General features: G+C 41.0%; 4 protein-coding genes across 19 annotated transcripts in view; 2 read left to right on the top strand and 2 right to left on the bottom strand.

Moving 5' to 3' along the window:
- The window catches only part of TET1 (tet methylcytosine dioxygenase 1), a 152,509-nt gene extending 30,898 nt beyond the window's left edge, over positions 1-121,611 (bottom strand). Inside the window, exons 1-10 of one of the 2 annotated variants that reach the window (XM_034777768.1) lie at positions 121,346-121,611; positions 103,779-105,587; positions 96,857-96,907; positions 67,288-69,844; positions 62,369-62,459; positions 59,714-59,807; positions 23,532-23,740; positions 21,575-21,725; positions 11,780-11,869; positions 11,257-11,394 (exon numbers count right to left, since the gene is read on the bottom strand). In XM_034777768.1, coding sequence (XP_034633659.1) covers positions 11,257-11,394; positions 11,780-11,869; positions 21,575-21,725; positions 23,532-23,740; positions 59,714-59,807; positions 62,369-62,459; positions 67,288-69,844; positions 96,857-96,907; positions 103,779-105,461 — 5,064 coding nt within the window. In that variant the 5' untranslated portion in view covers positions 105,462-105,587; positions 121,346-121,611. Of the gene's footprint in view, positions 1-11,256; positions 11,395-11,779; positions 11,870-21,574; positions 21,726-23,531; positions 23,741-59,713; positions 59,808-62,368; positions 62,460-67,287; positions 69,845-96,856; positions 96,908-96,993; positions 97,119-103,778; positions 105,588-121,345 lie in introns of those variants that run through there. The other variant, XM_034777769.1, reaches the window with a different exon arrangement.
- A 12,642-nt stretch (positions 121,612-134,253) lies between these two features.
- LOC117879912 (graves disease carrier protein-like) lies at positions 134,254-201,046 on the top strand. Of its 4 annotated transcripts, XM_034775455.1 has the most exons (29): positions 134,254-134,386; positions 136,928-137,020; positions 139,322-139,455; positions 141,463-141,526; positions 150,899-151,020; positions 151,610-151,676; positions 152,554-152,607; positions 152,821-152,983; positions 153,822-153,890; positions 169,615-169,794; positions 173,089-173,272; positions 174,424-174,569; positions 176,897-177,028; positions 178,092-178,311; positions 179,847-179,964; positions 180,316-180,481; positions 181,927-182,121; positions 184,020-184,247; positions 184,993-185,109; positions 185,207-185,316; positions 186,943-187,052; positions 187,826-188,050; positions 190,086-190,279; positions 190,379-190,468; positions 190,560-190,761; positions 196,285-196,374; positions 196,952-197,134; positions 197,844-197,990; positions 199,766-201,046. In XM_034775455.1, the coding sequence occupies exons 1-29, from the start codon at positions 134,308-134,310 to the stop codon at positions 199,823-199,825; spliced, it is 3,942 nt and encodes a 1,313-aa protein (XP_034631346.1). In that variant the 5' UTR covers positions 134,254-134,307; the 3' UTR covers positions 199,826-201,046. The 4 variants fall into 4 exon arrangements, with proteins under 4 accessions (XP_034631346.1, XP_034631347.1, XP_034631349.1 ...); XM_034775456.1 differs by lacking the exon at positions 152,554-152,607; XM_034775457.1 differs by lacking the exons at positions 134,254-134,386; positions 136,928-137,020; positions 139,322-139,455; ... (4 more) ...; positions 152,821-152,983; positions 153,822-153,890 and adding an exon at positions 168,364-168,542.
- A 4,398-nt stretch (positions 201,047-205,444) lies between these two features.
- Positions 205,445-260,817, top strand: RUFY2 (RUN and FYVE domain containing 2). 7 transcript variants are annotated; one of them, XM_034776127.1, is made up of 18 exons: positions 205,445-205,547; positions 208,570-208,743; positions 210,094-210,211; positions 216,444-216,545; positions 220,269-220,392; positions 229,979-230,040; positions 230,505-230,570; positions 234,429-234,498; positions 235,818-235,919; positions 236,811-236,927; positions 238,408-238,575; positions 240,165-240,262; positions 244,631-244,750; positions 246,665-246,794; positions 250,640-250,734; positions 252,078-252,126; positions 259,352-259,429; positions 260,463-260,817. In XM_034776127.1, exons 1-18 carry the CDS (start codon positions 205,544-205,546, stop codon positions 260,604-260,606), a joined length of 1,821 nt encoding a protein of 606 aa, XP_034632018.1. In that variant the 5' UTR covers positions 205,445-205,543; the 3' UTR covers positions 260,607-260,817. The 7 variants fall into 7 exon arrangements, 5 of the variants coding, with proteins under 5 accessions (XP_034632018.1, XP_034632017.1, XP_034632020.1 ...); XM_034776126.1 differs by lacking the exon at positions 205,445-205,547 and adding an exon at positions 205,918-206,023 and having other exon boundaries at positions 234,432-234,498; XM_034776125.1 differs by lacking the exon at positions 205,445-205,547 and adding an exon at positions 205,921-206,023.
- Positions 260,818-270,899: 10,082 nt separating this feature from the next.
- On the bottom strand, positions 270,900-280,770 carry HNRNPH3 (heterogeneous nuclear ribonucleoprotein H3). Of its 6 annotated transcripts, none has more exons than XM_034775488.1 (10): positions 280,749-280,770; positions 278,335-278,470; positions 277,644-277,782; positions 276,897-277,084; positions 276,413-276,499; positions 276,028-276,143; positions 273,746-273,881; positions 272,957-273,037; positions 272,788-272,877; positions 270,900-272,350 (listed from the first exon to the last, which is right to left on the bottom strand). In XM_034775488.1, the coding sequence occupies exons 2-10, from the start codon at positions 278,447-278,449 to the stop codon at positions 272,274-272,276; spliced, it is 1,029 nt and encodes a 342-aa protein (XP_034631379.1). In that variant the 5' UTR covers positions 278,450-278,470; positions 280,749-280,770; the 3' UTR covers positions 270,900-272,273. The 6 variants fall into 6 exon arrangements, with proteins under 6 accessions (XP_034631379.1, XP_034631380.1, XP_034631377.1 ...); XM_034775489.1 differs by lacking the exon at positions 280,749-280,770 and adding an exon at positions 280,139-280,346 and having other exon boundaries at positions 278,335-278,453; XM_034775486.1 differs by lacking the exon at positions 280,749-280,770 and adding an exon at positions 280,139-280,345.
- Between the last annotated feature and the right edge of the window lie 7,588 nt (positions 280,771-288,358).

Genomic DNA, 288,358 nt, shown 5'->3' with positions numbered 1-288,358 from the left:
TGATGGAAAGTAACATAGGTAAACTTTCATTCTAAGCGCCTCACTTATATACTTGTGCATCTAAAAAGAAGAATCAAATAGTAAGCAGACCAGACTAGTCTATGGATTCAAAAATTAGTCCTAGAGGGCAGCAAATTATGATCTAAGAGTCTTTTAGATGCTCTAACAGTTTGTAGACTCAGTAGAGTAGTTCACTTAATGTGAAACATTCGGTTCAAAAACCCTTTTATTAATGGTGGACTCTACATAAAGTAATCCATTGGAAAACCTTTGGAATGTACTACTGAGAGCATTCAAAGTAGCTTTTTACATAAATTACTATTAATATTCTATTTCAAACCAATCAAAGCAAACTGAAAAAGACAAAATACTATACTATTTTGGATTTTAAGTATGAGTTATGTCCTGCTGCATGTCCTGCTGTACTAAATATTTCTCCCAAAAGACACACTAGTTGGATCATTAAGGACACTTAATAGCCAAATGAAAAAATGCTGGCCAAATGGTTTGTTTGGATATCCAATAAACTTGAAGATAAAAACAGCTGCATGTTCAGATAGAAGCTGTTTCATACCCCTGCTCATTTTTGTTACCTTTCTCTGTACCTTTTCCAATTCTAATATATCTTTTTTGAGATGGGCTGACCAAAACTGATGCAGTATTCAAGGTGTGGAGACACTGTGGATTTCTGTTCTTTTTCTAAGATGCACCCATAAATTGAATGAAATGATTAAACCATTTGAAGAAACATCTGTAGCCAAAGAGTTCTGAATCCTGTAGTTCTTTGGCCACTTGAACTTCTTGAGTTGAATCTGATGTAGTCTTTCCCACTACATCATTAGTAAGACAGATGTTTTGAACTGAAGATGCGGCAAAGTGGGCAAAATGCATTTCTGAATTTGCAAACTAAATTTCCTGTATAGTTCTTTTCTATGTAGATTGGGAACAGAAGAGATGTCCTTTCAGAACAGAATAGATGTCCATTCTCTCAGATATGCTGCATCATCTAGCTCTGCAGTGGCCTGCTAAAATGGTCTCAGCACTTTGACAAGGCTATCCATTAAGGTCCACTCGAGTCATAAGAGTGATTCACTAATTTCACAACTGAATTACTGTGCTTGCTTTACTTTTACTATTTTCTGAGATCTACAGTAAGTAGTTCTATTGGATTATTACAGACAGAATACGTTTACAGTAGGTTATGGAAACAGTTTTGGAAAGCATTTCTGAAGCTCCTCAACTCTTACAAAATGGAAAAAGCAGCAATTAAAATCCTTCCTTTGAAATGATATTGGTATTCTGAACAACCAAAAAAGGCATTTATAGAAAGCATGGGACATTTTCCACAAATAACTATAATTAGTTATGGTGTGTATTATGTCAGGTCATTTATCCCCGACAACCATCCTATGTTGCAGCTTGTAATACTGTATAAATTTATCAAACACATTACTGATATTGTCCAGAAGGGTAACATACAGTCACCTTTACCCATTCTCAAAAGGCATTTTAGCAACTACTGCAAATGTCTGAACTTGCAAGCAAAGATGGTATGATAGATTCATAACCAAAAGAAATTCAATGAGCTATTGGGGACAAATATTCATTCCACACACTAATTCTAGTGCATGTCAGTAGAAAAGTGGTCTTCGGATTCTTTTGTAGGAACTATTGATTGACTAATGGTTGATTGACAACATTTACTGAATCTTGCCTACAATATATTCTATATTATCCTATGAAATTCTCACTCTTTATCTGTAAAAAAGGTTGAAGAAACTGTTTATCAGTTCTCCTAGTGAAATTGGTATTTTATTCAGAAACTGACCCCTTGCCTAAGAAGAAATGTTTAACTTTTAAACTCTTTATGTCACAGAGTGACTGGCCCTCTGTGATGGAAATAGTCCAGAGTCCTTACACCAGATCAGGTACTCCCAGCTGAGTAATTAAGAGGGCGGAACTGCACCTGGGCTATAAAGGGTCAAAGAGAGTTTAGTGAGGACAGATCTAGAAGGGGAACTATGCAGTAAAGCTGTACTGGGTCAGAAGATCCCCAACTGAAAGTTTAGTTTTCCTCTGGGAGAAGGCAAAGAAGGCAGGGCAGGCCAGGCCTTGCACTGTCTAGCTGCTCAGACAGCAGGAAGGGACAGTACCTCAGGGAGCATAAGGCTGGGTGGAAGATTTATTGTTTGTTTGCTTTTTGCAAATTGTTAATAAAGAAACCAGGCCCCAAGGAGGTCTATGATTGGCTTAGCAAGACTTTAAGGAGTTTTGTTTAAGGAGTCCTGAAGAATGGGAAAACAGAGGGAGGGCACTGCAGAGGCACTCTTGGCCGTGAAGGGAGATGCTCAGGTGGAGATCACTCTATTATACTTTACTATTGACATTTGTTTTGTTTTCACAATGAAGTCTGTTCTCCAATAAGCAACTCATTGACGTAACCATATAAAAAGGTATCCTTGAAGTTTCTAGCACTATAAATTCAACATTTATTTATAGGCCATCTCCAGCAAACAAGTTGCTGCAGGTCCATTGAGTAGGTACTTATAATGAATTTTTAACTGCAGGTTTCTCCACGGCAAAAGCTGATGGTAAGCTAAAAACGAAACCAAATTCAGTATGAAAGATTTGTACAGGACACTTAGATTCAGCCAGGCGGACAGCTGTCCTACCAAAGTGTTTTCAAAATCACAGCTTTGCCAAATGAATTAATACTAGTATTAGGTTTAGTAGTACTGGATATTTGTGTGGAACTTTTGTTGGACTTTTCACCAGGTGGGTTAACAGAGATTTAGTGATTTTGATTAATCTAATTACTTGCAGTGATATGATAGCAGATGGAATTTTACTGCTACTAACACAGAGATTGACTGACTGTCTTTAAATGCGGATGGTTCTCTGTATTAATTATTATTATTAATTTGTATTGCAGTAGCATCTAGAGGCCCCCACAAAATCAGTGCTCCATTCTGCGAGGTACAGAGTAAAGGACTGTCCTTGCCTTAGAGAGCAGAGCTGACAGTCTAAATCTAGTTTATGGATTTGCATGTGAAAAGAATAATGGATTTTAAGTTGCATGGTTTAAAGTCTTTATTTTTCACTGTGGACTGTGTGTTTTTATAGAAGAACTTTTCCGCTTTTTGGTTTTCATTTCATGTTTATGTCCTCATTGTCTGGAATGGAAAACATTAGATACTAGGTTCTAACAATTAATCGCAAACAGTAAATCAGATTTAGAGAAACATGTCTTCAGTAAAGCATCATGCTGATACAAATAAAAAATAATAATAATAATTAACATTGCGGAACATTATCTTTGCCATACATTTTGTATACAATACCAAAAACCAAACCTCTGGAGAACCAACATCATGAACTCAAAGTCAAAGGACGTTTCTCACTTCCTTATGACTGTTTTTCTTACATAGTAAAAGTATGTGTGTCCAGTAGGGTATTGTTATTATGTTTGTAGCAAGAATAGGTTTTTTGTTCTCTTCTGCTGACATTTTAACTTGTTTACCATGCAAAGCTGTGCAAGTCAACTCTGCTTTTGCAAGTGTGTTTACAGGAAATTCCAGGAAGCTCTGCCAGTTATACATGATGGTGGAAAGACCTACTTACAGCATTGAACTAATGGAGGTCGTCAAAAAGACCAAATATGGAAGTATTTTTAAATAGCTTTTTATTCTTTTTAAAAGACGGACTGACTGGTCTTTTTAATCCAAATAAGGCTCTCATTTTAAAACAGCTGTCATTGACGCCAGCTTTGCTTTAAACATGAACTACAAATAAACCCTGAAAATACCTTCTATTTGTGTCAGATGAGCACAATCTCACCTTCAAACTACCCCTTTTCCTCTTTCAGGTTCCTTGAGAGACGTAATTGCTGTCTCGAGCTTTACTTCGATGCTTCTGCTCTTGTTCTATGGAAGTGCTGGAGCATGGATTTGGTTCTCAGGGGCTCAGACTAGTCCATTCGCCCCCATCCCTTTCTTTTAAATTATTTAATATACTTCTTCAATGTTTCTTGTTTAAGTAATAACAAACTTTGAGAAAACACACATATTAAAACAGGAATTTACTTAAATCCCTATGCAATAGCTCGATGACAGCTATGATCCTACAGCATGGTGAGGCGACATCATTAGAGCTGACTCCAACCAGACATGACTTTAAGGGCCCTAACAAGCGAAAGTTTGATTTTGTATAATAAAGTGCTGTGCGAAACTAGAGATCCAAGACAAAGCCTGACTAAGGAAGAATTCTGCAAATATCGCTAATTTTGAGATTTTTATTTACAGTTCATCTTTAACAAGGATTGCTGGGACATAGCAACAGTAAGTCTTGCAAAAATTAGTTCACTAAGATAGAACCTTCTGCCCAAGCAGACGACCAGCTGGAAGGGTGCTTTACACACATCTCCACTAACCAAACACCATGAAACAGTCTGTGAAAAGAGAAAATTTTGCAGAGATTTTCTCTTAGAGCAATGTCTTTCAGAGGTGAACAGAGTAATGATCATGCAGTCCTGTGAAAAGTGCTTTCTGTCTCTAAAGAAAACTCAGTTAATTCCCTCGTAGTCAACCAAAGCTAATGGATAACTGTCACAGTCCTATTGATCCACAATACACAAAGTAGAGCAACTTCAATTACTTTGTATGTATTTGCCTACCAATTCTCCTTCAGCCCAAATGCACACATTTTCATGAGGGATTGTGGCATGAATCAGCAGTAAGCATCCCTCCCTTTACATATCCTGTTCTATAGCACTCCTGAAGAGCTAGAACCTGCTGGTAATGCACTTGTACATATTTGAAATATTGTTCATATTTATACAGTTGGTACAAATTTCTACCAAATCCCTGTCCCTGTAACTGCTTGATTTCCAACACCTTGTTCTCTATTGGCTATCATGTTGTATACAATATGGTTTTGGATTACAGAAAATGCACTCACATGAGGAAAAAATAACCTCCACGAGTTAATTTCTGGTCCTTCCAATTTTCATCTTCCTTGTGACCAAGTCACCAAGTTTTAAAGTGTTAAATAAATGTATATTGGCGAACTATAATAAATCAGGGGTTCTCAAGCTTTCTCTTTCTGAGGCCTCCCTAACATGCTATAAAACTTCAGGGACCAGTGGGGGGAGGAGGTAAAGGGGGATTCAGGGCGTCAGCCATGAAGGAGGCACTTTGGGGCTCTGGGCTTCAGCTGCCCGGTAGTGGGGGAGGGGAGCTCTGGGCTTCTGCCTGATGGGAGCTTCTGTGCCGTGGGGCGGTTGGGAGCTTAGGGCTTCTACTCCATGGGGCACTGAGGCTTGGGACTTCTGCTCCGCAGGGTGGTAGAGTGTGTGTGTGCGTTGTGGCTTCAACTCTGCGCACTGGAGAAGCTCCAGGCTTCAGCCATGGGATGGCGGGGCTCAGAGCTTCCTCCCTGCTGGGTGGCAGGGCAGCAGGGCTCCGGGCTACAGCCACAGGGAGTAGGGCTTGGGGCTTCCGCCCCACAGAGTGCCAAGCTTTCTGCTCTAGATAGTCCAGCTAGTCTAATGCTGGCCCTGCTTTGGCTTGCAGACCCTGGGGGGGGGGCCGCAGACCTCTGATTGAGAACCACTATACTAAATCTCAGCCGTTTATCAGATTAACTATCAACCCAAATTTTTCAAAAGTCCACACAACAGCTAATGCATGCATGAAAGTCAGGGTAGTGTGTATGAAAATCTACAATTTACACGTGTGAATTGGATAGTAGCACTATGCAAGTTGAGCACGTGCTCTTTCGTTAGATGCATTTTGAAAATGTGGGTCCTGATCTTTAAAAACTACTGCACGTGTACCATATGAGGTAGTTAGGCTGACCACTGAACACTTCCAGTTTTAACAATAAAGCACTTCCAGTCCTATAATTCAGTTCTTCTTAGGATATCCATTTGTGGCCAACTGATACTTGTGAATTGCCTGTGCCCACTAAGACATTAATGAACATCTGTAACTGCCACAAGTACCACACAACACAAGCAATATTTCCTTAGGAACAAAGGTCAACAAGGGTTTGGATTTTTTGTTTACATTGGATGCAGTATATTTCTGGCTCCACTGTATACATGCCCAGTAAAGCAATGCTAGTTTAAATATTTTGATAGTCATTATCCTCAGGGCTTTAGTTGTTTTTCATTCTGTATAAATCTATTAGTTTTACTTGGTGCTGTAGGGGGTGTGGTAGCCAAACACATTTCTTAGCACCTTTGGTAGCTACAGTATAGGCATGTACGTGCTTTGCAGGGTACCTGGGCATAGCTGCATTATGTTCCAAAACTGCAGGCAGTATCAAATAGTTGTTTCATATCCTAGGTTCCGCTACTTCAATTAGTCTTTGTCTCTGACTTAAGAAACTGGTATTAAAAAAACTTAACCAGTTAAATAAATCCAGTCTCACCCGATCTCCCTCTTGCTTTTTGAAATGACTTGGTTGATATGACTCCTCTGGCACTTGACAGTATGCTAATAGTGATTCCACTAAGATGTGATAAAAAGAGTTCCCCGTAAAGCCATAACTAACACAGGCTTCTCTGACTTCCTCTGCAATCCTAGGTGGTATTTGGCCAGTACTATGCAATGGCTAGCTTTTCAAAAGCCCTCAGTATCAGCCTCCTATAACGGTGGCATTTTTTGTTTTTTTCCAACAACCACATCAGAGGTCAAGATGAGGTTATGAAGGTAGTGTGACTTTAGGTGGAGCTAGATCTTCAGATCTTAAGGTTGCAGCCTGGTGGTAAATTTGCAGTGTTCTAATCAATTTAAACCATCTCTTATTCTGATCTTCTCTCTTCTTATCTCATTCTAGAATCCTAGGGATGGAAAAATCCTATTAGATTATCTAGTTCCTCCTTCTGCTAATGCAGGAGTGTTCCCTACAGAACATCTAAGTACAAGTTGTCTCAGCCAAGTTTCAATAATTCCAGTGATGGGTATTCTAGCACTGTCCTTTATTCAAATTATTCAAAAAATTTCCTAATGTCCTGCTTAAATTTTCCATTGCTGAATGTTAATTATTATTCCCCACTTAAAGCAAACCTGGACAATTCTGCATTCCTTAACAGTGACATATTTCAAATTTGTAGATAGATTATAAAGAAAGAATGATATATTTATCTCTACAACACTTACAATTCTCCTTATCTTTATAGGACAATTCCTCCGTTCCCTTAACCATCTTTGTTTCCCTTCTCTGCATCTTCTCTGGTTTGTCAATCTCATTTGAAATACTGGTAGAACAGTGAAAAACATGCATGGTACTCCAAATTAAGTAACACTGATGCTATATAAAGAGGAATTATTGCCCTTTTAACCTGTGATATCATACATTTGCATGTATGGCATCTCCCTTACATCCAGTAGCTTTCGTTCAGAATAATATTTCCAGAAAAGAAAAGTTTACTGCATTTTTCCAAACCTGAACCTCATTTTATGAATCTCTGTCATTTTTCTAATCTCTCTAGTTTGATATTTGGGGTGTGATTCTCTTCTTGCACCGGATTCACAAAAGTGTAATTTTGTTAACTTTAAATCACTGACTTATGGTTTACACTGTGTGCATGTGTGTAAATGAGAGGAGAATCAGGCCCTAGATTGGTACTTTATATCCTTTCAGTGTTTACAGAGGATTCAAAGCCAGGAGAAGTTACATCTTAGTTTAATTTTTTTTTTTTTGCTTCCTCTTTCAGATCATTGATAAAACTACTAAAATAAAATAAAACTCCTATGTTAACACTTGTGAAATCCAAACTGATTGCAGTGCCATTTATAATTACTCTTTGCCCATCAGCCATTTTTCAGGCTTTTTAAAAAGTAGTGTTGCTTATGTTTATTTTAATTTAATTTTTTGGTAATAAATGTATTAACGCATGGTTTCTAATGCTTCAAGAGGTCCCAATATGTCTCACCCACTATATGAGCTTCATGTATCATATTAGTATTCTACGTAGATCACAAAAAGTGATCAGACTCATATGGCATGATTTATTCTTCATGAACCCCCATGCTGCTTATTGTTCATGAACCAGAGTGATGGGGTATTATTTGTGCTAGTAAAGAAGAAAGCTGTAGGCACCCGTGTGCTGTTGTGAGAATGAGAAAGGGCACTCTTGCTAAGCAGTGAAGACAGTGTGAAGAGAAGCTGAATGGGCAATTTGAAAGGTGCCATCATCTCTTCTCTTCTCACTAACTTCATTCAAAGCTAGGGAATGGATCTGCAGTAAGGTCTGAAGTATGGCAGTTTCCTCAAAGCCATTGACCCTCTCTGTGCAGGTATCTTTTGCTACTCTACCAACCTCTCCTTCCTATTCAGAAAGGCCAAAAGGAAACAGGCAGCAGCCCTTGGACCACAGAGTCACTTTCCTCCCTTTACTTTTTCCACAGCCAGTGCCACAGACTGAATGGTATGAGTAGTCACATATAGTTGTAGTTGGTCTCCCCACTCATCCCACCCTTCACCCATTGTCAGAGGCACTGTCCAATAGGACATGAACCACCAGTATAGCTATTACTGCACTAGCCATGCTTTCATTAGTTACTTTTGAGCCATTCTTTGTAAAATCCACTGGGCCAAATGAATCCCTTGTGTAAATCCACTGATTTCAATGGATTTACACAGGCATGAAGTTGACCCATTTCAGCTAATCCTTTGAAGCAACACAAATACTTGAGACAAATTCAGATTGACACCTTTAATTCTTATACGCCTGTCCTTGTGCCATTCAATTGCAATCATGGCTTCCACCTCACCAGGGAACACTCTACCTTAACACCATTGTTGTCAGGTACCTGAATCATCCTAAGAAGACTGTTAAAAAGATAACAAAAGAGTCTGATGGAGTGAAAATGATGCTATATTTATTGGGTAAAAAAGGTACTTTCATAAAGTACATCCAGTATTTCCAGATACACAGGTTAGTACATACCCTTGTAGAATTTCTAAGTATTTTTACACCACTACAGAGCAAACAGGAAATATTCACACTGGTTAGCTTTTCCACATAAATACAGTTTTAATACCTTCAGTTTTTTGCTCAATGTGATCTCCAAAGAATCAATTCCCATAAAAAAAAAGCTAGATTTAATTTGCTCTAGCTAAAGATGAAGTTAATAAAGAATATGATTACACAACCAATTTGATTTGGAAAAATTCACAAAACATACTGCATATGAAAATATTCAAAGAAATACAGAAGCGTCCCTAATGAACATTTCCTGGTGCTGAAATAACAGCAATGACTCTAGATAAATAAATGTATATTTAGTTGATCCGAATATGTTCTTTAAAAGGAACCCATATTAATTTAAGATCATCTAAGAAACTCCTACTCTGATACACTGTATTTTCCAACATCATCATCATTTCTCTTTTCAGGATCCATTCCTAAATAGGTGGTAGTAGACTTAAGTTCTATGTAATTCTGTCTTTTAATATGAAATAATATTGCATGTACCAAAATAATCCTATTTTAGATATAACCAAGTTATATTAGCATACAATCTCCAAAGGCAAGACGCATTTTCAAATTCTGAATTCTTAAATCTCCAAAGGCAAGACACATTTTCAAATTCTGAATTGTTAAATCTTCCCTCTGAATTTCCACATTGAGGAAGTTCTAGTTCAATACAGTTGCACTGTATGTACTTTAATAACATATTGGTTTTATACTATTCTGTAAGATATATTTTGTGAATAAGCTATTTCATAATCTTATCTGAAGACACTCACTATTAGCAAAACACTACAAGTCAATTCAGGTTTGCTGTTCATGGATAGCCTTTAAAGACTCTTACAGCCTTAAAGCCAGAGACCCCTATCCAACAAAGCACATAAGGACATGATTAACAGTAAGCATGTGAGTAGTTCCAGTTAAGTGACTGGGACTATTCACAAGCTTAATGTTGGGCACATGCTCAAGTAATGTGCAGGATTGGGCTATATTTCTTAAACTACAGGAATATATTACATTAAATTTTAATTTTCCAGTTTTTGAAGAAGACACTAACCCTAATTAAGGGTATGTCTTCACTACCCGCCGCATCAGCGGGTAGTAATCGATCTAGCGGGGATTGATTTATCGCGTCTCGTCTAGACGCGATAAATCGATCCCCGAACCCACTCCCCCTCGACTCCAGAACTCCACCAGAGCGAGAGGTGGAAGTGGAGTCGACGGGGGAGCCACGGCCATCGATCCCGCACCGTGAGGACCCGAGGTAAATCGATCTAAGATACGTCGACTTCAGCTACGTTATTCTCGTAGCTGAAGTTGCGTATCTTAGTTCGATCCCCCGCCTAGTGTAGACCAGCCGAAAGGCAGAGATTTTACATATACTTTTAAATACAGAGATTATGCTTGAATGTGATTTCCAATGACATTCACAAAAGCATCCCAACTATGCAGGAAGTGCTTGTAATTAAAGCTCACACTGCTGAAAACAATATATTTACAAAAGCATTCTTGGATTTATTTTGTTCTGAGCTTATCTGTCTTCAGGCCTCATTTTCTAAAAGGTTATTTAATAGAAATGGTGTCCCTTGTCTCACTCTTCCCCACTAATCATACAATGAACATCTATGGTATCCACCACATACCACAGAATGACAACTAGAGGGATTCCTTCCACACTGGGACTATGGGAGACTATTCCCCTTAATTAATACTACAAAGACTTTTAAAAATAACTCCAGCACATGCTCCATGATATTACCTGGTCTATTTTCCTACCAACAGCTACACCAGCCTAGAGCCTGTCAGCACCATGGTGATAAGGAAGGAGAGGTTGGTGAATGTGAAAACTGGGAGTGATAAAATGTGACAGATAATGAGCTTATTTACATAAGATCTTCTTCTGCAGGAGCGTTATGCAATTCTTGGCTGCAGGGCATGTTTCTTTTATTTTACTTCGGACATCAAACCTTTACTTTGAATACGTTATCTGTCCTGAGGTAGACTGAGCATGCAGGACTTGTATATCTGAGATATCTGTAGGGATTTTATCCTAGATTGCACCCTTGCTTTTCTTATTCTGCAGAATAATAAGGTGAATAATAATAAGCCTTCTGCAGGCTAAGAATAACACACCCAACTCCTGTGGATATTTATATGAAGAAACAATCGTAATATTTTAGCACCTTAAATGCTTCGTGCAAATGTATCACTAAATGAAGCAGCATTTAAAAATCACAACAGAAAACAGCACAAATGAGAAAATGAAATGTACATACCACAGTGCTTCCATTGTGCATATTGTGTGTGTCCTTATGGGCGTGGGCACAGAAATCTATACAAGCTGTAACACCAGAGAAAGGCCTACCATCCTTGGATCCAAGCCGACAGTCTGGGCCCATGTGTTCATTTTCCACCTAAAAACAAAATAACTAGGTTTATTTGGAGATGGCACTGAGAAACTTCAGACTCTGTGGGACACACTAGCATTGATTTTTAACTAAATAAAGGTAATCAGGTAAACTGCTTTATCAGAAAGTAAATACTTCATTGTGCAACCTGTAATTAACATGTGACATTCAGTATAAGACATTACTGAGACAAACAGCTGAGCCAGATTTAATGAATTATTAGACTCCTATAAATAATAAAAACTCTCTAGTTACAAAATAATTTACCAGGGTTATTAATCTTCAAGGCATAATCTGAACAGCAGCTGGGGTCAGGAAGACATTTTCTCCAGGACACAGCATTACAAAATTAAGGTCACTTATCACCGCTGCCTGAATCTCACAGACCTACCTGATTCTGAAAAGCATCAGGAGCAAGTTTCTTATAAAGTGGAGCCACATCAGTAGCTAAAGTTTGCAAATTATTTTCAAGATGTTCTTCCTACAGACAAAAATATTTACAGAGTTATAATTTACTTGGAACATTTAGCCCAGTTTGGAGAGGTACTAACACAAACCATCAAAGTCAGGAAATTCAAAATTAACATGGCTTCAATTTTATATTTTATTTATTTTACTTCTGTTTTCTGTGTTTAAAATAAACCTGCTGTTTGACATCGCAAAGTGTCAAAACTGGTAAAAACACTGTAAATTTAAATAGTCAAACAAATAACAGAGTAGTATACAATTCATGTTTGCTAATGGATTGGGGGCACTACTTCATAACCAGTACACAAGGGGTTAACTTCAGTTTTGTTTTCCCCTTCACTTGCACAGGTAGTCTGGGAAGAGCAATAAACCACACATTCCAGAGACAGAAGTAAGTTAATGCCTGTGGGAATGCTAACACACCCATGTGCTGAGTACTGGGAGAACCAGTACTGGGAGTACTGGGAGAATCTCGGGGAACCTTTTAATTATGTTTTTGCTTGTGAAAACTTGTTTTGATTTAAACTGGTAAAAGATCTGCTCCACCTGAAAAATCCTACTCATTACTGCTGCTTTATATCTGCAGAGTCATCCCACCAGTTCCCATATCATCTTCAACTCCTGTTTGGGAGATAGCTCCTCCCACTGCACCACAGCTCTTGATTGTTTTATCTGATAATGACTGCCTGGGAGGTATGCAGGGGTCTCAATTAGGGCGTGGACTGAGGAGGTTTCTAACAGAGGGACAGGACTCTTTACCTCATAGAAACAGAGCTATGAAAATTGGATAAACTAGATGCCTTTCCATGAGGGAGTAGTATTTAAGCTCTATTACTTGCCTCAAAATGTGTGTTTTCCCTGAAGAATGGCCATCCCAAGAAAATCAGCAAGTGACGTGCTCCCTATTATTTTTTTAAATGTGAAGACCAGACTTTTGCACTTGCAATTCCAATTGCAGCCTTACAAACACGTTACAAAGCAGAAAAGCAATATCAGTTATGTTCTGCATGAGACTTTTCCTTCGGAGAGTGTATGTGTAGCTACATACACACACGCGTGTTTCAGTCTTGGATTAGATTTACATAATGGCATCACACTATGAATTCATACAATAATCAATTTATTATCTAGAGCTAATCCATGTTTCTTCTCGACTGTATTCTAGGTAACAATCTTTAGTTTAAATCTATACTATATGCTATTCTTACCTAAATGTATTATCATACACTTCTTTACATTAAACCTCATCTGACTCCGTCCAGTGCCTCAAATGATCAAACGATCCAAATCTCTCTGTACATTGAATCTATCTTCTTCTTTATTTGCTATACCTCCTAGTTTTATGTCATCTGCAAAATGATCAATATCCAACATTTAGCTAAGATGAAGAAATACCTGCTTGTTATAATTAGTGACAAACCCAAATGAAGGGAATAAAAGTTTTGTGATGATTTCCCCTGAATTTTTTCCTATATGTTTTTTTTAATTGGAATTGGAACTCATTATCTGTGAGTGGAAAGGTGAAAAATGAAGGACTTATAGGAAATATTTAGCTTCCGTGGTATACAGAAGATTTGGGTTTTTCAAGTTTGACTTTTGAGAAGGAATGAATGTCAAAACTGCACAAAAAAGCATGAAAACACCCTTATTGTCTGAACCTGAACAAGTTGGGTGTTTGGGTTCTCTGGCAGCAGTGGGTGGGACAGAGTAGTAGGAGAGGTTCACTGATGAAATAATATACAAGTGTATATTGAATCCAATTAACTAAGAATAATGGCAATTTGCATATGATGTGTTTAAACAATATGTATTTTGAAGCACATCAGGTTATCTGGTCAAGGTGCAAACAATCTTTTCCCTCAGACCTCCAGAGAGAAGTGAGGCTAGAGACAGCTAAGATCAGAACAAAAGGGACCTTGAGATTATTTTCACGTTCTCTCATGCTGGGTGAGCAAGCATGTCACTGGATAAGACAGGAGTCAGCTGTCATTTTTAAGAGCGTACCTTTAATGGTCTTCACCTTTTGTTGTAAAAAGCTTTCCAACAGCATAAACAAATCCACTAGACACTTTTTAGTAGTGTACTTTTTGTATAATCAGTTTTTATATTTCCTGTGCTATTCAAGCTGTCCCTCATCAGTCATGTTCACATGCAATAATTAAACAATTATTTGACTGCATCATGTTTAAGGACATATATTAGGAGGCATGATACCCAAAAGAAAACTAGTCCATTATACATGGTAGACAGGAGAACCAGTCCATCAGCTGGGCTGACAGCAGTGGGAAAGTGGAAGAACCCAGGGATGCCATTCATTTATTCTAAGGGCTGGTCTACATTAGGAGGGGAGATCGATCTAAGATACGCAACTTCAGCTACGCGAAAAGTGTAGCTGAAGTCGAAGTATCTAAGGGTATGTCTACACTACGAAATTAGGTCGAATTTACAGAAGCTGGTTTTATAGATATCGGTTTCATACAGTCGATTGCGTGTGTCCCCACATAAAATGCTCTAAGTGCATTAAGTCGGTGGACTGCGTCCACAGTACCCAGGCAAGCGTCGACTTCCGGAGCATTGCACTGTGGGTAGCTATCTCACAGTTCCCACAGTCTCCGCCGTCCATTGGAAATCTGGGTTGAGATCCCAATGCCTGAATGATGCAAAACAGTGTCGCGGCGGGTTCTGGGTAAATGTCGTCAGGCCCCTCCCCCTCTGTCAGAGCAACGGCAGACTATCGATTCGCGCCTTTTTATCTGGGTTACCTGTGCAGACAACATACCACAGCAAGCATGGAGCCCACTCAGCTCAGCTCAGCATCACCATATGTCATCTGGGTGCCTGCAGACGTGGTACTGCATTGCTACACAGCAGCAGCTAATTGCCTTTTGGCAGTAGACGGTGCAGTATGACTGGTAGCCTTCATCGGCTATCTGGGTGCTGGCAGACGTGGGGCTGCATTGCTACACAGCAGCAGCACATTGCCTTTTGGCAGTAGATGGTATATTACGACTGGTATCCGATCTGGTATCGATCAGAGGCACCTGGGAAGACATGCTTTGTCTCCTGGAGACTCAGTCCCGCCAGCAGTCCTATTGAACCGTCTTGACGATGATGGCTAGCAGTCGAAGTACAGTATCTTCTGCCAAGCACCCAGAAGATGCCGAGGGCTATCAGTCATGCTGCACCGTCTGCTGCCAGCTTAAGATGTAAAAAATAGATGGACCAGATTTGTTCTGTATTCATTTGCTTTCCCCTCCCTCCGTGAAATCAATGGCCTGCTAAACCCAGGGTTTTGAGTTCAATCTTTGGGGGGGCCATTCTGTGTGACAGTTGTTTGTGTTTCTCCCTGATGCACAGCCAGCTTTGTTGATTTTAATTCCCTGTACCTGTACGCCATGTCGTCAGTCGCCCCTCCCTCCCTCCGTCAGTTTCAGGCCTTTTTTCAGACCAGATGCCATAGCACTGGGATCATGGAGCCCGCTCAGATCACCGCGGCAATTATGAGCACTATGAATACCACGCGCATTGTCCTAGAGTATATGCAGAGCCAGGACATGCCAAAGCAAAACCAGGACCAGCCGAGGAGGCGATTGCAGCACGGCAACGACAGTGATGAGGAAATTGACATGGACATAGACCTCTCACAAAGTACAGGCCCCAGCCATGTGCAAATCATGGTGTTACTGGGGCAGGTTCATGGCGTGGAACGCCGATTCTGGGCCCGGGAAACAAGCATAGACTGGTGGGACCGCATCGTGTTGCAGGTCTGGGACGATTCCCAGTGGCTGCGAAACTTTCGCATGCGTAAGGGCACTTTCATGAAACTTTGTGACTTGCTTTCCCCTGCCCTGACGCGCCAGAATATCAGGATGAGAGCAGCCCTCACAGTTGAGAAGCGAGTGGCGATAGGCCTGTGGAAGCTTGCAACGCCAGACAGCTACCGGTCAGTCGGGAATCAATTTGGAGTGGGCAAATCTACTGTGGGGGCTGCTGTGATCCAAGTTGCCAGGGCAATCAAAGACCTGCTGATATCAAGGGTAGTGACTCTGGGAAACATGCAGGTCATAGTGGATGGCTTTGCTGCAATGGGATTCCCAAACTGTGGTGGGGCGATAGACGGAACCCATATCTCTATATTGGCACCGGAGCACCAAGCCACCGAGTACATAAACCGCAAGGGGTACTTTTCAATGCTGCTGCAAGCCCTGGTGGATCACAATGGATGTTTCACCAACATCAATGTGGGATGGCCGGGAAAGGTACATGATGCTCGCGTCTTCAGGCACTCTGGTCTGTTTTGAAAGCTGGAGGAAGGGGCTTTCTTCCCGGACCAGAAAATAACCGTTGGGGATGTTGAAATGCCTATTGTTATCCTTGGGGACCCAGCCTACCCCTTAATGCCATGGCTCATGAAGCCATACACAGGCAGCCTGGACAGTAGTCAGGACCTGTTCAACTATAGGCTGAGCAAGTGCCAAATGGTGGTGGAATGTGCATTTGGACGTTTAAAAGCGCGCTGGCGCAGCTTACTGACTCATAGACCTCAGCAAAACCAATATCCCCATTGTTATTGCTGCTTGCTGTGCACTCCACAATATCTGTGAGAGTAAGGGGGAGACATTTATGGCGGGGTGGGAGGTTGAGGCAAATCGCCTGGCCGCTGATTACGCGCAGCCAGACACCAGGGCGGTTAGAAGAGTACAGCAGGGCGCGGTACGCATCAGAGAAGCTTTAAAAAACAGTTTTGTGACTGGCCAGGCTACGGTGTGAAACTTCTGTTTGTTTCTCCTTGATGAGCCCTCCACCCCCCCCATTCCGGTTCATTCTACTTCCCTGTAAACCAACCACCGCACCCTCCTCTCCCCCCTTTGAGCACCGCTTGCAGAGGCAATAAAGTCACTGTTACTTCTCATTCATGCATTCTTTATTAATTCATCACACAACTAGGGGGATAATTGCCAAGGTAGCCAGGGATGGGTGGGGGAGGAGGGAAGGAAAAGGACGCACTGCAGTTTAAAACTTTAACACTTATTGAAGGCCAGCCTTCCGATGCTCGGGCAATCAAGTGGGGTGGAGTGACTGGGTGGCCGGAGGCCCCCCACCGTGTTCTTGGGCGTCTGGGTGAGGAGGCAATGGGACTTGGGGAGGAGGGCTGTTGGTTACACAGGGACTGTAGCGGCGGTCTCTGCTCCTGCTGCCTTTCCTGAAGCCCAACCATACGCTGGAGCATATCAGTTTGATGCTCCAGCAGCCGGAGCATCGACTCTTGCCTTCTTTCTGCAAGCTGACGCCACCTATCCTCTTCAGCCCGCCACTTGCTCTGTTCAGTCCGCCACCTCTCCTCTCGTTCATATTGTGCTTTTTTGCACTCTGACATTGACTGCCTCCACGCATTCTGCTGTGCTCTTTCAGTGTGGGAGGACATCTGGAGCTCTGAGAACATATCATCCCGAGTCCGCCGTTTTCTCCTTCTAATCTTCGCTATCCTCTGCGAAGGAGAAACATTTGCATCTGGTGGAGGAGAAGGGAGTGGTGGTTAAAAAAGACACATTTTAGAGAACAATGGGTACACTCTTTCACGTTAAATTTTGCTGTTCACATTACACAGCACATGTGCTTTCGTTACAAGGTCGCATTTTTCCTCTTATATTGAGGGCCTGCCGGTTTGGTGAGAGAGATCACTCAGGCAGTGCCAGGTAACAGAATTCGGCTTGCAGGCAGCCATGGTAAGCCACAGTCTTTTGGCTTTTTTAACCTTCATAACATGTGGGAATGGTTTCAAACAGCAGCACCCTCATTTCCCATACCAAGGACCCATTGGGTTGGCCATTTAAAATGGGTTTGCAATGTAAAAGGAGGGGCTGGGGTTTCCGGGTTAACATGCAGCACAAACCCAACTACCTCACCACACACACACCCAATTCTCTGGGATGATCACTTCACCCCTCCCTCCCACTGCGTGGCTAACAGCGGGGAATATTTCTGTTCAGCCGAGCAGGAACGGGCACCTCTGAATGTCCCCTTAATAAAATCACCCCATTTCAACCAGGTGACCGTGAATGATATCACTCTCCTGAGGATAACAAAGAGAGATAAGGAATGGATGTTGTCTGCATGCCAGCAAACACCGGGACCGTACGCTGCCATGCTTTGTTATGCAATGATTCCAGACTACGTGCTACTGGCCTGGCGTGGTAAAGTGTCCTACCATGGCGGACGTGATAAGGCAGCCCTCCCCAGAAACCTTTTGCAAAGGTTTTGGGAGTACATGAAGGAGAGCTTTCTGGAGATGTCCCTGGAGGATTTCCGCTCCATCCCCATACATGGCAACAGACTTTTCCAGTAGCTGTACTGGCCACGATTGCCAGGGCAAATTAATCATTAATCATTAAACACGCTTGCTTTTAAACCATGTGTAATAATTTACAAATGTACACTCACCAGAGGTCCCTTGTGTGTCCTCAGGGTCTGGGAGCATGCCTTGGGTGAGTTCGGGGGTTACTGGTTCCAGGTCCAGGGTGATAAACATATCCTGGCTGTTGGGGAAACCGGTTTCTCCGCTTCCTTGCTGTGAGCTATCTTCATTGTCTTCATCATCATCATCTTCCGGGTACCCCGAACCCGCTTCCCTGTTGCGTGTTTCTCCATTGACGGAGTCAAAGCACACGGGTTTGGTAGTGGTGGCTGCACCCCCTAGAATGGCATGCAGCTCTGCGTAGAAGCGGCATGTTTGCGGCTCTGCCCAGACCTTCCGTTTGCCTCTCTGGCTTTGTGGTAGGCTTGCCGTAGCTCCTTAATGTCTGTTACAGCTGTCCCCCTGTTGGATTCCTTTTTCCCCCTTCCTTTCTGTTTGTGCTGAGTGGCCGCCCTCCCTGGCCATGGAACTGACCAAAGTCACAGCCTGGCCCTGCTCATGGAAATGGCTTGTGCAGACTGACTGGAGCCATTGCTCTGCTCAGGGAGGTGGGGGTTTTTTCGCTCCTTTGTTCGGACCCGGCTCGGTGTAGGGTGCTCTGCCCAGGTATGCAAGACCTAAAGTGGCCACATAGCTGAGCATATGAGTCATACCTGTGACTCAGAACTTGCCCAGACATGTCCTGTGCCTACCTGCAGTTTACCTGCCTTCTCTCCTCCCCTGGATTAAGGGGAACCAATCAAAGTTACTGGGAGGAAACTGCCTGAATTTGCCCTTAAAATCAGACATTTTCTGATCAGACCCCCGGAGAAGGTCCTTGCTTTGCCACCTGGTCTGAACAGCTAGGGGTCTTTGGGGGGCCCTCTCCCGGCTCTTGTTTGTTTTTGAGCGTACCACCCGTTTTTAAACTCCCCTCCCACGAACAACGAATTTGTGCCTGGAAATCTTCTGATTATTGTAAGCCAATCGAGTCCTCTCTGCGTCCTCTGATGCTGAAACTGCTGTTCCTGCTGCTGCTTGGGGGATTGGTAAGGAAAAACCTCTTGCATACTCCCCTTGTTCTAGCTGCTGGCAGGGTCAGCAGGCAGACCCAAGCTAACTCCTTGGTCTGTATCTGTAATCTGCTTCTTGCTCCGCAGCACCTTTGCTGCTAGAAATAAGCCTACTTGCAGCCACCACTAGTTAAACACCCCCCCCTCCTCCCTTGAAGCTGTATCCTGGGCACACACCACTCTGCCATCTGGAACTACCCCTAGTATAAGGTGCACCCATTAGGTTACATTTAGCCTTTAGTCTAGATAAATTGTCATTTCATTTTGCATAGTTGTGGTTAAGTTAGGTTTAGAAAATTGCTTGCATTGTACTCTGTAAGTTAGGCTTAAAGAATTGTTGCATTGTGTTTTGTTACTTGCTAATTTGTGTAGTTTTGGTTAAGTTAAATCAAAGATAATATTTTGCTGTGTTCTGTATAATTGTCTCTCTGCTGTTTAAACTTGCAGCCTGTCTGCTCTCTGTTTCTCTCTCTCTCTCTTTTAATCCCTTCCCCCACGTGCTCACCCCGCTCCTGCTGCTGCCAAACCTCAATTGTATTACTGAAGTCTAGCATAAAACCCCATTGGTTACCCTTTTTCTCTCTAACACACCTCACATTTTACATTTAACCACTGTGACATATTTTTACCTAGAGTTGTTGGTTATTTAACACATTTTACCCATAACTGTTAGTTGGTTATATGCTGCTGTGACACACCCTTTACATAGAAATTGTTAGCTACCTGTTAATTGGTTACCAACTGTATTGTACCCCACTGTACTGTACCCCACTATTGAAACCCCCTATCCTATTTACTAAAAGAAACCCCTCCCCAATTGTCTACCTTAACAAACTCCATACCCCTCACAATTGAATTTTCCCTGTTTTTGCATTTTCTTAATAAAGTTTATTTTGCACCCCACCAGTGCAATAGTTGTCCCCCAAGATCCCCTACCTGCTGGCAGAGTCACTTAATTTTCACGTGGCACTGCTGTGTGTTCCTGTTATGGCCTCTGTCCTTCATGGCCTTTGAGACCTTTTCTAATATTTTGCCATTTTGTTTACTGCTACGGAGTTCAGCTAGCACTGATTCGTCTCCCCATATGGTGAGCAGATCCCGTACCTCCCGTTCTGTCCATGCTGGAGCTCTTTTGCGATCCTGGGACTCCATCATGGTTACCTGTGCTGATGAGTTCTGCGTGGTCAGCTGTGCTCTCCACACTGGGCAAACAGGAAATGAAATTCAAAAGTTCGCGGGGCTTTTCCTGTCTACCTGGTCAGTGCATCTGAGTTGAGAGTGCTGTCCAGAGCGGTCACAATGAAGCACTGTGGGATAGCTCCTGGAGGCCAATAACGTCGAATTCCGTCCACACTACCCCAAATCCGACCCGCAAAGGCCGATTTTAGCGCTAATCCCCTCATCGGAGGTGGAGTAAAGAAACCGGTTTAAAGGGCCCTTTAAGTTGAAAGAAAGGGCTTCGTCGTGTGGACGTGTCCGGGCTTAATTCGATTTAATGCTGCTAAAGTCGACCTAAACTCGTAGTGTAGACCAGGCCTAAGATCGAATTATCTGGGGTCCACACAGTGCGGGATCGACGGCCACGGCTCCCCCGTCGACTGCACTACCGCTGCTCGCTCTGGTGGAGTTCCGGAGTCAATGGTGAGTGCATTCCGGGATCAATATATTGCATCTTAACGAGATGCGATATATCAATCCCGGATAAATCGATTGCTACCTGCCGATACGGCGGGTAGTGAAGACATACCCTAACACAAGATAGGGAGACTGTACTACAGGAATGCAATCTTTGGGTGTCCAACAGAGTTTTACACTTTTTAATTTGGGTGAGCCCTGAATGGCCACAATGTACAGGCATCTAGGAGTGAAGTGTGTAACAGGCTTTCTAAAGGTGTCACTCTGTTATTACTGCTTGTAAAAATATTTTTTTGTTCTATTAGATGTTCACATAGTATGAACATTTCACATGAACACAAATAAACTTACACAGTGTTGCTAAACCTGCACCCAGAAACAAATCAAGAGACACATAATAGCCATATGAGAATAATTTTTAGGGCATGACATTGCATAGCAAGATACACTGAATTTTCATCAAGTGGTGAGAAAGGTAAACGTATAAGTTCTATGGTGGAGGGGGCGCAGGCAAAGGTGCATGTATGTGTATGTGAGTGAGTAAGTGGACATCTGTAGACTCTACCACTAGTCCTCTAAACATTCCTATCAAATTATTTTCAGAGAAAGAACTTACTTGTTTAGGGTCATCTGTGAGAAGTCTAAATTTCCTGGGGTTTTTGCTTCTGGCAAATTTACAGCCATTGAAATACATACTCCATGAACAGCCAAATGAGAATGAGGCTCCACAAGTTTCAGGATCAAGTCCTTGACATGCACAAGTGCGGCTATAAGACAGGTAATTGCATGACAATCAGCTGGCAAAGCAGAAACTTTCTTTAGATACATAATTACTTACATGACTTCTATAATCCATAGTGAAATAACAGAATGATTTATAAATATATCTGAAATCTTTAATCAGTTGTTTCTGTTAATAATTATCTATTTATGAAAGTATGATTGGCTTATTGTTCTTAAAGAGTCACTCACAAGTAACTCAAGCCCCAAAACTTTTATCTAACATGAAACTATATATCTCCTTGTTATACCCACCCTACTGTAATTTTGACTTCTCCAACTTTGACTAATTAAAAAAAAAAATGCAACTAAGTACCACTCTTATTATAGCTGTCCTGCAGGCCAATAAATACTGTCCACAGCTCTGACTGTGTGTGGAACCAGTATATCGAAAGTCATCCACATTTTGAAATTAAAGCATGCTAACATGGAGAAACCATTAAAAGTAAATTAGATTTAAGTCAAAGTCACTGAAGAGTTGTAAAAGGATTCTGATTAGAGACAAGCTCTCCAAGGATCTGCACTGAGGCAGAACTGCTCTTGCGGTCTCATTTGGCTGCTGTAAACTTTCCAGTCAATTTACCAACCAATGGGATGAATTAGTTTCATTTCTGACGTGCAAAGGAACATCCCAGGCTTGAGTGCCCAGGTTCTCTCACCTACAAAGTTCAAGAAGTTTGATCATAACCTACTCTATCCTGAGCAGCACAGCATCAGTAGGAATGTAGCAGGGGTGCAACTAATGCAGAACCTTAGAGCATGCAGGGAAAGGTTTTGTTTTTGTCTTTTTTAAAGTCTGGACATCTGCAGAGATGTGGAGAAAGAGAGAGACAGTCAGGCTTTTGGGGAGATGAGAACTGACTCGAAGAAGCCAAGCTGGTAACATTGCTCTGAGGATGGCTGAGCCATGGATGCCTGTAAAAGCAGACAGTTCTTTTATAGCTGGGTTCCTAGGAGAACTGTGGAGACAGTTGAGCAAGGTGAGTGTGGAACAGGACAAAACTACTAAAGAACGCTCTATCTCTGTCTAGAAAAAACAAACAAACAACCCAGTAAGAGGCCTCCATTATCTCCCCAGTATCTTGGTGTCTACATTTATTTCAGAAGCCCCATGTTGCAACATACAAGATAATGGCAATCTTCAAAAACAAACAAACCCATAAAACCATCCACTCAGGAGAAATCAAAAATCAATACAAAATGTACAACTAGCTAAAAAGCGTAAGACGCTTACAATTTTCCATTTACAAGAGAGCTTGAAAAAGTGTTACATGTAATTTAAAAACCACTCCATTTAGAGACATTATGGGCTAGATTGTACCTGATATGACATGCACTGATAATGGTGTAGAGCCACACTGCCTGAGGGGGAAGTCCTGGCACAACTGTACCACCAGGAGATGCAATTCTTCTGGGACTCCCACCACACAGAATGAGTGTACACACTATGCTCTTCCTCAGGGAGGTGCAGTATGCTTTCCACTCATAGTCCAGCCAAAACTGACATAGGGTGGCAGTCACATTTCACCTCCTTCCCATCTCTTTGGGTGATGAGAGGCCTTGAGTACAAACAGAGGGAGCAGTCCGTATACTCTCTTAGCACATGTATACCTGGTTCACAGTCTGGCCCTTAGTGAATAACAGGAATTGAACATCACACTAAAATGACACCCAATGGTATGTATTTTAAATAAGCTTATATATTTTGATTTTTAAATCAAATATGTTTCCTTTTATGCAGACCAACCTACAAAACAAGGAGAAAATAAACAGGTGCTATGAACGTTACTTACTCTTCGTTTAACGCACATCTACGGCTTGTGGGACAACCATATTTTCTGAGACTCTGTGTCAGTTCTTTATATAATGTATCAGCCAGAAGATGAGGAATCCCTTCCCAGGCCAAAATCAGAATCACTATGACGGCAGTTTGGCAGTGATGTCCTGCACGCTGACGTACCAAACACAGCAACTTTTCCTCATCACTACTTCTTCGTATCACCTGCAAGAATAATTTTATTCATTCTTAGATTAGGAAAGGATATATTTCTAAGATCTTAATGCCACATCCTTACTCACAAAATAAACCCTTACTGACTCACCATATAATCTTTTTATGCATTACTAAATAAATAAATTACATTCAAAACAAAAAACAAAAAAACAAACCAAAATACTTAAATAACAGCTATGTATGTACTTCTCCCATTGAAGTCAAAAAGAGTCATTTTTGGGACCTGTCCAATTAACTTCAATGCAAGTTGAAGCCCTAACACTGTTAAACAAGCTAGCAAAAAAACAAGAAGAGCCAAGGTTAATGTTCTATAAACTTGGAATGTCCTAACTTTAGCTCATTTATATCACAAGCTTAATATTACTGAAACATTCTGTATTAATTGTGAATTTCTATTCTCTATGCTGGAATGGCCTAGATTTGAAACATTCTAGTAGGAACCACTGCTGCCGAAAGAGGTCCCACAATCATGGGCTCTGGAGAGTACCATATCTTATCCTCTTCTGTGGAACATGTTTCTGCATTTCACTCTGGTCTGTGTAAGAAATCAGGAAATTTTTTCTGTGCCCCATTGAGCAGAAACAATCAGGAAGATGGGTTAAAAAGAAAATAATTATAGGGGAAAATGACAATCCTGGTATAATCGATCCACTGAAAACCTAACCTCTCCTGTGAATTGATATTGTAATGACAAGACTTCCTCTAAAAAGTAAAATGCAGGTACATAAAAGAACATATCACAAAATTACATATACTTATGTGTTAGGATAGTTTCTATAGTTATTACCAGAGATCATATAATTAGAAGAAAGCAGTGAAAAGAGGTACATTGTTTGCTCCCTTTCGGCAATAAAACTATAAGTAAGACTTTTCCTTGATGCTGTTTATATCAATATAGGCCTTAAAATAACTTCTCAAGAGAACTTGGAAGTTAGACTGTGTTCTGTTGGTCACATAATTTAATAACTTAGCAAACTTTACCCCTTTCGATATCACATACTGAAGACTAGACAGAATACAGGATCGTATTATTAGTGATGCTGCAGAAAGAGAAAAAAGGGATACTAAATACCTCTAATTCCTCTGTATTTAAATTGTAAATTTTTTAGGGCAAGGACCATCTTTTTGTTGTGTGTTTGTACAGCACCTAGCACAGTATACTCCCAGGGAAATTCTGTGCCACTGTGCACGTGCAAAATTCATGTCCCACCCAAGAATATTTTTTTCTCTGCAGAAAATATGTTCTGCTGGAGAGGGGCTGCAGTTATGCCTTTCGCCCATTAGGGGCTGCTGTGTTGCCAGAACAAAGGACAGCTACTCCTGGGTGGGAGAAGCCCCAGCTGCAGATAAGGAAGAGAAGAGGCTGTGTTCCTCACATAATCCTCCCCGTGCGGCCAGGTGGGGAGGCACAGGATAGGGGGGGACAGGCAGTGTGGGGTACATGGGGCTGCTGGGGGGGAGGTCACAGGCACCCCCAAGTTCAGATGGGCTAATGGGGGGGATAGACTGGGGCAGAAGCTGAACGGAAGTGGGGGTGAAGAGACAGAGGGGAGGGGCTGAGCGGGGGGTGCAGAGACACATGGGAATGGGGCGGGGGCTACAGGGCCACGTGAGGATGGGGGAGGGGGTGGCTGACTGAGGGTGCAGGGCCACATGGGGACGGGGGGCAGAGGGCTGCAGGGACACATGGGGATGGGGGAAGAAGGGGTGGCTGAGTCAGGGTGCAGGGACAAATGGGGACAGCAGGAGGGGGTGCAGGGACACACTGGGACAGGGGCAGATGTGCCTGACTGAATGAGAGAGGCTAGGGTCAGCCAGTGTCTGTATGGGGGAGTGTAGCAGGGTGGATACCCGCTTCTGCCCTGAGGGGTTTGGAACAGCCTTGGGAGAAGGCTGTTGCAGGAAGAAGCAGCTACTGGGCTGATTGGTGAAGTAGCTGCAGCTCGGCCACGCCCCAATCAGAGCCCAACTGGCCCGTATAAAGAGGCTGAGAGCCAGGAGCTCAGAAGTCTCTTTCGGTCTTCAGAGGGAGAAGGGCCTGGCTGCAAGGAGCTAAGACAGAGTACCTGGGTGGAGCAGGGCTGGGGAAAGGCTGGGTAGCTCCAGCCTGGAAAGCCCCAGGCTGCAGCCTAGTATTAGGCTAAGGGATACTGGGGGTTGCAGAGGGCAACCTAGGTGTAGGCCAAGGCAGCAGGTCTGGTCCCAACCCTACCAGTGAAGAGTGGCTGATACTGCAGTCTGCCCTTGGGTGTGGGGCTAGATGATGACTGGCAGTAGCCTTATTCTGAGGTGAGGTGGGGTTAGTGGGTGGGGGTTCCCCTGGGAGGGACATGGGAGCCAGTAGGAGGACAAGGCGGATCACCGACCTGCAGAGGGCACTCCAGGCTGGATTGAGCTGATTCCCCCAAGTGACCAGCAGGAGGCACTGCAGGGGTGAGTCTGACCCCTTACAGGGAGGCTCCCTAACAATCTCCACCCCACCCCCTCAAAAAAACCTGTTCCATACTTCTCCCATCCACACCCAACAACCTTCCAGGTTCACTCCCAGGCTGCTTCCCAGCAATTACTTCCCTCTAACTCAGCTCCTCCTTTATCCCTGACTCTCCCAAGCCTTTGCACTGTTTCTAAGGGGGGCAGGAAATACATTTCTGTATTGTAGTTTAAATGAATTATTACTCAAAGTTCTGTATTAATATGCCTAGTAAGGAATCTATTTGTCAAAAAACATTTCCTGAATCTTTTTTGTTGTCTGTAGTGTTAGACATATTTGCTGACAAGTATTTTTAAATAAATTATCAAAATAATTGAAAATGGCATGATTATATTGTGTTATTTTGACAAATAAAATATGTAGAATTTTAAAGTATCGTCCACAGAATTTTTAAATTTTTGGCACAGCATTCCCCCAAGAGTAACAATGGGGTCCTGGTCTATGCCTAGTAATACAAATAATAATAGATAATCAGGAGTACTTTTAACTTTATAAGACATGCAAAATTAAGGAAAAATTTGCTTGCTATCCTACTCCATCTGTTCATTAGGTATTTGCCATAATTAGTGTCAAAGATACATTATGAAATAAACAACAATATAATAAATAAACAGGTAGATAAAATTAGCTTGGCAACGACTCAATATTCTCCAAATAAAACTGATGGGGTACTGTAGTCTCTCCATAGGGCATTGCCATTCCCACTAAAGGGTCAAGGTTCCATTTATAAGCTTAAATAACCCCATAGTTGGAGCTTGGACCTCTCATGGGTAATACTGGGACAAATCTCCTCTTCATAGTCCATTCACACACAAAACTGAACTATTGAGAGGTATCCCCCACACCTGTTGCAGACATCTGATCCTTAAACTGCTGATATTCTGTTCCAGTATCTGTGAGAGACAGCGAATCAATCAACCAGTTTATTCACCTGGCTACCCCCTTTTACTAACTAGGATTATCTGTTACAAAGGACTAGTAGTACAGAAATCATATATATGAAGCTCATGTTGAGAAAGTCATGAATCACAAATGCAGTAACAAGCATGTACAGGCACAGTATGGCAACTATGACATCCTGACAGAAATGCAAGCAATAATATGCAAGGACACAATCATTTATTACGCTATACTACACAGAAAACCCAAACATTCAGCATGTGGGCAAGATAGTGCTGATGGACTACAAATGCAAGAAGACAAGAGGCCTTCACCTACCCATATGATACTTTTAATGTCTGGGTCAACACGTGGGTTGCCTATCAGATCAATGACCCAGCCTCCTTGTTGTTGCCACACGAGTCTAGCTGTAGTACATGATCCTTGACCTAGTCATCCATAAGCATACGAAACATTCTGACTAGTTAATGTGAGGGGCCAGCCACCTTTGCAGTTTCCCTGAAAACTCACAAACAACCAGAGGGTGTCGAATAGATTTAATATTAATGGATTCAGAGGCAAACTGTGCCACCTTAGCTGGAAAAAATAGGCACTATGCTCATTTGTGTTAAGAGAAAGGCAGTTACAAATCATTTAAATTGAAATCTGAATAATACACGTAACAAACACTGATATACCTTAAATTTAACAAAAAGCCTACTAAGTACTTCTAATTGCAGTACCAATCCTCAAAAACAGTCCTGGTAGTGACTAAGCAACCACAATTTGTTACATAGGGAAAATAACAAGAGTAGGAAAATACTTCATTTTCCATTTGGTCTAAGTTGGAAGTATTTACAGGAAGTCTATTGTGCCTGATATACAATACAAATAATTTAGAATTCATGACCGTTAATATTTTATAAACTTTGTAAAAACATAGTTCTTCCAACTCAACAAGAGAAGAAGGATTTAATTTCATTGTTCAACATAAAATATGGTGTTTCTAGTCTCCCTAGTCTTTCTCTTTCTCCAGCTTCATAACTGACATGAGAAAGGTTAATACCTCAGTTTCTCAGTGCAAAATAAAGTTGTCCTTTGTGAGCTCTAATACATTTCTAAACTGCAAATGTATAGTTCAGAAAATATGATGGTCAGGAAAATAATTTATACAGCCATCATACCTCCCTGGAGTGCAATATGACTGGAATTTGCTTCTTTATTTATGCAGAAAATAATGTGATACCTTTATCGGACCCCCAAACCACTTTATAATACACTGCCTTTCAGGTCATAAAGATGGCAAATAGATTTATCAGTTGTCTGAGTTTTATTTTTGTGGCTCTTCTGAAATTGAGTATACCATATGCTCTTAATTGTATTGTGTTGATTTGATTCCTGCAGCCTTATTGACTTCTGCTCTTTGTATCCAAGGTAAGGTACTTTTCTTGCCTGGTAACCTAGTTGGAATTCACCATGAGGCTAAATAGTTAAGTACAGTTCCTCCCTGCCAGCAGATGGTGACAGTGCAGCTAGAATTCTGGTGTAATGTAATTCCCCATATAAGTAGAGCATGCCAGCTCACATTCCACAGCTGACTAGTTGAAATCAGTAAAAAAACAAACCCTGTCTCTATTAACACCTACTCATTCCACAGCAACACCATAAAAAAAAAAAAGCATGTACAGGCACAGTATGGCAATCGTGACATGGAGATATCCTAGAACTGGAAGGGACCTGAGTCCAGCCCCCTGCCTTCACTAGCAGGACCAAGTACTGATTTTTGCCCCATATCCCTAAGTGGCCCCCCTCAAGGATTGAGCTCACAACCCTGGGTTTAGCAGGCCAATGCTCAAACCGCTGAGCTATCCCTCCTCCCATATCCAACTTTAATTCACATAACAGCAAACTTTAGTGGGATGTCTGCACAGCTTGAGGGCAAGTCCAGCAAACGAAGTTAGCAGGTAATTCTTGCAATTTATCAACCCTTCTAGCAAGGCAAATTGCCTTTAAATACATTATCTTGAAAGAAAAAGAGAGAGAATACTTATAGCTCTCAGAGTGATTTAACAGCGAGCTCTATTACATCCTTTTATTCATGGATTCCCAAAGAGTTATTTGCAGGCCAAGAGCAGCATGTTGAGCTCTGTAATACACCTCTCCAGGGCTTACAATACAGCCTCGACTATTATAATGTAGGTGCAAGTCAGCTGTCCACTGTTTTTCCCCATGTGCAGGGATGGGCTTCTAGAATCCTGGTGTTGGCCAACTGGACTGCTCCTTCCTTCCTTCCATGGGATTTGCTCTTACAAGTGGGGCCCTAAAACATTCCAACAACACATTCTTTTCCAATGCATGCTGAGATCAGAAGTAATGTGGCACTTTACTTCTGACCAGGCATTCTACAAGGCAAGTAAAATCAAGGTTTCCCTTGATTTCTGAGGAACACTTAAAGTACTAGTTTTGACCTATGAAGTCCTAGATGATTTGGGTCCTCACTACTGAAGAGACTACCTCTCTCCCTGTGCAACAGGAAGCAGTTACGATATTCTGTGGAACTTAAGTCTTAGTCTGGATCTGTAAAAAGCAACAGTCCTGTGGCACCTTTAAGACTAACAGATGTATTGGAGCATAAGCTTTCGTAGGTGAATACTCACTTCGTCAGACGCATGGCTCATGCTCCAATACATCTGTTAGTCTTAAAGGTGCCACAAGACTCTCTGTTACTTGTGGTACTTAAGATAATAGCACCTGATTTAATTGTGAAGGGGCCAGTGACAGGGTTTTTCAGTGAGGAATTCTGAGCTCTGGAATCAACTTTCTGCATTGATTCCTCTGGATCTAGATTTCATAACCTTCAGGATACCCCACAAAACTTACCTGTAATCCCAGCTGTTTCCTGGGCAGAACAGAGGATGCTACTGAACAGGGTAAGGTTACAAAAGAAGACATGATATTATGTTGGTTGTTAGGGAGATTAACAAGTATAGTTTTGAGGTTTAAAACCTATTGAATTTATTTTGTTTGGTAAGGTTTGTTTTTAACTGTATTTAATGCATCTAGAGTTTGAGGTCCAAATAAATAAGCTAAAATATGTACTATAATAGGACTAATGAATTTAACAAAGTATCATCACAAATGGAATTTTAGATCTTGTAGCCTGCAAAATATGCCCAAACTGAGCTAGGCAAAAACTTTATGCTTCACCAAAATATACCAATTCAGCAGGGAAGAATGCTATTCCACTCAATGGAACTGATTGAGAACAAGGGTACTCAATGTCACTTAAAAATCCTAACTGCACTGACTTAATCTGTGACTGGAAACAAATACAATCAATCATCAATACTAGTATTAAAAAAAATCAGTGAGTAGTGATATCATATCGGATGAGTAGAGAAATCAAATTTTACAAATGTCAGTCCTAGATATTGGCTAACTTGCTTTTGAGTGAAGGTAGAATGGTAAAGTGGCTGCTAATGTTCAGTTACTTTTACCACACCAAGACAGTGTATCTGTGTTCAGATTTTTAAAATGTTAAGCCTTTTCAACATTTTACTTAGTTGTACTGAACAAGTATGATGTAACTCAATCAAATATACAAAGAAATACTGTGTTTAAAATGGCACTTTCAGATTTGTTTTGATGACTTGTCATTTAGGGCACACGTTTTTACTGCTATTAATGAGGGATTTCTAATTTCTCAGTTACATTCAAATGCCTGCTTGTATCAAATGCTTTACTGAAATCTAAATAACTTAAGATCACTGCATTCAATTTTACTATAAACTGGTAATTATCTGAGTGACTGGCATGATCTGTAAATAAGAATCCATACTGCTTATTGTTCATCAAGTTTTACTCTTAAATGCTTACAGATTGAATCTCTTATTGTTTGCTTTAGTACTGGACCAAGAATTAAAGTTACACCAACTGGCTGATCATTTCTTGGATTACTCTTTTTATGCATCTTAAAGATGAATAGTACATTTTTTCTCCCCCATCTGACTGTTGTAAATGAGTTAAATAAGAGAGTTAAACCGTTTCCTTGGCTAGCCCTTATGAAACCTTAGATGCACGTATTCTTTCAGCTGTTTATCAGTTCTTTTCATCAATTTGTTTGGAAAGCGCCTAGCATACTTTGATGTTACAAACATACAACAGCAGTAATAATCTGATAAAATTCTCATTAGAATATAACACAAATTCCATATTCTCAATGTTTTATTGAGATTGACTGAGATGAAGTTACTGAGTGTTGTAGCAAACTTGAACACTCTAATATTGAATTCCCCATCTCATTTAGCTTTGGTTCTGATCTCTGCTTGACTTATTTACCCCAATATACTTTTAAAACTAAATTTATTTCCTGTAGTTCATTCATTTTTCATGTTTGCCATTCAACTTTTCTCAATGCAAGTTTTTATTGATACCACATACTCATGCCTTCTTCCTTTCCTTTTTTATTATTTTCACTACTATAATTTCTCTGTTTCCCTTGGTTATCAAAGTAGTTACAGCAGCATTTTCTTATTCTTAGGTAAGACAACTGCTTCCTGACATTTATCTGTAACAGTATCTCTTAGGCTCTTCCGTTCCCTCTGCATCACTTTGCTTCCAGATATTTTTACACCTGGGTCCTCCTTGCCTGCCTCCACACTAGTTCATTTGATTTTCTACATTGTCCGACAGTTAGTGTATCTGTTTACTATAATGGTCCTCCCTCAACGGAACAGATTGTTACAATTATTCAGAATAACATGATTGTGTTTGCAATTATATATGAATTGGCAATTAAAGTGCTTAAAATCAATCCCATCTTACTTATTATTTACATTGGACCATATGTATACAGGATCTTAAAGGAGATATGCTACAAATATATCAAAGCTAGTTGCTAAATTTGCTTTCCAGATTGCAGAAAGTGCAGAAATTAGTTGGCAAAACCTCTCCCATGAGCTTTGCTGATATTACTTATGATGTTGGGGACGCAATTGACAAAATAAGAAAGTAAATAATCTGTTGCTACCATCTGATTAATTTTGCCCCTTAATGTATGGAAGAGAGAGAAGGGAAATCAATATTTGCGGGATGTGAAAGGATAAAGCTGTTAGGAAAAGAAACAATTTTCAGACTTTTAAGGTTCTATTATAAAAGATTGAATGTAAACACATACATGCACAATACATACTAGGGAAGGTACTGCCAGTGTTATCTGAAAACAAATGGAAATGGCAATTAATTTTTAAAAGTTAATTAACTTTTCAATTGCCATTTTAATTTTATGTTGGGCTGAAATTTGACATGCAAACTATAAAGCCAGAAAATGACTTAAAACTATTACAATGGATGGGTGATTTAATATAGTGCAATAATATAGTCATTAAAATGGGTTTGCAATGGTTTTAGATGTTTTTCTAACTAAAAAACTTCCTAATTTTACAAGATTAAATTTTGCAGCCATTTAGGGCTAGATTTTCAAAAGGTCATTTTGGCCAAACTGTAACTATAATGAGTATTCATTTACATCCATCAGAAAATTGCCTCATTTACAATGACTGTAAGCTATAAAATGTGTTTTGAACGTTTTCAGTGAAATCTAATACTTGTTAAAAGTAGTGGACTAAGCACTACAGATTGAAACCTCCTAGTCTCAGACTAAGTAGGACCAACTCCCCACAGTGTTCTGCCAACATTCATCAGTCCTTTTCTAAAAAGACAACTTTTGGACGTGAGTTAAACTGAGTCTATCCTTCACCTCTTTGCTATTACAGCCTTTTCTAGGAACAACCAGTGATGACTGCACTGAAACCAACAACTTATTCCATGTAGTTTTGATAGGAGGCCCATACATATTTGTACACAAAGCTAAACTAGGTATCATACATACAATATGCTTGATTTTTTTCCCTTCATTTTTTGTACTTTCTTTCAGTGTTGCATTTTGTCACCTACTAGTCCTGTACTACTTAGGATGCCAAATCTCCACAGTATTTTACATCTGGTTTTCACTGCACGGAGTTATTTTGTAACTTAAACTCTATGCATGACATAACAACTCATATTTACTGTTTATATGTAAAAATGTAGGCATGTGAAATAACATGTTAATTTGCACATTTTTTTTAAATCACAATTTCAGTCTCTGTGTTCCTAACCAACATCTTTTATTTTGGATCACTGATTATAAGAATCATGCTTTATACTAAATGATACTTTCTTTTAATTTTTAAATAATTAAATGTGTTCGGTCTCCTGCTCTGATTTATTATGGTATATCCATGGGTTCAATCTAACCACACTAGAGGAGATCATCAGGTCCTATTTAAATAATTCATTGTTTAGTTAGTTAAAATAAAGATGTTTTAGTGAATAAACTATAATGGGGAAGATTTTATGGGTAACTGATGAGACAACAACCTGTTGGTCAGAGCAGAAATATAATAAACAGTTATGAAATAAATGATAGCTCAACATATGTTGCAAAAGGTAGAAGTGGGCATCATTTTCTTCAGGAAATACATGGCCCAGTAACTAGAGTGGGATTACTAAAGAATTATGTCACAAAAAAATGAACTTCCTCCAGCAATTAAGCTAAAAAAGTATAACAGAAACAATAGGAAAAGCCCATCTCCCAACCATGACATAATTACACTGCGGCTAAAAAAGCTCAAGAATATAAGTGATATGGAGACTCTCATAAGAACTATTTTGCTCTTTCTTAGCTCAGTAATGCTATTGGTGCAATTTGCTTCAACTGTGCAAATGCTTTAGTTCTACTTACTTGAATTATTTCTTTAAGATTGTTGAAGTAATTGTCTCAACCATTGGCAGGAGCTCTGGAATAAGGAATAAGTTCTCTGTGAATAAAAATTACTTGATGTATATTTTCCCTTAAAATAAGTCAGTCTATCTAATTAGCAGGTGTATGAATTAAGGTACACAAGTAGATAAGAATTAGGTTTTTTGGTTGAAGCCTAACATGTTAGGTGCTGAACTGTTGTGTGAATGATAAATTACTTTGCAATTTGTTAAAGATTACCAATATGGATCAGTTAAAACTCAAATACAGTATGAATGGTACACAATAATCAATTAAATATGAAATTTTACTTTAAGTAAAATATGAGAATACAGGAAATTACTGGACCAAAAAAACCGCGTGACCCAGCAAGTCCTCGTTAGGGCTATTTAATTTCCCCATTCTCTTCCACCACTCTGCTCCGACACTGCATGCCTGCCCCCTCACCTCCCCCTTTCTCTGTTTTCCCATAAAAGTGCACAGATGTCTCCTTGTGGGGTTTTTTGTGTCTTGTTTTGTGTAAGGGTTTCTCTTGTCTCCAGGTGGGATTAGATAGGAAGCATATCTATTCCCATATCTATTCTATTTGTGAGTTTGTTCTGTGTGAATTGCTTGTTTATTGACAATTTCCTAATTTGTGGATTTTTTTGACTCTCCTAAGCAGCGGGAATAGTTTGTGTCAACATCTCTCAACTACCTCATTCATACAATTTGAATCTCCACTGCCTTGCACCTTTTGTAATCATTTACACCGGTGCAACAGGAGTGCAAAATGGGTGTTAAACATTACCTGGCTGATCTGGTCGCTTTTTATGCACTGGTGTAAATAACTACAAAAGACACAAGGCAGTGGGGAATCAGCTCCTCTAAATCCAGTGGCTAAAGCAGACTGAAACAGGAAGGGGAACTCTCATTGCTCAGTGCTCCAGCCAAAAAGGACGGGATGCTATTCCTACATTGCAGTGAGAGAAGGGGATGCTCTCACTTTGTTTTTAGCAGAGGAAGTGGGAGCACACTCTCCTCTGATCCCTCATTCATTAATCACTGTATACATCTATTAAATCATGTTAAATTTTTATCTTTTCCATTGAGAATGTGATATATCTTTACATTCACCTTGTCAAAGAGGTGACAGAGGTTTAAAAACTAATTAACCTATCTGACATGATGAAGCTTCTCTAGAGTACTAGCAGACTCTCTGTGAAAAGTGAGCATAGTATGATTATTGTCCTTAATATACTGAACTTATAGAGCAGTATTTCTAAGAAAATCTCAGTGTTTTACAACATTTAATTAAGCATCATAATACCCCTTTGAGATAGTTACAGTGAGCACTAAGAGGAGTTTCCTTACCTGTAACTGGAGGTTTTTCGTGATGTGTGGTCCCTATACGTATCCCACTATGGGGTTATGCATGTGCCCGGAGCCAGAGAATTTGAAAGCAGTGTCCGCTGGTCCGTACATGCACCCTGGCTCACCTTGTGCCTCTAACCAAGGAGATAAAAGGTGGAGTGGACTGACTGCCTCTCCAGTTCCTTTTCTACTGCGATTCAGATAAGATCCAAAGCAGACGGGAAGGAAAGTGGGTAGTGGAAGACAAATAGGGATTACACATCTCGAAGAACTTCCAGTTACAGGTAAGTAACGTCCTCTTCTTCTTCAAGTGATGGTCCTTATTGTATTCCACCATGGGTGATTGACAAGCAGTACCTAAGTAGGATGAGGGTGTAAGGATGTAGACAGTAGGACTGAGCAGAGTACTGCCGTCCCAAAGGAGGCATCAGCAGAGTAGTCCTTCACCAGGGCATAATGTCTTACAAATAGGTGAATGGAGCCCCATATGGCCACTTTACAGATGTCGAGGGGCACCTCCTGAAGAGATGCCATAGTTGTTGCTTGCACTCTAGTGGAATGAGCTCTTATCCCATGCCGGGTGGGGCGTTTGAAAGCTGACAGAATAGAATGCAGCCAGTGGAGATTGTCTGGGTAGAGATGACATGCCCTTGGATTCTTCTGCTATAGCAACGAACAGTCTCAGGGATTTCCTGATTGGTTTTGTTCTCTGTAGGTAGAAAGCCAAGGCCCACTGAACATTGAGGGAGCGGAGTCTTCGTTACTCTGCAGAAACGCGCAGTTTTGGAAAGAACACAGATAAGTGAATGGACTGGTTAAGGTGAAATTTTGCTTTCCTGGAAAGTAGACTGTTGATAGGGTGATTTGATTGCTGATACACCAGTTCCTCAGGGTGACTGTTTCTGTACACAGGGAGAAAATCTCCCCCTTCACCCCCCCACTGATGTAGAAGACAGTTGTAATGTTGTCTGACCATAAGGAAATAGTGAGCACAGATGAACAGAAGAAAGGATTTGCATGCTTTCTGGACTGCTTGCAACTCCAGGATATTGATGTGTGGGGGTGATAACAGATTTTTCAGTGTTTACGCTGATTCCCAGTGAATAGAAGAGACATAGCAATATGGAAGTTAACACATAGGCTTCCCGGTGGGACTTGGCAACAAGGAGCCAGTCGTCGAGGTAGGAGAAGACAATGAGACCACAATGTCTGACCGCTATTGCTGAGAATATCTTGGTAAAGACTTGGGGTCAGTCACTCTTCTGAAGGGGAGTACTCTGTACTGAAAATGGTTGGAGCCTACCATAAATCTGAGAAAGCATCTGTGGGCAGGATGAATGACTATGTGAAGGTAGGCATCCTTCATATCAAGAGCCGTGACCCACATGCCCTTTTCTAAAGATGGAATTATCGCTGCCAACAGGACCATACGAAATATGAGTTTGCGAATGAAGCAGTTGAGATGGCGGATTGGTCTCAAAGTGCCCTTTTTCTTGGGTATCAGGAAGTAGGCTGAATAAAACCCTCTCCCTTGATATTGAAGAGTGATGAGTTCTATCACTCCTCACTGCAGTAAGGAGTTCACCTATTGTTTGAGAATACGGTCATGGCAGTGGTCCCTGAAAAGGGGTATAAGAAAGGGGGTTTTGGAGGAAGTACGGATGCAAACTCTATTGTATAGTCAGAGTGGATGACATTCTGCACCCACCTGTTCATTGTTATCACACTCCCGGTGTTGAAAAAAAGTGCTAGGTAACCCCCCAAATTTTGGAGGGGGGGGGTAGGAAAGAGTTGGGCTTAGTCTTTTGCGACTCTTGAGCTCTCATCAAAAATAATGTCAGTCTCAGCCCCTGGCTTGATATCCCAAACCTGTTGCACAATGTGTAGGGAAGAGGGACTTTTAAACCCTTGGTCTTCTACATTGTGGATCACAGGGCCTCTGATGGAAAAACTGCAAAGCCATTTGTCTAGATTTGACCGATGGGTGGTGAAACTTCCTCTCGGGGCAGGGGTGTATATCCCCACTGAGCAGAGGGTAGCCCATCAATCATAGGTGCTAGAACTAGAGATGTGGGGGGTTCTGCTGCACCCCCTGGCTTGAAGTGGTTTCCATTATATACAGGGTTTACAGTTTGATTCAATGGCTCTCACCACCCCCACTATAAAAATTGTTCCAGCACTCCTTCCTGCAATCCTTCAGGGTATGAAGGGACTTGTTTGTCTTCTAGTTGAAGAGGTGTGATTAATGAGAGATAGCTCAGTGGTTTGAGCATGGGCCTACTAAACCCAGGATTGTGAGCTCAATCCTTGAGGGGACCACTTAGGGATCTGGGGCAAAATCAGTACTTGGTCCTGCTAGTGAAGGCAGGGGGCTGGACTTGATGATCTTTCACAGTCCCTTCCAGTTCTAGGAGATAGGATATCTCCATTAAATTTTTTTTAATTGACGGGTAGGTCCTCAGTGGTATTCTGGACCTCCCTAAGGAACACTGATGGATGGATCCTGGGGTTTGGGAGGAGCCAGAGATGGTGGTACTGACAGAACACAGTCTGGTATCAACGAAGCCCAATGCTTATGGGCTTTCTTGTTGTGCTTCTGGAGGACTTAGGACATCCTAAATCCTCCTGGGCCAAGCCGGTGGGCTTGCTTACTGCCAAGTCCGACTTTTTTTTGAAGTGGACTTAGAGGAAGACTTAGTCTCATGTTTATGAGAATACTTCCTAGCTTCCTGACAAGACCCCGCATGGGGTCTGTGGGGATAGATTCTCCCACGCCAGAGTTGGACTTCGCAGCAGGAGATGCACTGCTTGCTGAATCAGACCGATACACAGAAGGGGGAGGTTTCCCTGGGCTGGGTCCGATTCAAGTCTCACGGCCTACTCCCTGAGGTGTTTGTCGAGACGAAGTTGTAGCCCTTCTCGGGTACGGCTGGGGAACGATCAGCAGATACTGCATCTCTCTGCGATGTGAGCTTCCCCAAGGCAATACAGGCAGCACTGGTGGTTGTTGTTGACTGAGGATTGTGGGCAGGAAGCCAAGAGTTTGAAGCCCAGAGTCTTGGGCATAGTTCAGTACCCTAACAGGGTACAAGCCGGGGGGAGGTCCCCCCGGGAAACTAATCTAATGCTAAACAATAAAAACTATAAAAACTGTTAAGCTATCTACAAATTATTTTGTAGAACGAAGCCAAAGCTGTGAACAGTAAAGATCTGACCTGGACCATGCAGTGATGAGAGAGAACTGGAGAGGTGGTCAATCCTCCCCGTCCTTTATCCCCTTGGTCAGAGGCACGAGGTGAGCCAGAGAGCACGTATGGACCAACAGATGCTGCTTTCAAATTCTCCGGCTCTGGGCGCATGCATAACCCCACAGTGGAATACAGATAGGGACCATCACTCAAAGAAGAATCCAGTTTACAGATTAGTAAACTGAGGCACAGACAGGTTAAGTGACTTGCAGAAATAGGAACAGAATCCAGTCTCAACTCCGGCTGCCCCTACTCCAGCTACCAAACAACATCCCTTCCTGTTGTATTATAATTTCAAACCAGTGCAGTTTGCGCCATCAGAGAAACATATTTTCAGAAATTGTATCCACTCATTTGGTTCGTATATCAGAGTAACTGTTTCCCTTATTTGCTACAGCCAGAATAATGGCTTCACATTTTTTTCCACTGTAAACCTTACATTTGTTCTTTTGTCTGCTAATTGTTCTATTAAAAATACTGGGGCCGTTTTGCCATATTTAAACACTTTACATTTATATACATTAAACTTTAATTTCTTTCTGCAGTCATCACAAAGAGCTTAATTGTCTGCATCTGGCAGCATTCCAGCACATAAGAAAGAACAGTTCCAATTTTGGTCACATCAAATCTTTTTGATCCAAAATAAAACTTCCTAATTTCATATGTACTGAGGTACCCCAAACTGATCAACTATGAGAAAAATATTTGCAGGAAAACAATACCCACTAAACAAACTCCAATAAATTATAATGTTATGGCAAGAGAGAGACAGCCCTACAGGAGAATTTTGCAGAAAGGTGAGCTAACAATTCATAAGACTTTTCATTTTGAGATCATCACTGGATCATATTCAGAGCTTTAAACAAGATTATAGACCTCTAGTGACAATAAGCTATTCAGGGAGAATGGAGTTGCAAATTCCATTTCAATGTGCATCCAGGGGACATTATTTTCTCCAACAGAATTTACTTTACAGCCCTCCCATGTGTATTTCAAAGTCTCCTGGCTGTATAAGTTTCAAAAAGGCATGCTAATTTCACTCTCCCTTAACTACTGTAAGGGAGCAGATACATTATCTGCTCCACCTGCATGAGGAATAATAGGAGAAATCTGCTCCTACATTTGTTCACAGGAGCGTGATTTTCTGAGGAAATGGTCCTCTAACAGTTTGGTTAGCTAGTTATTATCATCTCCTCTAAAACAGTGTATCCTGTTCATTTTTAATGTAACTCCTCTGAGTAAATATATATATTCTGATCTTAATAAATAATAACGAACACTAATACAGCTTAAAAGTTAGAGTATCCTCTCAGTCTCACTGTTAGAAAGAAGCTATATTATAAATGAAAGTTTGCAAAGGATTCTGGATAAATTGCATATGCTGGGCCAGGTTCTTGGTTTGCTGTAATTTTGTAGGTAATGCAAAGTAACCTTAAGCTATTGGAGATATCCAGTGAAGACATCCTCCTGTGCAGGGGCAGGCGAAGTCTCTGCTAACCGCTCCCTACCCTGGGATCAGAGGAAGGAAGGTGTGTGTCTGGGTGTATGTGGGATGAGGAGGGTGCATGGCTGAGCAGAGTTCCACTATGTCTGATTCACCACTGGCCTAAGGCCTGTGAGGGACCTTGTACCAGTGGTGTAAATTTGGGCTGCTGTTGTGAAGTCCTCACTTGTGCCCGGGCCAGGCAGTGCCAAATCAGGGAGCTTCAACTGTATTGAGGCCCTTACCTTTACTGTAATATACCTTTATTACCTGTACTCCTGCTGAAAATGCTGAACTTTACTTTATATAATTTATCTCAACCACAGAGGGAAGAACGGTCTGGGTAATTGTAATTATATTACTGGCAATATTTTCACATTAATCTTCAATTTAGAAAGGGCTCCTAAGTCCTCACATAACAGGTTAGATTGTGATTTTGAAGCCATAATCACAACTGGGGAGGATGCAGGCTCTCTATATCAATGGAAACCTCGCCCATACCTTCTCCCACACAAAGCAATTCTGGTTGATTCAGTAAAAATTCTTTCAAGAGAATATATCAGAGCAGCCACTTGTACACAATTTATCTAGGTTTAGTGTGTGCTCCCTTGCATACTAGCTTAGGGTTACCATATTTAAAAAATAAAAAAAGCAGACACTCCACGGGCCCTGGCCCCGCCCCTTTCCCACCCCCAGCCCCGCCCAACTCTGCCCATTCCCCGCCCCAATTCTGCCCATTCCCTGCCCCTTCCCCAAAGTCCCCGCCCTAACTCCCCTCCTCCCTCCCAGCCACACGAAAAGGGCTGCCCGAGCGCTACCGGTTTCACGGTTTGCCGGGCAGCCTCCAGTCGGGCAGCCCCCATGCTTCTGGACCCTGCGCCCCCGGAGCCCGGGAGAGGAAGTGCCCGGCCGGCGGCTGGGGTCCGGAGGCAAGGGGGCTGCCCGAAGCTGGAGCGCTCGCGCAGCTCGGCTCTTAAACAGAGCCGAAGAGTCAGGGGAGGAGCAGAGCAGCTGGAGCCCGGGAGGGGAAGTGCCCGGCTGGCGGCTGGGGTCTGGAGGCAAGGGGGCTGCCCGAAGCTGGTAGCACTGGCTCGGGCAGCTTGGCTCTTAAACAGAGCCGAAGAGTCAGGGGAGGAGCAGAGCAGCCGCGGGAGAGGAAGTGCCCGGACGGTATTTTTCCCAGACATGTTCGGCTTTTTGGCAATTCCCCCCAGACGGGGGTTTGATTACCAAAAAGTCGGACATGTCCAGGAAAAACCGGACGTATGGTAACCCTATACTAGCTCCACCCCACTCGCCCACGTGGCATTTCCTTCTCCCTTTGAGGTGTTGGGCTGGTGCTTGAACTTTCCCAGCCTTTACACTCAGACAGTACAAAGATTAGGATTGCAACTGGTCTCTGTGAAGGGGCACAAGGGATTAAGGCTTCTTCCATCCCTTGCCCTACTTGCGAATCCATGGAAGGTCAGCCACAGGTAGACCCAAATAAAGCAAAACCACTGGCTGTACCCACTGACCAAAATGCTACTTTCCACTGAGATCGGACAGGATCACACTGCAACACTGAACAACACAAGAGTGAGCGCAAAAACCAATTTGTACATTATTAATTACAGATATATGGGAAAATAAAAAAACAATGTTAACCTTACTGCAAAACAACCTACCAAATTAAATTCATTTAGGCCCAATCTATACCAGTCCACATTAGTACAAAGTTCCAGTGAAGATCCACTACATCAGCATACAACAGGGCTTGCACTGCTCCTATTTACCCCAGTAAGCTATGGAAAAGAGGGAGCAAAGTGAGGAAGGGCCAGGTTTACAGTGTACATACATAATCAAACTGTGGAATTTACTGTTACCAGAAATCGAGGCAAACAGTTTTGAGAATTCAAAAAATGATATTGATATGAATAAGTGTGCACTAATTTATCCTCGCTAGCTATTTAGGTCAAAAATTACAAGGAAGCAACCTTCATGCTCCAGTACTTAAGGTGTATATTTACAGGGTTTAGGAATTATTTATGACATAGGAGTATTTACAGGGTGTTTCTGACTTCCCATAAACCATCGAATACAGGCCACTACAAGAGGAAAAATTCTGGAAAGAATTCTGAGCAATGATTTGCTTCAGTATGGAAGATCTTATATATTTATAACAGAGTAAATAATCGTGAACAATATAAACAGATTAAGAAGGATTTGGTTCTTTTAATTGATCGGGCTAGTCTGAGATAGCAAATCCTTCTGAATTACTAATGGAGTATTCTTAAAGCTATCTTCAAAACAGTGTAAGATATTAGTTCAATAAAAGATATACGGTTGACTTTTTTATAATTCTCCAGAACTCTGGTAAACCTATGATTAGATATTAAAATTCTATTCACTAGTTTTTCTAATTTAATTGGCATAAATTGTTTCTGAAGTCTGTAAAGAAATCTGTTTCCACAACTATTCGGTCATCGCTCCAACAAGCCTGCCAATTTTCCGTATCTTCATAACATGAAATTCAATATATCTGCTGTCTTAGAGATTCAGTTTTTGATCAACTTTTGTCTTTAAACAGTTCCCTTCCTTCTCTTCCTCCATACTTGCAGGTGGAGAGTTGGCCAGTGAATATAAAGAATATGGAATCCTCAGTGGATTAGGGTAAAAGTTTATGATTTATCATTTTAGCTTTCCTTTTTTATCTTATTATTATTAACTTGTATTACAGTATTGTCCTGAATCATAGCCAACCTCAGGGCTCCATTGTGTTAGGTGCTGTACCTACAGATAGTAACAGAGTCCTTGCCTTAAAGAACTTGCAATCTAACAGACAAAACATACAAAAAGTCTTGACATTTTATTATGGAACTCTATGCTCTACGAAGTTTTATCCCAGGCATAACCATAGTTCTTGGGACAGCTCTTTCCTGGAGCTCTAACAGCCATAACCCACTCTAAAAGGGACAAGGGAGAGTGGAGTGGAGGCAGGACTACGGTCTGCACAATCCTTGATAGGAAGACCCCCACCGTGGTGCAGTTCCACTCCACGAATTATTTAGAGCTGTTCCTGAATGACAAAACTGACCTCCAAAACCTCTCTTCTCCTTTCCTTTGTAGTTAGTACAGGATTTCTCCAGCTAGTTCTGTTACTTTTAGACTCCTCTATGTAAAGCAGACTTTTTGTTATATTCTTAGTAATGCTGCTCAGATATTATGACTATAGTTTTGCTTTGCTTTCTTTCAGAGCACTATTCAAATGTCTCAAAGAATCTCTTCAAACAATAGAGGAAATTAACATTATCCAACACAAATAGTCTTGAAAGACATAATACAATGGAATTCTTCAAACTTTCCATATCAAATATTATAATTTTCATCTTCTCCCATTGAATTGTATGATGGGCAGTGTCTTGTCTGCCTAACATGACCTGAATCAGCTATGGTAAGTTTATTTACCATTTAGTGTTATATAAATTATGCTTTAATCTTGTAATTTATGCTGTGAGACAGTTAGCTTGTGAAAGGAGATAGGTCCCTTTACATAGTAATGAAACATTCTCTTCCACAAAGCAATGAAGGCTATCAATAGGGCTGATTAAACTTTTTGTGAATGTCTTCGATACCTCCAGCTAGTTTTACATAGTCAAAGTGGGACAGAAAACCTTTAATTAAATGCACATCAGTGTTTCTGTGACAGCAGATAGGAAAGGAAACAAGAAGCGATATCAAAGATATAATGCTTGTATCATGAGGGGGACAAAGAGTCCTGTGGCACCTTATAGATTAACACATGTATTGGAGCAGGGGTTCTCAAACTGGGGGTCGCAAAGTTATTACATGGGGGGTCGCGAGCTGTCAGCCTCCACCCCAAACCCTGCTTGGCCTCCAGCATTTATAATGGCGTTAAATATATATAAAAAAGTGTTTTTAATGTATAAGGGGGGGTCGCACTCAGAGGCTTGCTGTGTGAAAGAGGTCACCAGTACAAAAGTCTGAGAACCCCTGTAGTGGAGCATAAGCTTTCGTGGGTGAATACCCACTTCGTCAGACGCATGTGGTAGAAATTTCCAGAGGCAGGTATAGATATGCAGGCAAGAATCAGTCTAGAGATAACGAGGTTAGTTCAATCAGGGAGGATGAAGCCCTCTTCTAGCAGTTGAGGTATGAACACCAAGGGAGGAGAAACTGCTTTTGTAGTTTCTAGCCATTCACAGTCTTTGTTTAATCCTGAGCTGATGGTGTCAAATTTGCAAATGAACTGAAGTTCGGCAGTTTCTCTTTGGAGTCTGGTCCTGAAGTTTTTTTGCTGCAAGATGGCTACCTTCAAATCTGCTATTGTGTGTCCAGGGAGGTTGAAGTGTTCTCCTACAGGTTTTTGTATATTGCCATTCCTAATATCTGACTTGTGTCCATTTATCCTTTTACGTAGGGATAGTCCAGTTTGGCTGATGTACATAGCAGAGGGGCATTGCTGGCACATGATGGCGTATATTACATTGGTGGACGTGCAGGTGAATGAACCGGTGATGTGGCTGATCTGGTTAGGTCCTGTGATGGTGTCGCTGGTGTAGATATGTGGGCAGAGTTGGCATCGAGGTTTGTTGCATGGATTGGTTCCTGAGTTAGAGTTACTATGGTGCAGTGTGTGGTTGCTAGTGAGAATATGCTTAAGGTTGGCGGGTTGTCTGTGGGTGACGACTGGCCTGCCTCCCAATACGTCTGTTAGTGTATAAGGTGCCACAGGACTCTTTGTCGCTTTTTACAGATCCAGACTAACACGGCTACCCCTCTGATACTTGTATCAAGAGGGTATTCCTTGACACCGGGGACAGGAGGAGGAAGAACTTAGTACAGTGCACACAAACTTCCTAAAACTAAGCTGACAGGCTAAAATAAGCCCTTTTTTGTTATTTCCCATGAGACTGTAGCCACAGACTGCCCTCATAAAAGATTGCTGCTGTTTCATTAAAAGCTTAGTATGTGGGGGAAGTGAGGCTGTCCCTAGTAAAGATGGCCAACCATTGCCTATTCTTGTTGGGAATGAAGCCAGCTGGCTACTAGGAAAGATGGCTGCCCTGTATGCTACATGTTTAGAAAAGTTTACTGCAAAGACTGACTATGATAATGTCAGAAAAACTCCACATATCAGAGTCTGCAATGTAAAACCTATAAGTGATGCTATTGGAGCTAACTTAGGGTATACACTAGAAACACTACAGTGACACAGTTGCAGTGCTGTAGCACAGATACTTACTACAGGGACAAAACGAGTTCCATCACTGTAGTAAACCCACCTCTCCAAGAGGCGGTAGCTAGATGAATGGAACAATTCTTCCATTGACCTACTGGTGTCTACACTAGGGCTTAGGTCAGCTTCATTACATCGCACAGGGTGTAAAATTTTTCACAGCTCTGAGCAATGTAATTAAGCCAACCTAACTTTGTATATCAGCCCTAAAATGCCTACGCTCATAATTTAAGATTGATATTACTATGAACCCAAAGAGTATTTTATAACGATCTTACAAGCAAAATTCTGTTCTCTCAATTGTTTTATAAAACAAATTACAAGAAAAAAGTTCACTTTCTTGTACCATTTCACAGTTATCTGTAGCTTTATTTTGCTAACCCAATTTCACATTGTCACATAAGCAGTTAATAACATGGATTTAAACTCTATACTTAGCCAATAAATCTTAAGTGATCTAACTGTTTTAGGAATTCTAGGAGTGATACACTGACCAAGTTCTCTGTGACACAGAAAATAACAAGTTTAAAATCCTCTAGAGTTCACTAATTCCGCTTATCTGCTACCTCCATGCAAAACCCCAGCGGCTTCTTCAAGACTTTTTAGTGTATATGGGCCCAAGCCAATGCACACTGAAATCAACAGAAGGGATTCATGGGAGGTGGATTATACCCATCTTGCGAATATAACTCTTTTTTGTATCAGATACTCACAGAGCCTGATGTTGTGTCCACTGAATTTAGTAACTACAGTGGTTCAGGATCAGGCTCAGAGTGAACTGCTCATGATCAACCTATACAGAAAATTAATCAGCAAAATATTTCACATAAATTAGCTATAGTAAATCTTGATTTGCCATCAGACAAGGCTAAATTAATTGAGTAAATTATTTCCGATGAATGATTCAGCTCTTGTCACAAACACTGATAAGATAATGGAACCAATTGTGTTCACTACATACATCAATGGCCTGCAATAAAGAATGTGCAGTAATGTCATGTTGCTTCTACTATACAATTGGGCTAGCAGTTCACACAAACAAGGACAAAACAATTCAGAATGACTAAGATCAGGAATACTGGCATTAAATGCTTTATCAATTCAGTATGAAGAAATGTAAGGTAATGACTTTAAGTACAAAAAAGCAAGTAAAAGGGATGCATTCACCTTGGCAATATGGCACAGAACAAGGAGATAGTAGCTGATGACATATTTATTACACATACAATTTTGAAATCTTAGGCAAAATTCTGACCTGGAGTACGTAATAAGCCAACACAATTTGATGAATAAACAGAAGTCACAAAAATGCAAGTCTCTGGAAGTTATTCTGTCCGTGTATAAGAATATAATGAGCCCAATGTTTACATTGCTACACACAATTTAGCTCATTTGATTAGAAAAACAGCATTACAGGTACTGCTGACAGCAGCCAAAGTGCTAATGGACATTATGGTCCTACTGAAGTCAATAAGAAATGGAAATTCCTTATTCTTGTCCACTCAGAGTTAAATATGATCTATGACTAAATTTTTAAATTTAGTTTTCTCTCATCACATTCACAACATTATTTGCTTCAGGGTGAGTAATGGTACGTTGTGACTGTGATTGGTGGAGAATAGTGCAAACATTTTATATAAATAGACAAATTTTACAACAAAATTTCTTCTGCCATGCTCAAATCCCAAATATAGCCACTTTCCATGAACATTTTGCATTGAGAATATAAATTGTAAAGTCTGACACTTAGGCCTGGTCTACACTACGGGTTTAGGTCGACTTTAGCAGCGTTAAACCGAATTAAGCCTGGACACGTCCACACAACGAGGCCCTTTCTTTCGACTTAAAGGGCCCTTTAAACCGGTTTCTTTACACCACCTCCGACGAGGGGATTAGCGATAAAACCGGCCTTTGCGGGTCGGAATTGGGGTAGTGTGGACGGAATTCGATGTTATTGGCCTCCGGGAGCTATCCCACAGTGCTTCATTGTGACCGCTCTGGACAGCGCTCTCAACTCAGATGCACTGACCAGGTAGACAGGAAAAGACCCGCGAAGGTTTGAATTTCATTTCCTGTTTGCCCAGCGTGGAGAGCACAGGTGACCACGCAGAGCTCATCAGCACAGGTAACCGTCATGGAGTCCTCCCAGGATCGCAAAAGAGCTCCAGCATGGACCGAACGGGAGGTACGAGATCTGCTCGCCATATGGGGAGATGAAGCAGTGATAGCTGAACTCCGTAGCAGTAAAAGAAATGGAAAAGTATTAGAAAAGATCTCCAAGGCCATGAAGGACCGAGGCCATAACAGGGACACACAGCAGTGCCGCGTGAAAATTAAGGAGCTAAGGCAAGCCTACCACAAAGCCAGAGAAGCAAACGGAAGGTCCGGGGCAGAGCCGCAAACTTGCCGCTACTACGCGGAGCTGCATGCGATCCTAGGGGGTGCAGCCACCACTACCCCAACCGTGTGCTATGACTCTCTCACTGGAGAAACACACAGGGAAGACGGTTCGGGGAACGAGGAAGATGACGATGGAGGTACTGTAGGTAGCTCACAGCAGCAAGGAAGCGGAGAAACCGGTTTCCCCAACAGCTAGGATCTGTTTGTTACCCTGGACCTGGAACCAGTAACCTCCGAACTCACCCAAGACCCTCAGGGCACACAGGAGACCTCTGGTGAGTGTACCTTTGTAAATATTTGTAAACATTACACATGGTTTAAAAGCAAGCGTGTTTAATGATTAATTTGCCCTGGCAATCGCGGCCAGTACATCTACTGGAAAAGTCTGTTAACGTGTATGGGGATGGAGCGGAAATCCTCCAGGGACATCTCCAGAAAGCTCTCCTTTATGTACTCCCAAAGCCTTTGCAAAAGGTTTCTGGGGAGGGCTGCCTTATCCCGTCCGCCATGGTAGGACACTTTACCACGCCAGGCCAGTAGCACGTAGTCTGGAATCATTGCATAACAAAGCATGGCAGCGTATGGTCCCGGTGTTTGCTGGCATGCAGACAATATCCATTCCTTGTCTCTCTTTGTTATCCTCAGGAGAGTGATATCATTCACGGTCACCTGGTTGAAATGGGGTGATTTTATTAAGGGGACATTCAGAGGTGCCCGTTCCTGCTCTTCTGAACAGAAATGTTCCCCGCTGTTAACCATGCGGTGGAGGGGAGGGGTGAAGTGATCATCCCAGAGAATCGTGTGTGTGTGTGGGGGGGGGGGGGGTTTACTTGTGTTTGTGCCGCATGTTAACCGGGAAACTGCAGCCCCCTCCTTTTACATTGAAACCCCATTTTAAATGGACAACCCAATTCATCCTTGAGATGGGAAATGCGCTGCTGTTTGCAACCTTTCCCGCATGTTAAGAAGGTTAAATAAGCCAAAACACTGTGGCCTACGATGGCTGCCTGCAAGCCGAAATATGCGACCTTGTAATGAAAGAGTGTACCCATTGTTCCCTAAAATGTGTCTTTTTTAACCACCTCTCCCTTCTCCTCCACCAGCTGCAAATGTTTCTCCTTCGCAGAGGCTCGTGAACATTAGAAAGAGAAAACGTAAGACGAGGGACGAGATGTTCACGGAGCTGCAGATGTCCTCCCACGCTGATAGAGCACAGCAGAATGCGTGGAGGCAGTCAATGTCGGAGATGAGAAAAGTCCAACATGAACGAGAGGAGAGGTGGCGGGCTGAAGACGATAGGTGGCGTCAGCTTGCAGACAGACGGCAAGAGGCAATGCTCCGTCTGCTGGAGCATCAAAGTGATATGCTCGAGCGTATGGTTGAGTTGCAGGAAAGGCAGCAGGAGCAGAGACCGCCGCTACAGCCCCTGTGTAACCAACAGCCCTCCTCCCCAAGTTCCATAGCCTCGTCACCCAGACGCCCAAGAACACGGTGGGGGGGCCTCCGTCCACCCAGTCACTCCACCCCAGATGATCGCCCAAGCATCAGAAGGCTGGGCTTCAATAAGAGTTAAAGTTTTAAAATGCAGTGTGTCCTTTTCCATCCCTCCTCCCCCACCCATCCCTGCTACCTTGGCAATTATCCCCCTACCTCTGTAAGGAACTAATAAAGAATGCATGAATGTGAAAAAACAATGACTTTATTGCCTCTGCAAGCGGGAGGGGAGGGGAGGGTGGGGTGGTTGGTTTACAGGGAAGTAGAGTGAACCGGGTCGGGGGGGGGGGTTGGAGGGTTCATCAAGGAGAAACAAACAGAAGTTTCACACAGTAGCCTGGCCAGTCACAAAACTCGTTTTCAAAGCTTCTCTGATGCGCACCGCGCCCTGCTGTGCTCCTCTAACCGCCCTGGTGTCTGGCTGCGCGTAATCAGCGGCCAGGCGAGTTGCCTCAACCTCCCACCCCGCCATAAATGTCTCCCCCTTACTCTCACAGATATTGTGGAGCGCACAGCAAGCAGCAATAACAATGGGGATATTCTTTTCGCTGAGGTCTGAGCGAGTCAGTAAGCTGCGCCAGCACGCTTTTAAACGTCCAAATGCACATTCCACCACCATTCGGCACTTGCTCAGCCTGTAGTTGAACAGGTCCTGACTCCTGTCCAGGCTGCCTGTGTATGGCTTCATGAGCCATGGCATTAAGGGGTAGGCTGGGTCCCCAAGGATCACGATAGGCATTTCAACATCCCCAATGGTCACTTTCTGGTCCGGGAAGAAAGTCCCTTCCTCCAGCTTTCGAAACAGAGCAGAGTTCCTGAAGACGCGAGCATCATGTACCTTTCCCGGCCATCCCACGTTGATGTTGGTGAAACGTCCCTTGTGATCCACCAGGGCTTGCAGCAGCATTGAAAAGTACCCCTTGCGGTTTATGTAGTCGGTGGCTTGGTGCTCCGGTGACAAGATAGGGATATGGGTTCCGTCTATGGCCCCGCCACAGTTTGGGAATCCCATTTCAGCAAAACCATCCACTATTGACTGCACGTTGCCCAGAGTCACTACCCTTGCTATCACCAGGTCTTTCATTGCCCTGGCAAATTGGATCACAGCAGCCCCCACAGTAGATTTGCCCACTCCAAATTGATTCCCGACTGACCGGTAGCTGTCTGGCGTTGCAAGCTTCCACAGGGCTATTGCCACTCGCTTCTCAACTGTGAGGGCTGCTCTCATCTTGGTATCCTGGCGTTTCAGGGCAGGGGAAAGCAAGTCACAAAGTTCCATGAAAGTGCCCTTACGCATGCGAAAGTTTCGCAGCCACTGGGAATCGTCCCATACCTGCAGCACGATGCGGTCCCACCAGTCTGTGCTTGTTTCCCGGGCCCAGAATCGGCGTTCCACGGTATCAACCTGCCCCAGTAACACCATGATTTCCACATTGCTGGGGCCTGTGCCTTGTGAGAGGTCTATGGCCATGTCAATTTCCTCATCACTCTCGTCGCCGCGCTGCAATCGCCTCCTCGCCTGGTCCGGGTTTCGCCTTGGCATGTTCTGGCTCTGCATGTACTCCAGGACAATGCGCGTGGTGTTCATAGTGCTCATAATTGCCGCGGTGATCTGAGCGGGCTCCATGATCCCAGTGCTAGCTATGGCGCCTGGTCAGAAAAAAGGCGCGAAAGTAGTATCTGATGGACCAGGAGAAGGAGGGCGGGAGGGAGGGAGGGCCGAGTGACGACATGGCGTACAGGTACAGGAACAGGGAGAAACACAAACAACTGTCACACAGAATGGTCCCCCCAAAGATTAAACTGGAAACCCTGGGCTTAGCAGGCCGTTGATTTCACGGAGGAAGGGGAAGCAAATGAACACAGAACAAATCTATTTTTTACATCTTAAGGTGGCAGCCGACGCTGCAGCATGAGTGACAGCCATACCAGTATGACGATGACGGGTACCAATCATAATATGCCATCATCTGCCAAAAGGCAAGGGGCTGCTGCTGTGTAGCAATGCAGCCCCACGTCTGCCAGCCCCACGTCCGCCAGCACCCAGCATCGCCCTCGGCCTCTTCTGGGTGCTTAGCAGACAATATTGGGCAATTGGCAGAAAATAGTATATTATGACTGGTAACCGTCATCATCGAAACAGTAGCATGTCTGCCCAGGTGGCCATGATTGACAGCCATACCAGTACGACGACGACGGGTACCAGTCATAATATACCATCGCCTGCAAGGGGCTGGTGCAATGCAGCACTACGGCTGCCAGCCCCACGGCTATCACTCATGCTACACCGTCTACCGCCAAAAGGCAGTTAGCAGCTGCTGCTGTGTAGCAATGCAGTCCCACGTCTGCCGGCACCCAGAGGACATATGGTGACGGTGAGCTCAGCTGAGCTGAGCGGGCTCCATGCTTGCCGTGGTATGTTGTCTGCACAGGTAACCCAGGTAAAAAGGCGCGAATCTATTGTCTGCCGTTGCTGTGACGAGGGGGGAGGGGCCTGACGACATGTACCCAGAACCGCCCGCGACACTGTTTTGCATCATCCGGGCATTGGGATCTCAACCCAGAATTCAAAGAAAAGGCGCGAACCGCTTCTCGGCTCGAGCTGTGGCGCAAACGTAGTATCTGACGGCCTAGGGGAAGGAGGGAGGGGGGCCGAGTGACGACATGGCGTACAGGCACAGGGAATTAAAATAAAGAACGGTGGCTGTGCATCAGGGAGAGACACAAACAACTGTCACAGACTGGTCCCCCCCAAAGATTAAACTGAAAACCCTGTTGACGGAGGGAGGGGGAAGCAAATGAATACAGAGAAAATCTATTTTTTACATCTTAAGACGACGGTGCAGCGTGACTGATAGCCCTCGGCATCTTTCTGGGTGCTTGGCAGCAAATACTGGGCGGTGTATGACGATGGTCTTCAGGCCTATTGTACGAGCTGCTGCTCAGGGAAGACTCTGCTAACGTGCGATGACCCGACTTGTAATAGGCCGGCTAACAGTCATAATACACCATTTACTGCCAAAAGGCAAGCCCCACGGCTGCCAGCACCCAGATCGCCGATGAAGGCTACCAGTCTACTGCACCGTCTACCGCCAAAAGGCAGTTAGCAGCTGCTGCTGTGTAGCAATGCAGTCCCACGTCTGCCGGCACCCAGAGGACATATGGTGATGGTGAGCTCAGCTGTGCTGAGCGGGCTCCATGTTGTCTGCACAGGTAACCCAGGTAACCCAGATAAAAAGGCGCGAATCTATTGTCTGCCGTTGCTGTGACGGGGGAGGGAGGGGCCTGACGACATGTACCCAGAACCGCCCGCGACACTGTTTTGCATCATCCGGGCATTGGGATCTCAACCCAGAATTCCAAGGGGCGGCAGAGACTGCGGGAACTGTGGGATAGCTGTGGGATAGCTACCCATAGTGCAATGCTCCGGAAGTCGACGCTAGCCTCGTACTGTGGACGCGGTCTGCCGACTAGAGCACCTAGAGCATTTTATTGTGTGGACATACACAATCGGCTGTATACAACCGATTTCAATAAAACCGGCTTCTATAAATTCGAACTAATTTCGTAGTGTAGACATACCCTAAGTATCTGAACTGAAAATAGTATATTTTATATGGGATGGAACTCTACTTAATAACAGAGGGAAGAGGTTCCTAAAACTGCTCTCCAGAACCTTTGCACAGTGGCAGTTAAACTAGCCAGACAAGGATCAGAACGCAAAGGCAGGTTTACGTGATTGGGGACTCCTTACTGAGGAGGTTAGACAGGCCTGTGACCAGGGCGGACCCAGAGAACAGAAGGGTGTGCTGTCTACCGGGCGCTAAGATACAAGATGTGGACCTGCAGCTGAAAAGGATCCTAAAAGGAGCAGGTAAGAACCCCTTGATCATCCTTCATGTAGGAACGAATGACACGGCTAGGTTCTCGCTAAAAGGTGAACTCTCAAGTTGGAGGGAAGTTACCAGTGGAGTTCCTCAAGGTTCGGTTTTGGGTCCGATTTTATTTAATCTATTCATTACTGACCTCGGAACCAAATGTAGGAGTGGGCTGATAAAGTTTGCGGATGACACAAAGTTGGGAGGTATTGCCAATTCGGAGAAGGATCGGGATATCCTGCAGGGAGATTTGGATGACCTTGTAAAATGGAGTAATAGTAATAGGATGAAATTTAATAGTGAGACATGTAAGGTTATGCATTTAGGGATAAATAACAAGAATTTTAGTTATAAGCTGGGGACGCATCAGTTGGAAGTAACAGAGGAGGAGAAGGACCTCGGAGTCCTGGTTGGTTGATCGCAGGATGACTATGAGTCGGCAATGTGACGTGGCCGTGAAAAAAGCTAATGCGGTCTTGGGATGCATTAGGCGAGGTATTTCCAGTAGGGATAAGGAGGTGCTGGTTCCGTTATACAAGGCACTGGTGAGACCTCATTTGGAGTACTGTGTGCAGTTCTGGTCTCCCATGTTTAAAAAGGATGAAATCAAACTGGAACGGGTACAGAGAAGGGCCACTAGGATGATCCGAGGAATGGAAAATCTGTCATATGAAAGGAGACTCCAGGAGCTCGGTTTGTTTACCTGAACCAAAAGAAGGCTGAGGGGGGATATGATTGCTCTCTTTAAATATATCAGAGGGATAAATACCAGGGAGGGAGAGGAATTATTTCAGCTCAGTACTAATGTGGACACGAGAACGAATGGATATAAACTGGCCGTCGGGAAGTTTAGGCTTGAAATTAGACGAAGGGTTCTAACCATCAGAGGGGTGAAGTTTTGGAACAGCCTTCCAAGGGATATGATGGGGGCGAAAGACCTCTCTGGCTTTAAGATTAAGCTTGATAAGTTTATGGAGGGGATGGTTTGATGGGATAAAGTGATTTTAGTCAATAGGTCAATGATGTGCCATCGCTGGTAATTAGTAACAATGGTCAATGATGGGATATTAAAAGTTACTACAGAGAACTTTTCCAGAGGGCCTGGCTAGAGAATCTTGCCCGCATGCTCAGGGTTCAGCTGATCGCCATATTTGGGGTCGGGAAGGAATTTTCCTCCAGGGTAGATTGGCAGAGGCCCTGGAGGTTTTTCGCCTTCCTCCGCAGCATGGGGCAGGGGTCGCTTGCTGGAGGATTCTCAGCGATTTGAAGTCTTTAAATCATGATTTGGGGACTTCAACAGCTGAGTCAAGGGAGAGAATTCTTCCAGGAGTGGGTGGGTCAGCTTTTGTGGCCCGCATCATGCGGGAGGTCAAACTAGATGATCATAATGGTCCCTTCTGACCTTAGAGTCTCTGAGTCTATGAGAACGCTCTCATACTAACTAGAGCCAAAAGCTGAACCTCACACTTAAAGAATTCACTATTGCACCACATAAAACTCACTGGTTTTACAGATTAGGAAATATTGCATTATACAATAAATAGGGCTGTCAATTAATCGAAGTTAACTCAGGTGTACAGTGCTCACTTTATATTATTATTTTTATTACAAATATTTGCACTGTAAAGAAAACAAATAAAAGATATAGTATTTTTCAATTCGCCTCATACAAGTACTATAATGCAATCTCTTTACCGTGAATGCAACTTATAAATGTAAAATTTTTTTTTACATAACTGCACTCAAAAACAAAACAATGTAAAACTTTAAAGCCTACAAGTCCACTCAGTTCTACTTCTTGTTCAGCCAATCGCTAAGATAAACAAGTTTGTTTACATTTAAGGGAGATAATACTGCCCTCTTATTTACAATGTTATCTGAAAGTGAGAACAGGAGTTCGCATGGCACTGTTGAAGCCGGTGTTGCAAGGTATTTACATGCCAGATGTGCAAAACATTCGTATGTCTCTTCATGCTTTGACCACCATTCCACTGTACACTTTGTATTCTGTGTTGTAACTGAAATCAATATATTTGAAAATGTAGAAAACATCCAAAATATTTAAATAAATAGTATTCTATTATTAAAAGTGTAAATAAATTTAAATTAAATTAATCATAACTATTTTTTTATCATTTGATAGCCCTCGTTGATGGGAAATATCAATTCCTGTGGGGTCCATTTCCCCTAAGCTGTGAGATTTGGAAGTGTGCGTCCCAGCCTATCAGAGAGACATCTGTAGTAATGATCCTCATGGGAGTAGGCTGCAAGAATGGAACTCCCCCACATCCCTTTTGTGGATCCATCCTGAAGCAATGAGAGCAGACAAAGGTGTTCAAGGTCCTGAGATCCAGAACTGGTCTCCCATCCATCCCCTCTCCCCAGATTTTCTATGGGATGAGAAAGTATCAGGAATAGAACCCTTTTCTGACTAAATCTGGGGGAACACATTCGTTCGCTTACAGTGTTAGGAGGGATTGTAAGAAGGGTACCTGAAGAGGGACGGGGTAGCAAGGGGCATGAAGTAAGGACAAGAACTGGATGGAATAACCTGTAGAAATCACCTCCAAGATCCACCTGTCTGAGGTGATGAGCCCCCAGGAAGATAGAAAATGAGAGATGATCCCCATAAAGGTGGAGGGGGGAAAGGTACAGCATAGGATCCAAACTAGGAGAGTGTTCATGACCCACAACCAATGGGTCAAAGGGGTTGTTTTGAGGATGTCACTTTCTGAGAGTTCGCTGTAGAGCAGTGGTTCTCAAACTTTTGTAATGGTGACCCCTTTCACAGTGCAAGCCTCTGAGTGTGACCCCCCTATATTTAACACCATTATAAATGCTGGAGGCAAAGAGGGGTTTGGGGTGGAGGCTAACAGCTCGGGAGCCCCCCATGTAATAACCTCACGACCCCCTGAGGGGTCCCGACCTCCAGTTTGAGAACCCCCTACAGAGGTTGGTCCTTTCTTAGTGAACCTGGGCTTCTTCCTAGAGAGTTCAGCTGTTCTCATGTGCTGGTAGTGGAATGTGCAAGACCACTGAGTCATCTGCAATCTACTGTATTTTTCCCTTTGCCGCAGGTGGCCCAGAGAGCATAGTGTGACCTGAGAATCTTTAAGAGAATGAAGTGACATGTGGCATCACTAAGGGCCCCTCAAAGGGAAGATCCTTGAGGGTAAGTAGGCTCCAAGAGGTGAGCTGGTCCTGGTTGAGCGTGTCTCTTGGAACCCCTCAGCAATGATGATTCACGCTCTCCCATAATTCAAAGGACCTAATGGAGTAGGAGCCTGGATGGTGCTGGGGACTCTGGATAGAGACCCTCAGGAGTCAGTATGTCAGGCGGCTCTGGAGGCAGTACTGAAGTGTGATCAGTATGCCTTCAATGTCTGGCTACAGAAGACAATACTGATGACAATTTCGGCTTGGCTCTGGAGCCCTTGTGTTTCAAAGGCACTGAGTCTGGTGCTGATGCCAGGACCACTCTAAGCTGTTTCCCTGATTGCTTCTGGGTAAGCAGCATAGTCTTCTTAGCTGGTGCTGTGGCCTTGGTACTGGAGGGGACGGACCTTCAGCTGTATCCATGTGAGAACACTAGGTCTCCTGAGACCCAGGTCAATAGGGTGACTTTCCCATTCTCTTATCCCATTCTGGAAAAAGGGGTCTTTTCTTGTTTAGGGTTCAGACGGTGTTGAAGGACCCCCAGGGTCTTTGGTTAACCTCCCAGCAGAGATGGTTGCCAGGGCTTTCTGAGCAACTGAATTCAAAGTACAAGGGGTGAATCAGACCCCCCGAGTCTCACAGAGTGCTTTACCAACAGGAGTTTTAGTCTGTCCTCCCTCGGTTTCTTAGATCTGCTTTAAAACCTGAGCAAATCTTACATTTGGAAAGGATGTGAGTCTGACCCTAGGCCAGTGGCTCTCAACCTTTCCAAACTACTGTACTCCTTTCAAGAGTCTGATTTGTTGTCAGTACCCCCAAATTTCACCTCAATTAAAAACTACTTGTTTTCAAAATCAGACATAAAAAAGATGTGTCACAGCACACTATTACTAAAAAACTGCTTACTTTCGCATTTTTACCATATAAATATTGTACTTACATTTCAGTACATAGTATATAGAGCAGTATAAACAAGTCACTGTCTGTATGAAAGTATAGTTTGTACTGAGTTTGCTAGTACTTTTTATGTAACCTGCTATAAAATTAGGCAAATATCTGAGTGTACCCTGGAAGACCTACGTGTACCCCAGGTATGCATATCCCTGGTTGAGAACCACTGACCTAGGCAGTAGAGGCAACTTGAATGTCCATTGCCATGGGAGGGGAAAGACCTATGGCTGATCTGGCAGGGTTTGAAGCCCAGGGTGTTGGGTATAACCCATATACAAGGCTGCAGATCAAGGCCCAGATTGGGCAAAAGAAAAAGGGAAGGGAATGCCCCACCCCCCTCCTCAAAGCATAAACTGTGCTAAAGAAACAAAGAAAAAGAAAGAAAATACCAAAGAAAAGAGAGGAAGATTAAGTGAGAGAGATAGCAAGCTGCATAGCTAGGTAACAGACACCGCGACACTCTGTCTCAAGCCACAGGTAGTAGAGAAGTAACTGGAGGGACGGTGGGTCTGCCCACTCTCTATATACCAGAGGTGGGCAAACTACGGCCCGCAGGCCACATTCAACCCACGGGACCCTCCTGTCCGGTAGGCTAGCCCCCAGCCCCTCCCCTGCTGTTCCCCCTCCCCCGGAGCCTCAGCTCGCTCTGCCGCTGGTGCAATGCTCTGGACAGTGGGGCTGCGAGCTCCTGGGGCAGCACAGCTGCAGATCCAGGGCCTGACCCGGTGCTCTCTGCTGCGCGGTGGCATGGCTGGCTCCAGGGGCTCTGGGCAGTGCAGCTGTAACGCCGCTAGCCACCGGTGCTCCAGGCTGCGCGGTAAGGGGGCAGGTGGGGTTGGATAGAGGGCAGGGGAGTTCGGGGTGGTGGTCAGAGGGTGGGGGTGTGAATGGGGGCAGGGGTTCCCAGGGGGCAGTCAGGAAGGGGGGTTGAAGTGGCGGGAGGGCAGTCAAGGGCAGGGGTTCTGGGGGTGGTCAGGGGACGGAGAAGGGGTGGTTGGATGGGGCAGGGTCCCGGGGGGGGGGGGGGGGGCAGGGGGGGGGGGGGGGGGTTGGATGGGGGGGGGGGGGGCAGTCAGGGGCGGGAGTTCCGGGGCGGTCAGGGGACAGGGAACAGGGGCTTGGATGGGGCAGGAGTCCCGGGGAGACCATCAGGGGGCAAGAAGCAGGAGGGGTCAGATAGGGGGTGGTGCTGGGCCACACCTGGCTCTTTGGGGAGGGACAGCCTCCTCTAACCGGCCCTCCATACAATTTTGGAAATCCGATACGGCCCTCAGGCCAAAAAGTTTGCCCGCCCCGCTACATACCCTCGTATCGGAGCACAAGGGTGTTTAGGGTGCAGGGGTAGACCCATGGACACTGCTGATGAATGCATTTCCTGATGTGAAGTACCCACAGGGACACGATTTGAAGAAGAATATTTATTTTCCTCCATGAAAAGAACTTTATAATCTTTTTTGGGGTCCTCAATTCACTTAAAATTGATTAATTTTAAAACATCACATGCACATGTAATGAGGAACACTTGCTGTGCTAAGTCTAAAAAAATGATTTGGTAATTCCAAAATTATAAGTAATATGCGCTTAACATACAATACTGCTCATGCACAGTATATGAATCTCTACATTTTTGTTGCACAGTCACAGTATTATTATATATCAGAGGGGTAGCAGTGTTAGTCTGGATCTGTAAAAAGCAACAGAGGGTCCTGTGGCACCTTTAAGACTAACAGATGTATTGGGGCATAAGCTTTCGTGGGTGAATGCCCACTTCGTCGGATGCATGTTATATATTATTATATATACTTTATCTTCACTATTTCAGCTATGAAATTACTTTCTAAATCTACCTCTGATTACATAGACCTGAATGTCACAATGAAAATATTTCTAAAACCACCTCCATTAAGATTTCCAAAATCTAGTGGCAAGACTTCTGCCTACATCAACCGTTCCAGCAAAAATAAAGACAACTAGCTCTTTCCTGAAACTTGTCTCTGTTACCACATTTCCTGGCTCCCATAAAACAATATGTGATACAAGTCATAGGGTAAAAACTAAATGCTATAGCATCTACATTTCCGAGATCCGAGTTCACTTCCTCAAAGATAGTAGTGAGTGCTACGGTATCTCAACGCTGCACTTCTTTATCCACTTCCACCACACTTTGTTTGTTATCTTCAGGCACTCACAGACCTGAAAGGTGGTTTTAAAATGTCACTGCATAGCTTTCCATCTCTCCTGAGCAACCATGCCTTCCTTTATCTCTTTTACTCACAGTATCTTTCTTCACTAGGGACTCTACCTTCCAAAAACTGTCATGATCCTCCTTTTCTTGATTTGGTCACTTCTCCTTTGAGCACCTTTCTGTCTTTCTGTAGTGTAAACTACATTACCACACAATGAACCGGAGCTTAAAAATATAAAACGATACCATGAGTGTACGTTTTCCTCAGCTGTAACAGGCAGGAGATATCTATGAAGAATTACATATTCAACCAAGAATCAGGTGCTATTTATGCTGCAAAACTATAATGTCAAAATGTAAACACATAAAACAGAATTCCACTAATGTAATAGAAAAACTTACCCATTTGGCAATCGGACACCCCTGAGAGCTTTTTCCTTCCTTGCCTGTATAAACCACTACCTCTATTCTTACAGCACTTCCTTTTGCTCCATACCTGCATAAAATAAAGTTTATGAATATAAACTAGACTCCTTTTTATCACCTGTTAGTAGTTTAAACTGGGAACTGAAAAGAAACAAAATATTTATCTATTTTAAGATGTGAAAAAGCACTTTTTACATTAAAAATAAATCTGCAAATACCATTTTAAAATCCTCCTTTCTTCCTCCAACAAACTACTGCTGCTAGTGTTGTGTCATTTTGGAAATAGAAATTGTCTCTGATTTCTGTATGCAGAGAACGTGTTCTATAACTTCATCTATTCTTTCATTATTTTGACCCCTCTCTCTATCTTAAAGAAGTGGAAGATTGGACAAATGACCAGGGAGGAGTATAAAAATATTGCTCAGGCATGCAGGAGTGAAATCATGAGGGCCAAATCACACTTGGAGTTGCAGCTAGCAAGAGATGTTAAGAGTAACAAGAAGGGTTTCTTCAGGTATGTTAGCAACAAGAAGAAAGTCAAGGAAAGAGTGGGCCCCTTACTGAATGAGGGAGGCAACCTAGTGACAGAGGATGTGGAAAAAGCTAATGTACTCAATACTATTTTTGCCTCTGTCTTCACAAACAAGGTCAGCTCCCAGTCTACTGCACTGGGCAGAACAGCATGGGGAGGAGGTGACCAGCCCTCTGTGGAGAAAGAAGTGGTTCAGGACTATTTAGAAAAGCTGGATGAGCACAAGTCCATGGGGCCGGATGCGCTGCATCCAAGGGTGCTAAAGGAGTTTGCGGATGTGACCGCAGAGCCATTGGCCATTATCTTTGAAAACTCATGGCAATCGGGGGAGGTCCCGGATGACTGGAAAAAGGCTAATGTAGTGCCCATCTTTAAAAAAGGGAAGAAGGAGGATCCGGGGAACTATAGGCCAGTCAGCCTCACCTCAGTCCCTGGAAAAATCATGAAGCAGGTCCTCATGGAATCAATTCTGAAGCACTTAGAGGAGAGGAAAGTGATCAGGAACAGTCAGCATGGATTCACCAAGGGCAAGTCATGCCTGACTAACCTAATTGCCTTCTATGAGGAGATAACTGGGTCTGTGGATGAGGGAAAAGCAGTGGATGTGTTATTCCTTGACTTTAGCAAAGCTTTTGATACGGTCTTCCACAGTATTCTTCCCAGCAAGTTAAAGAAGTATGGGCTGCATGAATGGCCTATAAGGTGGATAGAAAGCTGGCTAGATCGTCGGGCTCAACGGATAGTGATCAACGGCTCCATGTCTAGTTGGCAGCCGGTTTCAAGCAGTCGGTCCTGGGGCCAGTTTTGTTCAATATCTTCATTAATGATCTGGAGGATGGCGTGGACTGCACTCTCAGCAAGTTTGCAGATGACACTAAACTGGGAGGAGTGGTAGATACGCTGGAGGGTAGGGATAGGATACAGAGGGACCTAGACAAATTAGAGGATTGGGCCAAAAGAAACCTGATTAGGTTCAACAAGGACAAGTGCAGAGTCCTGCACTTAGGATGGAAGAATCCCATTCACTGTTACAGATTAGGGACCAAATGGCTATGAAGTAGTTCTGCAGAAAAGGACCTAGGGGTTACAGTGGACGAGAAGCTGGATATGAGTCAACAGTGTGCCCTTGTTGCCAAGAGGGCTAACGGCATTTTGGGCTGTATAAGTAGGGGCATTGCCAGCAGATCGAGGGACGTGATCATCCCCCTCTATTCAACATTGGTGAGGCCTCATCTCGAGTACTGTGTCCAGTTTTGGGCCCCACACTACAAGAAGGATGTGGAAAAATTGGAAAGAGCCCAGCGGAGGGCAACAAAAATGTTGGGAGCACATGACTTATGAGGAGAGACTGAGGGAACTGGGATTGTTTAGTCTGCAGAAGAGAAGAATGAGGGGGGATTTGATAGCTGCTTTCAACTACCTGAAAGGGGGTTCCAAAGAGGATGGATCTAGACTGTTCTCAGTGGTACCTGATGACAGAACAAGGAGTAATGATCTCAAGTTGCAGTGGGGGAGGTTTAGGTTGGATATTAGGAAAAACTTTTTCACTAGGAGGGTGGTGAAGCATTGGAATGGGTTACCTCGGGAGGTGGTAGAATCTATTTCCTTAGAGGTTTTTAAGGTCAGGCTTGACAAAGCCCTGGCTGGGATGATTTAATTGGGAATTGGTCCTGCTTTGAGCAGGGGATTGGACTAGTGACCTCCTGAGGTCCCTTCCGACCCTGATATTCTATGATTCTATTTCTGCATATATATATATATATATATATATATATATATATATATATTTGCCTGTCTGCCTACAGGGCTCTTGAGAACCAAATCTTGACTTCCTTGGGAGGTTTGAAAGAACCCAGCACTTGGCAAGATTGGAAATTGCTTTTGCTCTAAAAAGATGACAACATTTAGTGTTGATGCAATAGTTCAGTCCACATACATCAGAAAGAGAAGATGTGGTACAAATAATTACTGGGAGGGAAAAGAGGCGAAGGCAGACAAAGGCCAAACATAATGTCAGCTGTACCAAATTATTTTCTTCTTTTATGTTTATACAATAATAATAGATTTTTATCACTATGTAGTGAACTGATTTTTCTCACCTGTTTTCCATTATTTCCCTGACAGCAGCAACACTTGGTCCTGTCCCAAGGTGTGTATAATATGGACCTTCATCTTTCTCTATAATTTGCTCTGCAGGAAGGATCAGAAAAATAAATTTGGCATTTACAAAATTTATTTACAACATTAAATAATAACCACACAAGTTTGTTACAGAATTATCCCTGGAATTAAATGCATAAAATCTTAAAGTCTTTAATCATGATTAATACATAGTATATTAATAGGCCTCTTCTTAAAGAAGCAATAAAATGCAACCTTTGTGAAATTTGCTGTCTTCCATAACCTGATAATGGACTTTTTCCTTGACATTCTAAATAAATCAACTAATAACAACAATAATATTTTGCACTTCTAGAGCACTTTCTATGAGAGATTTAAAATATTTATGAATTAAGCCTCACAATACCCCTGTGAAGTAGGGAAATTTTCTTACTTCAGTTTAGACATAGGGGAATTGAAGCATAGAGAAGTTAAACCCAGTGTCACACAGGAACCTGCAGAACTGGGAACACAACACAGATCTCCTCACTCTCTATTTGGTGGCTTATGCACAAGATCAGAATTTTAGGACCAGAATAAGAAATCAGCCCCAATGAGCATGTTTTGTTGTTTGATCTGATTTAATTCACACAAGCTGGGGACTGAATCTACCCTGCACTAACCTGCCACAGACTAACTGCATAGACCCTGCTGATGCACATTAACAGTTTGTTAATGCACTTTGATCTAGTTCATTTTCAAAGAGGACTAATCACTCAAGCTTTAATGTGCATCAGCAGAGTCCACAAGTATGGTTAGTCTGCAGCAGACTACTGCAGGATAGATTCACACCCCAGCTTCCGACAAACTTCGGGCTTGGCTACACTCGAAACTCCAAAGCGCTGCCGCGGGAGCGCTCCCGTGGCAGCGCTTTGAAGTGCGAGTGTGGTCGCGGCGCCAGCGCTGCAGGTACTCCACCTCCCCGAGAGGATTAGCTTACAGCACTGGGAGCATGGCTCCCAGCGCCGGGGCACTATTTATACTGGCGCATTACAGCGCTGTAACTTGCTGTGCTCAGGGGGGTGTTTTTTCACACCCCTGGGCGAGAAAGTTGCAGCGCTGTAAAGCGCCAGTGTAGCCAAGGCCTTCGGCTATGTCTACACTAGGCAGCTTTTAGGAGAGCGCTCCTGCCAACAAAGCGCTGTTCACACCAGCGCTTGTCGTCAACAGAAGTTTTGTCTTTCAGGGTGGTGTTTTTTTAACACCTCTGAATGACAGAAGTTTTGTCTTTCACTTGCCAGTGTAGACAAAGCCTAACTGTTCTTGTAGACATGCCCTTAATCTTTGTCACCTGAGTGCTTTGAAAGTCAGAAAACATGAGAGAACTACATATCGTTGGTGCCACCAGTTAAGCAGTGTCAGTAAAATTCTCAACACCATATTTGTTCTGAAGGCTACTAGACAGAACTTTATTAAACTTTTTTAATGCCACACCTTAGAACAAATCAACCAAAACAGTTACCTTGTACAGCTGTCAAAAACACTCCAACGAAACATCTTTCCATCAAAATTTGTCAATTTGTCAAAATTGAAATGTTCGGCGGAGACAGTTGATTTTGACAATGTTCCAATGGAAATCTGCCTGATTTTCTCCCAGTTCACCTACTTGGCTCCTTGTCAGCCTGCCAGGTGGACTACCACAGGCTATATCTACACAACAGACCTTACAGCAGCACAGCTGTACTGCTGCAGCTGTACCACGGTAAGGTCTCCCATGTAGCCACTCTATGTGGACGGGAGAGAGTTCTCCTGCCAGCATAATTAAACCACCCCCAACGAGCAGCGCTAGCTATGTTGGCAGGAGAACATCTCCTGCCGACACAGCACTGTCCACACCGGCGCTTTTGTCACTGAAACTTATATCAGTCAGGGGTGTGGTTTTTTCATAGCCCTGACTGACAAAAGTGCTAGTGTACACAAAGTCCCAGAGAGCAGGGAACTCCTGGCTCCAGGGCAGCCCTGCCAAGGAGATGCCCAGAGCCACAGACTCAATCCCTTTTGTAGTGAATTTCAAAATGTTGGGGTGGGGATGGGAGTGTTCTGAATTAATACTAAACCCATTTTCAAAATACTGAAATCTTCCATGAAGCGGAGTTACCTTTCTCCCCCCAGCTTTATTCCTTGGCCACCCTGAGTCCTGAAGGTGTTCTTTCATTGTAGGCTTTGAAGGCCTATGGAGTCCCCTACTGACCTGTGGACTGCAGTCCCTTCCCACCACAATCCCTACCCACAGCATTCCCCCATGTAGGGTATGTCTACATAGCAGTGTGAGCAACACTCTTGCATCCACACATCACCTGTGCTAACCTCGGGCTCAGACCCAGTGTCCCAGGAGCTTGCAGGGCTGGAGGGTCTGAGCCTGTGCTAAGCTGGGACCTACAGTCCAAGCCCTATTGCTTTCCTGTGTGCACATGCCTCTGGTTTAACTTGGGTCCTGGAAGTCCTCCGGATGTATCCCAGAGTTCCCAGTGGCAGAGGAGCAATGCTGCAGGCAGCCAGGGTTGCGGCTGGAAGCGCCATTACTGCCTAGCCAAGTGTGCTTCCTCTTCCTGCTCTGGCTCCTCCTCTCTGCTGCACAGAGCTTGCCCAAAGCAGGGAGTAAAGCTGACAGATGGTAGGCAGCTCCCAGCTGCCAGGATTTTGGGGGTCATCCCTGCCCCAGCCGTGCTGTACCGGGATCTCTCCTGCTCCCTCTCCCTGCAGGGCCGTTATTTGGTCCTGCTCTGCTTTCTGTTCCTTGCTTCCAGGAAGCCCCCGCCCTCCCTAGGGTTGCGTGTGCAGAGGTGCCTGGGTAGCATGCACTGTGAGGGTAGTGAGTGGGAGCCAGCCCCAAAACTTCCCCCCAGTCTCCTGGGGATCTCTTATCCCTGCATCATGGGGTATGTATGTGGGGGGGGGGCAAGGATAAGTTATCCCCCAGGGGAGGGGTGCTGGAGCACACTGCACCCCAAGCCCTGGAGATGTTCTTCACTGTTTTGCAGCTGGCAGCAGACAGGCTGGGGTTTGTGTGTGTTTTTCCTCTGAAACCTACATTTTATGTGAAATTTCAAAACAAACAGACAAAAATAAATAAAACACAAACCAAACCAAAACACTTTCATTGAACATTCCATTTTAAAAATTAAGAATTACAAAGTTTCATTTTAATAGTTTGACAACCCTAGAGATTGATGTCCTAATTATCCTCAGAACATTTTTCTGCTAATGTGACAGCCTACAGGGTGGAGAGTCCAATTCTCATATTAGATGGTAATTCAATATAAAGCCTTCTCAAACTGCAGTCATTGGTTCTACTGAGACTGCCACCAAATGAGTTAATTATGCAGTTTATGTACTTGTGGGCTCTTTAGGGACACCTGAGTCCCATCAACAGCACCACCACAGTTAAGCAACAGGGTGGGCAGTAGAGTTTCCTTACATTGCACCACGTTCCTAGAGCTAGAGTGTCAACATTGCTGTGTAGACATACCCTTAAACAGTCAGCTTCACCCTGTGAGGATGCCCTGTGTCTATGTAAGGCATCAAGGTCCCACACCATGGGTACAAACTGTTATGCCATTAGCTTCATCTCCCACACCCTAGCTAAAGGCTTGTCTACACTACTGGACGGATCGACAGGCAGCGATCAATCCAGCAGGCACTGATTTATCGTGTCCAGTATAGACACGATAAATCGACTGCCGATCACTCTAGCGTCAACTCTGGTACGAGTTCTCAATGAGAAGCGCAAGGGGAATTGACGGGTGAGTGTCTCCCGTTGACACACGCAGTGAAGACACCGTGGTAAGTTGATCTAGGTACGTCGACTTCAGCTACATTATTCAAATAGCTGAAGTTGTGTAACTTACATTGATCCCCCCTGTACTGTAGACCAGCCCTCAGGCTTGGTCTACACTACCCCCCTAATTCGAACTAAGGTACGCAACTTCAGCTACGTGAATAACGTAGCTGAAGTTCGAAGTACCTTAGTTCGAATTAGTTCAAACTTACCTTGGTCCACACGCGGCAGGCAGGCTCCCCCGTCGACTCCGCGGTACTCCTCTCGGCGAGCTGGAGTACCGCAGTCGACGGCGAGCACTTCCGGGTTCGACTTATCACGTCCAGACTAGACGCGATAAGTCGAACCCAGAAGTTCGATTTCCAGCCGTCGAACTACCGGGTAAGTGTAGCCAAGGCCTCAGACTCTGGGATAACAGACATCCATAATCCTTCTGCAAGGACTCCCATCACAATTGTGACAAACCAGTCATAAGGACCACCAATTAAGGCATCATGACCACCCATATCTGAGCCCTATCTCAAATTCTAGGCATGAATGTTCTCCCCTGCCTTGTCAGCCCCGTGCAGTATTTTGAAGAAGACAAAAAATTCCCCGTGGCTTGGCCAATCTGTCATGTGGAAATTCCTTCCTAACCTTGAAAATAACGATTGATGAACTGGAGCCCACTCCCATGTGCCAAGCCAGTGGTCACAAAGTCAAAGGTGGGAAGATGACCCTCAGCTGGAGGGATGATTGAATGTCTCTCTCTCCCCAATGTTCATTTTTGCATGTCCCCTGAACTCCCCCCACACACAGGCCAATCACTGATCTGGTGACTTAAAACTTACCAGCTGCAAGGCAGAGAAAGCCCATAAAACCACATCACTGAAGTTACCCACATAAGATAGGGTGGGGGGAAAAGCACCTTCCTCCCTCCCCTTGATGTCTAATTGGCAAGGACCCAGCAAACAATGACCCTCATGGAGACAGAGGTCTGCACATAAAAATATTAAAAGGGTGCTTTTTTCTATTAAGAGGAGTGATGTGAATATATATTATTTGAAAGGTACATGCAATAATTACCTAATAGGCACTTACCAACACAGTCACAGATTGGAAATTCAGACTGTCCTTTTTTGGTAGGTGTATCGATCAGATTTTTTGTAGGAGTGTCTAGGAACTTCATAGGAGATTCAAGAAAACTGCTGAGTGTATTCTTTGCCGGAGAACATCCCAAGTCACCTATACTCTGGGGGTTTTCAATACCCAAACTTGTTGATGTCAGAACTGTAATTTCACCTGCACAATCTATATTCCTGAGAGTTTCTATTGTGTGTGGTAAATGGGTCTCACAACAGGTAACTGGAAGTGTTTGCAACTTTTGATCCAATTGTTGCTCTGCAGCATTCTGCTGAAAATTTGCTTGGTCTTGATCAGATATCTCATGAGCTCTCTGGTTAGACTGATTAGGTGTTTGAGGCAAGGGATATGTCTGAATGACATTCATTGTTTGTTGTACCTGAGAATTATTATATTTTTCTGTAAACATCTGTACATTTTCACTTGGTCTGTTTGAACACGATTCAATTTTAAGTTGTGACGCAACCATAGGATTACTGGAGAGCAGGCCATTGTATTGTGAAGAAGTAACAACAATGTCACTTTTCAGTGGATCAATACCTAGTGTGTCACTGGCGCCTACAGTTTTGATGTGCTCAGTTACTACTTCACAGCCAAACAGCCTGTCTTTTGTTTTCTCCCATGGTACCTCAGGTAGATGTCTATGGATTTTTATCTGAGTCTGTGGAAGAAATAATCTAGTTTTTTGTTGTGATGATAAAGTACTTTGATTCAGTTCCTTCTGTACTTTGGTTCTGGGAGTTTTTTTTTTTGATGCAGCTATTTTCAAATCCCGTGGCATGGTACGACCAAGTGGTTTTGATGATATCCAAATGTCCTGCAATTCATTATGCTCGTAAGCCAAATGCTCTTGCTGTTTTTGATTATTTTCTTGATAGTCCGGTACTTGAGGCTTCTTTTTGTGTCTTTGTTTCCATGGTACAGTTTTTCCTTTTTTATGTGTTGGCTGTTTTTGCTTTACTAACAATGAGCTATAATTGTGCCTTATAAACACAGATTGTTTTTTCTTCAGTAGGCACTGGTCCTGGTTATGTTTTGGCTGAATCTCATGTGATATTAGACTGAGAAGTGATGTCTTTACATCATTCTTCTGCTCTGGACTTGTCTGATTTGATTCAATTATTGCTGCAAGTTGAGTTAACTGTGTAGCTACATCTTCTTCATCCTGGCTGTGAATTCCTCCTTCCTTCACTGCAAAATTACTTTTCAAGTTCAGATCATTATAAGCTTTGTTTTTCTCAAACTGGCTCAGAATCTCCAATTTGCTACTTGTTTGATGGACATTACATGAATTGTTGAAACATGTAGCAATGGTAACTTTATCATACAGAGAGTTTTTCTTGGTAGCATGACCTGAACATGACCTTGCATTAGGTACTGAAACAGACAAAGATTTGGTATCTCTTGGGGATACATGTGATCTATATGATCCACCGGTAGTATTAACAGATTTATCATGTGGTTCAGAAACAGTACTTTGGCCATTGTACAACACTGCCTTATTAAGGAGCTGCTTCTGTGAACGAGCATAGCGACTCAAGAGATGTTGTTCATTCTGTAAGTAAGTCTCTTTGATTTCTTTTAATGTAGAAGAAGTCAAAGAGCAGGAAATGTCCCTTTTGTAATTATGGAGTAAATGGGAAGTTGTTTGTTCTGCATGTTCAATATTTTTTGTTTTATCTGGTGCAGATGCTTCTAATGGGGCTTCTGATAATTTTGTTAATGCTTCAATAGCTACAACCTGCTCTACGGTTAAATTTCTGTTTTTAATCAGGGACAAAAAGGTTGGCTGAAGTGAGGAGTTTTCAAGTTGTGTCTCTTTGTTTGGTATTTTAACAGCATCTTTTTCAACATGGACTTCCTTTTCAGGCACAGGTGTATAACATGATCTTTCCTGTGTATTCACAATAGAATCAGTTTGCAGAACTGAATTGTCAGATCTTTGAAAGGTCTTGCAGGTACAATTTGACTTCTGCCTCAGGAAAACATTTTCTTGTTTTTCTGGATGAGCACAGCAAACACCAGTTGTCAAAGGGCTTACAACATTATTCAGATTAGCAGTATTTGTTTGATGTGAAGGGGAGTTGTTTTCTCTGCAGTTGTTTGTCAAATCTGCCCTTTCTTCTACAATTACTTTTGTCTGTGACACATCTGATTCTGATGGTGGATAATGTATGTTCTTAATGCCATTTCTAATGGTTTGTGCAAACAACTTTTTTGGCTCAACTAACTCACTGGGAGAGACTGCTCTTTCTTCTTCAGAATTTTTCAGGTGTTCATTATCTGTCACAGTTCCATGGATATCTCCATTGACACAGACGCTAAATGATGGTTTTTCATTATCTGTCCACTTCTCTGCTTCTAAGCCTGTCATACTTTCTTTTTCATTAGATTGTACATTTTCAAAGGGTACTGTTTGATTTGTTTTCACCCTGTATTTTTCACCATGACCGCATATACTGCATTCCATGAGTTCTGGTCTGAGGCCATTTACTGGTTTGTTTTCTAAATCTGCCTAAAAAACAATACAAAAAATAGTTGTATCAGCTGTTTAAAATGTAAGGTAAGAAGCAGTGACCCTACACTAATTAAACCCTTTCATGGTTGATGTAAGGAATGCCATGATTGAGCATTAGCAGACAGAGCAGCTGCAGAACAAGTCAGTAGCACAGGCAATCCATAAAAGAAGATCTGAAGACTAAGGACTTGATTCTCACTTATACTAAGAACCCCTTACACCACTCTAGCAATAAGTGCAAATGTAATAGGCTTTAGTGTAACAAGAGTCAGGCCCTCAGGCCTCAATCCTGCAATGAACTTTGTACAAGCAGACACCTTATGTCTGTCTGGAGCTCACTGCAGGATTAAAGTCTAAGGTGGGGTAGTCACTAGGCGGACCACTGGCCAAATCGGACTGCCAGACACTTTGAACAGACCCCAAAATCTTTTTATTTACATATTATTAATTATTATTATTATTTTCTCTGGAGTCTGAACCCTGACTATACCTTGATCAAGGAATTTTGACCTTGACAAAAAATAATTGATTAACCCTGGTCTAAGAGCTTATCTACATGAGAAAGTTTTACCAGTTATATCAATATAATTATACCAATATAATTAAACCACTATAGTTATACCTGTGTAACTCCCCATGTGGACACTCTTATTTTAGTATAAGAGTAACTTTTGGGGAGTTAGTTTAAACCTCTTCTAAAGCAACATAAGCTAACCCCCAAAAAGTCACTCTTATTCTGGATGGAGAGTTATACCGGTATAACTATATTGGTTTAAATTCACACCTTAAATTATACTTTAGGCCTTTCCCATGTAAACACTCTCTAAGAGAGATTTAAACAGTAAATAATACTTTACCCCAATACGGCGGGTAGTGAAGATGTACCCTAAGAAAACATTAAAGCAGGCAATCTGGTATGGTGATTTTAAATTAACTATATTTTACCCAGTTAAATGCTGCATTAAGTAGCAGTACCTCTTTCACAATGCACCATCAAGGCTGTTGTATATACACCATAGTGATTCTAGGAAGAGTATTAGGAGGGTACCCCTTCGCTGCACCCGTCTAATCAAAGTCTTCAAAATTTCAGAGTTTGATTTAAAATAAAAAGTTTCTAGTCCTAATCACTGTGAATAAAACCTTCCCAATGTGACACAAACATGACACAATGCACAACTGTCTTCCTGAAACTTCAGATAGCTTGAAACAATGGACAGATTCTACCCCAAGTTCACAGTGTTGCAACTGACAACAGAATTTGGATGGAAAGCTCTAAGAGAGGTCTGAACTCGCAGCGTTCAGCTAAATACTGCTTCAACTTTGAGGTCTGCCTGAGAACAATATAAAAAGTTTACATTAATAACATTTTCAAAGCAGAGGAGATGGGTGGGGGATCTGAGCATATGCAAATACCTGAAGGCTTGTGATAAAACTACACACCACTTAAGTTCTCCTTAAGTCTTAGCACAGAGTTTAGGCAAGACTTAAATGTATAAGGCCTTGTGAAGGCCCTCTGCACAGGAGTGAATTTTACCATATTTAATGGAACAGAGCACCGTGACGTTTCTTTTGTGTGGCAAATTGATGGAGATCTCCTGATGATAAGTGGAAAATTGGTACATATACATGGCTCAAGTGAATGTTTGCATTGTATCTCGACAGAGCACTTTCTGACCACTGAACATTCTCTGATGTAACTGAGTAAATTTTCTTATTTTTCCATTTTAACTTCAATATACTAATAATTTTTTTAGTGAAATGTGTTCTTTCTAATATATGGGACTACACATATATTACCAGAACCACATCAGGTGACTAGACGGAGTTGGAATATTTCATATTGGGAAAAACACTAATAATGTGCATCATACAAGCTATTACTTTATGAAGGAAGGATCTATGTAATTTAAGGGCTGGTCTACACTGGGGGGGGGGGGGTTTGATCCAAGATACGCAACTTCAGCTACGCGAATAGCGTAGCTGAAGTCGAAGTATCTTGGATCGAATTACCTGGGGTCCAGACGGCGCGGGATCGATGGCCGTGGCTCCCCCATCGACTGCACTACCGCCACTCGCTCTGGTGGAGTTCTGGAGTCGACAGTGAGCGCGTTCAGGGATCGATATATCGCGTCTTAATGAGACGCGATATATCAATCCCAGATAAATCGATCGCTACCCGCCAATACGGCGGGTAGTGAAGATGTACCCTAAGAAAACATTAAAGCAGGCAATCTGGGTGAATAAAAATTGATGTTTTGGTTTCTTTTTTAATTAAGAAATTGATTATTAATTTTAACTGGATTTTTTATTGAAATGAAATACATTTTTATTTTTAAAAATAAACCAATTTAAAATTAAACTTGAAATTACGACAACCTATGTTAAGGCCTAAACTTTCTACAATCTATTAAAATCATATAACTTTTTTTTTTTTTAAACCTACATCAATATGCCCTCCTCAAATTTTAATAAGTTAAAGAGTGTTGCATTTTTAATTATATACAGAATCAGGAGAAAAACATTTTTAACTTTGGGGTCAACTCACATGTTATAAATCTGTCATAATTTCATGTACTGCATTAAGTAAGTATCTATATTATTTTCAGTCTTTATAATATTCAGAAACACTTCCTGTTTCTGTGTAGAAAAGCTTTTGCATTAATTACTTTTGGTGTGAGTTTAGCAAACAGGTGCAGAGACAATATTTTCATCATTTTATTCAAAGTTGAGAAACCATCTGGGAATTGAAAAAGCAGGAAAGCTTGTTTTTGTTTTCCAATCTATAAATAAAAACCAGGTGGCAGAGAATCAGATCTACTAATTTTAAAAATGTAAAGGACATGGGAACAGATTTTTGAAGATATTTAGGTATCTAAAGAAGCAATCACTAGCCAGATTTTGAAAATACCTAAGTAGGTTAAGCACCTAACTAGCTCCCATTGATCTCAATAGCTGTTAGACACCTAACCTGCTTTGGCACTTCAGAAAATCCCATTAGGCACCTGTCAGCATCTAAATACTTTTGAAAGTTTGGCCAATTGTGATCAGAAACAAACTGTCAATTCACTACATACAACTAATACTTTATCTGCTTAATAAATCAGTTAGCTTTAAATGCAAAACATGTTTTTAATAAACTTTTTTTCTTACATATCTATCATATTTAAGGTAGTTTTATTTAAATCATAAAAACTATTTTAAAATGCTGTTTTTGTGCATGTTTATTGAATTCTACTGTCCATCCAAATGCAGAGTGACACAAATCCTGAATAAAAAATGATCGTCCAGTAAGAAAGATAGGGGACATTCTCTATTTCATAACATAAAAAAAGTAAAATTTAAGACTCTTGAATAATTATATTAAGCAATATGATTTCTTAAGTAAATGTGCATATAGTATATCTCCTGGTTAGCAAAAAGAAGCTAATTAGTTTTAGCTAATTTAGTTTAAAGCCTATATTTAATTACAGATCAACATATTTTAACGGTTATATCAAGCAATAAGAATGAACCTTTCTTTAGGAAAATAACTAAAAAGTACAAATGCAAAAGAGGATTAAAATCCATTATTTAAATCAAGGTTTCCTCTCAGTAATTTAAATCACTTTGATTTAAATCAAACCACCCCAGCAGGCAATGCTTCCAGAAATCCACCATTCAAAACTAAACTTATAGCTCAGACACCAGATGGAGCTTGGTGTTCACTTTAAAACAGTCTTCTCTTTGATAAACAAAATAAGATAAGAAAGCGGGGACCCTAAAGTACACATAGATAACACCATCGATTTTATCAGAGGCATCACAAGACCTGTTGGGTCATGGTTGTGAAAACAGATTATTCAGCAACTATGTAGTAAACCAAAATCTAGGAAAACAGGCTATGAAAATATGAGACCTTATTTAACAAACTTTCATTAAACTGAGATATTTACCTATGTTCTTGTAAGCGGCACCTCTCTGAACCATCTATCTGAACCAGAAGCTGCATTTAAACTAAGACTTTTTTTTATTTAATTTCATAAGAAGGTGAACTGAAAGGTGAAACTGTACTTTCTGTTCAACAGAAAGTTTGTCATAGGTACCAAGACCCTTGTTATGGAAGGCAAAAAGGCACTATAAATTATATTATGCCAGTTGATACAGAATATCTAAAGAGAATAATGTCTACTCAATAATTAAACTGAAAAAGATGGTTCACAATTGATCAAGGGCCTGTGTGAAGCAGAGCAAATCAGGCTCAGAGAAAGTGGTAACGCTTTCACCGAGGCAATTACCTTAGTCCATGTAGGTGGGCATACTGAATATGAGACCTGGGGTGAAACCGTTGTCCCCCTGAAGTCAACAGAAAAACTACCTCTACTCTTTAATGCCTTATCTCATGCCATAGCATGCCCATTGTCTCTCTATGACAGGAGACAAAGGGATTCTGAAGATAACCCTCAGTTGCTGGTCATTTTGAGCACATCCCTCAGATCAGTTCCAAAGTTGCCCATGTTCTACACAAAATTGGTGTCCTCTCACTTTTGCCTTTAGAAACAAAGAATTATGAAACTGAGGTAAAAGGAAGAGTTCTTTATGTTAAAGGAATGAATCCCCACAACACTTTAAAATTCCAGCATGAATAAATGTATATTTCTTGCATTCTGGGTCATTGTCACTCATTTGCATTTTGGGCATTGTCAGATTGAGTGGTATGTTCTGAAGAATCAGAGAGTTGCATAGAAAAAGGAACAGGACAATGTACCAATTTTCTTTTATTCCCAGAGACTGGTTTACCTACCAGCTGGCACCTTCAACACACAAGGTCCATTGACATAGAATATTGGGATTGGAAGGAACCTCAGGAGGTCATCTAGTCCAACCCCCTGCTCAAAGGGGGACCAATCCCCAGGTAGATTTTTACCCCAGTTCCCTAAATGGCCCCCTCAAGGATTGAACTCAGAAGCCTGGGTTTAACAAGCCAATGCTCAAACCACTGAGCTATCCCTCTCCCCAAATAAATGGAGATATACCTATCTCATAGAACTGGAAGGGACCCCGAAAGGTTATTGAATCCAGCCCCCTGCCTTCACAGTATATGAACCTCATGATTCTTCAGAGCAGACTTTAATTCTTTTGTTGCAATACACTCAATCATTTTGTTCTTTAATAAAATAATTTTAGCAAACCTAGTATTATTGCTGGGCTTGAAAATCGTCAGGAGAGTCACATAGGCCCCAATCCTGCAAGTGACTAAGTGTGCGCAGGTGCACTGCTGTGCCTGTGCAAAGCCCCAGTCACCTCAGTAATAAAGGGCATTATTCTAAAAATCAAACTATTTCCTGTACTCCATAACTTCCATAACATTTTTGGAAGTTATCCATATGCACTGAGCAGAAAAAAGATTGTGATGAATCATGTCATTGGCATGGTTTGGTTTATATCTCATTTTTCCATATAAGAACTGGAATTATCATGACATTTGATTATTTTTATTGGAACATATTCTGTACCATTTGACCACTAGATTTTTTTTTCTCTTTTACTTGTGCAAAGATATTAATACAGAGGCACAAAATACAACAGATTGTGGCTTTTCTTGTTAAATAATTGGTTTTTCTTTGCTTGCTATATGAACATAAGAACTCTCATACTGGGTCAGACCAACGGTCCATCTAGCCCAGTATCCTATTTGCCGACAGTGGCCAATGCCAGATGTTTCAAAGGGAATGAACAGAACAGGGCAATTATCAAGTGACCCATCCGCCCTGACGTCCAGTCCCAGCATCTGGCAGTCAGAGGCTTAGGGACACCCAGAGTATTGGGTTGCATCTCTGATCATATTACTAATAGCCATTGATGAACCTATCCTCCATGAACTTATCTAGTTCTTTTTTTAATCCAGTTATAGTTTTGGTCTTCACAACATCCCCTGGAAACGAGTTCCACAGGTTACTATGCCCCACTATAAAAAGAAATGTTCCCAGATGACTTAGCAGAGCAGGTTTCACTTAATTATTTCTTGGGTCTAGGTCTGGCAGACCAAGTACAGTCCAAGAAAAGCCTCTGCTATAACTGAACAACCTGAAGGCAATATATCTTGAGAGCTATGTTGTAAAACTTGAAAGCTGTACAGCCGTGGACCAAAACTTGCAAGTAATGGTGCCTTCAAATGCCAGGATTTCGAGCACAGAAGACTCATCTGATTAAAAAAATTAACAAAACTGTGAGTAATTTCAATGAGGGACTAAAGAATGAAGTGGAGTCCATAAAAGCTGTTTCACCTCCCCCTCATTAAGGTGAATACTGCTCTGTCTGGAAAATGTGAAGTGCTAAGAAATCATGTTCAATCTAAAACTATACAGTGTGGGATATAAAGGAGAAAACTGGGGGGAGCTGAATCTGTTGTGAGAATTGCTTGAATATTTAACTTATATCAGATATTAAATCTAATCCACTCCTTCAGAGGCATCTGCTAATGCTTCTTGCATGGATGAAAAGCCAATCGGAAACAAAGTTTCTGATAAGGGTCAGAATTTAATAGTGATTTTTCTCTTAAAACAAGAGTGACAGTGTCCTGAGCGTAACAAGACAGCTTGGACAGAGACTATACCTTTTTCTTGACACTAAACAATCTACACAACAAAAATAATGAGGGCCTGACACCCTGAAAGAAGAATTCTCTCAGAGATTAGTTTCTAGTTACTTAGTGGTAAATATTGTTTTTCAGCTAATAATCTCATTTTAGTACAGAAATATGCAGGAGAAAATGCCTGTGCATCTTCCCATTAGTACAACTCCTCACTTATTCTGCTTACATATTGTGACAAAGAATGGACCAACATTCACCACACGAGTCCAGAGCCATCTCTAAACTCTATGCAGAACCAAACGCTCTTGGCTGATATTTAGTAAAAGATGATGGTTCTTTGTATCCTGGTTTCAACCCTTTTGTTCCCTACATACAGTAGCATGAGGTACTGTGACAAGCAGAAACAACAAGGAGTCTGGTGGCACTTTAAAGACTAACAGATTTATTTGGGCATAAGCTTTCGTGGGTAAAAACCTCACTTCTTCAGATGCATAGAGCAGATTACAACTACAGTAATCACCTATTACCAGGGCTCTGTCTGCAGNTTCCTATGAATATCAGACTGGTGCCTGCATTGCAGCTCCATTGTGCAACACCTGGGCAGAACCCCATGCACCCAGTGAAGGGGAAGGGTCTTGTTATTTCTTGTGATATAATTCCTCTGGAGTGGCTGATCCCATTAACCACTCTTGCTGGGATCTGGGTCTGTGTGTTATCTTGTATTACAGGTCATAGAAGTAATTGTTCTGGGCTACACCTGCTTGTCACAAGTATCATGGGGTAGCTGTGTTAGTCTGTATCTACAAAAACAACAAGGAGTCTGGTGGCACTTTAAAGACTAACAGATTTATTTGGGCATAAGCTTTCGTGGGTAAAAACCTCACTTCTTCAGATGCATCTGCTCTATGCATCTGAAGAAGTGAGGTTTTTACCCACGAAAGCTTATGCCCAAATAAATCTGTTAGTCTTTAAAGTGCCACCAGACTCCTTGTTGTTTTTGTAGATACAGACTAACACAGCTACCCCATGATACTTGTGACAAGCAGGTGTAGCCCAGAACAATTACTTCTATGACCTGTAATACAAGATAACACACAGACCCAGATCCCAGCAAGAGTGGTTAATGGGATCAGCCACTCCAGAGGAATTATATCACAAGAAATAACAAGACCCTTCCCCTTCACTGGGTGCATGGGGTTCTGCCCAGGTGTTGCACAATGGAGCTGCAATGCAGGCACCAGTCTGATATTCATAGGAATGCTACAAACTCTTAACCCCCGTGAACGACAGCAATGACCTGAGAGTGCAACTGTTCCCTTGCACATTGTGTCCATACACAGGGAACTGATGTGTGTGTGGGAGCTGAACAGTTGTGCACAAGGCTTCTCTTCATCCAGTATTCTAGCTGTACCTACTACCACACTATTTGAGAACACACGGTTTTCCCTGCATGTCCATTCGGATTGGCACAGAGCTGGTGGTATCTCAGGAATAGCTCTCTACGCTGACAGTGTGCTGCACATTGCTGCCAATGATGGAGGCTTGTGCAGGATTTGCTGGCAGACTGCCATTAAATATAGAACAACAGTTGATTCATGGGCCCACCTACTGGCTGATGCTCTATGTCTCACCATGGACCTCTCTGGCAGTTTTAAGTAACTATATAACACGTATGTAATTAAAGTGAATCTGAAACTTTTATATCTTTTAGTAAACTGCATACTTGCTGCTGTGTACACTGGTTTATCTATGCACTTCTTTGCTAAGATATTGAATTGGGTCCTATGACAATACATTAAAAAAATCCAGATGCAAAATGTTCTGCTCCTCAAGATGAGGATAGGTTATACTGGCGCAGCATCAAAAGAATAAGCTGGTGATGCCCCTTCCAACTTCAGATGATATTAAAATAAAAGAGTATTTCTAAAAATTACTGAGGTTTTATATCCCCTTACCCTAATCATTTGGGAATATTTCTTAATACCACACAGAGGAGGAGTTGTGGAAGTGTTTTAGCAGAGGCAAAGGTCAGTTTGTGAGTGTGGGGGAGACTTGTCCTGGGAATGGACGAGGCCTTTGGAAGCAGAAGATGATCAGATTCGTGATACATAGGAGAGAACAGCTGCTGAAGGGGTTGGGATGATGGTGTTTTTCACTGGGGGGACAAAAGGGGATGCCCTCACTCATGACCTTCCCTTCCTCCAGGATTTCAGAAGTATCCACCATTGCCTATTCAAATATATAAAAGAAGGTACATTCAATCAAAGTAAATAAATAGATCAACTGCCCTCCTCCAATCACTTCTCTTTACATTTGTTCTACTTAAAAGGAAAAAAAAAAGATAAGAGCTCAGAGCTCCTCTTCCACCTACTCACAATGGACTCTACAGCTCCAGCTGGAAAGTTTGCTCTAGCTGACAGAGTTTACATTTGCAGTACTTAGTACCCTTACCCCGGTCTGGAAAGAACTCTCAAAAAAACTTGAGTCTTAAACAAATAGGAGATTTGGAAAACAGCAGTCTGCTCCTGTTTTCTCCCTCCTCCATAGAAACAGAGCAAGAAAGGGACAGCAAGAGGTTCACACAGCTCTGATTCAGGTTTAAGCCCAAGCTCCCTTCCACCCACAGAAAAGGCTCAAGTCTGGAACTCCTTTGGACTCGGGTCTGCAGACCCTGATGGGGGTGGGTCAGAGCCCAAGTCCGGCTGTGATCTAGGACAAAACCCAGGCATCTTGCAGTATGGATGCAAATCAAGTCTAGGTTGCCAGGCTCGGGTCTGTAGAGTCTGCCAACACTATCCCACAATCCCCTGGGGCTGTGCTTCCCAGTCCTTCAATCCCAACACTTCCCACTCGCTTCCCAGGAACAGGCAACCTCCTAGTTCAAATGCAGCTGCTCAGCATTTCATCCTTAATTTCCACGTGGCCTGCTCAATTGGAAATACAATCAGAGTGTGTATTTCATCCATTGCTTGCTTTAATACTAGAGTCCAAATTACAGCAGAGGGAGGCAGTCTGTCTGTGCACAGTCGCATGGTACTTTTAAAGAGATTCTCCTGCATCTCCATGTTAAATCAGCACCTTGTTGACTTTACCACGAATTTTCACCATTGCTGACTGGTGATGAAAGTGAACTTCTCACAGAGTAAGAACTCCAGATAGTTGATTATAATCCAGGATAGTCCATATGTACTAGGGCTGCCTCTACCTCACAAGCCAATCTCCATTACGAGATGTGCTGGTCAGCCACTAGATGCCCAAATATCTCCTTCCCATACATGGATAGCTGTCCTCCACTGACCTGAAGCAGAAGTTCATGCTTCCATCGGCAACCTCCTGACTATCAGTCAGTCCTGCCTAAAAGGACTGAAAAACCATAGCTAGTGACTAGATTATTCATCATTCCTCTCCACCCCTGGAAAAAATGAAGGGGAAATAATTTAAATTTAATTTTGCATGTGTATCTTACCATGATGTGTGATCAATTTCTTTGCTGCTCCAACTGACGTCTGAAGTGGCCAGTGTTTTTTGTGTGAATAAAATAAAGTCCATTGATAAAAAGTATCATCCTTTGAACTTGTATTAAAACGGCCTCTTTGACAGAGTGGAAAATTTAATTTTTTATCATGGTCAGACAATAACATGGTCTTTCTCTTTCCTTTCAAGGCCCTTTCACATCCACAGAGCAGACACACAGCACCAACAACCTGGGGGAGCAGTCTCACCCATTGTGGGTAAGGAGAAAGAGAGTCCGGAATGATCTGATGGAGGAGATTCTAGATAAAACTAATTGGAACATAGAGTTCCAGAAGGACCAAATGGAGCATCAAAAGAATAAAGATGAAACAAGGGCGGAAAGAGAGAGAGAGAGGCTGCACAGAGCTAGGAGAGATTGGTGGACAGATTCATGGAGCATGACCTCAGGCTGAGAGTGTAGCAGAAGGAGCTGTTCGAGCGATTACTTGTGCTTACAGTTACCAGAGTGCAGGCTCCACTGGCACCTTCAGCTCTTGCTCCAGCCCCATGCCCTGAGTCCCCTCCATGCTATTGTGTCCTGCAGACTATGCAGCCCTTGGACAATTCAGGGGATGCCACACCACCACCCGAAGCTGATTTGCCAACTCCAAATTGGTTAGCCACAGACCTGAAGCAGTTTGGGGTAGCCAGCTATAGCAACCCACTTTTGGACTGCCATGGCCTTCTTCATGTGGGTGCTGGCACTGGAGGGTAAGGAGGGCCAACTAATCATAAACCTCCAGGAGCACATTCTCCTTAATGTATAAGTTCAGGACCTACTGTTGGTCATCCCTGGTCCTCATGATAATGTAGTCCCACCAATCTGTTCTTAGCAACAGATCTGAAGAAGTGAGGTTCTTACCCACGAAAGCTTATGCTCCCAATACTTCTGTTAGTCTTAAAGGTGCCACAGGACCCTCTGTTGCTTTTTACAGATTCAGACTAACACGGCTACCCCTCTGATACTTGACAATCTGTTCTTGTAGCCAAGCTCCAGAAGCACTGGTCTACATGGGGGAAATCTGTGGCTAAGACAACTGTCACGAGCAGCATCAGCGGGGTCGCAGCTGGCATGTCAATATCCCCTAAGGTGCCTTCAGCAGTTCAAAAACTGTCACCAAAATGTCCCGCAGTGTCTTGCAGATGCTCCACCCGATGCTTGAAATAGGAGTGACAGCATAAGATGGAGAAGTTCTTCCACCGCATCGGGATCTATGATGATGGCTCCAGCTGCTGGTAGTGTGCAAACACAAAATGGCTTGGCCGGATGTGTTCGCAGGCTAAAATCACCTAAAATACTTCTGGCCAACTCCCATGGGACAGACCGACAAGTTCTCCCACAACCCACTATGAACCAAACCCTAGAGCAGCATCAGCAGGAGAAGGCCCTAGGAATCCTGGGATACAGCGGTATACACCCAAGTTCTGACTTGGGTCTGTGTAGTGCAGTATGGATGCACCAGCATGGTTGTGGGGCCCAGGTTTCCAATGGAGTATGGATGCTCAAGTGTGGGCTTGGAAACACTGAATGTGCAAGCATGCGTCATGCAGACTCAGGTTTAGTGTGTTGTGCAGACACACACACACACACACACACACACACACAGGCTTCTGTGTCTTTGTCTCTCACTTGTACCACAGTAAATCAAGTGAAAACCCATTTGAGTGATTGGACACATCAGTGCAAAGTTATTAATGAAAGGAGAATGAGGCCTACAACCTCTAGCTTCCAACTCACTGCCCACTGCAACCCCACCTTCCCATGCAATGACCTGCAGCAGCCCCTGACATTCAGGATGAACTTGGGACGCAACTGCCTCTGTATGCCATCTGCCCACCTCACTGTTTGCTTCTGTGTGTGTTGGAACAATGCAAATTGTGGGTGTCATCTGGAACACAAGATTAGAATTTGAAATACCCCAGCTGGCACAAAAGGAAGCCAGAAAGTAGCACACCAGGTCTCAGACCAGTGACAGCTGGGACCAGAACTCAAGTTAGGTATGGAGGAGCGGTCAGGCAACTGAGGATGCAGAAATGGAGACAATCCCTTAGTTTCAATATAATCAGCTAGTACACCAGTACATCCCCACATTGTTGATAAATGTGCTCACTCTACCCTGAAACCTGCAAGGACAATTGATTTAACTTTTTCAAAATTGAGTTCTGTGTACCTCATCTGTGATCTATGAAGCAAAAACTGTGCTAGTCAAGGAAAGGAGTCACACTATTAGTTCTTTCCCTCCCCCTTCCAGTTCAAACAGTGAAATAAAATATTCCAACTATATTCCAATTCCAGATCTCACCTTTTTAAAAGTTCTCCTATCCTGCATCTGGGACTCAGTCTACCAGAAAAACATCCAAAGCATTTTAGGACATGCAACACACAAAAGGTTATGGATACGGGCAAATCTATTCAGCAAAAATGTCCCCTAATGTAGGACCATATTTAAAAAACAAAAACCACGATTCCCAACCTCTTTAGGTCAATGTTGTAACTCCAGTTGGGAGACAGAGAGTTCATGCAAATGATCTCTCAGTTTATCACTCCCCACTGCTTAAATCTGTGGTTACTGTATTGTATATTCTCCTTAATAGGTGCTGGGAACAGATTGTAAAAAAGAAAGAGGTGGAGAAAGCAACTCATGGAGGATTTGAAGACTAGGAGGAAATACTGGATTTTGAAATGGAGCATTTCCAATAAGAACTAATGTTGAAAAAAATAAATTATTTTTAAGAAATTTAGACTCAGGAGAAGGCCAAAATGGACAAAAACATTGGTATTGGCTGTTTTTAAAGATAATAAATGAGATCACCCAGCACCTGAGAAAAAGGTTAATTTCTGATTTACAAATGTAACATTTTATTTTTTTCTTTCCATATTATGAAAAACAGAAATGTCAAAACCAACCTCACACCACACTATTAGCAAACTCTTTCTATCTTTGAAGTTTCCAATACCCTTTGCCTCCTCTTAGCAAATCAGTTATCTATCCAGGAATGAGTGGAATGACAACTGATCTGGTGGAACAGAACTTTTAAAGCAATGTCAATTAACATATTGTTTGGAATGGAAACACCATTCAGAATGACTCTCCTCTTATTAATATTGATCTGAATATTTTAAAAAGGTACTAGTAAGTATTCAGATATAACATTGATTCTACTTGCTCCTTCCACACAAATTTCATATTCATCCCTGCTATCAGGTCCTAAATGTTTGGCTTGTCATCAAACTAGTTTGCTTCCTGTGTCTTTGGGGTCAGTAAATTCACTTGAGCTCACCTTCAGAACATTCCCCAGACCTGAAGACTGCCACTCTGCCAAAACTTTCACTGATGCCTCCCTTTCTTATTCCAGTAATTCTTTCTTTATGGCCTTCAACTCCCCTAAGCTCCAGGTTTGACCAAAATATAGTGTTTCATCCCATCCATACCTGGATTAGGAACACATCAGCCAAACCCCAGAAATCTTCACTAGCTCCCTGTCCATTAAAAAAATCCAGCACAAATTCTCTGTAGCTATTACCTCCCTCCCCCTCTTTCCAATCTCATCTCCATTTTATCTATACTCTTATCTGTGCTCCTCAAATAGCAAGCATCTTTCCCGAGCTTCTCTCTCCACAGAGAGAGAGAGATTTTTCTTCCCAGCTTCTTTCACTATTTGGAACCATTTCCTTGTGCATGATTTGGTTTCAGAAAGAAAGAATTAGTGAACTCATCTCTTTTCTTCACCTATAGCTCCTAATTCTCTAAGGACCTGATCCCAAAAGGTACTGTGCACCCACAACTCACATTAAAAACAATGGGGGTTTGGTGTGCTCATGACCTCTCACAATCAGGCCTCCAGGGCCTGATCCTGCTACCCTTCTTGCTTAATAAGTTCAATGAGACTACACACATGAATAAGGTCTACAGGATCAGCTCCTAAATGATGGTATGTATCAGTGGTATCTATGCTGTAGTTTGGAGCCGTTTCTGACTCCCAAGACTCTAAATTATTGCCCTCAAAGGCAACTGCAGTAAGGAGAAAACTTGTATTTGATTATGAATAAAAATATGCACTGAGCTTTAAAATTATTTCCATCAGACCCGTTGCTATAGTAAGTAGATAGGTGACTTCCCTGCCAGGTTAGAGAAGCCTCAGGGAGAACAGTCCCAACACACACCTCAGGACAAGGATAAAAGAGAAGCTGAGCATAGAACTGTATTTCTACTGTAAGAGATGCTAATGCAACCTAGTATCTTGTCTTCTTTTTACTACTGTTTTTTAATACATTTTAGCATGTTTTCTAAACTGAAATGTAGTGAAATAAAAGTGATGCTGATAACACCGGAAAATGTAGTGCTCTGTTAATCCATAAAAGAAATGGTATGATCAGTAGCAATGTGCATTTCTTCACATTACCCTCCTAATATTCTTTAACTCAAATTTGGAGTGATTATCTCTAGAGGCGAGAGAAGTTCAGTCTCTGTATCCATCCATTCAAGCTAGTTTCTCTGTCTACATATTTATACAGTGTCCATCACAATAGCATATGAATACACTGTTTGTCTTATCTACCAAGAATACTAAAAAGCATGTCATTAGGTAGGATAATCAGCATATTGTGGATCTGTGTTCACTAGGAACAGATGCCACAATTCACTATATATAGTTATAGTCCACCAAACTGGCACGAGCTATAAGCAATTTTCATTCACTATCAGTACATCTTAGATTTGAACTGGTGACTTAGAAGTAACCTATTCTACCTTCTGCTATCAAAACAGTGAGCCATCTAGTTCCTTAATCCAAATACTTTTGAATCTGGTTACATTACTTTTTGTTTTTCTGTTCTGCCACTAATTTTATTATTTATTACTTGTTGCACTCCAATAATGTACTTGGCTCCAATCTACTTCAGACACAGACAATACATATTAAGCATGTTTATCTGCAGACTTGAGAGAACTTGTTTTATGTCATGAAAAAGAGATCTCAAATACACACCCTTTTCTAGGCCTAAACAAATTCTGTTTATACCGGTAGCAATGCTCTAGTCCTGTTTTTAAAAGGTTAAAATGAGGGCACTGTTACAGTTTCAGTAAGGAACAAACAAGTCAGTGACAGATAAATCAAAAGGTTGACTATAGATACTTTAGATGAAAAAAATAGCATGGGACTGACAAGGTGTGTGTCACCAATCACCTACCTTGTGTGTTGCAGCACTTCCCAACATCTTTCATCTGTATTTTGTCAATTTAGATTGAAAGATCTTTGAAATATGAACTGTGTATTCTTTTATCTCTCTAAAGCAGCTAGCACACTATTCATGCTGTTTCCATTTTCTATTACACTCTGCTGGGACTTTCACTTTTCTTTTTAACAAGTTTCACTCGTAACGTTTTTATACACAAGAACAATGCTGTAAAGTTCAGGCTGCAAGAGTACAGGACAATGCTTATTTGAATAAAAATTAAACTTTTTTGGATTCATAGAAACTTTTCTTTTAATCATAGGTTCCTTGAAAATTTTATTTTACAAAAACTAAACTTTGGGCCACGTTTAACTGGACAATGTTGATTAAATATAACAAGACAAACACCAGAAATGAAACAGCAATATGTATATTTGTTCATAATCAGCTATCCATGATGTGACACAGACTACTGACCATTGAACAAGCACTGAAAATTCTATCATTTAATTTTTTTTCCCCAAAAAATGTTAAAGCATGATGGCAAGGGTAGGTGAATAGCTTTTAAGCCTGGACTGTTAAACCTAATAAAAAGTGATTCCACTTAATTTCTTTAGCTATACCATACACAGTACTTTAATATTTATTGTATTTTGCTTTGAGATACTTCTATGGATTTGTATATTACAAAATGGGAAATGACTGCCTTGGAAGGAATGTTGCAGAAAGGGAGCTGGGGATCATAGTGGACCACAAGCGAAATCTGAGTTAACTGTGTAACACTGTTGCAAAAAAAGCGAACATCATTCTGGGATGTATTACCAGGAGTGTTGTACGCAAGACACGAGAAGTAATTCTTCTGCTCTACTCCGCACTGATTAGGCCTCAACTGGAGTATTGTGTCCAGTTCTGGGCGCCACATTTCAGGAAAGATATGGATAAATTGGAGAAAGTCCAGAGATGAACAACAAAAATGATTAAAGGTCTAGAAAACATGGCCTATAAAAAAATCAGGTTTGTTTAGTCTGGAAAAGAGAAAACTGAGAGGGGACATGATAACAATTTTCAAGTACATAAAAGGTTGTTACAAGGAGGAGGAAGAAAATTTGTTCTTCTTAATCTCTGAGGATAGGACAAGAAGCAATGGGCTTAAATTGAAGCAGTGGATGTTTAGGTTGGACATTAGGAAAAACTTCCTAACTGTCAGGGTGGTTAAGCACTGGAATAATTTGCCTAGGGAGGTTGTGGAATCTCCATCACTGTAGATTTTTAAGAGCAGGTTAGACAAACACCTGTCTGGAATGGTCTAGATAATACTTAGTCCTGCCATGAGTGCAGGAGACTGGACTAGATGACCTCTCAAGGTCCCTTCCAGTCCTATGATGCTATGAAAAAAGAATTTACTTAGTAAAAGCCTCTCTGTATGGGTTAAATATCCTGCATTAGTGATTGATTTAAATCCTGAAGCCTTGACACAGGCAAGACTCTTAATGAAGTGATGGAAACTTTGCCTGAGTAATAACTGCAGGATCAAATCTTTGGTATATTCTGTCACTGAATACACTAACTCCATACAATATTTAAGGAATAAAACAAACACCAGACATGAAATCTGGTCCCACTGAAGTAAATGAGAGTTTTGCCTTTGACTGCATCCCAGGTCAGCTAGTGAAGGCAATAAATGGCCTTCTTAGTCAATACAATAATATTAGTTTAAAAGATTAATAAATTCCAAAAATAATGTTCAGAAGCTTGTCTATTTTTAATGGATAAGTTTGTGTTTATGGATTTAAAGCTATATAAAAATTTACACCTCACTTTTGAAATTTGAAAAGAAATTTTAAATGCTTTTCTGTTTCAGGAACCTTAATACATATATTTTACAAGCTAAGTAAAAGAGAATCAATCATTTTTATTGAACATTCAATAATGAGTGCAGACAACATTAACAATACAGTTATTTGAGTTAAAAAGATTAAGTTTATTTTGTAACATAATTTCATTAAGAATTTCTAATGATACATGAATTGTGAATTAAGCTTTAACCTTTCCCCATGCCTGGACGTATATTTCTTGTAAATTTCCTTTCAGCAAATTAGCTTACTTTTTATTTAATTCTAAAAGTCAAACTCCATTTCAGAATCACGACAACATTTTCTATGAAATTTTAAAAGTATCTTTCAGAATGTTTATTCTTCTAAAATCATGCAATGTTTGCAGCTTTAACCCTGCAATGTGACCTAATATCATGGACTTTTGCATCCTTACAAAACACCACTGAAGTAAACGGGACACTACCGGTGAAAGGATCTGTGTTTGTGGTTCAGTTGGGCTGTTCATAGATGTAAAATTACTCACATGTATAACTGTTAGCAGGATCAGGGCCTGAGTTATACCAGTACAATCCCACTGGCTTCAACTGAGTAGCACCAGCGGAAAGGGAGGGGAAAAATTAACCCATAAAATTATAGAACACTATCAACTTAAAAATAACACACTGTATGAAAATTTGTTACCTATTATTGTTACAAACAACAACTAGTTTACTATAAATGGAAGATCTTAGAGGAAGAGTTTCCCCCTTCCCATTTCTTTAATTTGTGCATTTTAAAACACTTTGTAGATTGTTAGTTTTGCTCCTTCACCTTACATACTCAATTATTTTTCCCCTTTTATTTGTGTGACATTCACACAATAAAAACAGAGCAAAACTACTTTTTTTAAAACCACAAAAACTGGCTGAGAGATTTAAAGGGAGGTGTAGTAGAAAATTTCACTAATATTTTTTTAATTGGCTAGATTTTAAGTTGAGAGTGTCCCTTTAAAAACACAAAATGTGAGATAGTAATTTTCAGGATAGTATTATATCCAACATGTGTAGCATCATTCTATCTTCCTCCTCTGTAAGATTCCATTACAGTGGGGCTCCATACATCAAGTTGTTGATATCTTTAAAAAAAAAAAGTAATAAAAATGAATTATTTCCAGCTCTGTATTCTGGCAGACGTTCTTCATTAAAAACATATCATATATCACAAGTTGGAATAAATGGCTTAAGACTAGTTCAATCCAAGATCACTAAAAGCATGATCACATTCATTAGCAGCTGCTTTTCTTGTCTTCTGTTAACATTTATATCTCAGAAATGTGTATCATGTGGGTTTTCTTAAAGCAACATAGCTGTTGCACTGTGACCAAGACTAATAGAAGCCTTGACATCTTCATATTTGCAAACTGGTCCTATGTAGACACACAGGGACTTATGCATGCATGCATAGGGAAGGAATGAGCCATTTTGTACAAGTGTGTTAAAATATATATTTGCATCATTCATTGAAATGTGACGTTTATAGTATTTGATACAAATAAACCAAAAGTACTAAGTATTTAATCATCGCTTGCTTTTTGCTTAGCTTAGATTGAACTGATTTTTACAGAATTCAGCAATCACTGGTTCTCCCTTTTCTGGCACACATGGAGTATACTTAGGGTGTTTATAAACAAACCCAAATCACAAAGTACATGCATGCAGTTGTAATACTCACTTAGCAGTGTTTATATTATTGTTGACTCTTGTATGAATTCTGGATCCCTCTCATAGGCTCTTCCTTTATTATCTCCATCAACGTAGAAAACTTCTGCGGCCATTCAAAAGGTAACCTTGGCATTGTGGAACCTAGTGACAAGACCACGGATTGTACTTCTTCATCAGCTGTTGTTCTGTGCATGGGTTCCTGACTGTTCCACTTCTAGCTGTATTGATAATAGCAGTTCTCTCTGACAATCTGATGCCATATTCAATGTTTGTTTCTTCTGATCTGTGCTTTCATTTTACTAAAGTGTGATTGTAAACATTTCCTCACTGTGAAACAGGGTGCATTATACACAAAGTGGGTGAGAAATACCATTAAATAGGTAAAAGGAAAAAAAAAACACTCTCTCACCTCTCTATTTGTTGAAAATGTAAATGAGTGCCTCAACACCTACCAGGTACCGCAACAAGTAATAGGTGCTCTTGCATAGGTTTTCCATTTATGTACCAGAAACAAAATGCAAAAGGTATTTGCTTCAGTAGGAAGACATCATGAAATGTTTGCAAGTGAAATTATAAATACTCTCTCTTTGGTTTTAAACAGCTATTCCCACAAACACACATTACTTTTGCCTTCAATTAGTGTTTGTTTCCTAGAATTTACAGTCAGAGCATTTAGATTTTTATTCACACATCTGTACAATTATGAAAATAATAATAGAATGTTAGTGTCAAAAAAAATAATTTTGAAGTGACTTTATATGATAACAAAATGGTAGCAATAAGGTACAAAATAGTAAATTCATCAAAGTAAACAAAATCTACAGTAGTGTAACAATATTACCATATGTGAGGTTAATGCTTATAGCAGTGCAAACTATTTCCAGCAAGCAAATATTTTCCTATTTTGAGACATTTATTTTCTACCAGATAGGGTACTGTTATTAAGAAAAGTGATAGTCCCAACAACTTAAATCTGAAAGATATATTTAATTGATTAATCCATATTTTTCTTAAACATACATGTAATTATATTTACAAGAACTACCTTTCATTAAGATCTAAGGCCTGGTCTACACTAGGAGGTTATGTTGAATTTAGCAGCGTTAACTCAAATTAACCCTGCGCCCGTCCACACAACGAAGCTATTTATTTCGACACAGAGGTCTCTTTAAATCGATTTCTGTACTCCTCCCCAACGAGGGGAGTAGCGCTAAATTTGACATGGCCATGTCGAATTAGGCTAGGTGTGGATAGAATTCAATGCTAATAGCTCCGGGAGCTATCCCACAGTGCACCACTTTGTTGACACTCTGGACAGCAGTCCAAGCTCGGATGCTCTGACCAGCCACCAGCCACACAGGAAAAGCCCCGGGAAAATTTGAATTCCTTTTCCTGTCTGGCCAGTTTGAATTTCATTTCCTGTTTGGACATTGTGGCAAGCTCAGCAGCACTGACAACGATGCAGAGCTCTCCAGCAGAGATGGCCAAGCAATCGCAGAATAGAAAGAGGGCCCCAGCATGGACTGATCGGGAAGTCTTGGATCTGATCGCTGTGTGGGGCGATGAGTCCGTGCTTTCGGAGTTGTGATTGAAAAAACGGAATGCGAAGATCTACGAGAAGATCTCAAAAGCCATGACGGAGAGAGGATACAGCCGAGATGCAACGCAGTGCCGCGTGAAAATCAAGGAGCTGAGACAAGGGTACCAGAAGACCAAAGAGTCAAACGGACGCTCCGGATCCCAGCCCCAGACGTGCCGTTTCTATGAGGCACTGCATTCCATTCTAGGTGCGGTCGCCACCACTACCCCACCACTGTCCGTGGACTCTGACGATGGGGTATTGTCGACAGCCGCTTCCTCGGAGATGTTCGCGGACGGGGAAGATGAGGAAGGAGATGAGGACGAGGCAGTCGACAGCGCTTTCAACGCTGATTTCCCCGACAGCCAGGATCTCTTCATCACTCTCACGGAGATCCCCTACCAACTCTCCCAAGGCGGTAACCCGGACCGTGAATCAGGGGAAACATCAGTAGGTAAGTGTTTTAAACATTTATTTTGAACAGAATAGGAATGGTATCTTAACAATGTTTTTTTCATGATTAGTTTGCCCTAGGCGCTTTAGTTTTTAGTCCTTGCCAGTGCAGCTACTGGAAAATTCTGTCAATATGTATGGGGATAGAGCAGAAATCCTCCTGGGACATCTCCACAAAGCTCTCCTGGAGGTATTGTGAAAGCCTTTGCATCAGGTTCCTGGGGAGAGCGGCCTTATTGCGTCCTTTATGGTAGGAAACTTTTCCGCTCCAGGCTAGCAGCAAGTACTCCGGGATCATTGCCTCGCAAAGCATGGCGGCATACGGCCCTGGTGTTCGCTGGCATTCATGCAGCATGCGGTCTTTTTCTGTCTCCGAAATCCTCATCAGAGTGATATCACTCATGGTGACCTGCTTTGAATTAGGGGAATGTTAGTATTGGGACTGATTGCCTGTTCCTTTACATAATTGTAACCGGCGGTTTACAGCCACATGGTGGAGGCGGGACAGGGGCAGCATGCAGGGATCTTTCCCGGGGACAGCCGCGAGGGGGGTGGGACAGGGGCAGAGTTCATGTTGGCCGGATTGCCGGCAGCAGGAACTGGCCAACGCTAGGGGCATTGCTTTGAACGTGAAAGGAGGGCACTGCTATAAATTAAGCTTTCAGCAGCCAAAAGTCTACGGCTTACCATGTCCACTTGCTAGCCGAATTCCGTTGTCCGGCCCCGCTTGTGTGATCTGTACAGCAAGACCCCAGGCACTCAATGGGAAGGCCGAAAATTCGACCTTGTACTGAGTGTGCATGTGATAGGTACTGTGCGTGGTCTTGTTCACAGAGAAAGACTATATTCACTGTTCGTAAAACTGTATCTTTGTGAGGAATTCACTCCCTTTTTCCCATCCCACAGCTGCGAGTGTCTCCTGAGCTACCCCGGCATCCCACTCCCAGAGGCTGGCGCAGATCAGGCGACGAAAGAAAAGGACACGGGACGAGATGTTCTCGGAACTTATGGGCTGCTCCCGAGCCGAGGCGGCACAGCAGACCCAGTGGAGGGAGAACATGTCGCAATACCAGCGATCACACAGCGAACGGGAGGACCGGTGGCGGCAGGAAGACCAGCAGGCGACTCAAACGCTGCTTGGACTAATGAGGGAGCAAACGGACACGCTCTGGCGCCTTGTAGATGTTCTGCAGGACCAGAGGCAGGAGGACAGAGCCCCGCTGCATTCTATCTCTAACCGCCCTCCCCCACCACAAAGTCCCATACCCCCCTCACCCAAAGTCCCAAGAAGGAGGGGTAGCAGGGGCCGTGAAAACAGTCACTCCACCCCTGCAGACTGCTCAAGTAGCAGAAGGCTCTCATTCCCAAAGATTTGATAAGTCCTTTCCTTCACTCCAAAAGCACCTCACCCAAGCCCCCGTCCCAGTTTCATCCCCTAACTGTGTAGTTGTTAATAAAAAATACGTTTCTGTTAATTACTGTTTCCGTCATGTTCTCTTAGAGAAGAGTGTGTTTGAACGGGGGGAAGGGGGTTGGTAATTGCAGAGGACAGTCACCTTTACAGGGTACAGACACGGAGGCAGGTTCAGCAGAAGGTCACACACACATTGCAGTCACTAGGCACCCTGGTCAGCCTGGGAGGTGGTTTTCATGTTCTGTTTAGGGGGGCTATGTGAGTTTGTGGCAGGGGAGGGCGGTTACAGATCTTATGCAGCAGTCCTTAGCCTGGATGACAGAGTCACGCAGCAGGGGATCTGTAACCGCCCTCCCCCGCCACAAAATGACATAGCTCCCCCGAACAGAGTCCCGAAAAGAAGGGGTGGCAGGCTCCGTTGAAACGACCAGTCCACCACTGCGGACCGCTCTAGGAGCAGGAGCCTGTCATTCCTCGAGTTTAGAAGCGTCCTTTCCATCACTACACCCGCTCCCCACCACAGTCTGCGTCCCAGTTTCAACACTTTACCATGAAATCCTTAATAAAGAAAACGATGTTAATAAAAAAAAGTTTCATATATTTTATTTTTAAAAGTGTGTTGGGGGGGGGGAAGGTAACTGGAGAGGATAGTCAACATTAACTGGGTAGAGAAAGGGGGGCAGGTTCAGCTTCTGTTTAAACAAACGTAATAGTCACAGGTTACCCTGCTCACTCTGGAACCTAGCTTTCAAAGCTTCCCGGATGCACAGCGCGTCCGGCTGGGCTCTTCTAATCGCCCGGCTGTCTGGCTGGGCGTAATCAGCAGCCAGGCGATTTGTCTCAACCTCCCACCCCGCCATAAACGTCTCCCCCTTGCTCTCACAGAGATTGTGGAGCACACAGCAAGTTGCAATAACAATGGGGATATTGGTTTCGCTGAGATCAGAGCGAGTCAGTAAGCTTCTCCATCTCCCCTTGAGACATCCAAAAGCACACTCCACCACCATTCTGCACTTGCTCAGATGGTAGTTGAAGAGTTCTTTTTCAGTGTCCAGGGCGCCTGTATAGGGCTTCATGAGCCAGGGCATTGGCGGGTAGGCTGGGTCCCCGAGGATGACTATAGGCATCTCCACATCCCCCACAATTATTTTCTGGTCCGAGAAGTAAATACCTTCCTGCAGCCGTCTAAACAGACCAGAGTTCCTGAAAACGCGAGCGGCACGAACCTTGCCCAGCCATCCGACGTTGATGTTGGTAAAACGTCCCCTATGGTCCACCAGTGCGTGCAGCACCATTGAAAAGTAGCCCTTTCTGTTAATGTACTGGCTGGCCTGCTGGTCCGGTCCCAGGATAGGTATGTGAGTTCTATCTATAACCCCACCGCAGTTTGGGAATCCCATCGCAGTGAAGCCATCTATGATCACCTGCACGTTTCCCAGGGTCACTACCTTTGAGAGCAGTAGCTCAACGATTGCGTTGGCTATTTGCATCACAGCAACCCCCACGGTAGATTTGCCCACTCCAAATTGGTTCGCGACTGACCGGTAGCTGTCTGGCATTGCAAGCTTCCAGAGGGCTATGGCCACTCGCTTCTGGACAGTCAGGGCTACTCACATCCGGGTGTCCTTGCGCTTCAGGGCAGGAGACAGCAACTCACAAAGTTCCAGGAAAGTTCCCTTACGCATCTGAAAGTTTCGCAGCCACTGTGATTCATCCCAGACCTGCAGCACTAGGCGGTCCCACCAGTCCGTGCTTGTTTCCCGGGCCCAGAATCGCCGTTCCACAGCATCAACATGACCCATTGCCACAATGATGTGCACGGCGCGGGGTCCCATGCTTTGCGAGAGGTCTGTGCCCCTCTCAGACTTAATGTCCTCACCGCGTTGCCATAGCCTCCTCGCCAGATTTCTCAGCATCTCCCTCTGAAAAAGGTGGATGATAAGGTGCGAGGTGTTGACAACGGCCATAACTGCAGCAATGATCGCAGAGGGCTCCATGCTCGTGGTGCTGTGGCATCTGCGCTGTCAATCACCAGAAAAGTGCGCAAACTGATTGCCCGCCGGCGCTTTCACGGAGGGAGGGCGGGAGTGACGGCTGAATGACGACAGTTACCCAAAACCACCCTCGACACATTTTTTGCCCCAGCAGGCATTGGGGGCTCGACCCAGAATTCCTATGGGCAGCGGGGACTGGGGGAACAGTGGGATAGCTGCCCACAGTGCACCGCTTCCAGTGTTGACGCTTGCCCCGTTAGTGTGGACTCACAAAGTCGAATTACTGTCCTTAGTGTGGATACACACATTCGACTTTGTAATATCGGTTCCACAAATTCGCTTTAAGTAAAATCGAACTACTCTCGTAGTGTAGACATACCCTAAGGCTGTGTCTACACTGTCACTTTTAGCGCTAAAACTTTTGTCATTCAGGGGTGTGAAAAAACACACGCCTGAGAGACAAAAGTTTTAGCACTGAAAAGCGGCAGTATAGACAGTGCTTTTCGCTGGGAGCCGCGCTCCCAGCAATAAAACTACCACCCCTCTTTTGGGGTGGGTTTTTAAAAAATTTGCCGGGAGAGCTCTCCCCAGCAATAAAGCGTGTCTACACTGCCCATGTCACAGCGCTGCTGCGGCAACGCTGTAACATGGGCAGTGTAGACATACCTTAAGAAAAATTAGAAACACAAACTATCATATTCTTCCTTAGAACAAAGAAAGCTACAAATTCTCCTTTAAAGGAAGTTTACATTACCACTACAATCAAAATCACATTGCAAGGAAACTCCTTAAAATGCTAGTAGATTATTATTTAATTTTAAGTGTCACTTGCTGGATTCATACATCTGCCATTAATCATTAAATAAAAGCTTGGTGTTATAATTCAATACATGTTACTGCAGAAATGTTTATTATGGCATTTCAAAAGCCATCAATTGAAAAAGGAGGGGCAGAAAAAACTACTATTCCAGAGTATCGGGTATCAGACTGTACATGATGTATATTTCATTTTGGAAAGTTTATTGCAGCTGATATAAAGGGAGTCCAGCTCCATATTACATATAGTGAAAAACAACATCCAGTACTTCTAGAAGAATGACAAACACATCCAGAAACACACTACTTGACATAAGCCAATAACAAATCTTACCAAATACAGATTCAGTAACCATGCACTAGGAGTGAAAACTAGAAGACACAAAGTACACTATAAAACCAGAGAGAAATAACTGTACAACCACTTCAACAGAGGAGAGATCGAAGCAGAAATGCACTTTCCAGTCCAAAGCCCAACATATGATATAGTATGCATGAAAATATTTCCTCAAATTATCAATAAGATTTTCCATTAAAAATCAAGGATGAAAAATTGTGCATAAATCTGTGAGAAAGAAAAGGGCCAACAGAGACAGCATCATGCTCTATAGCAACCTGCCACCAAATCAGAAACAATGACAAATGGACATGAGATAAAATCTTAAACATACTGTGAAGCCCTACCCTGGGCAGATATTCAATACAATGTAGCTGCCTCTGACAGAGGCCAGACTTCTGTTCTTTTTGCACCTTGACAACATTGGTGTAACTTGTCATATCAACTATTATAGAATTGAACAACAATTAATTTATGGAAAGACATCATTGTCACCAACAGAGGAAAAAAATTCACACTACAATCAAACATTTTTCACCACGTATTTTCTAAAATGAAATCAAGTTATAATTCTGATATATGTTGTGCTACAAAAAGCAATTAATAAAATGAAAAATTAACACATGATTATGATTTAATGAAACATATTAGTTCTATAATTGATTAATTCATTTAATGAATGGAAGGTGGAGCTTTTACTGCTATTGTGCCACTACAATTACTGTTATAAAAGATGCAAGAGGTGTTTTAAAATGCACAACTGCTTCCACATTAAAACAGACCCCTGAGGTTAGACACATTTGCAAGTCAAATACAATTCAAAAACTCTGTTCTTTCCTTAATCTGAGCATTTTATTTAATGTTGTATTACTGAATAAGTTATAATTTCTTTATACAAGTGTAGTTTCTTGTGATCCATTTACCATGCAATAAGTGAAATAGGTGAAATTTCATTTTAAAACGTCCACATTTATAAAATTACATTTTAATGTATTGTACTTTTACCAAATTCCTCATGTACCAAAGCTTTTGAAAATATATGAATGGTGAAAAAATGTTTAGATAAATAATAAAATTCTCACACTTAAGTGCACTTTGTAGGATAAAAAATAAATAGCATGTTTATTTAAGGTCCTTTCATTTACTGTACACAAGTTCTTACTATCCTCTTTAACTATTTTGTAGTTTTAAAATAAGAAAAGAATTCCTGAGTAAATATTTCTATATATATAACTTTTTAGTAATGATATAGTTCTGACTTCAAATATTTAAATTTCAGTTCCCATCAAACCTATATGCTGAAAAAAAATCACCAAACTTTTACTCTCAGTATATAAATATTAAGCTATGACTAAATGAAATTTGAATTAATCTTCAACACATTGGAAGAAGGTAAGCTTTGTAGCCTGCAGACTTGTGCAGAAAGATCCAAATATGTACATAATATATAAACAAAAAAGAAAACCTATGCTTTTAAAATGAGCTAATCCTCTGAAAATCTGGAAAGAACTGATGTCCAGCAGTTAACCCTTTGCCTTCCTATTCCAAGTGACAATAAAATACGGTTTAAAATGGGGAGGGGGAAGAGGAGGGAAGTATTATTAAAGCAATGATTGGTTACCTTTAAAACTCTTTGCTTTCTCCTCTGAGGCCTTTTGTTTTCAGTTAGCACCTAAAAAAATATCAAATTGCAGAATAAAGTTTAACTTAAAAAATTAAATCCCCAATTTTATTAGAAAATTGTAATACTGTAAATACCCATAATGCTTTATATGCAGCATTTGAACTGATGGAGACTTTACACTGTAAAGTCACTGCAACCAAAACAAAAAGCTGTGCTATAAAAACGTAGCAGGGAAAGACCCTTTCCCTCCCTGAAAGTCTGCCTTAATTAGGCTCTGCATTCTTCACAGCAAAAACCCACGAGGTGGCCATCTTGCTTCCTTCTGCAGAGGAACCCTCTACAGTGTAACACTTCTTGAGGCTGCTTTTTGGGTATTATTATCATGGTGTTTAAAAGCAGCAGCCCCTGCCTGCCAACGCTGGGGACGTGCTGGGCATGCCTCTCGCAAAAAGAGCTCCAGAAAGGGCCCAGCCAATGGCAAGGCGAGGCCAGCCGCTCCAAACTGATCTTCCCTGCCTAGCCCTTCCTAAACAAAGGGTCTCCTATGTGGGCTTTGCTCTGAGCAGAGGACACAGGGCAGGCACAAGCTGCGACATGGATTCGCGGCGGCGGATCCGGCCCCGCGCGGCGCGCGCTGGAGAGGCTGAGCTCGCTTCCCCAGCGCAGCGCCGCGCCGCGGCCGGGCCGATATCCCTGCAGCAAGCGGTCTGGCCCGGCTCGCGTGTGGGGACAAGGCGACAAGCCTGGGTCGGCGTGAGGGGAGCCGGGCAGCGGCTTGGAACCGCTCTTGCCGCCGGGGCTCAGGCAGCGGGCTCCGTTGAGCGCACCCCTCCCCCCAGGCAAGGTACGGCGCAGTTTGACTTTATAAGGCAAGGCTACATATTAGCGATATTGAAAGGAGGCGGAGGTGATGCGAGGACACAGCCCCAGGCTGGACAGGCCCCCGCTGGATGCAGCAGGCGCGTTGCCCACCACGCTTTGATGGGTGTCAGTCACTGTCTGCTGCTGCCGGGGGCCGCGCGTTCCTTTGCTAACAGCCCGGCCCCGCGTCCTGCGCTGGCTTGTGCCCTTGTGCTCAGCACGCTGCTGAGGTTTTATTTTTCAGGGAGTCTGTAAGGAGCAGCTCTCAGCTCGCTTGGGCCCCAGGCAGGCCCCCTCTCGGCGCACATCAGCTTTTATTCAATACTCCGTCTGCTTCCACTGTGTTTTTAATACATTATCTAATGAACAAAAACCGTCCCTGGGTAGTGTAGGGAACAAACTGGATTAAGGACTCTAGCAAAGTCGTTTCCACGTGTCCCAGCCACAGCGAGGGAGGTTTACAGACATCTCTCATTAGATTTAACATAAATCTATTTTTTTCTTTTTTAAAAAAGGGAATCAGGTATTGCACAAAAACTAGGGCCTAGATCCAAAAACCCCTAATTTCTAGCAAAGACTGGGATTGACCTCAGAGGGCTCTGGAACAGACTGGGTCTCATCAGGCCCAGTTGGACAATTATAATTTACTGTTTACTTAAAACTTCACTAAAGAATTTTCAGTAAATATGTCTCAGCCAGAAAATTGGCTGTACATTTGTGTACTGCCTCTGGAAATAAAGGGAAATTTACATCTGATAGTAGTTGCAGCAGAGAACTGCCCTCATTTTGCATCTGCAGTTGAATAACATACAAATCCAAGTATATCCATGTCTAGCTACTTGATTGTGGGTGCAAATTAGGCAGCTACAGCTGTGAACATGGAGATTTGCACCACAATCCATTTTGAAATGTATCAGTTAAATTAGAGGTATTGTTGCTATTTGTTTATTGCATAATATTAGCTACCTGAACCCTAATTTGTTTGGATAGGACTGGGTGACATAAGGTATTCAAATTTAATATTATGTTAAAATACATGTTGTAAACCATATTAAAAATTATAAAGATGTACATATGCAGTGGTTTAATTCTGTCTAGTACCCTCAGTTACCTAAGATTTTATGGTCCCGCAAAAATGTATTTTCATTTTTTTAGAGCCAAGTGTTCACTTTTTTTAATTCAGGCAATCACATTAATTTGTATTAGTGTAGCAAGAAATAGAACTGATAAGAGTGTAAGGTTAAGCAGAACCATCCTCCATCAGTTAAAAAAAGTTACCCACTATTATTAGAAGTAACATGTAAAATTATTCTGGCGGCGGGGGGAGAGAAATATACTATTTCCCCCTAGTTTGTTAGCTATGTGCATTTGAGAGTTCTTGGTGTACGATTAGTTTTGGGTTTCACTTTCCCCTGTTGTTTGTGTGGGTCTTTAACATAACAACAGGGAAAAAATGTTTAACATAAAAAAAAATTAATTAACAAAAATGGCACAGAGGCTTAGAGGAAGGTTCAATGTTCAAACTATTTTTAAATCATTCTTTGAAAATGATTAGATATCAAGTTCACAGCTTGTATTTAATGAATACCCCCTCATCTTCAACACTCAGTACCACATAGAATACCAAACTAGTGTAAACTATAATTATTTTGCATGTACACTGAATGCCAAATCAAAGCAAGTTACACAACTTTGTCGCTTTGCCACTTGAGCATGATCTGCAACTTTACAGCACTGCTGAATTTTCCCTAGTAGATCCTACAACATTTCCAAACAACACAGACCTACATTGAGACTCAACAGCAACAAAACAAACTACTGAATGAAAGCAAATAACCTGTTTTGGTAGAGGATAGCTGTGAAATAACCCAAAATATCTATATTGCGTGCTGAAATGATACAGCAATTTGTATTAGAATAAAAACAAGACAAAATGTAAAAGGTACATATTCATAATAATTAATAAAGTGTTTCTGTAACATTTATTGTGAGATCTGTTAAATATAAAACCTTTATTGTATTTTTAAAAGCTTAGCATAGTATTTGTTAAATATAAAAAAAATTATATACCTTTTATCCTATATATTTGAGATTCTTTCCTTTGTACTGCCAACTCATAACAAAATGTCATGAATCCATCAAAATGAGGTGTATTACATAAAAACAATTGTGTTACACATACAATCTATGAACTAGAGCCCACAATGCTTTAACCAGATTTTCATGATGTCATGTCTCTGCAAAATCCATTACATTCCTCAAGGTAAAGTATTCCTGAAAGTTTATGTGGATGTTATTTCAAAAAGATGTATGCATGCCCAATATAGTTTTCAAATCTTATATCTCAATTATGTGCAAATTAATTAAAGTAACAGAATAGTAGCTAATATTGGCTCCAAATGTGAAACTGATTCTCTCTAGGTTGATTGTGCATGCATAAGGGCACTAAGGCTTGGTCTACACTACCCCCCCCAATTCGAACTAAGGTACGCAACTTCAGCTACGTGAATAACGTAGCTGAAGTCGAAGTACCTTAGTTCGAACTTACCTTGGTCCACACGCGGCAGGCAGGCTCCCCCGTCGACTCCGCGGTACTCCTCTCGCCGAGCTGGAGTACCGCAGTCGACGGCAAGCACTTCCGGGTTCGACTTATCGCGTCCAGACTAGACGCGATAAGTCGAACCCAGAACTTCGATTTCCAGCCGTCGAACTAGCTGGTAAGTGTAACCAAGGCCTCAGATTTTAGACCTCAGTCATGGACTCTACCAGCTGGGTCTTGTTGTCTCCAAAGGTAAATCCATATATGATCTTAAAAGTCATTATTCCTTTGCGTTAAGCAAGGACAACTAACCCATGCTTTGTATCTTCAAAGACATATCCTGAAGTAATTCCACATGCAGACTTTCACGGATTTCAGTGTGCATTTTGTGCATGGTACAATGTAATTCTAGCACTTTGTCTAGTTGAAACTAGAAGGGAGAATCCTTCTTTTGAGGGGAAACATCTGGCATAAAATGTAGTTTAAGGATGAGAATAGCTATCCCCCTGCTCTCCAGTGCAAGAAAATACTCACATTCCACCTACATGAGGGACAGACCTATGACTCCTTGCAACCTACTGAAACTAGCCTGATTCCCTTCTTTAAAAAAATATATTATTTTACTTTCTACACTCTGGACAGAGTCCTAAGGCATTTCTCAATTCCCTTCCACTTGAAAAACAAAACCTACTCCCAGAGCAGTCTTAAACCCTTTGCCAGCCAGGGATTCCCTTCTGAGCAGCTAACACTTCTATCTTATCTGAAAAGTAACTTTTGAGCATTGCAAAATACTGCTACCCCTCCCCCACTACCCTCCTCAGGACTCAGCTATACTACACTCCTATACCCTGCCAGATTTTTATATTTCAGAAATACGTTCAATTTCTTTCCGTTTCTCAGACAATTTTGTGTTCTAGTAGGATTTGTTGTTTACAAATATTCAAAGTAAGAATCTCTGTATTTCATTCAAATATAATTTTACAAGAAATTATCCAATGGTGTGTTCCCAAAGGGCAGGAGTACACATTTTGCTCAACCCAGTCTTCTGAAACTTTACAAGGTGAAAAGTATTTTTTGCCATCTACTTGAAGAGGCAAGGAGGCCTTTTGGGCTGTAGTTTTAAAACAATTGGATATGCACAGTATAAAATATACCCCTTTTTTTCTAAAAGTACACCAGAAAATGAAACTGCTGGAGCAGAGGAACATAAAGGGAAAGGGGATATAATTAAGAAGGCAAAGAGGGGGCTTAAAGAAAAAGAGGTGAAGAAGCAAAGCAGGAATACAAAGAGAAGGTCAGACTATGCAAGAAGAAAATAAAAGAAAAGCATGTTTAGCCTGGAAAAAAAGATTGACAGAAAAGCTGGAATTCATCCTTTCCTTGACCCTGCCTCTGCTAAAATCCTTTTTCATGCCTTAATCACCTTATTATCTCATCTCCTGCAATGCTCTCTGTTAAGGTCTTCCTGAGTCCATACTCATTAAAAATAAGGAAGAGCATAATGTTGCTGCTACATTACTCTTTTGCTGTAGGAAGCAGGGAGTTTCCCCATACTCCATCCTCTTCACTGGCTTGTTATTCATTGATCTTCAAATCAAATTCTAAATTGGCCTTGCCCGAATTTGTTTATTCCTTTTTTAAGTTCTCAGAAGGGGTCATGTGACACACATATAGTAAACCTCATTCACAGTGAACTCAAAGGCCAGCTATTTAATTTTTTTTATCCCCCACTCCAACATTATATCAAAACCACACACACATCACATCCATCCACTGGTTTAAGGATTTTCTGCCTACTTGCCTACTCTGAAGAAATGGAACTGACATATCTGTAAATCTTGTAGGTTGTGGGGTGGAGACATACAATAGAACTGTCATCTATCCTAAACTCATGCTTGATGCAAGAGTCAAAACTGGCTTTACCCTACCTTTCTGCCTCCTCCAACTTTGGGGCTGGCCAGAGGTGGAATTGGTCCCCATCACAAGTAGAGTAACTTCAAGCCTGCTTTAACTTACACCAACTGGAACAGTTCTCTAGTGACTATACTACAGCCCAAGAAAAATTGTAAGTATCCCCTCCTTTCCCCTACACCAGGGATGGGGGGAGTAACGTGGCATAAAGCTATCTATGCCAAATTTATACCAGTAGAGCATTCTACATCCAGGGAATCCTCAACTTCCCTTTAGGGTTGGTTTAAAAGTCCTTTCACATTACTCCAGCAGCACAAAGGGACCTTAGCAGGATCTGAAAATTTGGTCAAGAGATTTGATTGTCTCTCACTTTTAATTTTTTTCCTCTCTCTTTTTACACTGAGAAAAAAAACAAGTGAAAGGTGGTATTTTCCCCCAACAAAACAATACATTGTTTAGAATTTTTTTTGTTGAAACATTAAAAATTGCATGAAAAAAATCAAATATATATATTTTAAATTTTTCACAAAATAAAAACGTATCTGTTTTTAATTAGCTATACTTATGCAATACAGAGGAGATGGAGGTGGGTATCCGCGGATCATTTTTAGCAAATTTTGTATCCACGTAGGGCTCTAGTGGTGGGATCAGCTGATGGGGGCAGGATGCTAGTGGGCAGAGGATAGATTGGGAGCAGATGACTGGAGAGAATAGGTGGGGGTAGTGAGATCATGTATTAGAATCAGAGGATTTATAAGAGACCGATAATTCATGGGGCTAGAGGAGTAGAGGAAGTTCAGGGGACAAACGATGGATGGATTAAGGGGGTTCAATTGTGAGGGAGGATGGAACAGGGGGATGAAGAGAAAAGACAGAGATTGAGAGCCTCCAGAAACAGCAGAAGGCTTTAAGCATGTTTGGGGAGTGGAGAACAGAAACTTGTGAGAGGGATGAGCAAGACGACAGACCACTGGAACTGAAAGAGCATAGAGGGAACAGAACAGGGACCAGAGAGGAGATTAGGGGTATAAAGAATATATGGGTAGGATGAGGTATGAGACCTGGCTGAGTAACCAGGAATGAGTTAGATGCAAGAAACAAAGGGACAGGCAATTAGAAAGAAGGGGGGGTTTTGTTGTAGTTTTGTTCGTATTTTATTTATTACCAACCAGTTTTTCTATAATTCCAAATACAGAGCAGGCTACCCCCGTCCTAAAATCCAGGCATTTGCACCTGGTATTTCACAATGTGGTGAAGGATGATCCAGCCCACCTCAAACCCTCCACTTAAATCTTTATTGCTTTCTCCAGCCCCTGATTAGTTTAACTATCTCTGGGCCTACTTTTTCACATTGGCCAATGTGACCAGATTTGCAGCAGACTAAAAGTTATGTCCACCTCTAGTTATATGAATGCATGTGGTATGAGCAACAGAAACACTAGCTCACTCTAATCTTCAAGGCTTATAACCGGGGAAGTATATTCAATTGTTATGGTTAAATTTTAATCTAATATGTTGTCCAAATCTACACAATAACTAATATTTTTAAGAATTTTACAAATGGACCTCAAATCTTACGTAGGTGTATTGTTTCTGTTTCTTGCTTACCTCAAAAGGTAGCATTATTGGCGGTGGCGGCTTTTTCAGTTCTTCACATTTTCTCTTTTTACATATCCGGTGACTAGTTTTGCGTTTCCTGCAACAGCTGCATTCCTCACAATTAGTTTTCCGCAGACAAGGTTCACATACCCCACACCGTCTTCGTTTCTTTTTTTCTAACATAGGGAGCAAAGATGAATATGAGAGAGGGTAACTGTAAACTGGGTTTGTAAAAGAGGATGGTTCCGAAGCTTCAGCGGAACCAATGCTATTGCTCCTGTTGTCCTGAACTGAGTTCAAGTTTATTCCAACACTTCCTGATTGTGATGAAGAATCCTTATACCGCAGTTTTGAATCAGTTGGTGAATGCACATTTATCTCTCTGTCAGAGGTAAGAGTGGAACTTCCTGTGTTTGAGGACAACCCTGAAATAGAGCCTTCAGAGGAATGTCCAGTATTTTCTTTGAAGACCGCAGTTGTTGTAGAGATTAAGGCTTCTGTGCTTTTTTCTGTGTTTGATGATGAAATAGGGACATAACCTGAGTCCAGAACTAAAGTTTCTTTACCAATGTAATTAACAGGCTGCTGCACTGCAAGATTAACTGGTTCACAAACTGTGACCAAATTTTTTGTGTCAGATTCTGAATCATCTCTTTTACAACACAAGTCAGAATTTGAGTCAGGTTCTTTATTAACAGGCACCAAATCCAAGTTGGTTTTTATATGGGATCCAACAAACGAGCCCAAATCTTCTAAATATATGATAGAATTTGATTCAGTGGTAACTAAAGAAGCAGAATTTGAAGTGGGTTCTTTATTAACAGGCTTCAAATCTAAGTTCATCTTTACATGGGATTCTGCAAATGAGCCTGAATCTTCTAAATGGTCTTTTGTATTTATTTCAGAGGTGATTATAGAGTCAGAATGAAAAGGTGTGGGAACAAGCTCAGAATTCTGAGCAAAACTTTCATCTGAGCTGCCTGTATTGATCTTACTTGATGTCCACCCACAGGGCGGCTCTTCACACTCATACTCCTCCTCTAATACTTCTGGATTGTAAATGCTTGGTAGACTCTTTGAAGTGGAGACACTTGATTCAGGTCTCCCTATCTTTTTGTCTTGACTATCACATTTAATGGAGGAGAGCTCAATGTCTGTATCACACAGAATGTTGAGAGGAGTTAATTCATTTTGTGCTGAATCTTGTTTCAAAACCCTTTCATCAGCTTCAACTTTTTTTTCGTCCAATATAGTAAGGGTTTTTTCTAATCTTTTCTGTACTGTAACTTTCTTGGATTTTGTAATTACTGCAGTTTGGGACAGTCTATGGGAGAATGATCTGCTACGAAGAGACATTGTAAAGCCATTGACGTTTAAAGAATCCTGGTTATGAAGGAGAATATTATCTGTTTTCTCCATATTTACCCAAGATGTTCCAGATAAAGCTCTAGTTACACTACTCCTGAGAAATCTAACTGATGAGCTCAAAGGTGGTTTCTTTTCTTGTTGCTTTTTCTTTACATCATTTTTTTCTTGGATTGATGTTTTGCATTTTCCAGAACTCTCAGACTTTTTGGAATTCTTCTTGGCTTTCTTTTTCACTTGGCTGGATTTCTTTTTGCCTTCACTAGTTTTCCTTTTGCCTAACGCTTCCTTTTTGACTAATCTGGAAGGTCTGGCGTGGTGAGCCATGTCTATCAAGTAGTTGATATGTAAAAGGAGTAGTGGAAAAAATCATGGGCTCTTGAAGGAATTTTTCACTTCAGTAGAAAATTGCATACTCTTATTGCTGTTCTCTGTCATAATACAGAGTTGAATCTGAAAAAAAAAGTTTAAGATTTTTTAAATTTAATCATAAAAGTCTGTATATCAATATTATATTAAAGTCTCAGTTAATGCTAAATATTTAAAACATTGAGGCAAAAATAGGAATATTTGAGTTTTATCAAATATTAACATCTTATTAACAGAGCACTCTTTTAATTTGCATATACTCTATAGTCCTTTCAAAGTGGGAATCTTGCTAAAGTGGACAAAGAGCAAAAGACCAAGGAAACTTCACACTTTACTGACTCATTATTTGTACACAAATATATAAAAGAAGCCTCAGTTCACTTCAACTTGTCTCAAGTTAATTAACAGCCCTCCTCCCCCATATGATTCAGGACAAGAGTGTGCCTGGTTACATGTGGCTGCACAGAGGATTAAGACCCACCTCCATAAGGCCATGTAGGACCTACTCTTATCACGCCTCAGGAACAGATCACCTAATACACACATCTGCCCACCCCAAAGAAGCAGCCAGAGAGAGCTACTGCTTCTCCACCCACATGCTGGCCAGTAGACTTGGCCAGGTGAAAGGTGAGGGAAGTAACCTGTATCTAGAAAGGGGTATTCTAAGTTACTTTTCCTCCCCCGAGCCGGAGAAGAGCAGGAGAGGAACTGGGATTCTGAGTCACAATTCCTTCTGGGATGGTGTGACTACATATTGCACCATAATCAGCGCTAAGCCTAAAGCACACAATCTTGCTGACAGTGTCACATAAATACGTTATGTAGGTAGTGGTCACTGCTCCACAGACGTTAAGGTTGTTGCCGCCAATATTCAATGTAAGGCTTATCCTGCCTTCCCAATCTCCCATAACTTTTAATTTTAAGGAACTCCTGGTCTGAAGTTTTCAGTAATAAATGCAAGTCTGATTTTTAGATCAGAATTGTTTAGGGGTCAGAGTCAATATACATCTATATTTTTATCGGGCTGTCAAGCAATTAAAAAAATTAATTGCAATTAATTGTGCAATTAAAAAATTTAATCGTGATTAATCGCACTGTTAAACAATAATAGAATAGCATTTATTTAAATATTTTTGGGTATTTTCTACATTTTCAGATATATTGATTTCAATTACAGAACAGAATACAAAATGTCCAGAGCTCACTTTATATTTATTTTTGATTACAAGTAGTTGCACTGTAAAAAACAAAATAAAGTTGTTGTTTTTTCAAATCACCTAATACAAGTACTATATTGCAATCTCTTTATCATGAAAGTTGATCTTACAAATGTAGACTTGTGTACAAAAAACTGCATTCAAAAATAAAACGATGTAAAATTTTAGAGCTTGCAAGTCCACTCAATCCTACTTCTTGTTCACCAATCGCTCAGACAAACAAGTTTGTTTATATTTGCAGGAGATAATGCTGCCCGCTTCTTGTTTACAATGTCACCTGAAAGCAAGAACAAGCATTCTCATGGCACTGTTGTAGCCAGCATTGCAAGATATTTACGTGCCAGATGCACTAAAGATTCATATGTCCCTTCATGTTTCAACCACCATTCCAGTGGACATGCGGCCATGCTGATGACGGATTCTGCTTGATAACAATCCAAAACAGTGCGGACCGACGCATGTTCATTTTCATTATCTGAGTCAGATGCCACCAGCAGAAAGTTGCTTTTCTTTTTTGGTGGTTCGGGTTCTATAGTTTCTGCATCAGAGTGTTGCTCTTTTAAGACTTCTGAAAGCATGCTCCACACCTCGTCCCTCTCAGATTTTGGAAGGAACTTCAGATTCTTAACCTTGGGTCGAGTGCTGTAGCTATCTTTAGAAATCTCACGTTGGTACTTTCTTTGCGTTTTGTCAAATCTGCAGTGAAAGTGCTCTTAAAATGAACAACATGTGTTGGGTCATCATCCTGGACTGCTATAACATGAAATATATGGCAGAATGCGGGTAAAATACAGCAGGAGACCTACAATTTCCCCGCAAGGAGTTCAATCACAAATTTAATTAATATTATTTTTTTAACAAGCATGTCGTCTGGAATGGTGGCTGAATCATGAAAGGGCATTCAAATGTTTAGCATATCTGGCACGTAAATACCTTGCAATGCCAGCTACAAAAGTGCCACGCCTGTTCTCACTTTCTGGTGACATATTGAAAATAAGAAGAGGGCGGCATTATCTCCTGTAAATGTAAACAAACTTGTTTGTCTTGGCGATTGGCTGAACAAGAAGTAGGACTGAGTGGACTTGGAGGCTCTGAAGTTTTACATTGTTTTGTTTGAGTGCTAAATTTAATTAAAAAAATAGAAATTAAATAAAAAAACTTTATTATATGAACATTAAGGTTAAGTTAAACTCAGAGAGGCAGTGGTATGATGAATAGAGAACTTGTCAGGAGACGTGGGTTCTTTTCCTACTTTGCCATGAACTTGCTACATGACCTTTGGCAAGTCACTTCACTTCTCTGTCTTTCTGTTTTCCCTCCTGCCCTTTGTCTGTATTATCTATTTAGACTAATTTTGGGGGGACAGGGATTTGTCTCTTCCTATAGGTTTCAAAAGTGCCTTTCACACCCAGTGCTACTGTAATGCAAATGTTGCTAAGGGGAATTCAAGAAAAGACATCTTTAAACTAGAGCTGTCAATTAATTGCAGTTAAAGCCTGCTATTAACTGAAAACAAAATTAATTCAATTTTTTTAACCGCATTAATCGCATACCTCTGAGTGAGGTATTGGCTGCAGAGGGACCGGACAGCCTTGGGTCAGGTGCAAATCTGCCTCCAGAGGGTGGGAAGAGAAGAGGAAGTGCCTCCCATCCCGGCTCTGATGGAGAGCTAGGGATCCTGATCCCGCCATGCCCCAATGCCCCAGCCTGCCCCTCATTCTAGGGACCAACCCACCCCATGTCCCATTGCCCCCAGCCAGCCCCTCGCTCCAGGGACCAACCCCTCCCCCCAGTACCATGTCTCATTGCCCCCAGCCGACCCCCTCGCTCCGGGAGGTACCCCATAGAGAATAGGGGCCTGGCGAGCTTAGCCTCCCTGAACCAGCCTCTCCTCCCCTGCCGCATGCCGAGTCCCTGAGGTAAAATCTACCCTCCCTTACAAACAAGGGCTCACTCAGCTGAAGGGAGTCCACCAGTGTTTAATTCAGCCCCGGCAGCTCTGGGCTTGCTGCATCAGCTATGAATGTAAAAAAATTGCTTGATCCCCAGCACCTAATTGCCTGATCTCCAATACCTCTTTTATTACAAATTAAGCCCCCCTAGCTCAGTAAAAAGAAGCAATCCTGGTGAGCCCAGTAACAGAAAGCAGCCTTCCAGAAGCAAGACACCTCCCTCACCTTCCTCCTGCACAAGTCATTGCTAGCTCCCCATCCCCAATCACTGAATGCAGATTTTTAAGATGAAACTCTCTTCCTCTTCAGGCAGGAGGTGAGCCTGGCAAGCTCAGAAACCCAACCCAAGAGGAGCAGCATCAAGAATTCACCCTTCTCCTGCACAACTCACACCACTCCCATCTCCAAAATATTGAATTTCTGAGATAAAAATATCTTACCCCTTCAATAAGCCAAAACGCCTCTAAAAGGAGGAACAAGAACTAGGACTGAGTGGACTTCTGGCTCTGAAGTTTTACATTGTTTTGAGTGCACTTATGTAAAAACAAAAACAAAAAAATAATTCTACATTTGTAAATTCAACTTTCATGATAAAAAGATTGCACTACAGTACTTGTATGATGTGAATTGAAATGCTATTTCTTTTCTCTTTTTTACAGTGCAAATATTTGTAATAAAAATAATATAAAGTGAACACTGTATACTTTGTATTGTGTTGTAATTGAAATCAATATATTTTAAAATATGCAGAACATCCAAACACATTTAAATACATGGTATTCTATTAATGTTTAACAGGGCAAATAAAACTGTGATTAATCCCAATTAATTTTTTTAATGGCTTGGCAGCCCTACTTTAAACCCATTCTTTAAAAAAAAAAAATCTCAACTATATAGTGTGGAAATGACAAACTAAGATTGCTTAAACCACGGGTAGGCAACCTATGGCACGTGTGCCGAAGGCGGCACGCAAGCTGATTTTCAGTGGCACTCACACTGCCCAGGTCTGGCCACCAGTCCGGGGGGCTCTGCATATTAATTTAATTTTAAATGAAGCTTCTTAAACATTTTAAAAACCTTATTTACTTTACATACAACAATAGTTTAATTATATATTATTGACTTATAGAAAGAGACCTTCCAAAAATATTAAAATGTATTACCGGCACGCAAAATCTTAAATTAGAGTGGAGAAATAAAGATTCGGCACACCACTTCTGAAAGGTTGCCAACCCCTGACTTAAACAGTGCTGACACCAACCTTAACATTTAGTTAATGGACAGACTATTAAACAGAAACATCCCAATGAGCAACCAAATATGCTCAACTCTGCCCTTGTAAAAGAACGTTCACAATAACTACAAAGTCTATATAAACATTATCTATTCATCACATAGTTCTGTCTTAGAATGGTACATAAAAACTGTAATAACTTATTCTTATGTATACAATGGTTGTAAAATGCCTAGTCTTTCACAATCCACAACAATCAAAGATATGTTAACACTTCAAGAGTACTTGTATCATCTATGTAATATAAATTTACAGGGTTTTAGTTGTGATAATCAGTGATTTTCAACCTTTTTTCATTTGCAGATGGGGTGCTGGAACAATTTTTATAGTGGGGGTGCTGTGAGACACTGAATCAAGCTGTAAACCCTGGATATAATGGAAACTACTTCAAGCCAGGGGATGCGACAGCACCTCTAGTTCCAGCACTAAGTTTGTGGAACCCTAAACATTTTTGAATGGAGGTGGAAATCTTAGGTTGAAAACCACTATTCTATGGTAATGACCACCTTTCGCAGACCCCTTAGACACAATCTGCGGACCCCAAGTTGAGAACCATTGTGATAAATCACCCATCTCCACGGTATATAAGCACATCCAAATATCAGTCTTTTACTGATAAAATAGTTCTATGTCAGGGGTCTCAAACTCAAATGACCACGAGGGCCACATGAGGACTAGTACATTGACCGAGGGCCGCATTATTGACACCTTCCCCCGCCACCCTTGGCCCTGCCCCCACTCCACCCCTTACATGAGGCCCTGCCCCCATTCCAACCCCTTCCCTGAAATCCCCACCCCCAACTCTGCCCCCTTCCTGCCCCCAGAGAGGGCAGGAGGGGTGTGGGGCTCAGGGCAGGGAGTTGGGGTGTGGGCTGCAGGAGGGGTGCGGGGTAGAGCAGGGGGTTGGGCTGCAGGAGGGGCTCGGGGGGTGGGCTCCGGCCCGACACGCACCGGTGGTGGGGCAGGCCGCCTGCCTGCCTGTCCCCGCACCGCTCCGGAAAGTGGCTGGAACCTGGGGAGGAGGGGTACAGGGGTCTGTGTGTTGCTGTTGCTTCAGGCACCACCCCCAGCAGCTCCCATTGGCCGGGAATGGGGAACTGCGGCCAATGGGAGCTGCTGGGGGCGCTGCCTGAAGCAAGAGCAACACACAGAGCCCTGTGCCCCCCCTTCCCCATGTTCCGGCTGCTTCCCGGAGCAGCAGGGGGCAGGGCAGGCAGGGAGCCTGCCCTTCCCCCAGTGCGCGTCGGGCTGGAGCCGCTCTAGGTAAAAGCTGGGGGGGGGGGCGTGAGGAGCTCGCGGGCCGCAGAAAACAACCCCATGGGCCACATGCAGCCCCCAGGCCGCGTGTTTGAGACCCCTGTTCTATGTACACCTAATGAAACAAACATAATGAAACAAATTTACCATATGAACATAGGCTAAACATATCTCAAATCATCAAAATACGTCCACTACATTAAAACAGAAACCCCATTCCTGTCATAGCAAGCCATTAAACATGATGCTAGAATAAATAATATACACATATGCTCAATTACCCACATCTTATGTTAAAAAGGCATATAAGCAGTCCAGGACCCAACAAAATTAGAACACTACCATTGCTTTCAGTGGAAGTTGGTTCAGACCCTGAAATAGCAACATAAATCCAGAATTGGAGTTGAGGTTGTTTGAATGCTGGTGATAGAGAATTTTTTTTGTTTGACTGCATGATCTGAGTTTCAAGACTAACGTCAGAATTGCTTACGTCAGCAGATCCCAAAGCACGGTCAATGAAGCACTTGCAAGTAGTTTGCAGAAAGCTAGCTAATTAATCACAAGGTGCTGGCTCTCCCCTAGTTTCCAACAGCTTTTGCAAGCCTCCAGGCTATTTGGTTCAATCAAGAGCCCAGACTCATAGAAGCAGTTTGAAACAAGGAGCAGGCAGCATGTCTGTTGCCCTTAGTGGCCAGCGCTCTACACAGTAGTAGTAAAAGAAATACAAGCTACTTTCAGGGACCTGAGTTGTCAGCCACTAGTGTCTTCCGGGGGGGAAGAGAACAAGCCCAGCAGGAACTAAGTCCAATGAACCAAGGGAGAAGGAAACTGAACAGAAAAGGAGCATGTACAAGGAGAGAGGACTGAACAAGATGTAAGTATGTGCCGGAATGCTGGAGCAACTTTTATAGTCGGGGTGCTGAGAGACATTGAACCAAACTGTAAACCCTGTATATGATAGAAACCACTTCAAGCCAGGAGGTGCGGCAGCACCCCGAGCTCCAGCACCCAAGATTATGTGAATGAGGAAGAGGCCAGGCAACACAGAAGCTTTTTCAGAGGATCACTGGGCAACAGAGAGGAACAGAAGAGGGGGGAGGCGGAGAGATAAAAGAAGAGCAGAATTCAGTGAATCTCATATTTAAGACACTGAAAATGTATGAACAGTTTTTCACAAAAGCAGTGTCTGTAGTTGTCACAGGGATATTATGAGATCCTGAAAGGTGGGACATAGTCTCCAAGATAATCTCTCTATTAAAAAGGTATTCCACACTTTAAAAAAGTTTGAGATCTGGTTTATATAACTTAAACATTAAAAAGTATGGAAATTACAAGCTTAACAGTAAACTTAGGCTGACCAGCTCTACAGAGTTTGATCCTCCTACAAGTCTATAGGGAAAGCTCTAGAAGAAGAAATATTTCATTCATCTACAGAGTATTTATTCATCTACGGAGGAAGTAGTATTTTATTATTGTTTACCCCCTTCTAAGGCCTGGTCTACACTTAAACATAGCTGTGTAGGTAAGGGATCTGATTTTTACTGAGATAGTTATACCAGCACAAGCCCTAGTCTAGATGCAGTTCCACTGATATAAGCATTCTTTCACTGCTATATCGGTCTCCAGAGGGGTGGGATTTGGGGTTTGCTGCTTTCACGATGACAGCAAAGATAAAGTGGCAAAATGTTTAAGTACAGACAAGGCCTAAGTGGCTGCCTACCCCATTCCTCTGCAACCAATCAAAGCTGGCTGGATATATTGAGGGGACTGCCTGATACCACAGCATGTGTAGTAACCAATACCCCACACACATACATGCTGTTTGTTTTTTTAAAAGAGCTGCAAGAATTCCCTTCCCCCTTACAGCCAGATACTTTGGACTAACTCTGCATCTCCTCCTCCCCCCACTCCCACTAGTGTAGAATGTGAGAGAGGACTCCAGGGTTAACTTTCTGAGGGCTGGAGGGGTGCGTGAAGATCTCAGTTTATCTCCTTGCTGCAGCTGGTCAGTGGGGGAGGCTCAGACTACTGTTTTGCACTCATGCACACCCCAATCACCACTTCAAGAGAGTTCAGGCTAGATACTCCATCATTTTGCATGGGACCAAGACAAGAAGATTTCAGTGTGTTCCTCTTTGCAAAGATTCTGCTGAGGAAGGAGAGAAAAGCCAAGAGACCCACACCTCTCCCATTTCTTGAAGGCAAACAAGGGAAGATTCTAAAAATAAAAGATCATGGAAAAAAGGCTTAAAATGCCCACAGTAGGGGGTAGGGGACAGAAGGTGAAATGCTGCAGGTTTGATGTGGGGAAAGAGTTAAACGGTGGAGGGGAGGGGGGGGAATTATGAAATGCTGGGATGGGAAGGAGAACAGAATGAGAAGTGAGGGGTGGGGGAATTCAGGGATGAAATGCTTGGGTGAGGAATATAAAGAGGGAGCAAAGGATTAAATGTTGTGTGGAGAGGAGGTGAGATGATAAAATAGTGGGGGAGGAAGAAGCAAACACAAACAATGGGATGGTCAGTAAAAAGTGATGAACTGGAGGGTAGAAGTGGGAAAGAGCAAGCCAGAAGTAATTGATATTTCCGAACAGAAGTGGACTTGAATTGTTAGAAGGGGTATGTTGGGACAAGCGGAGAATGGATTGGGGAAGGAGGAACACATCCAAGACTGGACTGTGAAGGACAACAAAGGGCAACACACTCTCATGCAAGAGGAGAGGAATTAGAAATTTCTGCCCCACTAGGACTGCCTACACCCACTTCCTAGGATTGCCAGATATCCAGTTTTCAACCAGAACGCCAGTTCAAAAAGGGACCCTGGCGTCTCTGGTCAGCACAGCTAACCGGGCTATTAAAAATCCAGTTGACAGGGTTGGCAGGCTCCTTACCTGGTTCCGTGTGGTTCATGGAAGTGGCAACACGTCCCTCTAGCTCCCAGGTGCTAGGGCGGCCGGGGGGCTCTGCATGCTGCCCCCGCTTTGTGCGCGCCGGCTCAGCAGCTCCCATTGGCCAGGAACCACAGCCAATGGGAGCTGTGGGGGCAGCGCCTGCATGCAGAGGTAGTGTGGTACGTGCACCACGCAGAGCCACCTGGCCACCCCATGCCTAGGAGCCGAGGACCATGTTGCCGCTTCCAGGGAGCTGCCCAAGGTAAGCGCTGCCCAGAGCCCAAACCCCCTCCAGCACCCCAACTCCCTGCCCAACTCAGAGCCCCCTCACACCCTGAACCCCTCATTTCTGGCCCCACCCTGGCCCCCAGCCCAGACCCTCCAACACCCTGCCTCAGCCTCCTCCCACAGTCCAAACCTCTCAGCTTCACTCCTCAGCCCGGAGCCCCCTCCTGTGCCCCAAACACCTCATCCCCAGTCCCATCCCAGAGCCTGCACCCCCAGCCAGACCCCTTACCCCCTCCTGTACCCCAACCCTCTGCCCAGCCCAGTAAAAATGAGCAAGTGAGTGAGGGGAGGAGAGAGTGAGCAACAGGGAGGGGGAATGGAGTGAGTGGGGGCGGTGCCTCAGAGAAAGGGCAGGGCCTCAGAGATGGGGCAGGGGCAGGGCAAAGGTGTTCAGTTTTGTGCAATTAGAAAGTTGGCAATCCTACCACTTCCTGCTATCAGACCATTGGGAAAGAAACTGGCACGTGCTCCTCAAACCACCAGGGCCCCTACTAGCAGCCAGTGCCCACACCAAGGGAGGAGCTGGAAAATCCTGCACATTCAGCAAGTGATAGTGATACAGCAGAACCTCAGAGTTATGAGCATCTCGGGAATGGAGGTTGTTCAGAACTCTGAAATGTTTGCAACCCTGAACAAAATGTTATGGTTGTTCTTTCAAAAGTTTACAACTGAATATTGTTTCAAAGCTGTATTAAGTCTTTACTATGCAGAAGAAAAATGCTGCTTTTAACCATCTTAATATTAATGAAACAAGCACAGAAACAGTTTCCTTACCTTGTAAAAAAAAATTTAAACGTTTCCTTTATTTTTTTAGTAGTTTACGTTTAACACAGTACTGTACAGTATTTGCTTTATTTATTTATTTATTTAGGTCTCTGCTGCTGCCTGATTGCATACTTCCTGTTCCAAATTAGGTGTGTGGTTGACTGGTTAGTTCATAACTCTGGTGTTTGTGACCCTGAGGTTCTACTGTCAACAAATGTTTACAAATTCATATTCCTCTGGTTTATTGCCAGATGTCACATATGTAAACATGATTTATAATTATTTCTGTTTAATGATCTGGTGTTATGAGTAAGCACAGATTAGGGATTTTTTTTTTATGCATAAAGTTTTATTTTAACCTGTCAGTGTTCCTTGCACTGCATTAGTGACTCTCCCTTTTCCAGCAATGAGCTAGAGACAACTCATCCAATGCTGTTCCTTGCATCAGATAAAAGGGTCTCATGGAGAGTGGCATATGGCATGACCTCTCAAGGGCAATTTAATGTAACTTTACATCATCTTAACTTTTGTAGCAAGTAAACAATCTAATTTCAAAATGTTTACACTAACTAGTCAATGTCCAAATATAATGGGTCAGTCTAACAAATTGTCAGTTTTAGGACCATGCACAGAGATGTAAAGCTATTCTGCTGACTCACCTGGCAGACAAGACCAGATGGGTCCTATTGTCTCCATTCCAGGAGCAGTAAAGGGCTTGAGCCTGAAGTAGAAGGAACTAGAATGGGAACAGAGGGTCCTGTAGAGAACCATTCTAGAATAGACCACTACAGGTTGAAGCTGGTTTGTTATTTACATTAAAAATAAAGGGGAAAAATGAATGGTTTAAGTTTTAACTATATCCTTTCCTTGTGTACTATGCTAGGAGCAAATGCCAGATACTTACAATTACAGCCTGCTCTTCTTTATACTAGTATAAATGTGGAATGATTCCACTGATTTAAATAATGCCCCATATATAAATATAACAATGCTATGAAGCTAACCAAGAGCTAATTCTTCTAGTCCTTACTTAGGCAAAACTCCTATTGAGTTCCATGGGAGTTCTGTTTGAGCAGCAGTTGCTGGATTTGCCCCCAAATCACAGGCAAGCTGTTAAAAAGCCATATATTTTTTAATTTACTTTAATTCTTCATATAATATAAATATAAAAAATCCTCCACATACTATTTTCTTTATACTAGAGTATTAGAAGTAGTATGTTTGTTTATGACACTCGTGTTTTTCTAACAGAATCTTTTAAGAGGAGAAAGAGAAATTGGAAGCATTTAAAAAGATGTAGGTTCTTTAAATTATAGCAGTCTTTTAATGACATCATGAAAGAGAGCAGTGACCCCTCCAAAACACATCTGCAAGGGAGAAAACAATGTGTACCATTCAGGCAAATAACCAGAAACAATCACAAACAATGTAAGGACTAGGTTAGGACCCTAATTTTACCATGCTTGGATGCACTAATGAAACAACATTTTGTTTCTGTGTATACATATGTTTTTAAAAGTCAGAGCTTTGCATGATGGGCAAAAAATACCTAGGAAACTTTCATATAAACTATCTTTTAAAAATCCAGGTACATAGTATTATGGACCAAATTCAGATTTAGGAACCTAGGAGTTGCCATCCTGGATCAAACCAAAGGTCCATCTAGCTCAATATTTTGTCTCCAATAGTGACCAGCACCAGATGCTTCAGAGGAAGATGTAAGAATTCTGCAATACATAAAAAAAGCCATACTGGGTCAGACCAAAGGTTCATCTACCTCAGTATCCTGTCTTCTGACAGTGGCCAATGCCAGGAGCCCCAGAGGGAATGAACAGAACAGGTAATCATCAAGTGATCCATCATTTGTTGCCTATTCCCAGTAAGCAAATGTGGGAAAATCGGCCCTCACATTATATCTCAAGCTAATTTCTAGCAGTTAGCAACTGGCTTAAGCCCCAAAGCATATGGTTTTGATATCCTTTCCAAGACTTTTGTTAGCATTTAGTATCACTCTGGATGTTCTTGTTACTGTTAGCCATATCAATGTCAAATCTCTTTTTAAATCCTGCTAAAGTCTTGGCTTCAACCTAATGTGGCAATGAGTTCCACAGTCTAATTATGTCCAGGAGTAGTGGTGGTGAAGAGTTTTTTCCTTTTTATCAATTTTGAATTTGCTATCTTCTAATTTAATTGACTGTCCCCTTGCTCTTGTGTTCGAGACAGGGAGAACAGAAGCTCTTGATCTGTCTTTTCAGTACCAGTCATTATTATGTCTCCTTTCATTAGTTTCTTTTCCTAAGGTAAACAATCCCAATCCGTTCAGGCTCTCTTCTTATGAGTTTTTCATGCCCCTGCTATACTCGTTACCCTTCTCTTCTAATTCGGCAATATTCTGTTTGAGATGGGATGACCAGTCCTTCATAGTATTCCAGATGAGGCTTCATCACTGACTTACATCATGACATCATAATTTCCCCATATTATTCTACACGAATACTCCAGATTTGGTGTAAGCAGCCCAATCTGAATTTGTTCCTAAAATGTCTAATAGTGTAACTGCAGAAATTGGTTAATTAAACTGTTTACAGACTTTACTGTGTGCACAATGAATGAAGCACTGTGGGCAATGTGCACTGATGAATCAATCCTTCTCCCATAAAATCCATGGCAAAAAATAACTTTGGCAGATGCTAGATCAGACACCAAAGTCCTGATCCCGAAATCTGTTCTGCCCTGATGCAAAGGTCTACCATGTGGAGCAGCTTGTAGGATCACATCCTGGGTGAGGCAAGGCTGCTTGATTCCTGGCTCAATCCTCCAAACTGCTGAGCACCTTTAATTCTGCAGGACTTCAATAGGAGATATGGGCACTTAGCATTTTGCAAGATTATGCCCTCAATCCACAATTTACAGTATGCACAGTGAATGAGTCTGATAACCACGCTTGTCAATATTTTGAAAATAAGACCATCAAAAGCCTTTCACAATTTTAGCTAAATAGGTATGAATGATAAAAAGGTTGGAAGACATGACAGCTAGATGGTGCCACAAGAACAAAAAAACCCTCTTAAATATTGGCATAAAGTCATTTTAAAATGTGTACACTTTGTGTGCATGGTCTGGTGCATTCTCACAAGAGGTGTGCAGCTCTGCCTTATTCCATGTTCAGTACAGTCAACCTTTGCTCCTAATGTTGTGAAATTGTACTAAAAAATGGTACCAACTGCTCTATTGGCCCAAAGTAACTTTTAAAGGCGCATCACTCAAACTGAAAAGTTATTACTAAGATAGTCCAAAGCACTTTTGAATTAACTGTTCCCCTCTAAAACATAAGTTTTTTTACCCCACGCTACTTCTGCACTAAAAATATTTAAAGTTGAAATGTTGCATGTGTTTTCACAGAAATTGTTTTTCTGCTTAAAAAAAAAAAAAGTGGTTGAACCACTTTAACTAAACCGTAATAAAAAAAATTAACCTTCAGGCAGAGACTAAGCCTGGAGAAATTCAGTCTGAAAGGTGAGTGTTTCGGAAAGTAATAAGTGACTAAAAACAGAGCTTAGAATGCAAATGCTTAGACAAACATTCACAGTTGTGAGCAGCATGCCGGCTAAAATAAAACACAATCAATAAAAACTTCAAAATATTATAGATTGAAGGTTTGTGTTTGCTGTGAAGAGCTCTCAAATGTCACAGAATTATTTTGTACACCTCACTTTTCATTTCATTCTTTGATTACCTGCTTTACATGATCAGTCCATCCTTATAGACCCAAAATATGGTCTATCTCCTGCCTGAGAAGGACTAGACATGATTCCCTTCAGGTCACATCAGCGCTACTCCTCAGCTGCATAGAGAGACAGCTGCTGTTGCCTTTAGGGCTAACTAGGCTATTTCTCCAGGTCCGTCCAAACAGAGAAGTAAACTGATTTTGATTGACTTCAATGGGAGCGTAAGGAGCGCGGCACCTAACAGGCTTGGATTCACAGAAGAATTCCTAAAGCCAGAATAAATCTTAGCTTAAAAAAAAAAAAGTTACTGAAATCAACCAGAGTGATCTGTTATTTAGAAGTCTTCATTTTTATATAAATTTTGTTAAGTTTAATTTCTCCGTTGGCTTTGAAGTTTAAAAAGACACAAATCTACAAGTCATTCTTTTAACCAGTGTTTTTACTAAAAGCATTTTAGATGCGTCATATTACAAGGGCATATTTGTCCAGTTTGACAATTTCCTAATTTTATATTAAGATTTTTAAAATTAGAGACATTAGGCCAAATTTATTCCTGGTATAACACCATTGACAAGTTTGTTTACACAGCCTGATTCTTGTAGCTCCACGTGCATGGTGACATCAGCGTGCTCATGCCCTGCTCTGGATGCCTACATGCACACTTCCTTCTACTCCTTAAAGGAATAGTATCTCATTAAATTGAACAGCTGTTATGTACCCAGAGATACAAGTGATGTAATACATTTAAACACCACCACAGATGTCAATTTGTAACTAGTCAAATTTATCCCTAGTGTAACTCCACTGATTTCTGCTATGTTACACCAGGGATGAATCAGGCCCATTTTTAATAGCATGTCTTTTTGAGATAGTAGAGATGTAAATTATAAGTATGTTAACCTCCGCCCCCTCCCAAACAAGCCACCTGGCCCCAATCAATTTTATCCAGTAAACTACCCTACTCCCTCCAAATTACCTGAAGACCAACAGTAAACTGTCTGTACCAGATCTCTCCCGAGACTTGACAAACCATCATCAATTTAAACCTCCGGATTCCTACCAATTCACCCAGTCCCCAACTAATCTGCCTCAGTTTATTTCTCCAGGTGAGAACTCAGCAGCCCCTCCTCAAGGCCAGCAACAAACTTGTGAGAGGAGGCCCAGTCTTCCTCCTTTTCTACTAGCAAAACACCATTCTATGGGAGATATTTTTGGTACTCCCCCACAACTGTTTGTGAGCAGCAGCAATAGGAACTACTTTCTTGTGACTTACAATTATGTGTGGCAGGAGGGCCTATTCCCCTACTGACCCTCCATCTCAGCATGTATTCTAAGTGTCTCAATGTGAGGGGCCTCGCTGGCCACATAAGCAAATGGCTGGCTCACTATGCTCATGTTTTTAGGAGTCTCTGGAACCAGCCCTACAGGCAAATTGCTATCCTTCTCCAGTTGCCTGTACTGTGATGGGCTCTTAAAATGAGAGGCCTTGTTGAGCACAAGGGCAAAGGATTTGCCCTTTCCAGTGAGTGCTATGGGATGTGTTATTGCAGTGTAAAATACTTGCCAGCCCCCAAAACAAGCAGCGGGCCCTGCTCCTACTCAAGGCATACCTGGGGATTTATTTTTGCAAGAGGTAGAAAAAGTAGTCAGAGGTGGTCCCAGGCTACTATTGTAAATCTTCTCATGCAGAGAGGAGCCAAACAATGGGTCAAATTAGGCTTTCACTTACAGTGATGTAAATCAAGAGAGACTCCATACAGATCCATAGAGTTACACTGCTGTAAATCTAAATGAACAGACCAGAATTTGCCCCAGGGCTTTTAAAGAGAAAGACAGAAAAGACCAAAAAAAAAAAAATTTTTTTTTAGTTAGATTAAAACCTCCAAACCCACGTTAAAGGCAACCTCCAAAGGATGCTGTATGGCCGTTCCTTTCTTTTTAAAAGGCACACTAGAGCCCAAACTCCTGGTCAGTGTCCCTTTAATTGTTCCCTGCCTTTCCATGGAGGTTTAAAGCAGCTTTGCTTGCCTGGCGGGTTTTTCCAGGCAGGCTCTAGTTAGCTGCTGTAGCGCAAACAAGGTAGCAGCACAGGCAGAGCCCGGACTGTCTCAATCGCTTAGCCAACAAACTGTCTTTGATTTAAATACACGCCAATATTTATTTTTCCCCCCAAACGTCCATGCAGAGCTCTACCGCCCCGTAAGAGAACTGCCTAGACAGCTTACCGACTAGTTGTAAGTTTTACGAGCTGCTTGCCTGGGTGTCCCTGATTGCACTTTCCACGTCTCTCCTAGGGAGGCTGCAGCTAAACTTTGCAACTATCGAAGAAGTCGTTACTATACTTTAACCAAGCCACCAAAGCGGACATGAAACAGGCTCCATGCATTAAAGGGGGCTTCGCCGCCGACTCGGGCGCGTTAACGGCTCCGGGAATTGATTCCAAATACATACCAAGGCTGTTGCATTGTCGGTAGGATACTAACAGGAAAGGGCGATCCGTGCGTGGCTGGGCGAGCCACAGCTGGAGAGGAGCAAGTGGAGTTCCATGGCTCGTGCGGCGCGGCGTGTCCCTCCAAGCAGCCAGCTCGGAGAGCAAAATAACCCCGCGCGGAATATGGATACCCAGTGGCACTGGGGAGTAAAATATGCGGCTCTCCGCGGACGGCTAGCCTCTCCCCAGGCCAGACCCTCTGGGAGGGAGGCTCGGCTATGCTCTCGCTGGACCTACCCCTGCTAGTAGAAAGCAAAACGCGAGCTGGATCCCCCTAGCTGGAGTGGGATTCCTTGCCCTGCCCTCCCTGGCCTCTTTAGGCAGGAGACTGCCCTTTCCCTCTCTCATAACAGGAGACTGCCTGAAGGAGAAATTAGCTGAGAATACCATGTGCAGCGCAAATGCTCCCATAATACAAGAGATGCCTTCAATAAAAGCTAAATTGACCAATTCTTTACAGAATCATTAGGAGGAGAGATGGAAAAGACCTATTTGGTCCCTCCGGGACCACTGCAGGTTTGTCTCCTCTCCCCTGGACTTTGTTTTCTAACCAGAAGTTTGCCGTCAGCGTATATGGGCTTTAACCTAAAAACAGACACTGAAAATAATTTTAGACCCAATGTTTTGGCTTTAGGTTTTAAAAAACATGCGAAACAAATTATTCTATTAATTATGGAGTGACCGGTCATGGTTTCATAATTAAAGTTCATCACCTCTTAGTAGGTGATGCCCAATGTGCCTGTACAAATCATTAATTTATTAGATCCCAGGGGTTCAATGTTGGGTTGGTATTCACGATGGTGTGATTGTTGGTTTGTTGGTTTTAAAACATTGACCTATTATTTTTAATTCAAACAAGGAGGGAATGTGCACATGCCTATGAAATATGCATCTGTGTGTACATGGCCTATAGTAGAACCAGCATCATAATGACACACTCATCCATAGGTGCTCAATTAGTCACTCATAGAGAAAGAGAAGCTGCTACCATTCCCTCCCCATCCAAAGGAGGATACGCAAATATGCTGAGGGAGTTGGAAGAAAAATAAAAGCTCCTATTGAGTCCCCACCCCCAATGGAGAAAAATAAGAAGCTTCTCTGGTAGTCCCACTCTCCCCATAAATCCCATATGCCTCCATGTTAGTCTTCACTGCACACTTTCCTCTACAGCCAGTGCAGAGAAAACTAAAACCAAGGTTAGCTTACAAAACAACATACTCAACAAGCTGGTTACATCAAAGCGGGGTGCAGCCCTGCTCACTTTTCAATCAACAATACTAGGACTTTGCTACTCCTTAGTTGAATGTACTCGTGCAGCGTGGACATGATCCCCTCACACAAAGAAGTTAGACCCTGTACTTAACAGCATGCCGGCTGCTATATTAAAGAATGCCTTAAATCTAGTCACATCAACAGCCTCTACATTCCCCCAGGTACTGCTCCTTCTGCTATAAGGCAGGAAGTTGCTAGTAGAGTCAAGCACACAAGGCAATGCACAGATCCAACACATCCACTATATGATATAACTTGGACACTATGTCGACTGAAGTCACAACAAAGTTTTCTTACCATGGTTAGACCCCTGACATTGTCAACCAAACAAGAGTTCAGTTATGGCAAACAAGAGTAGAGAACAACCCTGTAGCCTGAGTACTCCACCTCCCACTAGTTGAACATCTACCACCCAGTGCAGACCAGCCCTGGACCATATAAAACGTCTTAATCAACTCCTCTCTGGAGTTGGCCAGTCTGTTAATAAAAAATTCATGGCCCATGGCCTATGACTTATACTACAAATACCTGTGATTAAATCTTGCTGGAAGTGTGTGGTGGGCCACTGCTCGGGAGTGCATTGGGGGAGGGGGTCCGTTGCTGGGGGAGAGCGAGGGAGGGCGTTGCTGCGGGGGCCGCCTGGGGCCAGCGGCACCAGCTGCCGGTGGCTGAGGACCGCGGCTGCTCAGGGACCGCTGCCAGGGTCCCTGCTCCAGCCGGCCACCCGGGGACTGCTGCTGGGGGTCACCAGAGCAGCAGCTGGTGTGGCTGTCCCCAGGGCCATTTCAACAGCGGCTCATGTGGGTGTCCCAGGGGCCACCTGAGCAGCCGGCCCCGGAGCCAGCTGCTTGGGCAGGCCTGGGGTCAGCCACACTGGCCCCTGCAGAAGTCACAGAAAGTCATGGAATCCGTGACTTCCGCAACCCTCGTGACAGACACGGAGCCTTATACATGTGCATAGATGTAATAAGAGGCAGTATGAGGACACAACAAGAAGACTCTCCTCATGCCTCTCTCCACCCAGGAGAAGAAACTTCAGACAAAACTGCCCACTACTTCCCAGAGACAAAAAGAGCAAGAAAGTGTGACTGGAAGTAAGAGCAAAGTCAGCCCTCCCAAATCCTTCACAGTCAGTCCTGAAGAAAGACTGATGCCATGTCTACACAAGAGTCACTATAAAGGGGTAGCTACAGTGCTGCAAATGCTTCCTACAGCGATGGAAGGAGTTTTTCATCACTGTAAATAATCCACCTTTCCAAGTCTGCACTGCAGGTTAATTGTCAATTTAACTTTTAAGTGTATATCAGACCTTAAAATATTCCTTAAAATATGGAGATTATTTTGTAGGTGGAGTTTGGAAGGTGCCACCCCCCCACACACCCAATTTGATCCTTCTAGAAAGACTGTTCTTGTGGAGAAGTAGACCCCAGGACCTCCTTCATTGCAAAAATTGTTCTTGCTAAGGGAAGAAAGAGAGCCTTGAGCTGCTTCAGAGGGTAAGTCTACACTGCAACATAAGCCCAGGATTAGTGGGAGTCAAGTCCACAGACCCTGGGTTGTAGGACCAGGGCTTGAGCATCCACATTCATTGGTGACCCCAGGTTTACAATTTCTGGACTCAGACCCCAAACCTGGGAGACCAACATCCACACAGCAGTACACTGACTCAAGTCAAACCACCATATTCCAAACTTCCCAGTGCCTTCCCAGCTGTGGCCGCTCTAGTCCCTGGTTTGTTGTGCAGTGTGGAACAACCTGACTGTACTACCATACGTTCCAGGAAGTTGTCACAATCCACAAAGTTCCCAATGCATCCTGCTGACCTGTCTTTTGGGTCTATATGGTCTTGGCAACCGCAGCCAGCAACATGGAGGAGTAACCATTTGAAGATCTTCTTTTGCTTGTGTTTTTGTTCCTGTTTCAGCAAACAGGCAGAGTATCCATGAGACACTGGTGGACATTCTGGTGGCATTTTCTAACCTATCAAAGACTCCTGATGGAGAAAGAGGAGGAGGATTACAGACATGGAAGATTTGAACTGGCTGATGCTCCATGTGACTCTTGGTATCGCCACTATGTAGACCAGCCTTTCTGGAGCAGGGCAACAAGCACAGACTTGTGGGATCACATTGTCATGCAGACTTCAGATGACCAGCAGTGGGTACAGAACTTTTGCATGAAGGAAGCCACATTTCTGGAGCTTTGTGAGCAGCTTACCCCCATCCTCCAGTGTCAGGACACACAAATAGTGGCTGCTTTGTAGGTTGAGAAGGAAGTCTATAATTGTTTGGAAGCTGGCTACCCCAGACTGCTACAAATCCATTGCTAGCCACTTAAACGTTGGAAAGTCAACTTGGGAGATATCATAGCTACCACTGTGTAACGATTTGGGTGATTTACCCAAAAGTGGTGGACATAAACAATATCCCTGAAGTAATTGCTGATTTATGGATGTCAATGTGGACTGCACTGGAAGAGTTAATGATGCCAGGGTTTTCTGATTATCAAAAGTCGACATTCATGGACAGGCTGGGACACTATTGCCACTAACTGCCATTGTCATAAATGGAGTTACTGTCTGGGGGATCCCACGTAGCCTCTTTTGCCTGGCAAAAAAAGGTTTAATTACACTCTCAGCTTGTGTAGAATGGTGGCTGAATGTGTGTTCAGCTGATTGAAATCCTGTTGGTGCTGTCTGCAGACCCATTTGGATTCCTATGTCATCAATGCTGTCTGCATTATTGTAGCTTCCTGTTTTCTTCAACAATCTTTGCAAAGACCATGGTGTGCCATTTGACTCTGAATGGACCTATGACAGTAATAGATTGTTGAACCAGTACACTCAACCAGAAAGTGCACTTATCACAGCTGCGCAGGAGGCACCTGGGCAATACAGATCAGGGACACTCTGTGCTTTTTGGCGCCCCCCAAATCTTGGCACCCTAGGCAACCGCCTACTTTGCCTTAATGGTAGCACTGGCCCAGTTGACTGCCATACATTGTACTTGTGAACAATATAACTGCTTATGAAATGAGGGTGATGGGGATTGATTCCCATGCATTGTACTTGTGAATGAGATGACTGCTTATGCAATGGAGAGAGGTATGTGTGGCAAGAATTGTGGATTTAAATTATGGCGTATGGCTTGAGGTAGATAAAAGTATTAAGAAATAGTGATTGGATTCAACTTACCAGTTGTCCCTTATCGTGTGTTTATCTTTATTATTTGAAATACACTTTATATGATGTGATGCACTAATGGTAATAACATTTCTTAGTAAAATAAAAGTCTTTAGTTATGAACATGAATTAGAAAAAAATATATAAAACCATTGCCAGCCCGCCATTAGCATACCAAAACACCAGTAATAAGCTAACAACAAAACCAGTAATAAAACAAAGTGCATAAACCAAACATTGAACAGAGAAACCAGTGCCAACAAATAAACCCCTACTATTGCATGTCCCATACCACCCCTTTCCCATCTTTCCACATGTAGAATGCACTTGGTGCTGTTGCGAAGGGGTGGAGACATTCCGGGGGGTACTTGTCTGCAGAAGAGTGAAAGTATGTAGGGAGTATGGGGTCAGCACAGGGGTGGAGGTATGCAGCAGAGGTGAAGGACTGCATGGGGCAGATTTACCCTGTCCAGCTGCTATTGAGTTCCACTTGTCTGAGCCACACAACCATGGAAATGTCCAGAACGTTCCTGATCTGCAGCACATGGTACTGTGAAGGGCACTCAGCATGTAGTTTGGATGCAGCAGAAGTCTGTAGTCTGGTGGCTGTAAGCGTCGGCAGCCTCTTGAAAAGGTCTTTCTGCTGGATGCTATCATCCTCCCTCAGCCAGTGTTCCTGCTCTAGAAACTAAGCTGCAAGTCTCTCCTCATGTGCTGAAATTCTCTCCTCTTGCTCTGCAGCTTGGTTGTGCCTTCCCTCTTGTCGTGAACCCTTCTCCCTCTGGTACTCCACCTGCTTGTTGGCCCTGTCCAGAATGTCCTCCATGAAAAAGCGTCTGATTGGACTGGTCTGTCACAATTCTGCATCCCAGGGACCTGCTTCAGTGGGCCTGCACTGCTGAGTTGGAAGAGGCTGAAGGGAGTAAAAGCAGAAATCAAACAATGCATTATTATTTCAGTGCTTCAAAACAGGTTCTGGGTATCTAAAGGTAAGACTGCCTTATGGAATCTCAAGGCCAAAAAATTATATTTTGTAAAACTGATCTTCAGTGTATTCTGAGAGGATCACCTGAGCTCCAAGAAGCAGAATGAACTCAAATCAGTTAATCACAGTGAAAAAACTACACAAACAATGGAAAATTACAATTTACTATTGCTTTTTGTTTCAAAATTGCAGACCTGATGGCCCTTTGAGTGGGGAGGAGAGCCGTGGCTTAGTATATAAGCCTTCTCTGTACTTTCAGGCATTCCACATTCTCAAGGACATAACGATTCTAGGGGTTCCAGAATGGCAAAGCAAGATTTTATTCCAAGCTGTCAGTGCCAATCCAGCTGTGTATGCCACAAAGGTTTTCAAACTTATGGTGACAGGGAAGCATATTTATAAGTAGAGTGGGCTGGTGACTTAGAGGAGGGCCTGGGAAATGTGCCCTTCCCTGAAATTTTACTACCTACCTGGATATCTTACTATGGGAAAAGTTTGCGGCAATCAGCATCCACTATTGAATCTAAATTTGTGGGGGAATCAACATAAGAATGGCCATACTGGGTCAGACCAATGGTACCTCTACTCCAGTATCCTGTTTTCTGACAGTGGCCAATGCCAGGTGCTTCAGAGGGAATGAACAGAACAGGGCAATAATTGTGTGATCCAGCCCTTGTCATCTAGTTCCAGTATCTGGCAGTCAGAGGCTCAGGGACATTCAAAGCATGGGATTGCATCCCTGATCATCTTGGCTAGTAGCCATTGATAGACTTATCCTCCATGGACTTACCTAATAACCCAGTTATACTTTGGCCTTCACAACATCCCCTGGCAACGAATTGCAGAGATTGCTGTGCATCATGTGAAGAAATACTTCCTTTTGTTTGTTTTAAACCTGCTGCCTATTAATTGAATTGGATGGCCCCTAGTTCTTGTGTTATGTGAAGGGGTAAATAACACTTCCTTATTAACTTACTCTACTCCATTCATAATTTTATAGACCTCTATCATATCCCCCCTTAGTAGTCTCTTTTCCAAGGTGAACACTGACAGTCTTTTTAATCTCTCCTCATATGGAAGATGTTCCATACCCCTAATCAATTTTGTTGCTCTTCTCTTTCCACTTCTAATATATCTTTTTTGAAATGGGGCGACCAGATCTGCACATAGTATTCAAGGTATGGGCATACCATGGATTTATATAGTGGCATTATAGCTACTGTTTTATCATCTGTCCCTTTCCTAATGGTTCCTAACACTCTGTTAGCTTTTTTGACTGCTGCAGCATATTGAACAGATGTTTTCAGAGAACGATTCACGTCTCCAAGATCTCTTCCTTGAGTGGAAAAAGTTAATTTAGACCCCATCATTTTGCTGCATAGGTGGGATTATGTTTTCTAATGTACATTACTTTGCATTTATCAATACTGAATTTCATCTGTCATTTTGTTGCCCAATCACCCAGTTTTGTCAGCCCCCTTTGTAACTCTTTTGCAGTCTGCTTTGGATTCAACTATCTTGAGTAATTTTGTATTGTCTTCAAACTTTGACACCTCACTGTTTATCTTTTTCCACATCATTTATTAATAAATTGAACAGCACTCGCCTCAGTACAGATCCCTGGGGGACATCACTGCTAATTAAGCAGCTCAAGAACAACTACTGGAAAGCCAGGGATGAGAACCGCACCTTTGTGAACTTGCTATCATGCTGCCTCTTTTACAAGGAGTTTGACCAGTGCTGGGAACTGTGCTCAGACTTGTCCCTGAAGTGGCTTTGCCACCAGAGCAGCTACAGCACATTCTGGCTCCCTAGTCAGAAGAGGATTTTGATGCCTCTGGGGAGGAGCAGCCTGCTGCACAACTGGCAGCAGAAACACAAGGCAGAAAAAGCCGCTCAGCCTGGTAAGTTTCTTATCCCATGTTTGTTGTTATTAATATAGGAATGGGGAGGGATTTCCAGTTTATGACCCAATGTAAAATTTATTACAAACTGCAGGCAGCAGCATATATCTGCTTATGGCAGATTGCATACCAGCACCTTGGCGTCATCCCACCACCACTACCATGTAGAATTCAGAATGTAGTTCAGTACCACAACCCCCCCACACAACAACCTTGCAACCCCCTCCCCCACAACTCCTTTTTGGGTCAAGACCCCTACAATTACAACACTGTGAAATTTCAGATTTGAGTAGCTGAAATAATGAAATTTACTATTTTTAAATTCCTATAACCGTGAAATTGACCAAAATAGATTGTGAATTTGTTAGGGCCCTACTCAAGATACCCTGGGGGAAAGAGTCAAGAGTCAAGGTTCTTGGATGAGCACAGTATAAATATATAGAAGAATGCCGGGATTATGGAATGGAGGCATGAGATAAGAGGATGTTTATTGGGATAAAATGGGAATTAAGTGAAAGTTTCTTAGGGTCTTGAAGATTGGATAGAATAAAAGTTGAATGACTTGGAGGTAAGTGTTGAGGGGAGGACTGCAGGAGATGGAGGTAGTCTGGGTGAGAGGTAAATTTGGGTTTATAATGTAGTTTTTTAGGTGTATTGGTAACAATGTGTAGCAGCAGGGTAATATGCATTTTTTGGAGAAGGAAGCAAGTTTTTTTGAGAAAGAAGTAGTTTGTGGTCAGGAAGGCCACTGCTAGGATTCTCCTGAGGGAAACAAAACAAGTGTAAGGGGACTGTTGCCCCCTTACTAACATTCAGTGGGGGTGTTTTGGTTGGCTAGCTCCCAGCACTAAAAGGGGAAGGGTCGATGGCAAATCAGGAGCCTGAGACTGACAGTCCCCAGGAACAATGGGGAGAGGCCAATGCTCCAGATCAGCCCGATTGACAGGGCGGGCAGCTAATCAGGGAGTCAGGAGGCCAGAGGGGGTCCTGTCCTCCGTGTGAACTGGAATTGCCTGGGTCAGACAGAGTGGGGCCGAGCTAAGGAGAGAGCAAGGGCCTGAGCTAAGTGGCTGGAAGCAGAGCTGCAGCCCCAAAGCCAGAGCACAGCCCAGAGAGAGTAGAGCTGCCCTGGGAGCAGAGCTGCAGCAACCGGAGCCAGAGGGGCCAGACAAGCAGCTAGGAAGCAGGTCAGAGCTGGGAGCAGAATCACAGAAGCAGCCTGCAGAGCAGACCTGTCCTGGGGGCAGAGCTGTAGCAACCAGAGCCAGAGAGGCCAGAGAAGCAGCCCAGGGAGCTGAAGGCAGAGCAGCAGTAGCAGCAGCAGCCGTGCTGAGGCCGAGTGGAGCCGGGGCTGGAGCTGGAGCCGGAGCCGGGGCTGGAGCAGTCTGGAGCTGGGTGCGGTGAGCAGCTGGGGAGAGTGAGGGGGATCCTGGGCAGTGGGCCCAGCACAGGGAGATACCTCAGCCAAGAGGCTCTGCAGGCCAGACTTGGAGGGGGGATCATAACCCCGATCGGGCAGAGGCGACGCTGGGAAAAAGGGTCCTGCCACTTAGAGCCTGAGAGCGTGTGGCCACCACCAGAGCAAGTGTCCAACCCGCAGCGTCTCTGCAGCACAGCCAGGGCCTGAGAAGGAGTCTGGAACCTACAAGGAACAGACTGTGACCTGCCCTGACATTCCAGAGACACTGTTTGTGATGTTCCCTGCCACAGAGCAGGGTGATGTGTTTTCCTTTAACCTTTCCCATTTTTCCTTATTCTTTTTTAAAATTAACTGTTAATTAAACAACTTGTATTTGCTTTAAATTGTATGAAATGATCAGTGGGTCAGGGAGGTGCCCAGTGCAGAGAGAGTACCCCGGAGTGGGACACCCTAGCCCTTGTCCTGGGTGACCACCGCAGGGTTGGGGGTCGAGCCCCCCAGGAATCCTGGGTCCAGCCTTGTCGGGGTTTACGAGGACTCTGCCAGACAGGAGAGTGGAAGGGGAGTCCTCAAGGGCAGGGAGGCCTCTGGGTAAAGGAAGTGGGAGCGAGGACTCGGATCCTTTCGCTAGCCCACTTCACCGGGGTAGTGCAGAAGCCAGGAAAGTTCCCCACAATAGCGGGACCATTCCCCCGCTTACACAAGTGATGAGGAGATTTCATAAGAGATCCTTATGCATGAGTGGAGAAATTGAAGGGTCAGAATATATTGGAGGAAGGGGAAGTGAAGGAGAGGATCAGCTGCTGTCTGAACATAGGGCAATGGGAGATGGAAATTATTACACATAAGAGAAAACCTGAACATAAACATAAACTCTTGTTTCACTCACAATGTGGACATATAACAAGGAAGAAATGTATAGTAGCGGAGAGATAATTTTGTCTGTCTCTAATTTCTAATATTTCTCTATGATTTTGTGAACAGCACTAAGTAAATAAACTTATTTTTAAACTGACAATATAATTTTAATGAAAGGAATAACATACACCCAAATATACCTGGGCAGCAAAGGTACATAAGGAGCAGTGCAACTAATGTAAATAATTTAAAAAAGGAGTTAAGAGAGGTATTAGAGTGAAGTCTTGTATTACAGAAGTTTGGTTCAATGCCCTGACCACAACACTGGTTGCTAGAACTCTGGAGTTCTAATCCTGGCTTTGACGATGATTTTCTCAGAGAGGAAAATAACTTAAATTCTCTTGTTTCTGGAGATGATAATATTTACCCACCTCAGAAGGTATAAACTATTAATTAGGTAAAGTTTGGAGAGCATTTTGAACATGAAAAATTCTAACTATTAATATTGTTAATACTGCTAACTGAAGAGAGGAAACACACCTAAACAGATGAGCTAATTGTCTTAAATCTCTAATTTATTCATACTTCTTGCAATATGTACTGGAATGTTGTTCATTTGTGTTTCTCTTGGAAGGGGCAGTGTGTCCTGTAGCAAAGAAATGCACTGAATCTGAAGAAATGAGTAGGGATCTTGAGGTTCAGGAATTGTTTGGCAGCAGCAATTCTATGATGATGTACCGTAGTCCTTTGCCAGTTTCATAGACACCGCTAGAAAATGTGAAATTGTGCCATTTATAACGTACTTTTCATCTGAGGGACTCAAAGCACTTTTCAATTTATGACTTACAATACTCCTGGGAGGTAGCTAAATACTATTATACCCATCCTATAAATGGATAAAAACAGGTACAAGGGGTTAAAAGTACAGAGTGAAGCTCCAATTTTCTAAACTAATCCATAAAAGCAGACCTTTGTCCCGATGCAGAGCCCCGTTTACTTGAATGGTATTGTGTGGGAGGCAGGGGTCTGTTCAGATGGCTCTTATTGCAGGTTCAGTGTCCAAGTCAGAGGTAGACCATGGAAGAGAAATCTTTAGTCTTGACTCCGTGTAATGCTTTAAAAACTTGATTTGTAAACACTCCTTCCTGCCATTAAAATCTTAAATATTTTGAACTTTTATATAAAAATTGCATTAAAACAATAGGGTTTGCAGACTATTATTTTGTAGACAAAGATTATTCAGGCAGCTTGGCCCAGATGAGAGGGACTAGACCCTGGGTGTCTGACCTTCCAGTTGGCTTCCTGAACCATCAGACTATAGCACGCTCTCTTTCTACCACTCGTCCCAAAACTCTTTAATTATTTATACAAATTGAACTAGTTTCAACAGCAGAGACTGAAGATACTCCACTTTAGAATATCTTATAGCCCAGTGGTGAGGGCCCTCTCCTGTGAGACATGGAAGATCTCTGTTCAAAATCTTTTCTCCCCCTCAGGCAGACGAATTGCACCCAGGTCTCCCACAGCCTGGGTGAATGCTCTAACCACTCGGATAAAAATTATAACCTCTTCCTCTTTCAGCCAGATTTTTGAATGGGAACTTATCCAGCAGATACTGGTTCAGGCCCCACAGGCAAGATGGGCAGGCACTCTGTCCCTATTTTCCCCTAGTTTGTGGATTGTACTGAGGGGCTTAGTTGGGAGGTAGCCATACAAAGTGAGACAACAACGTGCATGCTCAAAGGCAGAAATGTAGGCACTTCGGGAAATTTTGCCCTACAAATTGGGGCATTTACTTAGTTAATTTAGGCACCTACAAGGTGCCTAAATTAACTAAGTAATACAAGGTTTGGCAGCAGCTGTGCAGGGGTTTTGTGGCTTGCAGTGCAGTCTAACATTGGGGCTTAGGTTCCTAAGTACCTTTGTGGATCTGGGACATACCAGAGCAGAGGTGGGCAAACTATGGCCTGGGGGCTGCATCTGGCCCTCCAGAAGTTTTAATTTGACTTTTGAGCTCCCGCCAGGGAGCGGGGCATGGAACTTGCCCTGCTCTAGTGCTCCAGCCGGGAAGCGGAGTCAGGGGCTTGCCCTGCTCTGCGCAGCTCTTGGAAGCAACGGCATGTCCCCGCTCCAGCTCCTATGCAGAGGCAGCCAGGGGGCTCCACATGCTGCCCCCGCCCCACGTGCCACCCCCATTGGTCAGAAACCGTGGCCAATGGGAGCTGCAGGGGTGGAACCTGTGGACGGGGCAACACGCAGAGTTGCCTGGCCACACCTCCATGTAGGAACCAGAGTTGGGGACATGCCACTGCTTCTCAGAGCTGCTTGAGATAAGTGCCACCTGAAGCCTGTGCCCCAACCCCTTGTCCCAGTTCTGATCCCCCTCCTGCCCTCCAAACCCTTCGGTCCCAGCCTGGAGCACCCTCCTGTACCCCCAATCCCTGATCTCCAGCCCCACCCCAGAGCCTGCACCCCCTCCTGCACCTCAACCCCCAATTTCATGAGCATTCATGGACCGCCATACAACTTCCATACCCAGATGTGGCCCTAAGGTCAAAAAGTTTGTCGACCCCTGTATCAGAGTAATGAAGTTTACGGATCTCTGAGAGAAGTTATCAACTAGTTGTGAAAGCACAGCCCAAAGCCATCTTTTTTCAGCCATGCTGAGGCCTCTGCGCCTAGTCTGCAGGAGCATTTTGCACACCAGCCCTCCCTTCGGCCCCGCCAAAAAAAATGGTGCCTGCGGTTTTTCCATCCCCAATGAACAAATGGTGCCAATCTCGGTAGCCACATATAGAACTTGCACTCTTCATTCTTCGGGGAAAACCGAACACCTCAAGCGGGAACTGGGATCCCTGCACACGCAGGCAGACACCAGCCTGCCTCAGGGCCAGAGAAAAGTGTGGCAGGCGCCGGGGGGGTCTGGACAGGTGCAGGGGGAGCCGGCGGGCTGGTCCGGAGCGCTCGCATCGCGCACACGGGCCGCCCCAGGGCTGCGCCATGGGCGGGGGGAGGATACAGCGCCCGCGCCGGGCCCTCCCTGCCTCTGACGCTATCAGCCGGCGCCGCTCGCCCGCCTGAGCAGCTCCGAGGGCTCCTGACCCGAGGCAGCGGCCTGGGCCATGCCCAGGCAGGAGAGAGGCGGCCCCGACACCTTCCCGGCGGCGGCTCCGGCGCAGTGATCGTAGCTGGCTGCTCCGCTCCCCCTCTGGCTCGTGTTGGGGCACGTGCCGGCACCATGTGCTGGGGGCTCCCTTAGTGAAACCTTCCTCCGCAGAGCCGGCTGCGCCCCAGCTGCCCCAATGGACACGCAGGGGCCGGCGGAGCCCAGTGCCGCAGCGCACAGAGACTTCTACTGGCTCCGCTCCTTCGTAGCGGGAGGTAAACGCCCCTCGCCCCCTGCTCTCTGCCGGCAGAGGCCGCGGTGAGACCCCTGCTGCTGGGCACCCGCCATGCCCCTGGGGCTCTGCGGCACTAGGCTTTACCCTCCCCCCTGGTGTGGCCACCAAGCCCATGATAAAAACGGACATGAACCCATTGGCTGCGTGCTGTGCCCTAGGGGCCCCCTGGGCACAAGGGATGGGGGCGGTAGCATATGGGGCCCGCAAAGTGTGGGAAGTGAACACCTTTGGCATAGGAGAGGCATGGTGTTTGTTATATGGGGAAAGAGATAAGCGGCTTTCATTTGAACAACCTCACATTGTGCCCTTCTGCCCCTGTCACTGATAGGGAAAACTTGGGTGCCAGGAGATTAAATAACTTGTCCAAGGTCACGTGGCAGGAGCTAGCTGTAAACCCTAGGCCAGGGGTTCTCAAACTTCATTGCACCATGACCCCCTTCTGACAACAAAAAATTACTACACAGGAGGAGGGACCGAAGACCGAGCACAAGGGCTTCTGTAATCTTAACTCTGGGCTATGGGGCTGTGGCTTGGGCTTCAGACTTGCTGGGACCAACACCAGCCTGGGTGGGTAACGACCCACTTTGGGGTCCTGACCCACAGTTTGAGAACCCCTGCCTTAGGCCATGCTCCATTTTATACTCACCCCAGTGATCATCTAGCTTTCAGAGAACTGTCAAAAAATGGTACTTGCCAAGGAAATAGTTAACATATTGTATATAAAAAGAACAGGAGTACTTGTGTCACCTTAGAGACTAACAAATTTATTAGAGCATAAGCTTTCATGGACTACAGCCCACTTCTTCGGATGCATAGTCCACGAAAGCTTATGCTCTAATAAATTTGTTAGTCTCTAAGGTGACACAAGTACTCCTGTTCTTTTTGCGGATACAGACTAACACGGCTGCTACTCTGAAACCTGTCATATTGTATATAGGTTACCCTAATGTTGTTAGCAACATCTGGTGTGGCTTCTGTTGGGGGTGGCAGAGGAATATGTTCTAATAGGTCTTTTTCATAACTACTATCAACCCAAAAAAATGCCTTTTAATTCCTTCTCTAGAGTGATTAGTGTTCTTAAGGATTGTGAGAGGATGTTGAGAATCATGGCCATAAACCTTATCTCTCCCACCCCCCAAAAAATCATTACAGTATAGTTATTTCATTTCCAAAGTGAGTTAAATTAACATGCAATAAAATGCCAGATAATTTGAACCCCCCCCCCCCACACCAATTTTTGTGTGTTGATGCAAGGCACTTTATTCCCCTTGAAAACTAAAGTTATTCCAAAAAAAACTTTCTCATGGTACACAAGACTATAGAAAAAAGAAATGGCCCCCAATGTCTTGATCCTGCCAGCTAATCAGTATGCATGAAATTGCAGGATTGAGATCTAAATGTTAAGCAGGATTCTTTGACATGTTTTAGCATTATCTAAAAAATTAGATTGGTAAAGACGGTTGGAGTCTCTTACGTGTTTATGAGGTTTTGGAGATCTGTTGGTGCTAAACATAAAAATTTGAAGAAAAGAAATTTCAGAGACAACATTGCTTTAGTATTGTCTCTTTACAGCCCTTTCCCCTTGAAAACCGGGTCTTTCTAAAGACCTGGTTGGAGTCAACAGAACTAACTAGTAGACAGTTTTTTATATTAATATTCTTTAGAATATTATAAATAAGTGGTGTCTTGTGAGGGGACAGTTACCTGTATATTTCTGCTTAATACAGCTTGTTTAATTCATGCACATACTCCTATTTGTATGCTTTTTCAGAATCAGAAAAGATCATTACCTAACTTCTAACCAGATGCTGAATGCTCAGGCAACCTCATTAGCACATTTAGGAAAGTCTCTTTTTCATGTGAATGAAATATATTGTGCCTGTAGTCGTGACTTCTGAAAAATAAGGCTATTTTAAAAAAAGAAAGAAAAGGAGGGAAATATTAGAAAACGCTCTATGGAGAAAACAGACTTATATCCCACACAGATAGGTCCTCATCTCTCATCACTGTTTGTAAAGTGTCATAAAGATCTGTCTACTTAAGTTGCACATTCTGCACTCATCACCGTGAATCTTAGTTTCTAATTGTTATATGTACCAAATATTACTGTTGAACCAGCACAGAGCTTGACCATGGAGAGAAAGCAGCTAGGATGGCAGAGAAGTTGAACTCTGTAGACTTAATGAAGAAAAGTAAAAAGAGGATGGGAAAGTTAAAAATAGCTTGCTGAATAACTGCATGTGGTTGTTGGGGGCATTCAACAGCTAAGAAGAACGGTCTTTTAAACAAAATCTAAAGATCGATTTTACTAATTTCACTAACGTTTTTAGGATTTTTTTTTTAAATTACATTTTTCCTGAAAACGAAAGCTTATTTACTTTTTTAATACTTTAGTTCCGGGGGGGGGGACGGGGGACGGGGACGACATTGTTCTATTTAAAAAGAAAATACGGTGAAGAAATACTTGATTTAGCTGTTGACATGAACAACTCAAACTTCCCCTGTTGTTGTTGTTGGTAAGGTGTTGCAGGATGTTGTGCCAAAACGACTATTGCACCATTGGATCGAGTAAAGATTTTACTGCAAGCTCATAATCACCATTACAAACATTTAGGTAAGATGGCTACTGTACATTTTAAAAAGTTTAAATTTTATACTATTTAGGAAAGTAGTGTCACTTCTACTTACCAATGTGTAATCATTGCACAAATGCAATGATTGGATAGGCAGTTGCTTTTTATGAGCACAATTTCATTGTCTGCTTGCTGGATTTGGTAGGTCTGCACACAGGGGACTGTAATTAATGCTATGAGATTGTTTATCCAAGACCACTGTTCATTCAAAAAATGTGTTTATAAACAGTGAGATCCTGCAAACCTTACTCATATGTGTAACAAGACTAAGAAAGTGGAGCTACTTGGACAATTAAGGAGTGCAGGAATTGGCATTTCATTTGTTTTTTTCTTAAATGACTATGTAAACTCCAGATTAACTACTGTAATTCAAAATTATTCCCAGAACAACTGTAACACTGCCCCCTTCTGCACAGATTAGAATCATTGCATGGATGATGCCTGGATATTCTTGCACAACTTCATTGAGTTGCAGGCACACAGTAAAGCACAACCTTGAATTGGATGACTTGTTCATGTAAAATACCAATTATAAATCACATTAACTTAGAAATCCCAGAAATTTTGTTTAAAAAGAACATTTGGCAAGGAGAAATACTGAGTTATAATACAATATTGAAATGATTGTGCTTGATATACAAAAAAAGAAGGGAACGGCAGGGGCACTCGAATGCAATAGCTGAGTCTGAATATGCAGTCTAACAATCATAAGCTGAAATAGCTGCATGGTTGATTCTAATATTCTTCTTATCCCCTGAATTTTTTTTTATTTTTTTTAGAATATGCAATCATCAGTTTATACGTTCAAATCAAATTTCACCATACTGCGGATGTGTGATTTGATACTGGAGTACCAGGAATGACTTTGATTTGAATTGAATGCACATTTTAATTAAACATTCAGCAGAAAAAAAAAGGTGGGGAAGGGAGAATAGGTGAAAAATGGATATAGAGAAGAAAATGTTACATAGGTTCAGTTAGCCAAAATCCATGTTAAATATTTATACTGTCTCTTAATGTGTGGAGTTAAAGAAACATGGACCGCATGACATGTATCTTATAAAATAAAAGCAGTTTTCAATAAATGGTTATTTTTTGAGGGGGAGGAGGGAAATTTTAGTCATGTCAAAAGTATTTGTTCTCACTGAAGTTGTAGCAAGTATGAATTTCTAAAACTAAACCTTGTGAACATGAAGAACCATTCTCCTGATGTGTGAAAAATGCCATCCTTTTTGTTTGGATAACTAAACAGAATTTTAGCAGTTTAAAAAAAATCACTTTTGGGCTGAGGACAAAGATAAGAAACTTCAGTTCAATGAGTAAATATTTGTCAAAGTCAGTATTAAAAATTACATCTGAATATGAAAAATGTTTACATATTACAAATAATCTTTACAGTTAATTGAAAGATGTGAGAAAATATTTCTGTTTTTTTTAATTTGTTTAATTTATGCATTTGATATCAACTATGTATAGTATAGAGAGGAGGGTTTGTAGTTAAGGCCCTTCACTGGGGCTTGGGAGGGCTGGGTTTAGTTCTTGGTTCTGCCACAGATTTCCTATATGATCTTGGGCAAATTATCTCTTTGTAATTCAGTTCCCCATCCTTAAAATGGGGATAATAATGCTGCCGTTTCACAATACCCCTCTGGGATAATAAATTCATCAGTGTGTGTTAGCTGCTTACATACCACGGTGGTGATGTTGTAGTAAAGTCTGTGGATAGTTTTTTTTTTTTTTCTCTTTCACCTTTGTAGTCAGTTGTTTATTCCCTCTTTGTGTTCTACACAGCAGCGTTGGAGAAAAATACATTTTAAAAATAGGAAAATGATTGTAAAACCACACATTTTGACAGACTCAGAGGCAGGTGTAGTAAATTAGTCACTTTGTAATTGACTAGATTTAAAGTTATCAATGTCGGTTTTAACTTGTGTGCTGGTAGTGTCCAGTTTTACAGTATTTCTCTGGGGGGATGATATCACATGGAATAGATCTCCCTCCTGCCAGGTTACATTTCCCCAATTCATGGGGCATCAAATGCATAGATTCATAAGGAGTTTTCACAGAACCTGGGTGATAAGAAGGCTGGTGGAAATAGGCCCAAATCTCCCGCCCTTTGACCACATTTGGGCATTGAAAGCTAGTTTTCTGCCCTCCACACTTACATAAGAACAATATGATCTGGCCTTAGTTATATGCATACTGTCTTATTGTCAGTAATACTTGCTGGAACATTTTTTCATTGTAACTCTGTTAAATATCTTTTTTTGTATTGATGACAGGAGTGTTTTCTACATTGTGTGCTGTCCCCAAAAAGGAGGGTTACCTTGGGTTGTATAAAGGAAACGGGGCAATGATGATTAGAATATTTCCATATGGTGCAATTCAGTTTATGGCATTTGACCAGTATAAAAAGGTAGTTTGATTTATTTTGTTTCCTTCTATGGCTACAGTGAATATAGTTTTAAAATGATAAAATAACATTAAAATCGTGTCATTAACAAGCTCCTCCTTTTTTCACATTGGCCTGAATTATGTATTAATCTATTCATTTAAAAAAATGGGGGCATAAGTGAGACTATTTCCACTTTTGCTATAAGAAAAACGGTTCAAAATTTTAGTTTACTGTGTTTGTCTCACTACAAACAAACTGAAATATTTTTGAAAATAAAGCACTCTTGAACCTGCTGCTGGCCATCATGCTAAAAAAGTGGCCCTCTGATTGTAAAGAATGTAGCGGCTCAATGTAAAATGTAACGTCTCTTTGTTCTTTTTAATACTGTATAGAAAGGTTTATTACTTTATAAATCAAATAGTTCATTTAAATTTGAAAGACCTCCTGTGAGGGCTGGTGAAGCCTATATTTGACCTGCACCGTCATCACAAGAAAAAAATTGGCTCTGCAGGATAAAATGCAGTATTTTAGGATCCCACAAGATCTGTGAACTGTCTTCTAGTGTAGTGCATTTACTGCTCCTGTAATATTGGAGCTTAGATATTGGTATAAGTGTCTACTTGAGAATTGCTTATACTCAATCAAAATTATGCCTTTACTATTGGAATTTAAAACTTCAAGGGTCAGATCCAACTTCAATTGGAGTCCTTCCATTGGCTTCAGTGGATTTCAGTGGGAGTTGTGTTGGCCCCTGAACATGGCTGTGAGGGCTTCCTTCTCAAAGGAGCAAATTCCAGATGGCAGATATTTTGGGGGGAGGGGGAGAAACTACCTGTAGCCAGTTTCAGATGTTTAAATATTTTTTCCATTGTAACCGCATATTTTAGCTCTCTTTGGAAGCTGTGAGTAGATCAGGAGAACTTTGAGAGTCCAATCTCTGAGTCAAAAACATTTTTTTAAATCTTTGTATTTTATGTTGTGCTATACACAAGAATACATGCCATACTTCATAGCAAAAGGGCTTAAGAATCCCAGAGACACCAGAGGCCAAATCATGAGGTCTTTCCTCCTTTTGTCTTAAATTCTTACTCAGATAAATTCCCACTGATTTATACTGATTTGAAAATAGAGTGTAGGCTTGAGGTAGATCCTAAACTTAGTCTCAGAATCTGAGAATTCCACTTGGTGCAGGACACAGATCTGATCAACAGTGAATTTCTTATTAGGAATAGAACTGTCATACAATACTAGATTATATCTGTAGTTCATCTAGTTTAGTATCCTGTCTGTCAGTGCACATTACTAGATGGTTCAGAGGAAGGTGCAAGAAACCCTATAGTAGAAGATATGAAGTAATCTGCCTATGAGGGAAGTTTCTTCTTAACCCTCACCAGTTGCTTGACTTATGTCAAAACACATGAGGTTTTATATCCCTTCCAAGACTCTTATTGTTTCTTTTAACCAGTATTAATATTAATATAACATGGGATGTTTTTGCCTATCTAAATTTCCAACCCTTTTTTGAATCCTGCTAAGCATGTGGCTTCAATGAACTCTTGTGGCAATGAATTTCACAGGCTAAGTTTGTGGTGTGTGGGAAAACTATTTCCATTTCTCAATTTTAAATGTGTTCCTTTTCAACTTCACTGAAAGTCCCTTTGCTCTGTGTTATGAGGGTGAATAGAAGGCCCAGTCTGCATTCCTTGTACATTATTTTTATACTTGTATTGTGTCTCATCTCTAATGGAAAAAGTCCCATTTTTTTCAGTTTTATCACTCTACATTTGTTGATATAAAAATATTTTCAGTACAGTGGTATACATGACAAATGAGTATAAAAAGATTATTGAGAAGTGCTACCACTTCTTAACAGAAATTGAGCATTCTGTTTTTCATTTGTAATGTCAGATAGTTGCTAACACACACTTTGAAACAGTTATTATACAGTATTTACAAAAAACTCTGATATGCTTCTTTATCATATATCATGTGACTTATTACTGTTATAAAACTTTTTTTACTTTGTAGCTAATAAAGAAGAAGCTTGGAATTTCTGGGCATGTGCACAATTTAATGGCTGGATCCATGGCAGGTACAGATTTATTTTCACTTTCAAATACCACTTATTTTCAAAGGTAAATATTGGTTTAGGGCTTAGGTAGTGTTTCTTGAAATAAAATGCCACTGTAAGTCCATATACAACAAGAGGTCTACCAAAAGACTTGATAGGATGAATATTTCCTTTGGAAAAATTTGTTTTTAATTAAAATAAAACTTTAAAGAATGTAGCAACTTAAATTTTGATTGTGTAAAATCTTGTTAAAACAATATTTTTTTTAAACCCAAGATCATTAGAAATGCTTCCCCAAATATTTTTATAATTACACTGAAATCATCTGTTTTTAATCAAATAAACAGTACTCAAAGCATGAAAGTGAAAATAGATTAATTGATAATCATGTCCAAGCTGAGAGAAATATAAAGGAAAAATAGTGAGAAACAGGATTTAAAAAAAATAATTCACTTTTAATAATTTAAGGTGGTTTAGCAACATTTATTTAAATAAATTTCTTAATTTTCTTGATTTCTCTCAGCTGCTTAGGCATGTTTGATTTAATATATTTTTCTAGATAAGAGAGACTTCTATATATCTGCCATGTTTGTGAAATGTACACCATTCACAAGAAGGACAATAAAAATAAAAATGCTCATCTGTTCTGCATTTCTAGTATGCATGTATGAAGAACCTGCTAATATAATTACAGTACTAAAACTGTACTCCTAAAGGGCATGTAAATTTTGATGCATAGTGTTGAAATTAATACTTTACCTTATGACAGTAAAATACAGTATTATACATATATAGTATAGAAAACGTTAAGTTGCAGTGCAGAATTGGCTCCCCAGCTTGGGTACCATAGATTCTAGTTCTAGTATGGGTATAGAAAGATGTTGGAAACCAACATGAAATGGAGACCCTATTTTACAAGAGAAGACTAGAAGAGCTTGGCTTAGTTAGTCTAGCAAAAGAAGGCTGAGAAGGAATATGTTTGTTCTCTATAAAGACATCAGGGGGCATAAATCAAAGAGGGAGAACTATTTAAGTTAAAGAAAAATGTTGGCACAAGAACAAATGAGTTTAAACTGGCCATAAATAAAATTAGGTTGAAAATTAGAAGAACGTTTTTAACCATTAGAACTGTAAGGTTCTGGAACAGCCTCCTAATAATATTAGTGGGGACAGACTCCTAATTAATTTTAAGATAGAGCTAGATACATTTATCAGTAGGATTGTATGATGGGGTTGTGTGCTGAGATGGGGGTGAGAGGCTGGGCTTGGTGGCTCAGGGAGTATACCTTCTGATCCTATCTCTTATGTTCCTAAATCACATACTTCAGGATTTCAGCTTCACTTGCAGGGGTCAGATGAAAATTTTGTCCTCCCAATTTGTTTGTTTTTGTTTTTCCCTTTCCTCTAAAGCATCAAAGATGGCAACAGCTGGAGGTGGGATGCTGGATGGGGTGGGCTGGTGCTCTGAGATGGCATAGAGAATCTTTTGTTTTAGATGCCTGGCTGGTGGCTCTTGCTCATGTGCTAATGGTCAGAATTTAAGGGGTCAGAAAGCAATTTTCCTTCAGGTCAGATTGGGCTCTTGGGTTTTGTTTTTTTGTGTGTGCCTTCCTCTGCAGCATGGAGGTGCTTGCTAGATCATCTGGGTATCTCACCAAATCAGTTCCCTGCCATTGCAGGGACCTTGGGCACTGTGCACCTTGGCCCCTCCTGTCCTTTGCCTATGTCACAGAATAATTCAGTTTCCTGAGTGGTGTAATACTTCTATCTAATCCGGGTTATTGGGCTCAATACTGGAGAAACTGGATGGGGTTTAGAGGCCTATGATGAGCAGGAGATCAGACTAGATGATGTGGTGGTCCCTTCTGGTCTTAAACTCTATGACTCTGAAATGGGTGGATTCTTTGGACCTTCGTATGATCCCTGGCCTTATATGACGCTTCGGAATATTGTCATGGAATAATTCTCAGCATGTACAGTCTTCTATCCTTTTATTTTTTCCCTTAAAATTAATCTGAGTTCTAACAATTATGGTATTAGAAGAAATAACAGTTGCAAGCTGTGAGTGTAAAATATGAGGAATGAATTTTTATTTTTCCACTCAACCCAAAACAGCTAAGGATTCAGAGGAGAGGAAAAGCTAATTATTATTCCTACCTTTATATGAAGAGGACTTAACATTGATTGACATTTTCCACATAGTCATTAAATGGTATTAAATAGGTAGCTTTTGTTTTTTAAAAAATTGACTAACCGTGGACTGCTGACACTATTGCCTTCAATTAAGTGGAAAAGAACCTCATGAAATAAAGGGTTCCCCCCCCCCAACTGAACAAACAAAATAAGAGAGAACAAAAAGAAACAATCCATAAAATCCTAAAAGCTAACAAAATCTGTTTGGCAAGACATGGTCAAGAACTTGTCTGGCTTTATACAGCATGAAGTGGAATAAAAGCTTATCTTTCTCACCCTACTCTTAGGGAAACATGTTTTCAAAAGCTTATTCCCTAGTTTTGCTCTACTAGTCTTAGGGCTGGTCTACACTTAGTCCGGACTTCGGACTAAGGTACGCAAATTCAGCTACGTTAATAACGTAGCTGAATTCGAAGTACCTTACTCCGGACTTACCGCGGTCCAGACGCGGCCGGAAGTCTCCCCCCGTCGACGCCGCGTACTCCTCTCGGCGAGCTGGAGTACCGGCGTCGATTGTGAGCACTTCCGGGATCGATCCCAGAACATCGATGGCGTGCCTCCGGACCAGCCGGTAAGTGAAGACTAGGCCTTAGGAATGTTGGGAGTCCTTGTGTAGATAGAGCTACTGCAGCTGCAACCATTTGAAGCACCATGTTGGTTAGACTACATTAACTCTTTTACTTGTATTACAGTAGCACCTTGAGACCAACCAACTATTGTACAAATACTAGCATAAGAGACAGTCCCTGCCACAAACAGCCTAAAATCTAAATAGACCAGATAGAACCAGTGGTTCTCAGCCAGGGGTATGCAGAGGTCTTCCAGGTAGTACATAAACTCATCTAGATATTTGGCTAGTTTTACAACAGGCTACATAAAAAGCACTAGCAAAGTCAGTACAATGTAAAATTTCATACAGACAAAATGAGAAAGTAATAATTTTTCAGTAATAGTGTGCTGTGACACTGTTCTATTTTTATGTCTGATTTTGTAAGCAAGTAGTTTAAGTGAGGTGAAATTTGGGGGCACGTAAGACAAATCAGACTCGTGAAAGGGGTACAGTTGTCTGGAAAGGTTGAGAACCACTGCAGTAGACTAAGTGAGGAGCGGGAAGGAATATAACACATGCAGAGGGAAAGGAAGGGGCGAGCATTGGAGTGAGGGTGGCAAAGGGTCATAGGAGAAGGGAAAGACGAAGGGTGTGAGCATAGAAGGCAGTGGAGTAAGGCTGAAGTGAAGAGACTGTGTATGAAGGTCTAGAAGGGAGTTGGAGTAAATGGCCATTTATCACAGAGGAGAGAAAAAATTGAGCAAAGACTCTGACAACATTAGCGTCCTAACTGTGCCAGGTGCAACCCATTTACTTCTGCTGGCTTGAGTCTTTGGTTGGCTCTGGGGGAAGCATGGCACTTCACGTGCCCTGGTACCTTCGGAGAAGGGGTTTTCTCCAGCATCCCTGGACTGAGAAATGTGTCACAGGAGAGGGTAATTCTGCCTGCGCCTCTTCTCCCTTGTGATGCATCTGTATGTGCTGCAACTGCTTCTGTTAAGTTGTGTTTTTAAACACTGGAGATGTGGTAGTCCTGTCTAGCCAGGGTTCCCAACATTGCTAATGTCAGTGGGACTAAATCAGTGTTAGCAAAATGATGGGAAACGGAACATACTTCCTAATGTACGCAAGTCAAAGGTATCCCTCTGCCATCTGGAGAAAAGTAGTGAGGATGGGGGAAGTATGAGTGAATGCAATGAAAAAAACCATTGTAATGCATATGTTCAAGGAGGCCGGGTTAAAGTTACTGTGGAGACTTTAACTCTGAATTTCCTGACTCTTTTGTGATTCAAATTTCAGCCATAACACTTAATTAACAGATAATTGCTTTATCATTTCCTTTAAGGAAAGAGAGAATTGGTTGAGAGGATAGAAAAAATGGTAGATATTAGAGAATTGTTTAGAGAAAAAACAAAACAAAGAACCCCCTACACACACAAACTCTCTAAAAGGAAGGATTTTGAAAACAAAGCCATTTGAGTTCTCCAAAAGTAAAAACAACTATACTGAAGCACAGAAACGTGTTTTCCCCCTACTTTTGATAAACTATTTTTGGCTGGAACAGTAGGGGGAAACACTGTGCTTCAGTATAGTTGTTTTTAGAATAATTGTTGTTTTCAGAATAATTCATGTGGTATAAGAGTAAGTATAAGAAACTTTAGCCCATCCGCTAATTTACAGAAAGCAACTGAAAATAAGGGTTTAGAATGAAAGTGCCATCTCAGTATTAACTACACCATCCCTATCGCTGTTATCATACTAGGATGAAGGTACAATACAAAAGGAACCATTTAGCTAACTTCTTGAGATGTAAGCAGTTTAATTATATTGTACAGGTCTATGAACTGTAGAATTTCCTGTAACTTTCTTGGGCTAGGGAAACTTCTTGACCTGCCTGACAGGTCTGCTAGACTTCCAACTATTTTCTCATATGTACTGTTGCTACAGTGAAAAAGAATTCCATGTGCTGTAGTCATTGGGTTCCATTCATGGTTTAAAAATAAATTTAGCATGGGTAACTTAGTCCATTCCGCTACACTAATGTAAGAATATACCTTGTGCTTTTTGTGTATTTCAGGTTCCGTTTGAACATTCACTAACAATATAGCCAGATGGGACTCCCTTTGGTCTTCAAGTTAAACTTGTCATTAGAAGTCCTATATTTGGGGAATCCAAAAGAATTTTTTCTATGTAGGTGTTCTTAAAAAAAAGAAGGTTCTGCAGTTTTTGTCTCGGTGTAGAATGATGGAACAATAGAGAATAGTAGTTTTCCACTTGCCAGGAAAAAAATATTTTTAATCAAGGCTGGTGTATATGCAATACATACATTTCATAGGCACAATTCTCCTTCAGCCTTTCTTTCTTTGCTCTAGAGAGATGCTTTCTTTTTTCCTCTTTAAACTTCCATTTGACAAAGAAGGAAGAGTAAGAAGGTGAAATAATGGTAGGAAATCCTGAACAGAACTAGAAATGAATGCTTGTACAGCAGGTCTCACTAACAGCTCCCAGGTCCAAACACCACTGGGGAAACAAAACGGAGAGTTTGAAGTAATCCCTGTTGTGTTTCATGGCTTTATGTTCTTTTTGAAGAAGTGGTTTCTTTCAGCAAAGAGGGAGCAAGTTGTCCTATTTTTACAGGTCAATGCTATGCCCTGACTGCAAATCTCAATTCCTGCCTCTTAGCTAGGAAGTATCCTTACTATTTCTAATCACATCTAAGAAGAAGCTGTGGAAAAGATGTTAGCCCAACTCTAGATAATTATGGATAATTTGATCAGCTGTCAAATTTTGTATTGTGGGCTGAGCTCCAACATCTCTATGGTCTAATATTTAGGCAGTAGAGATGAAATTAGACCCTAGAATTTATGCTGAGTCTTTTCCTTTTGGCGTTCATTGTCACAGTTTGGCCCTTGAATCTCCCAGAAGAGGTAATAGCTATTCTAACTCAAAAAAGAAATATTGATATTTCCTGATGTATTTCTGCCTACAGAAGGAGTTTTCAACCTTTTTCTTTCTGAGACCTCCCAACATGCTATAAAAATTCCACAGCCCACTTGTGCCACAACAGTGTTTCTGCATATCCAGTAGACTGAAAGCTAGGGCTGGTGTTAGGGGGTAGCAAGCAGGGCAGTTACCCAGGGCCCCACACCCCAGGAGGTCCTGAGAAGCCAACTTACTCAGGCTTCGGCTTTCAGCCTTGGGCCCCAACGAGTCTGTTCTCTGGTTTATTTTGGCGGACCCCTGAAACCTGCTTGCAGCCCCCAGGAGGCCCCGAACTCCTGGTTGAAAATCACTGGCCTAGAGGAACAGGGATTAGTGTCTTTCTCCCACTATTTACCATTGATTCCCAAGAAAACATGGAGATTGTGGCCCACACTGGATTTGTTGAGTCATTAGGTCTTTTCAGAGTGTACATCCTTTCCTCAAACTTTGTGGCTAGAGGACTTCATAAAAAACATGTAAAATATGGGTCTTGTTAAGGCCTTTTCACATGCAGTTTTTTGTACTCCTCCATTTGGAGTTTTCCAGATTCAGATGCTGTTTGGATTTAGGTTTGGCCACTTGTGTGCACCAAACTCCTGGAGGGTCTGTTGGCCAGTCTTTGTCTGAGGAATATGCATCCAGCTTTACCTGGATGACTGCCTGATCAGGGCAGGGATTAGATAGTCCATTTCCTCAAATATAACGGCTTTTTTGTGAACTGTGAAATCCCTTCTGGATAGGACTCAAGTTACTCCACCTTGGAATAGTGTTAGACACTCCATTAGGGAAAGTCAGATGTTGCCAGATGGACTGTAGTCTGTTGGGGCTTGTTTTTGGTAGTGCAGGTCAGTTGGGACTTTGCAATTTACATCAATTGAACCCTGGGTGACACTGCCCCAGAGACACTCCTCATGCAGATGCCTGCTGTTTTGTCAGAAAAAACACTCCACACTCTCTGAAAGGTATCTTACTCTTCTGCAGTGAGTGTGTTATTGGGAGGATAATCCAGGGGGCAAGAACCTTTGGTTCTCCGACTTGAGAAGTTTAGATTGCATAATGACCAATGTCAGCTTTCTGAGATGGAGAGCCAGTCTGTGGATTCTTTACAAGCTCAGTTGGAAAGTTTCATTCAGCTTACTACAATTTGAAGAAACTTCTCTGGAGAAGTCACCTTGTTCTGGTAATGTATAGAAAGATGATGGTGCCTATATAATCATGATATCACTACGAGTATGCAGTTCCAAGAGGAAGCCAGTCTTCTGCCAATGTGTAGAAGCTTGTTCCCCCCCCTTCAGGACTTATCTATCTGCTATGGCAAGTCAATTTAAATATTGATTTGTTTAGCAGGAGTGAGTGGTTCCTGCAGAAAACCATATGAATTTGTGTTTGTTTGTTTTTTCCCTGAAAGGAAATAATTACTGATTTTTGTCACTGGGATGTCACCAAAGATGAACATCAGAGTTTTGCTTCTGATGGTTCAGTTCCTTCATAGGTTGGGGAGTGGAAGCTTAACTACTGTCCTTTGTAACCTGAAGATTTCATAAAACTTGGCCGCAAAGTTGCAACAAGAAAATGCCCCTTCTTTGAGCATTCTAATCTCAAGATCATCAACACCTATGCTTCTAAGATGCTAAATAGAGGCCTTCTGTAAAATTAAATACTTATTGTAATAAATCTGATTCTGCCAATAATATATCTGAATGTGCTTTCTACCTTTCCCAACTGAAAATAAAGATTTAAATATATTTTTTAATAGTCTGAAGAGGAGATTCCAAGATTGCCTGGATTTTATAGTTCCTCTGAGACCCTGAATAATACTGCAATGTATTTCACTTATCTTTCAGTGGTTTTTGTTGTAACTGAATCCTACTTTGGAAAAAGAAGTTTTACTCACTGGATGGCAAATGTGTCCTTGAATTTTGTTAGGCCTGGACTAAGGAATTTAGTACACCTAATGAGTATGGGCTCATCTTGTTTTCAAACCTCCATGAGAACCTTCAAATCCATTATGGCAAAATATTTGGCTTGCTGCCTTTGCTCCCTTCCAGAACAAGTTAAGAGGTTATTCGTTAGATTCTCTCTGCTTAGACTGAAGGGGCTGAAACATGGTCCCTTGGTGCCTGTAATGTGTCAGTATAGTCTCATTTTCCATTCTAACAAGGTTCTGTTCTGCAAGTTTGTGTTTGAGTTTAAAAACTGCAGTATGAGAGCCTGCCTCTTTTTTGGATGCTGGTTGCTCTGTCTGCTCTGTATACTGGACAGTAGTTGTAGGATGGAGTAGAAGAGAAGTGTAACAAGACAGAATTTCATACTTTGTAATTGTTTATCTTCCTCTTCTCCCACTTTACTGCCACCTTTGTCCCTTACATTGTGTTTTTTTCTTTTATACTCTAAATGTTTCTTGATTGTGTGTAGGTGGGTAGTGGCGAGACTATTAACATTATATAACATATCCTTACCTTAATTGAATCTTCTTTGCTTCCTGGGTTATAATTGTAAAATGGGGATGGGATGGGGGAGGGGGAAACTACAGCAATCTCAGATATTTATAAGTGATTGTAGTTTTCCCTCCATGTTCCTTGTAAACAATTCATGGGTTACTATCTACCTCATAGCTTAGTGGTAGAGAGAAGCAAATTATTTAAATGATGATGTTAATGAGGACTGTCATTATTTTAATGTATGTTCTGTTTGTGATCTGCCCCCAAAATGGCAACATCTAAGCCGCTATGCAAATTTGGAGCAGCATGATGGTAGATCTTCAGATTTCTATTGTCCAAGTAAATATCATCTTATGAAGTCTAACCAAAGAAAAATACAGATATAGAGATTTATAATGGAAGTGATGATATAGGTTAACTGCAGGGCATGTCAGTAGTGCTACAATAACACTTGGTCAGATTTACAACCCTTAATCATGTACATAGCATTTATTCACACAACACTGACTTCAAATGGGCTACTTCCACAATTAAGTGCTGCATGCATAATTAAGGACCACAGAATCTGGCTCTGTAAACAATGTGGCATTAACTAATTTATTGTCATTCAGCTAAGAGTAAACAGAAAGATTAGAAAAACAAATTCAATATCAACATAAATTAAAACTATTATTATAGCCTTATTTTAAGTTTTCATTTAGAATATCTTCAGTGTGTTCTGATACCATTTAAATATACACTGATAAATATATAGTGATTGTATTGTTAGACTTTTTTCTAGCATCACTTTTTGGAAATTAAATGTATAAGTTTGGGATGCTTTCTCATTTAATGTTTGAATATTTAAGTATGGCAGGATTAGGTCCTATGTCCCTGATCCTACAAAGATTTACTCACTAGATTTACTCATTATTCATGCAGGTGAGTAGTCCCAGTGACTCCAGTGGGGTTATTCATATGAGTACAGTTAGTAACATAAGCCATTGCAGGATTGAGGTTTAGTTGCATAGCTCCTATTAGTGCTGATGGCTACAAATGTAAATACTCCCTGCATGGCTGAGTTTTGTTCTCTTAGCCTTTGATTAAAGGTAGACTTTTAAATTTGACTTTTAAAAAGTTGTTGATACACATCCATATATTAATAGTTTGTCTTGAAAGGATCCTTTGTTGCTTAAAACTATCTAAGATCAATTAAGGTATGTGGTGGTGTTCTTTTTTTTAAAATAGGTATAACAGCAGTCATTTGTACTTACCCTCTTGATATGGTAAGAGCACGTCTGGCATTCCAAGTAAAAGGGGAGCACAAGTACACAGGAATTATTCATGCATTCAAGACTATTTATACAAAGGTATTTCATTTTCTCCTTCCATATTTGTTAAAGAAAAATGTGTTGTTTATATTTTTTTTAATGCTGTGCAACACTATTTAATGACCTGATGGAAACTAATGTGAATTTGTCTTCGACTGTGTGTGTAGCACACTCTCATTTTACAAAAGGGTCTGGATGCTCCCCTTTTACTCAAGCTGGTGGAGGGCGGCTCAAGCTGGTGTAAATGGCAGAGGACAACAAATTGGGACTTAGAGTGGATTAGCAGTGGGGTATATTCCTGAGGTTTTTGCCTCAGAGAATAATATTTATAACGGGGAGGAAAGCGAACATACTTGTTTGTGTGTATTGGAAATGATCTCCCTACTTGGTGATCTTGGGTGTAGGTAGACCTGCCTTCTCCGCTCTGTCTCCTAAGCAGCCAATTTATAGTACCTCCTCTCAGCATCTGAGGAAGAGGAAGATGAAGTTAATATTAATACCTCATTGCCTGGCTAGCAGTGTCATACAAACGACTTGTTATCAGTACAGTCACTTCCATAATAATCTAACTATTTATATAATTCTATTTGTCAAGAATTTGTTTGTATTTTTATTTTTCCTTCAAAAGGAAGGAGGTTTCATTGGATTTTACAGAGGACTAATGCCTACAGTTGTAGGAATGGCTCCTTATGCAGGTAAGTTAAAAATATTGTTGCCAGCATTATACACGCATCTCAGTTGTATTTGCAAAATTTGTATTAGCTTCTGTTAAACTGAAGGGCTAAATTTCTGCTTGGACAGAATGGAAAGGACAAACTGCAGGGAGTCATTTGCAGCTTCCTGATGTTATGGTAGATCAGCTTATGATGATGATCAGTGCAAGTTAGAATAAATATTTCATTTAAAAATAGTGGTAACTTATACCACTAGTGAAAATCCCTAAGTGACCTTTCTGAGATGTGAGGGGCCAGTGACTGGGTTCTCTCTCCCTCCCCACCCCTAAAACTTCTCCGATGGAAAAAGGTGTAGGACCTGTTCCTAAACCTGGCCAATCTGGCTGCAGTTGCTGTGTGAAAGGCCCACACAAACTAAGGAGACTATAAAGGGGAAACAATGAAACTGACTCTGTTCTCGAATGAAGTAAATAAACTGAAAAGATAAGAGATTTTTTTGTCTTAATTTCTTTCAATTATATTAATCTTAGGTGTTACTTGTAACTATAACATGTTAAATTAAGGTTTCAGAGTAGCAGTCATGTTAGTCTGTATCCGCAAAAAGAACAGGAGTACTTGTGGCACCTTAGAGACTAACAAATTTATTTGAGCATAAGCTTTTGTGGGGTATGGTGTCTTCAACTATGTGTGTAGCACACTCTCATTAGAGACAAATGTCTCTAAGGTGCCACAAGTAGTCCTGTTCTTTATGTTAAATTAAAAATCACTTTTTTCAAAGTGTTTTAAGATCGTTGGTTAGAAGTCACAAGACAATTGCAAAGTATTATTGTATGCACACTTCCATTGCATGTATAGTACAAAAACTAATTCTTAAAATTAATGCCACACTTTTTTCCAGTGTCTTCTCAACACGTTGCAAATTACAACAAGCTGACTCCTAGACCACACTTAGGTTTGCTATTGGATAAACATGTAATATTTGTATTGATTTATGTAATGTATGTAACTTTCCTCTCTTTCACAGTATTTAATAAAAACCTAGTAAAGAATCAGGAATTAAATAATTCAGTGTGTGATTACTGTCTTATGTTACAAAGATTATGCGTATCAGTAAGAAACTTGCTGTTTCTTACAGTCTACATAAAATTACATTTTTCTCTTTCAGGTTTTTCGTTTTTTACCTTTAGTACCTTAAAGAGCATTGGACTTGCCCAAGCACCTAACCTGCTTGGAAGGCCTTCATTAGATAATCCTGAAGTCTTAGTTTTGAAAACGCATGTAAGCTTGCTATGTGGTGGCATGGCTGGAGCAATAGCACAGACAATCTCGTAAGTTTTGGTGGGGTTTGTGTTTGTTTGTTTTGGGGGGGTTTAGCTGCACTTATTGAAGAAATTATATGCTATCTTGGATTAAGAATTTTTCTTAGATGTAATATTTCAGAGTTAAGCTTTGTTTAGCTGATAGCCAGAAACTAGAATGCACTGACTTCATGGTACTTCACTTTCTAAATGTGTTTTAATTTTGAAGATCTTTAAAAGTACATGTATCAGACCAAATCCTGCTGTCTTTATTCCGACAAATTTCCACTAAGGTAAATTAGAATCTTATCTAGATTTGGAGTTGTTTTATACCAATTCATTTTAAAACAAAATCATAGCTACAAATATATATTTGTAACTATATTTGGCATAGTTTATTTTTATTTCCCCTTCCTTCTCTACTCACTGCCTTTGTCAATTTTCTCCATGGCCCAGAAGCAGGTGAATTGGTTGGATTTATTTATTTGGCATTTAGTTTTTTCTAAACTAGTTACTTACAAATGTCACGCATGCATTTCTGTTGATCCTTTAAAGGTGAGTTTTATTTTTAATGCCATTGTCTTCCCCCCTACATTCTGTTTTACACAAACTGTTTTATGCTCTGTCTGATCTTCATGTATCTTCTTTACTTGTGCCTAATGGAATATATTAAGATATCTGATTCACTGTTTTTAGTTGTGATGGGGGAAGTCTCCCTTCTTGGAGAACTTTCAGCTGTATTGGGCACTGAGTTTGATCCTTGACTCACTGTAAAGGGAACTATGAGATTTCAAATGGAATTTTCTTTATATATTTGTCATGCAAGTAGTTAAAATGCTTTTAAAAAAGCCCCAACTCTCTTCTTTAGATATCCACTTGATGTAACTCGTAGGCGAATGCAGTTAGGAGCGGCTCTTCCAGATGCTGACAAGTGCCTGTAAGCATTTTATTATAACATCCTTTTCAACTGTAGTAACTGAATTCTTAAATGTATAAGTAAACCTCTTAGTTTAAAACTAATACATGATCTACTGTGCTATAGATTCCTTCATATTTTCGACTTGCGGAGATGGTAATACGTTTCTATGCTCTTAACTGAGAGGGAAGCTGTTTTTTTCTTTATTGTGATCTCTTTTAAAAATCACAGAAATGAATTCTGCTAATATGAGATCTTTATTGTTGAAGTTCTTTGTGTTAGGCTTCAATTTACTACAGCTTCACTTGGCATAAATAGGCTCCAGGGGCCTAATCCAGCTTCTGTTGAATCTCAGGGCAGGTCTACTCTATAGCCGGAATCAATACTCTGAGATCGATCCACCGGTGGTTGACTTAGCGGGTCTACAAAAGACCCGCTAAATCAACTGCAGATTGCTCTCCAGCCTACCCCGACGAGAAGAGTAAGGTAAGTCAATGGGAGATTTTCTCCTGTCGACCCCCCATAATGTAGACCCCGCGGTAACTTGACCTAAGGTACGCCGACTCCAGCTACTTTGTTCATGTAGCTGGAGTTGCGTAGCGTAGGTCAACTTACCGCGGTAGTGTAGACATAACCCTAGAATCATAGGACTAGAAGGGATCTTGAGGGGTCTTGTAGTCCAGTCCCTGGCACTCAAGGCAGGAGTGCCGGGGACCATTGTGTCACCAACTTCCATTGTCTTAAATGGTGCAGGATCAGGCACCAATGTGAATGATTATTTTTTTCTTGTTTACTTTCACTTTCTTGTAACCACAGTACTGATTCACAATGCAGTTATAGTTGGACACTGAGGGTATATCTACACAGCAATTTAGGCCTAGGGCTGAGCCTGGGCTCAAGCCAAACCCCCTTTGCATTCACACTGAAAATGTGCTGAGCCCATGTTAAACTGTGACCTAGACCCTATTGCTTTCATGTGTGCATGAGGCCCTGACTTGACTCAAGTCCCAGAAGTCCTTCGGATGCATCCCAGAGGAGCAGCGCTGCATGTAGTCCGCAAAGTGACCAGAAGTACCATTACTGCTTGGGAGTGTGCTTCCTGTTCCTGCTCCTCTCGCTGCCACAGTTCTGGCTCGTCCTCGCTGCTGTGCAGAGTTTTCCTGGAGCGGGGAGCAAAGCCGCCAGGCAGGAGGCGGCTACGAGCAATCAGCATGTTGGGGGTCGTTCCTCCCCCAGCCATGCTGAGCCAAGAGCTCTGCCTCCCTTCAAGGCAGCCACTTGGTCCCTGCTCCACTCTCTGGCCTTTGCTCTCGGGCTCCCCTGCTCTCCCTGATGCTGCATGTGCACTGGCATCTGGGTAGTGTGCTCTGTAAGGGCAGCCAGTGGGAGTCAGCCCCAAAACTTCATGGCAGCCTCCCAAGGATCCCTTATCCCAGCCTCTCCATGTGCATGAGGGACAGTGATAAGGGATCCTCAGGACACTGCCCTTGACTGAAGTTAAAAAAGGAACATATCTGAAATGAGAAAAAGGAATTAAAAACATGTTGGCATTGTGCCAGGTGGGTAGCAACATCCGGTTGGCATTCTGATGCTTTATTGGCAGCTAATCCTGCTCTGAGCTGGATTAATTTTCAGGTTTAAAATATAGTTGCCATAGTCCACACACAGCCAGGATTTTGGCACTTGTGAAGCAGAAAGGAGGAGGAGGACTAGGAAATGGGGTGAGTGATTCAGTTATATAACTTTTCCATTCCCAGTTGAGTCACTGAGGCTTTGATACTGTATTAAAGAAAACAATAAAAACACACCAGCTTTTATATCCATGCTAAATTTCTATTTAATGCATTTGAACCAACCCTCTCCCAGCCCCCAAACACTTGGGCCAAGTTATAAGAAGTAGGACTATTGGACAGCAAAAAGTAAAGTAAAGAATGCTATTTAGAGAAATGCAAGACTTTCTTTAGCCTAGGAGAGTGAGCTATCAGAGATGGTTCCAACCCCGTAAAGATAATACATAGGATCAAATCCTGCTTGTCTTATTCGTGTGGATATTCCTGTTGAAGGAAATAAGACTTATATCTGAGCAAGGACTGAAACCAGGACTTCAGTATTTGACCCTATAAAATAAAGGATCCCCGAGGGGTGCTGCAGCAGATTGCACCCCAAGGCCTGGGGATGCACTTCACCCTTCTGCAGCCAGCAGCCCCCAGACTGGGGTGAGTGTGTGTTTTTTCCTCTGAAACCTACATTTTCTGTCAAACGTCAAAACAAACAAAAGTATTCTTCATTGAACATTCTATTCTAAAAATTAAGTATTGCAAAGTTTTATTTCAATAGTTTAGTAACTCTAGAGGCTGACGTTCTAGTTATCCTCAGAACCTTTTCCCACCAATGTGAATCAGTCTAAAGGTGAAGAGCACAGTTCTCAGATGCCGTCTCAAACTGCATTTTTTTTTCTACTGAAACAGCCACCAAACGAGTTAATTATGCAGTTTATGTACTCGTGTGCTCTTTATGGGCTCCTGAGTTACAACAATAGCACCTCCACAGTTAGGAAACTGGGAGCAGTAGAGATTTCCCACAGTGCACTATGTTCCTAGAGCCAGAGTGTTGACATCGAGGGGAGAGGGGCACTAGGCATTTTGGGATATGTTTACTTTGACTCAGGTCTGTGCACTGCAGTATGGACGCCAGCACCCTAGGTTTGAGCATGGGTCAGAAAATTCTTAACCTAGGGTTAAAATGCAATGTAGGTGCTCAAGTCCAGGGTTCTCTGACGCAGGTCAGCTGATTTGAGTTCCACGAACCCTAGGCTTACATTGCTGTGTAAACAGTCTATGATCAAATATCTCAGGCTCTTCCATAGTGCACTTTGGTAACACTAAGTGAAAACTCCATAATAGAACATTGTTCAAATCTTATTACAGTCACACTTTTACCAAGAACTAGCATTAATTTGCATGGAACAAATGGAAGTTGAAATCCATTAATTTTCTATTCAGTTATATAAACATCAATCTTTTTAGTTCTTTTTATATAAAAGGTCTGATTACTGGTTTTGGTGATCTCTTGCTTCTTGGTCTTGCAGGAACTAACCATTCTAAAGACACTAGATCTTACACTCAGTATCCCTACTAAGTTGGTATTTTGGAGGAATCCATATCTCTGACTCCCAGGATGGATGGACAGTGGTCATAATGTTGGTATTTGAGCATGGGGAAAAAGAGGAAGTAAAAGACCTCAAGTTTGGATGATTATGGGAGATGTGTTCAGGGAATAATTTCTTTGGTAGCCCGTGAATGCTGAGCCATCTTGCAGATCTCTATGACAATACTTACTTTTTTTTGGTCCCTATATTTTACCCTCTGTTGATAATTACTAGTTTCTTCACTTCTGTAAGAACTCCAGTTATTAGGAAGAGACAGGTATTAGCAATGGGTGATTCGATCATTAGAAACCTAGATAGTTGGGTTTGCGACGATCGGGAGAACCGCACGGTGACTTGCCTGCCTGCTGCGAAGGTTGCGGATCTCTCGAGATATCTAGATAGGCTTATGTGTAGTGCTGGGGAGGAGCCGGTGGTCGTGGTACATGAAGGTACCAGCGACATGTGGAAGGATAGGCAAGAGGTCATGGAGGCCAAATTTAGGCTGCTAGTTAAGAGATTGAAGTCCAGGACCTCCATGGTAGCATTTTCTGAAATGCATCCAGTTCCACGCGCAGGGCCAGTTAGACAGGCAGAACTGCAGGGTCTCAATGCGTGGATGAGACGATGGTGTAGGGAGGAGGGGTTTAGTTTTATTAGGAACTGAGGAAGCTTTTGGGAGAGGGGGAGCCTATACAGGAAGGATGGGCTCCACCTAAACCAAAACGGAACCAGATAAAAAGGTCGTAGAACAGTTTTTAAACTAAGGGCTGGGGTAAAACCGACAGGTGCAGAGGAACATGTGGTTCAGACATCCCTTAGGGGAGGATCTATAAATTGAGATTCCCTATGTCCTAATAAGTAGGAGAAGATGGAAAATGATAAAATATAGGGAGGATCTGATGAGAAACAGTCAAATGAAAAAAAGTCCCATTCAATTACGTTATGCAATAGGGCACAGCCAAAAAATGACAAGTTTTTAAAATGCTTATATACCAGTGCTAGAAGTCTAAATAATAAGATGGGTGAACTAGAGTGTCAGGTATTGGTATAATAGGCATCACACAACCTGGTGGAATGAGGATAATCAATAGGACACAGTAATACCAGGGTACAAAATATATCGGAAGGACAGAACAGGTTGTGCTGGTGGTGAAGTGGCACTACATGTGAAAGAAAGCGTAGAATCAAATTAAGTAAAAATCTTAAATGAACTAAATTGTACTATAGAATCTCTATGGATAGTAATTCCATGCTTGAAAAATAAGAATATAGCAGTAGGGCTATATTACAGACCACTTGACCAGGATGATGTTAATGACTCTGAAATGCTCAGGGAGATTAGAGAGGCTATTAAAATCAAAAAAACCCTCAGTAATAATAATGAGGGATTTCAACTATCCCCATATTGACTGAGTACATATCACCTCAGGAAGGGATGCTGAGATAAAGTTTCTTGACACCTTAAATGACTGCTTCTTGGATCAGCTAGTCCTGGAACCCACAAGAGGAGAGGCAATTCTTGATTTAGTCCTACCCATCCTGGCTAATAGCCATTGATGGACTTATCCTCCGTGAACTTACCTAGTTCTTTTTTGAACCCTGTGATAGTCTTGGCCTTCACAACCTCCACTGGCAAGGAGTTCCACAGGTTGACTGAAGGTTGTGTGAAAAAATACTTTCTTTTGTTTGTTTTAAACCTGCTGCCTATTAATTTCATTTGGTGACCCCTAGTTCATGTGTTATGAGAAGAAGTAAATAACACTTCATCATTTACTTTCTTCACACCAGTCATGATTTTATAGACCTCTATCATATCCCCTCTTAGTTGTCTCTTTTCTAAGCTGAAAAGTCCCAGTCTTATTAATCTGTCCTCATATGAAAGTCGTTCCATACCCCAAATCATTTTTGTTGCTCTTTTCTGAACTTTTTTCCAATTCCAATATATCTTTTTTGAGATGGGGCGACCAGATCTGCAAGCACTATTCAAGATGTGGGCATACGGATTTATATAGAGGCAATATGATATTTTCTGTCTTACCTATCCCTTTCTTAATGATTCCCAATATTCTGTTCGCTATTTGGACTGCCGCTGCACATTGAGTAGATGTTTTCAGAGAATTATCCACAGTGACTCCAAGATCTTTCTTGAGTGGTGATAAGCTAATTTAGACCCCCATCATTGCATATGTATAGTCGGGATTGTTTTCCAATGTGCATTACTTTGCATTTATCAACATTGAATTTCATCTGCCAGTTTGTTGCCTAGTCACCCAGTTTTGAGAGATCCTTTTGTATCTCTTTGCAGTCTGCTTGGGACTTAACTATCTTGAGTAGTTTTGTATCATCTGCAAATTTTGCCACCTCACTGTTTACCCCTTTTTCTAGATTATTTCTGAATACATTGAATAGGTCTGGTCCCAGTACAGACTTCTGGGGGACACCCCTATTTACCTCTCTCCATTCTGAAAACTGACCATTTATTCCTACCCTTTGTTTCCTATCTTTTAACCAGTTACCAATCCATGAGAGGACCTTCCCTCTTACTCCATGACAGCTTACTTTGCTTAAGAGCCTTTGGTGAGGGACCTCTTCAAAGGCTTTCTGAAAATCTAAGTACACTATATTCACTGGATCCCCCCTTGTCCACATGCTTGTTGACCCCCTCAAAGAATTCTAGTAGGTTCTCCCGGTCATTGCATACTCAGCTATCTGTGTTTTTAATGATTGAATCCCCATAATTATTACCTGTCTCTTCCCCATAACTGGAGTTCCCTCACCCAGAGAGGTATCCTCACTGCGAGAGGATACAACGATATCATCTGGCAGGAGGGTCCCAACTATGGGATCATTTCCCTCTGCTCCAGTTGGATGATCTCTTCCCTGAGACTTTCATCCTCCTCAACAGCACAGAGGCTGTCAAACCAGGGGTGGGACCGTTCTACTCTGTCCCAGAAAGTCTCATATATGTACCTCTGTGTCTCCCTTAGCTCATCCAGTTCAGCCATGGTCCGTACACAATCTCTGAGGGCCAGGAGTTCCTTGCATCAAATGCACACATACGCTACCTGCCCATAAACTGGATAGCCCCCACTCTGTTGCTGGACTTCTGCCTGCATTCTCTTTTTACTCCTGCAACTTGTTCCTTTGTTGATGTTTTGTTTTTATCAGGGGGTGTTTTTGACTTTAAGTTTAAAGAATGTTAAGTGTATTTAGCTTTCCCCTCATGCTCCCCCTTTAAACTCCCTTGCAAAACCCCCCTGTTAGCCACTCCTGTTCACTAGCTCCTCTGGTCGCTTAGGAGCGGGCTTTTTAAAGCCCTGGTCTTCCTGAGTAGCCCCACCCTCGGGTTAAGGGTTGATGAATGCTAAAGGGCTTAAGGATCAAAGCCTCTATAAGAAGCTCTCAGGCTTGACTAGAAGGCCGCTAGGCTCAGCACACAGGCCCCGAAACAAATAGACCACACGGAATATTTCAGTCAAGCAGAAAGCCCACCACAAACACACACTAAGGCACTGGACTGAGGCTCAGATCTGCATTCTAATCATGGCTCTGCTACAGATTTCCTGTGTGACATCAGTTAGGGCTTGTCTACACAGAAAGTTAGCATGCAGTAAGCTAGGTGAAAATCTGCAACACACCAGCTTGCCATGCATTAACTGGCCATGTGGACCTTGTTAGCATGCACAAAGTTCTACAGTGCGCTTTGAGATGCACCCGTGTAGACAAGCCTTTAATTTTTCTCTGCCTTTTTAAAATAGGGTAATGCTTACATACCTCACAGTGGCACTGGGAGGATAACAGAGAAACCTTTGAGAAGCTCAGATAGCTTGAGTGGTCACATGACTTTCATTAGCTATCCCTAAAAAAAAAAAAAAAAGTAACATGAAATGCCTTGTATTTAAGAAAATGATTTTCAATATTAAATAAATCTATGTATTGCATAAAGGCTTGGATTCTTTTTATCTTTTCAGTACAATGGTGCAGACACTGAAGTATGTATATAGGCACCATGGAATACGAAGAGGATTATACCGCGGTTTATCTCTGAATTATATTCGTTGTATACCGTCCCAGGCTGTGGCTTTTACCACATATGAGTTTATGAGACAGTTGTTACACCTCAATTAATTTTTTTTCTTAAACTTCACTGAAAAACTACAGTATCCATCTTCATGTTATGTTTGTGAGTAAATTACTTGAAATGGGAAATTTAATCTGTCACTGTGAACTATTGGAATTTTAATACTTAATTTTATTTGCCCCAAAAAAAAAAAAAAAAAAAAAAAGCGTGGGATAATAGAACCTTTTGGAGTCAGAACAGGAAATTGCCTAACATGGACATTAGCTAGCTATAACCAACTCTTTGCACTTGTACCTGTAGGCTCCATTAGGTTAATACAAATAAATTATAAAATTTATAACCGTCACAGTTACATGGAAATGAACTAGATTTTGATACGGGTTTCAAACTGTTTGCTGTTTAGCTTTATGATGTCATTCCAGAATTTTAATATTATTTATCATTGTATTGCTTGTTAACCCAGAAGTTAAACATCTAATTTTCTTAAATAAATAAATAAGATTAAATTAACTTGAATAAAATGAACCTAATTTTCACTTGCTTGTGAGATTCTGTAAAAGTAGAACTTGGTAGCCCACAATCTAAGGGTTGCTCTATTTTATTGCATATGAATTGTTTGTGTACAATTAAAGAAATTAATGTTCTGTATCTTCTGATGGATAAACATTTCAAGACATATGAAACTCTTCAACTGTTACAATAAATACGAGTAATGAGATTAATTTAAAATCAGAATCTTGTGATTTGTAAGTCAATAACTTTGCTTGTTATCTTTTAAAAACAATGCTATTACTAAGTATGCTATTAACTTAAAATAGGATCTGATAAATGAAAATTCCTACATTACAATAACAAATGTTAGACAGGTCTCTGGGCCCAATCCTGCAAGATATTGCATACCATTTTGTAAGGTGTTGAATGCCCTCAAATCAATTTTCTGGAAGTTGAGGGCACTCTACACCTTGTCACATTAGCCCCTAAATACATATTTGTCTTTGTGTTGTGAGGGAAGAGAAAGTAGGGACAAGATTTTGTATGCTGCAGCATTTACCTGTCTGGACCATGTGCACACTTTTTGGGGAAGGGGAAAATAAAGGCTGTACTGGAATTTGTTTACAACTGTGGACAGTTATAGTATGAATATATAAAATGGGTGTGTGCGCTATGCTGGCTGTGCAGTATAGTGTGCAGTATACTATTACCCTGTTGTTTTTTTCTGCTACAGTTGCTGCTCTTCTTGAGGTAGGAAATGACTTAACAGATCTGCTCATACATGATTTACACTGGTACAATTTCAATTTAAACAACTCCTTCTTAGCTGAAGAAATGGTAAAACTAGAATAATTCTTTCAGTCAGTTACTTTAAGTAATGTAAGTTTATTTATTGATTGTAAATATTTTGAGTGATGTTCTGGTAATGGATATATTAACTAAACTAGTGATTTCATGATCAATATCACTTATTTTTGACAAGGCCACAACCTAGAATTTGAGTTTATACATCAAGAATAACTTTTGTGGTTGGAATTTTTTTCATTTTATTAAAATATATATTTCTTTGATATTTACCTGTGTTATTGGCAGAGAATGAGATGTATTTGAATTTATTTTATTAAAAAAACCTTGAATAACAATGAAATATCTTTATATGATTTGTAAATATTGCAGACAATAGAAATGAATGTTTCTGGAATTATACTATATTTCCCCTTGTAGGTAAACCTAAATAAAATTGTCATGCTTGATTAAAAGTGACTACAATTAAGATTTTGGTCTGACTTTTAGTTTTATTTAAAGGAGAATTAATTGTGTTAGTGATTTGTGATCTTGAAGAGATCCTTCTAAGTATATGTGCAAACTTAAATTGCAATTGTAGTCTGAAGAACAACTCTGTAAAAACAGCATTGTGAGATTATTTTTTTGTTTGTTTGTTTTTTAACTCAGTCTTACAAGGTTTGTCAGTGGGGCTCTAGGATTCAAACTTAGTTCTCTTCCATTTTAGTATCACTGCAGTAATAAAGGTTTTGCAGACTAAATTCTGTCTTTAATAAACACATGTGAAGCCCCATTGTCATCTGTGGGTTTGCATAGATATAATTAGAATTTAAATAATCCTGCTGTACAAGATGGAATAGAATCTGACACAAAAATATAACCTTATTCCCAGGTATTGTCAGTAGCAACAAGGGCCACATTCAGTGTCTAGGGGTTTCCTTTTAAAATTACAAAACAAAACTGATCTGAGCCCACACCCAGAAATCTGGGAAAACTAAATACTTCCTTGTGGCGCCCTTAATAGGCAATACTTTCCCACTCGTCACAAGCACTAAGTTTGTGTATAAAACAAAGAAAACTTGTATTAAGGGCAGAGGGAACAGGGCACAGCAACATTGACTTAAAAGTATGCAAATAATTAAAACACGCATCCGACAGTATCTTGGGCAGTAGTCCTTTGCCTCAGTTTTCTCACCTTCCAGTGTGAAAGTCCATTGGACTTTAACACACCATTTCCCCCATCCCTCTACTGAATCTCAGTCAGTTTGTTGTCAAAGGTTAGCAAAGTTAGAGTCCAGTGGTGTGTTCAGCTAGGTTCAATTCCAGCCCCTTCGCTGGCGGAAGGGAAGGGAAGGAGTGCTGCCTGACTCCTGTGAAGAGATGCCTTGCTGCCCATCTTTTGTCTTGCTGCTGCTGCTTTTTTTGCATCTAACTTAGCTGTCTTGGCTATGCAGGGTTAACAGGTGTGAAAAGCAGTAAAAACTGTTATTAAAACAAGCAGCTATGACTCTGAATGACTATAAAGAGCAGATCTATCTAGTAAGATAGTGCCATTTTTGCTGTTTCACTTTTCAGAATAAAAATACACTTTTAAAGTGTATTTATAGTTTAAAACAAAACATATTCAAAAACTGGTTTGTCTTGCTAACCCAATAATCCCAACTTTTAAAGGAAATGTATTGTTGTCTAGAAGATAAGTTAGGAGATTTGAATTTCTCTTTTAAGTGCCTGGGTTTATCTCTTTTAACCCCCCCCCCCCCCTTTTTTTCTGAATAGGTTAGTCTCCCTCATGCAGCTAAAATAAGGAGTCAGTCATGAACACTAAACCAGTGAGACAGCAAGAGCAGGAGGAGGAAAATTATACAAACTTAAGTGTGAAAGAGAATTGAGTCCATTCCCTATCATCCCCTGCCCTAAAAAGATATTTCTATTTTTCTTTAGGAGAGTTGAGTCCCTCTTTTCCCTAAATTCCTTTGTCTTCCTTCCTCTCCCCAACCCCTTATCACTCTGTGGTCTGGGCTTCAGTCTCAGCCAAAGAGAGTTCAAGAACAGATCAGTTGGCTCCAGCCAAGGTCCCATCACTACCTTAGTCATATCAGCCACATGCTTTCATATTTCTCTCTTTACATGATCAGCAAAGGAAAATGTGATGGAAAGTTTGATTTGCTAGTAGGGCTTTCAGGCAGTTAAAAAAAATAATTGTGATTAATTGCGTGATTAAAAAATGAATCACGATTAATCGCACTGTTAATAATAATAAATATTTTTGGATGTTTTCTACATTTTCAAATATATTGATTTCAATTACAACACAGAATAGAAAGTATACAGTGCTCACTTTATTTTTTATTACAAATATTTACTCTGTAAAAAGCAAAAGAAATAATATTTTTCAATTCACCTAATACAAGTACTGTAGTGCAATCTTTTTATCATGAACGTTGAACTTACAAATGTAGAATTATGTACAAAAAATAACTGCATTCTAAAGTTTTACATTTTTATTTTTGAGCCTACAAGTCCACTCATTCCTACTTGTTCAGCCAATCGCTCAGACAAACAAGTTTGGTTACAATTTGCAGGAGATAATGCTGCCTGCTTCTTGTTTACTTTGTCACCTGAAAGTGCGAACAGGCGTTGGGATGGCACTTTTGTAACCAGCGTTGCAAGATATTTTTGTGCCAGATGCGCTAAAGATTCATGTCCCTTCATGCTTCAGCCACCATTCCAGAGGACATACTTCCATGCTGATGATGGGTTCTGCTTAATAACAATCCAAAGTAGTGCAGACTGACGCATGTTCATTTTCATCATCTGAGTCAGATGCCACCAGCAGAAGGTTGATTTTCTTTTTTGGTGGTTTGTGTTCTGTAGTTTCCGCATCAGTGTGTTGCTCTTTTAAGACTTCTGAAAGAGTGCTCCACACCTTGTCCCTCTCAGATTTTGGATGGCACCTCAGATTCTTAAACCTTGGGTCGAGTGCTGTAGCTATTTTTAGAAATCTCACATTGGTACCTTCTTTGCTTTTTGTCAAATCTGCAGTGAAAATGTTCTTAAAATGAACATGTGGTGGGTCATCATCCGAGACTGCTGTAACAGTAAATATATGGCAGAATGCGGGTAAAACAGCAAGAGAGATATAATTCTCCCCCAAGGAGTTTAGTCACAAATTTAATCAACTCATTTTTTTTAACTAGCGCCATCAGCATGAAAGCATGTCCTCTGGAATGGTGGCCAAAGGCTAAGCGTTCGTATGCCCCTTCATGCTATCTGGCACGTTAAATACTTTGCAATGCTGGCTACAAAAATGCCATGTGAACGCTTGTTCTTACTTTCTAGTGACATTGTAAATAAGAGGCAGGCAGCATTATCTCCCGTAAAGGTAAGCAAACTTGTTTGTCTTAGCGATTGGATGAACAAGAAGTAGGACTGAGTGGGCTTGTAGGCTCTAAAGTTTCATATTGTTTTGTTTTTGAGTGCAGTTATATAACAAAAAACAATCTACATTTGTAAGCTGCACTTTCAAGCTAGATACTGCACTACAGTACTTGTATGAGGTGAATCAAAAAATACTATTTCATTTTTATCATTTTTACAATGCAGATATTTGTAATAAAAAATAAAGTGAGCACTGTACACTTTGTAAACTGTATTGTAATTGAAATCAATATATTTGAAAATGTAGAAAAACATCCAAAAATACTTAATACATTTCAATTGGTTTTCTATTGTTTAACCGTGCGATTAAAACTGATTCATCACGATTACTTTTTTTAAAATTAATCATGTGAGTTAACTGCGATTAATCAACAGCCCTATTTTTAAGTTCTTTTTTTTTTTTTTTTTTTTTTTAACAGCAAACTCCATTTCACACTTTTCTTTAAATTTATGATGGTGAAAAAGTAGCTGTAGTGGGGTGCCCTGGGTTTAAAATTGTTTTCATATAGCTTTTTAGCAAAGTCATGGCCATATATCATGTACAGATTAGACTCCCACTTCCACTATGCATTCACCTTGCATATAAATCTTGGTGGTTTTTTTGTTTGTTTTGTTTTTTTGGGTCAGTACAGTGTATCCGTAATCCATGTTTGTCAAACAGAGCTTAAATCAAAATTCCCAAGTAAACCAGGCACACAGTAAAAACGTAAAAAATATAGCCTATCCCATGCCATAATAACCAGTTCTGATATTGTACAATAAAAACATACAAACACACAACAGAGCATTTTTCCATTGATATTTGATACTTAAGTTATTCATTCTTTTCAAAATAGTGAATTAAAGTTAATCCAACAGCAGTTGTCCCTCTCTCTCTCTCTCTTTGGTGGAGCTTGAGGCAGCTCTGGTGTGTAACTTAAAGGAGTCCACACAGCTTAACTTTTTTCAATTTGTTTTGAAAATAAGTGTAATGTTCTATTTCCAACCATCTGCCATATATTACATTAGAGAAAGGAAAAGGGCAGGGGGATAACGAGACATGGATTGTTAGCTCACTGCTTAGATTCTGCCAGATTGAAACAATCACTGTTGCAGGATGAGTTGTACTTTAGCGCTCTTTTAGTCCTTCTGAGTGCACCCTTTAGGTGACAGGCTTGGCTTCCTTTACCTCTCTCAGGATCCAACCACTTCTGGACTGATCTCTGGGTTGCAGCCCCCCTATTTCCCAACTGTGTAACCATGACAGGCCCAATTGTACTTACCATTAGCAATAAAATTTCTTTCTGGGACTGTGACCCATGACTGACTAAAGTGACATAACACAGTTTTATCAAAACAAACATATAGTTTATTCACCCAAAGGTACATAGCAAACAGGGTAAAAAACAAGGAAAGGCCTGGTTCTTGCCTATGCTATTTTTCTCTTGGAAGTGTTGGGTAAATTGCACTCTGCTCTGTCATCCCTTGTCCTGGAATAGGAGTGACAGACAGCCCCTCTAGCATGCTGCCTTTTTTTCCTTCAGAGACTGATCTCCACCTGTTGCTATCTACTTAAGGCCCCTTTCCTTCCTGGGCTGGGGACTTGGTTTAATAGGCCCTTGGATTCCAAATTTGGACCTGGCAAGAATAATCTTGGCTAGCCCAGCTAGAGTTAGGCAGGTGAGTATTCCCCAGTTAATAGTTTCCCTATTGTTTCTTTGGGTACCTTTGATAATTTTTTTTTTTTAAAGTACTGTACCTTATCTTTGCTGCTGTTTCTACTCTTACAGGTTTCTTTGATTTGACTCCTTGCAGCTAGGTAGGGTATCAAGCATATGAACTGAAGTGCACATGATGTTCATTAAAAAAAATCCCCTTTTCTCCCTCATTTGCCACAGAAATAAAGGGGACACTTTCCATTATCATGGAGTGTCATGTTTGGGACTGCTTCACTGAAATCAACACTCAAGGTTTTGAACCACAGACATAGAGAAATCTGTGGCCTAGAAAGGGACTTGTCTTAACTACTTATGGTGGGAAGAAGATGAAGTGGCAGTCAAAAAAGCTAACAGTTTTGGGACTCGTTAGGAAAGGGATAACACCAGCAAGGAGCGGATACCGGTGCCACATGTCCAGCTGCACTATAGACGAGCTGGCAGTAGCAGCCTGAGGCTAGGCGCGGGCAGAGCAGATGTGCTGTAATGTCTGTCTGGATTATCTCCGGAACAGTGGCCCTTGAAAGGCACATGGCATTTTTCAAAACGTTAGCCCGGCTGCTGCTCGTTCTACGGATCCCCGGCAGGCCGGCCCGCCCGGGGCTAACCCCGTGCTCCCCCCGCGTCTGATGCACTCGGAACAAAGCACCACATCCTGCTACCTGGGAGCGATGCCCCCTCCCGCCAACGCGCCTTGCGCGAGCCGCTCGCTGCGCTGGCCGGCCTTCCATTGGCTGAGCGCCGCTCGCGCTCGCCGTCCCCCCACCAGCCTGTGGCACGCGGGCAGGTACTTCTGTCCCGCCCCTGGGCTCAGCGTGGCGTTACTGAGTCTGCGCGACTCTTCCAAGCTGGCGGGACTTTAATTCATGGGTGGGAGCGCCTCCATGACCACGCCCACGGCACTTGTGCGCCCCTCTCCGCCCGGTATCGGGTCTCTCGGCTTCCGCCATCGCCATGGAGCTGGGGTGGGAAGAGCAGCGGGTGCTGGAGGAGCTGATGGAGAAAAGTGTCTGTGAGGAGCTAGCCCCGCCGGAGAGGTACCGCCCGGGGGAGGGAGCCGCCACAGCGCGCGTTGTTCGAAATAGGAGCGGGGCTCAGAGCCAGCCGCCTTCTCAGCCTCCCTGGCGCTCTCCGCCCTCTCGCTGCGGGGACCGACCCGTCCTTTCCGCCCCGTGTCCCGATTGTCCCGGGCCCCTCGCTCCGGGGATCCCTGCGCCGTGTGCCGAGAGCCCCGCGCCGGGGGCTGTCATTCCCAGCCCGGGAAACGGCTCGGAAAGCAGCTGCAATTGTAGCCTGAGCTTTTTCACTGTGGCTGGTGGCTCTGTGAGGTCGGTGGTCCCAACATGCATTCTCTGGTAGGAACTAAGGAGTATCGTTTCCTGGAACCAGCTTACAGGCTGCGTCTCTGTACTGAGGAAAGGGGTGGCTGCGAGCCACGTTGCAGAGATCCCCGGTCTGTCTTTGGGGTGGGAGGGACGGAGCCTCTTTCAAACAAGACGAAAACCTCCTTGGAACAAATTGAATTTGGAGTTTCTACCCCAGCGGTTCTCAAATTTCATTGCACTGTGATGCCCTTCTGACAACGAAAATTACTACATGACCCCAGGAGGGGGAACCAAAGTTGGAGCCTGCCGCTTGGGGGCGGGGGTCCAAAGCCGAAGCCCAAGGGTTTCAGCCTCAGGCAGGGGGCTTGTAAAGTGAGCCTTGTCGCCACCAAGTGCTGAAGCCCTCAGGCTTCGGCTTTAGCCCCAGGCCTACCCCAGCAAGTCTAAGCCAGCCATGGTGACCCCATTAAAATGGGATCGTGACCCAGTTTGGCGTCCTGCTCGTAGTTTGAGAACTGCTGTCCTAGACCAGTGCGTTGCTGATGTAGGCTCTAGAGTTGAAAGCTTATACTCAAATAAATTTGTTAGTCTCTAAGGTGCCACAAGTACTCCTGTTCTATTTTCAATCAGGTTTCTCAGAAAAACTCTACCTTGGGATAAGATATGGCAGAGGAATGAAAACTTGTTTTACGTTAGGAATCTTGCTTCAGACTTAAATATGGAGTGGCTACTGCCTCCAAACACCACTGTGTATTTGGCTATATTAATGCAACCATTTCTTAAGTTTTCAGAAGAGAGCAGTTGACTTCTGTGACACAACACTCAGCAAAGGTTTGAACAACAGATACTGTGTATTAAGAATCAACATAATACAGAAAAATGAAGATGGTCCTGAGAAACACCTGACAATTACAGCTTCTCAATCACTTGAAGATACAGAACTGTGTATTCTAAAGAATGACTGGTAACCGATACGTAAATATAAACATTTTCTGTGATGGGGATGTGTTAGATGATGAACTAGTTCTCTGCATGCTCTTCAGGGTGGGTTTTTTTATAGGGGTGTCAACTGATCAAACAATAATGGAATTCCATTTATTTAAATATTTTTGGATGTTTTTTACATTTTCAAATGTATTCATTTCAATTACAACACAATACAAAATGTACAGTGCTAATTTTATATTTTTATTACAAATATTTGCACTGTAAAACAAAAAAATAGTATTTTTCAATTCACCTCGTACAATACTCTAGTGCAGTCTCTTTTATCATGAAAGATGAACATACAAATGTAGAATTATGTACAATAAAACTGCATTCAAAAATAGAACAATGTAAAACTTAAGCGCCTACAAGCCACTCACTTCTTGTTCAGCTAATTGCTCAGAGAAACAAGTTTGTTTACATTTGCGGGAGATAATACTGCCAGCTTCTTGCTTACAATGTCATCTGCCAGTGAGAACAGGTGTTCGCATGGCACTTTTGTAGCCAGAATTGCAAGGTATTTACATACCAGATATAACTTAAATAATTTTTTCACATCTTAGCTCATAGAGCCGAGAAGTTCATATACCCCTTCGTGCTTCGGCCACCAATGCTTCCATGCTGAGGACACTTGTTAAAAATATAATGTGTTAATTAAATTTGTGACTGAACTCTTTGGGGGAGAATTGTATGTCTCTTACTCTGTTTTATCCACCTTCTGCCATATATTTCATGTTATAGGAGTCTCGGACCCAGCACATGTTCATTTTAAGAACATTTTCACTGCAGATTTGACAAAACACAAAGACCAGTGTGAGATTTCTAAAAATAGGTACAGCACTCAACCCAAGGTTTCAGACTCTCTGAAGTGCCTTCCAAAATTTGAGAGATGAGGTGTGGCACATACTTTTAGAAATCTTAAAAGAGCAACATTTTGATGCAGAAACTACAGAACCCGAACCACCAAAAAAGAAAATCAACCTTCTGCTGGTGGCATCTGACTCAGATGATGAAAATGAACATGCATTGGTTCTTACTGCTTTGAATCATTATCGAACAAAACCCGTCATCAGCATGGACGCATGTCCCCTGGAATGGTAGTTGAAGCATGAAGGGACATATGAATCTTTGTGCATCTGGCACGTAAATATCTTGCAACACCGGCTACAACACTGCCATACAAACACCTGTTTTCACTTTCAAGTGACATTGAAACAAGAAGCGGGCAGCATTTTCTCCAGGAAATGTAAACAAACTTGTCTGAGCAATTGGCTGAACAAGAAGTAGGACTGAGTGGACTTGTAGGCGCTAAAGTTTTACATTGTTTGTTTGTATTTTTGAATGCAGTTTTTTTTTGGTACATAATTAAGTTGATCTTTCATGATAGATTGCACTACAGTACGTGTATGAGGAATTGAAAAATACTATTTTTTTGTTTATTTCTATATTTTTTATTACAAATATTTTCACTATAAAGTGAGCACTGTACACTTTGTATTCAGTATTGTGACTGAAATAAATATACTTGAAAATGTACAAAAACATCCAAAATATTTAATAAATTTCAATTGGTATTCTATTTAACAGTGCGATTAAAAAAAAAAAAATTGTGATTAATCGCAATTTTAGAGTTAATCGCATGAGTTAACTGTGATTAATCCACAGCTTTAGTTGTTTACTGTCTTAGATTAAAACAAAATTCAGAGTATATTATCTTAATACAGTTGACTTAATATAATATCAACATGTTAGTGCCTTTTATTAATCTTGAGAGCAGCTGGTATCAAATGTCAATTATATTGTTATCTGACAGTTTTCATATAATTTTGTCATGGCTTAATAATACTCTAACAAACATGCAAAATGGTGAAATTGTAAGTGGATAGTTTTACGTTTGATGTGCTAATTGCAGCAGTTAGTACTGGTCCCAGGTTTGAGCTAATTGAACTGATGCAAATATACAGAGATGTCCTTGCAGAATTGGCTGTTAAACAAGCTGATTGAAACACCTATGTTAAGTTTAGCACCACTGAACAGAAAAAGAGCTTATGACAAATTATAGAGGATAATAATTAGTAGGCAAAGGAAGCAACATTGATTGAATGCAAGAATCTCTTGCTTCCTGAGGCGACATGACTTGTAGGAAAACTGATTCTGTAAAGTATGTAGGTTGCACTTTTTCAAGATATTCAGTCTCAGTAAGAATGTCATAAACTTAGTTTCGTTTCAGATCACTAAATTTGAAAGTAGCTGTTTAGGAGAAAATACAGCGGAACTAGTTTAATGCAGAATCTCTATCCTCTGGATTTCATGGGCTCAGTTTGTGGGAGCTCTACTCCAGATGCTAAAGCAGTTGGCAAACTTCAGTTATATGAAAATAGGGCAATGCCAAAAAGCAATCACTTTAAATAAGTTAGGCTTTCAAGAAGAGCAAAGTTTGTGGTAGAGAATTAAATCTTGGTAGGGATGACATATTTTCAGAGTTTGATTGCATTTATAAGGGCCACTGGCAAGTACTTCTTCTCAAATGTCCTATTACAGTGGATAATCTGGTAGAACGTCTTCCTGATTCTGTTCTATTCTGAAGTCATTACTGCAGTTCTTAAAAACTGCTTAGATTTTACTTTCAAATGAGGCTATATAGAACTGATAAAAATCTTACAGAATTCTATTTGACATTACTGCAAATGAGTAGAAATGCAGTTTTGTACAAGGTCCATGATCATGTACAAGATCTGAGTGCAAAATATATTGGATTAGTTTGTGAGACTGCTCTTACTTGGTGGGGTTTGAATTATTTGAGTATCTGTGTGTTTGTCTGTAAAATGGAGATTTTGTGCAATTTTTTGGAAACATGCTTTCTCACAAATATTAAAAGATACTGTTTCTGTAACAGTCAGTGAAAATCATACACCTCTACCCCGATATAACGCTGCCCTCGGGAGCCAAAAAATCTTACTGCGTTATAGGTGAAACCGCGTTATGTCAAACTTGCTTTGATTCGCCGGGTGGGCGGGGCTGCGCTCTCCAGAGTGCTGCTTTACCCCGTGTTATATCTGAATTCGTGTTATATCGGGTTGCGTTATATTGGGGGTAGAGGTGTACTTGTTTTACTAGTGTAAATTGCTTTTTATTTAATTTTTCAGTGCATTCTCCAGGCTAATTTCTTGAAAAATTGGATGGTTTACTCTGATTTTTGGAATATGAACTTCATTTCCAATATATCCTTATGTCTTGCAAATTGTTATTGTAATTTGTAATTACTTTACAGGTATTCTGTTCCAGTAGTTCCAGGAGACATCATTCACTTAGAAGGAGATTTTCATTCTGGTACCTGGATAATAAATAGAGACTCTGGATATCTAATTCTGTACCCAGACTTGCTGCTTTCTGGCACAACAGTATCAAATAGTATTCGATGTATGAGAAAAGCAGTACTGAGTGAAAAGTTCAGGGTAAGTGGTGAAACCATGGAATATACAACATTTTAAAACTAGTGACAAATCACATCGAAAAAAGTCCATGCTCTGGAGCAGGGACATGAACATTGGCCGATAGTGGCGTTTGTCTGGGCTGTGCCTTTTGCCATTCATGTGAAAATCTGCTGAAATTTGGCCAAGTTATAAACCTATGAAAAATCTTAGTTTGCACATTATCAGAGACTTTGTGGAGCTTTGCAGCTAAGTTCACTGGAAAATTCCTTGTGTGCTGAGCAGGACTTTACCTGTAATTGCAGCTTCGGGCTGCTGCAAGCCAGGGTTGGATCCAGGCGCAGGAACTGAAAGCAGGGAAAATCTTCCTGTTCTCTCCCTGTTGCCTCCCAGATAGCATGGGTGAGGAAGCAGCCTGATTTGAATGCAGAGGAGTGGGGAGAGTTCATGGTTCCATTCCAGTGGACTGAGGAGAGGCTGGTCCCTACTGCTGGCAGCAGCATTCAAGGTTGGGGGTGCTGAAATGAGCCCGCTGCTGCCTGCGTTGGGGAGGGATGTAAGGGCTGGGGGCGGTGCCGTTCTGCTGTTTGGATAGGGGTGACTGGCCCATGCATTCTGGGATGCAGTGGCAACTCCCTCCTGGGGACCAGGGTGTCGAGCGGGGCTGACTGTTTGGCAGAGAGGGGAAGATCCTAAAATGCCTTACCTGCAGAAAGTATTGAACCAGCAGGGAGAGTTCAAGGAGTGTGTGTGTGGGAGGGGGGCAGGGGCTCTTGCAAGGGCTGAAGCTCCTGGGAGAGGCTCCTGCTTTCATGGGTTTCTAAATCTCTGTGGTTTTTAATTAAAGCTCTTGAAAGCTAATAGGTACTCAAATCCCTGCTATGTATGCCTATGTTGCCTATATGTGTATGTATTCCTGATAAGTCACATGAAAAAACACCTTACACTCTTTAAGTCTTCTTACAATATATTAATATATAAAAGTGCAAGCTTGCCCATGGACAAAAATTTAGTGCTCAGTGGAGTCTGTAACCCACTCAGAAAAAACAAATTTAGAGGGGATGTTAGAAGGTAACCCTAATGAAAAAAGGGCTTACTCATGAGGATTTATGACCCGTTTTATGTACATTACAGTAAAATGTATTGCTGGTTGTGATTTTTTTTTTTTCTTGTAGAGTTGTGAGTCCAGTTCACGGCAGATGCTGATTGGTACAATCCTTCATGAAACTTTCCAGCAAGGAGTAACAAATAACTTTGCACACGAAAAACTACAAGAACTTGCCTTCAGAACTGTCCATGGACCAAAGTATCTAAAAGAAATGTAAGTGACATTGCAGATATCTGTCTAGATTTGAAGGATGGAAGAAGATAATAGTTCTGTCTTCCAGTTTAAGTGTTGTCTGTGGTGCAATAACTCTTTTAAAGTGCAGGATATTCAGAAGTAGGATTACTAATTGAAGAATATTCCACCAAAATAATCTTTGTAGAATTCATCTTTTTTATAAAGACACTTTCTGGTCTGAGAGTAAAAATACTTTATTTAAATTGAATTCAGCAACTAAATAAGCCTTCAAAACCATAGCCACTTGGGAGAGGTGAGTAAAATTATTTTTTTGGCAGGGTGGGCAAGTGGATTTTTTTGGCCTGGGATATTAGATTTTCATGAGTTTTTCAAACCTTAGCGAAATGTGACAAACGTAATTTAAAAAAATACTGTACCGATCCCTAGAAAATTCTCAACTGACAAAACAGTGTGGCCTCTCATTTTTATATTACTAATCTAATTATTTTATGCCACTCATCTTAAATTCTACCTAAACACACTAACAGTTACAGAAATCTCTCTTCAATTCCCAAACTCCAATTTTTTTTTGCCAAGTAAAAGTATTTAATATTTGAAGTATTAGATTCTACGTTTTGATCTGAAGGCTATCAGATTTGTGATGCTAATTGCAAGACTTTGATTAACTTTGCTACAAAGTCCATCAATTATGAATAAGGCTCTGTCTTTGTCACAAAAGTCATGGATTCCGTGACTTCTACAGCAGTCCCGTGTGGCTGACTCAGGAGGCGCCTGAGCAGCTTGGGCTGTCCCTGGGTCAGTTGCACTGGCTGCTGCTGGGGCAGTCTTTGTCCCCTCCTGCCCCCGTCCCCCAGCAGCAGGAGTTTGGGTGTGTGGGGGCTCAGGGCTTGGGACTGCTGCTTACCTGAGCGGGGCTCCCCCTTCTTCCCAGCTCCCCTAGCTCCACATGCTGCCTCTGCCTGCAGCCAGGTACTGCGCCCACAGCTCCCACTGGTCACGGTTCCCAGCCAATGGGAGCTGCAGCACTGGGCTTGGGGCAGAGTGGAGGTAGCTCTAGGGAGCTGGGGCCTCTGCTTCCCTGGAGCTGGGTAAGGAGCCTGTCCCAGTCCCACCAACCCTCGCCCCCAGCACCCGTTCCCCGGGGCCATGACTCTTCCCCCCTCTCTCCCCCAGCACCTGCAGTGTGCCCTCCCACAGGCCGCAACTTGCCCCCTGAGCACCTGCGCCCCCCTCCCCAGCACTCAGGGGCCCAGCAGCCAGGCCCACCAAACTCTTCCTCCCTCGCCCAGTTTTAGTCAGGGGTATTTTTAGTAAAAGTTATGGACAGGTTATGAGCCTGTGAATTTTTATTTACTACCCATGGTATGTCCATGACTTTTACTAAAAATATCTGACTAAAACGTAACCTTAATTATGAACTTAAGTTGTGCAGAAAGTACTTTCTAAATCACAGGCTGCGGGGAAAAATTTCAATGGTCACTTGTCCATGGACAGTTAGAAGTTCAAATATACTGAACTGATAAGAAATATATTTGTCCCAATTCTCAGGTTGGGGTCTTATTCTCCCATGTGAGTTAACCATAGCAGCAATGTTTCATTTTATCTAAAGGTATTTCTTGCTCTTCTACTTGCTTTGTTGGTAGCTATTGTGGCAGGTTTCTTGTTTTAATTTTTGGGGGTATTTTCCTTCAGTTGTTTTAGTGTTTAATTTTGTCATCGCTTTAAAATAAACTAAAATGCCACTCCTATCATCATTCTAAACTTGAATTAAAATTGAGACATGTAATTCAATTTAAGTAATTCTAATGCATAAATAAACTTAAGGATAATGGATGTCAGGTTTGAAATGTAGACCTGATAATACAGAATACCACTAATCTAGTCCTTAGTTAGTGCTGCCTAACATTATAGAAGAGGATCCTGTGACTTTGTTCACATAAATGTTCATAGTCCCCTTTGAAGCCTTTCCTTTTGTTTTTAACTGAGGCTAATATTTAGTAAACTACTTCAGAGTGCACAAATATTTGTGTGTAAATCTTTCAGCAGAGATTTAATTTTTCTTTATAGATGTTTATAACTAATTGTCTCAGATGCTCCATTACGGTACACTCTTAACTTCACATAGCAATCCTACAGTGCAGAAAGTTAAACACTTTTGTGTAAGGTTTCAGAGTAGCAGCCGTGTTAGTCTGTATCCACAAAAAGAACAGGAGTACTTAAGTCTTTGCAGGATGGAGGTCCAAATAAACTAGATTCCATATTCAGTTTTGAATCTATTTTCCTTCACCCTATATCATTCCTTATTTTCTATGTAATACTCAACGTGTATGGGTTCACTTTTACAGGTACTACTTAAATCTGAAACAAGAAGAAATCATGCAAGAGATAGAAGAATATCTTCCATCAATATCTAAATGGGCAGAAGACTTCATGCACAAACCTAGTCAAGCTAACCACAACAAAATGCAGCTAAAACTGTAAGAAAACATTACTTGCTCATCAAAACCTGTTTTATTGTTACCTAGCAAATATATCACTAGTGAAATTACTGAACTTTGTCGCATTAATTTGTTTGGTTCATCTTAATTTTAAAGCAAAAACCTTTATTCTTGTATGCGTTTATTGATGTGGAGCTGACTCATGGCCTCGCTGTCTAGAAAGTTGGCCTTGTTATGCAACGAATGACTTGGTCCACAGCAAGCTACTTGTTTAGCTGCAATTGCGTTGATTGTGAAACAATATTACAGATATTACAGGTGTTCATGGTGATGGAGAATGGATCTTGTAGAAATAACACCTTTTGTTCTTAAAAAGATTCTAGTCACAGTACTCAGTGTTGGCCAATTCACAGAGTAGAAATTTTAGCATTGGAAGAACGAGGTTATTGGATCAATTGACTAAGCTATAAAAATAAAAATATGTAGTTAAGATTGAAAAGCTTTCTTCCTGCATATGCTTCCCTGCCATTTGGCTGCCTGCTCCCAGGGATGTAATGGTCAGTCACCTGGTGCTCTATTTCCTTTTTATTCCTCAAGAGTGCCAATTTAACTATAAAAGTGCTTTTTAAATAGTGTTAACTTCAAGGTAACTTATAAAAAGGATAAATATTTTGAAGATCAAATAAGTCATTTTCTTCAGAAGGAATTCATGACACTTTAAATTTTGCACATCTGAAACAAACATTTGAATTACATTTTTAAAAACATAACTTCTTCAGACTGAGAAATTACCACATCAGTGTACAATTTAAGGTAGCCTTTTGAGTTGAAGCCTGATCCACATATAGAAGGTTTGCTTGAGTGGGCCTTAACACTCTAGCCATCTTAAATTAATGGCTAATACTACACATGTAAATATCTTTGCCACTGCAGTGCATGCACACTAACAGAAGTTCCCTGTGAAGATTTAAATCTTTGGAACTCTCATGGGTATCTGTTTAGAGAAATACAGCAGCTTATATCTGTTTCTAAAGTAGTCTTGTAACTCTTCAGGTGATGACAAAGTTACTTGTTTTTTAAATTTATTTTGTTTTCCTCCTAGACCAAGTGAAGGAAAAATAGAAGATCTATCTTGTAATATTGAGGTTACAGAGTTCCTGGATATTGAAGAGAATATCTGGTCTCCCAGGTTTGGATTAAAGGGCAAGATTGATGTTACAGTTGGTGTGAAAATACACCGCAAGTCTGGAACGCAATATAAGATAATGCCATTGGAGCTTAAAACTGGCAAGGAATCTAACTCCACAGAACACAGAAGTCAGGTAGAAATGTTAAATGTTCAGTATACACAATTGTAATATACTCGTTTGCACTTCATCTAATAAATGATGGCTGAACCAGTTTATATGTAATATAGTTAGGTATTATGGATGGCTTATGATCTCAAACCTGTATTTATGAATGATGAATTGAGGAATGTGGAAGTGTTTACGAACTACCACCTTCAAGCAGAGGTCGAGATTTCCATAAGGGAGTGAGGAGGTAATCTCAATGAGGAGCCTTTTGCTGAGTCTTCTTTATTGGCCCCAGTGGAGGAAACCAGGATCATTGTGTGGAGACCCTGTATCTTTAACCCCCAGAGCCTTTGTGGGAGGCTTTGCAGAAGAGAGAATATAGCTTGAAATTTTGTTCTCTTTCAGGAGATTTCTTCAGGGCTGGATGAGTAACTATTCATTCCTCCATAGCTGATACAGTAACTCCCCACTTAATGTCCTCTTAACGTTGTTTCGATCTTGTGTCCCTGCTCAGTTATAGAACATGCTCCATTTACAGTTGTGCAATGCTTCGCTATAACGTTGTTTGGCTGCCTGCTTTGTCCACAGCTGGCAGCTCCCCTACACCCCTCCCGCCCGCTGGCAGACGCCGCGGATCAGCGCCTTTCCCCTGCCTCCTGCCTGTGGCAATCAGCTGGCTTGCGGCGTTCAGGAGGGAGTGGGGAGGAGCGAGGACTCAGTGTGCAGGCTCCCCCCTCCCTCCCCAACACCACAAGCCAGCTGATTGCTGGGGGCAGGAGAGGGAGGGAGGAGCCTGTGTGCTGAGTCCTTGCTCCTCCCCCCCTGAACACCGCAAGCCAGCTGATTCCCGTGGAGAGGGGGGAGGAGCGAGGATGCTGCATGTGGAGTAAAGGGGTAGAAGAGGCGGGTTAAGGGTGGGGGCTTGGGGGAAGGGGTGGCGTGGGTGGGCTGAGGGTTAAGTCCCCCCGCCCCTGGTGCTTGCAGAGTAGGGGAAGCTGCTGCTGCTGCGCAACATGCTTCTCCTAGCCTACAGCACCTTCTGCCTCATTGTCTCCAGTGCCAGTGGGCTGTACCTGTGTGGGGTAAGGCGGGGGCACCTCCCAACTATAGTACTGTACGGCAAAAAAAATTCCCTTGGAACCTAACCTCCCCCGTTTACATTCATTCTTATGGGGAAATTGGATTCACTTAACATCGTTTCACTTAAAGTCACATTTTTCAGGAACATAACTACAACATTAAGTGAGGAGTTACTGTACCACAGAGAGGCCTCTTCAGGGCCCAGAGAAGGGGAGGTATAATGTTACAGAGGTGGCAGAGTATGGGTATTTACTTCTGGCATCACCAACTAAATAAGCAATTCTCAAATTTCAACTTTTTTAGAGATTTTTCGTATGGAAGAAATCTTTAATGAAAAACATCAATTAGATGATAAGCATTTATTCTTTTTAATCTTGTTGGCAATGATGAGGCTGCTTAACTGTACAACCTTAATATATTCACATGACTTATGCATATTATGTAAATATCAAAATACACTAATATTTTTTAAATGTCTTCAGGTTGTTCTGTACACCTTGTTGAACCAAGAACGAAGAGTGGATCCTGAAGCTGGATTTCTTCTTTACCTTAAAACTGGCAATATGTATCCTGTGTCTGGCAATCGTATGGATAGGAGAGGTGGTTTTTCCCAAAAACAGTGCTTAACTATTATAATTTCTAAGAGGTTTTTTCAACATTAACAGTTACTAAATTGTTCACTCTTGAAAATATTTATACTGGTTGATGTACCATTTCCAGGAACTAGTAAACAGTGTTGAGATAAGTTATTTGTTTTGACAAGAATGCTTAATTTTCCTGGAATAACTTTGGATATAAAAAAATACACTACACCAAAATTATCTTTGATGAATACTGTTTTTGTTATGTACGTGCCCACTGTTTGGGGCTCCAAATCAATTCATAAATACTCACTTTTTTTTCCTGTTTCTAACCCTGAAAGACTAACTTTTTTTAATTTTTTTTTAACAGAATTGCTAAAGCTAAGAAACCAACTGGCATTTTATTTATTCCACAGTATGTGTAAATCTGCCCTGGGAAATAAGCAAACACAACTTGCCTCTTTGCCTCCTCTAATTGATGATAGTCGGGCCTGTAAATATTGCTCACAAATGCACAACTGCTTTCTTTATAGCAGGTAAAAGAAACTTTCAGACTTTGGATAGTAAACACTTTAGTTTAAAAAAAAAATAAAAAATATCAGTTTTGGATTTTTTTGTGGTGATTTCACAGCATTGATTAACACTTGCCCTGAGTATGCAATGACTTTCTCCAAAGATAAGTATTGCTCCATTGATTCTTCCCCAACCTTGACAATTTAAGAATTTGTTCCTACAGAGGCTTCTCCAACTGTTTATCTTTATACTCCATGAGTCGTCCCACTGAAGTTATATACACAAGCCTTTGCAGGGTTGGGGCCTAAATTTGTGATTTATCTTAAGGCTTGTCTACACAGGTAATTGACTGTCATAGCTATAAGAGGAATAATTACACCAGAGTGGCATCCACATGGGGAGTTATGCTATCATCACTATGCTGATATAATTATTATGCTAGAGCTATACTAAAAAAAATTTCCACATAGAGAAACCCTTAATGACTGTTTAGTGCATCCTAACTTCTGAAAACTTTCTGCACTTTATTAAAAATTCAACTTTTAAAATTATTTTTTTTTGCCTGTCCAACGGTAGTGAACTTTATATTTTTATTTTATGATAAAATACAATTAAAGGCAGTCTCAGATATTAAATGGGTTTTCAATAAATTAATTTATTAATTATAATAATTCATTAGTATATTAAAAATTCAGATTTACATCATTTATATGCATTGGGTATGAGAGAGTATCCCTAAACATCGTGGCCAAAATTGTATGCCTAAAATTATATGGTGGGGCGATCTGGCCCCACATGCCTACACACAATAAGTTTTTTTTCAAATTTAAATCACCTATACTCCTGTGATATTTTCCTTTTTAAATTCAGTCTCAGTGTGTCATCAAATAAAGACCATCTTAAAGCTGCCTGGCATTTTTAGTTAGGTTAAAATTGTTTCCTTTCAGAAGTGTTTTCACACTTGACGCTATACCAAAAAGTCTACAGGTATTGCATTTGAAACAGTTGGGGGGGGCGAGCCCATTATGTATATTATGTAAGTGTGTACATTAAGATAAGGGGATTTCATGTTCAGAAGACAAAATGATGCTATATTAATAAATATAGCCTTCAGATTCTTTACACACCTGTGGTTCATCTTATGAATAGAGAGAAAATTATGCTTGAATTATTGAAAATAAAAAGTGAAATTTTCATCTGTGGACATGCCAAAATTATTACCAGGGACATCCAGTCACCAATATGAAAGTACTAGTATAAATAAGGGATGTAAGAACTGGTTCTGTATTTGGAATTTCATGCCCCCATGTAAAGACTTGAAATAGGATGCTCTTCCCCTAAGTTTGATTTGTTCAAATAGATATTTTCATTTAGCTTTTGTGTTTTACCTTATAGTATAAATGCTACTGAATTTATTAAGCAAAAAAAGGAAAAGTCATCTTAACTTGATGCTTCTGTCTATTTTTAGAGCTGTAGAGCAACAGATGGATAATGTCCTTATTCCTCCTGCTGTGGTACCCATTATTGAAAAAGAGACCCAGCATCTGAAATTGTCTCACTTAAAGTATTTCAGCCTGTGGTATCTGATGTTAACCTTGGAGTCACAGTGCGGAGAGGGCAAAAAGGGACGTAAAAATATATGGCTGATGCCTGCTTCAGAAAGGTAAGTTGGGAGTGAGGGCATTGTCTATGGACAGCTCTTACCTGCTTGGTTTCTTGTAACTCATTGTGTCTCCTGCGAGAGATGAGATTTTTCTTTCAATCCTTTGGTAAATACTCTGATATACAGTTACCGGAGATAGCCGGAAGTGCTAGCTCATCTGTGAGGGGTGGGGGGGGGGTCTATCAAAAGTATTGGGTTGGTAGATCTGGTGGTGTGATATCAGCAACCTGTTAGGTGCTTCTTGGGGAGAGGAGGGGAACCACAGAAGACCCAGGAAGATGATAAATTGTGCTTTGCAATCTTATTTTATAAGAATGAAGGTAATACTTTTATTAGCCTCACCTCCGTGATGTGTGCAGTTGGATATTGTCTGCCACCCCAGCTCCTTGCGTTGCCTCCCTGAATCAAAGCTCTTGACAGGCTGTATTCTGCTCTGCGTTGTATTGCTAGTGCAGGCTGCTCCATAGATGGCTGAAAGTGGACTGGGGGTTCATGGTAATGCATCATTTCCTGTTAATCTCACCAGCAGCCATGCATAATTTTATTGGTGAAATGCAGTAAGAGACTGTTTCAGTGAAGCATGGGCAGTAATATTTATGTTTTACTACTGAAGCTTTAAAAATCAAACTTACATTATAGTGTGAGACAACCTTTGTTTTAGAATTTAATACTTTGACTTACCTTTGAGTAATCTCCACTGTGTTGACTTTGTAGACCACTTATCTGGGAGTTTCACAAAACAAGCCATGTACGTTTTGTATTGAAGCCCACATATGCTTGCTTCCAGCTTTATCGCTTTCCCTTTTGGGAAATAACATCTGATAGGGTAGTGTAAGGGGCGGGACTCACCCCTGTGGCACCCCCTACTGGTTGCTTTGGGGAATTAGCTCATCCAGCCTCTGGAGCGCCCTCTGCAGGCCAGTGATCCGCCTCTACTCTGGCCCTATGTCCCTCCCAGGACCCCGGTGCCCCTTGCTCTGGGTGCTGCCCCCTGGCAGTACCCACAGATCTGCGTGTCCCCTCCCTGGGGAACCCCCACCCACTATCCCCACCTTGCCTCAGTACCAGCCCACTGCCAGTCACCATCAAGCCCTCGCTCCCTGGGGCAGACTGCAGTATCAGCCACTCATCACTGGCAAGGGGGGTTTAGACCTGCTGCCTTGGCCTAGCCCTGGGCTGCCCTCTGCAACCCCCAGTACCTGTTGGCCTTAGGCTAGGCTGCAGCCTGGGGCTTTTCAGGCTGGAGCTCCCCAGCTCCTCAGCCTTTCCCCAGCCCTGCTCCACTCAGGTACCCTATCTCTGCTCCCTGCAGTCAGGCCCTTCTCTCTCTAAGTGCAGAGAGAGACTGTGTCTGAGCTCCTGGGTCCTTGCCTTTATAGGACCTGCTGAATCTGTTTGGGGTATAGCCCCAACTGCTGCCACTTCCCCCAATCAGCTCAGCCTTCACACTGCCTGCTCCCTGGGCTATCTTAGCTCCTTCCAGGAAGGAGCAGGTGTCCACCCTGCTACAGGTAGGATAGAAATGTAGTATTCATAGATGGTAGGGTGTGTTTTTTTTTTTTTTTTTTTTTTTTTTTAAGGCTAGAAGAGACCATTATGATCTAGACTGACCTGAATAACACACACCATATAATATCACCAATTAATTCCTGCTTCAATCCCATAACTTATGGTTGAGCTAGAATATATATTTTAGAAAGATATCCAGTCTTGAATTGATCAAGGCTTTGGAACGTAGCTAGTACATTTGTCTTGGGCAGAAAAAGACAGCCAATATGGTCAAACAAAACTACTGTAAGACACTACAATGAATTACTATTAAATCTTAAACTGATAAAAACCGACTTCTAGAAAATTACTTAAGGCAGCTTACACTTTTATTTTTAATGTGTTCATAGAGAAAAGGCTGGAGACTGCATTGGAAATATGATCAGAGTCGAACATGTGCAGGAAGCTTCTGAAGGACAATATCTACATTATTTCCAGCGTAAAAATGGTACCATGCCTGGAACAAACCTGTTGGTAGGAGATAGAGTTGTTGTGAGTGGAGAGAAGACATTACTTGGCTTGTCTGCTGGCTATGTTAAAGAGGTCAATGTGACAACAGTTTCCTGTTTATTGGACAGGTAATATAAACAGAAAAATATGGCTGTTAGAAAGGAAGTATGTGAGTGCTTTTTTTACAATCTTAAAATTAAGCACTTTTTTTTTTTAATGCCCACCATCATAAAAAACAAAAGCCCCACAGTGAATTCAAATAGCAAAACTTGGGCTAGGCCTGAGAACCTGTGTGTGTGTGTGTGTGTGTTGTGCCTCCACCCCCCCCCCCAGGGAGTTGTCCACCAATTACCTAGGCTGTTAGCTAATAAGCAAAATATTATGGCATGTTGCCAAGCTCCATCTATTTGTGACAACAAAATAAAGATGCTATTCATAGACTCTGTGGATCTTTATACTATATCATCCCTTTTCTTTCTTGAATGCAGTGGTGTTGAAATAACTCTTATAATGGGGGGGGGGGGTGCTGAAAGCCATTGAATGAAACTATAAACCCTATATATGATGGAAACCACTTCAAGCCAGAAGGTGCTGCCACACCTCCAGTACTCCTAGTTCTAGCATCCCTGCTTGAATGCTTTCATCACAGTGAAATGGATACCACTGCTGTTTTAAATTATCAGGCTTCAGAGTTCTCACCTTGCTGACATGAATAGGGGTAGTTTATTCCTTCTTGGAGCTATTGTTTCAGGCTGCCTGCATACGTCAGGCAACATCACTGACAACAATGCCATAGGAGGTCTATAAGCAATAAGCAGACGTGGAAGCAAAGGCAATTATATTCCTGCTTATTATTCCTATTATGTCTTTCAGGAACTTATCTAAACTCCCTAAGGACACTATATTTAGGCTAGATCATGAAGAAGGAATTTCTGGTATTGATGCCCCCCTAAGAAATCTTTCTAAACTGATGGAGAATTCTTCTGCCAGGTTTGTAGAATTGAATTGTTTTCAAATATTGTTTAGTAATTGTATAAATGTTCTCACTGATAGTAATTTTGTCTAATTCCTTTTTTTTTCTCCCTAGTGAAAAGCTTCGTAACTTAATAATTGACTTCCACAAACCACTGTTTATCCAGCACTTGAGCTCTGTTCTTCCTCCTGAAGCAAAGGAAACAGTTGCAAACATTTTAAAGGGTACACATATTTAACTCATAATAGCAGCTTAAATGTTTCTTTATTTTTGTAGGACTTCTCATATCCATTGACTGACATAATTAATCTGTTTAGAAATATATACATCAATTACAAAGCACCTGACACCTTGCATCAATAAAGTGTGAGCCTTTCCACTTTAAGATTCAGATCTGAGCAATTCAAACTTGCCCTTATTTCTAGTATTAAATTAGTCCTAAACTAGTAAAAAGGTGCACATTTAAGCGCTTTAATTTCTTCCTCTTGCAGACTATTGGAGGGAGCAGGTTCAAGAGAGAGTTACCTTTCACTAAAAACACCCTTTTACTAGCCCATAGTGTAACTGTGAGAACAAACAAAATTGATCCTGTAAATTTTAACTTCCATGGGGGGGAGGAGGGGCAGAGAGAGAATCTGTCAGATAACTTGGCCCCAAATCACCTGAGGCTTTCTAGATCCTAACCAACACTGGAAGCAAGTATGTAGCCACTGTGAAACACTGAGATAGCGTTATGTACTTGTAGCAGTCTCTCTTCTCTTCCCCCTCCATCTGTAGTGTCCAGGTGTTTTTCAGGGTAGCCCTAGATACAGTAACTTGTAGTAAACTAGTCTAGAGGCTAAAATTTTGATTATTGTGTTAAGGTCTGCATCAGATAGGAATGGGTACAGCCTCCTGGCTGGCAGCAAAAGGGGTAGGGGGAACAGAAGGAAGAAGAGCTGTGTGTACTTGAGAATTCAGAAGTAGTAATGGGTAAAGAATGACTCTAAGAATGCAAAACACACTGTTAAAGGTTAAAGATAATGACTTCTAGTAGAAAGTGCACTTGCAACACCTACCTATTAGTTTAAACATTTCTTCCTGCTTATCTGTTTCAACTGAGGCTTTGTCTATACTACCTTGCTTTTAGCGACACGACTGTGCCGCTAAAAGGTGCACAGTGTAGTTGTTAGTTGGAAGGAGAAAACTCTCTTGCTGACGACAAAAAAAACAAACAAAAAACCAACACAACCACCGGCGGCAGTGGCTTTGTCAGCAGGCACTCCCGCTGACAAAGCGTGGTTCACACCAGCGCTTTTCGTTGGTAAAACTCTTGTCATTCGAGGGTTTTTCTGTTTTTTTTAACACCCCTGAACAACAAAGGTTTTGCTGACGAAATTCCAGTTTAGACAAAGCCTGAGTTTTATCTGGGCTTAACCTAGGCTGGGTAACTTGCATCTGTTCTCTACTGGGAAAATGAACTCTGTTCTAATGTTTCTCTTAAATAGCAAGATGCTCTTGCCTGCATCTTTTTATCTCCCCTAGAAGCAATGCATACATGTCACTCTTGTTCAACAAAATGGAAACCCGTATTTGAGATCCTGTGTAGAGGAAGAAAGGGAGGAACAAATCATAAGCTATTAAGATTAATGTAGTTCTTCTGGAGCCAGGATAGACAATGAATACCTTCTTATCTACATTTCAGTATTTTTAAATAAAGTCTTTAGATACCATTTATAGTGTTATCAAAAATTATGCACCAGTAAACAAGTTATCTTTTTGTTATGATTTTTTAGTGGGGAGAACTAGCAGTTCAGGTTGCATATAGGATTAACTACAAATATTTAACTTTTTTCTTTTTCTAACTAAAGGTCTGAATAAGCCTCAGAAACAGGCAATGAAACAAGTGCTACTTTCAAAAGATTACACGCTCATCGTGGGTATGCCTGGAACAGGAAAAACTACTACAATATGTGCTCTAGTAAGACCATAATGTGACCTAATGTTAGAAGTAAATTGTTAATTTAAAAGCTTGGAGGGCAAGCATCAAATAAGCTGTATGTGAAGCATCCTCTTCACAATTGAGATTTATACAGGACAGCTTTCTGTCATTTACATTGAAATAAATATGGAGCCAGCTTTACGATAAAGAACATTAGCACTAGTAGAATGACAAAATGTATCCTTTGGTGTCAAGTGGTGTGTGTTTTTTTTTTTTTTTTTATTTATGTATTTATTTATTAAATCCCATCCACCAGTCCCATCCTGGAAGTGGGTGATGACATATTGATCAATTTACAATGTTTTAATGCTGTTACAATCCTTTGGCACCAGACTACAATAAAATCTTCCAAGTTTGAAGTAGATCTGAGGTTTGGAAACAAGCACTTCATTAGCAGTAGATCTGGTGTGAGAACCCAAGGTTTGTCTGCCCTGGGATATTAAGTGCTGGTGTAGCTGCACTAGTGAAAACTCCTAATGTTGGCCTGATTTAACCTGGTGAAGCTTACCCCATACAAATTGTGCTGCACTGGTAAGAGACAGGGGGTTTACATTGGTGGGTAAAATCCCAGTGTAGACAAGGGCCTGCTTGGGAATCTTGTCCCCTCATATGACTTTTTGGCTTCCTAGGTCCAACACCAATTCAGAAAAATGTAGACTAATTATCCTTTTAAGAAAGGAATTACTGATTCCTATATTCAAGCTAATATCTGGGTTTTTCTTTTCTCTCTCCTTGCTACTCTCCTATTTTAGGTAAGAATTCTTTATGCCTGTGGCTTCAGTGTTCTGCTGACAAGTTTTACACACACTGCTGTTGACAATATCCTGCTGAAGTTAGTCAGGTTCAAAGTAGGATTTTTGCGCTTGGGGCGAGCTCAGAAGGTTCATCCAGATATACGGAAGTTTACAGAGGAAGAAATTTGCAGATCCAAATCAATTAAATCTATAACTCATTTGGAGGAACTCTATAACAATCAAGTAAGAAAAATAAATGTTCAGTAGTCCTGCAACATATTTAGGACAGTATAAATTAGTGTATCTATTACAAATGCTGTACAGAGACAAAACTTACCTCAGAAGGGTCTGGGTGCCTCAGTGATCAGAAAAGAGATCCTCAATTTCTGTCATCAATTCAAGTTTGGCCATTGTCTATTGTGAATCAGGTTACCATCTGAGTCGGATGTGTGGGTTGTGGTGAGGTGTGTGAGATTTTTTTTTGCATTTCTTTTGCTTGTGTGAAATGAGCTGGTTTGTCATCGTTCACTTCTATTTGATGTTCTATTTGTATAATAATAGTGCCTGAAGATCTTTGACTGAGGCCCCATTGTGCTAGACTCATAAAATGATAATAAATACACACTCGTACTCACTCACCACTAAGACTGTCATTGCCCCAGAGAACTTACAGGAAGTGTCTACATCACAAAAAACTCTGTTAGTTGTCTTGTTGGTAGGCTCTGCAGCGAAGCAGAGGACTAAATTGGTATGGGAAGTTTACTTACATTTTTACCTTTGATCACTTCAGTTGGGGTGAGGAAGATTGCACTACCATCACCATATATGTCTTTAATCCAGAGAACAGGGACTTCCTGGAGGTACCCAGAGTTGATGCACTTTGCTGCCACCTGTCCTTAGTGTGAAGAAGTCTTGTTTGTGCCTGTCATGCGTCAGCACCCCTGCCACCCCCCCACCAGCCACTGGCAACAGAAACACTCCCCTCTAGGCCCCATAGGCCCCACTATCATTCTGTAGATTAGCAATAGGCACACTCAAGCCCTCCGAGTGTGTCCTTGGAATGTTCAGCCCCTGGTCCATTGGACACTTGCAGCATATTCCAAAGAAAAAGTACATCCCAATTTACCAGTTCTACCTCAGATTACTGCTGGGCTTAACTAACAGCACTTACGTTTGATTTCATGGTAAATCTGTTTATTTCACAAAGCATAGCAATTCAAGTAATAGGAAGTAGAAATTTTGGAAACAAATGGTTACTTACAAAAAATAACACACATTCTGAGCCTAGACTTGATTAACAAGTCTCATGTCTAATAGAGTATTGCTCACCCAAAATCCTTGCAGCGTTACATAGCCAGCTGGCTGTGACCCTTGTTTCATGAGACAATCCTGTTGTAAGTTTGTCTCCTAGGTGAAAAATTTGGAGTGCAATCCAAGACACTAAGTTATACGGGATCAATCTTTTGTCTTGATTCATAAGCAGGACACCCCCTTGCTGTTTTTCTTCCTGTCTATTTCCTCTTGTAAAATTCACAATATCTCAATGCGCATCTTGCTCAGTATGCAAATAGGCATACAGTGTATTGTAGGTATATAATACACAAGTGGCCAGACAGGGAGATGGATGTCCATCATCTTCTGCCTGAAGGGAATATCTCTGAGATAGTCACTGCCTGGTGACCTGCCTAGCTCTACAACTTTAAGAGCATCGTTTTCAGGATAGATATCAAACTTCTTAAGTATTAGCCATACATATATTTTTCAATTATTATGACAATCAACTTTCTCAACAAAAGATCTCACATGCCACCCTTTGGTGAACTATTATGCAGATATCTGTCCCAGGGGAACCTGTACAACCAATGCAGTCCTGTGCCTCCTGCCAGTTAACACCAAGTGGTCTCTGTCACAGACACCAGTCTCGAGGGCAGTCAGTCCAGCACCATTCACAAGCTCCATATTTGTTTAATTAAATTTAAAAATAGAATCCTAAACACTTAGCAGGAATGAATCCTGAACTGGATGCTAATCTCTGTATTCCAGAACTACTTTTGTTTTGTTTGTAAATCAATATATTGTAAAGTTTTTAGATTATAAGGTGTTTAAGGGCTATGTAAAACTCAGACTCCCAGTATTAAGGGTTAATGGGTTTTTTAAAAAATGTAGCTTTTATTTGATTAGAGATCAGACTTATTAATGTATAAATTGTATTTAAAATATGAAATGGGAAAAGGGAAGAAAATACCTTTTGATCTGTAAAATATGTCCAAATTTTCAGCCAGTAGTTGCAACAACGTGCATGGGAGTAAACCATCCAATTTTTGCTCGGAAACTGTTTGACTTCTGCATAGTGGATGAGGCTTCTCAAATAAGCCAGCCAATCTGCCTGGGTCCACTGTTCTATTCACATAGGTTTGTGCTGGTGGGGGACCATCAACAGCTACCTCCACTTGTACACAACACAGAAGCAAGGTAAGATAAAATGCTATTGGAAAAACGCAACGTGTGTGGTGTTGGGGCAACAAGTGGACTTTCAAGGCACTGACTTACGCATCTGATATTTTTTAACAGAGATCTTGGCATGAGTGAAAGCTTGTTTAAGAGACTGGAACAAAACAAGAATGCTGTTGTCCAGTTAACTGTGCAGTACAGAATGAATAGGTATTTAAAACTATTTCAGTTACTAGTGATTTTTTTAATGTAAATTTCAATCTATAAGACTTAAAACTGCTTTTGTTTTTAAACTCCATAGTAAAATTATGTCACTAAGTAATAAGTTGGTGTATGAAGGCAAATTGGAATGTGGCTCAGAGAAAGTGTCCAAAGCCACTGTTATCCTGCCAAACTTAAAAAACTTGACGCTGGAGCTGGAATTATTTGCAGATTCTTCAGAAACATGGATGAAAGAAACACTTGAGCCAAACAATCCTGTGTGTTTTCTTAACACAGAGAAGGTAAACTTTGCTTGCATACTTCCATTTATCTTCACGCTATGCTGCCTTCAAAATACTGTGTATTATTTTTATTTTAATGTTTGTAGACCATATTTGCAATATAGTTAATTGTTTAAAGTTTAAAATTCTCATGGCTTTTCCTTATCAAACTTGTACAACTTATAGAGTATAGGCAACAGTATGTTGTCTTTAAAAAAAAAAAAAAAAAAAAAAAAAAGTCTCTTCCAGTTGTATACAAAGTGTTCCGAACTTCAAATGCTGCATTAACTGAAATAATTTAGCCAAGAGACATTCTCATCCTCGTTGTTTGCTTATACTGTACAGCTACTGCTATAAGCACCACACTTCATGGTAAGCAGGCAAAAAGTCAATTCAGAAGTCTGAGCATTGGCTGTTTTGAAATGTTTTGCATCCAGCATCTTTAACGTTATGAAAAATTCTAAATGTGTTTTTCTTGAAATGTACTAACTTCATTAATATTGAGCCAAATTCTGCACTCAGTTACAAGAATGCAACATGAGTAACATGATTGGAAGTTCTGAATGTGTAACCAAATAGTATCCCTTTCTAACCATTAGGAAACTGTTTCTGAAGGTTTTCCATGGGGCAGATACGAGTTGCTTAGGATGAATGTTTCCTGCAGCAAGGCAGCTTGTGACACTGGTTGTAGGGAATTCTTCACAAAATCTTTCTCTTGGGATTGTACACCCTATATAATCTGCCTTGCTGTTCTGTACCTGACTATGGGCTGGAAGCTAACTTGCGGGAGGGAGTGAATTACTTTCGGAATGTATGATGATCATTCGTGGGGCTGGAGCTGGAATTATCTCGAGGGAAGGAAGGAGGCTGGATTGGAGCACTTCAATGGTTGTGGGAGGAGGATGAATGTTGTGGGCAGAGAACTTTGTGCTCTATCCACTATACGACACTGCCTAAAGCTATGTCTACACTGCAAACCTTACAGCGGCACAGCCACGCCACTGTAAGGTATGCAGTGTAGCCACTCTTTGTCAGCAGGAGAGAGCGCTCCTGCCAATAAAATAAAACCACTCCCAATGAGGGGTGGGTGGAAGCTTTGTCAGTTGGAGAGCATCCCCCACCGACAGAGCTGTCCACACTGGCGCTTTTCATCAGTAAAACTTTTGTCGGTCAGGATGTGTGTTTTGTTTTTGTTTTTTGTTTTGTTTTGTTTTTTTATTATTATTTTTTTTCCACACCCCTGAGCGACAAAAGTTTTACTGACGAAAGTGCACTGTAGGCATAGCCTAAGTCCTGTAAGGGAGGCAGCATGGTGTAGTGGTTAGAGCAGGTGATTGGGAGTTGAGGAAGTTAGCGTTTCTCCTCTCTAAAACTGATTTTTAGTTCCTTCTACATAGCTCTACAATGGCTTTGCATGGCAAACGGAAGGTAGTACAGATCTTTCCTCTGAGCCAGGGCTTGGTCGACTGCCCCCTCCAAGAACTCTCCAGAATTCCCAGCCTCCAAGCAGCACAGACAGCAGACTCCAGGTCTCCCTTTGTAGCATTTTCACGGGAGCTTGTCCATGCTCCCTTCTGTGGCTGGCTGCCTGCCAGAAAGATTTAACTAAGTGTATCTCAATTTCTTCATTAGCTTTGAGGATTTTCTTAACTATTAAAGTGTATTTTTTGTTTTTGTTGTGGCTTTCTGAGGAGGGTGTGAAGGTACAGCACCTCTCCTTCCCTCTTCATAAATGTCATAGAAGGCTGCTGAAACTCTGCTTCCAGATGGTATGTGGTCAAGGTCCATGGCAAGGTGGTTGAGTTCCTTTTTAATTGTACAGGAGTTTATCAAATCCTCTTCTCTCTCCCCCCCGACCCTCCAAGTGCAGGTTTACTGCTTTCTATCCAGGGTTGTTTTTTCCTGTCTGTTGCTTGCTTGTCAAGTAGTTTGAAAGGAAGAAGTCTTTCCTCTATTAAATTCCTAAATTTCATTTATGCAGTCTAGTGTCTCCCACAACTCTGTGAAATTGGGGCTGTTCCCCTACCTTCTACAGTTCTGGAAATGGTTCAGCATCACAGTGTAGCCTGTGTTGTCCATGCCTCCAGAATTCTCATTTCTGTGGCAGCAGTTAGTAGTGGTTTGCTTTGCTGCTGACCAATTCCTTTGCTAACTTTGATTTTTTAGTATGTTTTCAGGAGTAGTAAACTTCTCCTTTCCTGGATCAGGTAATTGGCAGCCTGGTGGCCTCAGGTACCTGGGGCTGCTTGCAAAGCACCTTCCCTGTGACACACACCTGCTGCCCCTCAGGCAATGGGAGAGCTGCCTTGGAAACATAAGGCTAAATAAAAGCAGCCATCTATATTGAGGGAGCATTTACAGTCTCTTCCGAGGGTGAATTATTCCCCTCCTATTCATAGCTATCTGACCCTGAGGAGCTGCAACTTCAATGCAGAAAGGCCTGATCAGCCAAGGTTTTTTCCCCAAGACGAATTTGCTACTGTGTGCAGGAAAATGCCGTCTTCTGTACAGCTCCAACCAGATGAGGTATTAGATGAGAATTCAAAGGGTGAATACCTGCCAGGGAAATCCCCGCCTGAGAAAGGAAATTCCCATGCATCCTTCTTTTTGAAGATGTAACCAGAGATGAATGGGACCACCTTGATAAGGGAAAGCATACAAGCAAAATATGTACTTAGCATTTTTTTTGACTGGTGCATGTTTTACAGTATTGATCAGAAATACCAAAGGTAGAGACCACTCTTAGGAGTAGTCTTTGATTTTCTTAGCTGGTTTGAGCATCCATGGATGCTTCCTGTTTTGCAAGAGGTGCAGTGGCCTGACTAGACTATCTAAAGGCCCTGGATGACCAGGATCATCCTGAGTTAAGGACTAGCCTTAAGAGATTGTCCCTGGTAACTGCTTGTGTTCGCTAAGCCATCTGCAACTAAATGAGGTTTTCAGCCAGGGACATTGGCATGCAGATCAGCAACCCAGTCTGTATTTATGCATTTGGATAGCAGATGGCCACTCCAAACAAATCCAGAAGTCTTACACATGATCTTACATCTGTGGATCTTTCACCGGGAACAGAAAGCTTGACACTGTATTTCGCAAGGCAAACGATTTACAGATCGCTAGGCACAGATGTTCTTTCACACAGGTGGCTGAAGCGCTTTCTTTATGCATTCCCACAACTTCTGCTTGCAGAAAGGGTGATTGAGATGATAAAATGAAAGGAAGCAAAGTTGATAGTTCTAGCTCCACACTTGCCAAGCAGATAATAGTTTTCAGATTTGGAGACTTGGCATTGGAACCCAACCCCACTGTATCAACCAGTGAGTCCACAAATCCTTCACCAAGGTTCCATTCTCTATTCAAGCTCAAGTTGTCTCCATGTGACGACAGAGCTATTGAGAGGAAAGCATTACGTGCACCCTGTTTTCCTCCAAGGTGAATCAGGACTGTACTGGCCTTCCGTGTGGACTTCAATGCTAAAGGGCTGCTCCATCTGGGCATGGGTTGGCTCATGGTGCCAAGCAGATAGAAATCCCAAGGACCCTGGAATTTCACATATTCTGGATTTCCTTCAGAACAGTCTGAACAAGGGATTGTTGCCTAACACTGTAGAACATTAGCTGTCAGATTTAAGCAGTGTCTTAACACACTGCATCCTTGGGCTCCTCAGCTGAAAGTTTGCAGGCTGCAAGATTTCTCAGAGCAGTCAAACTGGCTAAACCTGTAGACAAACCAAGCTTTCCAAGGTGGGATTTACCACTGATGCTAAAATCCCTAATGGCTATCCATTTGAACTGTTAGCTGTTAGGCCTTTTTAGTTTAAGAAACCTTGCTTCTTGGTTGCTAGCATGTCTGCTAGATGTCTTGGAGTTGGCAACTCAGGAACCATACTGTGTCCCCCATGATAACAAGGTGGTTTTAAGGACTGCAGAATTTTTCTTATCAAAGGTGAATTCCTCTTTTAATTCTAGATGTGTCAGGAAATGAGCTTCTCATCATTTTTGTCCAAAACAGAAAAGGTGTGGTATAATCTGGATTTACTTAGAACACCAAAGTTCTGCCCTCAGGTGCATTGAATCGTTGAGAAGATCAGGCTCTTTGTTCATGTTCTTTCATCTGGAGTTCCAAGGCCTTCAGGTATCCAAACTATTCCTGGCCAGATGGATTAAGTTGTTATGCGTTGTGGTGACACAAAAGGCACCAGGTAAACCTGTTCTTGAAAAGGTGGGTTTTAATTCTTTTATGATCTCTAGCAACCTCTTGGGCAGAATGACATGTGTCTCAACTGAGCAAACTTGCAGGACAGCAACATGATGTTTTATCAACACCTTTATCAAACACCTTTTTAAGACTAACTTTATATCCTCTTTAAATTTAAATTAAATTAAATTAATGGAGATATCCTATCTCCTAGAACTGGAAGGGACCTTGAAAGGTCATAGAGTCCAGCCCCCTGCCTTCACTAGCAGGACCAAGTACTGATTTTTGCCCCAGATCACTAAGTGGCCCCCTTAAGGATTGAACTCACAACCCTGGGTTTAGCAGGCCAATGCTCAAACCACTGAGCTATCCCTCCCCCCCTCTTCAGAGGCCTCCTTTGGAAGGAAGGTGCTGTATGCAGTGATCCAAAAATAACTTGCCATTTTACTTTCAAGGGGAGACGTCTATATTTCAGTCTTTCTTAGTCTTTCCCTTACTAGTTACTTTACAAGCATCACAAAATTGTGGGAGATGCTGGGCTACGAAATCAAAAAACTCTTTACCGAGTTATCTTTTTGCTAGCAGCATCTCTTCCAATTCTGCCGTCGCTGATATGACTTCTGTAGCCAAGGGGCAACATTTATTTTGTCTAGTTTGTGAAGGAGGTAGCCTACTGTACATAGTTCACTGCTTGGCATTAAGGTTATTGTTGATGATTATGTGCTAAGAGTTTCTACGCAGCTTTGGAATGACGTTTCTGGTTGGCACCTGGAGAAGGGGGGCATGACCAGTATGGGCTGAACAATTTCCAAAACTGTAAAAAGTAGGGGAACAGCCCAAGTATCACAGAATTGTGTGAGACATTGCTAGAGGAAAGGAAGTAATGAGGTAAGAAACTTTCCATTGTCAAAACTCTGTTGCAAGTGGTTTCAGTTGAAGAGTACTTACAAATTTTATTTCTAAAGCTGAAAAATACTATTATTCTGGAGAGTTCTTCCTGAGGGGTAGTCCTAAGACCAGGTTCAGTTTAAAAACAAAAATGGTCTGCCTCCAGTTACCATGGAGACAGAATCCCCACTGTGAAGACTGACATGGAGGTTCCTAGAATGAAAAGTCACAGATAAGAGAGAATTTTCATTTTCTGTGACATTTGGACAAGCCACTTTGTGCTTCAGTTTCCCAGCTGTAAAACAGTGATAGCCTCCTGGATAAATTGCTTTGTGGTTTTAGGATGAAAGGTGCTATTTGAATATTAGTAGTTTTACATGAGCGAATGTAATAAATTTCATTGAATTACTGAACAAAATATAACTTGTGCATACGATAGTCATTTGACTTTTTATACAGGTTCCAGCACCAGAACAGGCAGAAAAAGGTGGTGTAAGTAACATGACAGAAGCCAAACTAGTATTCTTCCTCACCTCCTTCTTTATTAAGGTATCTTTCTTTTAATATGATGTTTGGAGGGAGGGCAAAATAATTGTACTTTAACAAGAATGAACTGGAACCTCAAAGAGTAAACTGAAGGCTGATTGAATGGCAGTCCGATGCAGGGGTTAGAATTTCAGGATCTCATTTTGTCTTCTGACCCGAGCCTGGCTGGGCCTAGAGTGCATTGAGGCAGCATGTTCGGTCCTTGAAGGAATGGGGAAGTGCCTCTTTCCTCTTCAGTGACTTCTAGAGCGAACTGGGAGTGACATTGACTGACATACTCTGGTGAGAGCTATGTTCAGCCTTCTGAAGGACAATCAGCTACAAGGGATTTATTTAAAGTATGAAGTAGAGGGAGAAATGAGGACTTTGAGGAACCCCCCCCCCCCAAGTGCCAGGGAAGGCCAAAGCTTGGGGCCTGATTTTAACTAATAACTGTGCTTAGACATCCTTTGCTAAATGATTTGTCATATTCTGTAGAATTGGGAGTTCCTAGAGGGTCTCTTAGTTTGGGGTCTGTTCTACAACCAACTACACTGTCATGTTTTCAAATCACTCTTTTTTGCTTTTTCTTTCTGTTAAGGCTGGCTGTAAAGCTTCAGATATTGGTATCGTATCTCCATACAGACATCAGTTAAAGATAATCACTGACTTGATGAAAAGCTCATGTATCAGTACAGTGGAAGTAAATACTGTGGACAAATACCAAGGAAGAGACAAAAGTATCATAATAGTATCATTTGTTAGGAATAACAATGATGGAAATGTGAGTGGACTATATTCAACTAAATGATTCAAAGACATTTCACAAAGTTAAGACTACCATTAACTGAAATCCTTAAAATAAGACCTGAATACTTTTTACTGAACATGCATGAATATATTTTAGTCATAATTACATCTATAACAATTGCACTTACACTGGAAAAACTGAGTGGTTAGTTGGCATTTACAAAGTAATATAGACTGATTAAGGATATTTTTGTTAAAATGCCATTTTTAATTGTTTGTATAGAATCAACAATTTGCTCAACACTTTGATAGCATGCTTATATTTTAAAATGAAATATTTTAAATTTGAAATTAGTTAATTCATACTGTTTGGCTTTGTTCTCGCACTTGAATAATGAAAATAAATTAGTGAGTTTAACCTTTTCGTGTTTCTAACCACTTTGATTTTTTTTCTCCTCCTCTAGCATATTGTTTTAATGTTTGGGTTGGAAAAACTTAAGAGTGATTAACAATGTTATATTAGAATTAAAATAATAATGGATTATTTATGTTGGCTACATTTTTTAATGCATCTTATAGAAACATAATTTGGAACTAAATTTGACATGTTCCTTTTAAGAAATATAAGCAACCTCCTTGACATTTAAAAAATTGAAGATGGGTTGTACGTCTACACTTTTCATTCTTTTAAAACGTTGAAATGTGAAGTGAGAGAGAATAAATAATTATATTAATTTCAACAGCTTGGAACACTTCTGATGGATTGGAGGCGTCTTAATGTTGCTATTACAAGAGCGAAGCACAAATTAATCATGCTGGGCTGTGTTCCATCACTGTGCCGCTATCCTCCATTAGAGAAGCTACTCTGCCATTTAAACTCTGAAGCCATGATATCCTTTTCCTATGCACTTCAGTATATCCTGATACTCTTCCTGGATAAATATGTTCTCCTTAGTTTTAATATTTGAAAATGGAATAAATTACAATAGTTGAAACTGCACACTTCTATTGAAACAGACTGGAATTATATGCTGAGAAGGATATATACTACAGAGAGTGCTTTCAAGGGAAAGAAAAGGTGCTGCTAGACTGGGGAGCTGAAGCTCTGTAGCATGGGAACTGCATTTTCAATTTGCCACAGGCCACATCTGACTTATTGTAAATATACATTATTCTTAGAATAGACAACCTTAATATTTGCCCATATTTGTAACTTGCAGTTTTGCCAACAGCTTTTCATTTAGTAATGGATGTTAGGGTGAAAGTCTTCTATGAAAAAATGTCAATAAAATACTTTTGTGCAGTGGTCCCCATCTCAGTGCTGTAGACTTCCATGTTTGCAGCTAGTCTACTTATTCAGTAACTTAACAGTTGAACAGGTAGCATCTCAAGAAGAACAGGGAGCACCTTGTAGATATTGTAGATTCTTCATCTTGCAAAGTTGTAACAGCCTATTGAATTACAAGTTCTGTTATTCAGTATGGTCTTCCCCATTGGCTATTGCTGCCATGAAACATATTCTGTGTTCTCTCATGATTTGTGATCAACACCAGCAGCCAAAGGAGGCTACTCAAATACCATTTCCTTGAATGTTGGGTCTTGTGTGTCTAGTGTCAGGAGTTGTATCTGTAACGGAGCTATAGCAAGATTTGGGGCAAATGTTTCAGACTTTTCAAGATGCACAAATCATGGCCTATACTACATGGTCAATCTGTATTACAGTGGGAAAAGTTACCAACTAAACATTATTAAAGGGGTATGCTTTGGGTCCAGCTAATAAGCGAGTCCAAAATTTGTAATTGTATCTTCCACAATTTACAAATCAGCTTTGATTTAAGGGCTTGTTTACACAATGTGACAAGAGTCTCTAAAGCGGTGTGACTTGCAAAGCGCTCTAACTGCCCGGCATAGAACCGGTGACTTACTCTAAAATTTGGCTGGGCCAAATCTGAGAGAATGGTGGTGTGACCCTATGCACCAGGTTGCAAAACTCAGAGTGGGGAGCCTGGCCCAGCCCCATGGGATAGAAGCTGCTGCTTCGGGGTGAGTTCAGTGCCAATTTGCTTACCAACCCTTCCCTGCACACAAGGCTGGAAGAAGTGTTTGCTGAGGCTCAGTGATGGGCTAATGTGCCCCTGGACATGGCACCCCATCTAGAACCTTCCTGTGATCCAGACATACTGTTTGGGAAACACTGAATGAGGCTACACTGTTTAACATTTTAAAATAAAGCTACATAAAAACAGGCCTCTATTTAACCCTGTTTTTCTATCTTCCCATTTTATAGTCCACTAGATGTGGTTAGCATGTCAACTTCTTATTTTCTTCAAACGTGTGGCGGGAGAGGGCATGTATTTAAAAGGAATTGTATTGATAGTGCAGTAATTAATAAGGCTCCTAGAACTGAAAAAACGATACCTTTTATATACATAATCTCTCTTGTTCATTGAGTCTTTTCATTAGACTTTGTCCCTTCTCAGAGTAATTAGAGAAACGTATAACTGCTAAAACAGAGCACGTGAAGTGGGAAGGTTTGAAGATGGCATTGTGATATGCCCAAAAATTACTTTCGACACAAGACAGACCCATACACTTATAAATTGTCTTTTGCAAGAACAAAATATTATCCAAGTATTTGAAGTTTGTTTTCCTTAACTTTTATTACATTTTCAATCTTCCGTCAGGGGCACATGAACGTGTCTATCAGTTCTATGACCTTCTATGACTGTAAAGATGAAGAATTTGAGGAAAAAAGTCATCTTGTTCATTTTCTACATGTGCAACTGAATGCAAAAAATGGTTTAGTAGACTATGGGTGCTGAGTGCAGCATGTAGTCTGAATGGATTTGATTTCAGTCTGGTTTCTCAAACTGTAAAAGTTTCTTCTCACCATATTGCACAAATTCTTATAAAGAAAACAGGTAATTTTATTACCAGCGTGACACTACCATATCAGTAGCACAAAAGTCTGTACTTCTAGAGGTACTAGATAACTACTCTCATATTCCATTTTCCTTTGGATATATATTTATCTATGTATTTCTTGTGCGGGATAAGAAATTGCTTACTTGCCACTCAGTACAAATAATAGACACTGCTTTGAGTGACTACATTTGAGATCATTTTGGTTTTGCAGATTTTAAAATGTAGTTCTTACATAGAAATTCCCTTCTTTCTTGCAAACTTTTAAGATCATGTTTTTGTGCCTCTTAGAAAATATGAGAGAGTTCCCTTTTCTATTTCCAATACCCATCCTGTTGCTTTCTTTTTAAAGTCTATCATATGTGTAAGAACATAACACTCTTTTATGTTTACATACATAATTGTATTCTAGACTTCTCACACTGACACAACTTGATAACCTATTTCCATCTTCCACTAGCTTTTGGGTACGTTCTGAGAAATGTGATGTTGATATACCTATTTGCCTATAAGAGTTAAATTATTTTAGCAAATGAAAGCTTTTTAAAAACTTATGGGGTGAAATCCTGGCCAACCTTGAAGTCAATGGCAAGACTCTGACTTTAATGGAGCCAGGATTTCATATGTAATAGGAATGTAATATTGGCTTTCATTTGGGAGCTGTTGGGTTGGGGACAGATTTGTAGCTTACTGTTAATAAACTTACATGCCAGGTTGTTTCCTTAAATGATGCAAATTTCCCTTTACTTGACACAGTATAAGAAAGCTAAAATAGAACTACCTCATGCTTAATGCTTTAGTTTATGCTGTTAACCTAACATTAATTTGTAGATTTTAACTTTTGACTCTTCAAAAAGACACTCATGCCTTTCATGGTATTTTTTCACATTTCTTTAATGTCAAAGTTGTGTGCAAAGCATTGTTCATGACTTTATACATTAGATGTGGGCACTCTTTGGTTTTTTTAAATTCACAATTTTTTGTAATATTTGTAATGTAATAAAAATTTGCTAAATTGTTACAATTGGGCTAGTTATGGCACTGCGTGAATCAAACAATATCCGTATTTTCAGTTGAAATGCTTAGACACGATGGCTTACTGTGTAACTGAACTTTTCACGTATGTTAGTTTTTTTTTTTTTTTTTTCAATAGCAACATAGGCAGTTGGTGAAAATATCCTTTGAGGGGGCTGAGCCCACCGCCATTCACTCTGCAGAGGCAGCTCCTGTTGTGCAGGTTTGGCCTACCTACCCTTTCTGGCCTGTTGGGGCTTGATGCTCGCAGATTCAAAGGAGTGCACCACTGGGTCACTTGATGTGCCTGTCTGTACACAGGTGGTTCCTCCTCCCCTGCAACATCTGCCTTACTCCCTTCTTGGCCCTGGAGCTGCTGGCCATCGGGCTTTATTGGCCAAGTTGGGTGGGTGGTGGGCAGGCTCAGAAAGTAGATTCAAAGGGGCTCAGCCATACCTAGTCTTAGCAACCTGCCACCTATGATAGGCAGCAAACAAATATTTGAAGGTGGGAAAGTTTTAAAACGTGTAAAAAATTATATCTGGTTCCAATACTTCAGTAAGCGTGCTGGACCAATCTGACATCTCTTTCCACAGAATTTTTCCTTCAGTTTTGACTTGTCAGTAGTTGCTTATCTGTGTTTTTAAGTTTGAGAGAGTTAATATTATAAGCCAAATCCTCAGCTGTTGTAAGTTGACATGCACTGATTTATACCAATAGAGGATTTGACCCTATTATTGATGATCAAAATCAGTATTATGATAACTTAAATGAAAAGTTTGTAAAATCTCACTTACACTACATGAAAATCAGGCATAAGGGTGAAAGTCAGCCATCTCCCTCTCCTCCAGTAGTTAAAATGTGCCCTCTTCAGAGAGTGGAGTTTAGCTGAAACTAAGAAAAACCTACAGATAAAACTGCACTGAGTTGAAATACATAGAAATGTAGAAAATATACCGACAGAAAGGAAAAGATGGGATTCATTTAGAACCTAATATTCCAGAAGTGTCTTGGTGTTAGAATAACAATTTAAGATTTCATTTTTAAAAAATCATAGTATCCAGTTTTGGGTGGCATCAATGTATAAAGATACACAGCTAAGTGTGCTAAATTCAGCTCACTTTTCTAATATAGAAACTAAGGCCCTGATCCTAGAGTAATATTCACTGGTACAGAAATTTCCAATATCAGATACCAGGATTATAGCCGAAACCAGGACTGTTAGACAGCTCTTAATTTAGTCTTCTATAAAAGTGAGTTCTTAGAGTAGTGAAAAAGCTGTCAGCTCACTAAAGTGGAGCTGAACATTGGGGGAAAGGACCATTTAAAAACTGTCAGTTCTTCCTCTAACTGCTTCTTTCATTCCTTGACTCTGCTCTTTCATAGGGATCTGGCTGCAGGAAGTTAAAGTGGGGGGGATAAGGTGAAGTTTGTCGTTTTTGGCTACATATGTGGCCGTTGTTTGGATTAGACTAACAAAAAGCTACTTTAAAAATAAAGATGTTTCCATTATCTCTTTTCTACCTATATTTGTTTAGGGTTCTTTTTAGTAATGTTTCCAACTGTGCAGTGTTGGATCTTGGTGCATGGATCTGACAAACACCCAGCAAGCCTTTTAAGAATGCCTTTGGATACTCAATGTCCATAGTTAGATTCTGTCTAATCCCTATTTTGAAGTAAAGTAGTAATGTTCTCTGTTCTGTACCATGCCCCCGGTGATTAATTAGCTCACCCCTCTGACTCAGTCAAGTGGCTATCTATAGTTTGAGGTATTGGCATTTCCATGAATAAAGTAATCATGAGAAGTTGTTGTCAAATCAAATGACAAACTTGCTCATAAATATCTGAAAAGAACAGAATTTCTAGGACAGAAGGTATATTTTAAGGTACAGCTTTCTAATATATACAAATTTGCAGGTGTCTTGTAAATTTGTATAAGAACAAATGACAGGTAAAAACTGCAGAATGGATCAACGCCCTAGAAAAGCAAACACTTTTTACAGAGCCATTTATAAATGGGGTTTCTCACTTTCTTAAGCACTATAGTGTTTTTAAGTGGTGAATAAACATGAACATTGTTTGATCCCAAATTTATTTTAGGCTAACACTTACAAAAAAAGGCTAGTGCTCGCTGTTTCATTCAGCATGACTGTATCACTGCTGGCCTATAGGCACTTTTCTATTGCTTCTCATCTGTACTTTATAATTTCTTCCTGATATCTCTTCATAAATTTCCAGTCATCTTAAACTCAGTGTGGTTGAAGCTGAGCTTTTGATCTTTCCTCCCCAAGCCCTCTCTGTCTGTCACCATGGACGTCACTGCTATCCTCCCACTCATTTAATATTTTCAAATGAGTAATTTTTAACTTTGCCCTTTGGCTGGATCTGTGTGTTCAGGCTATTTCTAAATCTAGCTGTTTATACTTGCCTAAAATCTAAATTCCAGATTTTCCTTTCTATCTCAGAGATAAAACTTCAATCCTCATCATTTCATTTCTTGACTGCTTTGGGCACCTCTTTGCTGGCCTTGAATATTACAGCCCTGCTTTCCCCAAGTCTATTCCAAATGCTGCTGCTAAAATCTTGGTTCATTGCTCTGATCATGTCAACCCCCTCTCTGAGCACCTCTACTGCTCTCCTCCCCCGCCCCTCCAGATTTGTCTCCTCAGCCTTTCTAGAATCTTGTGGATGTCCAGCTGTGTTTAAGTTCAATATTGCTGAAACAGCACTTAATCTCCTGCTGCCCCCTCTAGGCCCTCTTTGCTACCTCCTGTCTCAATCATTTATAGATAGCATCACTGTTTTGCTTGTCACTCAGGCCTGTAAGCTGAGTGTCATCTTTATTGACCTTTCGGTCCTCAATTGCAGGCTGTCTAAATCTTGCCTATTCTTTCTGCATAACATGGCTAAGATATGACCTTTCCTATCCATCCACCTGGACAACTCTCATCTTAATTACAGCAGCATACTTTTCTCTGCCCTTGACAACTCTAATCTTATCCCCTCCTATCCATTCAAACTACTGCTTCAAAGTCTATTCTCCTTGCCAGTTGCTTTGAGCATATCATGCCTCTCTTTGATCTCTCTAGTGGCTCCTCCTCCCCCTTGTAATAAACATGTTGCTTGTCTTTACTTTCAGTGCCTTCCATTTCAATTCCCTGTTTCATTCACTATCCCGATGTCAACTTTCACTTCCTCTCTCTCATGATGGTAGCTTCTATCATCCATTTGTTAAATTTTCAAATAAATACCTTTGTGCTTTCTCCCATGGTGCCCTTACTGTTTATTGTAATGAGCTGTAATACTACCTCACTTTCCACTTGCAAACCTCCTCTTTAAAACTCCTTTTTGGTGATTGGTCACATTTTTTTTTCTAGGCACAATTAGACTGTAGGTGCACTGAGACTGAGATCATGGTCTACCATGCTGACCTATATTGTGTCTTTGTACTCACTTACCTCTATCAATTTCTTGGCCCCTGTATTACACTTAGTAATACTTTCATCTAGTTATATGGTGCCTAGAATAATGGGGTCCTGGTATGTGAGTAGGGTTTGTAAGTGTAGCTACGACAACCAAGTCTCTTAACAGGTCTCTTGTCATACAGTTCTTTAGGCACATTTTCATTTATGGAAGGCATGAGAATTTTCTTTTACATGCAGCACCTGTGGCAGAAATGTGTGTATTAATCACACCTAATTTATGGTATAGGTGGAAGGCACCTTTATATTTATCCCAAGTAGTAGTAGAAAACCATCAATCTTGAACTTCTCTTCTTCCCTTACTTTTGACAAGTGGAAGGGGAGAATAGTTCATGGGTGCATAAACAAAATCTACCTAAAGTTGGGAACGCTGTCTTATAAAATACTTATACAACCAGACCGCCCAAAGGCTGGGTCCTGTACAACTACAAAAGAAACAATCCCTTCCCTGAAGGGTTTACAACCTGAAGCTACAATAAAGCAACGCAAAACACGCCTATTTGTCAATACAAAAGAAAATCACACGCATTAGGTCAGAAATGCATTCGTGCAGAAGTGAGAGGCTAAAGTTTTCTCTGTATTGGTTGTTATGAGCCCCCCCGGGGCCATTGCTGCAAGCCTGTGTAGGGCGCTGGTGGCAGCTGAGCCCTGTGTAGTTTGGGCTATTTATGAAAGAGGAGGGTGAGGATTAGCCCCAGGGTTGCCTCCCGTTCCGAAGTCTCACGTGTGGGGCAAGGCTGGCTCTAGACCCCAATTTTGCGGTATCATCCCCGGTCAAGCAGCGGCTATTCTGTGTGGCTGGAACATAGGGGGACCTACGCTGAGCTCTGCCCAGTGCCAGTAGCAGCCCCTCCCCGCTGGTTGCGCTCCAGGGTGGGCAGAGAGGGGCAGGTCCTCCTGCCGCCGGGGGCGCAGTGCGGATTGTGACGGGGGAGGGGAGGAGAAGGAGCCTGCGAAGGGCTGGAGTGGGAGCCGTGCAAGGGAGGCCAGCCCGTCCGCGACAAGCTGGCTGCTGTTCTGTGGCCATGGGTAAGGGGCGCCTCTGCTCCCCACTCGCAGGGGGTAGGGAGTCGGGGGCAGGCCGCACTGGGGCTCCCCGCTGGGGGTGGGGAGGTAACGGGGTGAGGTGGCGCTTTCCAAGGGGTGCGGAGCGACTCCCCGGGTAGCGCGCAGCCCCCTTCCGGCAGCAGCCCGAGGCGGCGGCTGCTGGTCGGTGCGTGGCCTGGCCGCCTCGCGGCAGAACTTGGGGTGGCTCCAGCCGCTTCTGCGCGCCCGAGGCGGGCGGTGTGCGGGAGCCGCCTGCTCCCGGGGGAGGCGGGGCGGCCGGGCAGGTAACCAGGCACCAGGCCGCGGCTCCCTGCAGACAACGGGTCCGAGCAACACCGAGCAGCGCGGTGACAAAGGAGCTGAACCCCCGAGAAGGATGCTTGTCGGCGTGTGGGATGCGGAGCGGGCGCCTGCCTCCCGCGGGGCAGACAGCCGGTGGCGGGCGGCTGCTGGGCGAGGTGCTGTCTGGCTGCGGGGGTGGCGGCTGTCTCGCGGGGAGCAGCCCACCAGAGGTTTTGTGGGGACTGGGGAGGGCGGAGCAATGGGAGAGCCTTAGCCGTTGTGATTGCATGGAGGGGAGAGGTGATGGGAAATTGGTTCTTTTTTGGGAAAGAAAAATAAGCATGAATTGTTTGGAGTGCTTTTCAGTAGAGAAGGATCCGCCTTTGCGCATCTTGGGCATGGTGCCACTCCTTGTATAGTGAAGTAGAATGATAGTCCCAGTTGTGTTGAAGTGTGGGCATGTGCAGGTTCCCATCCTGATATATAGCGAAAGGGTTCAATTAAAAAAAAAAAAAGGACTTAAATCATAAAAGGGTTCAGCTGAATGGCCCATCTTAGTCCAGTTAGGAAGTGCCTGAATTCACAATGTGTGCACTGTGAATGATGTGTACATTTACAGAATACAAGAGGTTTCCAGAAATGGTCCAGCTGGCCCCTATCCAGCAACACAACCTGCTACCCTGGAACTTTGTGTCTGCCCTGAATCCCAATGAAATCAGTGGGACCCCATGATGTAGCTGGTTGTGTAATGGTTCAGGGGCTAAGGGAGGACTGATCACTTAAAGCTATCTAAGTTTCTGTTCTTTTCAGTGAAATACCTTATCTGTCTTCTGTGAGAACCAAGTGGATGCATAAGTCTTTGCTATTATCAAAGGCACTTTTTTCCATAATGAAAGAGAAACAGTCAGTATCTTCTGTTGGCTCCCAACAAGGTCCTAAATCATGGTGACTCTGACAAAAGAGATCTGAGAGAATAGGCCAGTGTTCCCTCTAATTTTTCCCATGCATGTGCGGAATTAATTTTGTTATGTGCACCAATATGGAGGTGATGTGTGACACATCACCTCCATATTGGTGCACATAACAAAATTAATGTGGTGAGGATGGGGCCGAGGGGTTTAGAGTGTGGGGGCTCGTGGCAGAGGTTTGGGATGTGGGGAGAAGGAGGGGAGGGCTTTAGCTGGGGGTGCGGGCTCTGGGGTGAGGCTGGGGATGAGGGTTTGGGGTGCAGGCTGCCCCAGGGCTATGGCAGGGAGAGAGGACTCCCTTCAGCTCTCTCTCCCTGCTGCAGCACCTGGGCTGGGGGGGAGAGGTGCCTCTCCCTGCCATGGTAGCTCTGGGGCTGGGGCCGCGGGATAGGTGCCTCTCCCCCAGCCGTGGCAGGTGTGGGGCTGGTCTGGGGCTGGTGGGGAGAGTCATCTCTCCCCACTGCAGCCTGAGTGCCTGCGCAGCGCTTAGAGGGAACTTAGGCAAAGGCCACTTATAATATATTTGAAAATAGGAGCATAAAAATCATGAGTCAGGCCCCAAAATATCACAAGATTGGGTTAAAAATCATGAGATATAAAAAGATACATTTTGAGTTATTTGCCTTTTCAAACTTTTATTTATAACAGTAAGGGCTAGAAACTTGAAAGAAAGCTTAGATTCTCATGTGATCTCTTTTATTCCAGCAATTATGACTTTAAGAGAAACAAATAGAACGAGGCTCATGATAAAATTATGAGATTTGGCATTACTGGATTAAGTATCATGACCAAATAATAATTATATAACTCTCATAACACATTCCCTTAGTCATTTCCCATTTTATCAGAAACATATAATGTGCCCTGTTAAAGTGCCCAACTAGTCTTAGGCCCCAATTTAGATTGTTTTGGAAAGTTTTATGTATTATGGGTATTAATGTTTTAATGAATTTTGAAAAAATACAGAAAAGAAACTTGGTTTTGTGTGTCCACTTTAAACTTTCCTGTGTAGAACTGTAAACCAAAACTACAGTATTATGCTAGTGGGTGAGGAACTATGTCTTGATCTTACAAATGCTTATGCATGTGCTTAACCATGTTCTACTCATAGAATGTAGTCAGTGGGACTTTACAGTGTGTAAAGTTAAATGCAGGCCTAAGTCTTTGTGGAATCAGGGCTACAATACAAACTGTTTATATGTAAAAGATAACTGACATCTGTTTCTGTGCTGGATATATAACTTGGATTCAAATAATGTTGCTGGATATACTATATTAATGAGACACATCTCTTATACTGGTGTGAACGCAGCTTTGGTATCATAGAAGAGTCTCTGAGCCCTGTTAACCAGCTGATTTTTTTTTTTTTTTTGCTTTTTCCATATTCATTGTCAGTGCTGCTTTCACTTTGTCTTCCAAGCCATGCTAGCTTGCCCTTCTAGTCCTGACTAGTGCTGAGATGAATTGAGACAATAGTTTGACTCAAATTATGACATCCCAAATAGTGCATGGAAGAATGAAAGGCAATAACAGCCTACTTCATTTGTATTTACATATTACACAAAGATAACATGTGTAAGTGTGTTTGTTTTGGAGTGCATGCTGTTTTATAACACTGTGACTTTACAGCAGTTAATGGATTTTATTCCTTTGATTAAATACAGATTGGGATCAAAGTGCTTTGAACAGGAAAGCATTTAGTGAATTTTTTTTGCTTTCATAATTGAAATATGCTTATTTTTACTTTGTTTTAGCTGTAAAAGACCCCACAGCTGTAGAAAGAGCAAATTTGCTGAACATGGCTAAATTGAGTATCAAAGGACTGATTGAATCAGCTTTGAGCTTTGGCCGTACTCTGGATTCTGACTATCCACCTTTGCAACAGTTCTTTGTCGTTATGGAGCACTGCCTTAAACATGGTCTTAAAGGTGCGGTAATCATTTTATTCATGTATTTCCTGTTCCAAACCATTTTGAAATTTTGTTTCTAGAATGTGATGCATTATCCTCTTTGTACAACAGTTTGAATATGTATAGCACTCTATAATAAATCTGAAGCTGTTACCACTCAAAAAAGAGATCTTGGAGTTGTGGATAGTTCTCTGAAAACATCCACTCAATGTGCAGCAACAGTCAAAAATGCAAACAGAATGTTGGGAATCATTAAGAAAGGGATAGATAATAAGATAGAAAATATATTGCCTCTATATAAATCCATGGTACGCCCACATCTTGAATACTTTGTGCAGTTGGGGTTGCCCAATCTTAAAAAAGATATATTGGAATTGGAAAAGGTTCAGAAAAGGGCAACAAAAATTATTAGGGGTATAGAATGGCTGCCATATGAGGAGAGATTAATAAGACTGAGACTTTTCAGCTTGGAAAAGAGATGACTCATAGGCGATATGATAGAGGTCTATAAAATCATGACTGGTGTTGAGAAAGTGAATAAGGAAATGTTATTTACTCCTTCTCATAACACAAGAACTAGGGGTCACCAAATGAAATTAATAGGCAGCAGGTTTAAAACAAACAAAAGGAAGTATTTCTTCATACAACGCACAGTCAACCTGTGGAACTCCTTGCCAAAGGATGTTGTGAAGGCCAAGATTCTAACAGGGTTCAAAAGGGAACTAGATAAATTCATGGAGGATAGGTCCATCAGTGGTTACTGGGCAGGGATGGTGTCCCTAGCCTCTGTTTGCCAGAAGCTGGGAATGAGCGACAGGGAATGGATCACTTGATGATTACCTCTTCTGTTCATTCCCTCTGGAGCACCTGACATTGGCCACGGTCAAAAGATAGGATACTGGGCTAGATGAACCTTTGCTCTGACCCAGTATGGCCATTCTTATGAAGTACTAATAACCATAACAAAAATATTTTACACACTTACACTTTTTTCTTCTTTGTAAGATACCCCTAAGTGACTATATATGTTTTATCAGGTACCAGGATCAAATGTATGTTACTTATATCTTGATTTAATTTCACTGTTACTCTTACATTGACATGGTTATGCTTCAGCAGATCTGTTTCAAAAATTAAAACAGAATTGCTACTTTATAAGATTCTTTTTAGAAATTCCCAAACCATTGTGACTTATTTTTAAGGGTTAATCAAAGCTTGTTATATAAATATTTATATTCACAGTACAGTATTTTAAAACAATTTGTGTAGACAATTTCTAATCCAGGTATGCTGATGTGAACTCTATGTGAGAGAGTGAGCTAAGTAACTTAAATTGTCAACTAAATTATTTTGTTTTCCTTTTCTTAGTAAGAAAATCTTTTCTAAGTTACAATAAAACAATCTGGGGCCCACTGGAACTTGTGGAGAAGTTGTACCCAGAAGCTGAGGAGATAGCAGCTAGTGTCAGAGATTTACCTGGCCTCAAGTGAGTAGTGTTGGTAAAAACATAACATTTGCTGCAATAAAGGTTTAGGGCCTGATCCAGTGCCCATTAGAGTCAATGGAAGGGCTCGGACCCTTAAAGAGCAAAATATATTGTGGCAAAAGTAGTACTTGGATTTTAGATTCTGTGTTGAGAGAATTTAGAAGAAGAACCTTTCTCACATTGAAGAAGCTAAATACTTTAAAAATGAAATGCCTTTTATTGTGTTTGTAGAATCATAGAAGAATAGGACTGGAAGGGACCTTGAGAAGTCATTTAGTCCAGTCTCCTGCACTCACGGCAGGACTAAGTATTATCTAGACCATCTCTGACAGGTGTTTGTCTAACCTGCTCTTAAAAATCTCCAGTGATGGAGATTCCATAACCTCCCTAGGCAATTTATTCCAGTGCTTTTAACCACCCTGAGAGTTAGGAAGTTTTTCCTGATGTCCAATCTAAACCTCCCTTGCTGCAGTTTAAGCCCATTGTTTCTTGTCCTATCCTCAGAGGTTAAGAAAAACAATTTTTCTCCCTCCTCCTTGTAACAACATTTTATGTACTTGAAAACTGTTATCATGTCCCCTCTCAGTCTTCTCTTTTCCAGACTCAACAAACCCCTCATAGGTCATGTTTTCTAGACCTTTAATCATTTTTGTCGCTCTTCTCTGGACTCTCCAATTTGTCCACATCGTTCCTGAAATGTGGCGCCCAGAACTGGACACAATATTCCAGCTGAAGCCTAATCAGCGAGGAGTAAAGCAGAAGAATTACTTCTTGTGTCTTGCTTACAACACTCCTGCTAATACATCCCAGAATGATGTTTGCTTTTTTTGTAATGGCATTATACTGTTGACTCATATTTTGCTTGTGGTCCACCATGACCCCCAGATCCCTTTCTGCAGTACTCCTTCCTAGGCAGTCATTTCCCATTTTGTATGTGTGCAACTGATTGTTCTTTCCTATATGGCGTACTTTGTATTTGTCCTTATTGAATTTCATCCTGTTTACTTCAGACCATTTCTCCAGTTTGTCCAGATCATTTTGAATTTTAATCCTATCCTCCAAAGCACTTGCAACCCCTCCCAGCTTGGTATTGTCTGCAAACTTTGTCAGTGTACTCTCTATGCCATTATCTAAATCGTTGATGAAGATATTAAACAGAACGAGCCCCAGAACTGATCCTTGTGGGACCCCACTCATTATGTTCTTCCAAAATGACTGTGACCCACTGATAACCCTCTGGGAATGGTTTTCCAACCAGTTTTGCACCTACCTCATAGTAGCTCCATCTAGGTTGCATTTCTCTAGTTTGTTTATGAGAAGGTCATGCAAGACAGTTTCCAAAGCTTTACTAAAGTCAAGATATACCATGTCTACTGCTTCCCCCCTACTTGCTTCTACAAGGCTTGTTACCCTGTCAAAGAAAGCTATCAGGTTGGTTTGACACAATATGTTCTTGACAAATCTATGCTGACTGTTACTTATCACTTTATTATCTTCTAGATGTTTGCAAATTGATTGCTTAATTATTTACTCCATTGTCTTTCCGGGTACAAAACTTAAAGTGACTAGTCTGTAATTTCCTGGATTGTCCTTATTTCCCTTTTTATAGATTGGCACTATATTTGCCCTTTTCCAGTCTTTTGGAATCTCTCCCGTCTTCCATGACTTTTCAAAGCTAATCACTAATGGTTCAGATATCTCATCTGTCGGCTCCTTGAGTATTCTAGGATGCATTTCATCAGGCCCTGATGACTTGAAGACATCTAATTTGTCTAAGTAAATTTTAACCTGTTCTTTCCCTTTTTTAGCCTCTTCTGATCCTACCTCATTTTCACTGGCATTCACGATATTAGACGTCCAATCACCACCAACCTTCTTGGTGAAAACCGAAACAAAGAAGTCATTAAGCACCTCTGCCATTTCCACATTTTCTGTTGTTATTTTCCCCCTTTTCCCCCCATTGAGTAAAGGGCCTACCCCATCCTTGGTCTTCCTCTTGCTTCTAATGTATTTGTAGAATATTTTCTTGATACCCTAATGTCTCTAGTTAGTCTGATCTCATTTTGTGCCTTGCCTTTTCTAATTTTGTCCCTACATACTTGTGTTATTTGTTTATATTCATTCTTTGTAATTTGACCTAGTTTACACTTTTTGTAGGACTCTTTTTTTGATTTTTAGATACTGGAAGTTCTCCTGGTTAAGCCAGCGTGATCTCTTGCCATACTTCCCATCTTTCCTACGCAGTGGGATAGTTTTCTCTTGTGCCCTTAATAATGTCTCTTTGAAAAACTGCCAACTGTCTTCAGTTGTTTTTCCCCTTAGACTTGCTTCCCATGAGATCTTACATATCAACTCCCTGAGTTTGTTAAAGTCTGCCTTCCTGGAATCCATTGTCTTTATTTTGCTGTTCTCCCTCCTACCATTCATTAGAATCATGAACTCTATCATTTCATGATCACTTTCACTGAAGCTGCCTTCCACTTTCAAATTCTCAACCAGTTCCTACCTATTTGTCAAAATCAAATCTAGAACAGCCTCTTCCCTAGAGGCTTTCTCTGCCTTCTGAAATAAAAAATTGTCTCCAATACATTCCAAGAACTTATTGGATAATCTGTGCCCTGCTGTGTTATTTTCCCCACAGACATCTGAGTAGTTAAAGTCCCCCATCACCACCAAGTCCTGTGCTTTGGATGATTTTGTTAGTTGTTTAAAAAAAGCCTCATTCACTTCTTCTTCTTGGTTAGGTGGTCTGTAGTAGACCCCTACCATGATATCACCCTTATTTTTTACCCCTTTTATCCTTACCCAGAGACTTTCAACAGGTCTGTCTCCTATTTCCATGTCAACCTCAGTCCAAGTGTATATATTTTTAATATATAAGGCAAGACCTCCTCCCTTTCCCCCCGCCTGTCCTTCCTGAGCAATACCCTTCTATACCAATATTCTAGTCATGCATATTATCCTACCAGGACTCTGTGATGCCAACTATGTCATAGTTGTGTTTATTTACTAGCATTTCAAGTTTTTCCCTGTTTATTTCCCATACTTCTCACATTAGTATAAGGACATCTAAGATACTGATTTGATTAGCCCTCCCAGTTCTGTTTTGTCTCTACTTTATCCCTGCTATAACAGCCCATGCTAGCTGCAAAGGTAATACCCTTATGTCTCAGTTGTACTAATTTTCCAAATGTTGCATAAAAATAGTATAACAAAGACTGTCTTGTAGGTTAACTAGTGAACAGTAATCCACCTGCCTTCCCATTCTTAGCTTGATCAGACGTTAAATGAAATCTTGTCTCTATTTCCAGCATCAAATATGATGTATTTGATATCAGCCAGTGTTGCTGGTATCTAATTATTGGGGGAAAAAATAAAGTGATTGAGACAGTCTTGTAAATGTTTTATTCTTTTTGGTGTGCTGATGTCTTTTGGAATCCTCAAGTTTATTTGTTTCCTGTAGTCTTATTTCAAGTACATGATGCTCCCATGGCATCAGCTGGAGGATGTAACTCTAATCCTCATATTGTGGCAAACAGCACAGTCACTAGACCATTGCAATGACTCTCAGTGATGCAATTTAGTTTGTTTCATGTGCTAGGAAATGTATAGCTTCTAACAGAGGTTCCCAGTCAGTTATATATTTAATCTCTTTGCATTTTGTTCAGTGTTTGGGACCCACCTTTATGTTAGTAAAACTATCTTGAAAAAAAGATATCTATCTAAAGACAGAGCTGGGCAAAATTTATAGGATTCAGTTTGCAAGAACTGGACCTCCCTGCACAGTTTGGTAGTGGATGTCCACATGCTTCTCTCTCAAACCCTCCTGACTCTGTGAGGATTTGAGAGCAGGACTGAAAATATCAGGGACAAGGGTTGACAACTGTGCGAAGGCCCTAACCTGTGGGGCGCCCCAAACTTCTGTAACTGGGGTGAAATGGAAGGGGGTTGGCCCCCAGCAAACTTGATGTACCTGGGCTCTAAACTTCTCTTGATGAGCCTGTTTGCAAGATAGTCTCCAATTTTTTCTAAATAAAATATTTTTTTTTGAACTTCTATTGTAAACATTTTTAAAAGGACACTCAGATTAAGAAATTATATTTTACCATTTTGTTTTTTGTTTGTTTTTACTTTCTACACAGTGATTTGCTTGGACAATTAAAATAGGGTGGTTGTTTTCACTCTCTGATTCTCATGCGGTAGCACAGTACTGCACTGTTTGGGTTGCAAACACTGCTGGAAAGTGTTGGCATCCAAACAAAAACTATTTTCCTTCAAATATTTTCAAAAATAAATCCAGGAAAACATTTCTAGTTACAAGGTGGATAAAATCAGTAATGTAATTTTTTTGTTTTAAATTGGATTTTTTACTTAAATACATTTTTCTTTTGGAAAAAATGTTTAAAATTAAATTTATTATGACAACCTATGTTAAGACCTAAAATTACTGTAGTCTATTAAAATAATTTAAATTATAAAAAGCTACATCAATGAGCCCTCCTCAAGTTGTAATGAGTTAAAAAGGAGTGGTGCATTTTTAAGTATATACTGAATTAGGAGGAAAACATATTTAACTTTTGAGATTAATTTAAGCTTTATGAATATATCACAATGTTGTGCACTTCATTAAATATCTGTATTATTTTCAGTCTTTACAGTGGAGTGAATGCTGGTATTTACATACTTCTAAATGTAAATACTTTCAGCTTATGTAGAAAAGCTTTTGCATTAATTACTTGTGGTTTTAGTTTTAGCAGGTGCAGAAAATTTGTTTTTCATTTGGACAAGCTCATTCAAAATTGAGAAACGGACTGGGAAGTGAAAAAGCAGGAAAGCTTGTTTTTTGTCTTCCAATCCATGGGGAGAAAAACAGGTTGGGAGAAGATGAGATCTAGTAATTGTGAAAACTTAAAGGATGTGGAGTGACCCAAGAACCTCTTAATGCCAGCTGGCAAGGGGGTGCAGAGAGGTTATAGGGGTCTCGTGGATCTGACCTATACGTTCCAGTTCACCAAAGTGTGTCATGTGAGGACTCAAATGAAAGCCAGTGTTACATTTGTTATCAATATTGCAACATGTATGCACGGATATTGTGTAAGGACTTATGTATATACATTATGTGTAGGGCCTGGTCACCAGAAAAGGTGAAAGCAGGTTTTTCTTGAAGCAAGATATGCTGCTGCTTCAAGTGATAGTTCTTTTGTGTTTTCCGCACGTGGGTACACATGTGCACAATGTCCCTGAATCCGGAGATTTTTTAGTAGGCAGTGTCCATTGGTCCACTCGTGTGCAGTTGTTTCTGGAATTGGTGTATCAGAAACCACATAACCCTCTTCACAGTATACCCACCAGGTGCGCAGAACTCCCCAGCAGCCAGTCTCTGCAGATGTTTTCCCACAGATCATGAATGGGAGTTCCATGATTCTGTTCTGAATGAGATGTTCACCCAATGGGGAACACTGTCTTGGGTTCTCTTTGCCTTGCAGGAGAACAAGAAACTATCCCAGTATTGCTCTAGGGCAGTTCTGGGCCATGGCTTGAAGGGCAACACCCTGCTGCTACCCTGGATGGATCATCTCACGTATACCTTTCCACCGATTCCACTAATACCACAAATCCTGTGAAAAATCTGTTATGACATGGCTTGAGTTAATGATCCCTTTGTCTAATAAATCAGTTAGTTTTAAATGAAACATGTTTAGATACACAAGAAAAAAAAGTCTATTCTGAAACATTGAAGGTAGATTTATTTAACTAATAAAAAATGCAAAATGCTTGTTTTGTACATTTTTAATTGAATTCCAGTTTTCCAAATGCAACTTGACACAAATCCTGAGTAAAAAATTAACATCTAGTAAATAAGAAATGTAATTCACCATTTTCTAACATAAGAATGTAAACAATAAGAATGAGTAAATGTATGGTAATATATATGTAAATATAATATAGTCTCTTTCTTAGCTAAAAAATTACCAAATGTAATGTAAAGGCTATATTTGGTTGCAAATCAGCATGTTTTAATAGTTATACTAACCAATGAGAGTGCTGCTTTTCTTTATATAAAAAAAAAAAGATAATTGTGCCTTGTATCTTAACTGATTATTGAGTGTTATTCAAATAATAACTTAAAATACCTTTAAAATCTGAATTTGTGTATTAACAAACTGATTCATGAAGGCAATAAGACTAATTGATGTGCAGCAGTATCCTGACTAATTTTTTTTCTTTTCAGAACACCATTGGGCCGTGCCCGGGCGTGGTTACGATTGGCATTAATGCAAAAAAAAATGGCTGATTATCTACGTTGTTTAATCATTCAAAGAGATCTCCTCAGGTTAGTGATTTTGTTGAAATTTTATCTTTTTAAATTTAAAAAAAAATTTGTTTAGGAAATCAAGTCTAGTGTCATATTTGGCACTTTACCATATCATAAAATTTTATTACATTATAACTTCTTGTTTGTGTTATCCTTAGGGCTGTCAATTAATTGCAGTTAACTCATGTGATTAACTCAAAAAAATTAATTGCACTTATAACAATAGAATACCAATTGAAATTTATAAAATATTTTTTGATTTTTTTCTACATTTTCAATATTGATTTCAATTCCAACACAGAATACACAGTGCACGGTGCTCACTTTATTATTTTTGATTACAAATATATGCACTATAAAAATGATAAACAAAATAAATTGTATTTTTTAATTCACCTTATACGAGTACTGTAGTGCAATCTCTTTATCGTGAAAGTGTAACTTACAAATGCAGACTTTTTTTGTTTACATAACTCCACTCAAAAACAAAACAGTGTAAAACTTTAAAGCCTACAAGTCCACTCAGTCCTACTTCTTATTCTGCCAATCGCTAAGACAAACAAGTTTGTTTACATTGATGGGAAATACTGCTGCCTGCTTTTTATTTACAATGTCACCTGAAAGTGAGGACAGGCATTCGCATGGCACTTTTGTAGCTGCCGTGGCAAGGTATTTACATGCCAGATATGCTAAACATTCGTATGTCCCTTCCATATTTCGGCCACCATTCCAGAGGACATGCTTCCATGCTGATGATGCTTGTTAAAAAAATAATGCACCAATTAAATTTGTGACTGTACTCCTTTGGGGGAGAATTGTATGTCTCCTGTTCTGTTTTACCTGCATTCTGCATATATTTCATGTTATAGCGGTCTCGGATGATGACCCAGCACATGTTCGTTTTAAGAACACGTTCACAGCCTATTTAACAAAATGCAAAGAAGGTACCAATGTGAGATTTCTAAAAGTAGCTACAGCACTCGACCCAAGGTTTAAGAATCTGAAGTGCCATCCAAAAACAGAGTTACGAGGTGTAGAGCATGCTTTTAGGAGTCTTAAAAGGGCAACACTCCAATGCGGAAACTACAGAACCCAAACCACCAAAAAAGAAAAGCAACTTTTTGCTGGTGGCATCTGACTCAGATGATGAAAATTAACATGCATCAGTCTACACTGCTTTGGATCATTATCAAGCAGAACCCATTATCAGGATGGAAGCATGTCCTCTGGAATGGTCGTTGAAGCATGAAGGGACAGATGAATCTTTAGCGCATCTGGCATGTAAATATCTTGCAACGCCAGCCACGACAGTGCCATGCGAACACCTATTTTCACTTTCAGGTGACATTGTAAATAAGAAGCAGGCAGCATTATCTCCTGCAAATTGTAACCAACCTTGTTTGTCTGAGTGATTGGCTGACCAAGATGTAGGACTGAGTGGACTTGTACGCTCTAAAGTTTTACATTGTTTTATGTTTGAATGCAGGTTTTTTTGTACATAATTCTACATCTGTAAATTCAACTTTCATGATAAAGAGATTGCACTACAGAGGTGAATTTGTTTTTTACAGTGCAAATATTTGTAATAAAAAATAAAGATAAAGTGAGCACTGTACACTTTGTATTGTGTGTTGTAATTGAAACTAATATATTTGCAAATGTAAGAAACATCCAAAAATATTTAAAATAAATGGTATTCTATTGTTGTTTAACAGTGCGATTAATCACAATTAATTTTTTTAATTGCTTGACAGCCCTAGTTCTCCTGCATGAGAGTTATATAAGCTACAAAAAGTCTTAAGACTTCTCATGTTGCTTTCGTTACCTGAAAACTGAATAAATGACAAATACCTAGTGTCACAGATCCACATGATTGGTGCTATGGCCCCAGGTTTGGAATGGTCACTAGGAAGACTCCCTTCAGTGTGCCAGACCCGCTAGAAGTCTTACCCTTTCTCCAAGTAAGCCATGTGGCTTCAGCGGCTCCTTAGACTGGACCTCTGGGCCTTCAGCACTCTTGCTTCACACTGTGAGCTCTGTTCAGCAAGTCCAACTGAGACAGACTTCTCATGGAGACTTGTACACTCTTCAGGGATTAATGCATCTCACTGAGCATTTGCAGTGACACACAGTGCTGTCAAAGCAGTAGGTTTTATTTGTTTATTGGAACACTGCATAGGAAGTCTTTAGAATAGTATAGAGAACTGCAGGTTAAAGCATAGTCCATTCTGATTAGGCCAGAGCCCAGCCAAGCTGTAGAGAACCCACTGGTTCAAGCTCTGTCTCTCTGTCTGACCTCCTTTGTTAGACTCTAGGTGAGTAGCCGTTATCCCCCACCTCAACCTCTCCAGTACTTTGATCTCGAACTTGGGATTGTTGTTCAGGTTCCCTAAGGAGAGATGGGAAAATCTTTATCCCTCTAGGTCATTGGTTGCTAGGTGTCAATGTCCTGGCAATTGGATTTGCCATTGTCTTCTCAGATGCTCCACTGATATGGAGACTAAAGCCCAGACAGCTAGGTGACATCCACACCTATGTGTCTCAGCCTGTCCTGAAAGCGAACAGTCACTTTCCACCCACTGGGTAACAATGCAGCATATAGGGGAAACTGAGACACAAACAGAACTCATAAAAATGTTACAAAAAATTTCCATTGTGTCACACCTAGTCCTTATCATACAGTTTGCTTACAAGTACCTTAAATACATACAATTTAAAATATAAAAAGTAATTGAGTGCACACACTCAATAAGAAAACCAAAGCTTTATGAGAAAGTTTACCAGTGGAGTTGCTGTGAATTGATACTTTTTATAAACTAGCAGTTACTGGCCTATCCAGGCATGTAGTTCTGGAATTGGGTTGTAACAGTTACCAGAAATAGTTTTTCTTAGGAAAAATCTTCTGGAAAATTTTATCCTATATATTTCAAGGGGCTTAATCTTGAAGTGGGCAGTGCATCTCAGTAACTCAGGAATTTGCAATATACCCCTACTCTAAGTATTAAGCTCCTGGTCTTAAAAACATGTGTAAACTTCATATGAAATCAATGAGACTAGTTGTGCATGAAGTTAAACTAGATATATTGTAACAAAATATCTGTGATTTGACTCTTAACTATTGCTTCCAGTTTGTGTTCGTCATGGTCTGTCATACTTTTCTGTTGAGAGCACTGTATTTCTGTTGCATACATCCCAAAACTTTGTTTTTAACAAAAATAAATTCAGAGAGGTAGGAAGAGGAGGTAAGATTTTGACACTGTGTCTGTTGGGCATGTAACTTTGTTAATGGAACATACATTTCTTTAAAGACTGCTACAGCTTTAGGAAATTCTTCCTGCCCCTTTCCTCCCCCTACCAGTCTCTTGTCTGATTTCTTACTCCTTTGATTTCAAGCCCTGATTCTCTTAAAAATTCAAATACGCTATGCGTGAAGTATCCCCAGAACATTTCACAAATATGGCAAGATTTCCTTTAGCATTTTTACAAAACATGTGGCACTATTTCCCATAATTACCACTTTTCTTGCATTTTCTAGTGTCCCTGCTTTCCTCTTAGTTAAACATCAGTGATGAAGTCACAGTATGTACAGATCTGATTAATCTTTAAGAACATCAGAGTAAGGCTAAAATTACAGGAACAGATTTACACTCCATTTACCAGTGATGTACTAAATCTCAATATGTTAAAATGTTGCAGGAAATAAATAATTATTCTGATACAAGATGTTTTATTACTTTACAGTGAATTTTATGAATATCATGCACTGATGATGGAAGAAGAAGGAGCAGTTATTGTTGGGCTCTTGGTTGGGTTAAATGTGATAGATGCTAACCTGTGTGTAAAGGGAGAAGACTTAGATTCACAAGTAAGTGAATTATAAACTTCTTTAACCACCCAGTCTTTTGAAAGGAACTTTTAAAGAAAATGGCCAATGCTTTTATAGAGGCAGATGCATAGCTGCTTATAAATATGTTCCCATCTGTTCATCCATGACAATGAATTTTCTTTACAAAATTATTTGAAATTAAACACTTTTAGTGATAATTACTGAATTCCAAATTTTCATAGTTAAGTAGAACTGCCTTTTACTAAATAACAGTTCACTATTGAATCATAGGGGTAAGTTGTCTACAGTTGTTGCTGTTATTTACTTGTATTATTGTACTGCCTGCAGTGTGCTAGGAACTTATTAGAAGACATAATCTGTGCCTTGAAAATTTTATAATCTAAGATGACAAGCAACATACAACTGCCAATAAAAAAATGCATGTATATTTTATACATTTTTTAAAAATTACATAAATTCAAGTATCCCCAAATACCTCTCTACCCAGTCTTGGTTAGTTTGCTAATTTGTTGTAGGAGACAGGGTAGAAATGAGTCTTGAAAAGTGATTTGAAGGAGAAGATAGTGGCCTTACAAATGAGTTTGAGTGGCATTCTGTGTGTAAGGGTCGATGTAGGAGAAGCTGACAAATAGGGCATCATTGACAGTGAAGAAGGCTGGAGGTGATGCTGTCAGAGGCAAACTAGGATAAGTAGAGAGTGACAGTTATGAAGGATCTTGGAAAATTAATACAAGAAGCTTGAACTTGGTGTGTAGAGCCCTGCAAATTTGTGGATATCTGCTTTATATCTGCAGACCATTTTTGCAGATCACGGATTGGATGTGGATACAAATTTTGTATCTGTGCAGGTCTCTATTGATGTGTTGGAAAAGAAATAGGTAGTGGGGAGAGGACTTAATATGATCAGAATAATAGGCATGGGAAGATGATCTCAGTATTTGTTTGTGGTATAGACTGGAATAGGGTGGTATGGATGTCAGGCCAGATTAAGGAAGTGGTGAAGTAGTGAAGTTATGAAAAATGAGGGCATGAACAAGAGTTTTAGCTGTGTGGACAAAACCTGGATTTGGGCACAACCTGGATATGGGGAAAAGAATTGGGGTAGGGAGCATGCTAGTGGTGTCAGCAGTGAAGAAAAATAGAAGGGTGTGGAGACGGTGGAAGATAGAGAATTCAGTTTTGACCAAGTGAAGTTTAAGCTGACAGCAAGACACCTGGGAGCCAGTCTGAGACAAGAGTCTGGATCCTGGGAGACAAATCCAGAATGAAAAGATAGATATGTCAGTCAAGAGTGTAAAGACTGAAACCATGTGAGAGAGAAGTGTGTATGGTGGGGTGCAACAAAGGACAGAGTCCATGGAAAGTGAGAGTAGACAGGAAGAGGGGGGACGTCAAAAGAAACAGTGAAGGAGCAATTAAAAGAACATGAGGAAAACTAGGAGAGAACAGTGTTGTGAACGCCAAAGGAGGGCAAGATTTAAAGGAATCATTTATTCTCAGTAATTTCAAAAGTAGCAGAGAGATCAGAGGATGAAGGTGGACTAAGGGCCCTGAGATATGGCCCTGAAGAGGTTGCTAGAGACCTTGGTGAAGTGAAGAGGGCAGAAGTCTTGTTGGAGGGAATTAAGGATGGAGTCAAGGGAGAGGAACTCAAGGGAACGATTGTAAATTGCCTGTTCAATTATTTCTTCTTCTTCGGATTGTCCTTATTTGTGGTGTACTTTAGATTGTGCATGTGCTCCTTGCACCCAGACTAGAGATGTTTCTTCCCTAGCAATGTCCATTGGTCTGCGCATGTGCCCTCACACTCTTGTGCTTCGCACCAAGGAGATAAATAGGGCAGCCTGACCACTATCATCTTAGGCCTGGTCTACACTACGAGTTCCTTCATGTAACCAACAGCCCTCCTCCCCAAGTTCCATAGCCTCCTCACCCTAACTATATAAAAAACTGTCCCATAGCTTTGCAATCTCCCCCCTGGGTTGGAAGCGATCTCTGTAACTGACACAGACATTCCGTCTCTCCCTCCCTCCAACCCTGGTCTTCCTGTGATTGCAGGAGAGTATGACAAGAATCCCCAGATTTAAAAGCTGCATCAAATGCCACAAGCCCTTCCTGGTTACAGATTACCATGACACCTCTCTGTACTGCCACATCCCTTCCAGGTGCAGTATCTGTAGGTCATCACCAATATGTAGGGCAAGAATGAATGCTTACCCCCCTTCTGCTACGGACAGGCCCGGACCCTCCTGCCTTGTCCTTGAGGACTCGTAGCAGGCGCTGCTTCAGCGTGGGTAATTCCTGGGCACCCACAAGGCCAGGGTCCGCAGGTGAGACTGTTCGTTTAAAGCAATTCTTATAGCTACTTTTAATTATCACCTCCTTCTAAGGGAGGGCATATTCACCCACAAGCAGGCTCTGTCAGGAAACACTGCTGTTTTTTATTTTTACACTTTACAGTTTTAGGCTTTTTTAAATTTTTTTTTATTTGTTTATTTAGCTAAGTGGCTACAAGCCAGCTCGGCTGGTCAAAGCCAGTTTACTACTAGCTCCCTCCAAACCATTTTCTAACATTAGCCCAAGGTAATTTGTGGTCAACCCCAACAGTCTGTAATTCCCCGGATTGTCTTTATTCCCCTTTTTATACATGGGCACGATATTTGCCCTTTTCCAGTTCTCTGGAATCTCTCCAGTCTTTCATGACTTTTCAAAGATAATCGCTACTGATTCAAATATCTCCTCATTCAGCTTCTTGAGTATTCTAGGTTGTATTTCATCAGGGTCTGGTGACTTGAAGACATCTAACTTGTCTAAGTAATTTTTAATTTGTTCTTTCCGTATTTTGGCCACTCATCCTACCTCATTTTCATTGGCATTCACTATGTTAGATGTCCAATTGCCACTAACCTTTTTGGTGAAAACTGCAACAAAAAAGTATTTAGCACTTCTGCGTTTCCACATTTTCTTTTACTCTTCCCCTCCCCCCTCATCATGGAGTAATGGGCCTACCCTGTCCTTGGTCTTCCTCTTGCTTCTAATGTATTTGTAGAATGTTTTCTTGTTGCCCTTTACGTCTGTAGCTAGTTTAATCTCGTTTGTGCCTTGGCCTTTCAAATTTTGTCCCTACATACTTGTGTTATTTGATTATATTCATCCTTTGTAATTTGACCTAATTTCTGCTTTTTGTAGGACTCTTCATTGAGTTTCATTTAGGGAGGTAAATTGGAGCTGGCTAGAGAAACCTGCACCTGATTGGTGAATGGTAATCAGCTGCCAGTCTAATTAGCCTGGGGCTACATACAGGCCCAGAGGAAGGAAGGAAGTAAGGGGGACGCCAAAGAGTGGAAGGAGAGCGGTAGCTCTTCCCTCCTGGGTGCAGAAGTTGACAAGTCCTTAAGGCTGAAAACCCAAGCTGTATGTGGTGAGAAGGTGGTGGGAGTGCATGCTGGAAATAAATTGCACCGGTGATTGCTAAGCCCCAGGGTCTGAGTGATTTGTGAACGCAGCAGAAGCAGGAGCAAAGGGGGCCGTGCTACAATCACTTTAACCCAAGCTGCCTTCCACTTTCAAATTCTCAACCAGTTCCTCCCTATTTGTCAAAATCAAATCTAGAACAGCCTCATTTTGATTAAAAAATTAGAATGATATAAAATTAACATGGCACACATTAAATGGATTAAAACAGATCTCAAAATGTAACTGTAAACGGGGAATTGTCATTGAGTGGGTCTGTTTCCAATGGGGTTTCACATGGTTTGGTTTTTGGCCCTACACTATTTTACATTTTTATCAGTGCCTGGAAGAAAACATAAAATCACCACTGATAGTTTTCAGATGACCCAAAAATTGGGGGAGTGGTAAATATTGATGAGGACAAGTCACTGATTCAGAGCAGTCTAGATTGTTTGGTAAACTGCGCTTGAGTAAGCTATGTGTTTTAATACGGCTACATGTAAATGTATACATCTGAGAACAGAGAATGTAGGCTATACTTACTTACAGGATGGGGGACTCTATCCTGGGAAGCAGTGACCCTGAAAAAGGTTTGAGGGTGATGGTGAATGATCAGTTGAACACGAGCTCCCAGTGTGATGCTGTGACTGAAAGAACTAATGTGATCTTGGGATGCATAAATAGGGGAATCTCAAGTAGGAGTAGAGATGTTGTTATTTTACTTCTGAATTTGGAACTGGTGCAATCACTGCTGGAATATTGTGTCCAGTTGTGGTACCCGCAATTCAAGAAGAATGTTAATACATCAGAGAGGATTCAGAGAACAGTCACAAGAACGTTTAAAAGATTAGAAAAACATGCCTTATAGTGACATACTCAAGGAGCTCCGTCTGTTTAGCTTAACAAAGAGAAGGTTGTGACTTACTTATAGTCTGTAAATATCTATGTGCGAAACAAATATTTAATAAGGAGCACTTCAGTCTAGCAGAGCAAGGTATAACACAGTCGCTTCAACTTTCAGCCATTCTAGATGAAATAAAGCATAAATTTTTAGCAGTGAGAGTAATTAACCACTGGAACAATTTACCAAGGTTTGTGGTGGATTCTCCATCACTGACAATTTTTAAATTAAGATATCTAAAAGATCTGCTGTAGGAATTGTTTTGGGGAAGTTCTATGGCCTGTGCTAGATAGAAGGTCAGACTGGATGATCACAGTGGTCCCTTCTCACCTTAGAATCTATGAATAGTACGAGAAAAGGACTTACCACCCCAACCCAGTCATGCTTCTCTCAGGGCATGGTATCTGGATGGATGTCGGAAATAGAAAAAGCCTACTCAGCTTACATCCAGACCATCCTGAGCAGAAGTAGAAAGGACTCTACCAGGAATTGTTATTGTAGCCTGATTCTTTAAAGATTAATAATTGCATTGGTTGCCAATTGATACTAATTTAATGAGCTGGGGGTAAAAGGGTTCTATCCCCGAATCAGAAACAACAGAATTAAAACTAAGAAGTTCAATATCTTGTGGGGAACCCAAGACTATATGGCAAAGACACTGAAGGCAAAGCAAAGCCTTAGCCACTTTTATTAACACAATCAGTAAAGACAAGAAAGCTCCAAACCTCATAAACAAATGTCCCTAATGCTATAATATTGCTATCTTTGGTATCATTCTTTGCATATGCTCGTATAGTTACCCTTCCTTGGGGATCTGGCGGTTAGAGACAAAGGACCAGCTCTGTCCCTGGCATGCCAAATGAGTCCAATGGTCCAGACCCTTAATGCCCAAAGGATAATAGATAATAACGATGAAGAGCGAAGGGTAAATGATGGAAAGCTAGGACCCGTTACATGGTGGCTTTGCATATTATGGGGCCTGGGATCTATCATGAATATTTATTTAGATACCCAGCCTCCCATATCCATATCTAACTTCCTCACCCTAATAACATTGGGATGCCTTTATACTATAGATTAGCATAATAATGCCTTTTGGCTCATTACCATATACGTCAACTATTGCTAAAGCAAGTTTGTGATTAAACATCTGCCAGCAATTTTATCCTAAAATAACCAAGCCTAATATCAGTTCTGTATTCCTGGAGATGCTTGGCATCATTATGTACCAACTCCCCTTGTAAGCAAGCTTTTCCCAGTTCCCCAAAATCTATGCCATGTTATCTATGCTAAGGTTCGTAGGCCTGCTTCACTTATGCTAACCTGTTTAAGCCAATGTCTTACAGTATACAAGCCTGTAGGTTCCTTGCATTGCTGCTAAATGAAAGGCTAAGCTAGCTCTATTGGCTACATTATGAAGCAGGTGGAAAAGAATTATGTTTTGGTGTGACCAATGAGGGATTTCCTCTTTATGAGCACAGATTCTGGACGTGTTGGACTACCTTCTGCCCTTAAAATCCATGGGGCTATCTATTAGTTCCCTGGGGCTACCTTGGCAGCCATCAGTGCATTTAATCCACCAGTCATCAAATAGTTTTTTTTTTTTCCCTCCTCACCTAGTCTCTTCCCACTTCTTGAAGGGTATGACTAGACCCCTCCCTTTGGTGGCTAAACTGGTACCAGCCTGGGACATTAACTTTGTTTTATCAACCCTCACCAAATCACAGTTGAAGCCTCTAGCATCTTGCTCTCTGATGCATATCTCTATGAAGGTAGTGTTTTTGGTCACGATCACATTGGCCAGAAGAGTTGGAGTTAGGGGTGCTCATGGCAGGACCTCTCAGTACAGTTTTCTTAAGAATACGGTGTCCACGGCACTGCATCCAAAGTTCATCCTGAAGGCATTAACCAAAGCTTCTGTTTACTGGTATTCTAGCCTAAGCCTTTCTCGAACAGAGAAGTGGCATGACACTCACTGGATGTGCGTAGGACTCTTGCCTTTTACCTGCAAAGGACAAAATCATTTTGAGAGTCTCCTAGGCTCTTTGTATCATTTGTGGAATGAAGGAAAGGAGAAGGGACCATTTCCTCCCAGAGGCTATCAAAATAGATCTTGGGATTCATCCTACTCTACTATGAGATGAACAGTAAGCCTCCTGAAGGCAGTGTGAGAGCACATTCAGTGAGAGCTGAGACAGCATTGGTAGCTTCCCTGAGAGAGACATCCCTCTTACACCCATCTGGAAAGAAGCAACTTTGAGTTCTGTACACTCTTTTGCTAGACATTAGCTGCTGATGCAAGCAGCCACCTCTGATGTTTCTTTTGGGCAGGGTAGTTCTATAGTTTGTTATATTATAGGACTTCAGGCACTGCTTGTGAATCACTTGAAGTGCACTGCACAGGGACAGAAGAATGGGTTACCTTGTAGTAACTTGAGTTCTTTGAGATGTGTTATGCCTGTGACGTTGCACTCTATATGATTTTATGAAAATATGCTAATGAGTATGAATAATGTAACTGGAATATGCTTCTTGCAAAAGATCTCTTGTAAGGTATCATTACAAAGCTTATAATCTACTAAGTGTGGTCATCGTGTTTGTATAAATGTATCATTCTGGTATCTGAAACTAGAAATACACCTCTACCTGGATATAATGCTGTCCTTGGGAGCCAAAAATCTTACCGAGTTATAGGTGAAACCGCGTTATATCGAACTTGCTTTGATCCACTGGAGTGCGCAGCCCCGCCCCCCCCAGAGCACTGCTTTACCGCGTTATATCAGAATTCATGTTATATCAGGTCACGTTATATCGGGGTAGAGGTGTATGAAATAAAACTCTGAGGGCCTATTGTACTTATGCAAAGTGTGGGCCATTAATGGTGGTTTGGAACTTTGATGACTCCCATTAACCAGGACAATTGACTGTGGATGGCTCTGTTTGCAGGCAGGCCTTCCTGTGAGTCAGGCTGGGAGGAATGAAGGTTAGGGGTCTTACAGTGACATGTGATTATGTCACCTGAACTGGAACCCATCTTTAACCTGGTGTTTTTTCATTGAGAAGGAGGGGTGGGAACCCAGAGGGACAAAGGATTCCCGCCTTATGCAAAAGATATATAAGTTGGTGGAACAGAACAAAGGGGGCGCAGCCATCATGAGAAATCCCCTAGCTACCACCTGAGTTGGAACAAGGGCTGTACCAGGGGAAAGGACTGTGCCCAGACTAGGAAGGCGTCCAATCTGTGAAAGAAACTCATTGAAACATCTCTGAGGTTGAGATTTTATCTGTATTCAGTTTTATTACTATATTAGGCTTAGATTTGCATGTTTTATTCTATTTTACTTGGTAATTCACTTTGTTCTGTCTGCTACTACTTGGGACCACTTTAATCCTACTTTCTGTATTTAATACAGAGTATATTAATACCTGGGGGGCGGGGAAAGTGGGCGGCGGCAAACAGCTGTGCATATCTCTCTATCAATGTTATAGAGGGCGAACAATTTATGAGTTTATCCTGTATAAGCTTTATATGGGGTAAAACGGATTTATTTGGGGTTTAGACCCCATTGGGAGTTGGGCATCTGAGTGTTAAAGACAGGAACACTTCTATAAGCTGCTTTCAGGTTAAGTCTGCAGTTTTTGGGCACCTGGTTCAGACCCTGGGTCTATGTTGGAGCGGATTGGCATGTCTGGCTCAACAAGACAGGGTGCTGGAGTCCTGAGCTGGCAGGGAAAGCAGGGGCAGAAGTAGTCTTGGCACATCGGTTGGCAGTTTCCATGGGGTTTCTGTGATCCAACCCGTCTTAATGCCTATGTATAGTGCACCACCTGCCCTCCTTCCCTGCTATCTGGTCTGTTACTGGGAACTGGTGGTAGAGAAGGAATTAAGATGACTGTGGTCTGGCAGCCCTCTTTATTCCCTTGGTGCAGAGCATGAGGAGAGTGAGGGCACATGCACAGACCAGATGGACACTGCTAGGGAGAAATCTGTGGTCCTGATGTGTGGAGTGCATGCTCAACCTGATGTGTGCTACACATAGGGACAACACATCTCGAATAACTCGTTTTACTACAAGGTGAATAACCCATCCTTTTGAGGTGAAGGGAAGAAGGGAGATGAAGCAGTAGTTAGGCAAGTGGGACAAAAGTAGTTTGTTTTGCGCGGATGGTGAAGATCAGATCATGTGTGCGTTGTGCTGGAAACAGGCAGTCAGGGAGGACATGAGAGTGAAGGTAAGGGAGGTCAGTAGTCAGGATGGGATAGGATCCAAGGGGACAGGTTTGAAGAGTTACAGACCAAAACTTTGACATTTGTGACGGTGTCGGAGGAGGAAAAGTTGTGTAGAGAGGTGGGGAAAGAGTGGAAGGAAAACCGTACATCCTGTATGTTTTCTCTTTGAAAAAACTGACAGAATCTAGTGCTGATGTGAGCATGATATCAGGGGTTCTTAAAGGAAGGCTAAGGTTGTGTATAAGCGGTTGGAATTATGGGAGTCAATTAGGATGGAAAGTCATGCAGTTTGGCAAGAAATACTGTGGAACTGAAGAAGGGGAGGACAAAAGTGTAGTGGAAGAAGTGTTAAAAATCTGTTTACTTAGGGCTGGTCTACACTTAGTCCGGACTTCGGACTAAGGTACGCAAATTCAGCTACGTTAATAACGTAGCTGAATTCGAAGTACCTTAGTCCGGACTTACCGCGGTCCAGACGCGGCCGGAAGTCTCCCCCCGTCGACGCCGCGTACTCCTCTCGGCGAGCTGGAGTACCGGCGTCGATTGTGAGCACTTCCGGGATCGATCCCAGAACATCGATGGCGTGCCTCCGGACCAGCCGGTAAGTGTAGACTAGGCCTTAGAATGAGTAGGATTGCCATGTATTTATTAGAGTTCCAATAATGAGATATAAAGAATTTTTTTCCTATTACTCCTTGGATGAACCCACTCAAATATAATAAACGTTCCTCCAAGAACCAAAAAAGATTCATTGAATGTTTTCATTGTGCTGCTACGGTTATATGATTCTAAACTTATCGTATGTATTGAAACAGAAAATTTAAGATTTTTGTTTTTCAAATAATTGCTTAAAATAAAGATCAACTGAAAAAATGTTTGCATTTATGTTTGCATACTCCAAGAAAATGTGTCAAGGCTGAATCGCTCTTAGAGAAGTTGGACTAACCGAGGTTTTGGTAGTTAAATACATATAAAGGCATGAATAACAACATAGTTTATTCCAACATTATTCATTCTAGGTTGGTGTGATTGATTTCTCTATGTATTTAAAGAATGAAGATGATATTGGGAGTAAAGAAAGGTATGTTCTGTCAAAACACCTTGGATTTTGCATATGAAGTTAAATGATTTGTTGTACATTTTTAATATTTAGCATATTTATTTTATTGGTTTAGATTTCTAAAATGCACTAAACAGTTTTGTGCATAATAGTTTTGTCTCTAATCCACTGGACCACGTTCCTTCAACCAATTAGTTGACTTTAAAATGGGCTATTTTCTTTAAGTTTACACTTGCTCACAAATTTTAAATATAAATTTACATTTATTTGCAATAACGCAGTATTAGTTTTTGTCACATAGTACTTATTACAACACAATATGATTGTAGAGATTGTTGTTTTTGACAATAAAATCAGGCCACTTCCGTGTATTTTCATAGAATTTTTAATATGTATGTATTTCATATGCTTATAGAAGATACATCTACGTTTTTGAATGTATAGACAAATGTGCTTGCTAAAAATTAATTGCCTTCTCTCTTTAGAAATGTCCAGATTGCTGCAATTTTGGACCAAAAGAATTATGTAGAGGAACTGAACAGACAACTAAAGTATGTATTTATTGGGGTATGTGTGTCAGTCCAGACTTCCTCCAGGTTAAAACACATCTTTCTCCCTCTGCTCCTATATCATAACGTTGGCAGGACAAAAGTTCAGGGGGAAAGATTAAAAATCCTTCTTACTTAGTCTGAGGATGGAGAGAAATTGGCAGACATATATTCTCTCCTGAGGAGACTGGAGGAGAGGAGTCAAATGTCAGTTTGTTGATTCGATGGCTAGGCCCCTTTTCCTTTTGATCTGGAGAACAGGAAAAAAACAAACAGGGCAGAACTGAAAGTTCTTGAACTACATTGTGTTTACAGAACTCCACAGGAACAGGTGACTACGCATCTCCAGAAAATCTTTGGCCTTACAGCATGTGATGTGTGACCACATCAACACTCCACCCTAGCAATGTGAGAAAATTATGATTGCTCAAGGATTCCATAAATTATTTCTCATGCCAACCTCCATGGCACTTTGATTGTGGTTGTAATGTTGTGGATCAAGTCTGAATAGGAGGAGAGCAACAAAAATGATTAAAGGTCTAGAAAACATGACCTATGAGGGAAGATTGAAAAAATTGTGTTTGTTGAGTCTGTAAAAGAGAAGAGTGAGAGGGGACATAAGAGTTTTCAAGTACATAAAAGGTTGTTACAAGGAGGAGAGAGAAAAATTGTTCTTTTTAACCTCTGAGGATAGGACGAGAAGCAATGGGCTTAAATTGCAGCTAAGGAGGTTTAGGTTGGACATTAGGAAAAACTTCTTAACTGTCAGGGTGGTTAAGCACAGAAATAAATTGCCTAGGGAGGTTGCGGAATCTCCATCACTGTAGATTTTTAAGAGCAGGTTAGACAAACACCTGTCTGGGATGGTCTAGATAATACTTAGTCCTGCCATGAGTGCAGGGGACTGGACTAGATGACCTCTCTAGATCCCTTCCACTTCTGTGATTCTGTGAATGGTTTGGTGGCCCCTGACCATAACTGTGTACACTGGAGATCTAGAAAGAGAGCTTTCTAGAAAGAAGAGTTTCCCAACAAGTAGCTAGTGTAAGTGGTACTTTGTACCGAGGAGATAGCTTTTTCTAATGCACATAAAATTGGTATTTGGACAGATCCTGATTTGAAGGCCTGTGAATATGCTGCCTCTTCATAGGAAAAGTAGATGGAATTTAATTTAGATGGAGTGAATGAAGCATGTGGTAAAACAAAGAGAGCAACTTTCTCAGGAACTGATTTCCACATGATTGTTGAGTTCAGGTTTCCAATATTAGGTATAGCAGAGGTTAAAATATGGAATATGATGGAGGTAATATTTTTTTGATTAGTGAAAAAAGGGATTAAGGATCACTTCTTCTGATAGCACCTTTACCATTTTACCATACAAAATCAAAGGATGGGAAAAGATTTTCAGATTATATTTTATTTTCATAAACATTTGACGTGAAATATCCATATCCCATATAATATACTATCAAAAACTCCTTTTATTAAATCTTTACTTTTAAGAGCAGAACCTATTGGGACTTGAGACGAGCCTCTGTTCTGATTTTGGGAAGTACCATTCTTCCATTGCTGAAATCCCCCAGCAGAGTGTTGCTGTGTAAGGCTTAGGACTTTCATTGTCCAGCTATGCTGGAATGACAGGAGACACAGGATTTGGGTTTAATTAGGCTGTAACTTTATTCTTAAAATATCTGGGACTACCTAGCAGATACAATTGTACAGTGCAGGTAATTCCATGATCATTTCCTTATACTCAGAGGCTATTGTCATCCGTCCCTCTTTGCCATCCCGCAGCTGGGACCCTGCCACTGCCCCCTCTAGATGAGTGTAAAGGGGGCTGTAAAGAAGGGGGGATTTGACTCTCTGCCATGGAAGTTGTAGAAGTCCCTTCCATCTTGTCCCACCCCCCACTTTTAAAGCATGCCTCCTTTAAATTCTTCACCCATCCATTTTTTATCTGATCCTTATCCATTCCAACAGAGTACCTTCACCAGACATCTACCACAAGTTTCCATGAGTTGCAACTTTAAGGGCTAACCCCCCTTTTTTACCCCAGTAGATCCCTAGCTTGCTGTGGAGAAGGTGAAAAACCCACCTCGCCTAGGCCAATCTGGCAGTGAGGGAAAATTCCTTCTCAGCCATCTGTTCCCCTCCCCCCCCCCCATTCCTCCCTAGAGAAGAGGGGACTGACTGTAATGCCTGCAGCGGATCATGACAAAACTTTGTATTATAACTCCTTCCATGGGTGGGACGGTAACTGGGGCACTGCTCACCTGGTCCGGTTAAAGAGGACTCTCTCGGAACTTCTCTGCCTATGAATACTTCCCATTTCTTGTGGTCAGCTGTAGGGGAAAGGAGCAGTGTCATCCCCCTGTCAACTTGATCCGGTTGTACTGTTTTCCTGCTTCCTATCTGGAAAAGGTAATCCGCTTGGGGTCAGGGGCTTAAGCGGGCAATGGCCCCCTTTCCACCAGCCTGCCATACAAGCCTCATTCCTGCAGTTAAAGGGGGCAATTTTCCTTTTCTGTCCAGCTGAACAAAGCCTCCCCTCCCCCAGCTTAATGCACAGTGAGGATGTTCACAATACTGCTGTGTAAAGGAAAAAACTACTGCAACAGAAGTTAAAAATATCTATAGAAGCTATACTGAAACTATATTATTTCAATCTCTATCACATTGTTATTTTAAACATCAGTAATGTGCTTGTTGATTATTATTTATTATTTGTATTGCGATAGCAACAAGATGCCCCAATTAGTAGTGAGGCCCCATTCTGCTAAACACTGTACAGACACCTATGAATTCTCTAATAGGAGGTATGAGACAACAAATGGGATATAACAAATGAAAATGGGGGAGGGCGAGTGAGTAGAATTGCTGCAATAAGACCAAGTGAATTGATCGGTTGCCTATGTTTATAACTTGATGATTTCAAGATATTTAAAAAAAAATACACACATGCACATGCCCCTTTCTGTACTGAACACTCCACAAACTAGCTGCTCCCATGCACATATAAATAACAATCAACCCTCCATCTAGCCATTGATTATATCAGTTGGGAGTCTTCTATAGGCATCATAGTAGAAGTAGGTTTGGAGGAAAGAGCACTTGTCTTTACAGACTAGGTTGGGGATTGTTCGATGCATAAAAGTCAGCTTTGGAAGATGCTTGTGGGAGAAATTGGCAGTCAGACAGTGGAGGAGGCTTGGTGGGAGGGAGAAGCTATGTAAGAGATGAGCAGATAAGTAGGAAGGGACACAGCTGTGAAGGGCCTTAAAGATAAGAACAAAAAGCTTGAAAATAATGTGGTGGGAAAAGGAGGGCTAAAGGAGGGATTTCAAGGAGGAAATTATATGAATAGAATGATGGAGAAGGAAAATGATTTTAGTAGCTGTGTTTTGAATGGACCTTAAGGGGGAGTGGAGGCCAGGGAGAAGTAATATGCAGTAGTTAAGCTGGGGAAGTGCTGAGAATCTGGACAAGAGTTTTAATTGTATGGAAAAAAAACAGACAGAGCTTTGGAAAACACATCGAGGACAAAGCAGCAAAATTTGGACGCTGTGTGGTTGTGAAGGATGAGGGAGCAGTAGTCAAAGATGACACCCAAATCATGGACTTGAATGGCAGGGATGTTGACAGTGTTGTCAACAGTGACCGGCATTGCAGGGAGGAGAGCGTATCACATAAGTATTCATTAAAGAGAGATAATCTGTAACATTTTTAGAAACAATTTCCAACTGCAATGATGCAGTCCTGTTGGCTGTTGCCAATAAACTTAGTGCTTGGCATAAAACTTTTTGTGTGTGTTTGTATGAGTTTTGCTGTAATACTGAATATTGATTTCTTTATTACTTTCAGTAGCACAGTCAGCAGCCTTCATACAAGAGTTGATTCATTAGAGAAGTCAAACACTAAACTAATTGAAGAGGTATTGTTTCTTAGTAATGTGTAATACTATTTTTTAACCAGTGGTGAACATGTTTCCTTTTTTCCTCCCTCTACAAGTACAGTCTAATTAACTGTACTGAAACACTGCCTAATATATTCAGCTACATTTGACTCAGTCTGAAGAAATAACACAATGGTTGCTGGGACTTGTGGTCAGCTTTATCCCAGGGGACTATTGGATTAGTAAAATGCTGTAAAACATTGCAGTTTCACAGCAGGATTTAAGAGTGTATAGAAGAACCCTATCTTAAATGTGCTGGGAGTTGCTGTCAGTTCCATTTTGTGGAGACCATTGAGTAAAGGCATTCTTCAGACTACCAATCCACAGGAGAGCTAGATCTAGTTGAGCGGACAATGTATAATTGTCTCAACTCAAGCCAAAGGACTCTTTTTCTAAAAGCTCATTCACAATATGCAGGTATAAGTTTGTCTGCCTCTCTGTGCCAGGTTTTTTTGTTTTTTGTTTTAACATCCCGTAGTTTCCAATCTCTTAATACTTGAAGTAGATAATATATTTGGGATTAGGAGTGGAAGATCAGTTTTTCCCCTTATTTCTTACTTGCCCTGAAAGAGAAATGGGGGAAATCTGATATTTCTACATTTAGCAGTTGAGGAGGCTGTTAGTTTATTCTGGATGTGAACAAATCCAGATAATGAACAGAATGTATACTGCCCCTTACCCCCGACCCATGTTTCTTGCAATCTCTTAAAAATCCTCTGCTCTCCCCATAGTCTACCCCTTCTGACAAGTCTTCTGCCTAACTCCCAGGTTTAAGTAGGGGCCCAGAAATACTCTGCTGAGGCCTTTCTTTATTCTGTCACACTGTAGGACTTTCCTGTCCTCAGTGTCCCAGATTTATCCTTCCTTACACAGGAAATTTGCTTGTGTAAGATGCTGCATAATGCAGCATACAGTATACCTGAAGGTTCATGTTGAGAAACTACTTAAAAACAGAAAATATATCCATTTAACTTGAAGTATATATAAGAACTTTAACAAGGGGGAAAAAAGGAAGTATGGATACTTTAGCTAGAATAGAGTACCACTGAAAAGCTGTTCCTCTGTACAAGAGATGTAAAATAAAAAAGATGGTCCTAATTTAGATTTATTCTCACCTCAGTATGTGACTCCTACTATAAATGGTAGTTGTGCATGCACACAAAATAGATCTCTTATTCAGCACACTATGAGACTAGAGTAAGCAGTAATGTTAACTATGTACACATTAGAATAATTTTGGGGTTTTTTTTAGTGTTCACAAAAATAGTCATACACTTTCTCTCTTTTTTCCCTTTTAGTTAGCAATAGCAAAAAACAATATAATTAAACTTCAGGAAGAAAATCATCAGTTAAGAAGTGAAAACACAATTATTTTAATGAAAACACAGCATCACCTAGAGGTATGTGAATTCAGTATAATTAAACGTTACCTGGCTTCTTATCATTTGAATGTTTTATGTTGGCAACTATATCTCCGCAAATAATTGAACTGCCTTAAAACAATTTTATGCAAGGAATAGGCCTATGTGATTTGTTACATTTATGTCTGATGATAAAGTTTATCTAAATATTGTAGGAATCAGTCTAGATTAATTTATTTTTCTAAACAAATTTTTAGGATTTTTTTCCTTATATTTTGCTTTTGATCTTTGAGATTTTACAACTTTCTGTTTGCAGTGGTTAAGGTAATATTTTACTGTAAAACTTGTTAGAAAATAATTTGTGTGTTGGACTGGGATATTGTACATCCTGTACTATTCTGAACAGTCATTATGAATAATTTTAGATTGTTATTGAAAAATATTTCTGGATAACCTGGAGACCCCTATATCAGTGATATTTAAATAAATGGGTGAATTAAATGCTTCTGGGGTTACTCAGAGACCCGGTGAAATATTGTTCCACAAATTACTCTTCTGGGTCTCAATTCAGCAACATACTTATGCACATGCCTAATTTTAAGCATATGAGTTGTCTCCTTCCGGTTAATGGGATTACTCTCATGCTTAAAAATTAGTCATGTGCATAAGTAACTTGTTGAATCACAAGTCTGCAATAAGTTCATTTAATTTTCAAGTTTTATGTTTTTAAGCTAAAATGTAATTCTCAATTTTAAAGTGATAAATACATAATGTAGATAACCTTGGATCCTGTTGGTTCAGTGTGTGTATTGTTCTTACATAGTCCATTGTGTATGTAAGCAACTTTTCTCTCTACAAATTTGTTACATTTAATCATAACAATTGTTATATTTGTAATGAAAACCAGATACATCTGTAATTTCTGCATAGGTAACCAAAGTGGATGTTGAGGCAGAGCTTCAAACATACAGACACTCCAGACAGGGTCTGGATGAAATGTACAATGAAGCACGCAGACAACTTCGAGAAGAATCACAGTTACGACAAGTGAGTGCATTTAAAATGTGCTATGTAAACCTCGACAAGATAAACATTTTCTGTCTCTTTAATACGTTATTTGACTATTTCTAGCTTTACATTTTTTCCAGGGGATGTGTGCTGCTAGTAATCTACCACACTTTTTCTCTAACCTCATGAAAAGGTTGTTTCAAGTTTTTGACAACTTGGAGCCATTATATTAGTATTTCTTTAACAGTAGTGTCACTAAGCATAATTAGGAAGAATTTTGATTTTTGTATGAATAATGTGTTGGATTTTAGCAGCTATGTTAATTTCAAATGTTTAGCCATTATCAGTATTTTGAATAGGTTTTCTATATGCATGCATTAAATGTTTTTTCCAAAAGTAGAAATACTTATTGTTTTTGACTTTTTTTAATGTTGTAAATAGAAAATTGACTCTTTTATTCTTAAAATATTATTTCACTTATAAGAAATTATGCAAATTATCATATTGCATAAAATGAGGTGGCTTTTAAGGTACAAACAAATGAACACAAGTCACCAAATGCATGACTGAGTGTAATGTTTACATAATATTTACAGTATCTGTTTTGCCAAGTTTCACAGAACGTAGAGATTTGTGAAGGTGAAAATCCAGTACTGCAGGACCTGCAGTGTCATATCTTAGTTTTGCATCGGAAATACTAGATAAAATGTTGCATAGCTATTTACAAAATCTGTGTTGCCAGAGTATAGGTTTGCCAACCCTCCTGGATTGGCCGGGAGTCTCCTGGAATCAGACTCAATCTCCTGGTTGCCATTGAAAACAATCTGGGAGATTTTAATAGGCCAAAAATCTGGTTGGCGGGGGCGGCGCAGCAGGGCTAAGGCAGGCTCCCTACCTGCCCTGGCTTGGTGCAGCTCCCAGAAGTAGTGGCATGTCCCTACGGCCCTAGGTGCAGGCAGGGACGGCCGGGGGATCTCTGTGTGCTGCCTCTGCCCCGAGCGCCAACTCCACAGCTCCCATTGGCCAGAAACGGCAGCCAATGGGAGCTGTGGAGGCGGTGCCTGCAGGGATGGGCAGAGCTGCCTTGCTGCCCCTGCCTGCGCCTAGAGGCTGCAGGGACACCGGAGGTAAGTGCTGTCCAGCCGGAGCCCACACCCTCTGCCACTGCCCTGAGCCCCCTCCTGCACCCAAACTCCCTCCCAGAGCCCACATCCCCTCCTGTATCCTAATCCCCTGCCCCAGAGCGGAGCTCCCTCCCATGCTCTGAATCCATTGGCCCCAGCCCAGAGCCCGCATCCCCTCCCACACCCCAAACCTCTACCCCAGCCTGGTGATAGTGAGTGAGTGAGGGTGGGAGAGATGGAAGGAGGATGGAGTTGAGCGGGGGGTGGGACCTTGGAGAAGGGGCGGGGTAGGGGGTGGGGCAACAGGGCAGGGGGGCGGGGCAAGGGTGTTTGGGTTTGTGCAATTACTTGGCAACCCTAACAGAGTATAATATGTGTTTTTGTGCAACTTGTAGGATATAGAGAATGAGCTAATGGTCCAAGTTAGTATGAAACATGAGATAGAACTTGCAATGAAGTTGTTGGAGAAAGACATTCATGAGAAACAAGACACCCTCATAGGCCTTCGACAACAGCTAGATGAAGTTAAAGCAATTAACATAGAAATGTACCAAAAGCTGCAGGTAAAAGAGAACTTTTTTAAATTGTTGAAACCTCTTTGAAGTATAAATATAAGATGTGTGTGACTTTTGAAATAGTGCATGCTACTCATAACATTTGAAACAGTATAGCAATAGAAGAGTATTTGTTTCAGAAAGCTGACAGTCTTTCATCCCTATGTTAAATTCTTGTTTTCCTAGTTTTGCTCATTGTCACTGCTTTTTTAGCTCAGCTCTCTACTTCTACCCTCTTCCTCTTTCAGAATAAGATCTTTGTGCTACCTGTATAAGTTAACTGCATTCACATAAGGCAGGTTTTATGGAAGTCATTTTAAAGCATCACTGGGATGTATAGAGGACTGAAGCACAAGTGATCATCATGGTACTGTACATAGGGAGAATGATATACCTGGAGTTTTGTGCTCCATTTGGGGGACCATATTAGAAAGAACAGTGAAGGAATTGTAAAAAGTAAAGGAAGATAGTGAAGTGGTTAAATGGGCTTTGAGAGTTATAACTGTGAAGATCAATTAGGAAAATTGGATTCATATTAATTAGAAAAGAGACTATTCAGAAGGGATATAACATTCTTTGCAATGCCACAGAAATACTTCTGAGGGTAAGAGGCTCCAGATTTCAGAGTTCACAAACTGCAGCTAAGAAACGACCAAACACCAAGGAAATTCAAGAGAAAGCACTTTGTGATAATTTTAACGTGTGGTAATTTTCATGTGTGGAACAAGTTGTCAAAGGCAGCAATAGAAGTTAGTTATGACCACTTGAGAAAGTGCATATAGAAATGACATTACACAATGCAAAGAGTAGACAAGTAGATGCATGAACCAAGATGCCACTGTCCACTTCTAAATATTGTGTGTAGAAAGCAAAACAGGAATAAAGATCTGTCTTTAGTAAAATAAACTGAGACAGAATAGAAAAAGGCTCTTCAGTATTATTTTTGGTGTTTATGCAGAATGTCTGTCAGAGATCTGTAATTTTTCTGTTTTAATGTCTGTTTTGAAACTTTTGTGTGGTGATATTAACTGGATTTAATGACAATATTGTACCTATATTTAGACCTTGAAGCAGGGATGTTCACAGTTGTCAGAGGCTGGTTAAAATAATGTTAACGTACTCAACTATATCAGGAAGTAATTTTAGCTGTTGTTCTGGTACAGACCGAAGGCCTTACCGGTGCCTACCATCTTGCAGGATTGGGCCCATGAAGACCTCAGTGTGAACTAAAACTAATGCTTATAGGTGTTGTTGCTATGGTTATAATGAGTTATTTGGAAAAAAATTAGCACTGAATTATAGTAGACTCACAAAAAAAGATATTTAAAAGAAATAAACTGAAAAATGTATATTATTTATTAGAGTGTACATTTGTAAAATTCCAATAAAATGCAAATATACTTTAGATTGAAATTCTATACTTAGATATTTTTCTTGAATATTGCTTTTTTTTTTTTTTAGATGGGAATGTTTTAAAAACAAATAAGCAAGCAAATCCCAAAGCCATATTACAAATATTTTCCTTAAGAGAATGAACAAAAGCATCAAAAATATAGTTTAATATAAAACCTGCTTCAGTATTAATTTGTTTAATATAGGTTTCTGAAGATGCCATGAAAGAAAAGAATGAAATAATTGGTCGACTAGAGGATAAGACCAATCAAATTACTGCAACTATGAAACAATTGGAACAAAGGTACAGCATCCATCTCTATTTTACTTACTTTTCCACATTCATTCCTCCTCCCTTACTGCATTCCCACACAGCTGCCACTGAAACTTAACTCTCAGTAGGAAGTTTTAAAGAAGCATCATCTTTTGGAATTGCAACCGATGTTTTACCATTGCGTTTCAAACACATAGATTTATTTTTTGATGTTGTGAAGGCCAAGACTATAACAGGGTTCAAAAAAGAACTAGATAAGTTCAAGGAGGATAGGTCCATCAATGGCTATTAGCCAGGATGGGTAGGGATGGTGTTCCTAGCCTCTGTTTGCCAGAAGCTGGGAATGGGCGACTGGGGATGGTTCACTTGATGATTACCTGGTCTGTTCATTCCCTTTGGGGCACCTGGCATTGGCCACTGTTGGAAGACAGGATACTGGGCTAAATGGAACTTTGGTCAGACCCAGTATGGCTGCTCTAATGTACTGTAAGAGTGAAAAAATACAGCCATAAACCAAGGCTTTTTATCTCTATTCTCTTTCACCATTCACTGTTGCTGGCATTCTGTGCCTGCACCCAAGATTGTTCTTTCAGCTACTGGGCTCAATGATGGCCACTTCAGAATTCTGATTCATTGTTACCTCTGTTATATTTTAATGCTATTCAATAAGGATTTGACTCACCAAAGCACATGGTTAACTTTAAGCAAGACTACTCACTTGCTTAAAGTTAAGCCTGTGCTAAGTGTTGTGGATCAGGACCCTGGCTGGCCAAGATTCCAAAGCTTACATTAATTGCTTTGGAAACTCCCTTAGTGTAAAGAATGTACACATGAGTATTACACCATGAATTAGTAAAATGAAATGATATAATACCAGTGTGTAACCTCTGTATTGTGGTTACTATATATTTGTTACATAATATAAAGATGTGACTTGTGTGCTTCAGTTATTTAAATGAAATAGATTATATGGATCGTTAATATTTTTAATTGTAAAATGTAACATATCCATAGCCCTGTCATGTTGGTGTTGACATGTCTTACCATTGTTTTCTTTAAAAGCTACTTATGAAAAATATAATTATGTATTAAAAGATTTAGTGACATGAATATTCTTTTATTGACATCCTTTCTCCTCTTTTTTTCTTTCTTTTTTTCCTTTATCCCAATTTTTACATTTTGAACTTTACTACCTTTATCTGTCTTTGATTTTGTCCATTACATACGTGAAGTGACAAAGATCTGTTAACTCAAACTAGGACTATTGCAATGTCATTTGTGAAATGTGCCAGCAGTGAAGCACAGCACCAATACAAACTTGTCAAAGATATATCATTCTGAAAGCTACTTGGCTATTGATAGAGTAAAATTTGTATGAGTTGGTTTAAAAAAATATGGTTATGATCTTAAATGGTATTGGGAAATCCTGTATTATAATTGGTCAGTAAGCACTAGTGATTTTGACACAATGTCACAAGTTGGAACGACTTTGTTTTCCGAAATGAAATAATCTCCATCCCTTTCTCCCCTCCCCTCCCCTCCCAAAGAATAAAAAAAAATCACTGTAATATTATTGACCAATCAGAAACTAGAATTTTCTAATGCTATTTAATCATTTTACTTTTTTTTAATGTTAAATACAAAGTTTATTTTAAAATGTTAGCTGCCTTTATATTTTTGATTTCTCATTGCCCTCACACTTACCTCCAGTTATAGGGTTTTCCCTCACCCCTTATTTATGGCACTTAAATAAATAAAGAACCTCCCTTTCAATTAATAAAAACCCCCACATTTTTATTGTTGTTGCACTTTCAGTGCTTCTCTATACCAGAAAACATGTTGTCAACTCTTTTAACGTGGTTGCTGGTATCATCGCTTTCTTGAGTAGCGTAGACAGAAGTATTTTTTCCTGAGAACTGGCTAAAACAGCTTATAAAAATGTTCCATATGTTCTGTCTGTACTTTACAAAAACAAAACCCAAATCATTTCTGTATTTGTAGGACTCCCTTATACACAGCTAAAATACAGTTCAGTCTGCTAGCATAGAGTAGAATGTAAGATGCTTTAACAGAGCTACTGTATCATGGAAACAACCGAGATATGATTAGAACTAAAGACTATAAAGCAAGAACGCCTTATCTACGTAGAAATCTTCATAGCTGTAATTCCCCCCAGTACAACTCCACCAGGGTAGCAATAGTGTAAAGTGTATTATAGGCAGGACTCAGACATTTAGGGGTAGATCCTCAGATGGTATATACATTTTCAACTGAGGATTTGCTCTTATCTGAGTTGCTACCCTGGTGGAGCTGCACTGGATATAGCTATAGAGTGTGCAAGCTGCTAGTGGAGATACAGATTCTATAGATGCTAGCATGGTTCTCAGAAAAAAAAATCCTTGTCCATATTAGTCTTGGAAATTGTGCTACTGCAGTTTCAGCTGTAGTTTAGAGAGGGTCTTAGTGGTGTTTTTAGCTTTCCTGTTTCGTTTAGTCTTTCACCCTTCTCTGCCTTCTGGCATAGCAGCAAGAATTAGCCTTGCTGTGCACCAATATTCTCCCTTCTCCTATCCATCCACTTTGGCCCTATTTGTATTACAATTACAAACACATCAAGGAACTTCATTACAACACATTGTCTTGTAGAGTGGACCCTAACAGTTTTTCATACCTAGGCCAAATTCAGATGCTTTAAAATAACATGGTTCAAGTCCAGTCTGTTGTCATTTCTGCACTGGCAGTTCTTGGTAACTGTCCCACCAGTGCAGCTTCATCATTGGTAGCATGAGTGTAGATGGGGAACTGGAGCTTTTATTAACATGAAATCTAATTCTGCTGAGATGTCTAGTAATGCTGGTGCACTGTCTGCATGAGCCCTCTCATTGGTTGTCTGATAGCACTGCAATGGTAGGCACTTTCCCAAAGATGGCCAGTGTAGATGCATACTACTTTATAAAACATTAGTAGGTGGGCTCCCTAACATGGTTGTGTTTGTAGTGTAGACAGGGCCAGTAAGAAAGCTTTCATTTAATTTTACATTTAACAATGATTAAACTGGGAGTTGTATGTTACTCTACATTCAGCTGACTGGGACGTGATGATTCAAGCCAAGCCTTGAGAGAAGAGCTCCTCAGTTTTCTCTGAACAAGACTTTGAGGGCTTGTGTACGCTACAGATGCTACAGCAGCACAGCTATGGTGCTGCAGCAATGCTGTACTGTAGACACTTGCTACAGCGACAGAAGGGGTTTTCCATCACTGTAGTTAATCCACCTCCTTGAGAGGTGGTGTTCTTCTGTTGAACTAGTGGTGTCTAGACTGGGACGTAAGTTGGCTTCACAATGTCTTTTGGGGGTGTGATTTTTTTTCCACACCCCTCAGTGCAATGTAACTAGGTCAACCTAAGTTTTAGGTGTAGACCAGGTCTGAGAAGGGAGAAAAGAGGCAATTGTAAAATGAGATACCTCAATTGGGATGGGGCTCTGAATGACATTTTACTGGCTACTCTAATCTTCCTTGTATATCCCAATAAGACAGTTGAATATGGAGTAACATACAATTTTTGAGTTAGTGTTTACATTTCAGTTAAATTTAAACCCCATATTTTTTGGGCTGAAGAGAAGGTCAAACAGAGATAAATCTTGATGCATTGGTGAGGTATGAGTGAGAGGAGAGGGCTATCCAAAAAAGGAATGCAAAATCCCTTTCAAATCAAAAGGAAAGATCTTAAATGAAAGCCTGACTTCTGTTATTTATTCAGTTTTATTTGTTTTGTTTATCATATGGAGCTATTTTAAACTATGATTTTTAATACACATTATTTAAATGTATTTAATAATGTTATTTATTAGTGGTTATTCTGTAAGTATAGTAAGATGCTCCAGGGTGTGTTCTGCTGTCTTACTACAGCTGTGTTCTTGCTATCTGATTCCAGTGTTCCATATTCAGGCTCATGTCTGAATTCAATCAAGCCATTCCAGCACAACACACACTGTCTTATTGATTCATTAGTATAGACAAAGTAGTTACTGTACTTCTACAGTTCTTGTAAAAATGCCTCCCACGATAAAACATATATGTACGCTCAAAGTTAGAGCAGTAAGAGATATAGATCAATTATAAAATCTGTATGGTTATGCTTTGATGGCATCTGTTAACGGTGAACATAAAATAAAAACAAATTGGAAGACTTAATCTGCTTTTCTTTCTGTAGTGAAAACCAGAAGCTAGATTTCTAGGCATTGTGTGGCTCTCTCGTTTGAGTTTGTGAGTTTCCCCCAATCTTTGTTTTTATTTAGAAATGTTTCTATTTCCCCATTTTTCTTTTATTTGTCTTCTTCACCCTTTACACCCTAGTTCTAGCCTCAGTTTTACCCAAAGTTGATTTGAATTACACCAGATTGCAGCAAGCAGAGAAGTCTCAAGTGGAAGCTGAGAATGAGGACAAGAAATTCAAACAAGACTGTATGAGTAAATCTGAAAACCTGCAGAAAGAAATCTCCCGAAAGGAGAAGCAGCTGTAAGTATACTTCCCTTTTGGAAAAAATATAAGGCACTTAAAATCTTTTTTCCTTTTATGTTTACTTTAAAACATTCTGTTAACTAAAAATGTAGGATACATCACATAATACAGGCAGCACATTACTGATGATCTTTAACTGGATAAAGATGCTGTCTAGGAAGATGTGTATTAGGCAAGGGCAGGGTGGAAGAAAATCTGTCATTCCAAGTAAATTAAGCTCCAAATGAATTTTTTTAAATAGCTGTCCAGCCAGAAGAGGGGGAAGAACAGGCATGTTTTTTGGCTGAAGATACAGTCTTAACTCACTAGGGAAACAGTAGTTAACAGGAACAAAAATTCTAAATTTATAATAAACTAGATTAACCCACATTTTATTATTGTAAATCCTGTAGATATAGCAGCATAAATTTACAGAAACTGCATAGAACAATTAAACTATTCAGGCTTGAAAAAGAAGCCAAAATCCTTCAAAGTGTTGAAAGGCACTCATGAAATCCTTGAGTCTGCTAGAAACTGAAATATTAAATCAAGAAATAAAAGCCAAATTCTGCTTTTACACCCGTGGAATTCCCTGGACAGGTATTTGGTCCAGAGAATCAGGGCAACCACAAGTACTGATGAAACAGGCAGTAATAGCAGAAATTAGCACTTAGACTGTGCTTTCAGTGCACTTTATGAACATCCCTGTGAGGTTGGGTGGTATTTCTCCCTATTTTAGTGAGAGAGAGAAAGAGAGTGAATGACCTAAGACTACAGCAAGGGAGTTCAAAGTTTCCAATCTTGTGTTCAGACCACATTGCCTCTCTTACTAATTTGAGTATCAATACTTGTTCAACCATCATGACAAATGTTCGCTTTACCACCACAGTCATCTTCACAGATTTTGGCAAAAGAGCAGTTCAAACCTCAACCTTAGAATTCCGCAATTCTGAAACCTCAAGGTCATGTTCACTTCTGATCTTTTCCAACAAACAAGATGCTGAGGTAGTGTCCCAAAAAGTAAGTTTTTCCTTTAAAAAATGACTTAGCTATCCTGTTATAAAATCAATATGGACACAAGTTCCTCCTGAAAAACTTTCATAACTACAGTCAGATCTTTCCACCTTCATTAGGTAGTAGGATTTCAATCCAGCAGTTTACTCTCACCTGCCATTAGTTTGTGTTTTCTGTGAAGCTATAAGGAATCATTCTTTGTCCATTTAAGTTGATGACAGAATGGCAACAGTGGATCCACTGACAGATTGGCCCCAGTTCCTTTAACTGTAATCCAGTAGCTGTGATTAGTATAAAGCAGAGCCTCCTTTATATCATCTGTTGGATAGGAATTTCAATAATATCCAGCAACTCAAAATACTTTACACTGTATTCAAGATACTTTAGAAGTTATATATTCTTAATTCTGTCCCTATAATCTCCACTCTGAAATAGAAAATAGAGGCTTTCCATTTAAAGTCTTACTAATACAACAGCTTTTATGAGCTCTAGAAATGCATTTAACCACTCATCTTCTTTCATATACAAGATCTGTATTATAATAAAGCTACATGACACTTAAGACAAACAGGAAAGTTCTCTAATATGCATGTTTCAGTTGCCAAAGAATAGTTACTAGGACAGCAAATTAAATCGTTGCAAAAGCTAGTTCTTCAGAATTGTTTGACACCCTCAAAACCTCTCTCAATGAAAGCCCTCTATTTTCTTATCACTTGTTACACTTATATACAAAATCTTCTTAGGAAATTGCAGATAAATGTCACAATATTAAAAATAACGAACTTGTAAACAAATTACAATAGCAAACTACTGTTTTTTGGGCTGGACTGATAGTGAAACTAGAAAATTGAAAAGGTGTATTTTGTTAAAAAGATTATACTGAAATGCACCATGATGGTCTTTTGTTTGCAATTCTAGTGTTCAACTGGAAACAGATTTGAAGATAGAAAAGGAATGGAGACAAACCCTGGAAGATGATCTGCAAAAGGAAAAAGAAACTTTATCTCATCTGAGAGTAGAGACCCAACAAATAATTTGTCTTAAAAAAGTAAATTCTGGAGGAAAACTTTTCAAATTCATGTTATCTGTAATCTAAAAGTGAACTTGCCAGGCTTTTAAAATATAAATTTTAACACTCCCAGATCTGAAATACGTAATGGAACAAACATTTAGGTTTAAAAATACAAATAAATAGATTTAATTTTTTTTTTTAAAGCAGTCCCTTCTGACCCCTGTAGTCTTGAGTTCAGGATTCTGTGTTTTCCATAAAGAATAATGAAATCCACATTCTCCTTTCTGAATCATACTGAAGGATATCTCACTAAAATCTTGTGATGGGCCAGTGACGGTAAATGTTCTAATCCGTCAAACCCCGTTTATCTTGCTACTTAAAAATTTCACTAATATCTATAGTATCTTTACATTTCTTTACCTTGGAAGTGATTGAAAAGAAGCAAGTATGTGGAGGAGGAACTAAATAGCCTGCTTGGTTATTTAGCATCAAACTGAAATGAAATTAATTTGTGAGTTGCTACCGTTGCTCTTAGAATTGGATCTGAGATTTGAACAGAAATAGATATTTTCATGTCCCAGCCAGACTCCCAACAGTCACAATTTGGTACTGGAAAGGCTGATGTTAGAGGCTCTGTTAGGAGTTCCTGAAATCCTTTTGGCACACCTAGATTCTGTTTCTTTTCCAGAGGAGTTACTTAGAATGGTCAACCACAAGCAGAATAAAATAATCAGAAATCACTGCTGGGATTCAAGTAGAGTAAATTCTTTTGAGAGAAATTCAGGAGGCTAAAAACCATGAGGAAAATGAAGTCTGCCCAGACTCTAATGCTAGGAGGCACTGATAAGGGAGACTAGGTTTAATTAACAAACTACTGTGGGTAAGAGAGAGTTTTTGAAAAGTGCTCACTAACCTTAAAAATTGCCTGAATATATAGAAATTAACGGACTGTACCATGGGTAAATATACAAAAAATTGCATAGATTCAAAATGTCATTTTAAGTTTAAAACAATTAAAATCTTTCAGGCTGAAGGAAATTACACAGTCAAAAATAGAGGAAGCAATAGATTAGTGAACAGTCAGGGGGATAATGCATGATCTGAAACAGGAGAGCAGTGTTTCCACTATTGTGTATTAGACTCCCAAATAAAATACTAAAAAGAGTAACAGCAGTATATTCACAGAAGGATATTCCTTAATGGAATGAATATTTGTTGTATACCTATCTGACACACTCAGTGTGATCGGATTTTAGGAACCTACTGTTGTTTTCAAGTACCATAATTGGAAAGAATCCACCCATAGATGTTACGGTTTTTCAGGATTTTATTACTCGGGCCAATAGAACTAAAATATATTCTAGAGACATAAACTATAGAGTTAAATTATTTGTTTCAGTTTCTTTAGTTTTTCAGGAGCAAGTAACATAAAGCATATTTTCTATTTAGAGCAGCTAGCTTAACTGGTAAAACTCAGTTAATAAATTTGAGGATATTAGTGTCTCATTTAAGAGAATTTGATCCTCAATTTTGCCTGTTAAGGCACATATTAACAAATTGGCATGTGTTCATATACATTGCTGCTGAACTCTCCAGGACTGGTATCAGAGCTGTGTACCCTCTTCTGTTGGTGTAGCCCTCTCAGATGGCCTATCATAGCCTGTGATTGGTGGTATCGTTAGCAAGAGGTAAGGCACACTTGGATGGCGTTTGGCTAATTGCTCTTGTCAATGTTTGACAATGAGGCAGCAATTAGTTAGTAGACTTTTCAGGTAGCAAGAGTTGCTGGGATTTTTATGGTCTCTCTTTTGTGCAGTTCAGTGTTTGGGCTATATTTTTGTGAAGAGCTCAGATACTAACGTGAATGGGTGTTTACAAATCTTTAAATAAGAATTTTAATTACATTCTGAATCTTCATTTAAAAAAAATAAATTAAAAAAAATAAAAAAAGTCATGCCCTGTCAGGCATGGTACCAGATTTTCCCCAGATCCCATGCTGACTGCGGCTAGCACCTTGGGAGAAATTTTTGAGGCTGGCCAGTTTTCTGTCCTATGTCTTGGACTTGAGTGCCCAGTGTCCGGTACCCTTTGCCCCTCTGCCCCTTACCAGATATCAGCAGTTGATATTTCTCGTCTTGAGGAACCAGTTAATGTAAATAACAGCTAAAGAAAAAGAGAGGGGGGGATCTTAAAGAAAATTTTATTAGGCAGTCAAGAAACCAAAGCAAACCAGACGAGAAGTAAGTAGACTTAAAACATATGAAGGTCCGAAGTTACACCCAATTTCACCTAATGTAGGTGAAAACTTTGTTCTAGAGGCAGATCTGAGATAAAAATGCTTGTATTGTTAAACCGTGTCTGCTTGTTTCATCTCTGTCTCTTAGTATCACGGTGTCTAGAGGATAAGTCCATCTGCTCTCTTTGTTAGCCTACTTTCCTCTACTCTTCCTTGGTGTCATGTGTCTTATCTCTGACTTCCTCTTGGTTTATGCTGAGAGCCATTGAAGGAGTGAGAGCTCTCCTCTGTATTCTTTTCAGAGTTTCATACTGTCATCATAGTATATGAGTGTCCCCTTCCTCTTCTAGACGTGCCATTGCCTCTCTGTTAGTACCCAGACTATGTAACTTTTTGACAGAGCTTACAATTGGAAGGGACTCAAGTAATCCAATCCAGTCTCCTGCTATCACAGGCAACCCTGTCCATATAATCTCATTCATAAATTTATCAAGATCTGTCTTAAAACTAGTTTTAGTATCTTTAAACTTTAAGTATTTTTAAATATTTTCAAGTGATTTTATTTTTCTCTCTCTTTCTGCACATCTACTATTGGATATAATATTTAATGCCAACCATATTCTCTAGATAGGCTATTTGCTGAATTCAACAGGTGTATATGCAGCTTCATGCCTTCCCCATGCAATGTCCTCTTTCCTGCTGAAACAGTGCATTGAATGCTCATTTATATAGCTGCTCTTATCCCATCCCATGTTAATCTTTGCATCACAGTGCTTAGTTATTGTTATATTCAAAATATAGCATTGCTGGGTTTTGAAGAGGAATTAATTCTTGATTTGCATTTTAGGATGAGGCTTAGTTAAAAAAGGAAGAATAAGTCTTAAGGAAGAGCAGACATGCTTAATTTTTAAAGAACTGACTATGAAAAGAGAGAAATATTGTCCAAAATATTTCAGATTTAGGAAGTTTTTCAAGATCTACAGTAAAGAAGCCAGTTGAAATTGTCTTGTTTCAAATTACCACTTGTAACTGATCTACTGAAAATAATTATTCTATAGATATTTTATTTATTAGTCATCACCTCTCTTAGCTGTTTCGAAACCAGAGAATCATAACTTTTTTTTTTAAGTAATAGGATGTGTGTGTTCCTTTAGAAAACTGTCATCTGACATCATTAAATGGTAAGATGAAATACCCATCTGTACATAGTAGAAAGAAAAATGTGAATTCATTACTTCTTATGAGAAAAAGAATCCCTGACTCATACGTTCCAAGTAATGTGTTTTCCCTGAAACAGTTAAGATCACAGCCACCTAAAGTAGGGCAAAAAAAAAGGCCTCCAGCGACAGTCACATAACATTACTGGATGTGGAACACAGGCAAAACCACTGGTGGTAATTATGTGGACACATCTTCCCTCTTTCCACCATCACACAACTTTGTTTATGGGGTTGCTATTTATCCTTTTGAGATTACCAAAATATTATTAGTGATTATTGCCCCTTCCTTTAACCTTCTGACTTGACATACAATACTGGTTAACATGTAAAGTTCTAACACTTGCTTATTACTTAGAAAGTAACTTTTATGTACTATGTTATTTCTTCTTCTTTTAAAAAAATGCCACCTTTTATTTTTTTTAAAGGAATTCCTTAAACTACAGGACAAAAATAGGCAGTTGAAAAAGATATGTCATGACCAAGAAGAAGCTCTCCAAGAACTGGCCTGCAAGCTTAGCGAGTAACTTATTTTTCTTGATGATTTTTGCAATGTAAAATTCAAGATAAAGCTACTGAAAATAACTGTGCAACTACCATGGAAATTGAGACCATGGAAATTAGGGAGGATTACTGGCTTCAAATGAAATTTATTCAGTTCAGTAGGAGGAAATTATCTGATAAATTTTCAGAAAAGAAAGGTGTGTACAAATGGCCTGGGTCTGCATTTCGAACAGATTTACCTTCACATTAGGGTGGTGGGTAGCCTCTAGCAGTCATATAATGGACTTAATTATGTCCATCTCAGAAAAACCAGCCCTAATTAAATATGCTTTGGGCAATCTTAAGAAATTCCTCAGACTTGTCTGTTGAAGATCTTCCTGTCTCTTAATAAATGAATTCAAGACATTGTTGGATAAAGTTTGAGCATTTGTGTGAACTCCATTTCACTAAAGACTAATTCTGTTAGGAATCAATAACTGAGGGTTCCACAACAGGAAAATTGATTATAATTTGAGATGATTGCTCACATGGATCCCATTCCCTACTCTTAGGCGATGTACATCCCTGGCATATGAGCTCAGAAGCTTTTAGCAAGTAGTGATCATTAGATGCATGCACACGTTCAATCCTCTCCAAATGTGCTAGGATTCCAGGGTATAACATGGGGTGCAACTCCAAAGACTGTTCATTTCATTAGACCATTTATCAGCAGTGGGCTTTGAACACAGTTGAGTGTCCTTTAACACTTTCCTCCTTGGTATTTTTGAGGAATGCTTTCTCCTTTTTAAGGATATTTTTCTCTTGTAAATAGTCATGCCATGACTAATGCTGCTGTGGTTTACATCCTATGTCAAAAAGAGTAGTATCATGTAGCCTAAAGCCCTGTTTATACTGCTTTGTTTTGCACTGGTGTAGTTGGACCCAGGATAGATGTTCTGCAATGGAATAAAATTGCTTATACTGGTGAAATTTAACACAGTAAGTTCCAAACCCCATTTTGCACCAGTGCAGTGTGTCAGCATTAAGAATTTGCATCTAGATTTAGTTACATTGGCGTAAATTTCTCAAGTCTATACAAGCCCTAAACATATGCCACCATTCATAGGATTGCAAACTCTTTGGAGAAGAGATCGTGTCTTCCTTGTGTTTGTACAGCACTGAGCATATTGGGGCCCTGAACTTGATTGGGGCCTCTGGGTGCTACGGTTACTATAAATATTTTTAACAATATATCAGCCAGAAGTTCATAATAATTTGCCTTTGACTTTTAAAATAATTGTAACTTCTAAAGTATTTTAACCATATGTGGTAACTAAATACTTTCCATAAATGTCTAAACTATATATAATCTTCTATGTTTAGATCAAAGCTTAAAATAGAAGATATAAAAGAAGCAAACAAAGCATTACAGGTTAGTAAGATTTGGAGGGAAAATGTGGGAGGCTTTTCTTATAATTATTTTCTTGAACATTTTTAAATACATGAGAAGAGATTTGTTTCTCCAAAGGTAAGCATTTAGGATAGATTTTCATTTATCTGGTCTCATGTGCCAGGATGAGATAAACAGGCATGCTCTGAAGCACTCAAAGGAACAGTTTAACTGCTTCTGACCTACTTTAATTTTGTTTAGAATGTTGTGATGGGACCTTGGTTTTTGTTTTTAATTTGCTATCAAAATACCTTAATCTTTTAGTTTAAAAAAAGTATATTATATGAAATAAGCCAATATCTCCTTGGTGAAATTAAATTCCAGCATAGGTTATTTACTCCTAAGGAACTCAATTATTACTGAATATAAATTTATATAAGAGAGCCTGGTGAAATGTCCTTGGAGCTTTTTAGCTTCTGGATTTTGGGTGCTATCCTGAATGCTTATGAAGCTCTCTGGGGCAGAGACCATCTTCTTGTTGTTTGTTTTTACAGTGCTTAGCACAAGGGGGCCTTGGTCCATGACGTGGGGCTCCTAAGCCCTACTATAGTTAGAATAATTAATGATAAAATTATTTTCATGTTACACTTGTTTGAAATAATTTCTTGTGTTCATTCATCTACTCCTCAAGCAGAGTTGTGATTTATTGATTTTTTGTTTGGCCAAAAAGAACTTAACAGTTCACAATGCTGCTATCCGTTTCCCCAATCTGAAGCATTAGATCAGGGGTTGGCAACCTTTCAGAAGCGGTGTGCTGAGTCTTCATTAATTCACTCTAATTTAAGGTTTCGCGTACGAGTCATACATTTTAACGTTTTTAGAAGGTCTCTTTCTATAAGTCTATAATAAATAACTAAACTATTGCTGTATGTAAAATAAATAAGGTTTTTAAACTGTTTAAGAAGCTTCATTTAAATTTAAATTAAAATGCAGAGCCCCCCCCCCAGACCAGTGGCCAGGACCCGGGCAGTGTGAGTGCCACTGAAAATCAGCTTGCGTGCCACCTTCGGCACACGTGCCATAGGTTGCCTACCCCTGCCTTAGATTGTTGCCATATGAGAGGCAGCATGGTCCAGTGGATGGGGCTTTGGATTTGCTTATGTTCTGTTACTGGCTAGCTGTGGGACACTGGGTGAATCACTCCACCCTTTGTACCTCTTTTTCTTTTTTTGAGTAGTGTCCCTGCGGGAGCTCCACTTCAAATGCACATGTATCCCTGCGCCTTTGGAGATTTGTGGTAGCAATGCCTGTTTGACCTGCGCATGCCTCCTACACATCCTCATGCCCCATACTGAGACTATATAAAGCTGTGCAGGCGAACCTCCCTCAGTTCCTCTCAACCACCATTGGCCTTAGACAGAGTTTAGCGTGTGCCTGTTTGCTTAGCGCTTGTTTGCCTCTTTTATTAGTGTTTAGCTGTAGGGTTAGTAGAGTAGGTTCAGTACCTTATAGTTGGACTGTTTGTCCCCTTTTCTTAAATTTTTGTTTTTGTTTTTTTCTTTTCTTTCCCCCCCAATGAGGGGTTTGAGTAACTTTTTTTTTTTCTTCTGTCGGGAATCTGGGCTACCTGGGCTTTATGCGAGAGGCACATTTTAGAGAAGCAGTCCCTGTTAGTCATGGGCACTCCTACTGCATTCATAGTTTGGGAAACTCTCATACTCCTAGCAAGTGTAAAATCTGCTTGTCCTTTAAGGGAATATCCTGTAAAAACAGGGAAATTTATTATAGACTTTAAATGATTAAAAAAATACTACCGGTATATCCCAGCCAGAGACTGAGTTTTTTATTCTCACCCAGCACCAAACTCTCTGGTCATGGAAGCAGTCAATGAAAGAGGCAGGTGGTGTACCGAAAAGGCCACTCCTTATAATAATTGATATGTCAACTGATATGTCAACTGGTTCATAAGAGCTGTTCATCAGCAACAGTTCAGGATAGCTCATCACCAGGCGCTGATGTCAAAATATGACTACCTGAACTATGAGAAGTTTAATGATTTTATTGACCATTTACTACAGGAATGTCGAGGACAGTTCTGTGTGCCATAGTAAAGGAGGATCAGGCTTTTGTAAAAGACCTCCCTGTAGGCTTCATTAGATGTGGCTGACACTGCAGCCGGGTCTGTTTCCATTGCAGTTATGACAAGGCTAGCTTCCTGGGTTCAGTTGTCTGGGTTTCCACAGGAGATGCAATTAACCGTGAAGGATTTGCCTTTCAATGGCCAGAAGCTTTTCATAGATTCCACAGACAACTCACTTCACACCCTAAAGACTAGGGCAACACTTAGGTATTTAGGAATATATGCATTTGCTGATAAGAGAAAATGTAGATGTCTCAAAGATCCCACCCTATTCAATTTTCTATCTCCCATAGAACACTGGAACCAACAGCTAGAAGGTAAAGATTTTCAAAGAAAAGGCTTGTAACTACCTTGATTGCATCATCTGAGCCTTTGGCATTGTCCAAACATCATTTTTGATGGTTTGGTCTAGAGTCCAGACCACCTAATGACCAGACTTTATCAGCTGTGTTACACATACATCCCTTCCTCAATTTGGACACCGCTTCTCTGTATTTCATCAAGCATGGGAGGCTATAACATTGGACAAATGGGTATTGGATGCGATTACTTTGAGTTATACAATCCAATTTACCTGCCCCTTCAACTACTTACCCCCTCACAATTAATTCTTACACAGGAAATCTCATCACTCCTAAATCTAGGAGCCATAAAACCAGTCCCACAAGGGAAAAGGGTTCTATTCAAGATACTTTCTGATACCCAAGAAAAATGGATCTCAGAGAACTGGTCAAGGATGTCAGACTCTTAAAATTCAAGATGGTGTCCCTAGCAGATGTAATTCCTTTCGTGGAATCGGGACTGGTTTGCGACCCTCAACCTCAAAGATGCCTACTTCCATGTAATAATTCATCCTTCCCACAAAAGAGTTCTTCAATTCACTTTCAATCATAATTGTTACCAATACCAGCTCCTACCCTTTGGTCTGTCCTCAGCCTCTAGGGAACTCTCAAAAATTATGGCAGTTGTAGATGCCTACCTCTGTTATCTAGGAATAACTGTCATTCCCTACCTCAACAACTGGCTCCTCAAAGTTGGTCATATCAGGAGATATGGTCAGCAGTGCAAACAACAATTTCAGTATTCTGAAGTCTAGGCCTGCACATAAATCTTGAAAAATTCATTTTCTCAATGATTTCTCTTCATAAGAGAACTTCCTGATTTCATAATGGGAGATCTTATCTCCCTCTCACCTGGTTTCTTACTCTAAGGAATCTTGTACAAAGAGTGCAGCTCAGCCCTCGGGTTCCAGCAAGGACATGTCTGCAACTGCTGGGACACATGGTGGCTTGCATTTTGTGACACACAACACCAGGTTATATCTTCAATGTCTCCAGGGATGGCTCAGGACTGTTTGTGTACCCAACAAACTTGGTTTGAACAAGCAGGTATCGGTACCTAGATAGATTCTACAGTCACTCACCTGGTGGCTGAATCATTGCAAAGTTTGTGCAGGAATACTGTTCAGCCAAAAACACCTTACAGTTATATTAACATTGGATGCTTCCCTCTTGGGATGGGGAGCACATTTGGGTCTTCACACAGTCCAAGGCAAGTGATCACAAAAGGAACAGCGCTTGCACATCCATCTGTTTGAATGAAGTGCGATCAGAAATGTTCACCTCCACTTTTTTCCCTGCTCAGAAACAAGTCCATCAAGATCTTGACAGACAGCATAGCGTGCATGAACTATATCAATCATCAGGTCAGAGGATTTCCCTCCTCACTGTGTGCCAAAGTGATAAAGCTTTGGAACTGGTGCATCACCAGTTGGATAGTCATCTTGGCTTCTTACCTCCTAAGGATACAAAATACCATGGTGGACAACCTGAGCAGAGGTTTCTCCATAAATTTTGAATGGGAGTTGGACTCTGGAGTCCTCAGCAAAATATTCCTAATTCGGGGATTTCCAGAGGTTGACTTTTTTGCCACAGCAACCAAAACAAAGTGCAAGAAATTCTGTTTCAGAGGAGGATTCAGTCCCCAATCTCAAGGAGACTCTTTCCTCGTTACATGGACCAAAGATCTTTTTTATGCATATCCTCCAATTCCATTGCTCTTAAAGGTCCTTATCAAGATCAGACAGGACCAAGCCAAAGTCATTCTGACTGCACAAACTTGGCCAAGCCAAGTTTGGTTTCCCAACCTCATCAAACTCACCTCTCACCCTCTGTGGCAGCTCCTGATCATATCTTGATGGTTGTCTCAGGATCCAGGTCAGATGATTCACTCTAATCCGAATGTCCTGCAACTGGAAGCTTGGTTCCTCAGTAGTTTTCAGGACAAGAGATCACATGTCCATTGGGAAACAAAGATACCATTAAATAGCAGAAAGGAATCTACTAGACACACTTACCATCTTTCTCCGACCCACTCATCTCTTTCTTCAATTCTGGACTACTTGTTGGAGCTAGAACTCATGGAAAGGCCTGAATATTTTTTTTTTTTTTTGGCAAGCTTCATTTAATGGCAATGACAGCTTTACATGTGGTAGAAGGTTTCTCAGTATTCACTCATCTGACCACAACAAGATTCCTAAAAGGATTTATCATTTTTTTTCTCAGTTTAGAGCCCCTATGCCACTTGTGAGGTTCTTGACTTGGTTCTTAATTGCCTCATGAAACAACCCTTTGTGCTTGCTGCTACATCTCTCTTTGAAGACTGCCTTCTTGGTGGCCATCACCTCTGCTCAAAGGGTTGGGGAGATGGGGACTCTAATGGCAGATCCTTCTTTTACTGTGTTTTCCAAGAAGAATGTATCTTTACAACCTCATCCAAAGTTCTTATCTAAGGTGTTCTCTGGGTTTCATATCAACCAAGCTACTCACCCTCCAGGTTTTTTTCTTAAGCTGCATTAGCCTACAAAGTAGTCTGTCTTTCATACACTGGACTTTGAGGGTGTAAGCCTTTTCCTTGAACAGAACTAGGCCATTCAGGAAGACCCCTTAGATTATTTTTGTTTCTGTTTCAGATTGATCTAAGGGAGTGCCTGTTTCTACTCAGGGACTTTTTAAATGGATCTCTGAATGTATTATTGCCTGTTATGATTTTACTCAAAATACACTTCCCCTAAGAGTGACTATACACTCTACTAGATCACAGTCTACAATTGTAGTCATACTCAAAGATATTCCAGTTGCTAAAATTTGTGGGACTGCAACAAGGTCCTTGGTGCACACATTTTCCAATCACTATGCCCTAATTCACGCTGCAAGATCAGATGTGTCAGTAGGCAACACAGTTCTTTCTTCAGTAATGAACTCTGTTCTGAAACTCCCACCTCCTTAAAGGGTTACTGCTAGGGAGTCATCTAAAGTGACGCACCAACAGGGATACTACTCAAAGAAGGAGCAGAGGTTATTCACTTTGTGCAATAACTGGAGTTTTTTGAAATGTGTCCCCCTGTGTGTGTGTTTCACTACCTGCCTTCCTCCCCTTTGCTTCAGAGCTGCCTCTGTGGGCTTTGCAGTAGAGAAGGAACTGAGGACAGTTCACCTGCGCAGCCCTACATAGCTTCAGTATGGGGCATGAGGATGTGTATGGTGCTTGTGTGGGCCAGATAGGCACTGTTATAAAAAATCTCTGATCAACGGCACGGGGGGTGCATGCGCACCTAAAGTGGAGCACCACAGGGACACACGTTGCAAAGAACTCCAGTTACTGCACAAGATGAGTAACCTGTCCTCCTCTTCCCACTCTTTATTCCTCTTGTTTATTTAGCCTGTGTAACATTACCCAGGGTACAATCTGGACTGTTGAACAGCTGTGTTCCCTCAAATCTCCAAGTTGGGGTGCCTTTTACAATTCTTTGCTGTAAGAGCAAACACTTGTGGTCCTGCTCTCGCACAGCCTCTAAAACATGTAAAATCGCTCCCAGTTGAATTGCATGAATGCTTTGGCCACTCGCTCATGAATTACATACAGGGCAACACCACCAACTTCCCAGTCCCATACCTTCCCCCAGAAATGTGCATCTTGTATTGTCCAGCTCTCTATTGGACAATGCAAGCTCATATAAGGTCCGTGATTTCATCGGTGGAAAATGATACGCACAAACCTTGTTATCTCAAGTAGAGATTCCCAATGCTTCAATACAAACACGCACTGGTTTAGATAAAACAAGTTTATTAACTACAGAAAGATAGATTTTTAGTTATTGCAAGTAATGAGGCATAAAAGTCAGAATTGGTTACAAAAAGGAAATTAAAGGTAAAATGCAAACTAATACAGAATTTAACAAGCTAAGTGTACTTAAAAGCAAAAAGAGTTTTCTCACCATATGCTTACAGCAATCTGGCTGGATTGCTTCAGCCAGGACCTCCCCCGATTCAATTATTCTTCCTTTGTTTTTCAAATATTGTTTATGTCATGAGTAGAGATGAGGGGAGAGGTATTTTGTGGTGTGTGTGTGTGTCCTCTGTTCTTACACCATTCTCCCCTCCTTGAGGATTATTTCCAGCTGGGGTTCAGGTGACCGTCTGTTTATACAGGAACCACAGTTGACCCCTATTGTCAATATGTAAAGTTCTTGCTTAACACTCTTCTTCATGCTGAAGAATGGCCACTTAACTAGGTGTTAGTTTATGATAATCCATTTGATTATGTTGATACCTGGTCCCATGTCAGGGTGTCTTTGTCTCTGAATAAGTGGTTTGAGCCAGCTTTTCTAACCTTGGAACATGTCAGAACAATGTTATACAGTAAACTCTTACAACTTTACATACAATGTTGCCACACATATTTTACCCAGACAATAATGATCAGCAGATTGAGTTTTCAAATGATACCTCACAAGGCATACTTTGTACAAAATTTATCATAGTTTTGTAAAAAAGAGTGAACATTGGGTACAGACTGTCACAGCCTGTGCAAATTCTTTTGGGGCAGGCTCCATCTCTTATGTCTTTCATGTGTTTATACACATGTGTTTATACAGTGCCTCATGCACTGGGACACTGATCTCAGTTGGCATGATGGTGGTACAACTCCAAATGCTACTGTAATATCAATAATAAAGAATAGTGCTTCTGTTGAGCACTCCTGTCCACAAGAGCCCCAAAGTTTGGATGTGTCACAAATATTTTGTGTTCTTTGAAAAAACTTTTCCTCTCCTCCCCTCCCCTCCAGGGACAGGTTTGGCTGAAAGACAAAGAAGCTACACACTGCAAGTTATGTGAAAAGGAATTTTCTCTTTCCAAAAGGAAGGTAAGATTGGGTAGAGATCTATATCAATTCCTTTAAATGTCTTTAAATGTCATATGTAAAGAACATTCAATTTACTACTCTTAGAGGTACAGCAGAGACTCTCACACATGAATTAATACATAGTTATTTTAGGGACATGTCCTAAAATGCTTATATTTGAACGTCTCCGTCTGTGTTTGTTGTGTACATACAAACATGGGCCCTGATTCTACAAGGTGCTCCATGTGGGCAGATTCCTCTGCCTGCACAGAGCCCCACTCATGACTTCAGGGGCTGGTCTGTGCAATGCACCTTGTAGGATCAGACCTTTAAGTAACTTTTTAAGTGCACTGAGATCTGTTACTGTCTCAAGTAAATTATTACAGTTGGTGATATGCATGTGTATCATATTTAAACAGTGTTTGCAATGCATATTTATACAAGAGACTAAGAAAATATGAATGAATATTTTGAATGAGTATGAATTTTAAAACCGCTTGAAGAAGGTTGTATTTGGGCATGTGCTTTAACTGCTTCTGAAATTAAATTATCTCAATCATTTTATTTTTTTTTATTTTAAATCCTTTTAGCTACTAGATGAGATTCTGGACAGATCATTTCATTTTCAAATCAAACCCATATTTGACTTCTACAAATGTAATTCAAGACATTTCTAGCATGTTATTTTACAGCATACATGATGCTGCATGCATAGGTCTTTAAGAGCAAAATCAAGCCCCAGTTAGTGGTAACATTATTTATAGTGCATTTTCATTTGATTTTGGTAATTTTAGTTGTACTTCACTTAGGTCAGAAAAAAAAATAGGGGGTTAATAGATTGGTAGCCTGTCTAGAAAAGCATTACAGATTGGGGTTTTTCATGTGTTGTCCTGTCCTCTTTACAAAACAGCCATCACACTTCTTACCTAGAATTTAAAAGTTTAATTTCAAAGAGTTCTGTTTCTGTATTTGTTATGACAGCTGATTATCAAATGTATAACACTCTTTCTGTATTCAATTTAAAATATCCTTTGGTTTTTCCATCTTTATTTAGCATCATTGTAGAAACTGTGGTGAAATTTTCTGTAACGCCTGTTCTGACAACGAACTGCCTCTACCATCCTCGCCAAAGCCTGTACGAGTCTGTGATTCCTGCCATGCGTTTCTTATACAGAGATGCTCTTCTAACATGCCATAAAATTCCTCTACAAAATATTTATGAACTATTGCTATTTAACATATTATATAAAAAGATATAATGTAAAGTATTAACATGTATATTCCTGGAATACAGGTATGCGGTTTAGTTTTGGATTTTCAAAACATACTAAAGCCTGGTCTACACTACAAAGTTAGGTTGATGTAAGCCACCTTGTGTTTACCTAGTTGTGCATGTGTCTACACTTAGGGCAGGTCTTCACTATGGGGGGGGGGGAGGGTCGATTTAAGATACGCAAATTCAGCTACGTGAATAGCGTAGCTGAATTTGACGTATCGCAGCCGACTTACCCCGCTGTAGGGACGGCGGCAAAATCAACCTCTGCGGCTTCCCGTCGACGGCGCTTACTCCCACCTCCACTGGTGGAGTAAGAGCGTCGATTCGGGGATCGATTGTCGCGTCCCATAAATCGATCCCCGAGAGGTCGATTTCTACCCGCCGATTCAGGCAGGTAGTGTAGACCTAGCCTTAGTCTCCTACTGATGTAAGCGGCCTGTTATGCTGACGTAGTAACACCACCTTCCCAAGCAGCGTTGAGCTATGGTCAATGCATCATGAGTGTAGATGCTGCGTTGCCCATGTTGACTCTTAACAGTCCTCCTGCAGCTGTCCCATAATGCCCAACACTGACCGCTCTGGTTTGTTGTGTAGACGTGGCCTAAGGGAGTTAGATATCCAGCTCCTATTGAAACTTAATGAGAAACGGGTATCTAGCATCGTTGCGGTCCTTTACAGATCCCAGCCTTTAATATTTGATTCTGTTTGTTGCACTCAACAGGCAGCAAAGGAATAAAAGGTTTTATATAGTTTTAATGGAGAGAGTATTTCATATTGAAGTTTTTCTTCAACAGAGTTCATGTAATAGTATTTAAAAGACATTGAACAAAAGTTTGACAGGAACCTATTACCTTTTCTACCCAAACACAGACAGTGGGAATTTGAATAAACGTGCAGGCTAATTAAACAATTTTGTAAAATATATTAAATCAATCTTGTTTAATTAAGCATAAGTATTTACATAGTTAACATTTCCCTTATTTTTAGTTATCTACTTATTTAAAAAAAACTGGGCTACTATTTTAGGAGAAAATATACCCTTATAATGGCCAAAATTACTCTCAGGCCTGGTCCACACTAACCCCCCACTTCGGACTAAGGTACGCAAATTCGGCTATGTTAATAACATAGCTGAATTCGAAGTACCTTAGTCCGAACTTACCACGGGTCCAGATGCGGCAGGGAGGCTCCCCCGTCGATGCCGCGTACTCCTCTCGCCGAGCTGGAGTACTGACGTCGACGGCGAGCACTTCCGGGATCGATCCCAGAACATCGATTGCCTGCCACCGGACCCGGAGGTAAGTGTAGACGTACCCTCAGATATATGCAAACAACTTCCATTGATGTCAACGGAAGTTCCATATGCATATCTGAGGACAGAATTTTAAATTTAGATTAGTCATAAGTGTACATTATGTATTTGCCATATTACATTAGAAAAAAATCACTGCTTCACACTCAAAACACTGTTTCATTATTGTGCCTGTTTTTTAATACTTTTGATCTTCAGATTTCTGAGATAAACGGGAATATGTTAATTACATTGAAAAATCATCTTTAGGAGGAAATGATTCCATAAATGTAAATTAAATATATTTTGTGCTCTTTTAGGTCATATTCCAACTGAGGCACTACAGTAAAGTTTTTCTTTTCATAATGTTTACAGGATACAAAAATGTTTTATTTTCTTTTAATTATTCAGTGGCGAAAAAAGGAAAAATCCATTTTTTTTTTTTAGCAGTATTCTATCTGGTTTTTAACATTTCATCCCCTAGTTTACATTATAATACTTTATTTAGAGGCTTAATATTGAGTTAGTGCATAAACATCTTTCTGTTCCTGCTACCAACTGCAGAATATGTTTACATCAAGATAAAATGCTTTAAAAGCTAAACATTTCAATAAAATATACACTAATCATGGTCTAACTGCAAATTTCAGTAGTGAGTTAGTAAAATGTTTTAGCCAATCAACTTCCAGGAGTGATTCCATTTAGTTGAAAAATATTAAATGAAGGAGCAACTGAATTACGAGGCTATAACTCTTTTTTATATTAAAGGTTTTAAAGCCCAGTATTACTACTTGTTTAAAAGAAGCCTATCTAAATAAATGAGAGAGAATAGAGTTGTAAGGCTATGTCTACACTACCGTTGGTTTGACGGTGCTGCAGTCGATGCACCTGGGGAGCGATTTAGTGCGTCTAGTGAAGACCCGCTAAATCAACGGCAGAGTGCTCTGTGGTTGACTCTGGTAGTCCACCGGGAACAAGAGGACTAAGGTAAGTCGACGGGAGACTGTCTCCTGTCGATGCAATGCGGTGTAGACACCACAGTAAGTCAACCTACGCTACATCGACTCTAGCTACGTTATTCACACGGCTGGAATAGCGTAACCTAGGCAACTTACTGCAGTAGTGTAGACATAGCCCAATACTAAGCAGGACATGTCTTGTGTTAATAGGTTGATCATCTGTTTTAGCTGCCACCTGGCAGCAACAACTATAATTAGGTTGCATAATATCTTCTGTTTTAACTCCCTGTTTTCACTGTTGTAACTTTTTCATACTCACCTTTTGAACTAAAATTTTCCAGACTTGATATCTGCTTAAAATGAATTTTGTTATGGAAACTTTTTGAGCAGGAACAGTTTGGCCTGTTTTCACTATGAGGATAGTGGAGGTGGGGAAATACTTTTTCAATTTAGAAGAAAAATTGCAAGGTTTTTTCAGGTGAGAAAGGTGAAATATGGAAAAGAAATAGTCATAATTGAAGCTGTACACAACATTGTTCTGGAGCAAATTGGGTTTGATTTGACCAAATGAGTGTTTGAAAAATCACTAGCCCCTTCCTTTAGACTTAGGCATTCTCCATTAGGGGAAGGCTCTGGCTGATGAGATGCTGTGCTCCTGAGGAGCTTAAGAACTTCACCAGCCCAGAGCTTTGTGTAGCTGCAGTGTTAATAGGGTGTAGAGGCGACGGCTCCTCCTGTTCCCTCTGTGGGCTTGACTAGTGTTTTGTATAGGCAAGCTGACCTGGACTACATACACAACACTCCTTAGACTGCATTTCTACTTTGACAAGTAGCTCTGTGAAAATGGTATGTAATTAGTCTGTATCAATGCATACAAACAAAGGGGAGAATTAGGGTTGAATGTGAACCCTTAATTTTGTCATATCCTGATATTTGTTTGAGTGCTTAACCATGGGACCTTAATGCTTTTTTGTATGCTTTGTGTGTGCAGTTCTTATAGCACTAAGACCCTTTCCTTGATTTTTCAGAACTTCAAATTTGATAATTAGAAACTTCTTTGAATCTAATAGAGAAGTTTCTGTTCTGATCTTACCTAAGGTAGAGTGGATATCTTGAGTTGTGTGAAAACAGAGTCTATTCTGGGAGCAATATAAAGAGGTGAGATCTGAACTGTCAACATTTTTAAATTTACAGTAACCATTTCTAGACAGAAAAATGTAGTGCATTGTCTAGGTTTGGATTTGTACATTTGCACTGATAGTAAAGTATTTGTACAATAGAAATTCTTAGAGGAGTATTGTTTTGGTATTAGGAGGAGCAGCACTAAACTGGATTTATTGATAATCATCAGAATATTTTTTTTTTAAAAATTGGTCTCTTTGTTACAAAGAGTCTTTACAGTCAATAGGCCAGATTCTCCAGCATGTTATAGCCCTTTCGCATCAGTCTACCAATGCCAAGGCTCAATAAACCATACGGCCAGTATAATGAGCTGTATGACAGCCCTCAACCTAGGGAGTGTGACCAAAGCACCCTAACTCTGTCATTCTCTGTCTGACCAGTCCAGGGCTTTGCACTCACTTACACCAAAGTGAAGGGTATACTACATCAAAGACAGATGTAGCACTGGGATCAGGGAGCTGGTAACAGTTCTTGCTGACATCCCTCCTTAGCTTTGTCGGTCATCTATTTGAGAATCTGTCTCTAGTACAGGGATGGGCAAACTTTTTGGGCCGAGGGCCACATCTGGGTGGGGAAATTGTATGCAGGGCAGGGGGTTGGGGTGTGGGAGGGAGTGCAGGGGGGGCTCAGGGCAGGGGTGTGGACTGTGGGAGGGGGCTCAGGGCAGGGGTTGGGGTGCAGGAGGGGTGCAGAGTGCAGCAGGGAGCTCAGGGTAGGGGGCTGGGGTGTGTACGAGGGGCTCAGGGCAGGGAGTTGGGGGGCGGGGTGCAGGAGGGGTTCAAGCTCCGGCCCGGCGCCACTTACCTAAAGCAGCTCCGGGGTGACTGCGGTGCACACTGGGGTCAGGGCAGGCTCCCTGCCTGCCCTGTCCCCGGCCCTGTGCCGCTCCAGGAAGTGCTGCAGTCCTTGGGGGAGGGAGGGCAGAGGGCTCTGCGTGCACTGCCCTTGCCACGCTTCCAGGTACCTCCCTGGAAGCTCCCATTGGCCGCAGTTCCCCATTCCCAGCCAATGGGAGCTGCGGGGGGCGGTGCCTGGAGGCAAGGGCAATGCACGTGGAGCCCTCTGCCCCCCGGCCCGGGGTCCGCTTCTGAGAGCGGCGCCGGGCCCGCAGAGCCACGGGGGGCAATCCCGTGGGCTGGATCCGGCCCACAGTTTGCCCACGCCTGCTCTAATACTTGATGTGAACTCCTACTGAAACCTTCGCAGCAGACTTATGAACTTCTGTTAATGCCTTAATGGGTTGTTTACATCAATCCTAAGTGCATACACTTTGGATGCCACATGCACAGATAAACTCTTTATGTCAAAATGATGTACAGTACCAAAGACAGACAGAATGGACTTGTTTTGGTGCAGATTCTGCCCCTATGGGTGTATAGAATAAGTGGTTCCACTGCATGTGGCTGGGGAGAAGAATGGATGAGGGTTGGGAGTGAGAGGAAGTCCAACAGTGTGGTGTTGAGACTAATGATTGTGACTGCACTGAACTATTGGCTAGGCCTCAGTAAAGAGAGATGCAACAATTACTGTGCTTACTGCATCCTGCAGGCTGTTCTAGCAAAAGCTATTTGTGCTCTGTAGTAAGCTAAATTTTGCAGCAAAATTCCTGCATTCAGTGACCTTTCATTGTGGTAGGTGTCTTAAAAGTAAAAAATTGAGGTTTTTAATTAAATATGAAAATGAAGAGTATAATCAGCAGCCTGTTTATTTTAATATTATTTCTTATGTTTCCCTTCATTTTGAGTTATTGATATGCCAAAAAATTTTTTGCACTGACCACATAACTGTATTGTAGATGCTGTCCAGAGCAAAGCTGGAGATTTTGCCAGCTACCCAAGAAACACTTGGGCCTTTTAGCACCTGGGTGGGTGTGGGAGACAGTCTGAGATTGTTCGAAGAACATTTGCAAATGTTCCTTCTAAAGTAATCAACAATTTAAATGTCAACCAGTGAAATATTTGTCATCTCTAGGTTTCAGAGCCATGTAAATGAATAGGAAAGTTCACATCTCAAAGTTGTTTCAGGCTGTGCAAAAGCAGGCAGATATCACTACATCAGTCACACTTGTGTTGCATTTTCAAGTTCTTCGCAACTGTAAGTGTTAGAATATTTATTAAAGATGTGTAATTTTATGGTAAAGTCTGCAGTCATGGACAATATAGGGTCACAAAGCTGTTCTGATCCTTGGTGAGAGGGGAAAATTCTCTCTTCCCATCACCTCTCAAACCTGCAGAACTCAGGCTGTGTGAGTGAGAGGGTTTGAGTCAGCATGACACGACATGATACATCCTGCCCTTTTTAAAAATGGATATTGCATGGCAACTGTCTGCTACTAGATCATGTGTACCTATTCCTGTAGTGTTTGATATCAGTTAAATAACAATACACCCAGCAATTATTACATGGGATAACATCTCTATAAGTTGCATTTAGCATACACCTCACCTGAACTCTGCTCACCCATTTCTACTGGGACGACTAACAATCCAAACTTTTGACCAGTTTGAAAAAAACAAACAAGTGAAAACCCACTTTGCCAGAATAAAGCTTCTTTCTTCCATATGAATGCCCCAATCCTGCAATAAGCTTTGCACTCTGAGTTCATTGTGGGATTGGGCTCCAACTGCAGAATGTACTCCTAAATCTGCACTTCTTTTGTGTTAATCCTATCAAATAGGGTCCTGTTCTCCAAGTCCTCTCCCTCCAAAGAGCTCAGTTCAATGCCATATCCTTTATCACACCACATACTGGCATGTCTTCCTTTATGACTTCCCACCACTTCTTGGGTCAGCCTCTTTTTCCCTTGATCTCTTGGACTCCCATAGTTGTCAGGACTGCACTTTACATGGCTAAGCCTTCATGCCCTAATTTTTTTTAATCTATCAGTGTTACTATGAACATGTCTCTTAACAAGACATTCCCCACCAGGTCTTTCTTGTTTACACCACTCATCCATCTCAAGATTTGCATTTCTGTGGAACAGTGCTGTTGCTCAACACTCAAGTGTCATACACTAAAACTGGAGTCTGTTTTCTAGACTTCTCTTTTAAGCTTACTGGTAACTTCCTATCTCTTTCCATTTGACCCAGGCATTTGTTATTCTAGCTCTAATTTTGTTCTTCTTTCCCCCAAATCTGCACTGGCCAGTGGAAACCCGAAGAGTTATCAGCCCAATTATTTCCTTTATCCACAGATTTGGATCGCTCCTATTATAGGAGCAAGATGTTTTGAAACAATTCCATTTTTTAATTCAGCTTCATAAATCATTCTTGCACATAAAAAGCTTAGCTGTAGCTTTTGAGAGTAGTCATGCAATTAATGTTCTACAGATCATGCCAAGAATTTAATTGTAATTGCTTATGTAGCTTTTGTAAAGAATTTTTTTTAAGATTTTGAGAGTTTTGTAAATTAAAATAATGCAAATGTTTGTAAACATGTAATTTGTTTGAAGAAATAAAATGACATAACCAAACCGTGCACATAAGCTATTATTTAAGTATTTTGAACACTGGACAGTTTCCACTATTAAAATACTTTGTCTTAATATTGCGTCACACAATGGGCTAAATGCTGCTCACTTTATTCCTGGATGTACTACCCAGCAGTGGGACTGCGTGAATAAAGTGAGCAGGATTTGGCCTAGTATGTAGATTTGCACTGGTTTAGTAGTACCCCAGCTTTCCATGACGCCTGATCTCGAAAGCTGGAGAAATACACCCCTCTGGCTGATACCCTGAGAGGTAGGAGCTATGAGGTCCAAATTCATGCATTGATCGTTGGAGCCCTGGGCACGTGGAACCCCAGTAACGAGAGAACGTGGAGTCGGTCAACACTATGCTTGGCTGATGCGGCAACTCACGTCGTCAGACGCCATCAGGTGGTCAAGGGGTATTTACATAGAATACATCACTGGACATCAGCAATCCCAGGAGGGATGAGCTGGAGTGCCGATGAGAAGCAGTCAGGAAAGTAACATACTTCTCTCATGGACTTTTTTTCCTCTCTCTAAATTAACAACCTATCCTAAATTTTCAATTACTGAGGGACAATCTTCACTCATTGATTATATTTTTCTTTCTGCTACCAACTCTGTATAACTTTTTTTCATTAGTAATGTACCCAAATGCATGGATGCTAGATATCTAAACTGTATTCTTTAAATTCATTCACCTCAATTTGGGTTATTGCTGATTATCCACTATATGTATCTTATGACTTTAAAAACAACCGTATTGTAGATAATCTAAGCACTATACTCATATGTACAGACATTTTCCTCAATGTATGTATTATATAATTTAACATTAGCTTTAATAAAAATTTTAAATCTAATTTTTTATAGAGATGTAATCAAATAAATTGGGAACTAATGTAAATTATCTTAAAATAAGAAAGTATGTATCTTACTAAAATTTCAATATTGCTTAATTACTGCACTGCCTTCCTGCTTAAACCTCTATAACTGAAACTTTAAGGTTTCTAAATTTTTGTGGGGGAGAAAAAGTTTATAGCACAAACTAGTTTCTGAGAGGGCTTTAAGGAAGAAAGTGCAGTATTCACCATTTCTTTGTAAATAGATAAAACCACTACCCTCTTTATGTTGCTCAACCCATACTGCCTTGATTTAGGACTATACTAAAATAGCATGTGGATAACACCATCTCAAACATTAGAAATCCATCTTAATAGGTTTACTTGGTCCTGCTACAGTGTAGGGGGCTGCACTTGATGCCTTCTTGAGGTCCCTTCCAGCCCTACATTTTTGTGATGCTTTTTTTCTTTTTCTGGATGGCTTTGAGTAAAGAGCAATTACTTATCTTGTTAAGTAACTAGTTCTGCAAGATATTTTTGACCAAAAAGTATCTTTTTCCTTCTCTCTTTTACCACCAACTAAAACTAGCTAAGGATGGAGAGCTGCTGCCCATGTTTATAGCTCTCTGTACTTGAATACGATCAGGTCACTTGCCAATTCTTAGCCTTTCCACCTGATCTATTAACTTCATAGGTTGCCCCCTGCTGTGAGGCTTATCATGGAAGAGATGGTGTAGCTTTTCTATTTGGAATCTGTTTATCCCTGAGAGATATTTCAGATTTAACATTGAACCTATTGGCATAACGTGAAGGTGTTGCTACCATAAAGGCTGTAAGTCATTTCCCAGACCTGAGGAAGAGCTCTGTGTGCCTGAAAGCTTGTCTGTCATCAACAATGGCCCAATAAAAGATACTAGCTCACCCACCTTGTGTATTTATTTCTACTCACTTTAATAACTTATCTTCAGATAATTAAACTTCAGATAAGCAGTTCTAGTTCAGTATCAGATGGTAGTGACCCACTGACTGAAAACAGGCCAGGTAGATGGCAATGCGTTGATCTCATTCCATTCCCTCATATCACAAAAGACACCATTTGCTACCGCAATGTAACAGAATGCACTTACCTTTGGCAGTTGGACCTTTTACATAAGAGTTAAGTCACAGTGCAACAAGTTGTATGAAAAAGCTCTTTAAGTAGATTTCTATAAGAGCTATCCACCATGTTTCAAAAGCAGAAGCTAGGAATGAAGCAAGGAGATGCACAACTTCAGCTATTTTATATGTATGCACCTAATATTCAATGGGTCTCTTTCACTGCATGTGCAATAGTTATAGCTAGGGCCCTGTGTAAATCAAGATTAAAAAAAAAACATTCAGAACTAAAGGGCAAAATATTGAATTTGCACTGAAGGAATTTTACAATTAAATTTAGTTTCAAGGGACAAATATTAAAAAGGGGTAGTTGGGGGGGATATTTTCACAATTTCCCTATCTCTGAAATTATGATTTAAAGGTCCTTCGTTATAGGCATATTTGTCCAAACCCAGAACTCGACCCATCCAGCTTTTCTACTTATGACTGAGGGAAGCTTACTTAGCTTTATCCTAAATGGCTCTCCCCCTCAATAAAAAGATAGATGGGCTTTCTGATAATGGAGTGGTGCAGTTTAGTTCAGTCCTATGCTACTACTACTTTCAGTAAAAGGAAGGGATCATGTCAACAGATGAAGTTCACTTCAGTCTAGAAGAGAGGTTCTCCAACTTCATTGTACTGCGACTCCCTTCTGACAACAAAAATGATTATATGGCCCAAGGAGTGGGGACTAAAGACTTAGCCTGCCCAAGCCCCACTGCCCTGGGTGAGGAGGCCAAAGCCAAAGGGCTTCAGCCCCACAAAGGGGGTCTGTAACCTGAGCCTCGCTGCTCAGGGCCAAAGCCCTCAGGCTTCAACTGCAGCCCCTGGCAGTAGGGCTCAGGGTTCAGTTCTGGCCCTGGGCCCCAGCCACTCTAAAGCAGCCCTAGCAACCCCCCTACAATAGAGTTGCAACCCACAGTTTGAGAACTGCTGGTCTGGAATATTCAGGATCAAACAAAGCACCTTTCCCTTTTTCCAGTATTTAACTAGCATGCCTTTTCCTCACCCACACCACTTTGATTGCAGCCACTCACCACTTAAGGTTTGACCTCACCCCACCCTCAAAAAGTCCAGAGCACAAGTTTCAGATGGATTGTGACTCAAGAGATCTGCTCTCTATATCAAAAATAGAGATTCAGCTTAATTTTTCATATCATAGGGCCTGCTTTCTGATAAGGAAGAAGTTGAGGGGAGGAGTGGAAAAGGTTAATACTACTATTGCAGCTGTAGCTACACTGAACAAGATACTCCCATTTTAATTCTCTCAGATGTTTTGTAGACCTAAGCTAATTTGACACACACACTTCCTAGCAAAATAAACTCCATTCTATTGTCTCCCACAATAACACATTTATTACAAACACATTACTTGCAAAAACAGGTGACAAACTTTCAATAACCAAGAGCACATTTGACAAATTAGAGGGAGGCATTTAAGGACAAGCAGTTAAAATTTGGAAGAGCACGGTGGCTGAGAATTCTGAAATACCTTTTTCTTCATTATACATCATGTATGTTAGTGTCTTCAAACAACATGGTTCCAAACATTTTACATGTCACAAATGCACAAAAACATTACCAAGATGTTGGGTTTTGTGAAAGTATTTTGACAAGTATTAGTCTTATATGTTTGCTTTCATTTGAAGGGGTATTTGGATGCCAAATAACTCCCTAAAATGATGAATCCTTTTTTCAGTAAAAAAGCAACTGCCAAATTTTGAATAGATGCAGGCTATCATCAGCTATTCAGCAGCAGAACTACTTGTATTTTCTTTTCTGAACAGACTCAGGCAAATGAGACGCGTGCACAATTTGACTTAATGCCATTTAATATTCTGACATGTTTTGGGTATTAAGTATATTAAAACCAGATATAGTTTAATGTAACTAGTACTCTGTCCCATTTATTTTTGTGTTGTGTTCATATGGAAAAGGAAATTTTAGTAATAGTTGAAGGTCATTTAACTAACAAGACAAACTGGTTTGTAAGTAAAAAAGACGAAGATTTATCAGGAAATGGGAAAACTGCTAGATATTAGTGCAAGGATCAGCAAATTGAGGAACTGAGTTGCCCATTCTTATGGACACACAGATCAGACAGACACCAACCAACCTATACAGTTGTGCATTTGAAGATAATGCTTTTGACATGAAAAACAAGGAAGCCAAATTTGTAACTTTTAGCCTCCATACCTGTAACCTAGTATTTTGTTGTGGGATTTTTTTTTTTTAATAGTATATACTTGAAAGACAATTTAGAATAGATTGTAACCAAAACCAAACTAATCTACTTTTCTAACTTATTCCTTTTAACAAGTGTATCTTTAATCTAAGATTCAATTATACCATGTTTACAGAGAACTGAATCAGTGTTACAGTACAACCACCTTTAATGAACCAATAGTACATCTTAAACCAAATGCATTCTTGAATATGCAATACATCCTTAGGAGTAGCTAGTATAAAAAGTATCAACATCAGTGGTTTGAATATAAAAAATTTATTTAAAGTCAGAGTATGCAACAAATAAAACCTACAGAAAACAGATTTTCCCATCACAATCTGTTGCTTACCAAATAATATTGTGAAAACACATTCCTTCAGTCATTATAAAGTTCTTAAAATACAAAAGAAATTAAATTTTGTAAGAAAGTCTAGTAGACCAGATACTGTTTCTTCCAGGATATTCTGTAGAAGCAAGGTCACTCTTCAGTACATTCCACGCCATCCACCTCCGCCCATACTGCCTTGCCCATAGTATCCACCACTATTTCCACTGCCACGACCTGCAAAATAATTGATTTAATTATGTACTCAATTCTCTGAACAGTTACCAGTTTCAGAAGTAGTTCTCTATTTGATTCACTGAGACCTGCTTAGATGATATGAACCCTTGTTTTTAAACTATTAAATTGCACTGAAAATCAGCTAAAAATGTTCCTTTTCCCAATATTTCTTTCTGTGTGAAAACAATTGCTAGTTGCCAGAAAAGTTTGATTCATTCTGACCAGTGGGAGGAAAGGTGGTCTATAATGAAGACATCACCTCTGGTTTAAAATAAATTAATAATAATAATAATAATAATAATAAAAAAACCCAAGTTTTAAAAATGCGTCAATTCTAAAATTTCAAGTTCTCATTTTAAAACCACATAAAAACTTTCAAAGTGACAGTAGGACTCATGTAGCTAATTCACTTAATTAAAAACAAAACCACTACTTACCATATCCACCCAAGCCATCAGGAGTACCATATCCTCCACTGTAATTGCTACCCATTCCCATTCTGCCAACAGAGCCATAACCTCCTTGATCTGGAAGGTAAAACATGCAATGTTATAATAAGATCAAGTTTGTATTTGCTAATGAACTAAAATTTGAAGCCATACATACCCATTCCATCTCTGCCGTAGCCTCCCATTCCCGAGCCTCCTCCAGCAGTTGAATTCAGAAACAGTTCAATATATCGATGTTCTTTTAAGAAATTAAAAACAAAAAAAAAAGCTACTCAGTATTTTAGGTAAGTCCGTGTTAGATTAGTTCCTAGTAGATAACTGTCCATATTCATTACTACTACTGTCACAATTGGCACCCTTATTCGTAGTCTCAAAAAGACAGTGACTTAACTGAGTAGACATTGAAATCTCTTACCCTGCATGTGGTCATCCCATGCCAGAGCTAATATATACTGGCAGGGCAGCATATGCTGCACATGCTTTGTGAGTAAACAGGTTTCAGACTTTCGATATTATTTTTCACAAGCTATTAATGTGAAATCAAGCCATGAAAGAAATAAACAGGAAAATCAAGCCACACCACAATGCAGCCTAGGTGCAAGCTCAGATATTTAAAGGAACTTTCAGGATCTGCAGATGTGAAGTGTCTAAAGGCAAGAGCCTGCCTCCACTCTCTACTTCCACTATGCCTCAGGCTAGCAGGCTCTAGTCGTGTTCATAGCACCTTAAGAACTGCTTCTCCTTCCTACTGCCAATAAAACGTATTTCATAGAGAAAGCAGAAGGCAGGGCAAGTAAGAAGTGAGCTGAGAGCATGCTGTCAGTTTCATCTTAAGTGTTTACAACATCCCACTGACAGCTCTCATCTGGTATATGCACAAAAGACCTAGGAATCTAATTAGGGCTGGTCACTGAATGGTTAAAGTTCACACACTGGTAATACTTACGCATGTTATTTTTATCCTTAGACATGGCAGCCACTGCATCTTCATGTGTTACAAACTCCACATCTGCTTCTCCTGTTGCTCTTCCATCTGCCCCAATATCAATGTGAACTCTTATAGGATTCAGTGGTGAGAAAAACTAAAAAATTAACAAATTAACAATGTTCATTCACTAATATCAAAATAATGTTCAAGCACTGTATTAAACAGCTTTAGCAACAAAATTTAAATTATGATTTTAAAGAGCTCATTATGGTAAGTGACAGTTTAAAAGAAAATATGTTTGGAATTATTGAATTATTTTTGGTTCTAATTTTCTCAATCAGTCCAATGTTTCTTAATCCTAGAGTATGAAGAAATTAATTCCCCTTCTAGGGAAGACTATATTCTCTATGAATACTACCTCATCTTATCATAGTAAGATTTATCCAAGGACCTTTACAAAACTTAAGATTCTACCTGTAAGATGGCTAAGTAATATCCCATTTGTCAAACAGGTAGACTAGATACAGAAAGGTAAGTGATTTGTTAAAGGAAACAAAATAAGTGAATAGAGCCAAAAATAGAATTCTGGACTCCTGGATCTTGTCCTTTGCACTTGACATTTCCCATGATTGGTATAATTAGTATAACAATTCTTTGAAGTTAAATATTGTAGAACAGTAGTTGAATCAAATTTAATAAGCTAAAGGGTACTTGAATGTGTGAATTGGTAGAACTGTGACTTCTTTAGGTTTATATTCTCCGTAAGCAGCAGTTAAAGAGCAACATGGTCAGTCTGAGTTGGTCTGATAAGACTATGGCATTCCATCCAGGGGCGAACATTTGAGGGAAAACAAAAGTTTCAATTAAGTAAATGCTTTCATAATTGAAACCTTTTAAGTAGCACACTGATAACTTGTAAAAATGTTAGTGTACTGTTAAAGCTCCTAACCTGCAAACGCTTAAGCATGTGTTTGCAGAACTGGGGCATAACAAAAGATACCTGGGTAAGGTGCGTATCTGGGAAATTGAGAAATATGGTAAGCCAAATCATGGTTGTTGCCTGTGCCACATGAAAGCCAAAGTACAGAATAAGTAATGAAAGGTGTTTTGGACCAGGCACTCCCACCAGTCCATGGGTTCAGTAATAATTTTAGGATCAAGCAAACTACCAGTCCTACACACGTGTGCTCTACACCAAAGTTCTTTACTATAAAAAGATCCAATGACAGAAGCTGAAATTATGTTTTCATTTTGAATTTGAGGCATGCCCCCCTCCCCCGCCCCCAAATTGGGATTGGAACAATTTAGCAATGGATGTAGTGATTATCAGTCACTTGGAGTCTTTAAATCAAGCTTGCATATCTTTTGAAAAAATATTTTGTATTTCAAATTACAAGTTATTGGGCTTGATACAGGAATTACTCTACGGCAGTTATACAAGAGATCATCTTATAGATGATGAGGGCTGCTTCCAGCCTTAAAATTGCAATTGCTTCCAAATCTGCTAGAACTGAAAAAAATTGCTTTACATCACCTAAATACAGGCTGAATATCCCACCTTTTGAATGGCTAGAAGCATCTCTCTTAAATAGATTGAGATATAACTACTGTTGGATAACAAGAGTAGTGTGGAGAGAAGCCAGAGGGTAATCAGAGAGTGGTACCACTTAAGCTGAAATAGAACCTAAACAGTTTTCATTTATGGCTGGAAAATTTTAGTAACTTGCTGGTTTGTAAATCTGATGTCAGAAACACATCACAACCCTCTCCACCCCCCCAATTTTTAAGAACGGTTCAGTTTTAATTATTTCTGCTGTTTCATAGTATGCTAGTAACATTCTAATAATGTTGAAAAGTTTTAATTAGGAGCTCTCATATTAAGAACACTTTCTGCAACTAAATCTCAACCAATGGGACTGGACAGATGGCTAAGCCATAAAACTGATAATTTTCCTCAAACTTCTAGTCAAAAGAACAACTGTATGCATAAGGATGGGATTTTCAAAAGCATTTAAGCGAGTTAAGCACCCATCACTCATTGACTTTTAGTGAAAGTTGGGTGCCTGTCTCCAATACTTCTGAAAATCCCAACCCTAAATTGTGAGTCTAGTGTTGTGTTGCTGCAGATATAAGCAATTGTTTCCGCTTCAAGAGAAACTACAATAGATTGAATGAGATTAATTGCTGACTTAGAACAAAAACACGGAGAACTATGAATAAAAATAGCTATGTCTGGGAGAAACAGCAACATGAAAAGCTACAACACAACAGTAGGAGAAACTTTTTCCTATCATACTTACGTTAGCAATATCATTTTCTGTAGCTCGAAAAGGCAATCCTCTCATATGAACAAAATGACCACCATGGAAACCTGAACTTGCATCTCCAGCTCCACTATAGCCATGTCCTCCCATACCTGTAAAATAATATATTTGAAAACCTCATGAAAGGCTGGGAAGATTCAATTACTACCATTGGTTGCTACTTTCATCATGCAACTGCCACTCTTGACTGGGACTTGGTAACAAAAACATTTTAACCCCAACACTCATACATGCCACATATTTTTACTTTAAATTGACAATCTGGTGATTCCTTCTCGTATAAAGGAGACCAATATCTGTTCTTTGGGAATACCCTTTAAAACAGCTCATTATGTATAAAATTTTTAATTCTTGATTTTACCTCTCCCATCTCTCATTCTGTCGTCATAGCCATCATTTCCATAGCCATAGTTATTATATCCACCATAATCATCAAAACCACCATATCCTGTACAATTTAACAAGAAAACTGTGTGAATGTACTATAATTACAAAATTATAATACAATATATGAACAAAACATTTTTGCAACCTTTTGGTAACTTGCATTATGTGCTAATGATAGTAGGATTTCTCAGCATCAAGTGTAAATGAAAAATTCCCTGCATCAATTAAAAGAATAATGTCCTGATGTGTTCTCATACCATTCCTTTACCTTTATAAACACGTGTCATCATTTTCATGATCCCATTTGGTAATGACACCATCGATAGCAATCCAGATTTCAAAAACACTCTCCAAACCTAGTAGGTACTGATATTACTGCCATTTCTGTATTTCTTGACTAAAATGTCAGAAACATGAAGAAACTGACAACAGAACCTTTGCTCATTAGATACACATACCACCGTCATATCCACCACCTCCTCGACGCATTCTGTCATACATACTTCCACGCCCAGCTCCATAATAACCCCCTCTTCCTCCTATTGGTCTATCATATGGTCCCGGTCGTTGCTGTCCCATCATTCTTCTTGGTGGGTCATAGAATCCTCTGATTTCACTCTTACTACTTTTGAAGATTTCAATATACCTAAGTAAGAGAGGATTTTCAAGGCACAAATAAGAATACATGCATAAGCTGTTTGAAAATTACAACAGATTTTGTAGAAAATTATTTAAATGTCAATTCTATAACTAGATGCAAAATCCAATAAAAAAAAGTGACTAGAGATACCATACAACTTAAGTTTCACCTAATGCCTTAAGATTCTTAAGTGTATCAAAAGAAAACTTTACATTGGTAAAATTTACTACTTGAAAATTCTAACTGTAAAAATTAAATTCAAAAGTCTCTGAAACTTGTTCCCCCAATATGAAATAATACAGTTGAAAAATGGCTGACTATAGATTTATCACAGAATACCCTACACAAAGAGACAAAATTCTGATTTTAGCAAACTACATAGTATTACTATCTTCCCCCACCCCCCAAATCTATTGTATTTTCCAAGTTAAACTTAGGATCATAAATATAAATTCTTTAAAATAGCCAGTTAAAATATTATGGTCCCCACCCCCCAAAAAAGCATTACTGACCCACAACCCCCAAAAATAAAGATTTAACACCATCCCAAACTCTCCATCCCCACCTGTGCCCTATTCTTTCCTTGTGTTTCCCCAGAGCATTTTCTGCTATCTCCTTTGAAGCAAACTGCACGAAGGCCTCCCCTGTGCTTCTCCCCTGGTAGTCCAGCGTCAATGTTATCCCATTTGGCACGATTTCCAACCCTTTAACCCAAGGACAAATAACCCCATCAAGGGGAACAGTGTTAAAGGCTGAAACATTCCCATCTGTAGCAAATACTTAATGCAAATCTAAACAACAAAAAAATAGCTTAGTTTTCCCCCATCACCCAACAAGACAAGCCAATGATTTTTCATTAAAAATTAATGGTTTAGCCATATTTGTTCTAGTAGTGTTTTTTTTTGTTTAAGCTACACATGAATAAGTCTGCCTACATTATCTGAAGATATCATAACTACTAGTCAAATATTTTAACTGTGCTCCAAAATCTAATAAACAGAGTAAGTTATTTCAATATGCATGATACATTTACTACCTTGACTAAAAGTTAGACATATTCTAGTCTTTACTGAATCTAAACTTATTCGTACTTTAATTAGACGAGCATAATTCACAGTTTGGAAAAACAATCTAAAGTTTAAAACAAGATTCCCCCTCCCATCCAAAAAAGTGGGTATTAAAAGTTAAACTATGCGAAACACTGATGTGATGGAAACAAAAACAAAGTCACTGTACTTTGACTATACTAGAGATACCTTGAAAGAACTGAACAATCTCCTCTTTGCTGCAACCAAATGGCAGTCCACGAAGTCGTACTGTTCCATCACTAGATGTATCATTTGGACCATTGTGTTTCCCAGTCCAGTCCATCTTGCTACTTAAATCAACACACTACAAAAAACAAGGAGGAAAAGTCAGTGTTTTAGAATCATAATGTATTGCTACCCCAATCCCCCTCCAAAACCCAACTCCATACACATTTAATTTTACCTCAGTTATAAGCTAATATGATGCATCATAAGCTATATTACTGTTGCATATTATAGTACAACTCCAGAATGTAAGATACATCCTGAAGGGTTATCAAATATGGCAGAGTACTGTACTGCCAGAGACTTAGTTGAACACACAAAGCAGACAAAACTTAGTACACAATCCCTCTACAGTCTGACGGTCTCTCACATGCATGCACATCTTCACTTGCCTTGCTTAATGGGGGTTGAGATTATACAAAAAAATCCCCCTTAACTCTTGACAAATTAAATCAAGAATTATGTCCCATTTTTAACTTGGTCTGCTGTATGGGCCTTTTTTGAAGACAGGAGAATAACTTTACTAATGATCAGAATGCTTTAAATTAAAAACCTGAAGAGGAATATAGAAAACAAGGACTATCTTGAGAGTCGGGGTAGACACAAAACAAGAATAAAAGTGAAAGCTGAGTTGTAACTGGGATCCCTAGTAATGGCACTTTTTTAAAAATCTCATTAATATTATAGTATGATTCAAATTTGACAAACAAGATTATGATTCAAATTTGACAAACGAGACTATTACTGTTACTATCAGAACACATCGAGAATATCAGTTTATAAATTATAGACTTTTGTATGAATTAAGCATCAAAACACGATATTTAGTTTAAAAGCAAATATACGCTACTGTGTCAACAAAAGAAGTGATTCTTTTATTACTATTATACTGTAACTACTAATATTAGCACTTACATAAATCAATTTTGTCTTCCAAGCGCAGTGTGTCTGTTAATGGATTAATTCCCACAATACCCTTGTGAGGCAGAAAATATTATCCCGACAGAGGAAGTCTTTGGGGAGCAAGCTGCAGTAACCCGGGAAAGGGGGACGACTAATCCACTCTGAGACAGATCCCGCCACAGAGCGGGAGACTCAGGCGATTCGCGCCTCGGATCGCACTAATCCCATGGGGGGGGTCTCACAATAGGCCGCGAGGCTGGGTACGGGGATGACAATGGCGAGACCTCGCACGCGTTACACCGCGGCCCCGCCTCTTCGTCAGCCAGGCCCAGACGTCTCTCTCCGTTGCCGCCCACCTTTGTGGTCGCGCTGCCGCTCAGCCAGGCCGCAATACTAACTACCGCCAAGTGCGCGCCTCTCCCGCCGCCCGCTTCCAGGCGCCATTTACCGCAGCTACTCAGCCACCCCCACCTCCCGAGCTCCTGGCCCCCAGGGGATCCCTCAGGCGCCTGCTTCCATCTCCCCAGGAACCTCGCAGCCTCCACCCACAGCCCCTCAAAGGCCACCCCGCCGTGCAGTCGGGCTCCCGCAGCCACTGCCGCGTTCAACGCCACCACTCAAAATGGCGGCCGCGCCCGAGCTAGGCCTGGCGAAGAGTCGCCGCCGCATCGCCCCCACCGAGCGTTCTCGCGGCCTTCAGCGCCCTCAACACGCTCGCCCGCCCCCCTGCTCGGGGGCGGAGATGTCTGTCCGCCCCCAGGGCCCGAACTGCTGCAGCCTCCTCCTCCGGGTACACCGGGCGGGCTGGGCTGCGGCGAGCTCGGGCCCTTCTCCCCGTACTCACCGGGAGATCCTCACACTCTCCGCAATGTGCGGCGACGGTAGACTCTATGGTGGAGGGTGGGGGGAGCGAAGAAACCTCCGCCTCCTCGCTTCTCACCGACGGGCGCGTTGCTTGCTTGGCAAACTACGCAGCGAAGGCAGAAACAGGCAGGTAGGATGGCGTCGCGGGCACACAAGTATCGCGATAGCCACGCTACGCACGGGAACCCCAGCTCTGCTTACGTCCAAGGTACCAGGAATGGCGCATGCGCACCTAAGTCGGGCTGAAGAAAAGCGCATGCACAAGGGAAAGGTACTGTACTGCTCGACAATAACTCGGAGTGGCTATTAGGTGCAAGGGCGCATGCGTTACAAAACAGTAGGCGTATGCGCGCATGCGTAAGGTATTCGTTATAAGACCTAGGCTGCCAATAGCATGCATGTGTCTTTAAGAGCATAGGCAGCGCCCGCTAGATTCCAGAATAGAGGGAAGGGAGGTGGCGCATGCGTAGTTGTTGGGTGGAGGGTAGCGGTGGTGAGGGCTATTGTGCCTTTGTAACGGAACCAGACAGTTCCGCTGTGAGGCGCGAAATCCCCTGTTCCCGCCCCACAGGTGGCAGCTTCCCTCTCACCTTGAACGCCGTGACCTGCCCACCGCGCAGGCCAGCACCTTTCCCCCGCCCCTGCTGTCTTCCCTTTCAGCGGCTGGACCCTCCGCCTCGCAGGTCGCGATCTCTCGTTCAGATGACCTCTGCCCGGGGGAGGAAAGCACGGCTATGCGCAGTGCTTATTGTAGCCACGGAATATAGTGCCAGCGCAGGAGCACGGGGATTGTTTGGGATGTTTGCTGTGGGGACAATAGCCAGGCTTGTCAGTGCATGTCTCAGGATAAAAAAGATGGGGGCCCGTTTTCTAGCCATTTGCGTTGTGGTTGGGTGGGGAGGCAGAATATCTTGAGACCTTTGTCATTATTGTGTCGCTTGGGGTTTTTGCACCTGGTCACAAACATCACCTTCAACCACTTGCATGCTCTGCCGTCTGTAGCATTATTAAGGAGTAGGCTGAGAGCATTGGTCAGGCTTATGCTCAACCAGAGCCTAGTCGAGCCAGAGCTGTAATTGTTTTCTCTTTCATTCCCTTTAATATAGTCCTAAAACTATTCACCCCTGATGTCAGGCCTGGAACAACTCAAAAGTCATAGAATCATAGAAGATTAGGGTTGGAAGAGACCTCAGGATCAACACCAACTAAATCATCCCATCCAGGGCTTTGTCAAGCCGGGCCTTAAAACCTTTAAGGATGGAGATTCCACCATCTCTCCAGTGCTTCACCACCTTCCTAGTGAAATAGTGTTTCCTAATATCCAACCTAGACCTCCCCACTGCAACTTGAGACCATTGCTCCCTGTTCTGTCATCTTCCACCACTGAGAACTGCTGAGCGCCATCCTCTTTGGAATCCCCCTTCAGGTAGTTGAAGGATGCTATCAAATCCCCTCTCACTCTTCTCTTCTGCAGACTAAACGAGCCCAGTTCTCGCAGCCTCTTCTCGTAAGTCATGTGCCTAGCCCCCTGATCATTTTCATTGCCCTCCACAGAACTCTCTCAATTTTGTCCACATCCTTTCTGTAGTGGGGGGCCCAAAACTGGACACAGTACTCCAGATGTGGCCTCACCAGTGCCAAATAGAGGGGAATAATCGCTTCCCTTGATCTGCTGGCAATGCTCCTACTAATGCAGCCCAATATGCCGTTAGCCTTCTTGGCAACAAGGGCACACTGTTGACTCATATCCAGCTTCTCATTCACTGTAATCCCCAGGTCCTTTTCTGCAGAACTGCTGCTTAGCCAGTTGGTCCCCAGCCTGAAGCGGTGCATGGGATTCTTCCGTCCTAAGTGCAGGACTCTGCACTTGTCCATGTTGAACCTCATCAGATTTCTTTTGGCTCAGTCCTCCAAGTTTAGGTCACTCTGGACTCTATCCCTACCCTCCAGCATATCTCTCCCCCCAGTTTAGTGTCATGTGCGAACTTGCTGAGGGTGCAATCCATCCCATCATCTATTAATAAAGATGTTGAACAAAACTGGCCCCAGGACCGACCCCTGGGATACTCCACTTTATACCGGCTGCCAACTAGACATCGAGCCATTGATCACTACCCGTTGAGCCCGGAGTCAATGGATATGTGGCTAGATTATACTAAGGACACAGTAATATCAGTGGCTATACAATTATATCAAAAGATATAAATGGAAAGATTAAAAACAAATTTTAAATTTAAAACGGCCTGATAATCTGAAAGCACAAAAAGCTTGGTGTCTCATGAAATTGGGCTAAAAGTGTATCTTAGATGTAGTGGTGTCATGAGAAAGACTTAATAGCATACAGATTATCAAGTCTTTCTGCACACCTACTGAAACATTAACTTTGAGATTTGTGCTAGTGCTTGGAGAAAGATTATTTATTCTGCTCTTTGAAAGAACTTTTAAAAGCAACTTTGTAAAGATGGAAAGAATGCAGATTTCTGTTTTCACAATTGATGCATTTACATGTCAATCATTTTGTGGAAATCTTACAGCGGTTTGTCTCCTTGAAGACGTAAGTTTAAAAAAAAATATTTTAAAAGCAATTAAAATGTTATTACCTATGCTGTATTTAAACTGGGGCTGACCTTACACAGACTCCACTTCCATTCATTTAGAGTTTTACTTGAGTAAGACTTCAGTATCTGATACTCTGTGGATAAAGAGGGCTTCAAACCAGTGTTCTTAACATCAAATATTATGAACATTACATTCTCTTTTCAATTAAAAATGTTTAATTTTTTTAAGAAGCACATTTTTTGAAGTTGATATATGTCTTTTAGGAATAAACTAATTTTGTTCCAGATTATTTGAATTTTTGAAAAGCTTTAGAGCAACTGTGTAGGAAAACGAATTTATTGAAGTCTGGTCTGGTGGGCAATAGCAATAGAATGGATCTTGAATGTATGCTGAAAGGAAACTGAACAGGGAGTCAAAATGACCTGGGGAATAAAGACCAGAGTAATTCCTACAATTTCCAAAACTTGTTTTTTCTTTTTAATGAAGTGGGATTTTTTTTTCCAACAGGGAAGAACAGGAGGAATAGAAAGCTCAGGGAACTGTTAAAGGGATAAAGAGCCTTTTACCTCTGTGTGGCTGTTCAACTTTAGCTCACTTTAGTAGAGAATAAAAATTTGTGCTACTTGATAACTGGTAGTTTCAGTCCAATTCCTGGTGGAATTGTCCATATCACTAAAAACTCAGTACAAGTGCTACCAATTGGCATTCTGTCAGTCTCACCAGAGAGACCAAGTTTTAGACTGGGATGCAGAATTCACTACCCTTTCATTACAAGAGGTGGTTTCACGAGATAAGGTTTGAGGAATATCGGTAGAGCTATCTGGATGCTTGCATTGCCTCTGTCTAGTCTAATTTATCTAAACTGTCTGTTTCTTACATTAAACATTTAAAAACAGAACCATACTCTATCTACATTGATGCAGTTTCAAGAGAACTGAAGGAAATCATTGCACTCCCCCTCCCCTTCCAACAGGGATCCTAGAACCATCCCTGCTTAACCCAGGACTGGATTAAATAAGCCTGAGGCATGCCCCAACTCCCATTTGGAGTGGTGGTGGAAGGGGTTCCCCTCCTTTCCCAGAGAGCCAGGAATAGTGGCATGGGGCCAGTTTATAACTCCTCCGGGAACGGCAGCACTGTCACTCCTCTTAGGAAGATCAGGAATGGCAGTGCAGGTCTCCTCACTATTTAGCTAAGTAGTCGTGGTGTAGCTGCTTATGTGGCTGTGCTGTGCTTAAAGCACTCTTTCCCTCCTGTCACACAGTCCTCTGGTGGGGCTCTCTGGAGCAGTGGGTCTTGAAATTAACATCCCATTGAGGTGCATGTAATTGTTCCCCTCTCAGAACCATAGTTTCAGCATGTCTGTAGGCTTAGATGTTGCTGAATCTGTAACATTCAAATCGCATTCCCAGTCTTTGTAATCATGATGGCTAGATAAACCCTGAAGTTCTAGGCATGTGCCTATAATGCCTATCCCTGGCTCTGGCCATGATTTAACCTACCCCTTCAGGAAAAACCCATGATGGAACCTGCAGTGTCTCTGGACACCAATAGGATTGCCAGTCCAACCTGTTAAAAAATTATGAGTCAAGCCTCCCAAAATGATGAGATAGGCTAAAAATCTTGAGTTTTTAAAAAGTTTCTGTTATTTTTATTTGCCTTCTGCTTTGGGTGCTGTTAGGTTCACATTTTCAAGATCTCCTCTACAACGAGGTCTAGAAATTACTTAAAAAAATGAAAGCATAGATTTTCATGTAATTATCTGACTCCAGGATATGGGGCTTTAAAAAAACACACCAGATAATTGTGAGACTCCTGATCAAATCCTGAGAGTTGGCAATATTGAATGTTTTTTTCAATCCTTACATCAGTTGATGTATTTCAAAAACTTGAGCACTTACACAAAAATGGGAACATAGATCATGTTATATTTCAAAACTGCCACGAGATGGCAGTGTTTCAAAACATTACTGATAAATTCTGATTAAACCCCCCTGATATTTTAGCAGGCCTTCATTTTGTTTCATTGTATTTATAAGGGTTAAGATTCAGAACTGTTCCTGTGGAGTAATAAGGAGACTCAGTTACTATAAAAAGTTAGCATGTTGTAAGTTACGGAGGATCAGTTGTTCAAGAAAAAGATACGTTATTAAGCAATCATTATTTTATGTCTGTAATTTGGGATCGCTGGCTGCAAGTGATTGAGGAAAATAACTGGAGTTAGCAGATTGGCAAACTTTAATCTATCAGCAGTAGTAATGAGTGAGTTTTGGAAGATTCACTGATTTAATTAAGTCCCTGTACTTTAAAGACCAGATTCTCCAGTTCGGTCAAGGTGTGATCTATGTAAGACTGTGGAAGGGAAACTGGAAATGGGTGAATGTGGCTCTAACTCCCATATCCTGTGGTCAATTTGCACTGGCTTGGACCCCCAGTGCAATTTAGAGCAGCCTGTTGAAAAGTTGAGCAGGTCTGGCAGTCTCTCTGATTGGTACCAGGTGTCACTCTTTTCAGATTTCTTCCATTTTGGTGTCTGCCTCCAGTAAAAGGTGTCCTAGGAATTACAGATGATATTTGAATAGGGCCCAGCAGAGAGAGGGTGCTAGAATTACTGACCATTAGTAGAGGATCTTGAGTGATAGGGAGGATTTGGAGGGCTTGTGTAAAATTACAAGAAGGGAGTTGGAGTTGTTATAAACTGATGTCAGATACAGAGTCTGTCTGAACTATAATTCCACCCTTCAGAAAGGCTTGCAATCATGAATGGGATTGAGTTTCGGGGTGGTACATTTTTGAATGGTCCTATTCTCTTCCCCTTAATCAATAGATATGTAAGATAATGAGACAGACAGCTATTTATCACTCATCATGCAAAAGAAAAAATGTGTAAAGCATAATAATAAGAACATATCTTTTCTAGTAATGGACAAATCACTTTATCTTTATTATAAATTATTTCACTGAAAAGTCTGATGCTATATTTGCTAGCCTTCTATTGAATTTTTTTCATTGTTTCAATTTTAAGAATTGGATTAAGATTCACACTAAAAAATTGCAACAGATATGAACCTCTCAGAAACTGAACCCTACAGATGATTTTACCAAAAGTAAGTCTATATGTTTTTCTAACTTAATCACTTGCCGCATAACAAGGATAATTTCTTTCTCCATATTTTAATGGCTCAAATTTATGAGCCCGTAAGAAAATAAAGCAAAAATCTTGGAGATATGATGGTGTCATATATTTGAAAGAGGGTAGGAAAAAGCGTCCTGTACATAGATTTTTAAAGTAGGTGAATTTACTCTTTGTTGATATACTGTTTTTTGGGGAATTACATAATGACAATATACTGACTAGCAACCTAGATAACATAGTATCAGAGGGGTAGCCGTGTTAGTCTGAATCTGTAAAAAGCAACAGAGGGTCCTGTGGCACCTTTGAGACTAACAGAAGTACTGGGAGCATAAGCTTTCGTGGGTAAGAACCTCACTTCTTCAGATGCAAGATAACATACTACTTAGCACTTTTATAAATGGTATGTAAACATATATAGCAAACACATATCTTTAAGGCATTGTGCAAATATTAATAAATCTTTATGTGAGATAGCTAGGAGGAAAGTGTAATTATCCTTATTACACAGGTAGGGAAACAGAAGCATGCAGAAGTTATTACTTGTACAAGGCTCAATGTGAGTCAGTGACAGATCTAGGAATGGAACATGGTTGTTCAAGAGATCATGACTGTTTGCCTCCAGTTGAACTGCAATGTCTGATTGTATCACATCCCATTGTCTCATATCCACACATATCATAGTACTAAGTGGGTTATAATACTGCCATCAAGTGTCAAAATGGATTCATTACTTGTATTTTATATATTTAGGGCTTCTATTTTTATCTGTTTATTAATTTCATTTGTGAGGAGTTATTTTTAGCCATTTTTGAGTTTTATGTAGTTCAAAAATTGAGGTTTGTTTGTTTGTACAGGTTTCTCTTTGTATATACTGTAGTGAGTAATCACTCTGTAATGTTCCCTGGTGCGCTTTAATGTGGTGCTTTTTCAAACAGTACTCTGTTAAAGTGCATTGGGGAACCTTTAAGCAGGGTGGACCAATTAACATCAGAAATCACACCTCTGTAGACAACATTATTGCTCAGTATAGACAAGCCCTTAGATACAAGTAACGATTTTTGGTGTTTTTTCCAACACTTATTGTATAAACACAAATTGCGTCTTTGTTTTGTATCAAGTTTTTTAAATCTGTGTTTATCGGTTAAAACCAAAAATCAGAAGCCCTATATATTTAGGTTTTGCATATCCTTTAAATATATGATAAATACAAGTTAATATTACATAATTAAATTTACTTTAATAGACAGTGGGTCAGATCTTCAGTTGGTGACTCTGATGACATTACCAAGAGTGGATCACAATTAAATGGTCTGAAGAATGGTGGTAGGCCTTTAAGATGGTTTACAGGCACTGGGGTTGCAGCTGAGAACAAGACAGTACACAGGGTGTGTTGGGGGGAGGGTCAGTAGTATACCACAGACCTGAACTTTATGTAAACTATGTCTGCCTCCGGAAACATGGAGTGCACCCATGAGGGTTCTTGGCCAACAGGATGTGTTTTTGGAGGAGGAGCAGTTGTAGTCAATCCCATTCGTAGAGCACTGATAAAATAATAGTACAGTATTCTGTAGCAATAAGGCCTCCCCCCCCCCCCCCCCCCCCAAAAAAGTTATAGTAACATTACTATAGGCTGTAGTATTTTGGGACCCTTCTGTGCTCACATATGGAGTGGCATGCTACATCCCACTTCTCTTTGCTGGCAGTTAAGAAGAGCAGAACAGTACTTGGGAGAAGATATTACCACTGTTTGTGGGGACACAGTATTGCTGTTTGGGGGAGGAAGGGACATAGTGTAACTGTCTTCCCCAATATGAGCCCTGTGGTGGTATTTTCTACTCAGGGCACCAACCAAACAGGCTTCATGCATAGTGACCTGCTTGTCTGTCTACAGTCCTGTCATAGCTAGACTCTATCTCATACTGCACTCAACCACACAGTTCCATCTGCAGGAACAAAATATTACCACAGTAGGGATGACTTGTAGCTGGGTTCCAGTTTTGCTCTGCTTTAGTTTGCTTCCTGAGATCATCCATCATCAGTCTCACTTAACTAGGTTTGTTTGTTTTTTTGCTTTTATGAAATAAAAGACCTGGATGACTTTTATGTACTAATTTTTCTCAGTGACATATTAGCCTGTCTTTTCAAGTCTTGGCCTCTCAGACCATCTGTCCCTCATTCTGCAATCTTTTAATAGTGTCTGTTTGGTCCTTATTTGCTTTAAATGAACTCACATGAAAATCTAGTCTTAAATCCTATGGTCTGGAGACTCTACAGAGGTACTGGAAATCAACCGGGAATGTAAGAATATTTCTAAAGTACTCCTCATTCATTAAGGAAAACCACTGATATGATTTTAGAGAGGCTGACAAGCAACAGATGTTTGAAAAAGCAATACAAAGTGGATGTCTAAAAATCTGTGCGTGACTCAGTCTGATTGCTTAAGGCTTGTCTGGTCTTATTCAAGTTAATTGCTTCTGTAAAATATTTAGATATTAACAGAGAAAG

Source organism: Trachemys scripta, chromosome 7 (genome assembly GCF_013100865.1).
Source record: "Trachemys scripta elegans isolate TJP31775 chromosome 7, CAS_Tse_1.0, whole genome shotgun sequence".
Classification (NCBI taxonomy): domain Eukaryota; kingdom Metazoa; phylum Chordata; order Testudines; family Emydidae; genus Trachemys; species Trachemys scripta.
The sequence above is the reverse complement of the archived record's forward strand: the minus strand, read 5'-3'. Positions and strand labels throughout refer to the sequence as shown.

Excerpts from the sequence above, each read along its gene's own strand:
- LOC117879912 (XM_034775455.1), top strand. The coding sequence starts at position 134,308 with ATGGACACGCAGGGGCCGGCGGAGCCCAGTGCCGCAGCGCACAGAGAC. Across the intron at positions 152,984-153,821 it reads GCAATAGCACAGACAATCTC|ATATCCACTTGATGTAACTC; the intron begins GTAAGTTTTGGT and ends TCTCTTCTTTAG. Across the intron at positions 179,965-180,315 it reads CAATCGTATGGATAGGAGAG|AATTGCTAAAGCTAAGAAAC; the intron begins GTGGTTTTTCCC and ends TTTTTTTAACAG.
- RUFY2 (XM_034776125.1), top strand. The coding sequence starts at position 205,942 with ATGCTTGTCGGCGTGTGGGATGCGGAGCGGGCGCCTGCCTCCCGCGGG. Across the intron at positions 208,744-210,093 it reads CCTTAAACATGGTCTTAAAG|TAAGAAAATCTTTTCTAAGT; the intron begins GTGCGGTAATCA and ends TCCTTTTCTTAG. Across the intron at positions 259,430-260,462 it reads TTTCTCTTTCCAAAAGGAAG|CATCATTGTAGAAACTGTGG; the intron begins GTAAGATTGGGT and ends ATCTTTATTTAG.
- HNRNPH3 (XM_034775488.1), bottom strand. The coding sequence starts at position 278,449 with ATGGACTGGACTGGGAAACACAATGGTCCAAATGATACATCTAGTGAT. Across the intron at positions 277,085-277,643 it reads AAGGAAAGAATAGGGCACAG|GTATATTGAAATCTTCAAAA; the intron begins GTGGGGATGGAG and ends TCTCTTACTTAG. Across the intron at positions 272,878-272,956 it reads CTACGGCAGAGATGGAATGG|ATCAAGGAGGTTATGGCTCT; the intron begins GTATGTATGGCT and ends TTTACCTTCCAG.